Consider the following 235,113-nt stretch of genomic DNA (forward strand, 5'->3'; position numbering starts at 1 on the left):
ACTCTGTCTGCATCCCAGCTGTCTGCCTGCCAGGCAGCACAGTACTCCATGTTTTATCTCAGGATGGGTTTCAAAATTCCAAATCTTAGAGATGTGGGTGGTGTGGATACACACTGATCCTCTGGGAGAGAGCTTGCTATACTGTAGTTGAATGTCAGTTTGTCCCAGAAATCACTTGCATGACTGCACAGTCGTTTGGAGGTTATGGTAAAGTGCACCCAAAAGCTGGCACCAAGGTTTGCTGCCCTCAGCATGTGTCTTTGTTCCTATGCTAGGGAATAGGGCAGCACATTGGCGCTGCTAGTACTTTTGTCGCTGGAGAGGCCATGCAGACACTCCCAAATGTATTCCAAGCAGGGGAACTGTTTCTCCTCATGAGTCTCTGGGGATCCTAAGTTCATGCTGCCTGCTCCCAGGTCTCTGCCTTCCTTCCCCACAGGTGGACTACTTAGCCTGCTGGGTACAACCCTGGCAATGGTGTATACCTCCAAAACTTCAGAATTTGTGTTCTGTTGCTTTTAAAAACTTGCTGTAGCCAGACTTTCTCCTTTTCCCTGGAAAAGATTTTGGAAAAGACTCTTTCTTATGCAATCCCTTGCATGTACTTCCATTCTTTCTCCCTCTCTTCTCTCTTGTGATCAGGGGTCCATCTCCTCTGCAGCACCCACATTTTTCTCCCTCAAATCAACTCTCTGCAGCATCTATCTTCCACAATATGGCTGTTGTTTATACCTCCAGTTGTGCAGTCTTGCTCTCTTAGTCCTCAGATTGATTTTTTGTGTGTTCAGAATGATTTGATATTTATCTAGCTGTGTTTGAAGGATGAGGCAAGCTTAAGGTCCCCCTTCTCCTCTGCAATTTAAATTCCTCTTCCCAAACACCTCCTTGCTAATGGTCTTTCTCCTCTTTGTATCCTCAAGACTTTGCCTTTCTCCTTATCTTGTAAAAACACCCTGTTGCCTGACTGTCTTTGGATTTTCCATATCTATGTGGATTCCTTGAATGTATGCCATTATGTTTGATTTTTGCCTATTAATCTGTCTCATGTCAGTTTCATTCACAGTCCAGCTAGAAAGACCTTGAGGAGCAGAGAGAATTCTTCTTCCCTGACAACTTTTCCCCTGATATGATATAAATAGTTCAAAGAAGTAGGCTGAACCAATTGATATTCTATGCATGATTACAGAGAACATAATATTTAAAATAAATATTTTCATGCATTTTAAAGGCACCTGCTGATCTACAGGGGTGGTGCTGCTTCGAGAGTGGCCAAGGAATGTGCCTGAGAAGTGTCATCACACAGAAGTGACCAGGACTTATTTTTCTCTCTTAAAGTGCACTTAGCATGTCAGAGTGTGCCATGCAGACATTGTCATCTTCATGGAGCTGGCAAGGCAAGTGAACATGAAGTCAGCTTTGGAGAACCAATGCCATCTCTAGAAGGGCTCCAGGGTCTCAATATAGTGATGCAGTTACAGAACATTGCCATTTGAACCTCAAGTCCTGTAGGGTTTTCTAATCCAGCTTCACCAGTCATAAATACACTGACTCTGATCTTTTTTCAGTATTTGAGTCTACTTCCTACCACTTAGAACTCAGAGAAGAGAAGGGTGATTCATTATTCCTAACTTTCAATGCCAACTTGACAAATTGTCTTGCCTCCCTAAATTTTTCAGATATAAAAAGAGGAGATTGCTCAATACTAAAGTTCCCTCCAGTAGTTCAATATTTGCAAAATCAAAGTGATATATCACAATAACAAAAGAAAGGATAAAAAACATGATCATCTTGACAGATGAAAAAGCATCTGGAAAACTGTGTGGAGGTTCCTCAAACAGTTAAAAATATACCTGCCCTAAGACCCAGCAATTGCACTGTTGGGGATTTACCCCAAAGATACAAATGCAATGAAACGCCGGGACACCTGCACCCCGATGTTTATAGCAGCAATGGCCACGATAGCCAAACTGTGGAAGGAGCCTCGGTGTCCAACGAAAGATGAATGGATAAAGAAGATGTGGTTTATGTATACAATGGAATATTACTCAGCTATTAGAAATGACAAATGCCCACCATTTGCTTCAACGTGGATGGAACTGGAGGGTATTATGCTGAGTGAAGTAAGTCAGTCGAAGAAGGACAAACATTATATGTTCTCATTCATTTGGGGAATATAAATAATAGTGAAAGGGAATATAAGAGAAGGGAGAAGAAATGTGTGGGAAATATCAGAAAGGGAGACAGAACGTAAAGACTGCTAACTCTGGGAAACGAACTAGGGGTGGTAGAAGGGGAGGAGGGCAGGGGGTGAGAGTGAATGGGTTACGGGCACTGGGGGTTATTCTGTATGTTAGTAAATTGAACACCAATAAAAAATAAATTAAAAAAAAAAGAAAAAGCATTTGACAAAGTACATTGTCCAAAAATTCTCAACAAAGTAGGTTTTAGGGGGAACATAGCTCAAGATAATAAAAACCATATATGGTAAACTACAGCTAACTTCCTTCTCATTGGTGAAAGACTGAGGGCTTTTTCTCTAAGATCAAGAACAAGAAAAGGAAGTCCACTCTCACCACGTTTATTCAACATAATACTGGAAGTCCTTAGCCACATTAATCAGACAACAAAAATAAATAAAAGACATCACAATTGGTAGAAGGAAAGAAGTAAAGCTTACCATTTGCAGATGTCATAATACTATACATAGAAAACTCTAAAGACTCCACCAAAAACACTTATAGCTAATAAATGAAATAAACTAAGTCACTGATAGAAAATTAATATACAGCAAACAGTTGCATATCTATAAGCTAATAATGAAGTTACAGAAGGAGAAATTAGGAAAACAATCCCATTTGCAATTGCACCAAAAAGACTAAAATACCTAGGAATAAACTTAAGGAAGTGAGATACATATACTCTTAAAGCTATAAGACACTGATAAAAGAAATTAAAAATGACACAAACAAATGGAATGATATTTCATGCTCAGGGATTAGAAGAATTAATACTGTTAAAATATCCATACCACCCAAATCAATCTAGACATTCAATGCAATCTCTACTAAAAAACAACAGCATTTTTTTCACATCACTTAGAACAAATAAAACTAAAATTTATATGGACGTACAAAGGACCCCAAATGCCCAACCTATTCAAAATACACAAAGAACTCATATAACTCAACACCAAAACCCAGATAATCTGATTAAAAATGGTCAGAGAACTTGAAGAGACATTTTTCCAAAGAAGAAATAGAGATGGCAAACAGACACCTGGTAAGATGCTCAGCATCACTCATTGTCAAGAAATGAAAATAAAAACCACAGTGAAATATCATCTTACACTTGTCAAAATGGCTGAAATTAAAAGATAAAAACAATAAGTGTTGGCAAGGATGTACAGAATAAAGAACCCTCTCTTATCCACTCCTGGTGGGATTGTGAATTAGTGCATCTACTGCGGAAAACAGTGTAATGGTTCCTCAAAAAAATTAAAAATAGAATTATCATATGACCCAATAGTTCCACTACTGGGTATTTTCTCAAAGAATACAAACATACTAATTGAAAAAAATATATATACCTCTATGTTTACTGTAGTATTTTTACAATATTCAAGATATGGAAGCAACACAAGTGTATATTGAAAGATGAATGTATAGCTTTAGGTTACAGGTAAATAGATATGTGATATATGTGATACACACAATGGAACAATACTCAGCCATAACAAAGAATGAGATGTTGCTGCTTTCAACAACATGGGTGGACTTACAGGGTATTATGACAAGTGAAATAAGTGAGAGAGAGAAAGGAAAAATACCATGTCATTTCACTTATATGTGGAATTAAAAAAATAAAACAAATGGGCACAGAAACAAACAAAAATTGACTTAAATGCAGAGAACAAACTGGTGGTTGCCAAGGGTAGGTAGGTGGGGGAAATGAATGAAATAGATAAAGAGGATTAAGACATACAAACTTCTACTTATAAATAAGTCACAGAGATGAAATTTACAGCATAGGGAATATGGTCAATAATATTGTAATAATGTTATATGGTGACAGATGGTGAGTTCTCAGTGGTAGGCACTGAGTAATGATGATAATTGTCAAAATCAATATGTTGTACACCAGAAACTAATATAACACTATATGTGAATTATACTTCAATAAAAAATGAAGTTTTCTCCAGCTAAGCTACTTCATTTACAACTTTTATTTTTTGGTAACAGATTTTTTAAAGGCCAGATTCAACTGGTTATAATCAAAAGCAGCCAAATGTGTATTTCCTTCAAAACACTATAGTTATATCCAGGTCTTCAACAGAGGTTTGTGCAAATTTGTGAAACTTTATTTTTATTATTATTTTTTAAATTTAAATTCAATTTGCCAACATATAGTATAATACCCAGTGCTCATCCCATCATGTGCCCTCCTTAGTGCCCATCCCCCAGTCACCCCATCCCCTGCTCCCCTTCCGCAACCCTTTCTTTGTTTCCCAGAGTTAGGAGTCTCTCATGGTTTGTCTTCGTCTCTAATTTTTCCCCACTCAGTTTCAAACTTGTGAAACTTTAAAATAAGAATTAAAAATTCAAAATAAATTCTCATCTGCACTTTCTCCTCTATGTTTTTAAGATACTAGAACAAATATTCAAATATTTTATTTCCTATTAAAGCAATTTTATAAATATTGTTATTATTTTTTTGTCCATTTAGGATACAGATTTTGTCTGGAAAATTCAAAAGGAAAAAATGTAGAAGAAAAAGGAAAAGAGACTATGAAAAGTTATATGGACCTAATGCATTTATTACATAAAAACTCCAGGGTCTTTCACCTCCAAAGCTGGATTTCTGTGAATCAAAATTTCAAACATAATTGCAAACTATTGCGACATCATTTTTTTTTTTTTGCCTAAAAAGGATAGAAAAAAGAAAAAATTTCCATCATTTACATATGTTAAGTATTCTGTCAGAGACATTTATATATCTGTATAAACTGAATTCCTTGTAAAAGTTTTGTGATGTAGATGTTTTCTACCTCCATTTTTATACAGAACTCAGCTGAAATTCAGAGCGTCTGATCAAGTTGGTAAAATCTGATGTTTGAACCCATATCTGATAAGCTCGGAACCCAAGCACACCCACAACGTGTTGCCATGGGCTACAGTGGGGGTGGCAGTGTGCAGTGTGTGAAGCTACTGCACAGCACACTGTGGTGATGCTGAGAGGATAAACTCCCTTTACTCCCATCTTCTGTGCTCTTTTTTTTTTTTAAAGATTTTATTTATTTATTCATGAGAGAGAAAGAGAGAGCAAGAGAGAGAGGCAGAGACACAGGCAGAGGGAGAAGCAGGCTCCATGCAGGGAGCCCGACGTGGGACTCGATCCTGGGTCTCCAGGATCACACCCTGGGCTGAAGGTGGCAGCCAAACCGCTGGGCCACAGGGGCTGCCCATCCTGTGCTCTTTTTCAAAGAGCATCTATTTAGTCATAAGCCTCACATCCTCAGGAAGCAAGGATTCTTTCTTTCTTTGAGAACTGTTGTTTCCTTAAATAGTAGATGGAATGAGGTCACACATCATGTTCACAAGGGACTGTTTTTTGCTTAACGCTTGATGATACATTTGTCTTAAGGTCAAATGGGAATTATTACTAGAACTCCACTGAAATCGAAAAGGCAAGTGGAAAGGTGACGAAAGGTAGGATTGTGTCAGACTTCCAAGTATCTATCTATATAGATATAGTTACACACACACACACACACACACAAATCAGATTTGATGTAGAAAAGGCAAAACCTGGAGATAAAAATTTGAATGATAGGGGACACCTGCATGGCTCAGTCGGTTAAATGTTTGCCTTCAGCTCAGATCATGATCCCGGATCCTGGGATCAAGCCCAGTGGTATCTTATCGCAGATTGATCTTATTGGTATCTTATTGTATGGCCTGGGATCAAGCCCTGCATCGGGGTCCTTGCTCAGTGGGGATCCTGCTTCTCCCTCTCCCTCTGCCTCCTGCTCCCCCTGCTTGTGCTCTCTCTGTCAAATAAATAAAATATTTTAAAAAATTTGAATGATAGAAATGTATTTTACAGGCTTTCTAAAAATTTGTTTAAGAAACAGATTTCAGTAACTCTTGTTTGGCTCAGTTGGTGGAGCAAGCAACTCTTGATCTCGGTCATGAGTTCTAGCCCTACTTTGGCATAGAGCCTACTTAAAAACAAAACAAAACAAAACAAAAACAGATTTCAGTTATGCAAAGCAAAGGAATGAAATCAAGACAATTTTTGCTTCTTTGCTATAGAGGGAGAAAAACTATTAGCAGATGACATTAAAAATTCAGAGACTGGGGATCCCTGGGTGGCTCAGCGGTTTGGCGCCTGCCTTTGGCCCAGGGCGTGATCCTGGAGTCCCAAGATCGAGTCCCAAGATTGAGTCCCACATCGGGCTCCCTGCATGGCGCCTGCTTCTCCCTTTGCCTGTGTCTCTGCCTCTCTCTCTCTCTGTGTCTCTCATGAATAAATAAATAAAATCTTTAAAAAAATTCAGAGACTAATTTTACTCTTCATATATTTTTATTTTTTATAAAATACATGTAAAAAAGCACATGCACTAGCCTATATATACATAAGTATATGTAAGTGATTTTCATAAAGTAAACAAGTATAGGTAACCACCACCCAGATCAAGAAATAGTACATTTCTGGAACTCTAGGAGTCTTCCTTGTGCCCCTGACAGTTGCTTTTCCTTTTCTCAAAATATCTATCATTGCTTCAAGCAGTATAAATCAGTTTTGCCTGTTTTTGACCTTCATACAAACAGAATCATTCATTATACTTCCTGGTGTTTGGCTTCTTTCACTGAACATTTTGTTTATGAGATCTCACGCATATTGCCTCATGCAGCAGATGCTGGTTCATGGTCATTGCTGAATAGTATGCCACTGAATGAATGAAACACAATTGATCAAGTCTGTGTTTATAGATTTGATCATTCCCAGTTTTCACCATTATGAATGCCTAAGAATATCCACAGTTGTGTACCCGACTTTCTGTTTTCCATAGATCTGTTACATATATACCTGGAGTGGAATTGCTGCCATTGGCTGTGCATTTGGTCAGTTTCAGTTTTTTCAGTATTTCCTGCTACAAGGGTTTCTAAAGTTTCTGCATTGATTTATATTCCCATTAACAGTGTGTAAGAGTTCCAGTTGCTCCAAGTATTGCTTTAGTATGATATTGACAAACTTCTTAAAATTAGACTTTCTAGAGGTTGTGGAGTGATATCTTATTGCAGATTTAATGTATTGCCTTGATGACAAGTGAGGTTGAGAACATTTTCCTGTGTAATTGGCAATTTGAATATGCTTTTTTGTGAAGTGCTCTTGTACGTCTTTTGCAACGTTTCCCAATATGTTTTCTATCTTTTTCTTACTGATTGGTGTGTGTATTCTGACTCTGAGTCCTCTGTTGGATGTATTGAAAATATCTTCTATTTTGTGGATTGCCTTTTTCTTTCTTAGTATTTTATTTTTTCTAACAGAAGTTTTAATATAGTACGTATTAATGTTTTCCTTTCTGGTTCATGTTTTATGCGTTCTACATGAAGAGACTTTTCCTACCTCAAGTTTATGAAGATATTCTCTGGGGTTATCTCTGTAAATTTTATTGTTTCATCTTTCACATTTAGATCTCAATATCACTTCCAATTGCTATCTGTGTATGGTAGGAGTTTCCTTTGTCCTTTTGAAAGAATATCAATTCTAGTCAATTATCCAGGGCAAGAGATAGAAAGATAAGGAATGCACAAAAATGAAACAAACTATTTCACTGTAAAGCACTCTCAAAATATGTGCATGTTTGGATTACTTGGGCTTGAAGATGGGATTCTTATTTCCAAAGGTTATTGGCAGCTGTCACTATAGAGTTAGCAGCTTTATTCTCTGAAAAGATAAGAATGAGAAATAGAGTGGCTTTTTTTGGATACTAGGAGACAGCATCCTGTTCATAAGTGTTCAGTAGCTTTAGCAAGGGCTTTGGATCAAATAGAATTTGATGTACATCTCAGTTCTGCCACTTATCAGCTGTTACTGCTGCAGGTGTTTAACTCACTATGAATTCTTATCTGCACAATTAAAATCATACCCATCTCACTGGGCTAAAGTGAGGATGCCATGAGATCCCAGATGTGTCTTGTTCACCATTGTGTCTCCAGCACCACAACAGCTTATGGCACATGGTAGGAACTGAACACTGCTTTCCCATCTGTCTTACATCATCATTATTTGTTATTTATACTCTAATTAAAATAGATTTAGAGGCTTCATTGGAGGGGGGCAGCAAGTGATTATGAAGTAATTTGGGCAAGCAGAGATGATCTACTTTCATGATTTTGTCAAGGCAAAATTAGATGAGGCAGCTTAATATTGACACCCAAGAAGAAAGTAGAACATCATTAATTTGAAATGTCCTTGAAGGGTCAGATCTAGAGTAACCAGCATGTCTTTGCAAGCCCAAACAGTGCTAGAAAAAACAATTTAATTTCCTGACATAAGGCAAAGCAATGCTGATAGAGTGATAAATGCACATTTCATATCTTTAATCATCAGTAAGTCCTTTCTTTTTCATCCCACCTAACATTCCTGGGAATATGCTCCTCAGTGTAGGCCTTGGCTCTGAACCAGCAGCATCAATATCACCTGAGAGCTGTTGGAAAATCAGGCTTGGGCCCTTCCCCAGACCCTCTGACTCAGAACTTGAATTTTAGCCAAATCACCAAGGATTCTATGCACTTTAATTTTGAAAAGCACTGGACCAGACAGGCAAAAGGTCTACTGACTGGATAGCCCACATTTGAAAAATCAAGTGAGGAGTGGAAGCAAAGGCTAGAATGCAAGGAGGGTGGAGGTCCAACTGAACAAATGTCAGCCCTCTTGTATAAGGTTTGGTGTACTTGTGAGCAAGGTCATTTTACCCACATATCCTAGGAACTGGGCACTGCATGCCCTCAGCCAGGGCTGTTACCTTTTCGTCTATCTTCAGTTCTTGCCCTGTTTCCCACAGTCTCAAAGTAAAATCATAATGATTGGATCTACTTTTACTTTGGATTTCTATCTTAGCTCAAGGAGGATTGCAGACAAACTGAAGGAAGAAGGGAATGGAAGAAACGAAGCAGGTAGGGTCTCTAAAAGACATCGCAGCTGAATCCGTATTATTTCTCATTCTGTCACTGATTTGGCCAAAGGCCATTCTCCATTTCAACCTCTGACTGAGAATCTTAAACTCTCTATCTAGACTTTGTATGTCCTCCCTTTGAAGAGAAAATCCAGCATGAATGCATGAGAGACACCTAACTCTGGAAAATGAACAAGGGGTAGTGAGTGGAAAGGGAGGTGGGAGAGGGGTTGGGGTGACTGGGTGATGGGCACTGAGGGGGGCACTTGGCGGGATGAGCACTGGGTGTTATGCCATATGTTAGGTAAATTGAACTCCAATAAAAAGAATTTAAACAAATGAATGGATTGGGCTACTGTCTCTAAAAAAGCACATATTTTTGTCAGTTGGTTTGTTGATGAGTCAAAGAAATGAAATGAATGGGCTGGATCATTATAATGGTCTGTGAACCTAAAAGTTTATGAGTTACTAGATGGCTAAATTCATTCTGTTAAGTGGATACCTCAGAACTTACTGTTTATGGTTTAATATCTCTGTTAGAAATGATTATAATGGTAACAATCACTAATATGTATGGTTTGATTACCAGGCACTGTGCTAAATGTCTTAGATACATACCTATATTTAGTTTTAGTTATATTGTTAAAATATAACTAAACAAGGCAGGGAGCCCTAATTTCAGTATTTACTTACTGATTCCCAGTGCTTAAGCGAAAGTAGAAGTGCTGTAACACAAAGTATTCACTAATAAATTGACAACATGTGGAATGAATTCCCATTCAAATAAACGTCATTTTCATTTATGCAAGTGCTATATAGTATGAGAGTCACAGTTTTCCCCTCAGTTTCTTGTTTCTTGTATCAAATGTCCAGTAACAGTGAAAGACAACAGCAAAGCTAACTGTATATTTTGGAAAAAGTGAAGATTTCATGAAGCTGATAAAGAATATGTTGGAACACTGCTCCAATTACAGGCAAGGACATTGATAAATGAGGATTATGCAGAATTTAGAGTAGCTGACACCTGACATTTTTTTAAAATAATGATTTTGACATTAAAACATTATGATCCTGCTTTAAGAGCCAGGTCCGAAGTAAACTGTTTATCATGCCATCATATGATTTTAACCCCTCAAAATTATATACTTATTTTATTCTTTATACTAAAAAATAGCATATCTATTTAATTTTAACTAGGAACTAAAATGAATTCATAGTCATGGTTTAGTTTAAATTTTAAAGATGAAATTTGCACATTTTTTACAATTTGCTATAAAACTTATGATATTTAAAACATATTAACTTGGGCTTTTTTCCTATATTAGTTCTGCTCAGGTAAGGAAGCTCTTCTATTTTATTATTATCCATATTATATATACAGAAACTGAATGTTTACATGGGTTTGCAGCTTGGCCAAGACCACAGCCAGACATCTAGTCTGCAACATCCCATCTTAGTTCTACAGCTTATTGCTACTAAAATTATGACTCTAAAATCACTCTAACTTAAGAACTTAACCCAAGAAGTCAACTGGATGGGAGAGAGGAACTTTAAATCATTGACTGCTAAAGTTCTTGAAAATAACATGATGATATGATAGGACCTACTATTTAGAATACAGTAAGAATTTATTATTTGGGAGTCAAGATGCCTCTCCTTCCTTAGATCAAGTGAATGCAACTGGCAATGAAAGAAAAACTAGAAATATGGCATTTGGTGGATCATTGGTATAAAGTAAATGTGAGGGATTAGAGGAACTGTAGTACTATGAAACTGTGTCATCCAAGCCTGATGCTACATTGGCTCATGTCTATGGATTGTGAGTATATGACTGATTACACAACCACATCGAAACAAGTGATGCAGGACCTGGAAGATCTGGATATGAACTTCCATTTAGAGACAAGTCCCAGACTTTACTGGTATACATGCTAATGTCAGCAGTGACAATTCCTTAATGAGATAAACTGCATTAGAAATGGGCTATGTTCTGGGCTTCACCTCTTTGCATTCCAGCGGCTCGAACACATTGCATTGTTCATTTCTCTTCCTCATGTACTTGAAGGAAGTTCATCAATCTCAAATTTTTATTAGATAAGCATATATCCTTGGGAGAGAAGAGAGAAGGGACAGTTTTTATGGCCCATTATCAGAGCTCACCATGCAGATATTAAGTGTAATTTTGTTAGAGATGCAAACAATGAAAACAAGAAATTTTACTGGTGAGAAAGACATGCTTGAACAGGGGAAGTTAGTTGCCTACCAATATCAATTGTAACTTAAGGATCAATTAAAAATGTTAACTCTATTCTTAGGAAAAGTTAGTGTAACAAAGAAATGGCAAGACACAGATAAAGTATTTTATAAACAAAATGCATTAGTGGGTAAAAATGAGGCACATCTATCCATCACTGCTGAGACATATTTTACCTATTGTAATGCCCAAACAATTATCATTTGTGTGAATTACTCTTCTAAGTACAAAATTTCCTTTACTTCCTTTTTTTTTCTTTTTAAAAAGACAACACATTAAGAGACAGAAATAAGAATGCTTATTTCTTTTGATTTAGCTCAGAATTGACTCAGCTTCTTGAATCCAGAGGTTTGTATCTTTTGCCAAATTCGGAAACTTTTCAGCCATTATTTCTTTTTTTAATTTAAATTCAATTTGGGAGGGAGGGGGCACGATGGCGGAAGAGGAGGGTCCCCAAGTCACCTGTCCCCACCAAATTACCTAGATAACCTTCAAATCATCCTGAAAATCTACGAATTCGGCCTGAGATTTAAAGAGAGACCAGCTGGAATGCGACAGTGAGAAGAGTTCGCGCTTCTATCAAGGTAGGAAGACGGGGAAAAAGAAATAAAGACACAAAAGGCCTCCGAGGGGGAGGGGCCCCGCGAGGAGCCGGGCTGAGGCCGGGGCGAGTGTCCCCAGGACAGGAGAGCCCCGTCCCGGAGAAGCAGGAGCTGCACCAACCTTCCCGGGGGAAAGGGGCTCCAGGGAGGTGGAGCAGGACCCAGGAGGGTGGGGATGCCCTCGGGCTCCCGGGGACACTAACAGGCACCTGCGCCCCGGGAGAGTGCGCCGAGCTCCCTAAGGGCTGCAGCGCGCACGGGGGACCCGGAGCAGCTCGGGGGGTGGGGGGCGGCTCCGCGGAGGGGGCTGCGGGGAGGGAGCAGTTCGGGGGCGCTCGGGGGCGGCTCCGCGGAGGGGGCTGCGGGGCGGGAGCAGCTCGGGGGGCTCGGGGGCGGCTCCGCGGAGGGGGCTGCGGGGCGGGAGCAGGTCGGGGGGCTCGGGCGGCGGCTCTGCGGAGGGGGCTGCGGGGCGGGAGCGGGAATCCACCAGCGCAGGCCCCGGAGCACAGGGCGCCGGGACACAGCCCAGGATCTGGCTTCCCTGGGACAGGCAGAGGCGGGGAGGGCCCAGGACAGCGAGGACGCTCCTGCCCCGAGCTGAGCAGATCAGCGGCCCCGCCCCAGAGCCTCCAGGTCCTGCAGACGGAGAGCTCTGGAGTTACTGCGGGGGCTGAATCCAGGGCTCCAGAGCTGGCCCCGCCACTGCGGTTGTTGCTCCTGGGGCCTCACGGGGTAAACAACCCCCACTGAGCCCTGCACCAGCGAGGGGGCTGAGAAGCTCCCCCAAGTGCTAACACCTGAAAATCAGCACAGCAGGCCCCTCCCCAAGAAGACCAGCCAGACAGACCGAGGAAAAACGAGTTATTGACCAAGCAAGAAATAACCAAGTTATTTCCCCTGGAAAGTTCCAGGGGAAGTTGAGGGATTTACAGTATATAGAATCAGAGGATACTCCCCTTTGTTTTTTGTTTTCTGCTTGCTTACCCCCCGTTTCCTTTTTTCCTTTTCTTTTTTTTTCTTCTTTTTTTATTTTTCTTTTCTTCTTTCTCTTCCTTCTTTTTCTCCTTTTCCCAATACAACTTCTTTTTGGCCACTCTGAACTGAGCAAAATGACTAGAAGGAAAAACTCACTTCAAAAGAAAGAATCAAAAACAGTCCTCTCCCCCACAGAGTTACAAAATTTATTTTTTTTATTTATTTTTTTTAAAATTTTTATTTATTTCTGATAGTCACAGAGAGAGAGAGAGAGAATGAGGCAGAGACACAGGCAGAGGGAGAAGCAGGCTCCATGCACCGGGAGCCCGACGTGGGATTCCATCCCGGGTCTCCAGGATTGCGCCCTGGGCCAAAGGCAGGCGCCAAACCGCTGCGCCACCCAGGGATCCCAGTTACAAAATTTAGATTACAATTCAATGTCAGAAAGCCAATTAGGAAGCACAATTATAAAGCTACTGGAGGCTCTAGAAAAAAAGCATAAAAGGTTCAAGAGACTTCATGACTGCAGAATTTAGATCTAATCAGGCAGAAATTAAAAATCAATTAAATGAGATGCAATCCAAACTAGAGGTCCTCACGACGAGGGTTAACGAGGTAGAAGAACGAGTGAGTGACCTAGAAGACAAGTTGATGGCAAAGAGGGAAACTGATGAAAAAAGAGAAAAACAATTAAAAGATCATGAGGATAGATTAAGGGAAATAAATGACAGCTTCAGGAAAAACTTTTTTTTCATTTAATTGAGGTTCCCGAGGGCGCTGAAAGGGACAGAGGTCCAGAATATGTATTTGATCAAATCCTAGCTGAAAACTTTCCTAATCTGGGAAGGGAAACAGGCATTCAGATCCAGGAAATAGAGAGATACCCTCCCCCCAAATCAATAAAAACTGCTCAACACCTTGACATTTAATAGTGAAGCTTGCAAATTCCAAAGATAAAGAGAAGATCCTTAAAGCAGCAAGAGACAAGAAATCTCTAACTTTTATGGGGAGAAGTATTAGATTAACAGCAGACTTCTCCACAGAGACCCGGCAGGCCAGAAAGGGCTGGCAGAATATATTCAGGGTCCTAAAAGAGAAGAACATGCAGCCAAGAATACTTTATCCAGCAAGGCTCTCATTCAGAATAGGAGAGATAAAGAGCTTCCAAATAGGCAGAAACTGAAAGAATATGTGATCACAAAGTCAGCTCTGCAAGAAATATTAAGGGGGATTCTGTAATAGAGAAAGTCCAAGGGAACAATCCACAAAAACAGGGACTGAATAGGTATCATGACACTAAACTCATATCTTTCAATAGTAACTCTGAACTTGAGATTTGTTTTTTTTTTGTTTTTTTTTTAATTTATTTTTTATTGGTGTTCAATTTACTAACATACAGAATGGGCTTAATGACCCCATCAAAAGGCAGAGAGTTTCAGACTGGATAAAAAAGCAAGACCCATCTATTTGCTGTCTACAAGAGACTCATTTTTTTTTGTTTTCTGTTTTTTTTATATAAATTTATTTTTTATTGGTGTTCAATTTGCCAACGTATACAATAACACCCAGCGCTCATCCCATCAAGTGCCCCCCTCAGTACCCATCACCCAGTTACTCCCACTCCCGCCCACCTCCCCCTCCACCACCCCTAGTTCACTTCCCAGAGTTAGGAGTCTCTCATGTTCCAAAGAGACTCATTTTAGACCTAAGGACACCTACAGCCTGAAAATAAAAGGCTGGACCATTCAATGAGCCATGTACCATTCAAATGGTCCTCAAAAGAAAGCACGGGTAGCCATCCTTATATCAGATAAACTAAAGTTTATCCTGAAGACTGTAGTAAGAGATGAAGAGGGACACTATATCATACTTAAAGGATCTATCCAACAAGATGACTTAACAATCCTCAATATATATGCCCCGAATGTGGGAGCTGCCAAGTATGTCGATCAATTAATAAGCAAAGTAAAGACATGCTTAGATAATAATACACTTATACTTGGTGACTTCAATGTAGCGTTTTCTACAATCCACAATTTTCTAACCACAACATCTCCAAAGAAAAAAGAACTTTAAATGATACATTGGACCCGATGGATTTCACAGATATTTACAGACCTTTACATCCAAATGCAACTGAATACACATTCTTCTCAAGTGCACATGGAACTTTCTCCAGAATAGACCACATACTAGGTCACAAATCAGGTCTTAACCGATACCAAAAGATTGGGATCGTCTCCTGCGTATTTTCAGACCATAATGCTTTGAAATTAGAACTAAATCACAAGAAGTTTGGAAAGATTTCAAACACGTGGAGGTTAAGGACCATCCTGCTAAAAGATGAAAGGGTCAACCAGGAAATTAGAGAAGAATTAAAAAGTTTCATGGAAACTAATGAGAATGAAGATACAACCATTCAAAATCTTTGGGATACAGCAAAAGCAGTCCCAAGGGGGAAATACATCACAATACAACTATCCATCCAAAAACTGGAAAGAACTCAAATACAAAAGCTAACCTTGCACCTAAAGGAGCTGGAGAAAAATCAGCATATAGATCCTACACACAGCAGAAGAAGAGAGTTAATAAAGATTCGAGCAGAACTCAATGAAATAGAGACCAGAAGAACTGTGGAACAGATCAACAAAACCAGGAATTGGTTCTTTGAAAGAATTAATAAGATAGATAAGCCATTAGCTTACCTTATTAAAAAGAAGAGAGAGAAGACTCAAATTAATAAAATCATGAATGAGAAAGGAGAGCTCACTACCAACACCGAGGAAATACAAACGATTTTAAAAACATATTATGAGCAGCTATACTCCAATAAATTAGGCAATCTAGAAGAAATGGACCTATTTCTGGAAACCACAAACTACCAAAACTGGAATGGGAAGAAATAGAAAACCTGAACATGCCAATAACCAGGGAGGAAATTGAAGCAGTCATCAAAAAACTCCCAAGACACAAAAGCCCAGGGCCAGATGGGGAATTCTATCAAACATTTAAAGAAGAAACAATACCAATTCTACTAAAGCTCTTCCGAAAGATAGAAAGGGACGTAATACTTCCAAACTCGTTCTATGAGGCCAGCATCACCTTAATTCCAAAACCAGACAAAGACCTGACCAAAAAGGAGTATTATAGACCAATATCCATGATGAACACAGATGCAAAAATTCTCAACAAGATACCAGCCAATAGGATCCAACAATACATTAAGAAGATTATTCATCATGACCAAGTGGGATTTATCCCCGGGATGCAAGGCTGGTTCAACATTCGTAGAGTGATTGATCACATCAATCAATGTGATTGATCATATCAGCAAGAGAAAAAACAAGAACCATAGGATCCTCTCAATAGATGCAGAGAAAGCATTTGACAAAATACAGCATCCGTTCCTGATCAAAACTCTTCAGAGTGTAGGGATAGAGGGAACATTCCTCAGCATCTTAAAAGCCATCTACGAAAAGCCCACAGCAAATATAATTGGAGCACTGGGAGCCTTTCCCCTAAGATCAGGAACAAGACAGGGATGTCCACTCTCACCACTGCTATTCAACGTAGTACTAGAAGTCCTTGCCTCAGCAATTAGACAACAAAAAGAAATAAAAGGCATTTAAATTGGCAAAGAAGTCAAACTCTCCCTCTTCGCAGATGACATGATACTCTACCTAGAAAACCCAAAAGACTTCACCCCAAGATTGCTAGAACTCATACAGCAATTTGCCAGTGTGGCAGGATACAAAATCAGTGCCCAGAAGTCAGTGGCATTTCTATAGAAATAAAGAAAGAAATTAAGGAGTCAATCCCATTTACAATTGCACCCAAAAGCATAAGATACCTAGGAATAAACCTAACCAAAGAAGTAAAGGATCTATAACCTAAAAACTACAGAAGATTTCTGAAAGAAATTGAGGAAGACACAAAGAGATGGAAAAATATTCCATGCTCATGGATTGGCAGAATTAATATAGTGAAAATGTCAATGTTGCCCAGGGAAATTTACATGTTTAATGCAATCCCTATCAAAATACCATGGACTTTCTTCAGAGAGTTGGAACAAATTATCTTAAGATTTGTGTGGAATCAGAAAAGACCCTGAATATTCAGGGGAATATTAAAAAGAAAATCAGAGCTGGGGGCATCACAATGCCAGACTTCAGGTTGTACTACAAAGCTGTGATCATCAAGACGGTGTGGTGCTGGCACAAACACAGACACATAGATCAATGGAACAGAATAGAAAATCCAGAAGTGGACCCTCAACTTTATGGTCAACTAATATTCGACAAAGGAGGAACGAGTATCCACTGGAAAAAAGTCTCTTCAATAAATGGTGCTGGGAAAATTGGACATCCACATGCAGAAGAATGAAACTAGATCATTCTCTTACACCATACACAAAGACAAAACTAAAAATGGATGAAAGATCTTAATGTGAGACAAGATTCCATCAAAATCTAGAGGAGAACACAGGCAACACCCTTTTTGAACTTGGCCACAGCAACTTCTTGCAAGATACATCCATGAAGGCAAAGGAAACAAAAGCAAAAATGAACTATTTGGACTTCATCAAGGTAAAAAGTTTCTGCACAGAAAAAAAAAAAGTCAGCAAAACTAAAAGACAACCTACAGAATGGGAGAGGATATTTGCAAGTGACGTATCAGATAAAGGGCTAGTATCCAAGATCTATAAAGAACTTGTTAAACTCAACAGCAAAGAAACAAACAATGCAATCATGAAATGGTCAAAAGACATGAACAGAAATTTCACAGAGGAAGGCATACACATGGCCAAGAAGGACATGAGAAAATGCTCCGCATCCCTTGCCCTTTAGGGAAATACAAATCAAAACCACAATGAGATACCACCTCACACCAGTGAGAATGGGGAAAATTAACGAGGCAGGAAACAACCAATTTTAGATAGGATGTGGAGAAAGGGGAACCCTCTTGCACTGTTGGTGGGGATGTGAACTGGTGCAACCACTCTGGAAAACTGTGTGGAGGTTCCTCAAAGAGTTAAAAATAGAACTGCCCTACGACCCACCAATTGCACTGCTGGGGATTTACCCCAAAGATACAGATGCAGTAAAATGTTGGGACATTTGCACCCCGATTTTTATAGCAGCAATGTCCACAATAGCCAAACTGTGGAAGGAGCCTCGGTGTCCGTCGAAAGATGAATGGATAAAGAAGCTGTGGTCTATGTATACAATGGAATATTGCTCAGCCATTAGAAACGACAAATACCCACCATTTGCTTCGACGTGGATGGAACTGGAGGGTATTATGCTGAGTGAAATAAGTCAATCGGAGGGACAAACATTATATGGTCTCATTCATTTGGGGAATGTAAAAAATAGTGAAAGGGAATAAAGGGGAAAGGAGAAAAATGAGTGGGAAATATCAGAGAGGGAGATCTCCAGCCCTGGAGCCAAGAGCTCCCAATGTGTGCCAACTACAGACTCCTATAGTGCCCACTTGCCCAGATCCTCCTGGGGACAGGTGGAGGAATAGGGCACTGATTTGTACAATTTGCAGGGTGCCTGGCAGTGGGAGAGCTTTCACTGTCTTGAGTGTTCACCAGCTCCACCTGTCCCCGAAGAAGCCGAGGGTTGCTTGCTTCTGTCTGTTGCAGGGCCCTGGGGCAGAGAGCATTCATCCTCTCCAGTGCACACCTGCTCTGCCTCTTCCAGATGCAAGTGGAGGGTTGTTGCATTCTAGTCCTTTGCAGGGACCCAGCACAACTCCGGTTCCCCAATCCTTCCAGGGCTGCAGTTTATGGCACAAATTGAGCCTACTCTTGAGCTCACTGACAACCCATTTCTTGCCTCCAAAGCTTAGGAACTTCCCTGGCTTAGGTGCTCCTGTTCTTTTTGTGCCTCCAGGAATATTGAGAATTCACTGTCCCTTCTACGATTCTGCTGTTTCACCACTGAGCATTTTTCAGGCAGGGAAGACTCTCTCAGAAGCCAATTTCTAAAGGTCCTGATTTTGAGTTCCAGGGCTGTATCACTTTCCTTCAGTGAGCTTACAAAGGCTCCCTCCTCCTGCCATTTATCTTCAGATATATTCCATTTCTCTTCTCTGCACCCCAATAGAAAGTGGTCACTTTTCTCTGTAGCATTCCAGCTGTTCTTTCTTTACATCTCAGGTTGAACTCATAGGTGTTCAGGATGGTTTGAAAGTTATCTAGCTAAAGTTGGGGGACCAGATGAAATGAGGACCCTACTCTTCTACCATCTTGCCTCTCTTCCCTAAACAAATACATATCTTAAGGGAGAAATAGAAAACAATCCAGTAATAGTAGGGGACCTCAATACCCCATTGTCAGCAATGGAGGGATGCTCCAGACACAAAACCAGCAGGGAGACATTAGAGTGAAACCACACCTTAGAACAAATGACAGACATTTATAGAACATTCTGTCCAACAGCAGAGGAATACATATTCTTCTTATGTGCATATGGATCATTCTCCAGGGTAAATTATGAATGAAGCACAGAAATCTTAGCAAATTTAGAAAGATTGAAATCAACAACCAACTTCTCTGACCATGATGGTATGAAAGTGGAAATGAACAAGAGGAAAGTGAGTAGATCTAAGCATATGTGGAAAATAAACAACATAATTCTAAATAACCTGTAGTTCCCGGGTCTGTTTTGAAAACATATGCAGAATGACAGCTGTATTAGTTATATTATTAATTAGCTCCATGTTGTATTTTATTACCTACTTAATTATCTTATATGCCTCAACCTCATGCACAATCAATCATTAACTTTCCTTTTTACCCCTATTCCTTGTTTACCCACTGATTATAGACACTTAATGGGGACCAGATGGAAACATTTATCTTGATACTATCTGACATATCTGATCATACAAGGTCTTGAATGGTGACTCATTTTCAAGAAGAATGCAGAGCTCCAGATGTTTCAAGGCCCACCCTCTCAAGGTTTCCAAAATCACCTCACCCTCCTCTCATATTACTCACCTCCTTCCTCAAACATATAGAAGCTGTCCTTTGACTCCACAGAACAAGGCAGCTTTGGGAATGATCCCCAGCTTTCTCGTTGGACTGTCCTTGTGATAATGAAGCTTCGTTTGCTTCAAAACCGGTGTCTCAGACATTGGCTTACTGTGCATTGGGTGCTTGACAAGTCTGAGTTTGGTAACGCAACCAATAGATTAAAGACAAATTCAAAAGGAAACAAATAATGATCTCAAACAAGTGAGAATATGAAAATAGATCAAATGTCATGGGTTGCAGCAAATGCAGTTCTGAGGGGACATTTATAATAATAAAAATTAGGAAGACCTCAAAATAATTATCTACCTTTACACTACAAGGGACTAGAAAAACAGGAACAAATTAAGCCCAAAGTTAACAAGAGGAAGGAAGTAATGCAAACCAGAGCAGAAGTAAATGAAATAGAGACCAGGAGAACAATAGAAAGTATTAATGAAATAAAAAGCTGATTCTTGAAGATGATGAACAAAAATTGGCAAATGTTAGCTAGTCTAAATAAGAAAAAAAGAGACTCAAAAAATAAAATTAGAAATAAAAGTGAGCTATTACAACTGATAGGATGGAAATACATAGAATCCTAAGAGACTATGAACAATTGTCACACTGAAGGGGCTGAATGAAGATATCAACAGTCAGCCTCAGAATCTGTTCTTCCCAGGACCATTGGCTACCTGACAAATTAAAGTGATTTGAAGCCTTTTTTTTTTTTCTAACCAGGGCTCATTTTGTCTTTTGTTTCTCTGGCTCTGTTGGGATCCTTTATCCTGAGGCAGAAACTCCTCAAAGATAGAGAGGATGGGGGTTAACCCATGGTGGGGAATTGACTGGGCAGTGGCTGTGTGCAAGGCCAGGCACTTGGTCCTGAGCAGACAGGGCTGGGGGAGGTAGGGGACTGAAATTTAGGTGAACTCAGCAAACACAGGACCCCAAGACAGGGTACATGTGCTGGGAGCCACAGTGTCCTTGAAGAGGGTTCAGTTGGACTCTCATGCTTCTCAGTGATTCCCTGGTCATAATTAGAGGGGAGCAAAACAGCACACAGGAGTTGGTGTGTCCTTCCTGGGGAGGCCCTGAGTCTGGGCTCTGTGTCCCTGGGCCTCTGTGGTGGCCTGTGATTAATGGAGGAGGCCCCTGTGCTGAGGAGGGAAGGCTTTGGTCCTGTGGTTAGAGCAAGCTATGAAAGCTTTCCATGAGGATAGGAAGGCTTTATGTTATCAGGGTTGTGGGGGTCCCCACCCCATGAGCATAATGAGTGGTAGGAAAGGCTCTGCTCCTGCTGGGAACTGTTGCCAGCCCTGAGCCCTGTGTCTGCTCTGAGGTCCAGAGCTGTGGGCTGGCCCTGCCTCGCCTCTATAGGTGTTCACCTGCTTCCTGCCCTGTGTCTCCCCAGCTCTGAGGAAATGGAGGATCGCTGTAGGGGCTCTTTGCTCTCCCATCTCCTCTCCCTGCTTCTCCTCTTCCAGCTGCCCTTTGGGGGTCTGCAGGTGAGTGTGTGCCCTCCCTCTGCCTATGTCTCCGTCAGGTGGATGAGAGTCTCTGGGAGCCCTGATGGCTATTGGTGGAGGCCCTGGCTCTAGGAAGATGCTGCAAACCTAGTTTGCAAACTGCAAACCCTAGTTGCAGTTAAACTTTTAAGAACAGTCTTTAAACCATAAAATAGGACAAGAGACCATAGCAGTTGTCTAATGAGGAGTTTATGTCTTATAAAGTAAAAAATGTGAATTTCATTATGAAGAATGTGAAAATAAATTTCCCTTCATTGTTTGTTTCCTGACTTTATTGGTCTTTAAGCAGTTATTCAGTTATTAATTCTTTACACTGGAGATATTTATAGGGTATCAAGTTTGTGTTAGGTGCTACTCTATGTTCAAAACAGACAGAGTGCCTAGCTTCACAGAGCTTATATTCCAGCAAGAGACAGTGAATACTAAATTCCACAACCCCATATAATCTTTATCTTTTAGAAAATTTGAGATCATAGGTCAAGAAAGTAGAGCAAGGCAGTGTAGTCAGGGGTACAGGAATTGCTCTGGGCAGGCAGCAGTACTCCATAAGGTGGCCAGTGTAGGCAGTGAGATGGGAACAAAGATGTGCAGGAGGTGGGGTAATCTGTGAGGATCTGTGTCTGTGAGGATCCCCATGGAAAGAACATCTCCACAGTGAGGAGCAGCCAGAGCAAAGCTGGCAGTGTGCCTAGGTGTTCAAGGGTCAGAGGAGGCAAGTGTTGGCTGGAACTGAGTGAGTGAGAGAGAGAAGCAAGAGTTGGGGATCAGAGAACACTTGGCGGTCATCCCTATGAGGCTTTCAGGTCACTTGGGGAACCAGAGAGGCATTGTGGGTCTTTGAGCAGAGGAAGGACATGGTTTTACTTATAGGTTGAAAGGGTCATAACTATGGAGTTGTAGAAAAGATGTCATAGGGAGACTATTCATTTTCATCCCCAGGTGAGATAGATAGTGACTCAGGCTATCATTGACTACCATTAGAGGTGAGAAGTTGCTCTTCGGAGATTCACTGGGGCTTGTCCTACAGAACAGTCATGTCATAGCATATCCACCAGGGCTCAGAAGGCCAGGGGCTATGAAGGGGTAGTGGATTTGGGATGAACTTTCTTTTTTAACAAGTAGTGATTTAAGCCCTGAGCATGACGTAGTGGAGTAGGTTTTAACAGAAGTAGCCGTGGCTCTAATTTGTGTACATTGAATTCAGCAAAAGACAAAGACATGTGCAGAAATAATAAACTGAGGAATGGGTGTGGGGAAGTTCCTGAGTATGGCTGAATGAGCGGAGAGTTTCCACCTATGCCACAGGTGTGTTCTTTGGTCAGTTTTCACTCCTGTCGCAGGGGAACCAGGGTAGAGCTGTGGTTCTCTGAGTGTGGCCCTTGGAATATTAGTATCAGGATCCCATCTACCTCCTTAGACATGCACATAGTTGGACCCACCCCAGACATACTGAGCCAGAATCTCTGGAGGTGGAGCTTAGCAGTCTGTGATTCTTAAGCCTCCCAGATGGTTGTGGTGCCTGTGAATGTTACAACTACTGAGTTAGAGAGTCCTTCATGGAAGGGCCTGGAGCCAGGAGCACAGGCTACTGACAGTCTTTTTGATATCATTACTGGGTCTCAAAGTTGTGGTAAGAGGAAATTGACCCAATTCAGAGTAGTCACAGCTGAGTCCCTCAGGTCAGCGCCCCCCACTTGACACTTGCTCACCTGCTTGCGTCTGCTACCTGCCAGTGTGAGTTCCCTGCATCTCTCTAGCTTTTTCACTCCTGTGTCTGTGTCCACAGAGGAGTTCATGGTGATTGGCCCCTCAAAACCCATTGTGGCAGTGCTGGGTGGGAACATCACATTGCTGTGTCATGTGTCCCTACCCATGGAGAACATGGAGCTACGGTGGTTTCATTCTAGGTTTTCAGAAGTGGTGTTCATATATCAAAACCAGCGAGAGCAGCAAGAGGGACAGTTGGCGCAATACACAGGGCGGACGTCGCTGGTAAAGGACTTCCTCCCCTGGGGGGAGGCTGCTGTGAGCATCCACAAGGTCCAGGCTTTCAACAATGGTCTATATACCTGCTTCTTCAGAAAGGGAAGCATCTATGAATCTGCCAGTTTTGAACTGATGGTGGCAGGTGAGTGGTTGACCTCTATCTAGAGTCCTATAGTATTGGAGTTGGGAGCAACCTCAGGGGCTCAGTAAACCAGCCCCTCCTTTTAAATATGAGGGAAAGAAGTGTCATTCATTTATCCATTTATTCAACATGAATATATAGAATTCCTAATAAGTGCCAGATCCCCTTCAAGGCACCTAGCTACATCAGTGAACCAAACAAAGACCCCTTTCCTGCAGTTTATATTCTAGAGGAAATAATAGATGTACAGATGATTATAGAAGATGTTAGATGGTAGTGGGTAGAGACTTAACCAAGTCGATATCTGAGGATGGATGAGAGTTCCAAGCAGAGGAACACCAATGTGAAACAACTGAGATGGGAGTGTGTCCAGTGTGTCTGGGCACACAAGGAGGCCACATGGTTGGTGAGACAAGTGGATGGGAGGGTAGTGAGAGGTGAGAATCCTGGAATTAAGAGGTGTTGCTGGCCCATGGGCACAGAAACAGGGTTGATTTGGAAAAGTTCATGAGGAGTATGTACTTGAGTGAACCAGACAGTGCTCTAAAGATTCCCTCTGGTTCATGGACTGGATCATGAGGAGTATGATGACTGTGGTTATAACCAGTTAACCAAATAGTCCTGGGCTGGAATATGTGTGTCTTTAGGGGGGAAGGTGAGGGAAGTTGGGAAGGAAGTGGACAGGGATTTTGTGGGTGGCAGTGATGCCAGACTATAAAAGGCTTTGTGTGCTGTGGTATAGAGTTTGGATGCAGAGATGAGAGAATTTTAAACAGAACAGTAGAGGGAAGGGTGTGTCTATTGGAAAGTTTGCTTTGAGAGCTCTAAGTATGTGTATACGGAAGATGAGTAAGACTGGAGGCCTGGATATAGTTATGGCATGGAGAGGAGGGCTGCCTGTATTCATATAGGGGCAGTAGGTGAGAAAGGTGGGATCTGGCATTAGGGAGGTTTAAAAAGTAGACCCAACTGAGTGAGTAATTTTAGAGACAGAGTTTGGGAGTGGGCAAAGAAGGGATTGCAAAGTCTCCCAGGGTGTTTTTTGTTTTTCTTCCTTTTCTTCCCTTCCTTCCTTCCTTCCTTCCTTCCTTCCTTCCTTCCTTCCTTCCTTCCTTCCTTTTTCTTTCTTTCTTTCTTTCTTTCTTTCTTTCTTTCTTTCTTTCTTTCTTTCTTTCTTTCTTTCTTTCTTTCTTCCTTCCTTCCTTCCTTCCTTCCTTCCTTCCTTCCTTCCTTCCTTCTTTCTTTCTTTCTTTCTTTCTTTCTTTCTTTCTTTCTTCTTTCTTTCTTTCTTTCTTTCTTTCTGGCAGATTGTTGTTTAATAATAGAAATACTAATACAGTTGCCATTTGCTGCAATAGTGTTGTTGTAACATAGACCTAGAAATCTTACTGGCATATAGCAACAACCATTCATTTAATTTGGGCATTAAGGGAGTTCAGCTCATCTGTACTGTATTTAGCTAATCTTAACTGGGCTTACGTATACATATTTGGTGATGTAGGAGAAACATAATTAAAAAGAAATCTCCTATGGGGCGCCTGGTTGGCTCAGTTATTTAAGCATCTGACTCTTGATTTTGGCTCAGGTCAAGATCTCAGTGTCCTGGGATCTAGACCCACATAGGGCTCTGCACTCAGGGGGAATCTGCTTGAGGATTTCCTCCATCTGCCCCTCCTTTGCTCTCTTTCTCTTCCAGAGGAATAAATAAATAAATAAATAAATAAATATTTATTTATTTATAATAAATATATATAAATATATATATTTATTATTTTATTGGAGTTCAATTTGCCAACATATAGCATAACACCCAGTGCTCATCCTGCCAAGTGCCCCCTCAGTGCCTGCCACCCAGTCACCCCAACCCCTGCCCACATCCCTTTCCACTACCCCTTGTTCATTTCCCAGAGTTAGGTGTCTCTCATGTTTTATATCACCCTCACTGATATTTTCACTCATTTTCTCTCCTTTCCCCTTTATTATTTTTCACTAATTTTTATATTCCCCAAATGAATAAGACCATATAATGTTTGTCCTTCCCTGATTAACTTATTTCACTCAGCATAATACCCTCCAGTTCCATCCATGTCGAAGCAAATGGTGGGTATTTGTCATTTCTAATGGCTGAGCAATATTCCATTGTATACATAGACCACATCTTCATAAATACATCTTTAAAAAACAAAATCTCACAATGCTGAAATCTTCACAAAGATAATAGGGAAAGAAAATATTAAAAAAGAAAATGTTTAAAAATATTTTTAACATTGAATTATCATTAATTAGAATGTGATGAGCATCACAGAGATGCAAAGAGATACAAAGACAGAACAGATCTTATCCTTTTATGCAGCTATGCAGATAGAACTCATTATATACATGTCCTGAGGATAAACAATTACTAATTTTTGAGTAAGTGGACATGATAGCACCATTTGACACAGACAATACACTCTAAATTTACTTGGTAGCTGGAGTGATCATCTATGATAGCTAGTTGGCTTTATCTGGAACCCCCCCCCCCCCAATTATCCTATGTTTATGACAAGAAGTGGTTTTATAATTTGGATCCTGGTGACTAGTGGTGTTAGGCACCTACCCTGGCACAGGAAGTGGGAGAGAGGAGTGCTGTCTTCCTTGGTGTTAATGGTTTAAAGAGAGGCCTTTCAGGTCCTTAAGACATATTTCTGGATCATAATCCTGGCAAAAAGCCTATCTAGTTTCACATTTTATTTTTATTTTTTAATTTTTATTATTCATGAGAGACACAGAGAGAGGCAAAGACATAGGCAGAACCTGCTCCATGGGCTTTCCTCATCTGGGCCACTACTTCCCACCCAGTGCTAGGGAACATGGGGTGATGGTGGTCCTTGGAGTCATTCATAAACCTTGGGTTTATTCCAGTGCTTATCTATCTGCTGCATTCCCAGCTGTTTAGCTTTCAGTGCAATTTGTTCTCAGTCAGAATCTGGAAACCAAAAGTCAGCTGCTGTGAGATTTTGTTTAAGAAACTGTATAAATAGGGGTACCTGGATGGCTCAGTTGGTTAAGCGGCTAACTCTTGATTTTGGCTCAGGTTATGATCTCAGGGTCCTGGGATTGAGCCCCATGTTTGGCTCCTCACCCAGCAAGGAGTCTGCTTCAGGATTTTCTCTCTCCCTCTTCTGACCCCTCTCCCCACACTCTCTTTCTCTCAAATAAATAAATATTTTAAAAAGGAAGCTATATAAATAAATGGGGGCATTAAGTTTAGAAGTGTGGCCCCTCAAGTAATCAATCCAGTGAGAGTCTGTTCTCTTTAGTGCTTAGAGAAGCTGATCACAAAGTAATGGTTAGAGGACTGGGCAGACCATGTGTTGAAGTATGGTGGTGGTGAGCTGTCAGTGCTCCAGAATAGCAATGTGTTTTCTGAGAACGTTTGACCACTTTTACCCCAGAGGTCACCTTACCTCCTGTCATGAAATCACTTCCCTTTTTGGGTTATTTCCCAAATACCTCTTTGCTTGATAAGACTGGGTGTAATAATGATTTCTTACAATTTTGGAGTAATTTATATTTTATTCCATAAAATATTTTTGTTCATTGTATACTTTTTTATTCATCACAATAAAATTGAATGCAGCTAGACAAAAACATTTTGAGGTTTTTAAAAAAATTTTTCATTGGAGTCCAATTTGCCAACATGTAGCATAACACCCAGTGCTCATCCTGCCAAGTGCCCCCCTCAGTGCCCATCACCCAGTCACCTCAACTCCCTGCCCACCTCCCTTCCAACTACCCCTTGTTCGTTTCCCAGAGTTAGGTGTCTCTCATGTTTTGTCACCCTCACTGATATTTTCACTCATTTTCTCTCCTTTTCCCTTTATTCCCTTTCACTAATTTTTATATTCCCCAAATGAATGAGACCATATAATGTTTGTCCTTCTCCGATTGACTTATTTCATTCAGCATAATACCCTCCAGTTCCATCCATGTTGAAGTAAATGGTGAGTATGTGTTGTTTCTACGGGCTGAGCAATATTCCATTGTATACATAGACCACAGCTTCTTTATCCATTCATCTTTCGACGGACACCGAGGCTCCTTCCACAGTTTGGCTATTGTGGACATTGCTGCTATAAACATTGGGGTGCAGGTGTCCTGCTGTTTCACTGGATCTGTATCTTTGGGGTAAATCCCCAGCAGTGCAATTGCTGGGTCATAAGGCAGTTCTATTTTTAACTCTTTGAGGAACCTCCACACCGTTTTCCAGAGTGGCTGGCTGCACCAGTTCACATTCCCACCAACAGTGCAAGAGGGTTTCCCTTTCTCCACATCCTCTTCAACATTTGCTGTTTCCTGTCTTGTTAATTTTCCCCATTCTCACTGGTGTGAGGTGGTATCTCATTGTGATTTTGATTTGTATTTCCCTGATGGCCAGTGATGCGGAGCATTTTCTCATGTGCTTGTTGGCCATGTGTATGTCTTCTTTGGTGAGATTTCTGTTCATGTCTTTGCCCATTTCATGATTGGATTGTTTCTTTGCTGTTAAGTTTAATAAGTTTTTTACAGATCTTGGATACTAGCCCTTTATCTGATGTCATTTGCAAATATCTTCCCCATTCTGTAAGTTGTCTTTTAGTTTTTTTGATTGTTTCTTTTGCTGTGCAGAAGCTTTTTATCCTGATTCAGTCCCAATAATTCATTTTTGCTTTTGTTTCCCTTGCCTTCATAGATCGTATCTTGCAAGAAGTTTCTGTGGCCAAGTTCTCCTCTAGGATATTGATGGAATCTTGTCTCACATTTAGATCTTTCATCCATTTTGAGTTTGTGTATGGTGTAAGAGAATGGTCCAGTTTCATTCTTCTGCACATGGCTGTCCAATTTTCCCAGCACCATTTATTGAAGAGACTGTCCTTTTTCTAGTGGATAGTCTTTCCTGCTTTGTCGAATATTAGTTGACCATAGAGTTGAGGGCCCATTTCTGGATTCTTTATTCTGTTCCATTGATCTATGTGTCTGTTTTTGTGCCAGCACCACACCATCTTGATGATCACAGCCTTGTAGTACAGCTTGAAATCCAGCATTGTGATGCCCCCAGCTATGGTTTTCTTTTTCAATATTCCCCTGGCTGTTTGGGGTCTTTTCTGATTCCACACAAACCTTAAGGTGATTAGTTCCAACTCTCTGAAGAAAGTCCATGGTATTTTGATAGGGATTGCATTAAATTTGTAAATTGCCCTGGGTAGCATTGACATTTTCACCGTATTAATTCTTCCAATGCATGAGCATGGAATATTTTTCCATCTCTTTGTGTCTTCCTCAATTTCTTTCAGAAGTGTTCTGTAGTTTTTAGAGTATAGACCTTTCCCTCATGTTGGCAAATTGAACTCCGATAAAAAAAATCCTTTCCCTCTTTGGTTAGGTTTATTCCTAGGTATCTTATGCTTTTGGGTGCAATGATAAATGGGATTGACTCCTTAATTTCTCTTTCTTCAGTTTCATTGTTAGTGTGTCGAAAAACCATTGATTTCTGGGCATTGATTTTGTATCCTGCCACACTGTCGAATTGCTGTATGAGTTCTAGTAATCTTGGGGTGGAGTCTTTTGGGTTTTCTAAGTATAGTAAATGATGAGCATCTTAATTTAAAAATACTCTATTGCTGAAAAATGCTAAGCATCATCTAAGCTTTCAATGAGTCACAGTCTGTTTGCTGGTGGAGGATCTTGCCTCAGTATTGATGGCAGCCGACTGATCAGGGTGGTGGTTGCTGAAGGTTGGAATGACTGTGACAGTTTCTTAAAATAAGACAATGATAAAGTTGGCTGTATCAATTTACTCTTTCTTTCTTGAATGATTTCTCTGTAGCATGTGATGCTGTGTCCAATAGCATTTTACTCATAGTAGAATTTCTTTCAGAACTGGAGTCAATTATCTCAAACCCTGTTGCTGCTTTATCAACTAAGTTTATGTAATATTCTGAATCCCTTGTCATTTCAACAACCTTTATAGTATCTTCACCAGGAGTAGATTCCATCTCAAGAAATCACTTTCTTTGCTTTTCCATCAGAAGCAACCCCTCATCCATTAAAGTTTGATCATGAGATTGCAGCCATTTAGTCACATCTTCAGGCTCCCCTTCTGATTCTTGTTCTCTTGCTATTTCCACCACATCTGCAGCTACTTCAGCCAAAGAACTCTTGAACTCTTCAAAGTCATCCATGAGAGTTGGCATCAATTTGTTCCAAACTCTTGTTAATGTTGGTATTTTGACCTCTTCTCATGAATCATAAATGTTTTTAATGGCATCTATAAAGGTGAATCCTTTCCAGAAGGTTTTCAATTTACTCGCCCAGATCTATCCAAAGGATTACTATCTGTGGCAGCTATAGGTTTAATTAATTAAGTTGATTAATTAGAAAAAATAATTTGAGTGTAGTTAACATACAGCATTATATTAGTTTCAGGTGTACAATATAGTGATTCAACAGTTCCATATATTACTCAGTGCTCATCAAGATAAGTGTACTCTTAATTCTCTTCACCTATTTCACTCATCCTGTCATCCTCAACATGTTTGTTTGTTTGTTTTCCATAAATAACATGGATCCCAGCTCAGGATACTGAGATCAGGACCTGAGCTGAAATCAAGAGTGAGAGGCTTGACCAAGTAAACCACACAGGCACCCTGAAATGTACTTAATAAATAATGAGACTTGAAAGTTGATACTACTCCTTTATCCATGGGCTGCAGAATGGATATTGTATTGACAGTCATGAAAACCACATTAATCTCATTGTACATCTACATAAGACCTCTTGAATGACAAGGTACATTGTCAATGAGCAGTTATATTTTGAAAGTAATCTCTTTTCTGAGCAGTAGGTCTCAACAATGGGCTTAAGATATTCAGCAAACCATGTTGTAAACAGATGTGCTGCTATTTAGGCTTTGCTGATCCATCTATACAAAACAGGAAAAATAGATTTAGTGTAATTCTGGAGGGTGCTCTGAAATGGCTTTTGAAATGGTAAAGGAACATTAGCTTTGACTTAGTCTAGCTGCTTTCTCCCCTAACAAAAGACTCAGCTTGTCTTTTGAAGCTTTGGATTCAGGCACTGACTTCTCCTTTCTTATTATGAAAGTCGTAGATGGCATTTTCTCCCCAATATAAGGCATTTTTGTCTACAATGAAAACTTATTTAGTGTAGCCATTTTCATTACTTAGCTAGATCTTCTGGATAAGTTGCTACAGCTTCTACATCAACACTTGCTGCTTCACCTTGCACTTTTATGTTTGTAGAGATGGCTTCTTTGCTTAAACCTCATGAACCAAACTCTGGCAGCTTCAAAATTTCTTCTGTAGCTTCTTTACCTCTCTCATCCATTGTAGTAGAACTGAAGAGAGTTAGGGCCTAATTCTGGGTTAGGCTCTGGCTTAAGGGAAGGCTGTGGCTAGTTTGATATTCTATCCAGACTACTAAAACTTTCTCCATGTCAGCAATAAGGCTGCTTTGCTTTCTTATTATTTATATGTTTGCTGGAAAGGCACTTTTAATTTCCTTCAAGAACTTTTCCTTTGCATTCACATCATGGCTAAATATTTGGTGCCAGAGGACTAGCTTTCAGCCTTACTTAGCTTTCTTTTATTATTATTAATATTATTAATATTATTTTTTTATTGGAGTTCAATTTGCCAATATATAGCATAACACCCAGTGCTCATCTCATCAAGTGCCCCCCTCAGTGCTTGTCACCCAGTCACCCCCACCCACCTGCCCACCTCCCTTTCTACCACCCTTTATTCGTTTCCCAGTGTTAGGAGTCTCTCATGTTCTGTCCCCATGATATTTCCCACTCATTTTCTCTCCTTTCCCCTTTATTCCCTCTCACTATTTTTTATATTCCCCAAATGAATGAGACCATATAATGTTTGTCCTTCTCCGATGGACTTCTTTCACTCAGCGTAATACCCTCTAGTTCCATCCACGTTGAAGCAAATGGTGGGTATTTGTCATTTCTAATGGCTGAGTAATATTCCATCGTATACATAGACCACATCTTCTTTATCCATTCATCTTTTGATGGACACCGGGGCTCCTTCCACAGTTTGGCTTTGTGGACATTGCTGCTATAAACATTCGGGTGCAGGTGTCCCGGCGTTTCATTGCATCTGTATCTTTGGGGTAAATCCCCAGCAGTGCAATTGCTGGGTGGTAGGGCAGGTCTATTTTTAACTCTTTGAGGAACCTCCACACAGTTTTCCAGAGTGGCTGCACCAGTTCACATTCTTAGCTTTCAACATGTCTTCCCCACTAAGCTTAATCATTTCTAGCTTCTGATTTAAAGAGAGACATGTGACTCTTCCTTTCACTTGAGCACTGAGAACTGTCACAGGGTTATTTACTGGCTTAATTTCAATACTGTTGTGTCTCAGAGAATAGGGAGACAGTCAGTGGAGCACATCTGAACACTGCACAGCACTTGTCAGTTAAGTTCATCATCTTATATGGCTGGGGTTCATGGTGCCCCCAAACAATTACAACAGTAACATCAAAGATCACTGGTCACAGACCCCCGTAACAAATATAACAATAATGAAAAGTATGAAGTTTTTTGAAAATTACCAAAATGTGACATGGAGACAGGAAGTGAGCAAATATTGGAAAAATGGCACCAATAGACTTGCTTGATTTAGGGTTTCCACAAACCATCAGTTTGTTAAAAAAAGGGGGAGGGAAGAGAAAGAAAAAGAAAAAGGAAAAGGCAGCATCTGTGAAATGTGATAAAGTGAAGTGCAATAATATAAGGTTTGCCTGTATTAAGAATGAACTATTTCTTAGTCACTGCCATCTCCTTTGCTGTCAATTTGCTCCTATTCACTATCCATCATGCTCCTAAAATGTCTCCTCCATGGACTTAACTGCAACTGTTTTATTCCTCTGTCAAGTTTTTGTTCTCTTTTTTCTTACATGCTATTTCTCAGTTTCTTTGCTTGTTCTCCTTCCTTTTTTTTTTAAAACTAAGTTTCAACAAAGCACAACTATGTAGGCTTATAGTCTGTCTTTTGGAGATCTGATCTAATTCTCATTATTTGAATATCTCCTACAAGAAATGACCCTTTAACCTGTACCCTGTTCGTATCCATAATTACATCTCTCCTCAATCTAAACAATTTTTTATTTTTCTCCTTGTGGATTTCCCTTCTATGATTGATGTTTTTATGTTATCAGTTACCATGCATCAAATTGGAGTCATCTTGAATTTCTCCATGTCACATACATTCAGTTTGTTGTTCAAGTCAGTTCATTTCTCTTTTGAAATGATTCTCACATGTGTTTCTTTCATTTTATTCTCATTGCCTCCAAATTAGTTAGGCTGTTGCCTTATTTTCTGGCTGTATCATTACAGTCATCTTCTAGTTGATCTCTTAGTCTTCTTTCTGTTGTCTAACCCACCAGTTTACACTTTCTGAAAGACAACTCAGGTTATATCTGTTGCCTATGAAATAAGCGGAATAAAAATCCACTTAAAAGTTTAAGCTAATAAATAAAATAAAAGCTTAAGTCCCTCAGAACTCTGGTTTCTTATTCCAACCTTATTTTCTTCTAATACCCTCAGCATTTGCTAATTTCAATCATTTAGGTTTCACCATTTGTCATGATTTTTAGTATATCTAAATAGAATTACACTATTTTTTACTTTTTAAATTGACTCACCATACTTAATCTCATCTTACTCTATAATTTCAAAAATCATGGGCTTGATATACTTTAAAAAATTTACATAAAAGTAAACATTAAATATTACTATAACAATGTTTATTTGGGGACCACCTGAAATCATCTTCTACATCAGTGGGGTCCTCATTCCCTTTTGTGTCCTTGTCCTTGAGGAGCTTTGCTGTACTCAAATTCTCTGCTCTCCTCTCTGCCTTTACAATAGTCTTTCCATGTTCTAAACTTTTTTTCTTCTCACTTCCTTTCCCAGTCAATTAAATTTAATAAACCTTGTGGTAGGCACCGAGGATGGAGATCATGGTAAGACACAGATCTTCCTTCAAGGGGTTTATCCTCTGGTATAGAGGGATTACTAATCCAGGGGCCCCAAACAATATACAAATCCTTCCCATCGTCTTTTGATGCCCAGTTCAAGTTCTACTGCCTATGAAAGTCTTTAATGTATTATCCCTAAACAAAGAGATTTTCCTTTTCTTATTTTTTCCTGTTGTATTTTTGCTCTGAATTTTTTGATATTTATATTTTTAACATGGTTTTACTGTTTTCATTTCTGTTTATATTATTGATAAAGATATTTTGCATACCTTTACAGATGTTGCACCTAGTAGAGACTAAGTATATAGCTATTTGGTTAGATAGGAAAACACCACATTTTTTGAGAAAATACAGTTCTACATTTCTTTAATCAGAGTTTAATTTTTATTTGTGTTTTCCTGACTGATACCTCGTGAGTGTGTATTCTGAAAAACTCATATTTAGAAGCTGAAGTTTGAGACTGAGGGATCTACAAAGAAGCATTTTATGAAGCTTTTGCCAGATTATAAACAAAGAAGCAGAAAATTTGTGACTAAAAAGAATGGAGTATATTATCTTAATCTCAATCACAGAAGATGGAGAGCTAGTTTTGAAGTCTATGTGCTAGAGCAAAATTATTCAATTCTGTTTTGTTAGTTTATGAAATCTAGTGTTATTTTTTCTTCCATGAGATCTTTCTTTTACTGCTCATTTTCTTTCCTTCGCCTACTTTTGGGTCTATATTCTTGTTCTCTTTAGCCACCTTGTTTTTATACTTTTTTTTCATAGAATTTCCTTTCATATTCTTGTCCTTTCTCTTGCCTTCACCTTCATTCTTGCCCATGTCCTTTGTCCCGTTCTCCTCTCCCTTATAGTCCTTGTCCTCATCCTTCTTTATATAGTCCTCTCCATTCTTGTCCATGTCCTCTGTCCTGTCCTCCTCCTCCTCCTCCTTTATATACTCATGTCCCTTCTTGTCCATGTCCTCTGTCCCATCCTCATATCCCTTATAGTCCTTGTCCTCCTCCTTCTTTATATACTCATCTCCCTTTGTATCTATGTCTTCTGTTCTGTCCTCATATCCCGTATAGTTCTTGTCCTCCTCCTCCTTTATATACTCATCTCCTTCCTTGTCCATGTCCTCTGTCCTGTCCTCATCTTCCTTATTGTCCTTGTCTTCATCCTCCTTTATATACTTATCTCCCTTTGTGTCTATGTCTTCTGTTCTGTCCTCATATCCCATATAGTTCTTGTCCTCCTCCTCCTTTATATACTCATCTCCTTCCTTGTCCATGTCCTCTGTCCTGTCCTCATCTCCCTTATAGTCCTTGTCCTCCTCCTCCTTTATATACTCATCTCCCTCCTTGTCCATGTCCTCTGTCCTGTCCGCATCTCTCTTATAGTCCTTGTCCTCCTCCTCTTTTATATACTCATCTCCCTTCTTGTCCATGTCCTCTGTCCTGTCCTCATATCCCTTTATGTCCTTGTTTTCATCCTCCTTTATATATTTATCTCTCTTCTTGTCCATGTCCTCTGTCCTGTCCTTATCTCCCTTTGTGTCCATGCCTTCTATCTTATCCTCATGTCCTTTCTTGACCTTATCCTTCTTTTTGTTCATTTCCTCCCCCTTGTATTTATTCTTCTTTAAGCCTTTGCCTTCCTTCTTGTCTTTATCTGCTTTTGTGTCTTTGTCCTCCATGTCCTCATCTCCCTTCTTTTTCATGTTCACCTTTTCTTCTTCTTTACCTTTATCTTTTACGTCACTTCCTTTCTTTGATTGGCCCTTATCTATTTCCTTTCCTTTATCCATGTCCTCGGTATCTTTTCTTTTGTCTTCTATTTCTCTTCTCTCTTCTTTACTCTGAGTTTTCTCAGGAAGCTTTTCAATTTTCACTCCAGTTTTCTGTTTTTGTCTCTTTTCATAGGTCTCAGGGCCACTTATTTCTCCCTTATGCTGGTATTTAGGACCACTTTGGATAGTTTGGGATGGAACTATCTGAATTCTCAAACGAATATCATGTTTTGGGGTTTTCCTTGCTTCTTTAGTGTTTCTTTTTACTTCTGTTTTTGCATTTTCTTTCAAATTACCTGAAAATATAACAGATGATATAATAAAAGTGCATACATAATTCATATCTTAGGGCTTTTTTTATTGTCAAGTTTTGTTATATAACACTTATACTTTGCTCTAAATTTGAAACAATCGATTTGTTTTCTCAATAATACAAAATTTGTGAAACTGTACACATATGAAGGATTAGATAAGAAGTTCTTGAAATACAGACTCTCCAGGAATTGAACTAAGAAAAGGGAAAAATACAACACAAAGGAATTAGTAATTCCTCAGTAGAATATGGCTAGAGTGTATGATTAAAATAAAGATGTAGTATGAAAAGGATAACCTTCTCTGAGAAAATTACATTATTATATGATATTTATGATTCCTTAAGGAAATTTCATCTCCTTTTGAGTAATAAAGAGAATTGCTAAGCCAGCAGTTTGAGAGACAATGAGGCTGGAATTTTCCTTAACTATCTTTTTTTTTTTTTTTTCCTTAACTATCTTATAGGTTTTCAAGAAGTGTGTTTTAAAAGTGATTTGGAGATGGTAGCAATACTTAAGGTAGTAAAATAGCTTTTTTTTTTTAGTAACTTTGCTAATAATAGGAATATTTATTGTTGTGTGATACATGGAAAACTAAAATTAATGTTTTCATAAATAGGAAAAATAGAGCATGATTATTTGTTTTATTGAAATTCAGTTTCCTTTAGTTAATCTTTTCATGATTAATTTCTCTTTTAATTGATCTTGAGTGCTTGCTAAGTGTCAATAACCCTTTCCTTACTTAATCTAGCGCCAATAAAACAAGTAGTTACCAAAATATGAGAGGAAACATTTTAAGCAAGTAATGAGTTAGGAGTCTCCCCAAATTGGGAGTGGGTCAAAAGTTTATGAGAGCTCATAGTTGTGCATCATAGTGGCCTCCCTTTATAAGACTCCCAGATATTTGGCACTGGACACTCAGATTTATTCAGTTGGTACGTATACCAGTACACGTGCTCTCTAATTGGCTCTTCTCTTTGGCTGGAGTCAAGGTGAATGTGGCATGAGCTGTATTGGACAACAACCCCCATCCACATTTCTTCTTCTCTGTGTTTTATTAGTGAAGGAAAATTAATGCTGGAACATACAGCAACTTGAAAGTTATGAGAGCAAGCATGAAGTAATTCATAATTATGAAACTGGAGGGATGATGTTGAGGGTAGAGAGATGGGGGAGGATATCATAAAGACCATTTTCAATAGAGCTTCCAACCTGGAATGTAGGCATTGTGGAATAGGTCTGTTCTTATTTTGAGAAAGCTTGTTAGACTGAATTCAGGATAGTGAAGAGATCATTGGATGAGGAATTTAAAAATATTTGAGTTCTGTCACTATGTGGCCTTTGCCAAAGACTCTTAATCTTTTTGTATCTTAACTTTTTCATATGTACAATGAAGTTAATAATAGTGGCCTTGTTTACCTCATAGAGTTATGTGGGGACAAAATGAGAAAAAGTATATCAGACACTTTAAAAATTGCTGAAATAATAGACACAAATACATTTGAGGTTAACAACTTACAACACAAGAGGAAATTTTAATATCAAACATAATTAGTACAGTGGTCTTTTAATTTAAAAGCAATTCATGGTTCTGTGCACATACGATTGATTGGAATAAAAAGTTTGCAAAATATTCTATTTATGTAATCTTGTAATTAAAAAAAATATTATTATTATTATTTTTTAATCTTGTAATTTTTAAGCCAATCTCCTATTGGTGCAAATTTTAATTATTGTGAATAATGATGTGATAAACCACTTAATACATATGCCTTAAAAAGTTCCCTTTTTTTCCTTAGGAAACATTTCTAAAAGTATAATTTCTTAGTAAAGGATGTGCACATCTTGTATTCTGAAACATATTGTCAAATGCACTCTTGAAAAGTTAAACCAAGTTGCCTTAGTACTAATAGGGCATAGAAATAGAAATATGGCCAACACCCAAAAAACATACTCTGCATATTTTTACAATTTTTCATAAATATATAGCTTTAAAAAAAGCTCTTCTTCATTTTCCTTTGATTAACTAGTATTTTTGGATTTTTAGCATTTATTGATAATATTACCTGTATCTTTTGCTTTATTTTTTCCCCCAGAGATCATTGTATATTGAGGCTATAAAGTTTTTATGCTGTATAAATTTTGTTTTCTTAATTTCTATTTACTTTTCAGACTTGTTCATAGTGGTCATTTTTACATAGAAGTTAAAAAAATGTAGTCTAATTAATCAGACTTAAATTATAGTTTCTGTATTTTACATCATTCTTAGAAAATAATTTTGTTTGTTGAGAGTACTATAAGATTTTAGTTTACAAAGTAAAAAATATTTCATAACACACGAGTTACCTACTAATCATTTTTTAATTAAAAATAGAAATATAATATGATCCAGTAATTCTACTACTGGGTATTTACTCATAGAAAATGAAGAAACTAATTTGAAAAGATATACACCCCCCATATTTACTGAAACATTATTTATAATAGTCAAAATGTGGAAGCAGCCCAAGTGCAATCAATAGGTGAATGGATAAAGACGGTATGGTATATACATATATATGCAATGAAATATTACTCGCCATGAAATCTTGCCATTTGCAACACAGATGGATCCAGAGGGGATTATGCTCAGTCACATAAGTCAGACAGAGAGAGACAAATACCGTATGGTTTCATTTATATGTGAAATCCAGAAAATAAAACAAATAAACATAAAAACCCACACTTCTAAATACAGAGAACAAACTGGTGATTTGTCAAAGGGGAGGTGAATGAGGGAGTGGGTGAGTGCGATGAAAAGTAAAGCATAGGGAATATAAATAATATTGTAAGAATGTTGTTTGGTGACAGATATGGTGACTACACTTACCACGGTGAGCATTGAGTTGTTGAGAATCACTATGTTGTACACCTGAAAATAATATCACATTATATGTCAGTTATGCTTCAATAAAAAAGTCAAGTCTTGATATGAGACAGCTTTATAATGTAGACATTAATATTGAAAACTTTTCAAACTTCCAAATTTAGACTTGTGCATTTTTATAGAAATCAGGCTAGTGTCAAAAAAAGAGAATAAAATCTGAAGTCAAAAGAACTGGTTTAAATAAATTGGTTTATCATTTAACAGTTAAGCAACATAGGAAATGAGCCACTGATCTATTAAATATATTAAAGAAATTACCTACCTAGCCATAAATTGTTATTTTCTGGCACATAATATATCTTCAGTAAATATTTGTTTAAAATTTAAAAGGATATTTCATGGTTGAAAAATATTAATTATGAGAAGTTTTGAAAAACAAAGAGGTTCAAGGACAAAAAATATCACTCACAGTCCCACAACTCAAGGATTACCACCCTTGATTCATTTTATTCTAGATCTAGATGCTTAGATTGTATTTTAAATCAATCAATTGGGATGGCCTGGGTGGCTCAGAGGTTGAGCTGAGCGTTTGCCTTCACCTCAGGACATGATCCGGGAGTCCTGGGATTGAGTCCCGCATGGGGCTCTCTGCACGGAGCCTGCTTCTCTGTTCCTTATGTCTCTGCTTCTGTGTCTCTCATGAATAAATAAATAAAATCTTTTAAAAAAATCAATCTTTTTTCTTTTCTTTCTTTCTTTCTTTCTTTCCTTTCTTTCTTTCAATATTGTGAAAATGTCAATGTTACCCAGGGCAATATACACGTTTAATGCCATCCCTATCAAAATACCATGGACTTTCTTCAGAGAGTTAGAACAAATTATTTTAAGATTTGTGTGGAATCAGAAAAGACCCCGAATAGCCAGGGGAATTTTAAAAAAGAAAACCATATCTGGGGGCATCAGAATTCCAGATTTCAGGTTGTACTACAAAGCTGTGGTCATCAAGACAGTGTGGTACTGGCACAAAAACAGACACATAGATCAGTGGAACAGAATAGAGAATCCAGAAGTGGACCCTGAACTCTATGGGCAACTAATATTCGATAAAGGAGGAAAGACTATCCATTGGAAGAAAGACAGTCTCTTCAATAGATGGTGCTGGGAAAATTGGACATCCATATGCAGAAGAATGAAACTAGACCACTCTCTTTCACCATACACAAAGATAAACTCAAAATGGATGAAAGATCTAAATGTGAGACAAGATTCCATCAAAATCCTAGAGAAGAACACAGGCAACACCCTTTTTGAACTCGGCCACAGTAACTTCTTGCAAGATACATCCACGAAGGCAAAAGAAACAAAAGCAAAAATGAACTATTGGGACTTCATCAAGATAAGAAGCTTTTGCACAGCAAAGGATACAGTCAACAAAACTCAAAGACAACCTACAGAATGGGAGAAGATATTTGCAAATGACATATCAGATAAAGGGCTAGTTTCCAAGATCTATAAAGAACTTATTAAACTCAACACCAAAGAAACAAACAATCCAATCATGAAATGGGCAAAAGACATGAAAAGAAATCTCACAGAGGAAGACATAGACATGGCCAACATGCATATGAGAAAATGCTCTGCATCACTTGCCATCAGGGAAATACAAATCAAAACCACAATGAGATACCACCTCACACCAGTGAGAATGGGGAAAATTAACAAGGCAGGAAACCACAAATGTTGGAGAGGATGCGGAGAAAAGGGAACCCTCTTACACTGTTGGTGGGAATGTGAACTGGTGCAGCCACTCTGGAAAACTGTGTGGAGATTCCTCAAACAGTCTTTCTTTCTCTTTCTTTCTTTCTTTCTTTCTTTCTTTCTTTCTTTCTTTCTTTCTTTCTTTCTCTCTCTCTCTCTCTCTCTCTCTCTCTCTCTCTCTCTTTCTTTCTTTCTTTCTTTTCTTCTTTTCTTTCTTCTTTCCATAGTTGTGGCCTAAGTATAATTGCATTCTAAACAATTTAATGCTACGTTTCATTCTATTAAAAGCCTTTTTCCATATTATTGCAAATTGTATGTAAACAGTTTTAAATGTGCTATGATTTTTTTTACATTGTAAATACACCATAGTATTTCAGATTTATATTATTTGTGAGAGGGAAAGAGTACATACTTGCATGGAACAGCACATTGTAATGAATGTGGAAGATTTAGTAACTGTTATTTATCTAGAAATATTTGCAGTGTCTTTGCAAGGTCAAGTTATATATATAATCTAAGGAAAAATATAAAACTGATATTGGTATTAAATTGAGTATTTGGTATTAAATTGGTATTAAACGGAGTTATCTGAAGAAGGCATTTAAGTGAGGCAATCCCTGTCCCAGGCATCTGCCCTGATTTAGAGGCATTTGGTAGCTTTTATTTATTTAGAGCTATAACGGCAAATCTTAATGATAGCAAATTTCATTATAATTATGAATTATTTTCAATAACTTCATTTTTTCGGTATTTTTTTTATTGGAGTTCGATTTGCCAACATATAGTAGAACACCCAGTGCTCATCCCGTCAAGTGCCCCCCTCAATGCCCATCACCCAGTCACCGCATCGCCCCGCTCACCTCCCCTTCCACTACCCCTTGTTCATTTCCCAGAGTTAGGTGTCTCTCATGTTCTCTCACCCTCACTGATATTTCTCACTCGTTTTCTCTCCTTTCCCCTTTATTCCCTTTCACTATTTTTTATATTCCCCAAATGAATGAGACCATAATATGATTGTCCTTCTATGATATTTTCAATAACTTCATAAAGAAATGACTGCCCTAGTTGAAAACTTATTTTCAAAAACATTTGGCATATACTAATCCTGCAGCTCACTGGAGTTCATTTTAAATGTACTGTTGAGAAGGGAATATAGGGGAAGGGAGAAGAAATGTGTGGGAAATATCAGAAAGGGAGACAGAACATAAAGACTCCTAACTCTGGGAAACGAACTGGGGGTGGTGGAAGGGGAGGAGGGCGGGTGTGGGGGTGAGTGGGTGACAGGCACTGAGGGGGACACTTGACGGGATGAGCACTGGGTGTTATTCTGTATGTTGGTAAATTGAACACCAATAAAAATTATTTTATTAAAAAATGTACTGTTGAACTGGATTTGCCAATATTTTGTTTATAATGTTTATATCTATACTCATTAGGAATATTGGTCTATAGTTTTCTTCTAGTGCCCTTAGCTGGCTTTGGTATCAGAGTAATGTCAGCCTTGTAAAATGAGTTTGGAAGTGTTTTCCTCTATTCAATTTTTAGGAGGAGTTTGAGAAGTGTTGACATTAATTATTCTTTAAATATTTCATAGAATTCACCATTGAAATCATCTAGTGCCGGGATTTTCTCTATTAAGAGTTTTTTCCCCTTTACTGCTTCAGCTAGTCAGTTGTATGTCTATAAGAATGTATTTATTTATTGTAGTTTATCCAAACTGTTGCATATAATTGTTCATAAAAGTCTCTTAGAATCTTTTGTATTTCTGCAGGATCACTTGTAATGTCCCTTCTGTCATTTCTGATTTTGCATCTTCTTTTGTTTTTAATTGAGCTGCAGATTGGTTAATTTTGTATATCTTTTTGAAAAACCACCTTTAGCTTTGTTGATTTTTCTATTTTTTTTTCTGGTTTCTATTTCATTTATTTATCCTCTGATCTTTGTTATTTCCTTCCTTCTGCCAACTTTGGCTTAGTTTTTTTTTACCCCCTAGCATCTTGAAGTGTAAAGTGAGGTTGTTTATTGTCAGCCTTTTTTTCCTTAATGTTTTTCTTTTTTTTTCTTTTTTAAAGATTTTATTTATTTATTTATTCGAGAGAGAGAGAGAGAGAGAGAGAGGCAAAGACACAGGCAGATGGGAAAGGCAGGTGCCTTCGTTGTCAGTAGTTCTCCATTCTTTGATGTGAAAAGGGGCGGCACAGTCATTTAAACTTGATCCAACCGCTTTGCATCTTACAAAGTTAAACAGCTAAAAGAAGTAAAATAAGAAGGCAATGCTTGTGGAATGTACAGTGCATATTGGCGGTGCACGCCTCTTTATGATTTGCCTGCTTGCTTCTCCTGTTCAATCGTTTCTTTCGAAGGCAGTGGATTTTTCTCTTGCGTTTCTGTCTTCTTCAATTTCAATTTACCGAATTTCTCAATCTCAGCCATATCGGGTTTGTCAGACATGGTTGCAGAGGAAGCGGAGCGAGGCGCACTAGCGAGCTGGTGAGAGGAGAGGGATCCGGTCTGTGCTGCGGTCGCTACCGAATGCCCTCCTGTATCATTCTAAGTTACTTTATTACCCCCAGGACACAGGGCTTCTCATTGTCATAGCAAAGTTCTCTATACTTAAGATCTGATATTTTGATTTCTGCTTTCAAAGTAAGCTTATATGGCAATCAATATTATGTGCATTTCACTGATAAATTGCCTAAAGTCCTCCAACTCTAATTGGATTTGAACTCTAGCAACCCATGCCTCTAACATTGTTTTATCCTCACCCTTCTCCCCAGCTCTGTGTTGATTTTTTTTGACACTTTAATCCTAAATCTTTTCTTTAAGTTTTACTTCTTTGACACTTTTTCTGTACATGATTTCTTTTCTCTTTTTTTTTAGAGAGAGAGAGAAAGCTAGTGAGTGTGGGAGAGGGGCAGAGGGAGAGCGAGAATCTGAAGCAGGCTCCATGCCCAGGACAGAACACAATGTGGGGCTCAATTTCATGACCCTGAAGTCATGTACATGCTTTTCAATTTCTCTCTCCTTCTTCCTGTTATTTTCCGCTGTCTGGTATTGTTTCAAACTAGAGAGGGTTTTTTTTTTTTTTAAATTAAAGATTTTATTTATTCATGAGAAAGAGAGAGAGACACACACAGGCGGAGGGAGAAGCAGGCTTCATGCAGGGAGCCCGACATGGGACTCGAACCCGGGTCTCCAGGATCATACCCTGGGCCGAAGGCCGCGTTAAACCTCCGAGCCACCTGGGCTGCCCTAGAGAGGGTTGTTAACCTATCTTTAGTCACAGACCAAGAAGGTAGAAGATCTGACCTGGGAATCCAGGTTTGACCACATCATTCTACCTCTTTCTGAGATTTATAAACAAAGGAAAAGAACATAATTTTCTTCCTTTAATAAAACAAATGCTTAAGAGTCTACTATGTTTTATGTGGTATTATAATATATACTGGGAGTGGAGAAATGAACAGAGGAATACTGTGCCTGTACTTGCAGACTTAACAGTTGAGTATAGAAAGGATTCAGGCACATTAATAAATAGTTTCATCAATGTGGTGGACATTCAGAATAAAGGAACATTCAGTCTATAAGGTATCAAAACTCTTTAGAAACTATTAAGATCTTCTTTAATGGAAGATATTTTGGTGTGCTGGGAAATTTGTCTTTAGTGACCAGTACTGTGCAGAAGAGCATTAACAAGTATATTAAAATCCTAAATTTGAAGGTAAAATTCTATATAAAATAAAATGCTGGAAAATACTTCCAATGGTCTTGTGTAGAGCATAGGCCTCTTTAGAATCCCCACAACACAGAATGTGAGAAACAAGTGTATTTGATTACAATGAAATTGTGTTTCTTTTAAGCCAGTACATCAGACAAAGTTCACAGACATATAACAAATTGAGAAAAGATATTTTCAAATTATAAAAGTCATGAAAGATTAATATCCATAAAATGTAAGAAATGCCTGCCAAGTAATAAGGGATGGGAGCCTGAATGGAAACAATGGACAGAGAATATGAATAGACAACTTAGAAAGGGAAAGCCTGACTGGCTAGATACATGAACTCACCAGTAGACACTGAAAAACAAATTAACATAATAAGAACGTTTTCTTGTACCAACCAGAATGGCCAAAATTAGGATCATAGATAAAACAAAGTGCTCTACAGTATATGAGGTGAAGGGAACAGTCCCCCAACAAGAACCAGAATGTAGATGGTTACATTAGTATTGGAAAGCAGTCTAGGAATGAAATTAAGTATCTGTACATCTCATCAGTAGTACTGCTCCCAGTTATACCTTCTAGAGAAATAACTCACAAGATCTAAAAGAGAATGTACTCTCGATCATTAATGTGAGCTGAAAGTTGTAGTGACAATGCCATGTGTTGCAAGGGGAGTGAATAAATATGCTATAGTTGAAGTTACTGGGCAATAAATAGTATGCAGGACTTAGAAGCAACTAGTGAGTCCAAGGATACATTTTGAAAATATAGTTCAAAGCAACTAACCGGGTGATTATAAAGTGATATAAATAGGTCACAAAAATAAAGTGGTAAGTGAGAAAAGTAGGGAATTGGACTATTGCTTCATCAGTAGCCTTTTTCAAAAAAAATAAGTGAAAAGACTTATGATCCTCAAACAATACCACATTTTCTAAAGTGATAGTAGATTTATTTTTTATTTTTATTTATTTATTTTTTTTTATGATAGTCACAGAGAGATAGAGAGAGAGAGAGGCACAGAGACACAGGCAGAGGGAGAAGCAGGCTCCATGCACCGGGAGCCGGATGTGGGATTCGATCCCGGGTCTCCAGGATCGCGCCCTGGGCCAAAGGCAGGCGCCAAAACGCTGCGCCACCCAGGGATCCCAGATTTATTTTTTAAAGATTTATTTATTTATTTATTTATTTATTTATTTATTTGAACAAGCAGGAAGAAGAGCTGAGGGAGAGAAACAAGCAGACTCTGTACTTAGCAGGGAGCCCAATGCAGGGCTCAATCCTATGACCACAAGATCATGACCAAGAGCCTGACACTAAACTGACTGAGCTGCCCAGGCACCCCTGATAGTTGTGGATTTAAATACACAGTCCAACTCATTATTGATTGGATGTCATGGTGGGGTCACCAGGAGGATTTTTAAATGTAGAAAAGTAATATGAGCATATGATACTGATGAGTAGGATAATAAAGAGGGACAGATTAAAGATTCAGCAGGGTGGGATGATTGTTGGAGGTAGCCCCCCAAATTGATAAGAAGTGGGGAAATCCAGATCCTGGGGGGAGGAGTTGATCTTTATAATATATAATATAATATAAATTATAAATAAATTATATAATTTATAATATTACATAAAGTTAGTTAATTTTAAAGCAGCAGCAGGGTTTGAGAAGACTGACATCAATTCTGAAAGAAGTTCTGCTGTGGGTAAAATGCTATTGAACAGCATCCCATGCTACAGAGAAATCATTCATGAGAGGAAGATTCAACTGCTCCTGCAGAACTTCATTTTTGTCTTATTTCAAGGAATTTCCACAACCACCCCAATCTTCACCAACCACAACACTATAATCAGTCAGCAGCCATCAACATTGAGGCAAGATCCTCCATCAACAGAAAGATTGTGTCTTGTTGAAAGTACAGATGATGGTTTGCATTTTTTTTAGCAATGAAGTATTTTTAAAAATTAAGGTATATATATATATTTTTAGACAAAATGCCATTGCATACCTAATAGACTGTAGTGTAAACATAACCTTTATATGCACTGGGACGCCAAAAAATTCATTTGGCTTGTTTTGTTGCAACAATCGCTTTATTGAGGTGGTTTCGAATTGAACCTACAGTTTCTCTGAGGTATGCTTGTTATTTTATTTGGTGGCAGAAACCTGACGATTATGTGTGAATTTTTTTTTTTTTTTTTGGTCTTTCCAACATGATGCATAGCTTCTGTGGAGAAAGAGAGATGTGAAGAAATTTTACTTTCAAAAAAAAAAAAAAGAAGAAGAAATTTTACTTTCATTTTGCATCATGAGCAAATTTCAATGGTTTCTGTGGAGAATGGGAGTGCAAGCTGATGATGGAAAGTTATGACCAGCTTTGAGTAAACACTTGAGGCTGGCATCTATGATGCATGATAGTTGGTGACATTCTCTAGTAGAACCTCCAGGTACTGAGTATCAACTTTGCTTGTTATTTAAAAATTTCTTCCCTCATTTTATACCCTTTTATTTTTCTATTTTCCTTGTTATGCTTTAATTTATTTAACTTAAAACTTTAGTATGTATTTTTCCTCTAGTAAGATATTATTATGTGTTACTACTAACTCATTTGATTTGGATTGGTAACATCCTTTTTAGGTTATTCTTTCTATAATTAAATGGCTTAGTTTCCAAAAATTCAGTAAAATTATTATTTTATCCCCTACTAAAAATGACAACCAGTAAAGTCAATGATAGTCTCATGTACACTGTAATAATCCAATATATAACATAATTACAAATATCACAATGTTACTGAGAAGTTGTGTAGCTGTTGCTGAAATACAAGAAATATAAGTTTTGTTAGGCAATTATGGGTACAGCATATTTTCCCCAAATTAATTTTCCACTGGGGAATCTTATAATTAACAACAATAAGCACAATAACTTCTGCATCAATTATTTTGATACTGTCTTGACAAAATGGTCACTTAGAAAGTGTGTCAGATGCTCAGTCCTTGTGTCAGAAAGAAAGCAGTAACCTAGTTGCTGTGATATCCTTACTGTAATAAGTGAAGAACCTTTTTGTTTGCTTGTTTATATTGAAGCACAGTTGACATACAATGTTACATTAGTTTCAGGTGTACAAAATAGTGATTTGATAAGTCTATATGTTATGCTGTTCCTCCAACTAAGGAACTTTCTTTAATTACTTTTTTTCTTTTACCTCTTTTTTTTTCGCCTCAGATTTTAATTCCAAGATAGTTAACATACAGTGTTATATTCGTTCCAGGTATACAAGATAGCAATTCAACAATTCTGTACATTACTCATCAAAAGAATGTCCCTTCACCTATTTCACCCATTCTCCTAACCACCTCCCTTCTGGTAAACATCAGTTTGTTCTCTATAGTTAAGAGTCTGTTTTTCTGTTTCTCTCTTTTTTTTCTTTGTTTATTAGTTGTTTTTCTTCTTAAATTCCACATTTGAATGAAATCATGTGTGTATTTGTCTTTCTTTGATTGACTTATTTTACTTGGCATTATACCCTCTAGCTCCATCCATGTTGTTGCAAATAGCAAGGTTGCATTTGTTTTATGGCTGAGTGATATTTCATTGTATGCATTATGTATGTATCTATCTATCTCACATATATACATCTGCTTCCATAATTTGACTACTGTAAATAATGCTGCAATAATATAGGGTTACATATATCTTTTGAATTAATGTTTTCATACTCTTTGGATAAATGCTCAGTAGTGGAATTACTGGAGCATATGGTAATTCCATTTTTAATTTTTTTGAGGAACCTCCATACTGTTTTCCAGAGTGGCTGCACCAGTTTCCATTCCCAAACAGTGCATAAGGTTTTCTTGTATATTTCTATTTTTAGTTTTTTGTTTTAGCCCTTCTGATAGGTGTGAGCTGATATCTCAGTGTGGTTTTGATTTGCATTTCCCTGATAAGTTGTGGTGAGCATTTTTTCATGTATCTGTTGGCCATCTGGATGTCTTTTTTGGAGAAAGGTCTGTTCATATTTTTTGCCCATTTTTAAAGTGGTTTATTTGTTTTTTGGCATTGAGTTGTAAAATGACTTTTGGACACTAACCTTTTATCAGATATGTCATTTGCAAATATTTTCTCCCATTCAGTAGGACGTCTTTTAGTTTTGTTGATTGTTTCCTTTGCTGTGCAGAAATTTTTTATTTCGATGTGATCCCAACAGTTTATTTTTGCTTTGTTTCCTTTGCCTCAGGAGATATATCTAGAAAAATGTCAGAGAGCTATGGCCCATGTCAGAGAAGTTACTGCCTGTGGTCTCATCTAGGATTTTCTTGGTTTTGGGTCTTATATTTAGGTACTTAGTCCATTTTGATTTTATTTTTGTTTATGGTATAAAACATAACCCATTACATTCTTCACATGTAATTGTCTGGTTTTCCCATTACCATTTGTTGAAGAGACTCTCTCCCACTGAATATTCTTTATTCTTTGTTCATCTTTAATTGACTTTATTTCTGACCTATTTTGTTCCACGAATGTATGTGTCTATTTTTGTGCCAGTATCCTACTGTTTTGGTTACTTCAGCTTTGTAGTATATCTTCAAATTTGAGACTGTGAATTTGTCAGTTTTGTTCTTTTTTTAAAAGATTTTATTTATTTATTCACGAGAGACACAGAAAAAGGGGACAGGCAGAGACACAGGCAGAGGGAGAAGCGGGCTCCATGGCGGGAACCCAGTGTGGGACTTGATTCCGGAACTCTAGGATCATGCTCTGAGCCAAAGGCAGACACTCAACCGCTGAGCAACCCAATTGTTCCAGTTTTTTTTTTTTTTCAAGATTATTTTAGCTTTGAAGGTTTTTGTAGTTCCATACAAATTTTGGGGTTATTTGTTCTAGCTCTGTGAAAAAGGTTGCTCATATTTTGATAGGGATTGCATTAAATGGATAGATTGCTTTGGGTAGTATAGAAATTTTAACAATATTTGTTTTGCAAATCCATGAAGATGGGACATTTTTCCATTTCTTTGTTTCATCTTCAATCTCTTTCATCAGTATTTATAGTTTTCAGATGCTCAGATGCTACATGTCTTTCACTTCCCTGGTTAAGTTTATTCCTAAGCATTTTATTATTTTTGGTGTAATTGTAAATGGACTTGTTTTATTAATTTCTCTTTTTACAACTACATTAGTAGTATAGAAATGCAACAGATTTCTGTATATTGATTTAGCATCCAATGACCCTGCTGAATTTATTTATCAGTTCTAGTAATTTTATGGTGGAGTCTTTAGGGTTTTTTATATATAGTATCATGTCGTCTGGAAATAGTAAATATTTTACTTCTTCTTTACCAACTTAGATGCCCTTTATTCCTTTATCTTGTCTAAGTGGTGTGGCTAGGACTTCCAGAATTCTGTTGAATGAAAGTGGTGGGAGTGGACATCTTTGTCTTATTCCTGACTTTAAATGGGAAAGCCTTTCAGTTTTTACCCATTAAGGATGAGGTATCTGTGGGTTTTTCTTATATAGTTTTTATTATGTTGAAGTATATTTCTTCTAAACCAACTTTGTTGAGGGTTTTTATTATGAATGGATGCTGTACTCTGTCAAATGCTTTTTCTGCATCTATTAAAAAATCATTTAGTTTTTATCCTTTCCCTTGTTGACATGATGTATCATATCGATTGATTTGTGTATATTGAACCACTTGCATTCCAGGAATAAATCTCCTCACCTGACTGTGGAGAATGCTTTTTAAAAATATGTTGTCTGCAGCTTGCTAATATTTTGTTGAGGACTTTTGCATCCAAGCTCATCAGAGATATTGGTCTGTAGTTCTCTTTCTTGTAGTGTCTTTATCTGGTTTTCGTACCATGGTAATGCTGGCATCATAGAATGAATTTGGAAGCTTTCCTTCCTCTTCTATATTTTGGAATAATTAGAGAAAAACAGATACTAAGTCTTTTAAAAAAGTTTGATAGAATTCACCCATGAAGCCATCTGAACTTTGGTTTGTTGGAAGTTTTTTGATTTCTGATTCAATTACATTACTGATAGTCTGTTCAAGTTTTCTACTTCCTCTTGATTCAGTTTTGGGAATTTATATGCTTCTAGGAATCTACCCATTTCTTTTAGGTTGTCCAATTTGTAGGCATATAATTTTTCATAGTATTCTCTTAAAATCCTCTGTATTTCTATGGAGCCAGTTGTTACTTCTCTTGTTTCATTTTCCATTTTGTTTATAGAGCCTTCTTTCTCTTTACTCTTTTTTGATGAATCTAGCTAAATGTTTATCAATTGTGTTGCTCTTTTCAAAGAACCAGCTCCTGGTTTCATTGACCTTTTCTGTTTTTTGTTTGTTTGTTTGTTTCTGTTTCATTTATTTATGCTTTAATCTTTATTTCCTTTTTTTCTACTACTTTTGGGTTTTGTTTGTTCCTCATTTCTAACTCCTTAGGTGTAGTTTAGGTTGTTGGAGATTTTTCTTGCTTTGTGAGGTAGGCCTATATTGCTGTAAACCTCCCTCTTAGAACCACTTCTGCTGCATCCCAAAGATTTGAAAATCCTGTTTTCATTTTCATTTGTCTTCATGCATTCTTTTTAATTTTCCCTTTGATTTTTTGGTTGATACATTGCCATTTTGTTATTTAGTCTCCAAGTATAATGTTCTTTTCAGATTTTTTCTTATGGTTGACTTCTAGTTTCATAGTATTGTGGTCAGAAAAGATGTATGGTATGACTTTTACATTTTGAATTTGTTAAGATTTTTTTTTGTGGCCTAAAATGTGATCCATTTTGGAGAATGTTCCATATGTATTTGAAAAGAATGTATTTTCTGCTATTTTAGGATAAAATATTTTGATTATATCTGTTAGATTCATCTATTCCAATGTGTCATTCAAAGTCATTATTTTATTTCTTGGTTGCTATTCTGTTTATATTATCTATCCATTGATTTAAGTGAGGTGTTAAGGTCCTCTACTGTTACTGTTATCTGTTACTATAGATTATTTCCTTTATGTTTGTTATTAAATACTTTATGTATCTGAGTACTCCCATGTTGGGTCTGTAAATATTTACAATTGGTATATCTTCTTGTTGGATTATACTGTTTATGGTTATTTAGTGCCCCCTTTTTTTTGTTTCATTAAAGTCTTTGTTTTAAAGAGTATTTTTGTCTGATATAAGTATTGCTATTTCAGCTTTCTTTTCACTTCCATTGCTTGATGAAGGTTTTTGCATCCCTTCACTTTCAATCTCCTAGTGTCTTTATCTGAAAGTATTCTCTTGTAGGAAACATATAGATTGATCTTGGTTTTTTATTCTTTCTTTTGCCTTATGTGTTTTGATTGGAGTGTTTAGTTGATTTACATTCAAAGTAATTATTGATAGATATGTGCTTATTGCCATTTTGTTACTTATTTTATAGTTGTTTTTGTAGTTCTTCTCTGATCCTTCTCTTGCTATCTTACAGTTTGTTGGTTTTCTTTAGTTATATACTTGCACTTGTTTCTCTTTATTTTTTTCATATCTATTACTAGTTTTTGATTTGTGACTATCAAAGACTGGCATATAATATCTGCATATAACAGTCTATGTTAAGTTGAGAATTGCTTAAGTTTAAACCCATATTTTTTTAGTCTTCTCTCTCTGCTCATGTTTTGGGTATATGGTGTCATACACTACATCCTTTTATTTTGCGGATCCTTTGACTAATTTTTAAGATTTTATTTATTTATTCATGACAGACACAGAAAGAGAGAGAGGCAGAGACACAGGCAGAGGGAGAAGCAGGCTCCACACAGGGAGCATGATGTGGGACTTGGGCCTTGATCCTGGGTCTCCAGGATCACACCCGGGGGTGAAGGTGGCGCTAAACCACTGGGCCACTGGGGCTGTCCCTAATTTTTATAGATATATCTAATTTTACTACTTTTGTGCTTCTTACTTTTCTTATTCCTGTTTATGGTTTTTCTTTTCCACCCAAAGTGTCCACTTTAACATTTCTTGTAAGGCTAGTTTAGTTGTCATGAATTCCTCTAACTCTTGTTTCTCTGGAAAACTATCTCTTGTATCTGAATAATAGCAGTGCTGGATAGAGTTTTCTTGGCTGTATTAGCACTTATTTAGCACTTTGAATATACCATGTCACTCTCTCCTGACCCGCAAAGTTTCTGCTAAAAAATCAGCTAATAGCCTTATGATGTTTCCCTTGTGTGTAGCTATTTTCTTTTCTCTTGCTTCTTTTTAAAACTCTCTCCTTTCCATTACTTTTTGCCATTTTAATTACTATTATCTTTTTTCTTTAAATATTTTATTTATTTATTCATGGGAGACACACACAGAGAGAGGCAGAGACACAGGCAGAGGGAGAAGCAGGCTCCACGCAGGGAGCCCGATGTGGGACTCGATCCCAGGACTCCAGGACCACTCCCTGGGCTGAAGGCAGGTGCTAAACCGCTGAGCCACCCAGGGATTCCCCCCATTTTAATTACTATTATCTTGGTGTGGACTTCCATGGGTTGAATTATTGGGGGGCTCTCTGTGCCTTCTCAATCTGGATTTCTATTTCCTTTCTCAGATTTGGAAAGTTTTAAGCTATTATTTCTTTAAGTAAATTTCCTGCCCCCTTTGTACTCTCTTCTCCTTCTGAGATGCCTATAATGTGAATGTTACTATGCTTGATGGTGTTGCTGATTTCTTTTTCTTTTTTTATTTTATAAATTTATTTTTTATTGGTGTTCAATTTGCCAACATATAGAATAACACCCAGTGCTCATCCCGTCAAGTGCCCCCCTCAGTGCCCATCACCCAGTCATCCCAACCCCCCGCCCACCTCCCCTTCCACCACCCCTAGTTCGTTTCCCAGAGTTAGGAGTCCCTCATGTTCTGTCTCCCTTTCTGATATTTCCCACTCATTTTTTCTCCTTTCCCCTTTATCCCTTTCACTTTTTTTTATATTCCTCAAATGAGTGAGATCATAAAATGTTTGTCCTTCTCCGATTGACTTATTTCACTCAGCATAATACCCTCCAGTTCCATCCACGTCGAAGCAAATGGTGGGTATTTGTCGTTTCTAATGGCTGAGTAATATTCCATTGTATACACAGACCACATCATCTTTATCCATTCATCTTTCGATGGACACTGAGGCTCCTTCCACAGTTTGGCTATTGTGGACATTGCTGCTATAAACATCAGGGTGGCTGATTTCTCTTAATCTATTTTCATTTCATATTCTTTTTTCCCTCTTCTGTTCAGCTGGATTATTTTCTAATACTCTGTCCTCCAGGTTGCTGATCTGTCATTTTGCTTTCTCTGGTCTACTTTTTCCCTTCTAGTATATTTTTAAGTTTAGTTAATGAGTTTTTCATCTCTGATTGGTTCTTTTTCTGTTTTCTATCTCTTTGTTGAGGGTTTCACTGAGGTCCTCCCCTCTTTTCTCAAGTCCAGTGATTATCTTTATGGCCATTACTTTAAATTTTCTATTAGGCATTGGGGATCCCTGGGTAGCACCTGCCTTCAGCCCAGGGCGTGGTCCTGGAGTCCCGGGGTCGAGTCCCACGTCAGGCTCCCTGCATGGAGCCTGCTTCTCCCTCTACCTGTGTCTCTGCCTCTCTCTGTGTCTCTCACGAATAAATAAAAACATTTTTTTTCTATCAGGCATTATTTATCTCTGTTTTGTTTAGCTCTCTTGTAATTTAGCCCTGTTCTTTCACTTAGGACATATTCTTCTGTATCCTCATTTTGTTTAATTCCTGTGTCTGTTTCTATGTGTTAGGAAAGTTAGCTACATCTCCTGCCTTCGAAAGTAGCGGCCTTATGAAGAAGAAGAGGTCCTGTTGTATCCTGCAATGCACTGTCTCCTGTTCAGAATCTGATGTATCTGGGTTGTCTCCTATGTGTAGTGTGTGTACCCTACTGTTGTGGGTAAGCCATGTTTGCCTTCAGTCCAATCATCTGCAATGGGTCTCTTAGCCTATTGTGGACAGAGTTTGTTATCTGTGTTAGTGGGCCAGTCTGGAACTGCCCCAGGCTTGAATTGAATTAGACCAGGTATTATCCAGAGCTATGGCTACACCAAATTCCAGGGAGTGCTCTCTGTATTGTCCCCCAAGAAGCTTTCATTGGTGGGTGGGCCCTACAGTCAGATCAGATGTCCACCTCAGCCCATTGCTGGCTTTGCAGTAGAACTGGTGTGAGTGTGGTTTTCTTTCCTTCTCTCTTAGGCAGGAGTCAGTCTGAGGTGGTGTTGGCTTCTGCTGGGGCTCTTTGCACACTGCCATACTTGTGACACCACTTAGGATGGAGTCTGGCTAAAGGCATGTTGGATAGAATGGGTCCACAGGAGAATACAGGGGTGGGGCATGCAGTGCTAGCAAGGTCCGTGCAGATTTATTGTGGGAGGCTGCAGCTTCCTCAGAAAACTGCTGAAGCTGAGATGGGGCTAGAGGGGTAATATCTGCTGAAAAGTGCAGGGGTGGGTGCACTGTTAGTAAACTAGGTGAGGAGTGTTCAGACTGTGCTGGTTCCCACAGGTATATATATATATAGGCTGGGGGTGTAGGGGAGGGCATTGGAGCCTGCCAGCCCTTTTATTCTTAGAAAAGTTTCCCAAAGATCCGTGCCCCATCAGCATATACTGTAAGATTACTGAACAGATCTGCCTTCTTTCCCCCATATACTCCAGGTGTTTTTCAGACTGCTGCTTCTCTGCTGTATCTCAGCAGGGCTATTTGTTGTACTGTCTCCTTAAGCAGGGACTCAGTTTCCTATCACCCTCTGGCTTTCCTATCACAGGGTGCCCTACAATTCAATTCTAAAACATTCTTATCACACACATACAAAGAGTTAACTGTGAGGTGATTGACATGTTAATTATCTTGATCTTGGTAATCATTCACAGTCTTGGTCATTAGTCAAAATGTATATGTATATCAAATCATCATATTTTGCACTTTAAATTTTTACAATTATATTTGTCAATTATTTCTCAAAGTTGGGGGAATTTTTTAAATAAAACTCTAATTATGCTTTTTATTTTTTTTATAATTTTTTTTAAATTTTTATTTATTTATGATAGTCACAGACAGAGAAAGAGAGAGAGGCAGAGACACAGGCAGAGGGAGAAGCAGGCTCCATGCACTGGGAGCCTGACGTGGGACTCGATCCCGGGTCTCCAGGATCGCTTTTTATATAATTTTTATAAGATTAAGACTTATACCATAACCTATTATGTTCTTAATTAGGCCCCACACACTTTCCTGTCCTATTCACTCCAGCCCCACAGTGGAGATCAGATTAAATTCTATGGATTTTAGAGATCTTTTTATTATAAAAGCCTTTTGAATATTTTTTTCTATCTTAGTTAAGATAGGAGCTAGGTATTGACTGACTTCGAGGATATATATATATATATATATACTGCTCACTATCTACCAAATCTGACAGGTTTCTGGTCAACAGTTGTTTGCTCATTTTGTAGTCTTTTAAGTTATTGTATTACTTCAGAGCTGTTAATATTGTTAACAATGCTAGTGCTGTACAATTTTGAAGTCTGCCTTCCCAAAGTTCATATTTATGGTAACTTTTAGATGTGTCTTCCTTATTTACCACAACATCTAGGTTGATGTGATCTTTTGCCAAAATTTTAATTATTTTCTCTTACTAGTACAACCTATTTTCTTTGCATAAGTTAGGTTGGGAGTAGTACTCCTATTTGCTTTTTCTACCCATGGTAAGATGATTAAAGTCCATTTGAATTTGTTTAACTTTGTTGTTTCTATTTTCTTACCCCACTTACTTTTATTTTCTACTATTTTTCCATTCCATTAGAAAAATGGTATCCTTTCCAATTATACCCTATCGATTTTGATATCCAGGAGAAATATGGAGATGGCCAGTTCTTCTATTCACTTCCTTTATTATCTAGGCTTCTGATATACTTTGGGGAACTAGGTATAAGGTTTATAAATTTCCTTATGATTTTTCTTCCTCATTTCTTCTGTTTCTGTTTTCTTTACCCAGTTTTAACTCATTTTATTTAAATTCTTTGAATATTTTCTTATTCCTCTTCTCAAGAACATAACTTGATACAATGGTAAATGTTTTCAGCTTAACTTTTCTACAAATCAGTGAAGTTTGGCTTCAAGGTAATTATTAATAATTTAGTAAAATTCTTATCTTGTGCCCCAATGACAATGACAACCTTTAAAGTTAGTAGAAGGCCCATAGGACTATAATAGTCATTGAGTAGTGAAGTTACAAATAAAATAATGTACTTACCAATAGGTGGTGCTGCTTTTGTTGAAATATAAGCATAAACAATTATTTGTTAACTTACTATTGGACAACACATTTTCCTCTTAATCTTTCAACAGTAATCTTATGAAATGATACCCAAGCAGCACAAACACTTTTGCAATCATTATTTTACATCTTTAAATCCTGGCCAAATGGTTCTTTATGGGGTATGTGCCATACTTGGTGTTAAGATCGGAGAAAACTGTGGTGAGATTCTCATTTCATCACCCACTTGCTGTGGTGGCCCCTTTGTGACATCCCTGCTGTGTGAGAAGCTTATGACTAGGACTCTTTATTGAAAGGGAACCCATTACTTTACCCTATTTCCTATTTTTAACTTTGACCAACTTATTCATTTTTTCTTCCTGGCCTCTCAAGTGATCTTTCTCTTTATTCTCAAATGTTGACTCTTTTCTACATAGGTTCCATTCTATATATTTTTTTTGAAAGTAGTTCTTGATTGTTTTGAGGAATATATCCTCTTAGTTACTTAGTACATTTAAGTTTTTCAGCAAACTGTGGGCAATCTCTAAAAATTCTCACTAATGGAAATGAAGACATAATAAGAAATACTAACAAGAGATTTCAAATTTGCCAGAGAAATAAAATTGCCATGGAAATTTTAAAAATCTTCATGCATTTATTTCTCCAGAAACCACTTGTATTGAGAAATAGAAAGACAGATTTATTACCTTAAGGACAGATCTATTACCAGTTCCTAAACCATAATCAGATATGAGACTATAGTTTAATTTGCAGATTACACTAATACACTTCTTTGAATTATTTTAATATCCAATTTCCTTAGAGTACCAAAGCTTCCATAGCATTTATTAAGGCCTATTTAGGAATCACACATTGATTTGCAGTTTGTTTAGAGTTATAAAATTAAAATTTCTTTCTTAATTAGTAAGTTTTTGAGTATGAGAGAAAAGGCAAAGGATATTTAATAAAATTAATTTTAGCAGCATTGGACATAGATGCAAGTGGATTCAGCCAAAGTACACCACAGCCAAAAAGTGAAATGACCTTGGAGTAAAGACATGGAAAAGGAACTTACCACTGGCTCTCCCAACTCTATCTGTAATAAAAGCAATGAATAAATACAAAAATTCTTCAATGTAACTTTTTCCTTGAATACCAAATACATACATTATACTGATTGATTAACATGTGCCCAGGCATTGTTTCAAGTGTTTAACTATTTTAATATCCACAGAAGTCCCATGAGGTGGCTATTATTGTTCTCTTCATTATCCAGTGAAAAAACTGGGGAGAGATAGACATCTCTTAGGCATCTACCTAAAATAAGACATCACTTAAATGGTGGGGCCTGAATTTATATCTAAGCACCAAAACCTCAGAGCCTAAACTTTTATGGTCTTTTCTTTATGTATTGTCTTGATTCTTTAAAGTGTCAGCTTTAAAGTTGGCTGCTTTGGCACTATAATTGGAGACAGCAAAATCTGTTTAAATGTTAATTCTTTGAGTTTCTAATACATGATCCTCCATGATCCTTTTTTTATTTTTTATTTTATTTTTTATTAACTGTCTTTAATATTTTCTGAGGCAGAGAAGATTATTAACTTATTTGCAGTCACTGATCAAATAAGTAGTGATCTGGTATTCCAATCCATGCTTGTTTAACTTCACCTTATATGCCTTGTAGAAGCGAGAGAAGATTTTTTTTTTCTGATTATAAAACTAGTGTTCAATAAGTGTCTATAATATTTGAGGCATCATACTAGGTGCTTTCCCCCCTGCCCTCCCAAAGACTATGTCTGTGGGAGGAATTGGGCATGTTATTGCAGTAATTGCACTCATGTTGAAAGAACTCACTAAAGGCACTACAGGATATTGAAAACAAATGCCACATTACCTTTTTTTTCCCTCAGTTTTTCTAAGGAGTTAGGACCTTTTAGGAAGTATGTGCTCTCTCTTTTTAGAAGATAGTCTGCTGTAATAGGAAGATCTGTCTTTATGGAGTCAGCTGGTATAGTGGGAAAGAGAATGGGCAGATGAATGAAAGATTTAAATGTGAAAGTTAAAATGTGGAAGAAAATGAGAGATCATCTTCAAGATCTTGCATGAGGGCAAGGATTTCTTTGAACCCCCAAAGTACAAACCATAATGTGAAAAACTGCCATATGTGAGCACATGCAAATTAAATATTTCTTTTCAACGAGAACATCATACTTAATAGATTAGAGAAAATAGTTTTAAGTCCAAAAGTCACAAAGAATTAATATTAGAATATAGAAGGTGTTATGAGCTGAATGTCTGTGCCCTCCCACCCCCAATTCATACGTAGGAGCTTAAACCTACAATGTGATGCTATTAGGAAGTGGGGAGGTAATTAGGTTTAGATAAAATTGTGAGGGTAAAGTTCTCATGATGAAATTAGGATTCTTTAAGAAGATACCTCAGAGAATGGAAGGAGACAATAAGAAGTGGCTATCTACACACCAAGAAAAGAGGGCCCTCATCAAGAATCTGACCATGCTGGCATCATTATCTCAGACTTCTAGTCTGCAAAACCATGAGAAATGTTTGTTGCTTAAGCCACTCAGTATGGTAGTCCATTATAGCAGCCTGAGCTAAGACAGAATGGATGGTTGGTTATAAAGGAACATGAAACAGATAAGAAACCAGTTAGAGAAAGAATGATGAGCTCATGCTCATCATGCTATACGTTAATGGCTAATATTGGCTAATATGGCTAACATATAAAGAAACGTATGAACAACTTATATAAATTAAAGACAAATACCTTTGAAATACCCTAAATAATTTGAAATGATAAATATTTAAATATAATCACCCAATGTTGTGCTTAATTCTGGTTTTGCTTCACAGCTGTAGGATTTTAAATATGTTCTTTGATTTCAGTAAATCTGTTTCCTCATCTGTAAATTCTGTCAGTTAGTATGTGTCTCATAGAATTCTTATGGTTTTAAGAGATACATTTATCTAACGTGCCTGACACTTTAAAAATGTTTGATTTAAGTTGCTTTCCTTTCCATTTTCTCCATTCTCTTTTGATACATACCATTCTCTGCTTCTCAGTGTTCAAATATTTAAACTTTGCTGCCTGGACTGAAATTAAAAACAAAGTTCCCTCAATCTTCTTGTTTACCAGAGAGCCACTCTAATCAATCCCAGGATTTATTCTGCTTTTCCTTTTTTGCCTATGGGCTTTTTATTTTTGAAAAAAAAAATCGGTAACTTTTGAGGAGACTGAATTCATTGGAAATAAAATATTGAGCAGAACATGAGCATCTTGGTGAAAATTGCAAGTTTAGGAGTTTCCCAGACAGATTAGAGAACACCAAAATTGAGAACCAAATAACTTTATAGATCTTGGATACTAGCACTTTATCTGATGTGTCATTTGCAAATATCTTCTCCCATTCTGTGGGTTGTCTTTTAGTTTTGTTGACTGTTTCTTTTGCTGTGCAGAAGCTTATTAAACTCAACAGCAAAGACACAAACAATCCAATCATGAAATGGGCAAAAGACATGAACAGAAATTTCACAGAGGAAGACATAGACGTGGCCAACAAGCACATGAGAAAATGCTCCGCATCCCTTGCCATCCGGGAAATACAAATCAAAACCACAATACCACCTCACACCAGTGAGAATGGGGAAAATTAGCAAGACAGGAAACAACCAGTGTTGGAGAGGATGTGGAGAAAGGAGAACCCTCTTGCACTGTTGGTGGAAATGTGAACTGGTGCAGCCACTCTGGAAAACTGTGTAGAAGTTCCTCAAAGAGTTGAAAATAGAGCTACCATATGACCCAGCAATTGCACTGCTAGGGATTTACCCCAAAGATACAGATGTAGTGAAATGGCAGGACACCTGCACCCCAATGTTTATAGCAGCAATGTCCACAATAGCCAAACTGTGGAAGGAGCCTCGGTGTCCATCGAAAGATGAATGGATGAAGAAGATGTGGTCTATGTATACAATGAAATATTCCTCAGCCATTAGAAACTATAAATACCCATTTGCTTCGACGTGGATGGAACTGGAGGATATTATGCCAAGTGAAGTAAGTCAATCAGAGAAGGACAATCATTATATGGTTTCACTCATACGGAGAAAATAAAAAATAGTGAAAAGGGATTACAAGGGAAAGGAGAGAAAATGAATGTGAAAAATCAGAAAGCGTGACAAAACAAGAGAGACTCCTAACTCTGGGAAACAAACTAGGGGTAGTGGAAGGGGAGGTGGGCGAGGGGTTGGGGTGACTGGGTGACGGGCACTGAGGGGGGCACTTGACGGGATGAGCACTGGGTGTTATACTATATGTTGGCAAATTGAACTCCCATAAAAAAATAAATAAATAAAAAAGAGAACCAAACACCTTACCAGAAAATGGAAATTCATCAAAAAAAGGAAATAGGGAGGAGGGGCACGATGGCGGAAGAGTAGGTCTCCAAATCACCTGTCTCCACCAAATTACCTAGAAAACCTTCAAATCATCCTGAAAATCTATGAATTCGGCCTGAGATTTAAAGAGAGACCAGCTGGAATGCAACAGTGAGAAGAGTTCGCGCTTCTCTCAAGGTAGGAAGACGGGGGGAAAAAGAAATAAAGAAACAAAAGCCTCCAAGGGGGAGGGGCCCCGCGAGGAGACCGGCTGAGGCCGGGGCGAGTGTCCCCAGGACAGGAGAGCCCCGTCCCGGAGGAGCAGGAGCTGCACCGACCTTCCCGGGGGAAAGGGGCTCGCGGGGAGGTGGAGCAGGACCCAGAAGGGCGAGGATGCCCTCGGGCTCCCCGGGACAGAAACAGAGCAACTGCGCGCCCAGGAGAGTGCGCCGAGCTCCCTAAGGGCTGCAGCGCACGGCGGGACCCGGAGCAGCTCGGGGGGCTCGGGCGGCGGCTCCGCGGAGGGGGCTGCAGGGCGGGAGCAGCTCGGGGGGCTCGGGGGCGGCTCCGCGGAGGGGGCTGCGGGGCGGGAGTAGCTCGGGGGCGGCTCCGCGGAGGGGGTTGCGCGGCCCGGGAGCGCGAATCCAACACCGCAGGCTCCGGAGCACAGGGCGCCGGGACACAGCCCAGGATCCGGCCTCCCCCCGGGACAGGCAGAGGCCGGGAGGGCCCAGGACAGCGAGGACGCTCCTGCCCCGAGCTGAGCAATCAGCGGCCCCGCCCCGGAGCCTCCAGGCCCTGCAGACGGAGAGCTCCGGAGTTCCTGCGGGGGCTGAATCCAGGTTTCCAGAGCTGGCCCCGCCACTAGGGCTGTTGCTCCTGGGGCCTAACGGGGTAAACAACCCCCACTGAGCCCTGCACCAGGCAGGGGCACAGCAGCTCCCCCAACTGCTAACACCTGAAAATCAGCACAGCAGGCGCCTCCCCCAGAAGACCAGCTAGACGGACAAGTTCCAGGAGAAGCCAAGGGACTTAAAGTACACAGAATCAGAAGATACTCCCCCGTGGTTTTTTTTTTTTTTTTTGTTTTGCTTTTTGATTTGTTTCCTTCCCCCACCCCTTTTTTCTCCTTTCTTTCTTTTTCTTTCTCTTTTTCTTCTTCTTTTTTTTTTTCGTTTTTTTCTTCCTTTTTTTCTCTTTCTCTTTTCTTTCCTTCTTTCTCTCCTCTCTTTTTCTCCTTTTCCCAATACAACTTGCTTTTGGCCACTCTGCACTGAGCAAAATGACTAGAAGGAAAACCTCACCTCAAAAGAAAGAATCAGAAACAGGCCTCTCTCCCACAGAGTTACAAAATCTGGATTACAATTCAATGTCAGAAAGCCAATTCAGAAGCACTATTATACAGCTACTGGTGGCTCTAGAGAAAAGCATAAATGTATACAATGAAATATTCCTCAGCCATTAGAAACTATAAATACCCAAAAGAGACTTCATGACTGCAGAATTTAGAGCTAATCAGGCAGAAATTAAAAATCAATTGAATGAGATACAATCCAAACTAGAAGTCCTAACGACGAGGGTTAACGAGGTGGAAGAACGAGTGAGTGACATAGAAGACAAGTTGATAGCAAAGAGGGAAACTGAGGAAAAAAGAGACAAACAATTAAAAGACCATGAAGATAGATTAAGGGAAATAAACGACAGCCTGAGGAAGAAAAACCTACGTTTAATTGGTGTTCCCGAGGGTGCCGAAAGGGACAGAGGGCCAGAATATGTATTTGAACAAATTCTAGCTGAAAACTTTCCTAATCTGGGAAGGGAAACAGGCATTCAGATCCAGGAAATAGAGAGATCCCCCCCTAAAATCAATAAAAACCGTTCAACACCTCGACATTTAATAGTGAAGCTTGCAAATTCCAAAGATTAAAGAGAAGATCCTTAAAGCAGCAAGAGACAAGAAATCCCTGACTTTTATGGGGAGGAGTATTAGGGTAACAGCAGACCTCTCCACAGGGACCTGGCAGGCCAGAAAGGGCTGGCAGGATATATTCAGGGTCCTAAATGAGAAGAACATGCAACCAAGAATACTTTATCCAGCAAGGCTCTCATTCAAAATGGAAGCAGAGATAGAGCTTTCAAGACAGGCAGGAACTGAAAGAATATGTGACCTCCAAACCAGCTCTGCAAGAAATTTTAAGGGGAACTCTTAAAATTCTCCTTTAAGAAGAAGTTCAGTGGAACATTCCACAAAAACAAGGACTGAATAGTTATCATGATGACACTAAATTCATATCTCTCAATAGTAACTCTGAATGTGAACGGGCTTAATGACCCCATCAAAAGGCGCAGGGTTTCAGACTGGATAAAAAAGCAGGACCCATCTATTTGCTGTCTACTAGAGACTCATTTTAGACAGAAGGACACCTACAGCCTGAAAATAAAAGGTTGGAGAACCATTTACCATTCGAATGGTCCTCAAAAGAAAGCAGGGGTAGCCATCCTTATATCAGATAAACTAAAATTTACCCCAAAGACTGTAGTGAGAGATGAAGAGGGACACTATATCATACTTAAAGGATCTATTCAACAAGAGGACTTAACAATCCTCAATATATATGCCCCGAATGTGGGAGCTGCCAAATATATAAATCAATTATTAACCAAAGTGAAGAAATACTTAGATATTAATACACTTATACTTGGTGACTTCAGTCTAGCTCTTTCTATACTCGATAGGTCTTCTAAGCACAACATCTCCAAAGAAACGAGAGCTTTAAATGATACACTGGACCAGATGGATTTCACAGATATCTACAGAACTTTACATCCAAACTCAACTGAATACACATTCTTCTCAAGTGCACATGGAACTTTCTCCAGAATAGACCACATATTGGGTCACAAATCGGGTCTGAACCGATACCAAAAGATTGGGATCGTCCCCTGCATATTCTCAGACCATAATGCCTTGAAATTAGAACTAAATCCCAACAAGAAGTTTGGAAGGACCTCAAACACGTGGAGGTTAAGGACCATCCTGCTAAAAGATGAAAGGGTCAACCAGGAAATTAAGGAAGAATTAAAAAGATTCATGGAAACTAATGAGAATGAAGATACAACCATCCAAAATCTTTGGGATGCTGCAAAAGCAGTCCTAAGGGGGAAATACATCGCAATACAAGCATCCATTCAAAAACTGGAAAGAACTCAAATACAAAAGCTAACCTTACACATAAAGGAGCTAGAGAAAAAACAGCAAATAGATCCTACACCCAAGAGAAGAAGGGAGTTAATAAAGATTCGAGCAGAACTCAACGAAATCGAGACCAGAAGAACTGTGGAACAGATCAACAGAACCAGGAGTTGGTTCTTTGAAAGAATTAATAAGATAAATAAACCATTAGCCAGCCTTATTAAAAAGAAGAGAGAGAAGACTCAAATTAATAAAATCATGAATGAGAAAGGAGAGATCACTACCAACACCAAGGAAATACAAACGATTTTAAAAACATATTATGAACAGCTATACGCCAATAAGTTAGGCAATCTAGGAGAAATGGACGCATTCCTGGAAAGCCACTAACTACCAAAACTGGAACAGGAAGAAATAGAAAACCTGAACAGGCCAATAACCAGGGAGGAAATTGAAGCAGTCATCAAAAACCTCCCAAGACACAAGAGTACAGGGCCAGATGGCTTCCCAGGGGAATTTTATCAAACGTTTATTTATTTTTTTTATTTTTTATTTTTTTATTTTTTTATTTTTTTTTTAAATTTTTTATTTATTTATGATAGTCACACACAGAGAGAGAGAGGCAGAGACATAGGCAGAGGGAGAAGCAGGCTCCAGGCACCGCGAGCCCGATGTGGGATTTTATCCCGGGTCTCCAGGATCGCCCCCTGGGCCAAAGGCAGGCGCCAAACCGCTGCACCACCCAGGGATCCCTTATCAAACGTTTAAAGAAGAAACCATACCTATTCTCCTAAAGCTGTTTGGAAAGATAGAAAGAGATGGAGTACTTCCAAATTCGTTCTATGAGGCCAGCATCACCTTAATTCCAAAACCAGACAAAGACCCCACCAAAAAGGAGAATTACAGACCAATATCCCTGATGAACATGGATGCCAAAATTCTCAACAAGATACTGGCCAATAGGATCCAACAGTACATTAAGAAAATTATTCACCATGACCAAGTAGGATTTATCCCTGGGACACAAGGCTGGTTCAACACCTGTAAAACAATCAATGTGATTCATCATATCAGCAAGAGAAAAACCAAGAACCATATGATCCTCTCATTAGATGCAGAGAAAGCATTTGACAAAATACAGCATCCATTTCTGATCAAAACTCTTCAGAGTGTAGGGATAGAGGGAACATTCCTTGACATCTTAAAAGCCATCTATGAAAAGCCCACAGCAAATATCATTCTCAATGGGGAAGCACTGGGAGCCTTTCCCCTAAAATCAGGAACAAGACAGGGATGTCCACTCTCACCACTGCTGTTCAACATAGTACTGGAAGTCCTAGCCTCAGCAATCAGACAACAAAAAGACATTAAAGGCATTCAAATTGGCAAAGAAGAAGTCAAACTCTCCCTCTTCGCCGATGACATGATACTCTACATAGAGAACCCAAAAGTCTCCACCCCAAGATTGCTAGAACTCATACAGCAATTCGGTAGCGTGGCAGGATACAAAATCAATGCCCAGAAATCAGTGGCATTTCTATACACTAACAATGAGACTGAAGAAAGAGAAATTAAGGAGTCAATCCCATTTACAATTGCACCCAAAAGCGTAAGATACCTAGGAATAAACCTCACCAAAGATGTAAAGGATCTATACCCTCAAAACTATAGAACACTTCTGAAAGAAATTGAGGAAGACACAAAGAGATGGAAAAATATTCCATGCTCATGGATTGGCAGAATTAATATTGTGAAAATGTCAAGGTTACCCAGGGCAATTTACACATTTAATGCAATCCCTATCAAAATACCATGGAGTTTCTTCAGAGAGTTAGAACAAATTATTTTAAGATTTGTGTGGAATCAGAAAAGGCCCCGAATAGCCAGGGGAATTTTAAAAAAGAAAACCATATCTGGGGGCATCAGAATGCCAGATTTCAGGTTGTACTACAAAGCTGTGGTCATCAAGACAGTGTGGTACTGGCACAAAAACAGACACATAGATCAGTGGAACAGAATAGAGAATCCAGAAGTGGACCCTGAACTCTATGGGCAACTAATATTCGATAAAGGAGGAAAGACTATCCATTGGAAGAAAGACAGTCTCTTCAATAAATGGTGCTGGGAAAATTGGACATCCACATGCAGAAGAATGAAACTAGACCACTCTCTTTCACCATACACAAAGATAAACTCAAAATGGATGAAAGATCTAAATGTGAGACAAGATTCCATCAAAATCCTAGAGAAGAACACAGGCAACACCCTTTTTGAACTCGGCCACAGTAACTTCTTGCAAGATACATCCACGAAGGCAAAAGAAACAAAAGCAAAAATGAACTATTGGGACTTCATCAAGATAAGAAGCTTTTGCACAGCAAAGGATACAGTCAACAAAACTCAAAGACAACCTACAGAATGGGAGAAGATATTTGCAAATGACATATCAGATAAAGGGCTAGTTTCCAAGATCTATAAAGAACTTATTAAACTCGGGATCCCTGGGTGGCGCAGCGGTTTAGCGCCTGCCTCTGGCCCAGGGCACGATCCTGGAGACCTGGGATCGAATCCCATGTCGGGCTCCTGGTGCATGGAGCCTGCTTCTCCCTCTGCCTGTGTCTCTGCCTCTCTCTCTCTCTGTGTGTGACTATCATAAATAAATAAAAAATTAAAAAAAAGAACTTATTAAACTCAACACCAAAGAAACAAACAATCCAATCATGAAATGGGCAAAAGACATGAACAGAAATCTCACAGAGGAAGACATAGACATGGCCAACATGCATATGAGAAAATGCTCTGCATCACTTGCCATCAGGGAAATACAAATCAAAACCACAATGAGATACCACCTCACACCAGTGAGAATGGGGAAAATTAACAAGGCAGGAAACAACAAATGTTGGAGAGGATGCGGAGAAAAGGGAACCCTCTTACACTGTTGGTGGGAATGTGAACTGGTGCAGCCACTCTGGAAAACTGTGTGGAGGTTCCTCAAGCAGTTAAAAATATACCTGCCCTACGACCCAGCAATTGCACTGTTGGGGATTTACCCCAAAGATACAGATCCAGTGAAACGCCGGGGCCCCTGCACCCCGATGTTCATAGCAGCAATGTCCACAATAGCCAAACTGTGGAAGGAGCCTCGGAGTCCATCGAAAGATGAATGGATAAAGAAGATGTGGTTTATGTATACAATGGAATATTCCTCAGCCATTAGAAATGACAAATACCCACCATGTGCTTCAACGTGGATGGAACTGGAGGGTATTATGCTGAGTGAAATAAGTCAATTGGAGAAGGACAAACATTATATGGTGTCATTCATTTGGGGAATATAAAAAATAGTGAAAGGGAATAAAGGGGAAAGGAGAGAAAATGAGTGGGAAATATCAGAAAGGGAGACAGAACATGAGAGACTCCTAACTCTGGGAAACGAACTAGGGGTGGTGGGAGGGGAGGTGGGCGGGGGGGTTGGGGTGACTGGGTGATGGGCACTGAGGGGTCACTTGATGGGATGAGCCCTGGGTGTTATTCTATGTGTTGGCCAATTGAACACCAATAAAAAATAAATTTATAAATAAACAAATAAATAAAATAAAGACTGCTTGACTCTGCCCACACCTTTAGCATCCACAGTGTTGAAATTCCTTGGAGGTCTAGTTAGTGTAATCAACCACTTGGGCCTATGAAGAATGATGCACAACTGTCAGGGCTACCCCTAGTGAGTCACCTCTAAGTTTATTTATTTTATTTTATTTTTGATACACATAATACAATTTTATTTAGCCACAGACATCACTTTTACACATTAAGATGAATTTATTTATTAACATAACCTGAAGATATAACAGTATAGCATATAAAAACAAACAAAAGTACATAAACTTTGTTATACTTTGTAATTAATGTCTCACTATTCTATTTTAGATAATATCTAGGTATATAAGAAGTATCTTTTAATTAGCTCAGTTTGATAGTTTTCTGAAGTTTTAATTCATCTAAAGATGTTGGAAATTATGTCCAGACTGGTTCAATATAAAATATAATTACTGTTTTTATTTATTTATTTATTTATTTATTTATTTATTTATTGGAGATCAATTTACCAACATACAGAATAACCCCCAGTGCCCGTCACCCAATCACTCCCACCCCCCACCCTCCTCCCCTTCTACCACCCCTAGTTCGTTTCCCAGAGTTAGCAGTCTTTACATTATGTCTCCCTTTCTGATATTTCCCACACATTTCTTCTCCCTTCCCTTATATTCCCTTTCACTATTATTTATATTCCCCACACAAATGAGAACATATAATGTTTGTCCTTCTCCGACTGACTTACTTCACTCAGCATAATACCCTCCAGTTCCATCCACGTTGAAGCAAATGGTAGGTATTTGTCATTTCTTTTTTTTTTTTAAAGCTTTATTTTTTTTATATTTTTTTTTAATTTTTATTTATTTATGATAGTCACAGAGAGAGAGAGAGAGAGAGGCAGAGACACAGGCAGAGGGAGAAGCAGGCTCCATGCGCCGGGAGCCCGACGTGGGATTCGATCCCGGGTCTCCAGGATCGCGCCCTGGGCCAAAGGCAGGCGCCAAACCGCTGCGCCACCCAGGGATCCCAGTATTTGTCATTTCTAATAGCTGAGCAATATTCCATTGTATACATAAACCACATCTTCTTTATCCACTCATCTTTCGATGGACACCAAGGCTCCTTCCACAGTTTGGCTATTGTGGCCATTGCTGCTATAAACATTGGGTGCAGGTGTCCCGGCGTTTCATTGCATCTGTATCTTTGGGGTAAATTCAGTACAGATCTACACCAATCTAACCAGTTGAAAATTGATCTCAGATATACAGAGTTTAACAGTTTTACACTTCATCCTCTGTATTCTGATTTGTTATCCAAAAGTTGGTAAGTATACTAAGCATGAACAGAATATTTAATATCAAATGCATGTTTTATTAATTCTATCCCCCACATGCCACTGAAAGATCAAAGGTACAATTTGGCTGACAAGCATATTAGGACATAAGAAAGAAAAAAAAAACTTCAAAAATTACTCTATCCCAGTTTCCTCTCAGTTATTAACTATCATGTTACAAATATTTCAATCTTTAATCATGAAAATTAAGATGATTTGGACTGCAGTAGAAGAAATTACAGATTTGCAATAAGGAGGACAAGCCATTAAGAGAGAACAACATATAGGAGTTTGATACATAATGAAAAATGTATGGAACTTCGAAATAAAAATGGTGGGTTAACACATGTACCTACTTGAACTCTTTCTGTAAGTGTTCTAAAATAACAATGAAGGAATTTTAAAAAAATGTTTGAGCTTACAAAGCTTAAAAAGAATTAGAGAAGATTACAAACCTTGGGAGGAGTGGCTATTTAGCAGATAAATTAAGGAAGGCTGAATCCTAAATGGAGAAAGTCAAGAAGCAACCTACTTTCACTACAGATTCCCCACCATCCTCAAAAAAGTTTCAGGATTTGGCAGCAGCATCATTAAATAGGATGAATACTTGGTAGTGGAATTGCCATGTCAAGTACAGGAATATCTACAGCTTCACTAGGTAATGTCAAAATGATTTCCAAAGTGGTTTTACTGATAACTGTTATATTGGGCAATATCTCCTTTGATTTTTTTAGTTGAGTTCTTTTCTTTTGTATTGTTATAGTATCAAGGCATGGTATTATGAGGTAATCTAATCTCTGAGTCAGAGAATGTTAGGGACTTACTCTCCTTTTCTGGGCTTTGCTGTGTCATTGTCTGCGGACTAAATAAAAGTTAGGAACTATATGATTGCAAAATGTTTCTTCCACTTCCTCTGTATTTTCTATTTCTCCAAGTAAAAGCATAGAAGTCTCTTTCCTTTGGTCTTCTTACAGTAGCTACACTGTGGTGAGCATAGCATAATATATAGACATACTGAACCATTATGTTTTACACCTGAAAATAATGTGTCAACTATACTCAAAAAAATTTTAAAGGTATTAGGGCAGCCCTGGTGGCTCAGCGATTTAGCGCTGCCTTCAGCCCAGGGCCAGATCCCAGACACCTGGGATTGAGTCTCACATCAGGCTCCGTGCATGGAGCCTGCTTCTCCCTCTGCCTGTGTCTCTGCCTCTCTCTCTTTGTGTCTCTCATGAATAAATAAATAAAATCTTAAAAAAATTAAAGGTATTAAATGGAAAAGTGAAGAAACCAGAAGAAGTGAAAACTTGAAATTAATTTTCATCATAAGGTAAAGGGTGCAAATAACCTGGTCATGGTCTAGTTTAAGTAGCATCATTTGAAACAAGACCTTAGGACAAGATTAAAATTAGACATTTTTCATTCTTCCCAACATGGTGATCAGAAGAAGGAGACACTGGAAGACCTTCTGTTTCTATGACTTTGGGAATGCTTCTTTGTTTCTGACAGACTTGGAACCAAAAGTACCTGAACCATTTTTTCATGTACACGATGCCCATTGTTGATAAATCTGATATGCTTTTGGGCGAATGGCCTAAGCTTTCTCAGTGTTCTGAAATGTTTCCTTTTTTCTTGAAGGAATCATAATTTCTCATAGTATGACAGTCTTCTAAGTTTATAAGTGGAACTTTTGAAGTTGGCTTTTTAAAAATTTAGTCTAGACTATATGACAATTTTTAGCTGTTTATCCTCAATTATCATAAAATCTAATCTCATGTAATCTCTTACTTTTAAAAATACTTTTTTTTTATTGATACGCTTCTTTTGTTAGTATGAATTGGGTCAATAGTAATTCTAATTCTATTAAGTTAGTAATAGTCAATAGTATTGGGTCAATAGTAATTCTTCTATACAGTATAGTATCTTGATATTTGATTTTTTTGCACTTTGTTGTTTTGGTTTCCCACATTATTTATCTTTTACTTTTTAGGATTTCTCTTCCCATTCTATTTGTAATATTATTCCTAATTGATTATATTCTTTTAATTTTGATACCTTAGAAGAAATATAAGCATAGTCAATTCTTTTAATTTCTTTAATTGTTCAGACTTCTAACTAAATTTTTGGATCCTGTGTGTATGATTTAGAAGATTCATAGAGGCATTTGTTAAAAATTGTCCCTCTTCCTTGTATTTTTCTTTTCTTTTTTCCCCCCTTAGTTCCAACTTATTTATTTTGCTAGTTAAGGACATTCTTCTTTGTTAATGGCAAGTCAGCTGACTTGATCGAATGATAGTGCACTTCTATGTTTATTCTTTCTATAAATCCTTTGGGTTTAGTTTCAAGATAATTGAATTGAATTGATAAATAATTCAGTAACACAGTAAAATTCTTGGCTTTTCCTCCAGTGAAAAACAATGATAATAGAACTTAATTATAGTCCTGTGCATGTAGCAACATACTATTGCAGTTGACTTATAAACAAGATACTGTACTTACAAGGAGGTGGTGGAGCTTTTGCTAAAATAAAAACAATTATTATTATTATTATTATCATCATCATCCTAGCTGTTAAGTATACAACATATTTCTCTTATAAATATCCCTTGGGGTGTCCAAAAAATAACACTAAAAAAACACATACACTTCTACATAGTTAGTTTGATGCTATGATTCCTAGCAAGCTGGTCCTTTAGGAGGCATGTGAGATACAGTCTTAGGACTGGAGAGAACCTAAATTCATAGTTTTTTATTTTTTTATTTTTTATTTATTTTTTATTTTTATTTTTTTTAAATTCATAGTTTTTTAGACTGAGTGGATCATAGTTTACTCACTCATCTGCTATGGGTCTATAAAATCCATGCTAACTGAAAAATTTTTCTTAGAACTCTACATTAAAAAGTAACTCATTCTTTTGTGCATTCCTTATATATTAAAATCCTTGCATAGCCCAGAATTTAATACATAAGTATTATAAATGAGTTCATCCTTTTTACAAAGAAGTTGATTCTTTTCCTTTAGCCTCTCAAGTATCTCTAGAGCCTGCAAGACTCAGAAACTCTGCTTCTTTCCTTTTCAGTCTTCCTCAATTTTTTTCACTTCCACCTCTCTCCCTCATCTTATTTCTCAGCTACCCTTCATTTATTTGATTAAGAATGTATGACTAATCTTATAGACTTTTGTACTACTTAAAAGATTTTTGTTCATTAGTTTATTTTTCTGGTTTAAAATCTCATCAGAGAAAGTCTTTTTAATTAGCTTGGGGAGAAATGGAAAAAATATCAGAATCTACAGAAACTATTTTTTTGAACTATAGGAATGTTAATTGCAGCATTATTTATAATAGCCAAGATGTGGAAGCAACCTACGTGCCGTAGATGGGTGAGTGAATAAAGATGTAGTGTAGGCAGGAGAGGAAGGTGGTGACAGACTAGGAGGACCCCAGGCTCATCTTGTCCCACAAATACAACTAGATAACTATCAAATCATCCTAATTAATCCTGAGAAATCAACCTGAAGACTGATAGAACAAACCCCACAACTAAAGGGAGAGAAGAGGCCACATCAAAGAACATAGGAAATGCTGAGATATGTTTTAGAGGAGAAATAGATCCTAGATGCTATGGAAAGGAAGAAGCTGTGGTCTGGAGAAGGATGAGAGAGGAGCATGTAGGAGAGCACATAAGGAGAGCACCTCCCCAAATCCCTTGGGTTGGAAAACAAGAGGGGCTGAATTTCATGAGTTCTTGCAACCAACAAGGCTTAAAATCTGGAGTTTTAAAGATCAGTGGGCTTGGTTGGGATGGAGCCAGAGGGTACTACTGTGCTCTTCCTGGAAAGAAGGAAGGCAAACAACCTGGGGACAGACAGCATGGAAACAGTGATCTGAAAAATGCCTGGAGGGAATACAGAGGGGAGATTATTGACTATTTCAAGAGGACTTTCCAAGGGCAAAGGAGCTGGCTGGTGCCATTCCCTTCTCCTGATCCTCAGCATAAACACAGAGCCACTTATGGGAGGAAGCATCAACACTGGCTGCCTAACTTGCTCATACCAAGTTCCACACACCTGAGCTCTGGCAGGACTGCCCTTCTGAGTTAGTCAAGTCTGCCTCAGACCCATTGTGGCAGACCCCTCCCATAGAAGATCAGTACAAACTCCTGCCCACACCATGTGTCCCTACCAGAGTTCAAAAGGGACTCAGTTCTGGTGGAATTGGTGTCAGGTTTCGTTATTTCATAAGCAGACCAGAACGCACCTAGTTAAAACTTACCACGTTCAAGTGAGGGAACAAACACTGTTCACAGCAGGTAAGGAGAGCCTCTGTAGATGGCTGACCTGAAAGATAGAGCAGCCAACATACAAAAGCAGGACACACACAGCACACACCAGAGACATTAGCTGAAGCAACAAGGCCCTGGACACTACATGACTTCTTCTTAATAAGACCAATGCTTTCAGTAGCAAGATACATAAGTGGCTTTTGTAACACAAAGACTTAGACAAAATGCCAAGACAGAAGAATTTATCCTAAATAAAAGAACAAGGTAAGGCCATGGCCAGAGATCTAAGCAAAACTGATATAAGTAACATGTCTGAAGGAGAATTTAAAGTAATAGTCATAAAGATGCTTACTGGGCTTGAGAAAAGAATAGAATACATCAGGGAGACTTGTAACACAGAGATGAAAGAGTAAAAAAAATCAGAGATGAATACTGCAATACATGAGACTAGAAACAGGCATGATGCAATTCACAGAAGGATAGTAGAAAAAGGAGAATGCATTAGTGATCTAGAAGACAAAATAATGGGAAACAAGGAAGCTGAATGAAGGAAAGGAAGAAGAATTATGCAAAATGAGGTTAGATTTAGGGAGTTCAATGACTCCATCAAATGTAATAACTTTTGTATCTTAGGAGTCTTGGAAGAAGAAAAAGAAAAGAGTGCAGAAGTTTTATTTCAAAAAATAATAGAAAATTTCCCTAATTTGGGGAAGGAAATAGACATCCAGATCCAGGAGGCACAGAGAACTCCTATCAAAATCAACAAAGCAGGACCAATTCCAGGACATATTTTAATTAAATTTGACAATATAGTGATAAAGAAAAAAATCTTAAAAGCAGCAAGACAAAATAAGTTCTTAGCTTACAAGGAGAAACCCATGAGGCTAGCTAGAGATTTCTCAGCAGAAACTTGGCGAGTCAGAAGAGAGGAACATGGTATATTCAAAGTGCTGAATGGGAAAAATCTTTGGCCTGGAATACTCTATCCATCATGGCTATTATTCAGATAGAAAAGATAAAGACTTTCCCAGACGAATAAACACTATAGGTGTTCATGACCATTAAATCAATCCTGCAAGAAATATTAAAGGGGGATCTTTGAGTGCAAAAGTGAGATCAAAAGTGACAAAGACAAGAAAGGATCACAGAAAATCTTCAGAACAACTGCAAAGCAAGTAATAAAATGGCATTAAGTACATAACTATCAATAATTACTTCGAATGTAAGTGGACTACACACACCCACATAGGGTGACAGAATGGATAAAACAAACAAGATCCACCGATGTACTGCCTATAAGAGACTCACTTTGGACCTAATGACATCAGCAGATTCATATAAGGAGGTGGATAAACATGTATCCCACAAATGGATGTCAAGAGAAAGCTAGAGTAGCAATACTTCTGACAAATTAGACTTTAAAACACACTCCAAAAAGAGATTTTAAAAAAGGCATTACATAATAATAAATGGAACAAATCAAGAAGAAAATCTAACAATCGTAAATATTGATGCCCCCAAATTGGGAGCATCCAAATGTATAAAACAATAATAATAAACATAAAGGAACACATTGATAACTACAGAATAATAGTAGGGGACTTTAAAACCACTCTCACATCAATGGATAGATCTCCTAAACAGAAAAGCAACAGTTAAGTAATGACTAAATGACACACTGGAACAGATGGATAGAACATATATTGAATATATTAATATATTATATATAATATAATTATATTTAACTACATAATTATATAATATATTAATATATTTTGAAAATACTCCATCCAGAAACAGCAGAATACACATTCTTTTCAAGTGCACATAGAAAATTCTCCAGAATAGATCACATACTAGGTCACAAAACAGGCCTCAACAATACAAAAATATTGAAATCATACCACATATGTATTTTGACCACAATGCTATGAAACTAGAATTCAACCACAAGAAAAAATCTTGAAAGATCAAATACATAACCTAACTTTACACCTTTACTAAAGGAGCTGAAAAAGAAAGATAAACAAAAACAAAAGCCAGTAGAAGGAAGGAAATAATGAATATTAGAGCAGAAATAAATGATACAGAATGGACAACAGCAAAACCACCATAGAACAGATCAATGAAACCAGGAGCTGGTTCTTTGAAGAAGTTAAAAAAAATTGATAAATTCCTAGCCATGCTTATGAAAAAGAAGAAAGAAAAGGCCCAAATAAATGAAATCACAAAAAAGAGAGTATAAATAACAACAAATACCACAGAAATACAAACAATTATGAGAATATTATGAAAAACTATATGCCAGCAATTTGGATGACCTAGAAGAAATAGATAAGTTCCTAGAAAGATATAAACTGCCAAAACTGAAATAGGAAAAAATATAAAACTTGAACAACAAGCAAAAAAGTTGAATACCTAATCAAAAAACACCCAATAAACAAAAATCCAGGACCAGATGGTTTCATAGGCAAATTCTGCCAAACATTTAAAGAAGCATTAATATCTATTCTTCTCAAACTGTTTCAAAAAATTAGAAAAGGAAAGAAAACTTCCAAATTTATTCAATGAGTCCAGCATTCCCCTGAGACCAAGACCAGATAAAGACTTTGCTAAGAAAGAGCACTAAAGGCCAATATCCCTGATGAATATGAAAGCAAAAGTTCTCAACAAAATACTAGAAAACAGAGTCAACAATACATTAAAAATTTCATTCTTCACGATCAAGTGAGATTTATTCCTGGGTTGCAAGGGCAGTTCAATATTTGCAAGTGAGTCAACCTGATCATCACATTGGTGAAACAAAGGATAAGAACCATATGATCCTTTCAATAGGTGCAGAAAAAGCATTTGACTAAGTACAACATTCATTCACGATAAAAACCCTCAACAAAGTAGGTTTAGAGGGAATATACCTCAATATAATAAAAGCCATCTATGGAAAACCCACAGTGAACATCACTCTCAATGGAAAAAAACTGAGAGCTTTCCTCTGACAGGAGCAAGACAGAGATGTCTACTTTCACCACTATTATTTCACATAGTACTGGAAGTCCTACTTCAGCAATCAGACAACAAAAAGAAACAAAAGGCATCTGAATTGGCAAGGAAGAAGTCAAACTGTTGCTATTTGCAGATGACATGATACTCCCTATAGAAAACCTGAAAGACCACCAAAAAAACTACTAGAACTGGGCAGCCCTGGTGGCTCAGTGGTTTAGCGCCGCCTTCAGCCCAGGGCCTGATCCTGGAGACCTGGGATCGAGTCCCACGTCGGGCTCCCGCCATGGAGCCTGCTTCTCCCTCTGCCTGTGTCTCTGTCTCTCTGTGTCTCTGTCTCTGTCTCTCTCTCTCTCTGTCATGAATAAATGAATAAAGTCCTAAAAAAAACTATTAGAACTGATAAATGAATTCAATAAAGTTCCAGGATAAAAAATCAATGTACAAAAATCTGTTGCATTTCTCCACACCAATAAGAAAGCAGTAGAAAGAGAAATTAAGAAATAAATCCCATTTAAGTTATATTACAGAGGTAGTGATGAAAACAGTATGGCATTGGCACAAAAATAAAGAACAATGGAACAGAAGAAAAAACCCAGGAATGAACTCACAAATATATAGTCAATTAATTTCAAAAAGAAGGAAAGAATATTTAATGAGAAAAAGTCTCTTTAACAAATGGTGTTGGAAAAAAAATGGTGTTGGGAAAACTGGACAGCAACATGCAAAAGAAGGAAACTGAACCACTTTCTTACAACAAACACCTAAATAAATGAAAAATGACAAAACCAAAAGGCAACTCCCAGAATGGGAGAAGATTTTTGCAAATGACATATCTAAAAAGTGCTAGTATCCAAAATTTGTAAAGAATTTAGAAAACTCGGGATCCCTGGGTGGCGCAGCGGTTTGGCGCCTGCCTTTGGCCCAGGGCGCGATCCTGGAGACCCGGGATCGAATCCCACATCGGGCTCCCAGTGCATGGAGCCTGCTTCTCCCTCTGCCTGTGTCTCTGCGCCTCTCTCTCTCTCTCTGTGACTATCATAAATAAATAAAAATTAAAAAAAAAAAAGAATTTAGAAAACTCAACATCCCCAAACTATCCAATTTAAAAATGAGTAAAATAATAATCTAACTTAAAATAATCCAATTTAAAAAATGAGTAGGATATATGAATAGACATTTCCCCAAAGAAAATATACAGACAGCCAACAGACAGTTAACAGTTAAAAAGGTACTCAACATTACTCATCATCAAGGAATTACAAATCAAAACTATGATGAGATATCACCTCACACCTGTCAGAATGGCTAAAATCAACAATACACGCAACAACATGTGTTGGCAAGGATGTGGAAAGGAGAACACTTTTGTACTGTTGGTGGGGACATAAACTGGTGCAGCTCCTCTGGAAAACAGTATGGAAGTTCCTCAGAAATTTTAAAATAAAACTACCCTATGGTCCAGCAATAGTACTACCAGATATTTACCCAAAGAATACAAAAATATTAATTCAAAGGGATACATTATATATATAAATATATATAATATTAAGTCATTGAAAAGAATGAAACCTTGCCATTTTCAAGGACACGGATGGAGCAAGAGAGTATTATGCAAAGAGAAATAAGTCAGAGAAAGAAATTTATCATATGATTTCACTCACATGCAGCATTTAAGAAACAAAACAAATGAACAAAGGAAAAAAAAAAGAGAGAGAGAGAGGCAAACCAAGAAACAGATTCTTAACTATAAAGGATGTTGGTTACCAGAGGGCAGGTGGGTGGGGTGATGGGTGAAATAGGTTGATGGAGATTAAGGAGTGCCTTGCTGTGATGAGCACCTGCTGTTGTAGGGAAGTGTTGAATCAGTATATGGTATACCTGAAACTAATATTACACTGTATGTTAACTAACTGGAATTTAAATAAACACCCATCCTGGGAGGTTCCAGAAGACCTATCTTTCACCAGTACTTTGAAAAATAAATTTTTTTTTATTGGTGTTCAATTTACCAACATACAGAATAACCCCCAGTGCCCGTCACCCAATCAGAAAAATACATTTTCAAGGGGAGCTCCAGCTAAAAAAAGAAATGTGGTATATATATACACACACATAGAGGAATACTATTCGGCCATAAAAAAAGGAAATCTTGCATACACAACAGCATGGATGGACTTTCAGGGCATTATGCTCAATGAAATAAGTCAGAGAAAGACAATGTGTGTTCTCACTTATATGAGGAATCTGGACAAACAAAATACTGAACTCTTGGATACAGAGAACATACTGTGGTTGGCAGAGTTAGGGAGGGGAGAGGGTAAAATGGGTAAAAATGATTAAGAAGCACAAACCTCTAGGTATAAAATAAAAAAGTAATGAGGATATAATATACAGAATGGTGACTACAGTTAATTATATTATGTGGTAGGGTCCCTGGGTGGCTCAGTTGGTTCGGTGTTGGACTCTTGATCTCAGCTCGGGTCATGACCTCAGGGTTGTGAGATTGAGCCCTGTGTTGGGCTACATGCTGGGTGTGGAGCCTGCTTAAGATTCTCCCCCCGCCCTTCACTTTCTCTCTCCAAAAAAAAAAAAAAAGAATAAATAAATAAAAATGATGCTCTATGGTATATTTGAAAGAACTAAGAAAGTAGGTCTTAGCAGTTTTCATCACAAGGAAAAAAAATTACCACTCTGTATGCTGATCAATGTTAACGATACATATTATGGTGATCATTTCAAAAATGTATACAAATATCAAATCATTATATGGTATACTTAAAACCAATGCCATGTTGCATATTAATTATATCTAAGTTAAAAAAACACTCGAGCCATAAATTCCAGACTATTATTTAAGCTAAAAGACATAATAATTCAAGAAGAGAAAAACACTTACCAATTGGTTCAGCAAATCCTGATTGAGAAAATTATTGTCAGTTTTAATTATAATGTCATTTATTATCAGATTAACAAACAATTATTCTATGGCTATCTGGACTATGTTTGAGATTATGGCCATAGATATATAGTTGGTAAATATATTTTCAGAAATTATTTTCTTTTCCTTTGTTTTATATTCTTAGAAATTCCCAAAATGGAGTTTTGGGCTAAAATACATTCATAATCAATTACTTTTGGAAACTTGTTACTTATCTTTACTTTTATTTATTTATTTATTTATTTATTTTATTTTTATAATAAATTTATTTTTTATTGGTGTTCAATTTTGTTACTTATCTTTAAATCTAGAAGTAACTAAATCTAGAAACGTACATGAAAAAACTTTTTTTTTCTATAGCATCTTCAATTTGTTTATGCTCATGGAATACACATTAAGAAATACATCATAGTAGTTAAAACTGGAATTCATTTAATGACTTTTGAGGCTTAAACATTTTCTGAATGTTAAGTTTGACTTTTGGATTAATTAACTGTACATGTTCTTCTACCATTTGCCAATAGAAAAGCTGCTGACCTATAAAAAATGTCACAAACATTTTTGGTAGGTCAAACTTGCAATAATAATATTTACTGTATCATTTCTACATAGTTGATGTTGTTGGTGTCCTTGTTGTTTTCTAAGGGAAGACCTGGATGGTTGGGGGTAGGATCTCCTTACTCTGATAGAAGAACAAAGCAAATGATCTTTCTGGAGCTTATTAAACTCTTATGTTATTGCCTTTTGCAATCAGTTTATACCATTTTTGAACCAATCAAGGAGTTATACCTCTTAATCTCCTTTCTTATTACACTTTTATTAACTTTTCCCATCTCTTTGCTTATGCTTATGAATATCACATTGGATTCAGATTAAAGACTGGTTTGATAATGGTATTTTGGTTAGTGAGTATAATGTATTAATTTTTGATTCTTAATCTTTCATCAATTATTTATCTATATCACAAAGAGAGAAATTGTAGAGATATATTAGCATTGAGGTTTTAGACCACTAACACTATGATAGCAATAGGGAGCAAAATTAGCTTACATTCTATGGATTTTAGGATTTCAAAAGGAACTTACTAATGGATGATGTAGGTTCTTTAAAACAGAAGGAAAAATAAGACATGAGTAATGTGAAGTATATAAAAATATATCCAGTAAAGAAACTTCTCTAGGTTTTGAGTTAGAACAAAATTGTCACTTATGCAATTTTTAGAAGGTGCCTCCAAAAAGAAAAGTCAAGGGAATATCAGTACAGTTGAAACTATTTGTGTTTAATGAAAGATCATTTTAATACCTGATTAATCCTGGATATTTTAATGTTTGGCTTGAAGGACCTCTATTGAGACAGGTTATTCTTTGTGTACTATATCTTTCTTATCCAGGGCAAAGAGATTTTCAAATCTTTTAGGAAGGTGGTATGATATTACAGTAGTATCTATCACTCTACTTTTCTTTCAAAACTCAACTCTTGTCTTCTTTACAGTTTCCTTCTACATTTTGTTTTGAAAAGGATTTTTATTTATTTTGTGATAGTCCTATAATAAATGCTTTTAAGCTTTCCTCCAAATTGTCAGTAATCTCTAAAAAAAGGCTCACTAATATGAGGGGAACACAGAAAGTGAAATAATAACATTGAGATTTGCAAATTTGATTATGGCTATGGCTGGACTTGTTTATCAAAAGATCTTTATACACATATTTTTCCAGATAGTATTCACAGAAAAGTAACTTACTGGAAATGTTCTGAACAGTTCCTGAAAAGCAAAAATAAAGAATTATTTGACCCACAATCATAGGCCTACCCAAAATATTTATTTGTCTTATATTAAAATCTAGTTTTCAAGGCATCTACGATGACCTTTGATTTTGGAAGTTCTAGCAGAAACATAGGTCTATGGATTATTCTTGCATTCACCTCCTCCTCAATTGTCTATCCTTTTATTGACATTTAGTGTACTGTGTATAAAGTTTATACATCTCTTTAGTATAAACTCATTCCCCATTCCTTTAATTCAATGACTGATTTCCTCCTTGATCAACTGCATTTCATTTAAAATGTTGGTATTTTTGGGATCCCTGGGTGGCGCAGCGGTTTGGCGCCTGTCTTTGGCCCGGGGGCGCGATCCTGGAGACCCGGGATCGAGTCCCACGTCGGGCTCCCTGCATGGAGCCTGCTTCTCCCTCTGCCTGTGTCTCTGCCTCTCTCTCTCTCTCTGTGTGACTATCATGAATAAATAAATAAAATCTTTAAAAAATAAAAAATAAAAAAAATAAAATGTTGGTATTTTTTTCTGTCCTAGTATGGACATTTACTTATTTTTTTTAAAAGATTTTATTTATTTATTTGAGAGAGAGAGAGCAGAGAGCACAAGTGGGGAGGAGGAGAGAAGGGCAGAGAGAAGGGGAGAAGCAGACTCCCTACTGAGCAGGAAACCCAACACAGAGCTTGATCCCAGGACTCCGAGATCATGACTTGAGCTGAAGGCAGATGCTTAACTTACTGAGCCACCCAGGCACCCCAAGGACATTTACTTTTTTTTTTAAGTAGACAAATCAGAGTTCTTGATATAACAATACATTTCTCCATTTATTCTTTCTATAAATCAATTGGCTTCTATTAAAAGTTAATCACTGATAACTCTAAATTAGCTTTTGATCTTCTGAAAATGATGCAAAACTTACCTCTGGTTGCTGAATATCTGCCTAGAATAAAACGTAAGCAAGTGAGTGTGGTGTAGTTTGCTAACATGCTTGATAAGAAATTTGTTTAGGCTTAAATTATCTTCAAGCACTAAAAAATATCATGTCATTTATGTTAAGTTACCACATGCCCAGTACTTATATAAGAGCATTATGTGATTGAAATTATTTAATCTTCAGCAGCCCTATGATGAAGATTATGTGCATGGAAATTACCCACGATCACACAGCTAATAATTAGTGCAACCAGGAGCTGTCTCCAACAATCCAGGATCTAGTCCTGCTTTGAAAAACTGTTTTTTGGTCAATTTAACACCATTATGTCTGAGTCTTTAGATGTTCTTCCCTCACCCCTTAATGTTTTTTTTTATTTTTTTAAAATTTATTTATTGAGAGAGAGAGAGAGAGAGACAGAGACACAGGCAGAGGGAGAAGCAGGCTCCATGCAGGGAGCTGGATGCGGGACTTGATCCCAGGTCTCCAGGATCAAACCCCAGGCTGCAGGTGGCGCTAAACCGCTGCGCCACCGGGGCTGCCCACCCCTTAATGTTATAGTCCAATTTCCCTTGTTTTCTTTAGTGGTAACCTGGAACTGGAATCTAGGTTTGTTGTACTCTAGAGTCTTCATGTAATTCAATCTCTTGATCTCTTGCTTTTTTTTTTGACAGGAGATTCCTACAAAAGGAATTAGCCATCTTAATAAATTATTACATCAATGTAGTAAGTACTTTAATAGAATTGTGGATAAGTGCTTTAGGAACACAGAGAAGTTCCTTCTTCTCAACTTGTCTGAAAGAGTTGATATATTTGGGGAATTGTTTTTCATTTCTTTGTTTCCCCCCACATTTTGGTAATTGTTAAGCCATTCTCATATGGAAGAGAGCCTGGTTATAATGGAAGGATGTTTCTTTAACAGAGGACAGGGAGGGGATACAGCATGGTACAATGGGAAGAGCATTGGTAGATGCATTAAAGGAAAAAAGAAAGGTAAAAGTAATGAAAGAAATTGTAGAAGAATATTTTCATGAAGTTGTGGTTGGGTAAAAACCAAACCACAATGTGAAAAAATTGATATATTTGATTGAATCAAGTTTTAGAGTTTTTGTTCAATAGAACACATAATAAATGGATTTTAGAGATAATGACAGACTAGGAGAAGATATTTGCAATATTTAAAATCTGGAAAACAATTGAGATGTATAAGTGGCACCTGAAAACCAATGGAAAAAAGACAAAAAATCCAATAGAAAAGTGGTAAGTGACATGAATTAAAGCTCACAAAAAAGGAAAACTGAATGATTAACAATTATGTGATGAAGTGCTAATGCCCATTGGGACTAGAAATGTATAAATTAAAGCCACATTGATATACTCTTCCTTCATCTGAATGCAAAGTTTGCAAGTGGTATGGTAGATATTGGTAGAAATGTGGGTTGACAGTCATGGATGGCAGGTGGGAATAGAAATTGTATAGTGATTGTGGAAATTATCTGGCATATGCTTTATGAGCTAGAAATCCCTTTCCTTGATATAGATCTCAAGGAATTCAAACTTAAGTCCAGAAGGGATCACTTATCACAATGTCCAATTACAGTGTCTTTGTGACATTAGTGCATTGGATATTATGATGTGTCTACCATCAGGGGAATGGAATTGTAAGAGAGGCATTTTCTGCAATACTTTACAGAATTAGAAGCAACATGTGGGATGTATATATAGCAATATGGACAGATCTTTAGAGGTATTAAATGCAAAAAGGGAGAAGAATAAGATGTAGTTGATGAAATTAAACACACACAAATCAATGTTACAGGTTATTTAGGGTTATTTTTTAAATTTTTTTATTTATTTATGATAGGCACACAGTGAGAGAGACAGGCAGAGACAGAGGCAGAGGGAGAAGCAGGCTCCATGCACCGGGAGCCCAACGTGGGATTCGATCCCGGGTCTCCAGGATCGCGCCCTGGGCCAAAGGCAGGCGCTAAACCGCTGAGCCACCCAGGGATCCCGGTTATTTAGGGTTATAAGAATAGTTAAGGACAAAAGTTGGTTACAGAGCAGTTGCACATCCTTGTGAAAGGGATGGAACTGCAGGCTGTGGATGAAAGGGGAAAGTTAAAAAAGCAGAAAAATGTGAATTTAAAACAGTGATTATAAGGACACTAGCTAGGCTTGAGAAAAAGTATAGAAGACACTAGAGAGAGCATCTGGTGGCTCAATGAGCATCTGCCTTTGGCTCAGGTCATGATCCCAGAGTCCTGAGATCGAGTCCCACATCGGGCTGCCCACAGGGAGCCTGCTTCTCCTTCTGCCTATGTCTCTGCCTCTCTCTCTGTGTCTCTCATGAATAAATAGTTTTTTTTTAAAAGAAGACACTAGATAATCCCTTAATAGAGAGATAAAATAACCCATCTAGAATAGCTGAAATTAAAAACGCTATAACCAAGATACAGTCCCAAGTGGAGGCTATAAAAATGAGGATGAATGAAGGAGAAGAAAAAAACTATGGAAAATAATGAATCTGAAAGAAAGAGGGAAAGAAAACTATTAGGCCATGAAGGTAAACAGGAAATTCAGTGATTCTATAAGTAAAATAATATCGATATCACAGGAGTACCAGATGAAGAGCAGGAAAAAAGGGCAGAAGGTATATTTGAACAAGTTATATTTGAGAACTTCCCTAATCTGTGGAAAGAAACAGGAATTTAAGTCCAGGAGGCACAGAGAACTCCCTCAAAATCAACAAAAATGGGCCAACATCAGGACGTATCATAGAGAAACATGAAAATTACAAAGATAAAGAAGGAATTCCAAAAGCAGGTTGGGAGGGTAGACACTTAAGGCTGGCCTTTTATGTGGAAGATATGTCCACAGAGACCTGGAAGGTTAGAAAGGACTGGTAGGATATATTCAGTGTGCTAAATGGAAAAATTATGGATTCAAGAATACTTCATCCAACAAAGATGTCATTAAGAAGAGAGGGAGAGAGAAAGTGTTTCCAAGACAAACAAAAACTAAAGGAATTAGTGAACACTAAACCAGCCCTACAAGAAATATTAAAGGGGATACTTTGAGCAAAGAGAGAGTTGAAATGTAACAAAGACCAGACAGAGACAATATACAGAAACTGTGACTTTACAGGTAATGCAGTGGCACTTATCCATATCTTTTACTAATTACTCTCAGTGTAAATGGATGAAATGCTCCAATCAAAAGACAGAGGGTATCAGAATGGATTAAAATAAAAAACAAGACCCATTGATATGCTGCTTACAAAAGACTCATTTTAGACCCAAGATAATTCCAGATTGAAAGTGAGGGAGTGGAGAAGAATTTACCATACTAATGGACATCATAAGAAAGCTGGAGTAACAATCCTTATATCAGACAAACTAGATTTTAGATCAAAAACTGTAATAAGAGATGAAGAAGGACATTATATCATAATAAAGGGGTCTATCCAACAAGAAGATCTAACAGTTATAAATACTTATGCCCCTAATTTGGCAGCAGCCAATTATATAAATCAATTAATAACAAACTTAAATAAACTCATTGATGATAGCACAACAATCGTAGGGATGTTAACACCCCACTCACAGCAATAGACATATCATCTAAGCAGAAGAAGGAAACAAGGGCTTTGAATGACACACTGGACCAGACTGCCTTAAAAGATATATTCAGAGAATTTTATCCTAAAGCAGCAGAATATTCCTTTTGAGTGCACTTGGAACATTCTCCAGAATAGATCACATATGTCACAAATTAGTACTCAACTGGTACAAAAATACTGAGATCATACCATACACATTTTCAGACTATAATGCTTTAAAGCTTGAAGTCAATCACAAGAGAAAATTTGGAAGGACATGGAGGTTACAGAATACATGGAGGTCAAAGAATAACTTACCAAAGAATGAAGAGGTCAACCAGGAAATTAAAGAAGAATTTTAAAAAATACATGGAAACAAATGAAAATTAAAACATGACAGTTCAGAACTATTGGGATGCAGCAAAGGCAGTCCTAACAGAGAAGAACATAGCATTGCAGGCCTTCTTCAAGAAACAAGAAAAGTCTCAAATACACAACCATAGCTTACACCTAAAGGAACTGGAAAGAGAACAGCAAATAAAGCCTAAACCCACAAGGAGAAAGTAAATAATAAATATTAGAGCAGGAGTCAATGATACAGAAATGAAAAACAACAACAACAAACAGTAAAATAGATCAACAAAACTAGGAGCTAGTCCTTTGAAAGAATTAATAGATTAATAAACCCCTAGTCGGGTGTATGATAAAGAAAACAGGACACAAATATATAAAATCATGAATGAAAGAGGAGAGATCGCAATCAATACCAAAGAAATACAAAAAATTATAAGAGAATATTGTGAGATTGAACTCCAATAAAAAAAGAAAAAAAAAGAAAAAAAATATTGTGAGAAATTATATGCTAACAAATTAGGCAATCTGGAAGAAATAGATGCATTCCTGGAAACTTATAAACTAAACTGAAACATAAAGAAATAGAAAATCTGAACAAACCCATAAACAGCAAAGAAATTGAAGCAATAATAAAAAATCTCCCAACAAATAGGAGTCCAGGGCTGGATGCCATCCCAGCAGAATTCTACCAAACATTTATTTTTTTTTGTTTTTTTTTGTTTTTTTTGTTTTTTTTGTTTGTTTTTTATTTTTTTATTTTTTTATTTTTTTATTTTTTTTATTGGTGTTCAATTTACTAACATACAGAATAACCCCCAGTGCCCGTCACCCATTCACTCCCACCCCCCGCCCTCCTCCCCTTCCAACACCCCTAGTTCGTTTCCCAGAGTTAGCAGTCTTTACGTTCTGTCTCCCTTTCTGATATTTCCCACACATTTCTTCCCCCTTCCCTTATATTCCCTTTCACTATTATTTATATTCCCCAAATGAATGAGAACATATAATGTTTGTCCTTCTCCGACTGGCTTACTTCACTCAGCATAATACCCTCCAGTTCCATCCACGTTGAAGCAAATCTACCAAACATTTAAAGAAAAATTAACATCTACTTTTTGAAAACTGTTCCAAAAAATAGAAATGGAATGAAAACTTCCAAGCTCATTCTATGAAGCCAGCATCACCTTGATTCACAGTTCACTAAAAAGAAGAATTACAGACCAATATCCTTTATGAACATGGATGTAAAAATTCTCACCAAGAGTGAGCTAATACAATATAACAGATTATTCAACATTGTCATGTGGGATTTATTCCTGGGCTGCGAGCGTGGTTCAAAATCTAAAAATCAATCAATGTGATATACTACGTTAATAAAAGACAAGACAAGAACCATAAGAGCTTCTCAATAGATGCAGAAAAAGCATTTGACAAAATACAGCATCCTTTCTTGATAAAAACTTTCTGCAGTGTAAGGATAGAATGAACATACCTCATTATCATAAATGCCATATAGAAAAGACCCACAGTGAAGATTATCCTCAATGGGGAAAAACGGGAGCTTTTCCCATAAGATCAGGAACGTGACAGGGATGTCCGCTCTCACCACTGCTATTCAACATAGTACTGGAATTCCTAGCCTCAGCCATTGGAAAACAAAAAGAAATGAAAGGCATCCAAATCAGCAGAGAAGAAGTCAAATTTTCACTCTTCACAGATGACATGAAACTCTATGTAGAAAATATAAAAGACTTCACCCCAAAAATGCTAGAACTCACTCAGCAAAGTGGTAGAATTAAAATCAATGCACACAAGTATGTTGCAATTCTATACATCAACAATGAAGAAGCCAAAAGAGAAATAAAGGAATTGATCCCATTTATAATTGCACCAAAAACCATAAGATACCTAGGAATAAATGTAACCAAAGAGGTAAAAGATCTGTACCCTTAAAACTATTTAAAAAAAAGGAAACTATATGTAAAAAATTTAGGAAAACACAAAGAAATGAAAAAACATTCCACACTCATGGATTGGAAGAACAAATATTACAAAAATATCTATACTAATCAAAGCAATCTACACATTCAATGCAATATGGATAGATAGATAAATAGATAGATAGATATAGATATCTAGTGGTGCAATTGCTAGGTCATATTAGAGCTCTATTTTTAACTTTTTGAGGAACCTTCATACTGTTTTCCAGAATGGCTGCACCAGTTTGCATCCTCATCAAAAGTGTAAGAGGGTTCCCCTTTCTCCATATCCTTTCTAACATCTGTTATTTCCTGAGTTGTTAATTTTAGCCATTCTGACCAGTGTGAGGTGGTATCTCATTGTGGTTTTGATTTGTATTTCCCTGATACTAAGTGACATTGAGCATTTTGTCATGTATCTGTTGGCCATTTGTATGTCATCTTTGGAGAAATGTCTTTCATGTCTTCTTCCCATTGCTTTTTTTTTAATTTTTTAAAAAATTTATTTATGATAGTTAACAGAGAGAGAGAGAGAGAGAGAGGCAGAGACACAGGCAGAGGGAGAAGCAGGCTCCATGCACCAGGAGCCCGACGTGGGACTCGATCCCGCGTCTCCAGGATCGCGCCCTGGGCCAAAGGCAGGCGCCAAACCGCTGCGCCACCCAGGGATCCCTTCTTCCCATTTCTTGACTGAATTATTTATTTTTTGGATGTTGAGTTTGTTAAGTTCTTTGTAGATTTTGGATACTAGCCCTTTCTCTGATAAGATATTTGCAAATATCTTCCCCCATTCTGTAGGTTGCCTTTTAGTTTTGTTGATTTTTTTCCTTTGCTGTGCAGAAGCTTTTTATCTTGATGACCCACCGCATTTATTCCCATTTTTCTTTCTTGTCAGGATCACTTTTAACATTCTTTGGGTTTTATATCTGTTTTTCTTTTCTTTTCTTTTCTTTCTTTCTTTCTTTTTTTTTTTTTTTTAAGATTCTATTTATTTATTTGAGAGAGAGTGAGAGAGAAAACACAGAGGGAGAGGCAGAAGGACAAGTAGCCTCCCTGCTGATTGCAGAGCCCAATGTGTGGCTTAATCCTAGGACCCTGAGATCATGACCTGAGCCAAGTCAGATACTTAACTGAGCCACTCCGCTGCCCTACATCTGCTTTTCTAAATAACATGTTTATAGAGCTTCTTCTTGACTTCCATCTTAATTTTTTACTTCTTACCAGGCTTGAAAAATTTTTAAAAATGTTTTATTTATTTATTCATGAGAGACACACACACACAGAGAGGCAGAGACACAGGCAGAAGGAGAAACAGGCTCCATGCCGGAAGCCGGATGTGGGACTCGATCGCAGGACTCCGAGATCACGCCCTGAGCCAAAGGCAGACACTCAACCGCTGAGCCACCCAGGCATCCCCCAGTCTTGAAATTAAAAAAAAAAAAATATTAACTGCGGCATAGTTAACATAGAGTGTTGTATTAGTTTCAGGTGTAGAATATAGTGATTCAACAATTCTCTACAATACTCAGTGGTTATCACAGTAAATGTACTTTTAATCCCCTTCTATTTCACCCATCCCTTTACTCATCTTCCTTCTGGTAACCATCAGTTTGTCCTCTATGGTTAAGAGTTTGTTTCTTGATTTGTCTTTTTTTCCTTTGTTCATTTGTTTCTTAAATTCCACATATGAGTGAAATCATATGGTATTTGCCTTTCTCTGACTTTCTTCACTTAGCATTATAGTCCCTAGATCCATCCGTGTTGTTGCAATGGCAAGAGTTCATTCTTTTTTATGGCGGAGTAATAGTCATTGTATCTATATACCATATCTTCTTTATCCATTTATCTATTGATAGACACTTCTTCCATAATTAGGCTATTGTAAATAATGCTGCCCTAAGCATAGGGGTGCATGTATCTTTTTGAATTTGAATTAGTGTTTTTGTATTCTTTTCTTACCAAGCTTTTTTATCTCACTGTCCCCCCTTCTCTCATCATAAGCATTCCTTCCTCTGATCCTCCCAGTATAGTTTGTTCCAATTTTTATGGAAATTAATTCATTCAGTGATGGATATGTTGTTACAACCCAACTTGCCTCCACAGCTAAGGCATATGCTGTGCTGTGGTTATATTGTGCTTAATGTACAACTCTTTGTATTTCCTGTACTTAATCTTTTCCTTTTTTTTCCTAAACAGATTGCTTAGCTGGTCCTTTAGATTTATGCCATTTTAGGGCCTAGGTTACTACTTTCTGTGCTCTGGAGTGCATGAAATGAGTGTAATTGAACTGTTACCTCCTCCTGAAGCTCTCTTTAATAATTTTCTCATAGGTGGTTTTGCAATTAGAGAGAATAAAAGCCTGAGTGAAGCAAAAGAAGCCTTTCACATCAGTAGGAGACTAAAGTACAACAGAGATGAAAGTTGAAAAAGGAACTGAGTAATGGATCATGGGGTCTTAACTACTGTGCAAACATAAATAAAGGCCCATGTGTAGTTTGCTTGAAGGGAGATTATTCTATTCTTCTCAAGAATTCTTTTCAGGGTAATTTTTAAAATCAGAAATAATAATTGGAGCAAAATAGTTTTTAAACAACTAGGAGACCAATTTAGATATGAGAAACAGAAAAGGAACTTATGAGTAATTCTTTAGTTTTAACTGAAATACAAATACAAATAAGAGAAATAAATGTCATTCTATGGAGAGGAGAATACAAGTCTCTAAATAGTATGTTTTCAGCAAAATGCAAAATTTACATTAATATTTAAAATAGATTTTTTTATAATAAATGTGTTTGTATATCTTCTAAAAATTAAAAGTTTTATTGGCTTATTATGAAATTAGCCTCTTGGCTTACTCCTTTCTCCTTTAAACCCCCAATTCCCTCCTCTTAGAGACAAACACTTCCAAATCTTTTAGATGTTTTGTTTTTTTGGTGTCATTTTTTTTTTTTTTTTTTTTACTTAAAATTCTTAAAATGTTATTTTTTCAAATTACATACTATTTATTGATTCACTATTATGCATGATGTGGCTTTAACCTTACTCTGCTTTCTCCTCTCTTTTTCTTCTGGTGTCATCTAGTCACAAATTTTGGTTAACTCAATAGTCAGTGTTACTGTTATTTTATCTATGTGAATACTCTTCACTCTTCAGCCAAAAGTATATTTTGATCACGTTGTCTTTATTTTTTAGTAATTTTTAAAAATTTGGTGAAGTTAATCTCTGCCTCTCTCTGTTTCTCTCTCTCTCTTTTTTTACTGTACTTAGTTTATCTGTGTGAACTTAGGCCCCATGTTATCCTTCTACTTTAATTTTAGTGGTATTTCAGGGGAGATGAGAGGAAAATATATATGATTAGACTGCTAAGTTAAACCTGAATACCACTTTAATGCTTTTTCAGTTCTGTGACTGAAGTTGATAAGAATCAGAGTTCAAAATTCAAATGTACAAGTCTATAGAATATCACAGATAAGGAATATTTGGGTAGGTTCTAAACTAAAATATAAACAAGTAAACACAATATTGTGATTTTGCCAAGCATAGAATGTAGTTTTCTCTAATGATAATTTATGATAAAAATTATGAAGTACAGTATAAAATTCACCTGATTTCAAAATTATTTAACTTTTATTTCTGTGATAGTGACAAATGTAAAAGATTGTATTCAATTAACTTTACAGACCTAGAGCAACAACAACAAAATCCAATTTTCCCCCATTCGTCTGTAAGTTTAATTCTGTGTGGGCAAAGAGAAGCACTTTAATTTTTTTAAAATGTGTTTTGCAGCATATATCTCATATAATTCTATCTTTAATAAATTTTTGTATTAAAGTATAAATACAGGGAGAATAGTACCCCAATCAGAAGTATGTCCATCAATCAAGTAATCCAATGTGAACATACCCATTTAACCTCCACCCATATTTAGAAATAAAACATTAACAGTAACTCAACTCTCCTCGGGCACCTTCAAATCAATGACTCCACTCTCCTTCCCCTAAAAGTAATAATTAGTCTGATTTCTAAAACCCCAAGTCTTGAACTTTATACGAATGCAATTTTGGAGCGTCTTTTCCCCTTAGTTCTAGCATCTTTCATTTGACATTAGGTTAATGAGATTCTCCTGTTATTTTTTTTTAGTACAGTTTATTTTCATCGTGTATAGCATTCCACTCTATATACTGAATATACTGTAAATCCTTTATCCCTTCTACTGTTGATGGATATATGGGTTATTTTTAGTACTTGACTATTATGAATAATGCTGCTTTGATCATTTTTGCCCATTTATCTTGGTGTGCAATGTGTTTACCTACAAACTTTGGGTAAATCTAGGAGTAAAATTTCCTGGTCATAGAGTGGTTTAACTTTAGTATATAATATCAAACTTTCTATTTCAAAATAAATACACCAATTTATACTTCCATTAGTAGTTTTTACTGTTCCCCTTTCTCACCAACATTTAGAATTGTTAATATTTTTTATTTTAACCATCCTTAAAAGTAAGGTATTTCATCATGATCAATATTTGTATTCCCCTGATGGCTAAGCTGCTAAGCACCTCTCCATTTTCTATTCTTTCTTTCTTTAATTTTTTTTAAGCCCAACTGGATATCCCCTTTAAAAAAATTTTTTTAAAAATTTATTTATGATAGGCACACAGTGAGAGAGAGAGAGAGAGAGAGAGAGAGAGGCAGAGACACAGGCAGAGGGAGAAGCAGGCTCCATGCACCGGTAGCCCAACTTGGGATTTGATCCCGGGTCTCCAGGATCGCGCCCTGGGCCAAAGGCAGGCGCCAAACCGCTGCGCCCCCCAGGGATCCCTCCCTTTTTTAAAAATAAATTAATTTTTTATTGGTGTTCAATTTACCAACATACAGAATAACACCCAGTGCTCATCCCGTCAAGTGCCCCCCTCAGTGCCCGTCACCCAGTCACCGCCACCCCCCGCCCTCCTCCCCTTCCACCACTCCCAGTTCGTTTCCCAGAGTCAGGAGTCTCCATGTTCTGTCTCCCTTTCTGATATTTCCCACACATTTCTTCTCCCTTCCCTTATATTCCCTTTCATTATTATTTATATTCCCCAAATGAATGAGAACATACACTGTTTGTCCTTCTCCAATTGACTTATTTCACTCAGCATAATACCCTCCAGTTCCATCCACGTTGAAGCAAATGGTGGGTATTTGTCGTTTCTAATGGCTGAGGAATATTCCATTGTATACATAGACCACATCTTCTTTATCCCTTCAGCTTTCGATGGACACCAAGGCTCCTTCCACAGTGTCGCTATTGTCCCTTTTTGTAAAGTACATTTTCAACAACTCTCTTGGTGGTTTTTCTATTGAGTTATTTATCTTTTTCATACTGATTTATAGGATCCTGTGTGTTGTGGGTAAGGCTCTTTTTTGGGTGTATGAGGTACATTTTTTCTCCAAAACTGTGTCTTGCCCTTTCACTGTGGAAATGTTGTTTTGTTTTGTTTTGTTTTGTTTTTTTGATGAACAACGTTCTTAATTTTAATGTATACCAACATTACTTTTTAGGGTTACTTCTTCTTGTCTCCTACTCAAGAGAACCTTTTCTTTAAGGTTTTATTCATTTATTCATGATAGACACACAGAGAGAGGCAGAGACATAGGCAGAGGGAGAAGCAGGCTCCCTGCAGGGAACTTGATGTGGGACTTGATCTCAGGACCCTAGAATCACAACCTGAGCCAAAGGCAGATGCTCATCCACTGAGCCACCCAGGTGCCCCCCTGCTCAAGAAATCTTTACCTAACTAAGGTCACCAAGATATTCTCCTATGTAATCCTTCTGTAAGTATTTTTGTTTCACTTTTCACATTTAGAGCTAAAACTGGCTAGAATTGATTTTGTGTACAATTTTACTTACAGAGTGAGTGATCATCTTAGTTTGCCTGGCACTCAGAGGAATTCCTAGGATGTAGAAGTTTCAGTGCTAAAACTAGAAAAGTTCTGAGCAAATGAGATTATATTAATTAGGGGTCAAGTTTTATTTTCCATATGGTTATTAAATCGATCCAATACTATTTATTGAAAAAAAGACTCCTTGCCTCGATACTATGCAGTAACACCTTATTCATAAATAAGTTTCCAGATATTCACGAATTGTTTCTCAATCCCCCTACTTTGTTCTTCTAAACCATTTGTCTGTTTTCATTCCAATAGTAGTCTGTTTTAATTACAGTGGCTTCATAATGAGACAGTATCTGATACAGTCTAAGTTTTCCTGCTTGTTCTTCTGTAAGAGTGTCTTGTACTCCATGATTCTTTGCTTCCCACTCCCCCTCCTTTTTAATAAGTATGTTTTAGAATCTGTCATTTGTGATCAAAACAAAACTTTGGCTTTTGATTACATTGAATCTACAGCTTAAGTTCTGAAGGATTATCATTTTAACAATACTGAGTTTTCCAGTTGATGAATATGACCTATTTATTTGTCTTCTTTAATTTCTCTCTCTTTTTAAAGATTTATTTATTTATTTGATAGAGAGTGAGTAAGCCAGGGGAGGCATAGAGGGAGACAGAAAGGAAAAGAGAATCTCTAGTGGACTCCCTGCTGAGTGCAGAGCCCAAAACAGGCCTCAGTCTATCATGATCTGAGCTGAAACCAAGAGTCTGCCGCTCCACAACTGAGCCACCCAAGGAGAACCAGTGTTGTAGTTTTCTATGTAGAAAACGTGCACATCTTTTATTAGATTTATTTCTTGGTATTTATCCCTTTGATGCTGCTATACATGGTAATGTTTCTTAAATTTTCATTTTCTAATTTTTCTTTATGTGTATAGTTGTGCATAATAACTGCATTTAGTAACATTGTTAAATTCTCTTAATAATTCTAACAATTTATCTTTGGAGTCTTTTGGATTTCTTGTATGCGTAATCATATCATCTGAAAAAAATGAGTTTTTTTCTTTCAAATGGCAATGCCTTTTATTTCATTTAAAAATAAAATCTTATTGAATGGCCCAGACCTCCAGTTCTACTTTATTAGAAGAGATAATACTGGCCATCCTTGTATTTTTCTTTTATTTCTAAGAAGAACTTACATATTTAAAACTTAAAATATGAGATTTCCTGAAATATTTTTAAACAGACTTTTCAGATTTAGGAAGCTCTCTTTCTAGTTTGTTAAAAAGTTTTTTTTTTTCTTAAATCTGTGCTGTATTCGTTTCTATTGCTTCTGTAACTAAATGCCACAAATTTAGTGGTTAAACAACACAGATGTATTATCTTATAGTTCTGGAGGTCTGACTCCAAAATCAGACTGAGTGCACCACAGTTGCAGTGTTGGCATGGCTGTGTTCCTTCTGGAGGCTCAAGGGGAGAATCTGTTTTCTTGTCTTCTTCAGCATCTAGAGGCTGCTGGCATTCTTTGCCTCTTTGCCCCTTCCTTTATGTTCAAAGTGCATCATTCCAAACACTAGATATCTCTCCTCTGACTCTGAGAGGCCCACCTGGATAACTAGGTAGGCCAACCTGGATAACTCAGGCTAATCTTTTCCTCTCAAGATCCCAAACCGAATCACATCTGTAAAGTCCTTTTTGCCATATAAACTACCATATGGATTCCAGGGATCAGGATATGGAAATGTTTGGGGCAAGGAGGAGCATCATTCTATCTAACATAGGTGGTGAATCACATTGACTGATATTTTATATAAAGCAATTTTGGATATTGAAATAAATCTAATTTGGTTGTGACAATGTGACAGAAAATATACTTTGTAATTTTTGCTCTTTGAAAATTGTTAAAGCTTGATCTATGACTTAGAATGTGGTCAATTTTTAAAAACATTCTGTTTACATTTGAAAATTATACATCTGCTATTGTACAATGTAGGATTCTATATTCCCTTATGGTATCGATTTTTATTTATTTATTTATTCATGAGAGACAGACAGAGAGAGAGGGAGAGAGGCAGAAACACAGGCAGAAGGAGAAGCAGGCTCCACACAGGGAGCCCGACGTGGGACTCGATCCCAGGTCTCCAGAATCAGGCCCTGGGCTGAAGGCAGCGCTAAACTGCTGAGCCACCCGGGCTGCCCCTCCTTTATGGTATCAAATTTGTTAATCATTTTAAAGCTTTTATATTCTGTGTGTGCCTGTGTGTACTTACTAACTAGTGACGGTGAAAAATTTAAATCTAAATGATTATAGATTGCTCTCTTTTCATGCTTTCATAGTTTGTTTTATCTATATTTGAGGCTATGTTATTATATATATAATTGAGCCTTGAACAACCTAGGTTTGAATTGCATGAGTCCACTTATACATAGATTTTTTTCTTTTTGCTTTATTGTTAAAAATATTTAATTTTCTAAAAGATCACACAAAAGCTGGGAAGAGAAAGAAGGAGGTCAACTAGCCTACGTTAAAATCTGGGCTGAGGAAGGACAAAGAGCTACCTAAGGAAACTGATATCTGGAGCAAACTCTAGAGATTGAAATGGCTGCATGCCAGGGGGACCAGCAGCCTGGGTCAGTCACACTGATGAGCACCAGCAGGGTGCAGTGGGCACATCAAAGTTGCTGCACCAATTATTCCTCCTTTTCAGTAAGGGAAAGCAAGAGTTCAGTGTTTAGATATGATCTTGATGGTCTTCGGGCCCTTTCTGGTCTTTTTCCAGTTGCTACCATTGAATTCCTCAATGACCACACTCCAGGTGATGCCCTCAATTTCAGCATTGTGGGGTATTGAAAAGCCTCCAGGGTCTGAGTGGTGAGTGGAAAAGCTCTGAACATCCCATCTCTTACACAGAAGGTGTGCTGTGCTTTCTGTGTTGACTATGTATGTAGTTACTCTCTGGGCTCCCTTCAGAAGCTGGAACAATGAAGTATGTATCTTCTTGAAAATTCTGCAGTTGAGTCAAAGATGTGCAGTTGTGGTGAGGCCACAATTTGAGAGGACTGCTCCACCATGGTGTGCTCTACGGGGCCCTGGTAATGCAATGTGTCCAGCCACAGCTTGGTGGCCCCCTCCGAGGTGAGCTTCTGCATTTCTGGAGCCTGTCCCAGTGCTCTCCCTGGCAGTGGAAGCCCAGCGTGGCTACCAGGTCTTGGGGACCGCGGTGGAGGATCCCCCTGAACAGTCCCCTCCTGGGGCCCCAGCATGTGCGCCTCTGTGGCCTCCTGCCCACTATGGCTTCCTCTGCTCCCTGGACTGGCTCTGCCTGGGCCTGGCAGGTCGGTTACTGTAGGCGGCCAGGCCAGCAGGGACCCCCCCGAAGTTGCGGTTCTGCTCCCAGCCTGCCAGGGCTCTATTCCTGGATTTTTCCGGTAGACTGTTGTAAATGTTTTTCTCTTCCTTATGGTTTTACTTAATAAAGTTTTCTTTTCTCTAGCCTACTGTATTGTAAGAATATAGTATATAATATGTATAATATACAGAATATGTGTTTAATTGTATGATATCGATGAGGCTTCAGGTCAACAGGCTACTAAGTTTTTAGGGAATCAAAAGTTATAGCCAGAGTTTCTGCTGCGCAGGGTCTGTGATCGTTTAAGGGCACCTGTTACACAAGTTTAGAATTGCTGTATTTATCTGGCCAATTAAACCTACTCGCATTATGTGATCTTAATCGCTAATAATGCTTTTTGCCTTAGATTTCTGCAATAGATATATCGGTAACCATTCTCTTTAGGTTAGAGTTTCTGTGGTGTTTTTTCATCTTTTAATTTTCCAATCTTTTGCTGCCTTCATATTTTAGATTTGTCACTTGTAAGTGTATATATGGGTATTATTTTATATTTTTATTTATCTAGTCAGATTATCCTAGTCTTTTAAATGGAAGCAGTTGATCCATTTGTAATTCAAGGAATTTATGATATAAATGAGTTTAATATCATCTTGCTATGCTTTCCCCATAGTACCTGTAATACTTCTCTGTCCTTCCCTAGCTCATTTCCCTCCTTCCCTTTCTGGCTAATTCTTCACTTCTTTCTTCTCCTCTTCTTTTATGATGGTGGACTTTTAATTTTTTCATGTTCTGCTTCTTTAGCTTGGTATTTTATATTACTGTAGTATTTTACTAGTTCTTTATAGAGAATAAAAATTGTAACCTTGTTTTATCAAAGTTTAATAAAAATAGTATTTTTACTTGCATGTATAAAACAAGTAAACTTTATTTATCCCTGTCTCTACTTTATGTTATTACTCTCATTTATTTTAAATATACACAAATGAACATCAGCATCTAAGTTAAAAACCTTCAGGATGTTATTGTTTTGCAGTCAGTAGTTATTAAGATTATCTATGTATTTATATTTTCAGGTTTGATATTCCTTACAGCATTTTTGAGACTTTCATCTAGGATATTTAGTAGGAATCTTTCAATTAATTTACCTTTTTTTTTTTTGCCTGAAATTGCTTTTTATTTCACCTTCATATTAACAATATTTTGTTTTTTTATGGAATTGAGCCCAACTCAGGGTTTTATCCCAGGGCCCTGAGGTCATGACCTGAGCTGAAATCAAGAGTTGGCTGCTTAACTGACTGAGCCACCCAGGAGCCCTAACAGTGATTTTTAAATCCGTGGTATTATTATTATTATTATTATTTTTTATGATAGTCACACAGAGAGAGAGAGGCAGAGACACAGGCAGAGGGAGAAGCAGGCTCCATGCAGGGAGCCCGACGTGGGATTTGATCCCGGGTCTCCAGGATCATGCCCTGGGCCAAAGGCAGGCGCCAAACCGCTGCGCCACCCAGGGATCCCCCCATTGATTTCTGTTCTAATCTTTATTATTTCTCTTCTCTTTCTGGATTTAGGCTTTATTTTCTGTTCTTCTTTTTCCAGCTCCTTTAGGTGTAAGATTAGGTTGTATGTTCGAGAATTGTTTCTTTTTTTTTTTAAAGATTTTATTTATTTGAGAGAGGGAGAGAGAGAAAGAGAGAGAAAGACGATGAATGAGAGAGCCCAAGCAGAGGGAGCACAAGCAGGGGGAGCAGCAGAGGCAGAGGGAGAAGCAGGATTCTGGGATCATGACTTGAGCCAAAGACAGACATTTAAGCACTCAGGCACCCCGAGACTTTTATTGTTAATTGAGGAAGGCTTGTATTGCTATACTATATCCTTCCCTCTTAGGACCACCTTTGTTGCATCCCAAAGGTTCTGAATTGTTGTTTTCCTTTTCATTTGTTTCCATGTATTTTTTAAAAGTTTTTTTAAATTTCCTGGTTGACCTATTCATTCTTTAGTAGGATATTTTTTAAACCCCATGTGTTTGTGTTCCTTCCAACTTATCTCTTGTGATTAAGTCAAAGTTTCAAAGCATTGTGGTCTGAAAATATACATAGTATAGTCTCAATATTTTGGTACTTGTTAAGACCTGATTTGTAAAAAAAAAAAAAAAAAAAAAAAAAAAGAAAAGAAAAGAAAAGAAAAGAAAAGAAAAGAAAAAAGAAAAAAGAAAAAAAGAAAAAAAGAAAAAAAGAAAAAAGACCTGATTTGTGACACAGTATATGATCTATTCTGGAGAATGTTCCATGTGCACTCAAAAATAGTGAGTGTTCTGCTGCTTTAGGATGAAATGCTCTGAGTATATCTGTGAAGTTAATCTGGTCCTTGTTGGTCTTCTGCTTAGATGATCTGTCTATTGCTGTGAGTGGGGTGTTAACATTCTCTACTATTATTGTATTATTATCATTGTATTTCTTTACTTTTGTTATTAATTGGTTTATAGAATTGGCTGTTCCCAAGTTAGTGGCATAAATATTTATAATTGTTTAATCTTCTTGTTTGATAGACCTTTTTATTATGATATAGTGTCTTTTTTCATCTGTTACAGTCTTTGGTTTAAAATCTAGTTAGTCTGATATAAGAGTTGCCACTCCAGCTTTCTTGTGATGTCCATTAGCATGATAAATGGCTCTCTACCCCCTCACTTTCAATATAGAAGTGTCTTTGGGTCTAGATTAGACTCCTATAGATAGTAAATGGAGGACTCTTGTTTGTTTGTTTTTTTATACAATCTGATATCCTGTGTCTTTTGATTGGAGAATTTAGTTCATTCAGAGTAATTATTGAAAGATATGAATTTAGTGCCATTTTATTACCTATAAAATCACTGTTCCTTTTTTTTTGTTTAAGGTTTTATGTATTTATTCATGAGAGACACAGAGATAGAGGCAGAGACATAGGCAGAGGGAGAAACAGTCTCCCTTCAGGGGGCCTGATGTGGGGCTCAATCCCTGGACCCCAGGATCACAACCTGAGTCAAAGGCAGATGCTCAACCACTGAGCCACCCAGGTGACCCTAAAGTCACTGTTTCTGCAGATTCCTTTCTAGTCTTTTTTACTTTTCAACTTTCTCTTAGCTCAAAGGATTCCCTTTAATACGTCTTGCAGGGCTGGATTAGTGTTCACAAATTTTTTTAGTTTCTGTTTGTCCCAGAAGCTCTTTATTTCTCCTTCTATTCTGCATAACAGCCTTGCTGGATAAAGTATTCCTGGCTGTATATTTTTCCCATTTAGCACCTTGAGTATATCATGCCAGTCCTTTCTGGTCAGCCAGGTCTCTGTGGACAGTCTGGTGCCAGAAACATGTTTCTCTACCCTTGTAGGTTAAGGACCTCTTGTTCTGAGTTGCTTTCAGGATTTTCTCTTTATCTCTGAAATTTGCAAGCTTCACTATTGTATGTCAGGCTTGACCTATTTTTATTGATTTTGATGGGGGTTCTCTATGCCTCCTGGACTTGAATGCATGTGCTTCCCTGGATTAGGGAAGTTCTCAGCTCTAATTTGTTCAAATAAACCCTTTACCCTCCTGTGGCCCCTATTATTCAGATATTTTACTTTATGATATTGCGGATTTCTCCAGTTCTCCCTTTGTGAATAAGTAGTTTTCTTTTTCTCATCTTCGTTCTTTTCCATCATTTTATTTTTTATATCATGAACTCTCCCTTTTGCCTCGTTCATCCTAGTAGAGCATCCAGTTTTGACTGCAACTCAGTAATAGTATTTTTAATTTCAGCCTGATTAGATTTTAGTTCTTTTATTTCTATAGTAAGAGATTCTCTACTGTCTTCTATTCTTTTTTTTCAAGCCCAGCTAGTATCTTTATTATTGTTTTGAATTCTAGTTCTGACATCTTACTTATATCCGTATTGATTAAATCCCTGTCAGTGAGTACCACCTCCTGTTCTTTCTTTTGGGGTGAGTTTCTTCATTTTGTCATTATATCCAGAAGAGAGTAGATGAAAGAGAAAAAAAGACAAAAATAGCAACAACACCACCAGAAAAATACAAACAAAACGAAGCAGAAGAAAACAGAAAAAAACAAATTAAGAAAAAAAATCAGACAAGAAGTAAAACAGAAGAAAACAATAAACTAGATCTGGATGTATTTTGGTCTTTGTTAAAAGAAACTAGATTGCAAAATAGGAAAGAAAGAGAAACCTATATATATACAAAAATAAAATACAATGAAATGAAACAAAAAATAATGTATATATGCATTATATAATGTATACATTAAAAATAAAAATTTTAAGAGAACTAAAAGAAAATTGACAGAATTGACAATAGCTGAGGGGTGCCTGAGTATCTCCATTGGTTAAGTGTCTGCTTTCAGCTCAGGTCATGATCCTAGGGTCCTGGGATGGAACCCCATGGTGGGCTTCCTGTTCAGTGGGAAGGTTTTATTCCTGGGTCTGCTTTTCCCTTTCCTCTCTGCTCTCTCTCTCTCTCTCTCGCTGTCCCTCTCTCTCTCTCAAATAAATAAATAAAATATTAAAAATAGAAAAGAACTGAAAAAAAAAAAACCTCTGAAAGACTAAGGAATAATAATAAAAAAAAGACCACAAATGGTATATGCTGTTTTCCCCAAGAGCTGAAGGTTTTTTAGTTCTCTATGATCTGTAAACTTGGTATTCACCGGTTGTTCCGCGGGGCTTCTGGGCAAGGGGCCTGTTGCACTGATTCTTAGGTGTACTAGCCCCGGTAGAATGTGCCCCCCCTTGCCAGGGAGCTGAGCTCATTTAAGTGGCTCCAAATTGCTCTATGTGGCACTATTTTGCTCCCTGAGGGCTTTCAGCACCGATGGTGGGGGATGAAAATGGCAGCACCCTGATCTCTAGCTTTGGAGCTGAAATTTCACTCCCCTTACTTGTCAGTGAGCCCTCATAGAAAAGCAGTCAATCAACTCTTGTCTCTCTGGTTTCTGTCCTCTTTGTTTACCCAGCCTGTGACCAAGCATTTTTATCTCACTCAGGCATGGGAGTCCAGTTTCCAGTCTCCAAACGTTATGGACTGTTGTGGTGCCCACTTGTGCCATTCCTCCTAGGGGAAAGAGGGGAGTCTTGCCACGCTTCTGCCTTTTGCTGGATACTGCTTGTAAAGCGGTCACTCGACCATGCAGCAGTTCATAGTTTATGGCAACATCAAGCAGAAAGCTAGCACCTAACTCGCTCTTTTCAGCTGGCTTCCCTGTCCCGATGTTTGGAAACTCTGACACACTTAGGCACCCGCCTAATCTTTTAGTGACCCTAGGGAACCTGAAATCATGCTGTTCTACTCTTTTTTTAAGAAGTAAGCTCTTTTTTTAAATAGCTATATCATCTTATAGATTATTAGTATGTCATTTTCACATATTTTAAATATCATATCTTTTTCCTTTAATGTACTTTATATAATCTGTTGATTTATGAGTGAATTATTTTATGTATCTAAAATACATTTTAAAAATTTTACAGTTTTCTCCAAATTTTCTTGGTTTCCCTAATTTCCTTTTTACTGTATGATGGTTTAAGTCTACAATCTTGGTTTTGAGTGTTTTGTTTTTGGTCTTTTGGTTTTGAGTCTGTCTTACAATGTCTTATGATACCTGGAAGTCCATTTATATTGAAAAATTAAACTAAGTAACTGATCTTATGTGCCTAACTACAAATTACCACCCCGGCTAGTCAGGTTTATCTAAATGGCCTTTCATATAAGAATCTGTCTGTCTTTTCTCTGGGGTGGTTCATTTTCTCTAAATATGGGTTATCTATACTTTCTGAGTTTTCTGAATACATTGGGGGAAAAATGTGGGATCTACCCTCTTATAATTGTCCCTCTGCTATCAGGTGTCACCCTGATTTTGCCTGTATAGGAAATCCCTATATCTAGGGTTCCTTTGATCTAACCTTTCCTAGGCATAAACCATTTTTCTTCTACTCTACCATGTGAGACCAAAGTAGATGGGTGACTAAGAGGAGTGGAAGAGATGATTTATGTAAAACTGTTTTAACAAACTTTCAGCTAACCATCCTGTCTTAATATCCACCCTCACATGCTTGTCTGAAATGTTATCTGGTACCTGAAAATCCTGAGCCTTCTGGTTCTAGTCTTTACAATTAGCCTCCTAAATTTCCTTAGGATTCATGTTTTGTGAATAGCTGAATTATTGATTATTCATCCATCTGCTTTACAGCTTTAATAGTTTTGTTTCAAATTTTCATCTGCTTATTTCTCTGCTACTTTTTAGATACTATAGTTTTGCCTTTGAAAAAATATTTTCTTTAAATTTAATGTGTTTCCAAGGGAAACCTCCTATTTCCTTTTAACTTACACTCTTTGGGAGTCGGGGTTCTAGAACTAATATTTAGTTGTAAAATGTCCATATGATATTTCATGATTTCCCAAATTTGTATAACACACATTGTCTTCCAACTATGAGCAACAAGTATGTACCTTATTTTTATCCACTTATTGTTATATTAGTTTCAGGTGTGCAGTATAATGAGTCAACAATTCTATATATTTCTCAGTTCTAAGAAGTGTACTTTTAATCTTCTTTATCTATTTAACCCATCCACCCACCCATCTCCCTCCTGGTAACTACCAGTTTTTTCTCTATATTTAATTGTTTGTCTCTATGTGGTTTTTTGTTTACTTGTTTTGTTTTAAATTCAACATATGAGTGAAATCATGATATATGTCATTCTCTGACTGACTTATTTCACTTAGCATTATACCCTTAAGATCCACCCATTTTGTTGCAAATAGCAATATTTCATTATTTTCATGGCTGAGTAATATTCCTCTGTGTGTGTGTATGTGTGTGTGTGTACACTAGAGCTTTCTTTTAAGCAACTGGGTTATGTGATTGTGTGAGCTGGCTTGACAATTCTGATAATTTAAAAGTAGGCCAGCTGTTGGGACTGGCTGGAATACGTAGGCTCAGTCTGAGATTATTGTCCATAGGGGAATTTCTTCTTCATTAGGGAAGCCTCAGATGTACTCTTACGGCCTTTCAGCTGATTGAATCAGGTCCACTCAAATCATCTACTATAATCTCTCTTACTTAGAATTAAATTATGAACTTGAATCACATCTACAAAATACTTTTCCAGCAACATTTGTATTCATGTTTGAATAACATTTTTTTGTTTGCTTTTTGATTGAAATGCATGAAGAACCCAAAGTCAACAGTTGATGTTCTTTGCTTCTAGTTCAGTGGAATTGTTGTGTCCTTATGGAAGCATTATTCTTGGATCCATGACCTCTAGATTAGCAAAGCCTAAATTCATGGTAATGGAAAGCAAACATTTTACTCGTGGATCACTAGGAGTAATAGTGAGTGAAGCCAATTCCATTTAATTCCTGGTTGTATATTGGACTGTGATTTAGAGTATATATAACATTCTACAGGACATTGCCTCATCAGGACCAGGTATTGTCTTCTAGTTGGCACTGTAACTGAGTCCTTTAATACCTTATATTCTTTTACCAAGCTAGCTGCATTAAGATAATGGGGAATATGACAGTACAAGTGAATTCAGAATGGGCCCATTGCTAGACTTCGTTTACTGTGAAGTGAATTTCTTAATCAGAAGCTATGCTGTGTGTTAACCATGGTGGTGGATGAGACATTTTATTAGTCCACTGATGGTATTATTCTATATGGGGAAGACAAATCATATCCACAGTAATTAACTATCCCAGTAAAAATAAAGTGCTACTCCTTCCATGGTGTAAATAGTTCAGTGCATTTAACAAGCCAGCACTTAGCTGGCTAATCACCCTGGAGCATGGTGCTGCATTATAGACTCAATGCTGTTCTCTCCTACTGGCAAATTGAGCAGCTAGCAGTGGCTGTAGCTAGGTGGCCTTGATGAGTAAACACCCATGTTGCCGAGCACATGCATAACCTGCTACCATGATCACTTTGCTTATGGTTTCACTGGGCAAAGAAGGATAACTGGTATCCACAGAGTGGTTCCCTCTATTTTATTTAAATCCTTTTCTGATGAGGTTACTCTGGTGATCATTCACATGGGACAGAAATATCTTTATATTATTTTCCTATTCAGAGATATTTATCCACATCCTTCTTTCTCAGATCTCTTTGTTACCAATTCCTGTGTTCATTTCAAGTCCCTGATCATCCAGTCAAACTTTTGGCTACAGCCAATGAATTTACATAGACTTTAATATCTGACTATTGCCCCTTTCAGACAAAATGAGCAATCAGGTGTACTGCTTGAAGTTCTGCCCACTGAAAGGACTTCCCTTCACGTTCCTTCAAGGATGTCTAAGAAAGGGGCAATAGAGCCATTGTGCATGTCCAACTTTATGGGCTGGTTGTTCAGACAACAGCTGGTTCATGATAGGCAGCTCAGATCTCATGGCAACCTGGTAGCCCTCGGTTAAGCATTCAGCTTCTACTAATACTCAGTAGCAATCCAAAAGCTTTTTCTCAAAATGAGAATAATTATTTGCAGAGGATGGCAGATACTTATTTTAAAATCCTAAGAGCCTCCCAAAGGCTCCACACAGCATTTCTATCTGCCACTAATACTTCAAGCACATCATATCTACTGGATCATAAGGCCTAAGTGGCTCAGCAACTTGCATAGAAGCTTGGATCTATTGCCTAGCCTTTTCTTGTTCTGACTCCCACTCAAAACTAGCAGTTTTTCAAGTCATTCTGTAAGTGACCCAATGCAGCATACCCAAATGGGTATCATGTTGCCTTTGAAATACAAAGAGGTCCCCTAGGCATTATGCTTTTTTTTTTCCATTGGTAGGAGGAACTAGAGGCAGTAACTTATTCATCATCATGAAAGATATATCTTGACATGCCCCACAGATTTGCACCCCATGAAATTTTGCTAAGGTGAAAGGCTTTGCATTATTAGTGGAATTGTTTTCTACTTCTGACATACTAATATATATTTTTAAAGATTTTATTTATTTATTCATGAGAGATACACAGAGAGAGGCAGAGACATAGGCAGAGGGAGAAGCAGGCTCCATGCAGGGAGCCTGACGTGGGACTCGATCCTGGGTCTCCAGGATCACGCCCCGGGCTGAAGGCGACGCTAAACACGCTGAGCCACCGGGGCTGCCCCATCCGTTTCATCTTTAGGGACACCATTATTAACTAGCCAAGGTCTTAGGTCTCTCTGTGAGTCAGACTCTTCTGATTCCTGCTTTGGCTGTCAGTCAACTCTGCTTTTAAAGGCCATACAACAGATTGAATCAGGATCACCAGATTTTCTAGGATAAACTCTTACCTAATGCCAACCTGTTACAGACTTTAATCACAAAGTACCTTTACAGCAACGCCTAGATTAGTGTTCAATTGAATATCTGGTACTATGTCTAGCCTATGTGGCATATCAAAATACTATCACAATTAGGAATCCACATTTTGACCTTCTGTACTAAATTGCATGTTTTGGGATTTCTTCATTTCCTCTTCCTTGGTTTATGTTCTTTGTTTTGATGGAGTATATTCTCTACTTTTTCCTGGAGAAAGAATGCATGGAAGATTAAAATTTTGAGAACTTAAATCATACAATTTTTATATTTGCTTGATAGATTTCCTTGGCAGGTAATCCATTGGAAGTATTTTAGAATTAGGATGCATTTGCTCCGTTTCTTAGATTCCATTTTTGAGAAATATGATGACATTCTGATTGTTGATCTTTTGTAAGTGTCAATTTTTCTTCATTCTCAGCATATTTTGAAAATAAATGCTGTAATTTGACATGTGCTTTTTTTTTCACTGTTCATTGTGCAGAGCACTTAGTGAGCTTTTTCTTTTTCTTTTTTTTTCTTTTAAAAAACACTGGGTTTTTTCAATTTTGATCTCTCATGCTTTTCTCTATCCTTTTTTCCTCTCACCATTAAAAACAGAATCTTTTGTCTGGCACTCCTATTATTGTACAGTACATCATCTTGAACTATTATTTTAATTTTCTTTCTATTACCATTTTCTGCTTTTTTGTTTATTTTTTGCTTCATTTTATCTTCTAGGAGTTTCTTTTGACATCATCTTCGAACCATTTTATAGAATATTAATGCCAATTGCTCATATTTTTAATATTTGGTAGCTCATTTTTGTTCTCTGAATGTCACTTTTTTATATCACCCTGTCCTTTTTTCAAGAGATCAGTAACTTCTTAGATGTCTTAAACAAATAAAAAAAATTTTCTTTTTTTCTGAGTTTTCTTGATTTCCTGCAATTACCTGTTCTCTGCATAATAGGTTCTTCATTTTCAAGGTAAAATCTGTTCTGCAATATCTAGTGATCACTGAAGTACACTGGAAGAATTTAATACTAAATAGTTGATCATGTGTATATGGATAGTGATTGTCACCCAGGTCACTTGGCTTTCTCTGTGTAACCTTCAATATCAGAATCTGTAGGTCTTTCTTCTAGGATAGTTCATTTTCTCCTTTGCAGGGTCGTGTACTCTCATGTATGGGTAATAAAACTGTTAAAATTCTTTGAGTATTTTGGGGAAAGAATATAAGTTGCGGACTATTATTTTGCTCTCTATTATCAGGAAGCTTCTCTGTTTTTTCTGTACATGGAGGCCTTGTATCTAGGATTCCTCTGATTCCAAACTGTCCTGAGGATAAAGTCCTTTTCTTCTACTCTCGTATGTTGTGTGTACAGTGGGGAAGCCTGATGGAGGGGAATGGAGGAGATGATGTATATGGACTTATTTAAACAATGTTTTTAGAAATTATCTTTTCCTCAGCCACGTCTTTACATCTCTGATTGAAATGTTACCTGGTACCACATAATCCTGGGTCAATCTGGCTTCTGCAGTTTAGGAATAGATCTCTTGAATTTACTAATGGTTGATGTTTTGTATATCATATAGAAGCTTTTGTATATCGTATATATAAGTAATAACTAACTTAGCTTTTAGTGTGATTAACTGTGTTTGTACTTTTTAAGCTTTAACATTTTTGTTTTAAATTTTCATCTACTTATGGTTTCTATCACCTTTTTTAGACTTCTAGGTTTTACCTTTTAAATTATTTTTAAAAGATTTTATTTATTTATTTGAGAGAGAGAGAGAGAGAAAATGAGCGGGGGGAGGGGCAGAGGGAGAAGAAGAAGCAGACTCTGCTGAGCAGGGAGTCTGAGGCAGGGCTCAATCCCAGGCCCTTGGGATCATGACCTGAGCTGAAGGCAGATGCTTAACCAACTGAGCCACCTGGATGTGCCTAGGTTTTGCCTTTTAAAAATAGTTTTTCTTTCAATGTGGTGTGATTTCAAGATTCTTGAAGGAAAATTAAGTTTAAAAAATTTTTATATTTAACTTCAATTTTGCAATTATATTTTTTAATGAAGGGGTTTATAAGACTGTTATTCATGATACCTAGAGAAAAAAATATATTTTACTAAGAAACCAAGGATACTAGAGATAGAGGACAGAAAAGGGGCTTACTGGTTTGTTCTGAGCTATTCTCAGAAAAACAAACACAAACAAATATTTGGCTAAATTAGAGATGAGATTGCCATTTTCTTTATTTCTCTAAAGTAAGAATTTAAAGAGGTAGAAATGATGACAGCTAAGTGTAAGTTATATTTAAGTTTATTTTAAAAAACTGAAAAATATATATGAAATGTATATTTCAAATATATATGAAAAATATATATGAAAAATATTTTAAGCTTAAAATAAACTTAAATATAACTTATTTATGAGAGAGAGAGAGAGAGAGGACAAGTGGGGGAGGGAGGTGCAGAGGGAGAGGGAGAAATAGACTCTTCACTGAGCAGGGAGCCTGATGTGGCACTAAATCCTGGAACTCTGGGATCATGACCTAAGGTGAAGACAGATGCTTAACAACTAAGCTACTCAGAGGCCCTGTAAATGCAGTTTTAATAAGCATGACAAGGAAAGCATAAATAAGGAGTAGCATGTTCAAGTGTTCTTATACTTCTTAAATTGTCTTATTAATTTGTAATGTTAGATGTAGTAATTTCAGAGAACCTGGGTGGCTCAGTCAGGAAAGCATCTGACTCTTGGTTTCTGCTCAAGTCATAATCTTGCAGTCATGGGATTCAGTGCTGCCTTGGCCTCTGTGCTTAACATGGAGTCTGCTTCAGATTCTCTCTCTGTCTGCCTCCTGCTCACTCTTTCTTTCTCTCTCAAATAAATAAATAAAATATTTTAAAAATATATTAATTTATATTAAAGTTTTATAAGATAAGGATGAATATTGTCATCTCTGTGATAATCCCTAAAAAATTAGTAAAATAATGTGTGGTTAACATGCTATGAGATGAGGAAAATAGAATTATGAAAAAAATTATTTCAAAAGAATGCAAAAAAGAAAAAAGATGTAAAAAGATGGGGGTCATCATCATTAGCAAACTGATTAGTAATATGATTTTTAAAAATACGAATACATGAGCAATTACACTAGATGCCTAAATATTTAGACTATTTATTACACTAGATAGTTTAAATATTTCTGTTATGTGAAAGTATTTCAGACTAGATTAAGAAATAAAATTCAAATATATACATATTTTTCATTCTTTTTTCTTTTTAATGCTCTGATGAGATGAATTCAACTGCCTTGTCTTTGAGTTGACTGATCCTTTCTTCTGCTTCACCTAATCTGCTTTTGAACCTCTGTAGTATATTTTTTTTAACTCAGTTATGGCATTCTTCAGTTTTGACACTGCTGTTTGTAACTTCCATATATTTTTATTTCTCTGAAGTTTTCATGTATTCATTCATTCTCCCAAATTTGATGAGTATCTGTATGACCATTGCTTTGAACTCTTTATTGGATAAATTACTTATCTCTGTTTCATTAAGTTTTTTTTTTTTTCCGGAGGTTTTATCATTTTCTTTCATATGGAACATAGTCCTCTTTTTCTTCATTTTGCTTTAATTTTCTGTGTTGGTTTCTATGCATTAACCGCTTCTCACAATCTTGAAGGTTTGTCCTTTTGTGTAGAAGATTAACCTTATCACTCAACCTTGCTTTTGGTTGTCTCTCAAACTTTTATGATTGTGCAAGCAGTCTATTTGACTTTAATAGCTCCCAGTAGTTGAGAGCATGCCAAGACCAGTTAGTGTCTCAAAGAGGAGGATGTCAGCAGTCAGCCCACCTAAATTCAGGCTGATTGGAAGCCAGATCCTCATGCAGCAACTCTGAATTTATATATATATATATATTTATATATATATATATATAAATATATATATATATATATTAGGACTACAAGTATAAGCCCTCCTGGCCTCAGGGCCAGGTGGTCTGGAGGTATCTCCTGGGCAGCAGTTGTAAAAATCAGTAATCTAGAGGAGTGTATAAGCTCCCTTGTGGAGATAATGGTGAGGTGTAGTGAGGCAGAAGGAAATTATAGAGATGGTATTCTTTGCCTATGTTTCTGAGAGTGCCTCTGTAGCCTCTAGATGTGTGCCAAAGCTGATATCCTCTCTTAAGTCTGAAGTTCCAGGACTTGGAAATAGTCCTTTTTCACAGAAAGGCTGGGGGTGTGTTTCAATATGGTCCGTACAGTACACTGGAAATTATAGCCTACCAGGAGCTGTCTCTGAATCTTATAGTCCCATGGGACCCAGGACAACAAGCTCCTTTGCCCATCAAAGCCAGGTGATCAACAGGTATCCCCTGGTCAGCAGCTGCAAAAACTAGTACACCAGATATAAAAATAGGAACACTAGACTTATATAAGAGCTCCCCACCAAAAGATGCTGTTACTCTGAAGGTAGTGTATGTCCTCTGAAATTTCAGGAAAAGTTTACAGTCTGTTTAACTAGAAGTCTACCACTCTTGCTGTGGCTATTATGATAAACTAATGATTTCTTTCACAGAATGATTGAGCTCCTGAGTGTTGTCAGTTGCTATGCTGGAGGTACTAGCTGTTTAAGAGCTCTTTCTCCATTCAATGTGGAACCTGTGCACATAAGCCCTGCTGGCCCCCAAGCCAAGTGATGTAGAGGTGTTCCCTGGCAGCCACAAAAATCTGGATGCCAGAGAAGGATATAGGCTCTTTTCTGTAAAATACCAGCGAACTGGAGCAAGGCAGAGGGAAAGCACAAAGATTATATTCACTGGCCTCCATTCCCTGAGAGCACTTCAGTAGGCCCCTAAAAGTGTGTCAAACCAGAACTCAGGCCAAAGTTCCTGGACAAGCAAATAGGTCTCTTTCTGAGGAAGACTGGAGGTATTATTTCATTCTGCTGTCTGTGCAGTGACTTGAGAGAGGTAGTCTGCCTAGAGCTGATTCTCCAATTTGGGCTCATGGAACCCAGGAAAGCAAGCCTCCATGGTCTTCAGGGCCAGGCAAGCATGGGGCATCCTCTGGATGCCAGCAGCAAAACCTGTCAGTAGATACAGAAAAAACAACTGAGGTACTAGTGGTGCCCATTGGTTGGAGTGAGGCCAAAGGAGGGTCAAAAAAGAAAAAAAAAGAAAAGGAAAAAAAGAGGGAGAAAAAGATGGTAACCATTGACTCTAGTAAGATGGAAGGAGAATAGGAAAATAGTGGTAACTAGTCTCCATCTCCAGAGAGTATCCAGCAGTCCCATGCACCTCAGATCAACACTGTAAAACTAGAAAATGAGTCTCTTTCACATAATGTCTGGGCACATTTCAAAGGGCTGCTTCTGTCTTTCCTGGTGTAGGAGCAATGAGTCTGGGTGCCCTTTTAAGGCCATTCCTCAGTTGGCCACATCTGGTTTTTGTGGGCATGAGCCCCATTGGTCCTGAAAGCCAGGTATTTTGGGGGCTCATCTCTCAAGTGGTGATCTTAAAAGTTGGGTTGGTAGGGCTGATGTGGGTTATGAATCCTTTGCCTCCTGGAGAAGCTCCAGGTTGTGGGTTCTTTCCCAATTATGGATTACTCCTCAATGCGTGGGAAATATGGCAGTGTTGTGTCTTAACCTTTCCTACTCACTTTGATGTGGTTTCCCTCTGGTTTACCCCATGTGAGGGGGTTACTTCACCAGTTCTTTTTTTCCCCTCAGAGGAAATCATTCCATACCCCCCCCCCCCCACACACACAGCCATAGATTTAGTGTGTCTGTCAGAGAAGGTGAGTTCATGATCTTCCTATATTGCTATCTTGAATGGGAACTAGTCAGATAAAGATTTTTAACTGGACATTCCACCCTGTATTTCTGCCTTCAATTTATGAGCCTTTCCTGAATTTCAAATTGACATTCTTTTCTCTACTGTTTGTACTTGTTTCTTCTATCTTCTCTGTCAGTAATCTGCTTTCAAAAATTTTCAACGCTTACAAATTGCTCTCATATCTTTTCCTCATGTTCCTTGTCCTTTGTGTATATGCTTTTTCCATTTCTTTATTTCATTCCAATGGAATTTTAGGCAGGGAGTTGAGGTAAATGCCTTGTTAAACTAACACACATTCCCACTCCCCCAACCCTGAACTCATTTTGAAGCTCATATTTAAATATGATAGAATGAAACTGGTAATATCACCAGGAGTCAGAGATCTTCCAGACAATTAATACTGAATCACAAATAGAAAATAAACAGAGAAAAAAGAAACTTACTGCAGGGCTCTGTTGTCTTTTCTGAAATATAAACAAAAATAAATATATAAGTATCATTTGCCTATGGGAAGGAAAGTCCAGATTTCTTTAATACTATTTTTGTGTATAACTTATAGTATTGAAAATAATAGTAAGTAAAGAGATCAAAACCTTTTCAAAGAAGTAATAAACTAAAGCCCAGCAAGTTAAGGGAGTTCCTGGGAGTTCAAGGATTTGCTGAGGGTTCTGTCTTCCACAGAATACAAATATAAATATGTGAGTGTGGTTTTCTTTATGGAAGAGGCCCAATCTGTCATTTTCCTCTGATAATCCTTTTGAGGAGATTCTTTTTAAAGCTAGACTATTTTAGAGCCATCATCTTTATCTGCTCTTCTTGGTCTTTATAGTAAAAATGTCATAGGTTTGGGAAATGTGTGCATCCATTTTGTCCTCCTTTCATCTTTTTTTATTTCAGGAGCTATCGAGATTTCTATAAATTTGCTGAGAAATGGGGAAGTAACTTCTATTTTTTGTTCAGAAAGTTTTGCTACAAATGATCAAATCTTTATTTTTAATTAAGGAAAAGGATTCTATTTTTATTTTTTAGTGAGGAACATGAGAAAATGAACCTATAGTATTGGAATAGAAAAGTCAGTTTCAAAAAAAAAAAAAAAAAAAAAAAAAGAAAAGTCAGTTTCAATGGAATCAATCATCTTGTGTATCTTTTGTTGTAATTTAAGAATAGTGCCAATCTGGTTCTTTTCAGATTTCCTGAGTTTAGTAGATTGAGGGCAACAACATTCGTGGCTATTTTTCTGTGCCTTTGGTTGAAACTTCATTATAAGTTTAAGGCATTAGAATTTGTGAATCTTGCTTTATTCACATTTTCATCATATTGGACAAAAAGGGAAAGGGAATGAAATATAGGAACATGGAGCTTTTTGTAACATCCATAGTTATTAATACTGCCTTCTGTACCTATCATGGACAAAGAAAAGTAGACATTTTTTCCTCCTTAAAATGCTTATAAAAATAAATGATCATGATTTGCCTTAGATATAAAGTAATGTGGGGTTTATTTTGCCTATGATTCTTTTCAAGCCCACAATTCTCTTTATTTTTTTAAAAGATTTATTTATTTGAGAGGAGAGAGCGAGAGAGAGCATGAACAGGGAGGAAGGGCAGAGGGCAAGGAGAGCAAACTCCCTGCTTAGCAGGGAAACCTGATGTGCAGCTTGATCCCAAGACCCTGAGATTATGACCTGAGCCAAAGGCAGACACTTAAGGTAGAGGTTTAACCGACTGAGCCACCCAGGTGCCCCCACAATTTTCTTCAAAAAGAAATTGGGATTTGAATGCAACCTTGGAGACACTACATATATTAAATTTCCATATATATATATATATATATATATATATATATATATATATATATATATAATTTTTATTGGAGTTCGATTTGCCAACATGTAGTATAACACCCAGTGCTCATCTCGTCAAGTGCCCCCCTCAGTGCCCGTCACCCAGTCACCCCATCCCCCCGTCCACTTCCCTTTCCACTATCCCTTGTTCGTTTCCCAGAGTTAGGAATGTCTCATGTTTTACCTCTTCCCGTGTTCTATCTTATTTCTTCTCTCATACTCTCACTCCATTCACACCACCCCATCCTAAGTCTGCTAAACTATTTGTTGAAAAGGCAGTATTAGTAATACTAAGAGGTTTTATTTCTACAACTTAAGAAACATATAAAATTATATACACATATACATGTATGCATGTAGGATGCATATGTATGTGTAAATATGTTTGGTACTTCTCCATCCAGAAAGGATTTATGGCAGCTTCTCTTGCTGTTTATTCTTTTTGTTGTAATATTGAACAGGAAAATTTACATAGATTTTATTGGGTATGGAGCAGTTCCAATTCTTTCATGTCTGGCATTTGATGTGGGGTTGCCAGTGACATCAACTCATCCTAATAATATTGAGTAAAGCAGAGTGAGAGAACCAGAAACTATAGTTAATATTTATGAATCTTAATTTGGTTAGAAAAACATTGATTTGCTGTTATCCTTTCCAGATTTGAACACATTTCAAATTGCTACCATTGGGCTATTAGCATTATTTCTTACATCATTATCGTACTGATATATAATTTGTATTATTAATTTGTAAAGAGTTGATTTCTTTGAATAAGGCAATGGTTGAATGATCTATGTGCTTTGCAAGGAAAAGGGACTTTCTATTTTTTAAAAATATATGTGATGGAATAGAACTTTCTTAATAATCAAGTGTAGTCTAATTGTTCTCCACAGGTTATTTACTTTCATGAAGAGATATAACGAAGTTATTAGTTGGTTACATGGAGTTTATGGTTACATGTATGGTTTTCTTCAAATGACTTCTGAGTTCCTTAGAGACAGACTGATGTTAACAACTTGGCATAATAGATATAAATTAATATTTGCTGAATTATACTGGAAAATTATACTTTAAATAACCCTTATTTCCAAAAAAGAACCCATTCCTTGTAGAAAATACAAAACTAGAGAACTTCTCAGTCCATCAGAATTATCAAAGAAATCCAGATTCACTATAACTTTTGCAGAAACTAAAAAGTACTAGTTTATCAAGGGACTATCAGTTTTCTGGGGGTCTGATTACTGACTCATCGCTATGAAGTTGTAGAAGAAAGGGCTATCATAGCCCAGTGGAGAGTCAGATCAAGAAATTCTAGTGTTTGCATTATAAATTTTGCTTAGTCTCTTTAGTAATACTGAGGGATAATCTCATTACCCAGGTTAATTGTCCTCTGGTGAAGCCAATGGCTCAATTGTTCATTCTCTTTTTAAAAAAAATATTTTATTTATTTATTCATGAGAAACACACACACAGAGAGAGAGAAAGAGAGAAAGAGAGAGAGAGAGAGAGAGAGAGAGAGAGGCAGAGACACAGGCAGAGGGAGAAGCAGGCTCCATGCAGGGAGCCTGATGTGGGACTTGATGCCAGGTCTCCAGGATCAGGCCCTGGACTGAAGATGGTGCTAAACTGCTGAGCCACACGGGCTGCCCCAATTGTTCATTTTCCATTGTATTTTGTTTTGTTATTATTATTATTTAGTCACCCAAGTCAGGTGTGCTTGACAATGTGGAAGATCATCATGGAAAGGGGAAGGGTAGACACATTTACTTGCATGGGCTTTTTCCTTCTTCTTCCTCTGTTATCACTCTGGCTAATAAATTGGCTCTAGACTGCCACAATCCGACACAGTATGGTAGCAGTTTTATGCTTTTCTTGCTTACAAAATGGATCAAAGCATTCCCCTCTTTGTTCCATGCACAGATAATGATATCTTCCATTTACAAAGAGAGTTTTGTTTTTTTTAATCTTAGTTCCTGAGAACGGTAATAAAAATATAAACAGAGTTTCAGAGCTTAGGTATCAATCATCTATTTTCTAATATAGCATACTTTAGATTTTACAGACTAGGAAATTAAGGCCTAGAGAGGTTAACTGATATTCCCAAATAATTAACCTAAAAAGGATTCAGAGTCAGACGAGAAATGTCTGCTGATTTTAAATTCAGTTCTTGTGGAATCAGAAAAAACTCTATTTGAATAGCCAGGGGAATATTAAAAAAGAAAACCATAGCTGGGGGCATCACAATGCCAGATTTCAGGTTGTACTACAAAGCTGTGGTCATCAAGACAGTGTGGTACTGGCACAAAAACAGACACATAGATCAATGGAACAGAATAGAGAATCCAGAAGTGGACCCTCAACTCTATGGTCAGGTAATATTTGACAAAGCAGGAAAGACTATCCACTGGAAAAAAGTCTCTTCAATAAATGGTACTGGGAAAACTGGACAGCCACATGCAGAAGAATGAAACTAGACCATTCTCTTATACCATACAAAAAGATAAACTCAAAATGGATGAAAGCTCTAAATGTGAGACAAGAATCCACCAAAATCCTAGAAGAGAACGCAGGCAACATCCATTTTGAACTTGGCCACAGCAACTTCTTGCAAGATACATCCATAAAGGCAAGGGAAACAAAAGAAAAAATGAATTATTGGAACTTCAGCAAGATCAAAATCTTCTGGGTGACGGGCACAGAGGTGGGACCTTGACGGGATGAGCACTGGGTGTTATTCTGTATGTTGGCAAATTGAACACCAATAAAAAATAAATTTATAAAAGAAAAAGAATACAGTATACAATACAAATAAAAAAAAGAAGGTGTGGTCTATGTATACAATGGAATATTACTCAGCCATTAGAAAGGACAAATACCCACCATTTGCTTCTACGTGGATGAAACTAGAGGGTATTATGCTGAGTGAAATAAGTTAATCGGAGAAGGACAAACATTATATGGTCTCATTCATTTGGGGAATACAAAAGTTAGTGAAAGGGAATAAAGGGGAAAGGAGAGAAAATGAGTGAAAATATCAGTGAGGGTGACAAAACATGAGAGACACCTAACTCTGGGAAATGAACAAGGGGTAGTGGAAAGGGGAAAGTGGGCGGGAGGTTGGGATGACTTGGTGATCAGCACTGAGGGGGGCACTTGATGGGATGAGCACTGGGTGTTATGCTATGTGTTGGAAAATTGAACTCCCATAAAAAAATAAATAAATTCAGTTCTTTCCACATCATAATGTTATGTCCCCTGCTTATGGATATTTTGAGTGGGTCTTCAGATGGTCACAGAGTATCTTCTCTGGTGTAACTATTATTTAAAGCATGATTTTACCCAAAAGAAAGTATTTCCTCTTACTTCTTAGGTCTGTTTATCTGAGGGGAAGACTTAAGAACAGGAACTCTGGAAATTCAAGATTTCAAGGAATTGAATTCAATGAATTCAAGACAGTCAATTATTTGTTTAGCTGAAAAAAGAAATGTAGAATGTATAGGTTGTTCACTTTAATTGCTTGATAATCTTAGTATGGGTCATTGTTCCCTAAGCATGATACCTATTTCATTCTAAAGGACTTGATGTGCCAAATTATAATCAGTGGGCTCTTTTCTGTTGCTCTTCAGCAATATTTAGTATTTATCTTATTTAATATGTAGAATGATGACATGTAATGATGTGAGTACATTGTGACTCCCTATTCTTCCCACTTTACTCTCTAAAACAATTTGATAGCCATAGGAAGGCCAGCTGTTAGAAAATGGGGGAATTTTGAAACTCCTGGTTCTATAGAGATCTTCACGGAGCAAGAGTAGGAAAAACTTTTCCTTGAAGCTATAGTAGAGATGAGGTGTTAGTACTAATTTAAGAGCTTTTCTTGTGGCCTGGGGAAAATATCAAGATTTCCTGGTTCATTAGCAGAGTGTAGCATATGAAAAACTGTGAAGCACACTGGGAAAAGCTGTTCTTTTCCACTCATTTGTGTTCCTGGGAGAGTATTCTTGATCCTACCCATCGTGCTGAGCCAGATTTCTCCCAGTTCTTATTTTTAAGGAAGAGTTAGCTAAGAGAGGACATGGAAATAAGAAAACTTCCTTTCTGTATCTCAATATAAGAACAAGAATTTACCATTTTGTACACAGAAAATCAATAATAAAAGCCCATCCTACCATGACTTCTATGGCATAGTGATTGCCAATGGGTGAGAAATCCTAAGAGTTGGTTAGTTAATCTGATGGCTAAGAGCAAATTTTCCTGAAGAAGTAAAGAAACATATGTCACTCAAAAGCTGGAGGGAGGAAAACCAAGTTGGATGTCTAAAACATGTCTTCTAGGGAAGTAGAACTAATAAAAGCTCAAAGAAGAGTACTAAGATAAAAATTGTTAAAGGTAGTAAAAATCAGCCTAACAAAAAAGATATTTGAATTTATCTTGGGTTTGGTGATAAGTTTTTGGATATAACACTTCACATCTATGAAAGAAATAATTGATAATCTGTATTTTATTAAAATTAATTTTTTTTGTTTTGTGAAAGACATTGATAGGCCACAGATTGGGACAAAGTCTTTGCAAAAGACCTATCTGATACAAGCCAAAATATACAAAGGACTCTTGAACCTTCATAATAAGAAAAAGGAACACCTTGGTTGAAAATGTACAAAAAATCTGAATAGATACTTCACCAAAGAAGATACACAGATGACAAATATATGAATAGGTGCTCCACATCCTGCCTCATCAGGAAAATGTAAATAAAAAAAAACAAAAAACGAGAAACCACTGCCTACTTGTTAGAATGGGCAAAACCTCTGACATCATCAAATGGTAGCAAGGAGGTGGAACAACAGAAACTCTAATTCATTGTTGGTGGGAATGTAGACGGTATATTTCCTTTGGTATAGCTTGATGATTTCATGGAAATTTTACTATGTGATCAGGCAGTCCTGTACCTTGGTATTCCCCAAGGAGTTGGAAACATATCCACACAGAAATCTGCACATGAATATGTATAGCAGCTCTATCCATCATTGAAAAAACTTGGAAGCAAGTAAGGTATCCTTCAGTAGGTGAATGGGTAAATGAACTGTGGTACACACATACAATGGAATATTCTTCAGTGCTAAAATGATGTGAGCTATGACCTCAATTCCCTTATGAATAAAAAGACAAACTGAGCTCAAAGTTAGCAGAAGGAAGGAAACAATAAGGATTAAATCAGAAATAAATGAAATGAAGAACAGGAAAACAATAGAAAGTATTAACAAACTAAGAGTTGGTTCTTTGAAAAGATAAAATTGACAAACTTTAAGCTAGGCTAACCTAGGAAAAAAAAAAGGAGGACCTAAATCAAGATTATAGGGATCCCTGGGTGGCGCAGCGGTTTGGCGCCTGCCTTTGGCCCAGGGCGCGATCCTGGAAACCCGGGATCGAGTCCCACATAGGGCTCCCGGTGCATGGAGCCTGCTTCTCCCTCCGCCTATGTCTCTGCCTCTCTCTCTCTCTCTCTCTCTGTGTGTGACTATCATAAATAAATAAAAAATTAAAAAAATAAATCAAGATTATAAATGAAAGAGAAGACATTATATCTAGTACTACAGAAATATAAAGGATTATAGAAGCTATTATGAACAACTATATGCCAACAAACTGGACAACCTAGAAGAAATGGGAAAATACTTAGAAACATGTAACCTACCAAGATTAAAACAAGGAGAAATAGAAAATCTGAACAGACTTATTACTAGTAAGGTGATTGAATCAAATAAAAAAAAATCTCCCAACAAAGAAAATCCCAGAACCAGATGACTTCATTGTTGAATTTTACCAAAAATTTAAAGAAAAATTAATGCCAATACTTCTCAAACTCTTCCAAAAATAAAGGAGGAAGGAACACTATCAAAATCATTTTATGAGGCCAGCGTTATTCTGATTACAAAGCCAGAAAATGACACTATGAGATAAGAAACTACAGGTCCATGTCTCTGATGAATATGGATGCAAAAACTGTCAATAAAATACTAACAAAAAGAATTCAGCAGCATATTAAAGCAGCATTCACCAGGTTGGGTGGAATTTATTCCTGGGATGCAAGGATGGTTCAACACATTCAAATCAATGAATGTGATATGTCAAATTCATATCTATATCGAATATAGAATGAAAGAAAAATCTTTCTATAGGTGCAGAAAAAATATTTGACAAAATTCAACACAATTCACAATAAAACCTCAAAATTTAGCATAGAGGGAGCTTAACTCAATCTTGTTAAGGCCATGTATGATAAGCCTGCAGCACAGCTAATGTTATACTTAATGGTGAAAGGTTGAAAGCTTTTCCTCTAAAATTAGGAACAAGACAAGGATTTCCATTGTCAGGCAAGAAAAAGAAATAAAAGGCATCAGAGTTGGAAAGGAAAAAGCAAAATTATATTTTGCTGGTGACATGATTTTATACATATATAAAATCCTGAAGACTCAACCAAAAAACTGTTAGATCTAATCAACAAATTTAGTAAAGTTGCAGGATACAAAATTCATCTACAAAAATCAGTAGTGTTCCTTTACACTAATAACAAATTGTCTGAAAAAAGAAATAAAGGAAACAATCTCACTTACAATAGCATTAAAAACAATTACTTAGGAATAAATTTAACTGAGGATATGAAAGATGTGTACACTGAAAACTACAAGATATTAGTGCAAAAAATTAAATAAGATGCAAATAAAGTGGAAAGTTATCTTGTGTTTAGAAAATGGAAAAATACTATTAAAATGTACATTTTGCCAAAGGCCATCTGTAGTTTCAGTGCAATCCCTATGAAGATTCCGATGGCTGTATCCTTTGCTGTGCAGAAGCTTCTTATCTTGATGAAGTCCCAATAGCTCATTTTTGCTTTTGTTTCTTTTGACTTCGTGGATGAATCTTGCAAGAAGTTACTGTGGCTGAGTTCAAAAAGGGTGTTGCCTGTGTTCTCCTCTAGGATTTTGATGGAATCCTGTCTTACATTTAGATCTTTCATCCATTTTGAGTTTATCTTTGTGTATGGTGAAAGAGAGTGGTCTAGTTTCATTCTTCTGCATATGGATGTCCAATTTTCCCAGCACCATTTATTGAAGAGACTGTCTTTCTTCCAATGGATAGTCTTTCCTCCTTTATCGAATATCAGTTGACCATAAAGTTGAGGGTCCACTTCTGGATTCTCTATTCTGTTCCATTGATCTATGTGTCTGTTTTTGTGCCAGTACCACACTGTCTTGATGACCACAGCTTTGTAGTACAACCTGAAGTCTGGCAATGTGATGCCCCCAGCTATGGTATTCTTTTTTAAAATTCCCCTGGCTATTCAGGGTCTTTTCTGATTCCACGCAAATCTTAAAATAATTTGTTCTAACTCTCTGAAGAAAGTCCATGGTATTTTGATAGGGATTGCATTAAACGTGTAAATTGCCCTGGGTAACATTGACATTTTCGCAATATTAATTCTGCCAATCCATGAGCATGGAATATTTTTCCATCTCTTTGTGTCTTCCTCAATTTCTTTCAGAAGTGTTCTATAGTTTTTAGGGTATAGATCCTTTACCTCTTTGGTTAGGTTTATTCCTAGGTATCTTATGCTTTTGGGTGCAATTGTAAATGGGATGCAGAGAAAAGGGAACCCTCTTACACTGTTGGTGGGGATGTGAACTGGTGCAGCCACTCTGGAAAACTGTATGGAGGTTCCTCAAAGAGTTAAAAATAGACCTGCCCTACGACCCAGCAATTGCACTGCTGGGGATTTACCCCAAAGATACAGATGCAATGAAACGCCGGGACACATGCACCCCGATGTTTCTAGCAGCAATGTCCACAATAGCCAAACTGTGGAAGGAGCTTCGGTGTCCATCGAAAGATGAATGGATAAAGAAGATGTGGTCTATGTATACAATGGAATATTACTCAGCTATTAGAAATGACAAATACCCACCATTTGCTTCAACGTGGATGGAACTGGAGGGAATTATGCTGAGTGAAGTAAGTCAATTGGAGAAGGACAAACATTATATGTTCTCATTCATTTGGGGAATATAAATAATAGTGAAAGGGAATATAAGAGAAGGGAGAAGAAATGTGTGGGAAATATCAGAAAGGGAGACAGAACATAAAGACTCCTAACTCTGGGAAACGAACTAGGGGTGGAGGAAGGGGAGGAGGGTGGGGGGTGGGGGTGAGTGGGTGATGGGCACTGAGGGGGGCACTTGACGGGATGAGCACTGGGTGTTATTCTGTATGTTGGTAAATTGAACACCAATAAAAAATAAATTTATTAAAAAAACCAAAATTTGAATAATTCTACAAGATTTAAAGTAATTGCCTCTTAATTAAAAATCTCATAAGAAATACCCCACACCCAGATGGTGACATTAGTGAATCTACCAAATGTTTGAGATCGAGCTCTTCCATGTAATAGAAAAAACCTAATTCCCCCTCCATTTTATGAAGCCAGAGTATCCAGGATACCAAAACCGAATAAGGACATTTTTCAAAAGGAAAGATACAGGTGAATATTTTTCATGAAAATGTAAAAATCGTAAACACATTATTAGTAAACTAAATCAAACCCTCCCCTTCACATATATGTTATCATGACCAAGTCTGGTTTATTTCAGAAATGCAAGATTAGTTTAACACTCAAAAGGCTCAATTGCTGTCAGCATGATAATAGTGGAATAAAGAATAATCATGTGATCATCTTAGTAGATGTAGAAGTATCAAATTTATTCATAATAAAAACTCTTAGAAAATAAATAGAAGACAAGCAAGACTAGAATACCTACAGTAAATATAATTCTGACTAAAGTGTTGACAGCTTTTCCTCTGACGTTAGTAACAGGAAAATGAAGGTTGCCATTGCAATTTCTATTCAAAATAGAGTTCTTAGCCATTGGAAGAAGACAACAAAAAGAAATGCTAAACAGTGCCATTCCAAAAGAAGAAACGAAACTTGGTATTTGCAGATGACCAGGTTGTGAATATAGAACATTCATAATAATATAGATTACGTGAATAATAGATTAGATAATCAAAATTGCTGAATGTAAAGTTAATATAAAAATTCAGTTGTATTTTATATAAAAACAAAAATTAAATGGAATTTTAAAAAAGTTATAATTTACAATAATGTAAAAATTTATTAAATTTTAAGGTATTGAAGGATATGCAAGACCTCAACATAGGAAACTATAAAACTATACTCAGAAAAATTAAAGACTGATACATGGAAAGAAAGATCTTATTAATGGGTTGGAAGACTCATAAAGATGTAAATTATCCCCAAATAAACTATAGATTCAATGCAATTCTAAACAAAATGCCTGCAGGTTTTTCCTTTCCTTTTCTTGTTTGGTGTGTGTGTGTATGTGTGTATGCATGTGACTTAAAAATCTCTAAAAGATTCTAAAAGGCACACCAAGAAACAGATTCTTAACTATAGAGAACAAACTGCTGGTTACCAGAGGGAATAGGTGTGGGGATGGGCTAAATAGGTGATGGGGATTAAGAACTGCTTTGTGTGAGCACCAAGCATTGCATAGAATTGTTTAATCACTAGATTTTACACCTAAAACTCATATTACAATGTACATAAGCTAACTGGAATTTAAATGAGGACTTAAAAAAAAACAAAGAAAATTAGAGGGAGAACTCAAAGATATATATATGTATGTATATAGTTTACATGGCATAATGTATGTCCAAAAGAGCCAAGGAAACAATAAGACAAGAGGAGTAGATCAGGATATGCCTAATAGACATTCAGACTTTCCTATAGCTTGTGTAATCAAAGCAGTATGACACTGACATCGTTTTTTTTTTTTTTTACTATGACCTCATAAGATTTCTTAAGATGTTTTTATTCTAATCATCTCCTTTGTAAGATTTCCATATTACAAATATACTATGAATTTGCTTATACATTTCATGAATATATTATACATCTGCCTATGTATTTTATGAATATCTGTAATTTATACATTAATAGAATACAATTTTTTGACCCTCAAGAACCTATTTTTGCTTCCTGGAGGGCATCATTACTGCCATTGAAAGAGTATGATTAAGTGGGAAAAGGTTTATTTTACAAATACTGCTGACAAATTTGATCTCCATCTGGAAGAGAATAAGACTAGACATCAATTTCACACCATAAACAAATAGGTTTAATAAATATGAAAGAGAAAATTTTTAGGAAAAAAATGAATATGTGTACCACAGTAGTAGAGGAAACCCATTTGAAAGCCTAGAAGCTTTCAGGCTTAAGGCTTACATTTGACCAAATGTAATAAATTTTTGTATAGTAAAATATGCCTTTATTTTATTTCATTTCAGTTAACAATTTTTTTTGCATCTACTATGTGGGAGATACTTTTTTAAGCACTAGCTATTCAGCAGTGAACAAAATATAGTGCTTGTCTTCAGAGTTTATTATCTATGGGAGCAGAAAGTCAAAAAAATACATGTGAAGTGAAAGTGAAAAATAATGTGAAGTAGTAATAAATGCTATGAAGAAAAAGAAATCAGGACAAAGGGATAGAGAGGGTAGAAATACTGTTTTAGTTAGGGTAGTCATATTTTCGCTGACATCTTAAAGAAGTGAGGAAGTGAGTTGTGCAAATGTTCCAGGAAGACCTGCAGTGGGAACATGCTTGGCAGGTATGGAGAACAATGAAGCCACAGTGTGGCTGCAGCAATGAGGGAGACACTGGGAAATGAGGCTGGAGAAGCCAGAAACTGTGTACTATGAGGCCTTGAAGTCTTGAGAGCTTTGTACTTTTACATTAAAGTGATTGGAAGACCTTTGGAAAGCCTTGAGCAGAGAAGTAATATGATCTAATTTACATTTTAAAAGTAGGATTCTGGGTTGCCTGGGTGGTTCATTTGGTTAAGCATCTGACTCTTCTTGGTTTCAGCTTAAATCATGATGGTGAGAATCAGGATGGTGAGAATCAGGATGGTGAGATGGAGCCCATATTGGGCTCCACATTGGGCATGGGACCTGTTCGAGATTCTCTCTCTCCCTCTCTGCCCTGTCATGTTTGTGTGCTCTCTATCTCAAAATAAAATTAGAAAATAATTAGAACATGGGACGTCTGGGTGGCTCAGTGGTTAAGCGTCTGCCTTCAGCTCAGGGTGTGATCCTATAGTCCTGGGATTGAGTCCCACATTGGGCTCCCTGCATGGAGCCTGCTTCTTCCTCTGCCTGTGTCTCTGCCTCTCTATCTCTCTGTGTCTCTCATGAATAAATAAATAAAATCAGAAAAAAATAATTAGAACAAAAGTATGATTCTGACTTAGTGAGGGACAGTAGGCTGAGAGTGGGGAATGAGATCAAGAGCTCTCTTCAGAGGCTATCACAGCAGTACAGGTGACCTGTGGTGAAGGCTTGGATTACCTGATAAGGAGGTGAGAAGTGTCAGCTTCAGGATATAATTTTAGGGGACAGGATGAATGATTGGATATAGAGCAACAACAAGCAAATTGAGAAAAAAAAATTTGAACACATATGATAGGTGAAAAACATTAATAGACAAAAAGCTTCTACTTGAATTGAAATTGAATAAGAAAAGGACAAACCACCAGTATAGTAAATGAATAATTCACAGAAGAGCAAGTCAAAAAGACTAAGAAGCCTGTAAGAAATGCTCAGTCTCACTAGGTGTTAGGGAAATGCAATCAAAGCAAGAGTTAGACATTACTTTCCCCATGACAGAGACAAAAAAGAGTTAGCTACTACACTTCTCATTATTATTTTTCTCAGTAGCTGCTGTTTGTAGCACCAGTGAGAGTGTGGGGAAAATAGAGCTCAGACATCCTTGGTCAGAATGTGAATGGTTAGGGATTTTGGGGAAAGTGATTACATATTTTCGTTAACATTAAAAATATTTTCATTAGCACTAAAAATATATATTTTCTTTTTCTCTTGACTTTCCAATTTCACTTTTGGAAATCTATCCTAAAGAAATAAAATCCTTAACATGTACCAAGATGTTTATTATAGCACCATTTGGCCCATGGCAAAAAAGCTGAAAAACAAACAAAGTCCATTGTTTTTTTTTTTTTTTTCAAAGTCCATTGTTAAAGAATTGGTTGAATATACAGTAATTCATCCACTCTACTGTAATAATAATGCTTTAGAGTGATGTCCTTTGACTTGGAGTGATGCATGTGACATAATGTTAGGTGAAAAAATCAAGTTGCAGAATGATGTGTGTAGGTTGACTCCATTTGCATATATGTTTATATGAGCATGGATTAAGATAGAGATTCATAGGAAGTTAACACTGATAACATCACAAGTTTTTAATTTTTGCAGAGAAATTTAATAAAGATTTAAATAAAATATTTTAATAAAAAAAAATTAAAAAAAAAAAAAAAGGGATCCCTGGGTGGCACAGCGGTTTGGCGCCTGCCTTTGGCCCAGGGCGCGATCCTGGAGACTCGGGATCGAATCCCACATCGGGCTCCCGGTGCATGGAGCCTGCTTCTCCCTCTGCCTGTGTCTCTGCCTCTCTCTCTCTATCTGTGACTATCATAAACAAATAAAAAAAAAAATTAAAAAAAATAAATAAATAAAATATTTTTGAGAACTGGGTTACAATGTATATAATCTGTAGTGTGGTATCTCTTAGATTTTACTTCCTAGCCTTGTCAGATGGTTAAGATTTTGGATGATGATGGATAAGTTCTCAAACACTAGAAAAACAGGCTTCTATTTCTTCAAAACCTAATTGGGACCCATCAGGTACAGAGTAGCGACATTGGCTGATTCTCCTATTCTTAATTGTTTTATTTTATTTTTTTTTAAATTTTTATTTACTTATGATAGTCACAGAGAGAGAGAGAGAGGCAGAGACATAGGCAGAGGGAGAAGCAGGCTCCATGCACCGGGAGCCCAACGTGGGATTCGATCCTGGGTCTCCAGGATCGCGCCCTGGGCCAAAGGCAGGCGCTAAACCGCTGCGCCACCCAGGGATCCCCCTTAATTGTTTTAAAACGAGGGTAATGAAATTTCATCCAATGTAAAACTGAATATTCTGATCAATTTTTCAGTTTAACCTTTTATCCCTTTGAATCCTGTTTTAAATTCTATGCTTTTCCTTTTTTTTTTTTTTAAAGATTTTATTTATTTATTCATCACACACACATACACACACACAGACACAGGCAGAAGGAGGCTGCATGCAGGGAGCCCAATGTGGGACTTGATCCCAGGACTCTGGGATCATGCCCTGAGCCAAAGGCAGATGCTCAACCCCTAAGCCATCCAGGAATCCTGCTTTTCCTTTTTCACCAGTTCCCTGTATTCATTTCTTAGATATGCTAGTTATAACCTGGGGCAGGAGATATTTGTGAGCAAAGGTAAATTGCACTTTTAATGCAGTTCTAACCTAGGAAATCTTTAATTGGGGTAAGAGCCGCATTATCTGATTTTACATAAATTGTTTACTTCCCAATATCTTGGCATTTCCTATTCAGCTTTGTTTTTTTTTTTTTAATTTTTTTTTATTTATTTATGATAGTTACAGAGAGAGAGAGAGGGAGGCAGAGACACAGGCAGAGGGAGAAGCAGGCTCCATGCACCGGAAGCCCGATGTGGGATTCGATCCCGGGTCTCCGGGATCACGCCCTGGGCCAAAGGCAGGCGCCAAACCGCTGCGCCACCCAGGGATCCCTATTCAGCTTTGTTATCTTAAAACTCAATTTCCTGCTTTTCCTTACATATGTTATGCTCTTTTCCTACACATAAAATGACTAAAGGTAAGACGTCTACTCATTCTTTTTTCTGTTTATTGAGATAAAACTGACAAAAATTGTACATATTTAAGGTAGAAGACTTGATCCCCCCCACCGAGTTTTGTTGAGCTGTAATTGACATACAACATAGTTTAAGTTTAAAGTGTTTGACCTAATGATATATGTATATATTATGAAATGATTACCATAATAAGTTTAGTTAACATGGGTCACCTCACATGGTTACAAATTTTCTTTTTTCCTCGTGATAAGAACTTTTAAGATCTAAGCAGGGCATTTGTGAACAGGGATTTGACATGTATATTAGCGTATTTGTGAAACAAAATTTACCACTTAATTTTTTAAGTCCTACTTTACTATCTTTATATCTAAATTATCTTGAAATTACATGTACTTATTCATTTTCCTAGTATTTGCATCATTTTGCTAAGCATGGTGTTATTTTGATAGCTCACTCCTTTCTCCTTCCTTCTTCTAGGGTCCTTTAAAACTTCCATACCTGTATCTGTAAGGGAAGATTAGCAATTGTTTTTAACTGGCCTGCCTTTTGGTGGCCTTTAGAGAATGGCAAACAATTTTCATAGTTGTAGTTTCCTACTATATAACTTATATTATTATATTACTTATTTGCCTTCAAGATCTAGCGGAAATGAAAATGTTTGACTTATTTGTTGACAAATTCTGTGGAATATACTTCTTTAACCATCCTTTCTTTAAATTCTCATCTTTCGTTATCAGAACATTTATTGTACAGATTTTCCTTACATCTTCTCATACCTTAATTTTTTTCTTTGACCTATTATATCTAACAGGCTCAGTTCTTGGACCTGTGCTTTTGCTAGCTCTGTACTTTCTTCTTTGGGGAACTCATTTATTCTATGGCTTCAGTTATCTCTACCGGACGGACTTCAGCTTCCTCTCAAATGACAAGTGTTAGTTTGTTTAACTCAGCAATTTGTTATTGCCTCCCTGTCCTACAAGTTAGCTCCCAGTTTGTTATGGATTTTCTGTCACCCAGTTTCAAAAGTTATGAAATAATCATTTTTTTTCTTTTCCCTACTTATATGTAGTCATCATGAAGTAGTGATTTCTTCTTTGAAAAAATACCTCATATCTATCCCTTCTATTTAGTCTCTTTCCATCACTTATTACCCCAAACATCTCTTCACTAGATTTACTATCTATGATGTTTCTCCTCCTCAGTCTATTTTGTACAATCACAAGGTTGCACACTTTAGTAATGCAACCTTATTCACCTCACTCTCCTTCCCAAATACCCTAGAAGGCTTCCCAGTTGCCTGATGAATAAAGTATAAATTCCTAGTTCGTTTTCATATTCCTTCAGAATCTTCTTCTAACTCTCCTTTACAGAATTGTATCCAGAGTGCTTCTTCTGAGCCTGCTGTAACGATAAAATTGCCTACTTCTCCTAGAGCATGGTGTGGCAGCATTGAATTCTTTTGCCTTTCTTGTACTTTTCCTACCTCACTCAGTGTATCAACATCTTATCCATCTTTCAAGACACATATACCAACCACCATTCCCTTCCCCACGAAGCTGTCCCCTTTATCTTCTTGTTCCAAGAGGCTGCTAACTCATACCATCCATCTAAACTACAATTTGACAGATTTTACTTTTAAAAGATTATCCTGTGTACACATATTATATCACTATATGTGTTAAAAGCTATTTTATTGCAGAGTCAGACATATATTTCTGTAACCCTAATTGCTAGAACGGTGCCTCATGAACATTAAGCTTAGCATGAGGAGCATTGATTGGTTGATTGGTTACACTGTCACTGAGTTAATATCATCATTGCCAAAGGAAATTATACATTTCTTTAATCAGAATGTTTTATTTCAGAAAGTATCCAGTCTTTCTTGACTAAGCCCATAAAAGTATCAACTTAGAAAACCAAGAATTAGAAGGTGAGATTTGTGGTTAAGAGGACTTAAAATGGTGAAACATCTATAGTAGGCACTCTATAGATGTATAAATTAAAGGGATTTTATAATTATGATCCATTTAGCAATAACTGGGTTGTGACTTGTATCTGGAGGATGGGAATCAGAAAAATCAGTTGACTTTATGAGCCTTCTTTTATTTTACCCTTACTCTTTTCATCTTTTTGTTGTACTTTCTTCCCTTACTTATCTTTGCTCCTTAGTGAACCTTCTTTTTTTTTACTCTTGACTTCTGATTCTTTCCTTCTTTTAACTTTGTACTTTTCTACATCCCTTTTTTTCATAGCATCATTTTCTTCTGTATCTTTCTTCTTCCTTGCATCTTCCTTTCCTTTGTCTTGCTTTATTTGATCCTCAGAATTCCCTTCCTTTACTTGAGATTCCTGAACTTGCAGTATTTCAGACCCACTTTTCTCTACTTGGTACTCCTGCTCTTGTGGTATTCCATCTTCATTATCTTCTACTTGATAGTCCTGTCCTTCTGGTATTCCAGCTTCATTACTCTCTACTTGGGACTCTTGTCCTTCTGATATTCCAGCTTCATTATTCTCTACTTGGGACTCCTGTCCTTGTGGTATTCTGGACTCTCTCCTCTTTACTTGGGTTTCCTCTCCTTTTGGTATTCCCATGTCACTCATTTTTACTTGGTCTTCCTCTCTTAGTATCCTGGTCTCACTCTCCTTTTCTATGATCTCCATTCCTATCCTTCCGTTCTCCAACTCAATGCCTTTTGTTTTCCATTTTGACTCTGTTTTGTGCCTTGATGTCAAGGATTCATCAGAATCTATGACTAAAATTTCCTTCTTTAGTGTTTTCTTGTTTTCTTCTTGGCTGCTCTCAGACTTTGTAGTGGCTCCATTTTTTAGAATCTGGGCCTTGAAATCTGATTTTTTTGCAAGTTCTGCATCCATGCAACCTGGAAATATAACTGAGCACATAACAAAAGTGCACAATTCAGATATCAAGTACTTTCTCTTTATTGCTACTTTTCCCCCTGATATTGGTTTATTTTTTTTGTCTTAAAACTGAAAAACTGAAGATAGCTTGAGATTTCCTGAAAATATAAAATGATGGAACTCTACACTTAAATTATACAAGTATTGATAATATTCCAGATTCTCTTTAATAAATTGGAAGATTAATGAAAGAAGAGGTAAAATGAACTATAAATGAACTGGCCGCTTTTGTTCAGTATATTATGGCTGATAATTAAAGCTTAGTAGCTAAAGGAGGATGTGTTCTGAAAACAAATGGAATTTATTTTTAGAAAAATTGTGGAAAGAAGTAATAATTGTTTCTTAAAATAGAAAAAACTCAAAATATGCTTTGAGTATTGAATATAAGAATGTCCTCTCAAACAAAAGTAATAATAGTACTAGCTGGTAATTATTGGGTACTTATCATACATCAGGCACTCCCTGTTCTGAGCATTTTATATAAAATATTAATTCACTTAATTCTCACAACTAAAAGGGCAGGTACTACTATTATTCCCATTTTACAGATGAAGAAATTGAGTAAATGAATGTGAATATGGCCATGGAGTTATTCAGTGGTGGAGCTGGGATTTGAAACTGGAGTCAGACTTCAGAGTTCAGTCTGTTCCTTATGATAACGGCAAACTTACTTTACAAAAATTTCTGGTCCCTTTTTCCATGTACAGGTAAGTCAGCTCTACTATGTCTCAACTTCTGTGTGATCTAATAAACTGAATTTTTTAGCTTCCACTTTATTTTTTCTTATTTTAGTGATTTGGTTTCCTGGATTAAGAAAAAATAATTTATGCTACCAGGAAAAATTCTGTGGGTTCTTGCTATGGAGGAGTGGCACACCTTCCTATAAGAAAACCTATTTAAATATTTAATGGGGTAGAAAGAATACTGAATTTAAAAGCTGAATCAGAACACCTGGGTATAGTATTCTTGCTAGCTGGGTTTGTTTGGGAAAATCAGTTAATCCCCAAAGATTCACCTTCCTTTTTTTTTTTTTAATTTTTTAAATTGGAGTTCAATTTGCCAACATATAGCATAACACCCAGTGCTCATCCTGTCAAGTGCCCCCCTCAGTGCCTGTCACCCAATCACCCCAACCCCCCCCCCCACCTCCCCTTCCACCACCACTTGTTCCTTTCCCAGAGTTAGGAGTCTTTCATGTTCTGTCTCCCTCTCTGATATTTCCCACTCATTTTCTCTCCTTTCCCCTTTATTCCCTTTCACTATTTTTTATATTCCCCAAATGAATGAGACCATATAAGATTCATCTTCCTTTTATTTTGTTTCCTCTGCCTACTTTAGAGTTAAGGATTCTAAGGAAATATTTAAGAAGCATGGCTTTTACTAACAGACTGTTTCAAATCCTGGCTTCATACCTAACCAGCCAGGTGAGTTTGGGCAAACCTTACTTTCTTATTTGTAAAATGGGTACAATAGTTGTAGGTACTTCACAGAAGTGTTATGAGGATTAAATAATCTAAGTAAAGCACTCAGTATAGTGCATGGAACATAGTAAAATTGTCCAACAAATATTGGCTATTATTACTACCAATTAGATCATACAGGCAAAAACTCTCTCTGATCTATTAAGACAAGGCATTCTTAGTTCCAACCAAATACTTTAGAGAAATGGTTAATTGCTTTACAGGAGGATTTCTTGCTTAAGATTTGACCTTTTTCTTTTCATAGAAAACCTTTTAATATGTTTAGGGTTTGATGTCTGAAATATTGACATACACATAACCAAAAAACAAATAGTAAAACGTGACACACCTGCATTAGATAAGAAGGTAAGTATAAATCAAAAGAGATGTTGTAGTGTTTCCTTTTTGATATTTTAGGTTCTGACACAAAATGAAAATAACACTAAGAATGTTGCAATAATGCTTTACTGTGTTTTTTCCTCCCTAATGTACTGACATTTTATTCTAGACAAAGCCATTTCCAATTTACTAATAAATATCAATAGTAAAATATCCTAAGCATTTTAGTACTTAGAGAGTTCAGAATATTTTGATATCTAACAGTACTACCAGTAGACACTTATTTTTTGGGAGGATGTGGTGTGGTGTGGAAAAGAGCATGTTTTTCCACTGAAGCTTCCAACCTTACAAATTCTGTGGAATGTACTCCTTAACAAGCTAATTTTCTTAATATTTCTTAATATGCATATCTACCATCTCTTGGGAGTTTCATATTTACTACTGTGTACTGCAGACCCATTTTTAAGCTAACTTCACATCCTAAATTATATAGATTTTTGTTAATAAAAATATTCTAGGATTTTATGAAACAATGTTTATTCTAGCTACAATTTTCCTAATTTTATAGTATTTTAAAGAATTTTATTTTTTCCCACTAAACTAAAAAATACTTATAGTCACTTCTAATAGTATCTTCATATCTTTGTTTTAATTCTTTGCTGTATATTTTCTATTTTGAACCTAATAGCATAGGAGAAGTAAGCTGCAAATCATTATTCCATCAAATTCTAAGCTCTTCCCTCTCCCTTCTTTCAAATTTCTAGTTAGTGCATACATCTTTTTTTCCCCTTAGATCTCATAATCTACATGATATAAAGATTTGTAAGCCCTAGCTGAAAGTCCATTTACTGCAGGTGGTAGGCTATATGGCAAAATTCTAATTATAAGGGAATATTTCCCCCAAGATCTTGGCAATTGTTATAATGTATTCAGTGTACCTAAAGATTTTAAGCTGGATTAATTTTTGTTAAAGCTAAAAGATATCATGAATTAGCTATCATAGTAATAATTCTAATTATATAATAACTTTAAATAATGTAGCAACTAAACCATGGCTTTATTAGGAAATTATTCCTATTAGGTTATTAATCCAGTAGCTGCCAGAGAGAGTACACTCAGATCTAGAGCATAAAGATCTGTTAAGCATTAGGAGGATGACTCATTGTAGATCTCAGTCCATGAATTAACATTTAGAAAAAAAAATCATATACTTAGTTAGCTGAATGTGGAGATGAGAAGTTAAGAGAATCAACTTGAGAGGGTGATGAAGTTTAATGAGCTGATCTGTCTTCAATCTTTCTTTGAACCACAAATTAAACTTTAATCTCTTTTCGCTAAAAATATCAACTGGGAAGAATATGTTTGAAATATTCTTGTCAACAAAAATATATCTTTTACAAGAAAAAAATTTTAAAGATTGAACTGATTTTTTTCTGGCAATTTAAAAAAATTCATTAAAAACGAATTCACCTCCAGGGAGGGCCTTGGCCTATGGTCCCTTCTCAAAGCCTTTTTTCTCTTTGTAAAGAAAACACACACTCTTATCACCTTCCCCATGTCATTTGTGAGCTGCAGATACATCATGACTGCTCTGAATGCTTATTCTTCAGAGCAGTCATGCTGTGTTGTGAATGTGAATGCAAAGAAAACAATTATACCTTTCAACTTTTCCTCCTCCCACTCACAAACCCACTCTACTAGTGTGAACTGATAAAGAAGAATGATTAAATATAAAGACATATTTTGTGTTAGTGTTTGGAAAGTTTGAGATGCTAAATTTAAGTTTTGCTTGCTTCCTATGGTTGTACATTTACAGAGTTTTAAGAATTATTATTGTGTTTCATAGGATTTTCTTGAAGAGCTGAGGCATTAAATAATCCTGATGGGAAATCTGAATTTAGAAAACCGTTAAAAGCCAAACATTGATCTAAATGGGATATCTTTTATTTTTATTTTATTTTTTTGATATCTTTTATTTTTAAAATGATTCTTTTGTGTACATTTAATTATATATCTTCCCTAGTGATGTCTATTTGTATTTAGAAACATTTTATTTATAGATATGGTTTCAGGACTAATCCCAAAAAAGGCATTTGTGGTTCAGTATAGAAGGCAATGTGTTGGCATGGAAAGAGTATCTAATTCAGAGACAGGAAGTCTTGGCAGTGCTGTTTACCAATTCTTTAACCTTGGGCAAGTGTCTGAGCAATTTTACTGATCTGTGAAGTGTAGAATAACAATAGCTAGCAGGCAGGCTATGATAAGAATAAGAGATAATATTTTTGAAAATGCCTAGCATGGTGCATAGTATATGGAGGGGCTCAGTACCTACTATTCCTCAAAAGTAGAATTACTTAGAAGGCAAGATAAAGTTTTTTTTTTTTTTTGATAAAGTTTTTTTTTAACTAGTTATTTTTTCTGTTAATCGGATTCACTGGGCCTTCACTTATAACGAAAAAAGAGTTCTAAGTTACTAGCAAAGAACTCACACAATTTAGAAACCAATCTTTCTTTCATTATATTTTGCTGGGAGTTAGAAAGGAGATTTTTTTTTCAGAGCCTAGAAGATGGCCAGAGATTACAGCATCCTTTTGTATGAACTTCATCAAATCCTCTACAGCTGTCTCTCCAAAAATAGTTATTTAAAATATTAGAAAATTCTGGAGAATAGGAACATTTAAAATGATCTTAGAAACACAAATCTCTAATTTGGGAGTAGAAACAGCAAATCCAGAAAATATAAACAATGTAAAATATCATGGTTGAGAATAGATAAAGAACTTACCCATAGGAGATATTGCTAAAAATAAAACACAAAAGGTTGATCAGAGGGAATTTTTTAACTCAAGTAAAGTCTCACTCCCTTTTAGAGGAATGCAGAAGCAGCACCTTCAGGTCCTATAAAACCCTCTGTTTCATCCTCAGGAGTGCTGCTGACCAAAGCTCCACATCCTACTTCACAGAGCTGGTTTTCTTTAGGATGCCATTTGCCAATCCATATGCCATTTGCCATATGGGATTGAATCCTAGGTAATATCTATTCTACCAAATTTCAAACTATTGCATTTTCTACTGTAATTGTTCTCTCACAAGTCAGTTTTTTTGCCCACTGTCCTTTAGATCCGTTGAAAAAATGTGTATTGTTGACCAATTTTCAAAATCATCACTTAGTGTCATCCTGACACTTATTTTTTCTGTCAATTTTAGGTGATTTTCTTTTTTTAGTGAAAATTCACCATTGCCAGATGATAGCACAAGGAAAATAGCCTCCCTTGTGGTAAACTAGCTGGGTATACATACTACCAATAATCTTTGGCAGTCGATAACCAGAGTAATGAGACAAGATCATTATCTTTTGTTCCAAAAGAGAAATAGAGAAGAAATTGAAGTATAATAACATCATTTCTTTAAGAAATATTGACTACTCTAAAGTAGAAGAATGTGAAATAAAAAAAAATTGGGTAACAAAAATTCAAAGGTCCTAGACACAGAAATAGGTAAGGCCAAGAAATGATCCAAACTTACTTATTTTTCCAGAACTGTCCACTGAAAGAGACAAAATAAGAATAGTGAAGGTGGGCATCTTTGTCTTATTTCTGATCTTAAGAGGAAAAGCACCCAGTTTTTCACTTTTGAGTGTAATCTTAGCTGTAGGTTTGTCATATGTAGCCTCAATTATGTTAAGGTATATTCTTTGTATACCCAATTCATGCAAAGTTTTGATCATGAAAGGATGTTATGTTTTGTCAAGTGTTTTTCCCACACCTATTGAGATCATATTCTTTTATCTCTCATTCTATGAAAATGATGTATTAAATTTGTTGATTTGTGTATGTTGAACCAGACACACATTCCAGGTAAAATCTCACTTGGTTGTGGTATATAATCATTTTAGTGTGGTCTTAAATTCAGTTTGATAATGTTCTGTTTAGAATTTTTGCATGTATATCAATCAGGGATATTGGTCTGAGTTTTATTTTCTTGTAGTGTTCTTATTTGGCTTTGTTATGAGGCCTACAATGAGTCCAAAATGTTCCCTCCTCTTCAAGTTTTGGGAAGAATTTGTGAGGAATTGGTGTTAATTCTTTAAATATTTGGTGTCTACATTTAAAGTGAAACCATCTGGTCCTGGAGTTTTCTGTGTTGGTAGGTTTTTGATTATTAATTCAGTCTCTAAACTTGTCATTAGTCTATGCAGATTTTCTTTTTCTTTCTTTCATTTTCTTTTTTTGCCTGATTCTGTCTTTGTAGGTTGTATGATTCTAGAGATTTCTTCCATTTCTTTTACATAATTTGTTGGCAAATAATTGTTTATAGTAGTCTCTTATGATCCTATGTATTTCTGTAGTGTTCATTTTAATGTCTCTTCTTTCATTTTTAGTTTTACTTATTTGAATTTTCTTTTTTGCTTAGTTATTCCAGCTAAAGATTTGTCAGTTTTTTAATCATTTCAAAAACCATTTCTTAGTTTTGTTGATTCTGTGTATTGTTTTTCTGGTCTCTATTTCATGTATTTCCACTTTGATCTCTATTATTTCCTTTCTTCTGCTGACTTTGGACTTAATTTGTTCTTTTCCTAATTTCTTTGTTTTAATAAAATTTTTTTTTTGCTTGGTTATGGGTTTTATTTATTTATTTTTTTAATTTATTTTTTATTGGTGTTCAATTTACTAACATACAGAATAACCCCCAGTGCCCGTCACCCATTCACTCCCACCCCCCGCCCTCCTCCCCTTCTACCACCCCTAGTTCGTTTCCCAGAGTTAGCAGTCTTTACGTTCTGTCTCCCTTTCTGATATTTCCCACACATTTCTTCTCCCTTCCCTTATATTCCCTTTCACTATTATTTATATTCCCCAAATGAATGAGAACATATAATGTTTGTCCTTCTCCGACTGACTTACTTCACTCAGCATAATACCCTCCAGTTCCATCCACGTTGAAGCAAATGGTGGGTATTTGTCATTTCTAATAATATTAGAGTAATATTCCATTGTATACATAAACCACATTTTCTTTATCCATTCATCTTAGTTGGACACCGAGGCTCCTTCCACAGTTTGGCTATCGACTCCGTCCACAGTTTGGCTATCGCATAAACCACATCATCTTTATCCATTCATTTTTCGATGGACACCGAGGCTCTTTACACAGTTTGGCTATTGTGGACATTGCTGCTAGAAACATCGGGGTGGAGGTGTCCTGGCATTTCATTGCATCTGAATCTTTAGGGTAAATCCCCAACAGTGCAATTGCTGGATTGTAGGGCAGGTCTATTTTTAACTCTGAGGAACCTCCACACAGTTTTCCAGAGTGGCTGCACCAGTTCACATTCCCACCAACAGTGTAAGAGGGTTCCCTTTTCTCCGCATCCTCTCCAACATTTGTGGTTTCCTGCCTTGTTAATTTTCCCCATTCTCACTGGTGTGAGGTGGTATCTCATTGTGGTTTTGATTTGTATTTCCCTGATGGCAGGTGATGCAGAGCATTTTCTCATGTGCATGTTGGCCATGTCTATGTCTTCCTCTGTGAGATTTCTGTTCATGTCTTTTGCCCATTTCATGATTGGATTCTTTGTTTCTTTGCTGTTGAGTTTAATAAGTTCTTTATAGATCTTGGAAACTAGCCCTTTATCTGATACCTCATTTGCAAATATCTTCTCCCATTCTGTAGGTTGTCTTTTAGTTTTGTTGACTGTATCCTTTGCTGTGCAAAAGCTTCCTATCTTGATGAAGTCCCAATAGTTCATTTTTGCTTTTGTTTCTTTTGCCTTCGTGGATGTATCTTGCAAGAAGTTACTGTGGTCAAGTTCAAAAAGGGTGTTGCCTGTGTTCTCCTCTAGGATTTTGACGGAATCTTGTCTCACATTTAGATCTTTCATCCATTTTGAGTTTATCTTTGTGTATGGTGAAAGAGAGTGGTCTAGTTTCATTCTTCTGCATGTGGATGTCCAATTTTCCCAGCACCATTTATTGAAGAGACTGTCTTTCTTCCAATAGATAGTCTTTCCTCCTTTATCGAATATTACTTGAACATAAAGTTCAGAGTCCACTTCTGGGTTCTCTATTCTGTTCCATTGATCTATGTGTCTGTTTTTGTGCCAGTACCACACTGTCTTGATGACCACAGCTTTGTAGTACAACCTGAAATCTGGCATTGTGATGCCCCCAGCTATGGTTTTCTTTTTTAAAATTCCCCTGGCTATTCGGGGTCTTTTCTGATTCCACACAAATCTTAAAATAATTTGTTCTAACTCTCTGAAGAAAGTCCATGGTATTTTGATAGGGATTGCATTAAACGTGTAAATTGCCCTGGGTAACCTTGACATTTTCACAATATTAATTCTGCCAATCCATGAGCATGGAATATTTTTCCATCTCTTTGTGTCTTCCTCAATTTCTTTCAGAAGTGTTCTATAGTTTTTAGGGTATAGATCCTTTACCTCTTTGGTTAGGTTTATTCCTAGGTATCTTATGCTTTTGGGTGCAATTGTAAATGGGATTGACTCCTTAATTTCTTTCTTCAGTCTCATTGTTAGTGTATACAAATGCCATTGATTTCTGGGCATTGATTTTGTATCCTGCCACGCTACCGAATTGCTGTATGAGTTCTAGCAATCTTGGGGTGGAGGCTTTTGGGTTTTCTATGTAGAGTATCATGTCATCAGCAAAGAGGGAGAGCTTGACTTCTTCTTTACCAATTTGAATGCCTTTAATGTCTTTTTGTTGTCTGATTGCTGAGGATAGGACTTGGAGTACCATGTTGAATAGCAGTGGTGAGAGTGGACATCCCTGTCTTGTTCCTGATCTTAGGGGAAAGGCTTCCAGTGCTTCCCCATTGAGAATGATATTTGCTGTGGGCTTTTCATAGATGGCTTTTAAGATGTCGAGGAATGTTCCCTCTATCCCTACACTCTGAAGAGTTTTGATCAGAAATGGATGCTGTATTTTGTCAAATGCTTTCTCTGCATCTAATGAGAGGATCATATGGTTCTTGGTTTTTCTCTTGCTGATATGATGAATCACATTGATTGTTTTAGGAGTGTTGAACCAGCCTTGTGTCCCAGGGATAAATCCTACTTGGTCATGTTGAATAATTTTCTTAATGTGTTGTTGGATCCTATTGGCTAGTATCTTGTTGAGAATTTTTGCATCCATGTTCTTCAGTGATATTGGTCTGTAATTCTCCTTTTTGGTGGGGTCTTTGGTTTTGGAATTAAGGTGGTGCTGGCTTCATAGAACGAATTTGAAAGTACTCCATCTCTTTCTATATATCCAAACAGCTTTAGTAGAATAGGTATAGTTTCTTCTTTAAACGTTTGATAGAATTCCCCTGGGAAGCCATCTGGCCCTGGACTCTTGTGTCTTGGGAGGTTTTGATGACTGCTTCAATTTCCTCCCTGGTTATTGGCCTGTTCAGGTTTTCTATTTCTTCCTGTTCCAGTTTTGGTAGTTTGTGGCTTTCCAGGAATGCGTCCATTTCTTCTAGATTGCCTAATTTATTGGCATATAGCTGCTCATAATATGTTTTTAAAATCGTTTGTATTTCCTTGGTGTTGGTAGTGATCTTTCTCATTCATGATTTTATTAATTTGAGTCTTCTCTCTCTTCTTTTTAATAAGGTTGGCTAATGGTTTATCTATCTTATTAATTCTTTCAAAGAACCAACTCCTGGTTCTGTTGATCTGTTCCACAGTTCTTCTGGTCTCAATTTTGTTGAGTTCTGCTCGAATTTTAATTAACTGTCTTCTGCTGGGCATAGGGTCCATCTGCTGTTTTTTCTCTAGCTCCTTTATGTGTAAGGTTAGCTTTTGTATTTGAGTTCTTTCCAGTTTTTGAATGGATGCTTGTATTGCGATGTATTTCCCCCTTAGGACTGCTTTTGCTGCATCCCAAAGATTTTGAATGGTTGTATCTTCATTCTCATTAGTTTCCATGAATCTTTTTAATTCTTCCTTAATGTCCTGGTTGACCATTTCATCTTTTAGCAGGATGGGTAACCTCCACGTGTTTGAGGTCCTTCCAAACTTCTTGTTGGGATTTAGTTTTAATTTCAAGGCATTATGGTCTGAGAATATGCAGGGGATGATCCCAATCTTTTGGTATCGGTTAAGACCCGATTTGTGATCCAGTATGTGGTCTATTCTGGAGAAAGTTCCATGTGCACTTGAGAAGAATGTGTATTCAGTTGAGTTTGGATGTAAAGTTCTGTAGATATCTGTGAAATCCATCTGGTCCAGTGTATCATTTAAAGCTCTCGTTTCTTTGGAGATGTTGTGCTTAGAAGACCTATTGAGGGTAGAAAGAGCTAGATTGAAGTCACCAAGTATAAGTGTATTATTATCTAAGTATTTCTTCACTTTGGTTATTAATTGGTTTAAATATTTGGCAGCTCCCACATTCGGGGCATAATTATTGAGGATTGTTAAGTCCTCTTGTTGGATAGATCCTTTAAGTATGAGATAGTGTCCCTCTTCATCTCTCACTACAGTCTTCGGGGTAAATTTTAGTTTATCTGATATAAGGATGGCTACCCCTGCTTTCTTTTGAGGACCATTAGTATGGTAAATGGTTCTCCAACCTTTTATTTTCAGGCTGTAGGTGTCCTTCTGTCTAAAATGAGTCTCTTGTAGACAGCAAATAGATGGGTCTTGCTTTTTTATCCAGTCTGAAACCCTGCGCCTTTTGATGGGGTCATTAAGCCCGTTCACATTCAGAGGTACTATTGAGAGATATGAGTTTAGTGTCACCATGATACCTATTCAGTCCTTGTTTTTGTGGATTGTTTCATTGAACTTCTTCTTAAAGGGGAATTTTAAGAGTCCCCCTTAAAATTTCTTGCAGAGCTGGTTTGGAGGTCACATATTCTTTCAGTTCCTTCCTGTCTTGGAAGTTGTTTATCTCTCCTTCCATTTTGAATGAGAGCCTTGCTGGATAAACTATTCTTGGTTGCATGTTCTTCTCATTTAGGACCCTGAATATATCCTGCCAGCCCTTTCTGGCCTTCCAGGTCTCTGTGGAGAGGTCTGCTGTTACCCTGATATTCCTCCCCATAAAAGTCAGGATTTCTTGTCTCTTGCTGCTTTAAGGATCTTCTCTTTATCTTTGGAATTTGCAAGCTTCACTATTAAATGTCGAGGTGTTGAACAGTTTTTATTGATTTTAGGGGTGGATCTCTCTATTTCCTGGATCTGAATGCCTGTTTCCCTTCCCAGATTAGGAAAGTTTTCAGCTAGGATTTGTTTAAATACATATTCTGGCCCTCTGCCCCTTTCAGCGCCCTTGGGAACCCCAATTAAACATAGGTTTTTCTTCCTCAGGCTGTCGTTTATTTCCCTTAATCTGTCTTCATGGTCTTTTAATTGTCTGCCTCCTTTTTCCTCAGTTTCCCTCTTTGCCATCAACTTGTCTTCTATGTCACTCACCCATTCTTCCACCTCGTTAACCCTCGTCCTTAGGACTTCTAGTTTGGATTGCATCTCATTCAATTGATTTTTAATTTCTGCCTGATTAGCTCTAAATTCTGCAGTCATGAAGTCTCTTGAGTCCTTTATGCTTTTTTCTAGAGCCACCAGTAGCTGTATAATAGTGCTTCTGAATTGGCTTTCTGACATTGAATTGTAATCCAGATTTTGTAACTCTGTGGGAGAGAGGACTGTTTCTGATTGTTTCTTTTGAGGTGAGGTTTTCCTTCTAGTCATTTTGCTCAGTGCAGAGTGACCAAAAACAAGTTGTATTGGGAAAAGGAGAAAAAGAGAGAGAGAGAAAGAAAGAAAAGAGAAAAAGAAAAAAGGAAAAAAGAAGAAAAAGAAAGAAAAAGAAAGGTGAAAAAGAAAGGGGTGGGGGAAGCAATCAGAAATCAAAAAGAAAACAAAAACAAAAACAAAAACAAAAACCACGGGGGAGTATCTTCTGATTCTGTATCTTTAAGTCCCTTGACTTCCCCTGGAACTTGTCCGTCTAGTTGGTCTTCTGGGGGAGGGGCCTGCTGTGCTGATTTTCAGGTGTTAGCCCTTGGGGGAGCTGCTCTGCCCCTGCCTGGTGCAGGGCTCAGTGGGGGTTGTTTACCCCGTGAGGCCCCAGGAGGAACAACCGCAGTGGCTGGGCCAGCTCTGGAGCCCTAGAGTCAGCTCCCGTAGTAACCACAGAGCTCCCTGTCTGCAGGGCCTGGAGGCTCCCGGTCAGGGCCGCTGATCTGCTCAGCTCGGGGCAGGAGCGTCCTCGCTGTCTTGGGCCCTCCCGGCCTCTGCCTGTCCTGCGGGAGGCCGGATCCTGGGCTGTGTCCTGGCGCCCTTGGCTCGGGGCCTGCACTGGTGGATTCGGGCTCCCGCCCCGCAGCCCCCTCCGCGGAGCCACCGCCCGAGCCCCCCCGAGCTGCTCCTGCCCCGCAGCCCCCTCTGTGGAGCCGCCCCGGAGCCCCCGAGCTGCTCCCGCCCCGCAGCCTCCTCCGCGGAGCCACCCCCGAGCCCCTCCGAGCTGCTCCCACCCCGCAGCCCCCTCCGCGGAGCCGCCCCCGAGCCCCCCGAGCTGCTCCCGCCCCGCAGCCCCCTCCGAGGAGCCGCCCCCGAGCCCCCCGAGCTGCTCCCCCCCGCAGCCCCCTCCGCGGAGCCACCGCCCGAGCCCCCCGAGCTGCTCCCGCCCCGCAGCCCCCTCCGCGGAGCCGCCCCCGAGCCCCCCGAGCTGCTCCGGGTCCCCCCGTGCGCGCTGCAGCCCTTAGGGAGCTCGGCGCACTCTCCGGGGGCGCAGGTGTCTGTTAGTGTCCCCGGGAGCCCGAGGGCATCCCCGCCCTCCTGGGTCCTGCTCCACCTCCCTGGAGCCCCTTTCTCCCGGGAAGGTTGGTGCAGTTCCTGCTCCTCCGGGACGGGGCTCTCCTGTCCTGGGGACACTCGCCCCGGCCTCAGCCCGGCTCCTCGCGGGGCCCCTCCCCCTTGGAGGCCTTTTGTTTCTTTATTTCTTTTTCCCCATCTTCCTACCTTGATAGAAGCGCGAACTCTTCTCACTGTAGCGTTCCAGCTGGTCTCTCTTTAAATCTCAGGCTGAATTCGTAGATTTTCAGGATGATTTGAAGGTTTTCTAGGTTATTTGGTGGGGACCGGTGACTTGGGGACCCTACTCTTCCGCCATCGTGCCCCTCCTCCTCTTTTCCTAATTTCTTGTGGTATAAAGTTAGGTCGTTTATTTGAGGTCTTTCTAATTTGTTAAAATCTGCATTTATTGCTACAGATTTTTCTCTCATCATTGCTTTTTCCACATACCATAAATTCTGGTATATTGCATTTTCACTTCAATTTGTTTCCTAATAATTTTTTATTTCCCCTTGATTTCTTCTCTGACCTGTTGGTTGTTCAGAAGTGAGTTTAATTACCACATAGTTGTAGATTTTCCAGATTTCCTTTTATTTTTTATTTCTAGTTTTATACCATTTACGTTAGAAGACATTATTGATGTGATTTTAGTCTTCTGAAACTTGCCAAGATTTATTTTGTGTCTTATCATATGATCTATCTTGAGAATGTTCCATGAGCACTTGCAAAGATTGTATTTTGCTGCTGTTGATGAAATGTTCTGTGCTTTCTATGTCCATTTAGCGTAAAGTATGGTTCAAATCCTATGTTTCCTTGTTGATCTCTATCTCAATAATCTATCCATTACTGATGGTATTGAACTACCCTACTTTTATTGTATTCCTATCTATTTCTCCCTTCAGCTCTGTTAGTATTTGCTTAATATATTTAGGCATTCTAGTGTTGGAAGTGTATACATTTATGACTGTTATATTTTCTTGATGTATTGACCATTTTATCATATTTGTATAATGACTTTCATCTTTGTGACTGCCTTTGACTTAAAATCTGTTTTGTCTGATCTAAGCATAGCTATCTCCACTTTCTTTTGGTTTCCATTTGCCTGGAATATCTTTTTCCATCTCTTCGCATTGAGCCTATGTGTGTCTTTAGAGCTGAAATAAGTCTCCTTGTGGACAGCATATGGTTGGGTTTAGTTTTTGTATACATTCAGCTACTCTCTGCTTTTTTTGCTGAATTTAATCCATTTACATTTATATGTAAGACTTACTACTGCCGTCTTATTGGAAGCTGCCTCCTTCTTCTTTCTTCATTTTTCTTTTCTCTTTGCTTCTGCTTCTGCTTCTGCTTCTGCTTCACCTTCTTCTTCTTTGCCTTCTTTTGGTATCTCCAATCTTTCCCCATATGTTTCTGTCCAACTTTGTAAATTGGTGGCTTACCATGATGATATGCTCAGTCTCTCCATTTTTATTTTTTGCAAATCTACTCTAGATTTTTGCTTTGTTGTTACTATAAGGCTTACATGAAACATCTCATTAATACAACAATCCATTTTATGCTAATGACAACTTATTTTCATTTGCCTTGAAAGACTCTACTCTTATTTATTTGAGGGATAGCAAGAAAACAAGTGTGGCTGGAACATAATAAAAAAATATAAGATGAAGGAAAGCTATTAGAGAATTATGGGGCATAGATCTTTCAGGACCTTCTTTTGAGAGGTTCTGTAATGACTTTGAATCAAGAAAGATGGAGACTTATAGATCATAGGTAGAAAGATGACCTGAATCTTAAAATGATCCCTGTGGCTGCTGTATTGGGATTGACTGGAAGGCTAGGGTGAAATCAGAGGAATTAGAGATATGAAAGTAACTTGGATAACAGTGAGAATCCTAAAGGTAGTGAGAAGTACCAGATTATTATTTAATACTGAGGGATCTGCTGTCCTACTATAACACTGTATCTTGCTAGGAGTCTTGAATGGTACCTTAGAAGAATTACGGAAATAAGGATACAGAAGAACTGTGTTTCTGATCCTAAAACACTACCACTAATATACTTTCTTATTTCAATTTTCATAATACCTCAAGCAGCTACTAGTAAGTTTCCAATCTATTTCTTGTGCTTTAGTTTCTTTTAGGGCAAAAGCAGGCCAATCTTGCTATAGAGCACTGGATAATAAATATTTTAAGCTTTATAAGCCATAAGATCACTGTCATAACTACTCAACTTTGCTGTTGTGGCACAAAAGTATTCATAGACAATATGCAAAAGAAAACAAAAAAGGATGTGTCCCAATAAAACATTACTTGTAGACAATGAAACTTAGATTGCATATCATTTTCACATGTCATAAAATACCATTCTTATTTCTTGTGTTGTGGGTTGTTGATTTGAGGTATTCTTGGTATATTCCTTTTATCATTATGTAATGTCCCTTCTTGCTTCTGGCAAATTTTTGCTCTAAGATCTACTTTATGTGATGTTAATATAGCTACTTTTTTTTTTTAAATAATGCTTTATAGTATATATTTTCTATAATTTTCTTTTTATTGCTGAATTTGAAGTAAGTTCCTTAATGATAGTGTATAGTTGGGTCATTGTTAAATTTTGTATTGATTTTTTTAAGTTTTATTTAAAATCCAGATAGTTAATGTACAGTATAATATTGGTTTCAGGTGTACAAATTTAGAGATCCTACATTTCCACACATCACCCAGTACTCTTCACAACAAATGCACTCCTTAATCCCTCTCATCACTGATTTAACTCATTCTCCCACCCACTTCCCTTCTGGTAATCATCAGTTCGTTCTCTATATTTAAGAATCTGTTTCTTGGTTTGTGTCTTTCTTTTTTCCCCTTTACTCATTTGTTTTGTTTCTTAAAGTCCACATATAAGTGAAATCATATGGTATTTGTGTTTCTCTGACTGACTTATTTTGCTTAGCATAACACTCTCTAGCTCCATCTACATCCTTGCAAATAGCAAGATTTCATTCATTTTTATGACAGTAATATTCCATTGTGTGTGTGTATGTACTCCATGTATTGTGTGTGTGTATGTACTCCATGTATTCTAGGCTCATTCATGGTGTTGCAAATAGTATGATCACATCTTTTTTGTGGATGTATAAGATTATATATTTATTATATATGTATGTCATATATGTAAATATGGTGAGTGGGATATGTATATATAATTTTTCTTTTCTTTTTTTTAAAATTTTTTTGTTTTTATTTATTTATGATAGTCACAGAGAGAGAGAGAGAGGCAGAGACATAGGCAGAGGGAGAAGCAGGCTCCATGCACCGGGAGCCCGACGTGGGATTCGATCCCGGGTCTCCAGGATCACGCCCTGGGCCAAAGGCAGGCGCTAAACCGCTGCGCCACCCAGGGATCCCTATAATTTTTCTTATTCATTTGTTTATCAATGGATACTTAAGTTGCTTCTATATCTTGGCTGTTGTAAATAATGCTTCAATAAACATAATGCATATATCTTTTCAAATTAATGTTTTTGTTTTCTTTGGGTAAATTATTGTATCATATGGTATTTCTTTTCTTTTTATTTTTTGAAGAACCTCTATTCTGTTTTCTGCTGGAAAACAATTTACATTCTCACCAACAGTGCACCAGAGTTCCTTTTTTTCCACATCCTCAACATTTATTTTTTCTTGTGTTTTTGATTTTAGCCATTCTGAAAAGTATGAGGTGATATCTCATTGTGGTTTTGATTTGTTTCCTTGATAATTAGTAGCATTGAGCATCTTTTCATGTATCTGTTGGTCATGTATATGTCTTCTTTGGGAAAATATCTAGTCAAATCTTCTGCCCATTTTAAAATCAGATTATTTGTTTGCAGGAGTTCTTAATTTTAATGAAGTCCAATTTATCAATTATTTCTTTCATGAATCATGCCCTTAGTGTTTTTGTTTGTTTGTTTGTTTTTTTACTGTTTTTTTTTTAATTTATTTTTTATTGGTGTTCTTAGTGTTATCTCTAAAAAGTACTTGCTTTTGTAGCACATATACTAAAACATCATTACCATACTGAAAGTCATTTAGCTTTTCTCTGATGCTATCTTCTAGTAGAGTTATAGTTTTGAGTTTTATATTTAGGTCCACGATCCATTTTGAGTTAATTTTTGTGAAGCATGTAAGATACGGGAGAAGATTTTTTGTTTTTAATGGATGTCCACTTGTTCTAACATTATTTGTTGAAAATAATATCTTTGCTCCATTGTATTACCTTTCCTCCTTTGTCAGAGATTAGTTGACTATATTTATGTGGACTGAGCGGTCTGTTCTGTTCTACTGATTTGTCTCTTTGCCTACCAATACTACACTATCTGGATTACTGAAACTTTATAGGCAAGTCTTGAGGGTGAGTAGTGTCAGTCCTCCAACTTTTTTCTCCTTCAATATTGTATTGGCTATTCTGGGTCTTTGGCTTCTTTATATAAATTTTAGAACTAATTTGTCAATATCCACAAAATATCTTACTGGGATTTTGATGGCATTGCATTTAATCTAGAGATAAATTTGGGAAGAATTGACATTTTGATAATATTGAGTATTCCTATTCATGAACATGGAATATCTTTATATTTATTTGGTTCCTGTTTGGTTTTATTTATTAGAGTTTTGTTAGTCTTTGTTTTTAAATTGGTGCATTTAGAACAACAGTTTTTTGTTGTTTGTTTTTATGGAAATGCAAATTTTCATAGTTCACTTGAATGGTATGAAAGGCATCTCTATTGAGTCTTTCTAGGAGAAGTCAGAAAAGGCTTTCAAAGTACTGTTCCTCCTAACCCTTTTTCTCTGAACAGCAGTGGTGGTTCAGGTTTAGATGTGATAAATTTTATGAAGGAGAGGACAAAGATCAGCCTTTCTTTTTTGTATTCAACTCTATTTTAGTTAGTGTTTTCTTTGTTTGCATGTGCAGAATCTGTCCTTGTAATACTCTCACTAATATTCATATCTTTTCATTATTCATATCTTTCCACCTTTTATCTTTTGGAATTTTGTTTTGTGACTGTAGAGCTTCAGACTGAAATATAAATTTCATAGTGTGTTATTTCCAAGGTTTCCTGTAATCTGATCCTATGATATTTTATCAACATTGTTTTCCTTTGTTTCTCTTCTGTAACTTAATACTGTAACCAAATGAACAATTTTTTTTCCTTTGCCCTTACTCTTCTATGGGCCTCTGATATACAATCTCCTTGCCCCAAAACTATTTGTAAATGAAAGAAGTACTAGAAAAATGTGGAGGAGAAGAGATGGAAAATAATCTCTCAGTGTTCAGAGTGGCCAGATAATTGAAAGTATCAGTGCAAATAAAGAACCCTGGTTGTTACAGAGGAAACTGAGAAACACAAGTGGAACTTACCAGCTGCTACTGGACCAATTACTAAAAAAGAAAATAGAATATATTATTATTTTTAAAAATTTTGTACTCAGTTCCTATTGAAAATCTACTTGGAACACTGGAAAAGGGACTTTTGGGAAACAAATCTTATATGAATATGCTATACCTTATTAATTGAATATTAACTACACTTTAATAACCTAAATATCCAGGCGATTTTGGAAAGCCTGTTGGATGGGTTATAGGAGTAAAGCTTACTTTTCCTAATGAAATAATTATTTTAACATTCTTAACCATACCAAGGGTCACAATCTTGCAGGAAACTGGTTACCAGTTAAAGGTTACTAACTTAAGTTCCTTCTTCATTTTCTTTTCTGTCTTTCAGCATTCTATCTCCCTTTCAAACCTCTATCACCATGTCAATTATCATCATATTTCTTTTTGCAGTACAGAAAGTTTATTTGTAACTATCAATTTAAGAACTGTTGTCATGATAATTTTTTCTGTGTTTCTTTTTGATAATCTCTGAGATTTAATCAGGATGCTAAATCTAGCCTAAGAAGTAGCATAAGTAAGACATGTAACCCATGTAAGATGATAGTTCTTTCATGTCTTTCAAGGATGGGGAATAGGGTAGAGTGAGGATCAGTTATAATAGCAAATGAGAAATTCCAAAAGCTTCAATCTCCTGGTCCTCTTTAATAATCCTTTGGTAGTTATCTTTATTTAGAGTAAGCAAAGTGGAATTGAGGTTAGCCCCTCTTCCTTTTCTTATCAATTTTTATGAGAACTTAAAACTCTTCAGGAGCTAGCAATGATTATTCAGATTTCACTCATTTTACTTTTCTTCCCACTTCAATCTCTTATGTCATTATGTCTTTGTTCTATTATTCACTTTCCAGGTTTTTTTTGTTTTTTAATATCTGAGCTAAGTTCATTACTTTGAGAAATTTGTTCTATTTTTTCATGAAAAGTCCATATTATGCCTGTCCTCTTTATCCTTTGCATCAATATATTTTTCATTTAAAATCAGTAATTTTAGGAAATGCAGAAAAATCTGAGAGTGAAGAGATGGGAAAATATGCCACTTAAGTTGCATTTACAGAAGTGATTACAGCCCATGAGATTTCATGCCCATGAAAGCATGAAACCTGAACCCTATGGGAGTCCACAGGATACTAGAATTGCCAAGAAACAGTATTGATAAGTTTAGGGGGAAAAACAAAACAAAACAAAACTTTAATAACCTAACACAAAATTTAAGCTTGTAAAAATTCAGTTACTAATCATATTCTTTATAGCAGAAATGGGAAAGAATTCCTGAAACTATATTACTTTCTAAGAAGGAAGCTGCAAAGAAATATGATAAATCAACTCCTCCATTATTTTGTTCAGTAACCTTGGGCAAAGGGCAAGGCTGGAGGCATTAATATACCCCCAACTTTATATAAACTGCAGGCAACAGAGTGGTGGGGGATGGTGTGCAATAAGAATTATTGTTGTTATTAGGAGTTATTAATGTCTAGATATTAGTTTCCAGTTAGTATATCAAATATTATTTCACACAATTATTATTGATAAGTATTATTTATGAATTTTGAGCTAATAGTGACTTATGACTGTTATTACAGGGATTTATTCTTTGCTCATCAGTTATTTAGAAAAGAGTTGAAATACAGTTACTAGGAGAAAATGGCTGCCCTTTGTATATGAGGCACAGGGAATATGGAAACTGCTGAAAGGCAGCTGCTGAGTTTATATAGAAAATCTCATCCAAGTCAAAGTCATACTTCCACTGGGGTCTTGAACAGAATTTGTCTTAATTCTAGTGCTCTTAATTATTGTAAGAATGAACAAATGTTATATAATCTGGTAAAAAATACCCATCTCTCTCACAACACCTAAAGTGAATGCACTAGCTTATGTCAACTTCAAAGTTCTGACTGCCAAAGAAAGGATTGAACTACTAGAGGTACTTCAGAATCATGTATCAAAAACATAAAAATAGACAGCATAGGGAATATAGCCAATGGTATTGTCTGGTGACAGATGGTAGCTACACTTGTGGTGAGCATAGCATAATGTACAGAGCTGTCCCATCCACTTTGTTATATACCGGAAATATCTGTACACACCATTGTGTGTCAACTGTACTTTAATTAAAAAAAAAAGAAACAAAACAGACAAGTAGATCTTCTCTGGAAAGATTACTTTAAATGAGTAACTACTATGGTCTTTCTGAGTAATTGAGTTGGTGAAGTCATAATCCTTTAGTAACTAGGATATGAAAAATTAATTCTGTTTTATGTGGTATTGATCAGGATGGGGAAATATACACAGTTCTTAGGAAATTGGGAAAAATTCCATATTCATAGATAATTTTTGAAAAAGTATTTCTCTTGGAAATCATCCACTTGAAAAGTATGCAAAAGTAGATCCTTTGAAGCCTAGTAGGAGGAAGGAATCAGATGTTGCCTGAATTGAACTTAGCTCTCCCAATTTTCATGCCCTTCTCTTTTGGCTGAGTTTTGATTTCTCTGCTCTTTCTCACTCTTCATTTTTAGATTTCTCTGGTGGCTTGATTTGTTGATAAAATATTTAAACTGTCACCAGTGTTTGTTTTCCTTTATTTTCACAGTAGAGGTTTAGGCTTTCCACTGATTTATACATAAATAAATCAATTGTTCCAGTAATATGGAATAAGGACAATAAAAACATCACATTTAGAGAAGATAGTGGAGATAACACAAATTCAAGTTTTAGAGAAATTACTTTACCCAAAGCCATGTTTGGTTAAGTGTTCTGGCTGGGATCTGAACTGAGGTCCATCTGATTCCTTTATTATCCACTGCAATATATTACCTTAGCATTTTTTACAAATTAATACTTGCAATTGGTTTTATTATTTAGAGTTATTCCTTAGAGCATATGTCTTGAAATGGAATTATGAGTTAAGATACTGTATTTCATTGTATCTTGCAACATATTTCAAGTGTGCTTTCCAAAAGGAAATTTCCAAATTTACATAAATTTAAATGGGATCAATGATGTATAAATGTATAATTTTTACCAAAGCATTGCCGACATTACTTATCATATTTAAATTTTTCTTTTTATTAGGTGAAAAATACTACTTCAGGGTCCTAATTTTCTATCATTTATTTATCTATTTACCTAGGCCTTGGGCATATTATAGTTTCTAAATTCATCTGTCATTTAAAGAGGTATTAGATAATGGGGAGGTAAAGGGGGTTGAAAATATCAACGTGGAATCCTTTATTTCAGGGAAATTTTTCTAAAGAACACTGGAATTAAGAAATAGATGAAAAATAACTTACCAATAGGTACTGGAGTAACTGGCAGAACAACATGAAATAAAAATATATTAACAGAGTTTTTGGATAAAAAATAGTTTCCTTCTTACTTTTTCCAATGTATTAGTAAAGAGATCTTTGGAAGACCCCAAACCTCCCCAAATAAAAACATCCATGATGAAATAAGAGGGATTAGCATTTCTTTTGTGGTACAAAAGTAGTTTCAGTCTGATGTAACTGGGTTCCTTATATTTCAATTTAGTACAAAGGCAGAGTAGGCTAGAACTTAAGTGCTTATGCCAATTGTTTTTCTTTCTCATCTAGTATGGAGGATTTAAATCCTGCAGAGAACTTTTAAACAATAGCAAATTTAAATGCTGATTGCAGTTATTTTCTTTCCTGTCCTTACACCTAAGATATCTTCCTGATTTATCCTCTTTTATTGGTACCTCCACATTTGTGATATCCCACCCTATATATCTTTTCCTGTTAGCTGTATGGCAAATTTTATTTATCATTAAAAGCTATTTGAAGTTGTTTTTAGAAAACAAAATGCTTCTTTTATATTTATTCTCTTAGTGAAATGTTTATTCTTTGTTGAGTAATTAACAACCCAGCAAGTTGCCAAGAGGGAGAGGAAATATTTATAAATACAAGCATGGAATGGAATTGGTCAGTTAGGAAAATTATCTCCTTACTTTGGGATCCCAATTTGTACCAGATTTATGAAAAGAAAAGAAACTTACTGATAGGTACTGCTACATGGGCTAAAATCCAAACACAAATTGTTAGTATAGGTTGACACTGATAACAAAATTGACATTGACAATAGTCTTACTGCTACTGTTTGCAGATAGGAATTTCTAGAATGAAAAGGGAAAGCAAGCTCTGGACCTTTGACATGAGTTACTTTGTCTCTCTTTTCCAATAGTAACACAGTCATTTTGAAAAAGTGGCAAAGAAGTTTCATTTTCCTTTTATCATGCAGTTTCTTTCAGAAATTGAAATACCACAGAGCTGGAAAAGCCTCATTTTCTACAAATTTTGCTTCCATTTTCATTCTACTCCCTTCTCTTATTGCTTATGTGTTTTCCCACTTTTCTCTGTCATTTCTACTTTATATTTAGTTGAAAATGTTTTTTGTTGATATCAGTAGAGCCAATCCAAGTAGATTGAATGTTAAGGTCTTTCATATTCAGAAAAGGATTTAACTAGTGGAGCCAACCCCAGAATTGATGAATAAGATATAGAACTTACCTGGCTCTTCTTGTTTTACTGCAAAAAAGAAATCAAATAAGTGAGTGAAAGATTTCTGGATGAACAGCAGAGTTATTTCTCAAACTTTATGCTAGAAGTTTTAGAAATAGGACTTCGAGGGACCACCAAATTCTGTATTTAGAATCAGTTCAATATGATGTGAGAATATCTTCAGATTGTTCTGCTAATGCCCTCTTAATTTGAGTGCCTTTTTGGAAAAAAAGGTTAAGAGTGGAATCATTGGGAGATGCTATTTCTTCCTTCTAGTTTCTCTGCTAATTCAAACTGTTCATTGACTGGTAAGATTTTTAAGTCACTTATATTTTGTTTTCTTATTGTTATTCCTCTCTTCCCATGACTTCTTTGAAATGATGGCATTGGTTTATCATGACCATTCATATGACTCTTGCTTTGCTAATTACCATTCATTATGTCAATTTGGGAAAGTTTTCTTTTTTCCCTATAAACATACTTGTCTTAGGGCTGGATGACCATATGTCTCACCATTTGACTGGGATGGAGGCACTGCTGGACCTTTAGAGTCTGGATTTGAATTCCAGCCTCTGTTGCTCATAATTGTGGGATCATAGGCAAGTTACCTAGTCTCACTATCTCATTCTCTTTGTAATAGCAATAACAATACTTATCTGATATAATGTATATGCGTATATAAAGCCCTGAGTACAGTGCCTGGCACATTGTAATTACCAAATAAATTTTATTTGGTACCATATTAAGTACCAATTAGTTTCAATTATAGCCTTCAAATGAACATTGATAGTTGAAAATGGAACAAACTACCGGAAATAGGAATAGAGAAACAAAAAATTAGAAGATGAGGAATGCTTACAATATTGATGAAGCACAAAGTCAGAAATATAACTCTTAAATCTTGATACATTCACATTAAAACAGAGCACAAAAGGGCCTCTAGATACCATAAAAAACATTTATAACAATATAATTGAGAGAAACATGGAACTTACTCTTAGATTTCTCTGGTCTTGCTTTAATAAAAAAGACAAATTAGTGTGGTTGTCTGATAAAACAGAAACACATTTTCACTGATGTCATTCTAGAATGAACATCATACACTGAACAATAGTGAAAAGGATTATTAAGCAGGGACCACTTTGCCTTGGGAATGTTCTAGAAGGAAGGATCCAGAGCTAGTGATGGAGCTCACTTTTCCTTTTTCCCTCTAGATCCCTGATTGTGTGAAGTCAGGAAATGTGTCATATCCCACTCTATTTTAGTTGAGCTACTTTCTTGGTCCTCCTTTGTCATTTTACTTTTCTAGTCTTCACCCACAATCTCTGTCTCTGCAGTCCTCACCATGGTTCCTTACTTGAATTGCCCACTCTGTCACTTTGGTGAGAGTAGGTTTTATTTCCTCTTCATTGAACTCCACACTTAGCATGGTCTCTGCAACAGCAGGTACTTAACAAATGTTTACTGAATCATGAAAGAGATTCTCCCTACTGTAGCCAGCATCAGAGTGCTCCTCCTTTCCCTCTGTTCTCTTCAAGCAACCACGAGGAAGATTTTGTGCCTTATAAGTGAAACAGGGATGGGGCATATGAAGGCATGCAGTGATCTCTGCTACAAGATTCATGAGGGTGAGCAAAAGAGATTGCTGGGAGAGTGGTGACTGTATGACATTCTGCGCCTAAACTCTAGAAAATTTTTAGTTGTAAGATTTTGAAAATTTGATCAGGCTAGGAAAAATAATTTCAATGGTTTTATTTGTTTTTTGTTTTTATTTCATAGAGGTGAAATAATAAATTTTTGGGGCAGCTTGTTCTTTTGTTCTAGAGAATCACTAGAAAGGGCTAGGTGTGAAAAAGCAAAGCAGGGATAATATGACAAAGTAAGATTTGAAAAGGAGTTATCTGATACACTATTACCCCAAGCAATCAAAATACATGTAAAAATGAAAATACCACACAGAAGAAAATTGTTTTCTAAGTATGAATTTGGGTTGCAATAATGGTGAAAACTATTCCTTCAGTGGGTAAAAATGTGTGTATGTGTATTCTTGTTCACAATTGACTAAGCAGCAATTTCACTGAAGTAGTGTTGTGAGGCTGCTATTTTGGGGCTCAGGTTATAAGTATCAGTATGAAAATTCAATTTTTCATTGAACACAACACCCCAAGGCACTTTGAGATGAGTGTTTTTTTCAGAAGGCAGCGCCTTGATAAAGAACGGCATCACTCATGGAAGTAAGTGGGGCTCCTTCAAATAGCCTCATGGACAGTGAATAAAATAAGAGGAACCAGAAGTTTGTTCTGGTAGACTAATGTGTAAGATTGTGTCATGACTCTCTGAGAGATTCTCAGAGCTTGGAGGACCAAGATACATTGCAAGAGAGGCTGGATCTTTTACAGGTGGACATATTGGTGATCCATAGCTAATGTTGCCATGATCACCTAGGTCCTTAGGACTTTACAGTATTATTGTCTCATTTGCTTTCTTTTTATTTTGAGATATTGTAAAAAATAATAATACCTCAGAAATCAATAATCATACTATCTATAATGTAACATTTGTCATTTTTGTTCACAATTTTTCTTCTAAGAAAGAAAATAATATAGGGATGCTGAAAACCCTTTGACTTGAAATGAACCACCCCAGGTTCATTTTCTTCCCTCAATTATGCATTCAGTGTGTATCCAATAATTTTTGAAGGTACTTTCATATATATGTCAATCCTTCAGCAATATGATGCATTGTTTCCATAATTTCATTTGTCTGTTTTATAGTTCATGGAATTTCTTTAAGGGGGTTATTGTGAATATCTTGTCCAATAGTCCATAGATTGTCATTTCTTTAGGGTCAGTCATTGGATTTTTTATTAGTTTCCTTTGATGGAGTCATATTTCCTTGATCATTTATGATTTTTGTGGCCTTGTGGTGGCATCTGCATTTGAGGGAGTAAGCACCACTTCTAGTCTTTACAGACTGAAGTTGACAGGAAAAACTCTCTGGCATTCAGGCCATAAGAGATTCTGGGTCTGCCCTCTTGGGCCATGTATAAGCTTGCTATTAGAGTTTTTGGGAAAGTAGGTCTGGTTCCTGGATTAGCAGGTAGGTAGGCCTATTTTTGGGTACATGGAAACCAGCCTTGTACCTGGGTCTGCTGGGTCAAGCCTGGGGCCTGTGTTCACTATGGTGGGCCTGGTCCTTGAGTCTGTGATGAAGGGATTGTGACCTGGCTCAGCTCAGACAGACCTAGATCCTGTGTCTACAGCTGCCAACCAGGCATTGGTAACCATTGGGCTGTTCCTAGCATCTGAGTCTGTGGAGTTTGGTCTCATACAAGGATGGGCTGGAGCCTGTCTTCATGGGAGTGGGTGTGGCAGCTGGGGCTGAGGGGGAAATGGCCTGGTGATAAGGTTATCCTGGAGCCTTGGGGATAAGTGGGGAGTCTGATTCATGTGAGTTCATCAGGAGCCTGATGCCATAGGATTCAACCAGTACATGCCAGAGTGAGCTGAGGACTCTCCTCCCATAATTGTATCTCTCTGTGCTGGACCAATTGTGCATGGAAGAGGGGTGATATGAGTAATATGAATCTATCCCTCCTACCTTCCTCAGTGGGTCTTTTCTTATTTCTGCGCTTTACCCAGGTTCTATAGCCTCTCATCTGGAATCCTTGGCTCTTGTGAAGATATTATTGCACATGGATAGTTATTCAAATTGATGTTCCTGGGTCAGACAAGTGCTAGAAATTTTGTTGCTGCAATTTTACTAATGCCACTCCTCATTAACCCCACTGATTAGTGTACTTCCACTGATTAGTTTATTCCTGTGCTAAGACCACATGTGTTCAATCAGTATTCTTTTTAAAACGACTTGATAATCAAATGAAATAACTAGGGTGAGCCTTCCCTCTTGAGAACACTATGTTTGTAAATATGTTATTTCTTCTTAGATTCTTTTTTTTCTTTTTCTTTTTTTATATAAAATTTTAAATGGATTATTTTATATAATTATATGAATTTCTTTTTATATGAATTATATGAATATTTTCTTTTCTTTTTTTATATGAATCTTTTTTATTTGAAAACAATCCTTTTGGGGATTTTTATTTGAATTTTATTGAATTGTAAATTGGTTGAGAGGAGAATTAACATGCATATTGTTATTGAATTTTCCTATCTTTGAAAATGGTTTATCTATTTATTCAGGTCTTATGTTTTTAAAAGGTATTGTCAAGAACTGGAGGCATAGTAAATACTGAGAAACATTTTCTCTTTCTCTCTTTAAGTTGTCATGCTTTCAGGGAGACATGATTCAGAACTGGCTCACAGAATAAAAGACATAGCAATGTCTATTGCAATCTACAAAGTTATAGTCAGTTTGCTCATTATTATCATTAGTGAATAAATGAATTCTGCATGATAATTATATATTGACAACAGTCATTATATATCTGTCTATATCAGCATTGTAAAAGTCGACACTTAAATTATTTCTATTAGGGAGCTGGCAATATAGAGCAAATGGGCTTTGGGTTTTATTTTAGGACCCAGTATATTGATCAATGTAAGAGTAGACAAGACCATTTAGATGGTTGGCCTGTCTTTCCTCCCTCCTTCCTTCCCACCCTTTCTTCCTTCCTCCTTACTTCTTCTCCTTTCCTTTCCCCTACCTGCCTCATTTCCCCATATTCTCTTTCAGTTTATTTCAGGTTACGAGATTTTTTCCATCTCCGGTAATATCAAGACTCAGGCAAAATTGCTGAACTGGCTAGGTTAAAAACAAGGTGTTCCATTTGACTTCTCAGTTAAATTGTCTTCCCTAGAAGAAAATACATTTTTTAGAGGTTTATTCTTATGTTTATTCTTGTAAGTTTTGTTTCTTTCGTGAATAGTATAATTTTGTTTTCACATTACATTTTCAAAATTGTTGTTGCTGGCATAAAAAATGTTTTCAGTGTTGTTTTTGCATTTAGTAACTTTGCTGACTTTATATTAAGTATTAGTAGTTCATTTTTTTGTAGTTTTTTAATGCAAATAATCAATAGTCTGAGAATAATAACGAACATCTCCCTTCTCTTTGTGTCTTTATAACTCTTATTTTTGTTTTGCTGCACAGGCTGGTATAAATTGGTAGCAGTAATCTTTTTTTCTTTTTTTAAAGATTTTATTTATTTAATCATGAGAGACAGGGAAGCAGAGACAGAGACAGAGGGAGAAGTACACTCCCTGTGGGGAGTCTGATGCAGGGCTCGATCCCAGGACCCTGGGATCGTGACCTGAGACAAAGGCGGACACTCAGCCAGGTGCCCCGGGAGTAGTAATCTAGTTCTTGATTTTGATTTGAATGGCAACGCTTCTACAATTTTGTTTTTTAGAATGATAAAGGAATAAATCTCCTTTATTAGATTAAGGATTTTTTTTTAAAAGATTTTATTCATGACACATACAGAGAGAGAGAGAGAGGCAGAGGGAGAAGCAGGCAGGGAGCCCAACGCGGGACTCCATCCGGGGTCTCCAGGATCAGGCCCTGGGCTGAAGGCGGCACTAAACTGCTGAGCCACCCGGAGTGCCCAAGTATGTTCTTATCTATTCCCTTTTAAGGAACTTTTTATTTCTTGCTAATAAGAGTTTTGATTAGGATTCTGTGTTGAATCTTGTAAAATATTTTTTCTTTATAAATGATCATACTTTTTTCTTCTTTTATCTATGAATTTAGCAAATTTATTGATAGATTTTCTATAATTTATATCCTGGTTATGAGGCATTAAAATTCAATATCACTGTGTTTATGATGAGTGTATCATTGTACCTTTTGTTTAGGATTTTGTATCTGTATTTCTAGGTAAAAGATGTCTATGCATTTTTTAAAAAAAGATTTTATTTACTTATTTATTGAGAGAGAGAGTGAGAGAGAGCACGAGCAGAGGGAGGGGCAGAGGGAGAAGCAGACTACACGTTGAGCAGGGAGCCCAATATGCGGCTCAATCTTGGGACTCTGGGAATATGACCTGAGTCCAAGGGAGACGCTTAAGTGACTCAGTCACCCAGGCACCCCTTAGCATTTTTTTCTTATACAATTGTTGCCTTGCCTTGAAATCAAGGAATCATAACATCATAAAATAAGCTGAAGTAGATTTCATTTCTTTCCTATTCTTTGGAACAGGAATTGCTTTAAAGTTATATACTTCTAGTCCTCAGTGGATGCTTTTGATTTGAGGATTTAAATCTCTTTTCTACTGGAATGTTGTTAATTACTATTTCTTAAAAATATTACTTGGTATTAATTCTCTGAATTCTCTGAATTCCTATTACACACGACCTTCTCATTACACCCAAGCATTGTTCTTTTCTTTAATATTTTTAATCTCTTCATCTTTGTGTACTCTTTTGAGAGATTTCCTCAGTTCTATCTTCCAGTTTACTCTTTTTAGATGTGATTAGTATAATACTTAACTATTACTGAAACAACTATATATTTACATACCATAAATATTAAAATATCATTTAATTATCTATTGCTTCAATTTCAGTAACAGTTTTTCATTTCTAAGATTTAAGCTTTGTTGTTTTTATCTACCTTTTCTTTTTCCGAAATACCTTAAAAAATATATTTTCTTTATCTTTTTTATGGATAGTCTTTCCTTTATTTCCCTTTAGAGAAGCCAAGACTTATCAAAACTCTAGCCTTTAGTTCCTCTTTGATGCTATACTAGCTCCACTATATGCTATATGCTGTATTATCTGCCTTATCTTTCAAGAAAATGAAAATTTTCTTTGAGAATAAAAATTTTCTCCTTAACTTCTCCAGTTAGGCTTTTGTTCCCATCTACCCTATCAGGATTACTGATGACTTCTGTCTTATAAAATCCAATGATCAATTCCCAGTCCAAAACTTTATTTCTCAGCAGTTCTTAATGTAATTATTCATTCATTCATCCTTTCTATCTTAAAATACTCTGAATTCTATGACACTCTCACCTTGTTTTTTTTCTTTCTGCTTACTTTATATGCCAGATATTTTTATGCCAATATTTTGGCATATACTTTATCAGATATTTCTCTTCTTTCCAACCTCAAAATTGATGTTCTTGAGCTCAATTCTTAGCCATCTATCTTTAATTGGTGATCTAATTTAGTCTAGTGGTTTTAAATGCTAACTATTTTGCTGATCACTGTCAAATTTATACTTTACCTGACTTCTCCCAGTAGCTTCAGACTCAAATATTTAATTGCTTTTTGATACACAGTATATGCTTGGATGGGGAACAAGATGTTGAGGGGGGCCCTTTCCTATTATCCCCAAATTGACAATTAGTATCAAAAATTTGAGAAAAAGAGTTTATAACCTCCCATCTCCTTCTTGACCCAGCTGAAGTGAGACAATCCCTCATGAAGAGACTGGCATAGCTGTGAAGTCTGTGTTCCCAGACACAATGGGGAGGGATTCCTAGAATTGTGCAAATGCATATCTGGTTCTCTCAGGTCTTAACAAATGGTGTCTAAATTAGTTCTCTGGTACCAAATGTGTCTTTCCTTTCAATCTAAATAAGAAAACAACTCTAAGGGGAAGGAGACTTAAGGCAATCTTCAGAGTTGTGAGTAGTTGACTAAGGAAAAGCGTTGTGGGGGAGGAAGGCATACTGATATCCTTTCTGAAAGCAAATGAGAAGGACTTCAAGAGATTTGCTTGCAAAGATTGGGATGTTTGTGGGACAGGATGTATAGCAACTTATCACTTGGGTAAATGTCTTCAAAGTAGATTTGCTGATTTGTTTATGACTATTTGAGCATTAGGAAAAGAAAATTGGAGAGAAGGAACAGTGCACAATGATGAGGATGCAGTAGAGCAACAGGTCTTCTTTTCTTTTTTCTTGTAGCAAGGAGGCTTGAGCTTCAGAAGGATTGAATGGGCATTGAAGCCATACTTATATAAGACAAACTAGATTTTAAACCAAAGACTAATAAGAGATTAAGAAGGGCACTGTAGCTTTTTATTTTTTTATTTTTTATTTTTTTTGCACTGTAGCTTTTTAAAAAAGGAGTCTATCCAGCAAGAAGATCTAACAATTTTAAATATTTATGCCCCTAACTTGGGAGCAGCCAAATATATAAATCAATAACAAACTTAAAGAAACTAATTGATAGTAACACAACAATAGTAGGGGACTTTACCACCCCACTCACAGCAATGGACATATCATCTAAGCAGGAGAGCAACAAGGAAATAAGGGCTTTGAATGACACAGTTGACCAGACTGCCTTAAAAGATATATTCAGAGCATTTTATCCTAAAGCAGCAGAATACACACTCTTTTCAAGTGCACATAGAACATTCTCTAGAATAGATTATATACGGGGTCACAAATCAGGCCTCGACAAATACAAAAATACTGAAATCATACCACTCATATTTTCAGACCACAATGCTATGAAACTTGAAGTCAACCACAAGAAAAAAAATTGGAAAAACCACAAATATATGAAGGTTAAAGAACATCCTAATAAAGAATGCATTAGTTAACCAGGAAATTAAAGAAGAATTTAAGGAATACTTGGAAGCAAATGAAAATGAAAACACAGCAGTCCAAAACGTTTGGGATGTAGCAAAGGCAGTCCTAAAAGGAAGCATATAACAATACATGCCTTTCGCAAGAAGCAGGAAAGCTCTCAAATGCATAACCTAACATTACACCTGAAGGAGCTGGAAAAAGAGCAGGAAATAAAACCTAAATCTAGCAGAAGGGAAATAATAAAGGTTAGAGCAGAAATAAATGATACAAAAAATTTTTTAAAAGATGGAATAGATCAATGAAACTAGGAGTTGGTTCTTTGAAAGAACTGACAAAATTGATAACCCCTTAGCCAGACTTATGAATAAGAAAAGAAAAGGGACCCAAACAATAAAGTCATAAAGGAAGAGGAGAAATCACATCCAACACTACAGAAATACAATTATGAGCGAATATTATGAGTAATTATATGCCAACAGATTAGGCAATATGGAAGAAATGGTTACGTTCTTAAAAACATATAAATGACCAAGACTGTATCAGGAAGATATAGAAAGTCTGAACAAATTCATAACCAGCAAAGAAATTGAAACAGTAATCAAAAATTTCCCAAAATAAGAGTCCAAGGCTGGATGGCTTCTCAGCAGACTTCTACCAAACATTAAAGAAGAGTTAATACCTATTCTTCTGAGACTATTCCAAAAAATAGAAATGAAAGGAAAATTTCCTAACTCATTCTATGAGGCCAGCATTACCTTGATTCTAAAACCAGACAAAGACTCCACTAAAAAGGAGAATATAGACCAATATCCCTGATGAACCTGGATGCAAAAGTTCTCAACAAGATACTAGCAAATTAAATCCAACTGTATATTAGAAGGATCATCCACCACAAACATGTGGGATTTATTCCTGGGTTGCAAGGGTGGTTTCACCTTGCAAATTGATCAACATGATAACACCACATTGATAAAAGAAAGGACAAGCACCATATCATCCTCTCAATAGATGTAGAAAAAGCATTTGACAAAGTAAAGTCTCCCTTCTTGATAAAAACTCTCAAGAAAATAGGGATAAAAAGAACATACCTCAACATCATAAAGGCCACATGTGAAAGACCCACAGCTAATATCATCCTCAATGGGGAAAAACAGAACTTTTTCCTGAAGATCAGGAACACAACAGGGATGTCCACTCTCACCACTGTTGTTCAACATAGTACTGAAAGTCCTAGCCTCAGCAACTGGACAACAATAAGATATAGAAGGCATCCAAACTGGCAAAGAAGGAGTCAAACTATTTGTAGACAACATGACCCTCTAAATAGAAAACCTGAAAGACTCCACCAAAGAATTTCTAAAAATTATACATAAATTAAGCAAAGTTACAGAGTATAAAATTAATGTGCAGAAATCTGTTGCATTTCTATACACCAAACAAAGCAGCGGGAAATCAAGGAATCGATCCTATTTGCAATTGCACCAAAACAATAACTTATCTAGTAATAAATCTAACTAAAGAAGTAAAAAATCTATACTCTGAGAACTATAGAACATCTATGAAAGAGGACACAAAGAAATGAAAAAACATTCCATGCTCATGGATTGGACGAACAAACATTGTTAAACTGTCTATATTACCCAAGCAATCTATACATTTAGTGCAACTTCTATCAAAATACCACCAGCAATTTTTACAGAGTTAGAACAAGCAATCCTTAAATTTGTATGGGACTACAGAAGACCTCAAGTAGCCAAAAACAATTCTGAAAAAGAAAAAAAAAAAAAAAAAACTGGAAGCATCACAATTCCAGACTTCAAACTATATTACAAAGCTGTAGTCATCAAGACAATATGGTACTGGCACAACAGCAGACACATAGGTCAATGGAACCAAATAGAGAACCCAGTAATGGACCTCAACTATATGGTCACTAATCTTTGATGAAGCCATAAAGAATATCCAATGGAGAAAAAGACAGTCTCTTCCACAAATGGTATTGAGAAAGCTGGACAGCTACCTGCAGAAGAATGAAACTGGGCCACTTTCTGACACTACACACTAAGATAAGTTCAAAATGGATGAAGGAGGGCACCTGGGTGGCTAAGTAGTTGAGTGTCTGCCTTCAACTCAGATCTTGATCCCAGGGTCCTGGGATCAAGTCCCATATCAGGCTACCCTCAGAGAGCCTGCTTCTGCTTCCTATGTCTCTGCCTCTCTCTCTGTCTCTCATGAATAAGTAAATAAAATCTTTTTAAAAATGGGTGAAAGACCTAAATTTGAGACAAGAAACCATCAAAATCATAGAGAAGAACAGAGGGAGAAACCTCTTTGACCTTAGCCATAGCAACTTCTTACCAGACACATCACCACAGGCAGGGGAAACAAAAAAATGAACTATTGGAATTCATCAGGATAAAAAAACTTCTGCACAACAAGGGATACAATCAACAAAATTAAAAGACAGCCTACAGAATGGGAGAAGATATTTGCAAATATCTGATATTTGCAATATATCTGATAAAGGGTTAGTATCCAAAATCTACAAAGAACTTTAAAAACTCACAATCCAGTTAATAAATGAGCAGAAGACATGAATAGACACTTTTCGAAAGAAGACATCCATATGGCTACAGACACATGAAAAGTTGCTCAGCATCACTATCATTAGGGAAATACAAATCAAAATTACAATGAGGTACCATCTCACACCTGTCAGGATGGCTATAATTAACAACACACAAAAACAACAGTTGTTGGTGAAGATGGAGAGAAAGGGGAAGCCTCTTGCACTGTTGGTGGGAATGCAAACTGGTGCAGCCAATCTGGACAACAGTATGGAGGTTCCTCAAAATGTTAAAAAGAGAACTACACTGTGACCTAGCAATTACACTATCTAGGTATTTAGTCAAAAGGTAGAAATATACAGATTTGAAGGGATATATGCACCCTGTATACCATGCTGTTTATAGTAGCATTATCAACAATAGCCAAACTATGGAGAGAGCTCAAATGTTTTTTGACTGATGGATGGATAAAAAGTATATGGTATATATACACAATGGAATATTACTCAGCCAGCAAAAAGAATGAATTCTTGCCATTTGCAACAACATATATTGAGCTAGAATGTATTATGCTAAGTGCAATAAGGCAGTCAGAGAAAGACAAATACCATATGATCTCACTAATATGTGGAATTTAAGAAAGAAAATAGATGAACATATGGAAAGGGGGTAAAGAAAAAAAAGAGAGAGGGAAACAAGGCATAAGAGATTCTTAATGATAGAGAACAAACTGAGGGTTGATGGAGGGAGGTGGATGGGGGATTGGCTAGATGGGTAATGGGTAGTAAGGAGGGCATTTGTTATGATAAGCACTGGGCATTGTAAGGGATGAATCACTGAATTTTACTCCAGAAATCAATATTGCACTGTATGTTAATTACTTAAATTCAAATTTTAAAAGGTGACATATATTATGATACGAAAAAAAACTGAGGTTGCTGGATAAGGTAAATGGGTGGTGGACATTAAGGAGGGCACTTGTAATGAGCATTGGGTGGTGTTATATGCAAGGGATGAATCACTAAATTCTGCCCTTGAAACTAATACTACACTATGTGTTAACTAATATGAATTTAAATAAAATCTTGAAACAAAATAAAGCAAAACAGACATAAAAAAAAAAAGAGGACATCCAACCTTGAACTTTTGAGTTGGTATCTTACTCAACTTCATGCTACTACCGTCACCAAATAGGTGACGGTAGTAACAGACTATGAGGTATATATACTGTGAGGAGTGAACTGAGGGGCTCCAGAATAGGCTATACTAGAGTTAGTACTCTCACATCAGGGACTGTGCAGTAGAGTCCTCAGAACTGGGCAAGTTCTTGCAGATTCCATCAAAGAACTCAACATAAATTCTACAAGACATTTGATTGCCTACTCTAAATAACATTGAAAGGCAACCAGTCTCATGTCCTCAGAAAAAAGGACTGCAACTAACAGAGAAGGTAATTTGCATGCTTAATGAAGTGAAATTCATCTTTCTAGCCTCAGCTCAGTGGGAACTGTAATCAAGGAAGGCGGACAGAAAGGAGAAGGAGACTACACTTCTTCCCTATTCTGAGTCAGCGGGCTTAAGACTGACTGCTAAAATGGAGTATTTCAAGAGGAGTGGTTGGAGGATTTTTAATTATTTATTATTTATTTTTTTTAAAAGATTTTATTTATTTATTCATGAGAGAGAGAGAGAAGCAGAGACACAGGCAGAGTGAGAAGCAGGGTCCACGTAGGGAGCCGGTTGCGAGGCTTTATCCCAGATCCCGGGATCATGCCTCAAGCCAAAGGCAGACAGACGCTCAACCGCTGAGCCACCCAGGCGTCCCAGATTTTTAATTATTTACAATGACTAGAGAATTATGGGTTCTACCCCAAATGTATATACAGGGAAGAGACTGCCTAACCTACTGAGTGCAAACTTTTTAATAAACTAGTCATAAATGTCCAAGTGTTTTGCACAAGTGCAAAACTGAGGTCAAGATTGCCTCTAAATCTGTCCTTTTTCCCATCTATCTAGATTGGTAGATAGCCCCATTTTTCTTGTTGCTTTGGCCCCAAACCTGAAAATAACCCTTAGTTCATTTCCATTTAAACTCACAGACTTAACAGCAGAATCTGTTGGTTCTACCTTAATAATACATGGAATGTGAAGACTTCTCCCCACCTCCACTCTGATCACTTCTTCTCTTGAGCTCCTGCCCATGTCTTCCCAGTTAATCCTCCACATAGTAGCCTTTGTTATGAAATTATGAAGCAGACATAACTCCCTGTTTAAACCCATTAGTGGACCTTCATTATAGGTAGAGTAAAATCTACCATTTTAACCAAGGGCTACAAGCCTCAAATGTGTGGCCCCTGTTTCTCTGACCTCATCTCCTATCATCCCTCTTCTTTCTTTTTATCTCTCTAGGCTAGAGTATGCATCCTTACAGCAGACCCTACATCCTTGTTCTTTTGCCTGGAACACTCTTTTTCCTCTCTATATGCCATCTTTCTCTAGTCTCTTCTCTTACTATGCTTATATTTTTTATGGCATTTATCTGAAAGATATATATTGATTTGTTATTTGATTGTTTTTATTTCAAAATATAAACTTCTTGAATGCAGTGGCTTTCCCCCCCCCCACTATTATATTCTCAGTGTAATACCTGGCCTAGAATAGGCACCCAATATATTTTTGTTAAATGCATTAGTGTCTTTAAAGATTTAAAATTTTGAATGCCTGGGTGGCTCAGTTGCCTTCAGCTCAGGGCGTGATCCTGGGGTCCAGGATCGAGTTCTGCATCGGGTTCCCTATGAGGAGCCTGCTTCCCGCTCTGCCTATGTCTCTGCCTCTCTGTCTCTCATGAATAAATAAATCTTCTAAAAAATATTTAAAATTTATTATTTTAGTCCTCTTCAGATTGCTGCAGCTATATTTCTATGAGTTGAAATTCTCCAATTTGTTGTGGCTTATGTCATTCATGTGGTGCTGAGTTTCCTCATACATTTCATAATTTTTTTTCGTAGTCTCTTATTCTTTGAGAATTATCTTTGTGGATGTTTTATCCTGTGAATATTCTGTGCTGGTTCCCTTCTTGTGGGGAGTTTTGTGGTTGCTGTTGCCTTAGCTATCAGGGTACAGCATCACCAAACCAAATTTCAGCTGTTTTGGCTTGGGATTCCTGCAGTACATGGATGGCACACTTCCAGCAGGGCTTTGAGCCCTGAGCAGATGTAGGTCTGGTGTCCTACATGCAGATGCATGATGGAGTCTGCATGTGACTCCGTTTTCATGGTTATGACAGGTAGGCGAAGATATTTTGGTTCTTTTCCTTGGACAAACAGGAAAGTTTTGCTTCTAGCTTTGCTCAGGGAGTCTCAATTCCAGTTCTCACCATGCTAGGTTCTGAAATCATTCTACCCTCCTGCCTCTCTTTATTTATGCTTAAGTTTAGCTGTGTAGTTTTAATAGTAATAATAAAAAAAATATAGCAGCCAAAACCAAGCCAGCCCGAAAGAAGTTAGTGTATTCTTATTTCCTTTAGATACCTGTTTATCTCCTCCTAATCTCTTGAGTCTTGGATTTTAAAATCTCTTTCATCCCACCCTTTCTGGTGTCCCCACTGAAAAGAACACTAAATTCTTCACTTTTAGTTCTGGATTATAGTTTCCATCTGCAAAACCGATAGTGCCTTCTGCTGAACTCAGGTGTTCCCAATTACAGGGCTTGTTCCCAAACATGGACATCTGATGTATCCAGCATCATCCTTGGGTCTACACCATTGGCCCTGTTGACTCAGTATTTTCATCTGGCAGTGAGACTAGTTAGTCAGCCTCCTTGTTCAGGATTCAGAAAGAACATGTAGAATGTCTATGTTAACAGTTTCAATTCTCCCTCCTCAGATACCAATCTTTGTGTCCTAACATTATTGCAGTTATTCAGAAGTATTATAAAAATATAATCAGAATGTGTTTAGTTGGAAATAGAGGGGTGTATAAGCAGTCTGTTAGGGTGATCCAGTTGTATATCATATTTTAAAAATTGGGAAATTTTATCTAACATCTGGATTAAGTCAGATGCTTTGGCAAGTCTAGATCTGCATTCTTGCATGGAGAAATTGGCTAGAACTGAGCAGCAGCTACCCTTTTTAGACTGTACATGATCTTTCCACTGTTCCTAGGTGATGTGCCTTACCTACTCAATTAGTAGTCTTGACAAGAACTTTGGGCTTTAATAGTAATGTAATTTACTTTCAATCTGAGGAACCTCAAGGGATATTGATATTACATAAAAATCATTTGTAACACAAGTATGAGGACCAGATTTAAATTATGGAAAATTAGGACATAGTGTGAAAGGTGGTATCATGAATTCTATGTTAAAGATCATTATTGTCAGTACTTGATCTGGCTTAAATACTGAGTTACTGTTGGTCTGTTTCCTAGGAAATTGAGTTAATAAGTAATGGGAACTCCTACAGTTATGAATTAAAAAGATTATCTGGCAGTTCTAATCTGGATGACTTTGGGTAATGTGAAAACAAAAAAATATGAGAAACATGAATCTCAATCTTTTGTGCCCTTTAGAAATAGAATATCTGTGCTTGGGAAAAGTCTCACATTTGACAGATTGATAAGTAAAGAACTTACTTGAGGTTCTCTGTGAAATCACTAAAAAATAAGCAAAGAGAAATCCATGTAATTTTTCTTAAATAGAAAAAATATAGTATTATCTAATATTTTCCACTGGTGTCTCTGAGGGAAGGACTTGAGTAGACATAAGAAGAAAGCATGCTTTGAGGAAAGGTCTATCTCCATTTAAACATCATTTTGGAATTCCTGTCTGTCTCTCAAAAATTTTGCCTACCTCTGTTATTTATATTTTCAGGGTTTGTTGTTCATGTTGCTACTCAACTCCTTTTCTTTTAATCAGTATTTTCTTAAATTATCTATAATGTAGGGGAAGCTGTATAGTAAGGAAGCAAGAGAGCAATGAGAAACTCAAATCACTTTAACAGAATGAAGTCACTTAGACTTTCAAGACCAGAAAACCATAGTGGAGAAACAGATATAATACTTACTTATGGGAGGCAGGGGCACACCTTAAAAAAACAAATTAGGTATCAGTGAGTAATTGTTTGAAAGGAACAAGTATCCTTCTAGGGAAGCATATTTGTGTGGGGGAAGAGGCTTGGTAGTAACACAGCTCTTGGTTCAAATTATGGTTCAGTGAACTGTGTTCTTGGACAAGTATGTGCCCCTGGTTTCTTAGCACTTGCAAAGAAGTACAAGGTCCAAGAGGTCTTGGATTTACTCCAAGAATCAAATGGGAAATGATGTAGTTAAATCACCTATATAGTTCTTATCACTGAGGAGATGCAAAGTAAACAAATGTTTGAAATTAAATAAATATGTTTACTTCACAGGATAAGCAGAAGGCAAAGGAAGGTGACAGCTATGAATCTTAGGCTACTACACAGGAGTTAGAAATGAGTAGGGCAGGAACAGGTCCATAGGCCTTATAGAAAACATTAACAACAAAAAAGAATTTAAAAAACAAACAAACTGAACTTACCTCTGGGCATTGAAAGTGGTGGGCCAGCTGAAAGAGAAGTATTTTTGCAAGCCTTTTCTCTCCCACTCTTTTTTTCCTCTTAGTTTGGAGAGTTCTTTTTTATCAAGTCATTATAACAATAGGGAAAATGTTCCCTTTGGTCTTTATTTAGTTTTAATATAAATTGAAGGATTTTAACTTTTCAAAAAGCATTAGTAACCATGAAATTTGGCCATGGGAAGGCAGGTGGTTAAGGAAATACATACCCATGCCCAGAAACCCCAGGACAGCTGGGGAAAGAAGTTATAGGACCCCACAGTGGAGGAAACATGGAAGGACTTACTGAGGGCAGGTGGAACTGATCCGGCTGAAAAACAGAACAGAGAAAATTATCTCCTTTTCCTTTCTTCTCCATTCATTTTGTTTTTCAATTTGTGAAATATCTTGTAACATGTCATTTTTAACTGCTGGGAAACCCTCCCTTCTGATCTTTATTTTTTTATGCAAATCGTGGAATTTGAATTTTTTCCATAATTGTTAAAAAGCTAAGAGAATTATTGGTGGTGTGAATACGAGATGTCTAAGAAACAGGAACTTCAAGCCTCTAAAATCCCAAATGGCTAGGGAAATTTTCCTCAGATATCTTGGAATTCAAATGTAGAAAAACAGACTGAGTAGGAAGTCCAAGTGAAAAACTGTTTTAGAAACTTCTGATCCCCCTCTTTCTCTTCCATTGTTTTCCCCTTTTCTGTAGACAGCCTCTTGTTGGTGGTCTTTGTAACTAAGCAAAATTTTTTTCTCCCTTGTTTATATAAATCAGTAGTGTTAGAACTTTCAAAAAAAAAAAAAAAAGAACTTTCTAGTACATTATTAATAACCCAGAGGGACTTTGATAATGAAATAGCAAGTGGCCAAGAGGTACCTCAAACTCTTTGGATGCCAACATGGCCAAATAGATACTCTTGGACCACACTAAAAACCAATCAGTCCCCATGACAGAGAATGAAATGAACATACAGACTTACTGTTTGTCTGAGGTGTTGATCCTACTGAAAAATAAGCAGAAAGACTTCTTATTGCCCCCTGCTTATTTACTCCCTTATTCATTTTTTTTTCTATCGGTAACTTTTCTAGTCACATAACTGCTTGAAAAGTTTTTCTGATCAGGAGTATTTGAACTTTCCAGAAAACTTACAATCATCTGGTGTGTTCAGGTTGATGGAGAAGCAAAAGTTAAGAAAATAGGAATTGCAAGTTGTTGTACTGGAAGTCAAATTCCAATAGACATTGCTGGACATTGTTAAATGCACAGCAGAGACAAATAAACAACCTACTAATTGCTCATGTAGATAACCCACCTGGAAAACAGATATATTATCTGTATCTTTGTTTTTCCTGTTCATTTTTTCTACTTCTATATGGAAAGTCCCTGACAATCTTTAAACCATGGAGAAATTTTTTTCTCTGCTCTTTAATTTTTAGGTGACTCAGTAAACACTTTAAAACTTATTAATAAGCTAGTGGAATTCTAAGTAATGGAAAAATAAGGGTCAGGGAAATAGGAGCTTTAAGCTATTGCTATCCCAATATGGATGGATAAATTTTTGTTTAAGTGGATCCATTGGACACTGCTGGAGATAATTGAGTTCCATCATGAAGGGAGATAGTCAAACTTACAAGAGGATCTTGTAGCTGAAAAACAAAGAAAAAAATCAGCATGGAAAGGCTGGTGAAAGAGGAATTCGTTTTCTTGGTAGGGAATATCAAAAATGTTCATGGAGGGTGGATCAAACCCTTATAGATATTGTTGTGCACTGTGCTGGAGAACAGTTGCCATCATGCCTTAGGGGATTCTGTCTCCTGCTTCCTCTGAGAGCCTTCAGGAAAGAGAGATGATTTATCTCTTCCCTTTTTGCAGTGAGTGGTAACTGCTTAAAGTCCTATAGGAGATTGCTAATTTAAACTGTGCTGCTTTTACTTTTCTACTCCCTATTCTATTCTGTGCAAACTTCATTCATTCATACAAATGTTCTCCCCCCACCCTTGTTGACAAGTCACAATAAGCATCAGATAGTTTCCTCTGGTATTTTCATGTAATATTAAGTATTAATATTAATACTTAATATTAAATAGGGTTATCAAGTAGGGTTTGTATTCCACTTCATTCATTCATTCATTGGGATGGATGCAGTCAGGTAATGGAATAAGCAAGAGACTGAGAAACATGAACATCTATACCCACAGGATAGAAGCAAAGGATTCCAGACCTGGAGGAAGCCAAAGGCAACTACTGTTTAAGAACAAGTATGGAACTTACTAGTCGTTTCTGAAGTTTCAGCTGGTGGAAAAATGGTAAAGAAAGAAAAGGGAGAAATCAGGGTGTGTAGAATGAAGAGAACTCAATTCTCCCATGATGGTTTGAGAAGAGTAACTACAGAGAAGATGCAGGGAACTCTTGTTTCCCTAGCTCATTGCACATAGCTCAGTGCAATGTCTTGATTTAGGTCCCATCTTTGTGTTTCACATTCTCAGACCGGCTTCTACTTGTCTGGGGCAGGAGAGTAGCTGTCCTTCCTTTCCAGTCTTTCCAGGGGAATAAATGCTTGAAATTTCTAGAGGTTCATAATATCTTAAGCTTGTACTTCTATGTACTTCTATGTACTTTTGTCATTCTCATTTTCATTTATTTCTTTTCCCTATCTAACCTTTTAGCTAATTTGAAAGTTTTCTTCCCACCTTTAAAAAAATTTTTTTTAGTAGTCCTATTTGGAGCACCCATTTTTGTTAATTAAAAAGAAATAACTAGGGCAGCCCCGGTGGCACAGCGGTTTAGCGCCGCCTGCAGCCCGGGGTGTGATCCTGGAGACCCGGGATCGAGTCCCACATCAGGCTTGTTGCGTGGAGCCTGCTTCTCCTTCTGCCTGTGTCTCTGCCCCTCTCTCTCTCTATGAATAAGTAAATAAGAAAAAAAAAAAAAAGAAATAACTAGTATATTTTGCATTTTCTTCAAATCATCTGTAATTTAGGGGAAAGCTAGGAAGGAATACATGTACTACAATTTTCAGTTATACATTACTGTATGTTTTAAGTGTTTACACATAGGGAGAGGGAATTAAGCAGGGGAGAAAAGGGAAATGGAATCCATGTACCCATATGGATTCTCAAGCACATGGTAGCTAATTGGGGACTTTAAGCCAGATGAGACCCTTCCGTTAGGCCCAGTGAGATCCTCTGAGATGAGCAGACTTATGATTTCTCCCTTATAAGAATTATAAGAACTTCCAAGGCTGTACGTCTTGGTGATAATTAAGAGTACCTAAAAAGGAGGCTCCAATTTAGGTGGATAGGGGATAAATGATGGATCATGTTTATTCACAAAGGAAGGTATTTAGAACCAGCATTTAGGGCAGGCACCATCCAGTTTTAATGATCATAGTATGATTGTGTGGGAGACTGCCTGCCCTTTCCAGGTTTTGAGTTCCTTTCCCCAAGATATTGTAGAACTGTAAACTCCATGGCACCAGAGATTAACCAAATCTATCTCTTTTCTTCATGACTTTATCCCCAAGCCTCAGTTCAGTTCCTGATACAGGAGCTCAGCTAGTTGAAGGAATGTTTGAGTACATCTGATTTGCTTTCTGATAGTATCCTCTTGTTTGGCTTAAACTTTGGAATGCTGTCACTTAATTTGCACTCTCAGAATTTCCAATGGCCTGAGGTTTGTTTGATATTCTGGAATTTGACACTGGTTTTGCCCTAGCTAATCACAATATGAGCTTACCCTTCACTCTTTCACTTATAGTTTGTAGTTGCCTGATGCACCTGCCAGTTCCTGTAATTGCAGCCCACCTACCATCATATCCTGTTCCCTGAAGCTCTGTGTGTCTGGGTGTGTGTGAGTGTGTTGGGTGTTTGGGGTAAGTGGGCAGGATAAGACATGAGGAAAGAGAAGACTTTGGGAGAGAAAATTGGGGAACTCAGTGTGACTAGATCCTTAGTAGTATTCCCTGATATACTTTACCCAGGAAACTGGGAAGAAAACTGATAAGACCTCAGTCTATTTAAATTTTATTTTTTTCCTTCTTTTACATTTATCTTTAAAATTTGCTTTCCTTTTTTTCATTTTCTTTACACTCATTATCTCTGTTGTCTTTGAGTAGGCTCTTTATGAACTACAAAGTACCTCAGAAGCGAAAGCTACCCTTTCTTTCTTTCTCTGTTACTTCAGAAAATTCTACATTATTACAGAAGGCATTATGACCATTACTGGGGACATTTTCTTACTTTTTTCCTAAAAAAACAAAACACAATCCTGGAGAACTCCCAGCAAATAGGAACTGAGGTGCATGAAAACATGTATAAAACTGTTGTCTTTATAGTAATACATACATTTGGGACAGGGGACAGGCCCTCTATACACTGTAGAAGATCAAAGAACACCAGAGGAAAAAGATAGATAAGGGACTTACCACTGGTCCCAGTATATTGCACTAAAAATAGAAACAAACATAAATTACTCTGGTTGTTGAACATGATAAACACACAAACCACTGAGGTTTTCCAAAGGAGAGCAGTTAGATAGCAGTTAGCTTCCCAGAATTACTAAATCCCAATCTTCAGAATTAAATATTTTATTGGACTATATCCTTGCCATAAGATCAGACTGTCCTCCAGGAGACTTGTAATCCTGTTTCAGTTGGAAGACAAACCATTTGATGCTCGCCTTTCACTACTACGGGTGTTTGAAGTGAAATCGTTGTTATATTCCTTTACCTCCGTTTTCCTCATCTTTTTTCTCTTCTGTCACTTTTTTTTACTCTCTTGGCCATCCTCCTTTGTCTTCGTTCTTGTTTCTTATGTCCTTTCCCAGATTCTATTTCATCTTTGCTTTGGAACACTTTGTATAATGTATACCGATAGACCACTATAATTATTATTAGAAAAATGTTACGCTGCCTATTACGAATTTGAGTAACATATATACGTTGATTATATATATATATATATATATATATATATATATATATATATATATATATATATACAACTTACCAATAGGTCCTGGAGTTTGCACTAAAAATAAATCAAAATTGGCATGTTAGTATGAGTGTTTGGATGAAAAATAAATTTTTCATTAATTTTATTCTGGGGGTGGGGCTTTGGGAAGTAGAGTAGGGGAGAAGTGATAACAGTAATAAGAACATTAGGGAGAACTAATCCAGGTATGATCCATACACCAAAAGAGATATTTAGCATATATTGCAATTCAGCCTGAGATGAGGGTCTCTCTAGAATCCTTGTCAACCTAGGAGAGGTTAGAGACATTAAAGGTTGAAGATACTGCTTTTTAAAAAAGTTTTATTTATTGATTTGACAGGAGAGAGAGAGAGAGAGAGACCACAAGCAGGGAGAGTAGCAGAGGGAAAGGGAGAAGCAGACTCCCTGTCCAGCAGGGAGCCTGACATGAGGCTCGATTCCAGGACCAAAGGATCATGATCTGAGCTGAAGGCAGATGTTTAACTGACTGAGCCACCCAGGCACCCCAGATACTGCTTTTTAAAGGGACCATCCTTGTACTAAAATATTTCTGACCAACTAATATGCTTTAGGATAGGCATGAAGGTAGGAGCTAAGGATGCAGTCTTCTCACAGCTTCCAGCTTACTGACTACTGCTTTGATCAGCTTGATTGTCTCTGGGCAAAGGGTCAACAAAACCTTCAATTTTTAATGAGAATTTGGCCTTCAGTTGATTTTCCAGTTCTGATTAAACCTGCTTTCTTACTTGGCAACGTTCTTTTTATCAAAAATGATCCTTGGGGTGTCTGGGTGGTTCAGTCAGTTAAGCATCTTTTTTTTTTTTTTTTTTAAGATTTTATTTATTTATTTATGAGTGACACACAGAGAGAGGCAGAGACATAGGCAGAGGGAGAACAGGGAGCCTGATGTGGTACTTGATCCCGGGACTCCAGGATCTCGCCCTGAGCTGAAAGCAAATGCTTAACCGCTAAGCCACCCAGGTGTCCCAGCATCCGACTCTTGATTTCAGCTCTGGTTATGATGTCAGGGTTGTGAGATGGATCCCCACGTTGGGCTCCATGTTCAAAATAGAGTCTGCTTAAGACTTTCTCTCTCTCTCTCTCCTTCTGCCCCTCCTCTACTCTCTCTCTCTCTCTCTCTCTCAAATAAATAAACAAACAAACAAATAAATAAATTTTAAAAATAAAAAGAAGAATGATCCTTGGTTGGTAGAAAGCCATATTTTTGGGCTTCCCTGAATGTAGTGACCATGTATTTGGGCATGTTTCTTATAGGATCCCTGAAGGTTATGTATGTAGAGCTCTTATAGGATATTTTGGCTCCTGAGGCTTCTATGTTAAGGCAGCTCCTCTATGCAGCCTGTGCAAGGTCAAAGACTAGTTCCTAGGTGGCTCTGTAGATACTTGCATAGACCACTTCTAGGACTACTGCCACAGAAGAGAGATGGTTGATGCTACCCTGGTGGCAAGCTGTGTTTCCTGTCTTAAGTTCCATTGAGTAGCATGGTGAAGGCTGGGATCATCTTGTGAGTCTGCCTAGTTAGTTGAATCTAAAAAGACCAGCCTTCCTTCCAGTGGGCATTGCGGTGTCTCTCTTCTCCATAGCTCCTTACTTCATGGCACTCATCATGGGAAATACCCCAGTTCTAACCCATAAGCCCCAAAAAGCTCTGATTTTTTTTTCCTGTGTGAAAAAGCTAGAAGGTGGCTTACCAGTTGTGGATATCTTGGGCCATGAGTGTAGACAAGCTAGAAATTTAGGTATTTTGTAAAAGTAATTTAATGTTTGCTTTTATTGTATCTATAAAAAAATTGCCCTTGATTCTGGAGTAGAACTCCTAGGACATCTGCCCTTTGGTATAAGCCACTAAATCTTTAGACAGATAATCATTTCAAATATGATTTTGTTTTGTTTTCCTATATTTTTTACTCTTTTTCCACTTTTAATATGTGACTCCTATAGCCTTCCTTTTCTTCTCTTTCTCAGCTTTATTTATATTCATTTACTCTTTTTCTTCTCCTGCCTCCAACTCAATCTTTCTCCTTCCAATTTTCTTCCTACTTTTGTTCTTTTTAAACTCTTGATTTTTCTCTTTTCAGCATGTATCTTCATTCTCTATTACTCTTTGTATTACATTTTCTCTCACTTCCTCTCCTCATAAGGTCTTTTTATCCCCAAATTTTAATATTACAAGTTCATTTCTAAAAAACATTTTGTTTATTTATTCATGAGAGACACACAGAAAGACAGAGGCAGAGACACAGGCAGAGGGAGAAGCAGGTTCCATGCAGGAAGCCTGATGTGGGACTCGATTCCGGGACTCCAGGATCGCACCCTGGGCCGAAGGCAGGAGCTAAACTGCTGAGCCACCCAGGGATCCCCTATAAGTTTATTTAATTCCTAACTAATAACCTATTAGAACACTCAAAATGGTAGTGGAAAGAGCTCAAGAGTCAGCACAACTTCAGTCCTGATTTCATTATTAACTATCCTCCTTCCCTTATTTTTTTAGGAATAACTTCTGAACCTCAATTTTTCATCTTTCAAGATGGGTATAATATCTGTTATCCACCACCATTGAAATGCTGTGAGGCCCAACAAAATAATGCATAGGAGAGTTAGAAATCCATTATAAGAATCACATGAGGAGTGTTCACTTCAGCAGCACATATACTAAAATTGGAATGATACAGAGAAGACTAACATGGCCCCTGTGCAAGGATGACACACAAATTCATGAAGGAATTACACAAAGAATGACTAGTTACAGATACAGGACTTGTATTCATTCTGTCAGGCAAATATGGGAAACCTCAAACATATTTCTTTTGGTTTCTAATTTCAAAAATTCCTAATTTGTGTTAAAAATCCTATAATCCAGTGTGTGAAGCTATAGCTATTTGCTCTTAGTTTATAAATATGTAATTATGGACTACTGTGTCTTGGAACCTAACCATTATTTATAATGTTTCTATGGAAAAATGCAATAAGGTAAATTGCTAAAAGTTGGTGAAAATAAAACCTAACTGTCCTGGAGAGAACTTTTCAGAGCAATTAAATAGAAGAAACAGGATTTGTATTATTTTGAACACAATCTAATAACAAAAAAATATTTGCAGGGAAAGCAAGAAGTTTAGATGCTGTGTACTAAATCTTTATTACATGTTGATGCTAAAGCTAGATTATATAACTTAGAAAATGCCATTTCCTAGGGGGTTAAATTATCAATTTGTATTTAAGCTTCATAGTTAATATCTTTTTATTGCAGAACCTGGGTGAATCCAACCTCCAGGAATTCTGAGTGAGATAACGAGGCAGTGGAAACACTTGACCCTGGAGTCTATGGGTGTGAATTATTTGAAATAAAAATCAACTGACATTCTAAACATTGTAAAGGACCAAAATACATTGTAATTGAGAGTTAGGTGACTTACCAATGGTTTTTTGAGATAGCTCTAAAAAAATAAATAAAAGAGAAAAGAAATGAGTAGCTGCTCTCAGACTCTGGAGCCCATAGTTCTCATTTACATGCTTTTCCTGGTAAGAATCTATACCATTAAACTTGGCTCAGCTACAATGGGGTAGTAGCGATGTTCTTTCTCATGGATGCTAGGACAATCTGATACATATAAGGCCTTCCTTATGTGCTGGATCTACTGAGAGGCCAAGTAGCAAAGGTACTAGGTAGAGATCACCCTTTTGGCCCATTTAAACCCCTGTAGAAAATTGGAAAAACCATTCTCCATTTAAACTTAAATTTCTTCCTTTTCCCCATAATTTCACTTCTTTCCATCTCATTCTGTTTTTAAAAGTCCTTTGTGTGATATTGATAAGCCAATGGACACATTCAAGAGTTCATCTTTCACTTTATAGTTTGTGTTTGGCAATGGAATGTATATTCACACTATTAATAATGACTTACTGAAATGGTAGGTAGAAGAAAACAAAAAGGCCAAAAAAAAACCATGGACTCCCAAGCCCCTGAAATCCCAACATGAAATCCAGGGAAGGGTCCCTAAGATACTGCAGGGAGTTAAAATTCTCTACAGTAGAGAATCAGACAGTAAACTTACTGATAGGTCCCGTAGCTCCTGCTGAGAAACAGAGTGAAAGAGAGAGGAAGAGGGGGAGAGGTGAAGGGAGAGACAGATTATTACTATGCTTCATCACTATAAGGGAAATAACCATTCTTCAACACTTACTCTAGAGGGAGTGTCATAAGTAGAAACCCTAGGTGCATCAAGGGTTGCTTACATGGCAATCCTCAGACAGATTCCCTATTGGACCATATAGGAGACTTCCAGGAATGGAGGCATCCCCTTGTTTTCAGTGATATTTGCAAACTTTAGAGGATTGGAATAACTCCTTCCATACTAATTCATAATGTCTCCTTTAAATTATTTTCTCTTTTTTTCCTCTCATTTCATTAGGGACTTATTGTTATTTGAATAGTGAACCTATTCTATATGTTGGCAAATTGAATTTAAATAAAATATTTCTAAAAAAGTGAACCTTCCTTTGCTGACAGGGCATAATGACTGCTTTTCTATTTTTTTATGTTAGTTCATGGGCTTTGCAGTCTCTTTATTTCATTTGGAGATTCTTTGGAAACCTTGTAATAGGAATACTAGAGAAATTGAGAAACATAAAACATGGCAGAGTGGTACTTAAGATCTTCTGGTGAGAAATTAAAGGAACCAGAGTGGAGAAACAAATTTGATACTTACGAATTGGTGCTGTAAATTGCACTGAAATACAAAGAAAAGGAAAATCAGTGTGGTTTGATATGAGCAGAATGCTCATGCCACAATATTCTTTTTAAAGAAATTATGAAGCAACTCGACCAGAGGGAGAATTACTACTGCATATCAGTAGATAATTTTAGCAAAGAAGCCCCATAACCCTCCCTCTAGATTACGTCATTTGGCATTCACTCAGCTGTCTCAAGGGATTGACACTCCCAGGGGTAGGTGGGATGTCAGTCCAGTTGGCTTTTTTCATCAGCACACCTCCTTTGTTTTTTTCACGCTTATTCTCTTGCCTTTGCTTTGAATCACCAGTTCTCCTGTAGCTCTTCCTTCAGTTTAGGAAAAGTCTACGAACAGTTGTTTTAATTATTTTTATCATAAGTAAGAGAATTTTTTCGTGGGTTAATATTTATTTATAATTCATATTATTTTAAATATGAATTATTTGGGTTTCCCTTGTCTTAAACTCAGTGACAGTTCAGAGTGTTTTCTTTCTTTTTTTTTTTCTGATGCCTTGGGCATCAGGAGGTGTCAGTAATTCAAATGCAATCAAGAAGTGTGGGTGAGACATCCTGGAAATGGAAAGAGCTTGGGTAAGGAGAGGTCCCATATCCCATAGAAGACCAAAGAGTGCAAAATTAGGAAACAGAAAAGGAACTCACTTATGGGTCCAATGGCTCCAGCTAAAATATGGGAAAAGCAAGGCAGACTAATTAGAATGGTTCTTTGGCACAGAAAATTTACAGTTTGCATTGAAAGTATTTTTGGGAAAACATCATAAATACAGACACAGGAACAAAATTTCTACTTCATCGGAGGAGGAAATAAATTCTTTTCTTCATTCTCCATCCTGGAAGACCCTTGTAACTACTGGGATCTGACAGCTGGAGCTGCAGGGATGCAGTAGTCAGGGTTCCTTCCCTGGTGGGTCACTGTTTGTAACTGCGGATTCCACAGACCATTGCCTTTTTTCCAACAGGGCTAATTTGAACTTGTTTAATCAGAATCTATGGTCTCGTCTTCTGAAGGAGGCAGTGGGAATTTCTGTCTCCAGTGGGTGACTTTGGCTCCCTTAGTCATCATAGTAACTTGGCCTGCAATATCTTAGCATAAAAGGGATAGAAACTCTCAGATGGCTCAAGACTCTCATAGATGCAGTTAGTGGGTAAAAGGATTGAGGCACTAGACCTACATGTTTAGCAATAATAGCCCTTCTCCTTTACAAACACACATACACACAGACACTTCTCTGTACCTCTTGGGGTACATGTGCTTTAGTGACACTTCCCCAGTGTTTACTCTTGGTTGACTTTTGATTATTTTAATCATGTTTCATGTGTACAAATGCTCCAGGAAGAGTAGATACAGGGTGTGATCTGTCATGAGCCCTAACCCTCAAATCATTCTTCTTCTTCCTTTAGAATTGGCCCTGCCCCAGGAGCTCAAGCTCTGAATATCTTCAGCAGTGATGGATAGAAATATGTTAAGAAATGAATGAAACCTTGGTAAATTTCACTTTTCTTGTCATCGGATTTAAGGCTACTCTTCCTGTAGAGAATCTGAAAGGGATGGAGGAGGTGCTTAAATCTTAGAGCTAGTGCACTCAACTTATTTCTTCTCTAGGTATGGAGGATAGAAACCCTGTAGAGTAATGGTTCTAAACCACCCGGGGATCTTCTTAAAAATGCAGATTCTGATTTAGTGGGTGTTAGGTGAAGATTCTTCACTTCTTAGAAACTCCAAGGTGATGCTAATGTGGATCCTTGGACTAACGTTAAGCAGCAGGCCATTAAGAGACTGGTAAAATCTCAAAGCATTTATAGGTCACTGTTTCCATTTATCTTTTTTTTTTCTTTTCTGTATCAAGTGACTCTCACTCAGCCCTCATTCCCAGTTTTTCTGCCAGAGATGTTTGTTGTAATATCATTTTTCTATATGAACACTTCTTCCAGACTTAATCTTTGTTACTAGCAGGGCTTATACATTCCACACAACCATCAACAGCAGTCTGGGGACCCTTAGTCAGTGAGCTAGGACTCACTGCTCTTCCTTGCAAGTGTGACTGAGATTTCTAGCAAGGGATCTTTCTACCCTTCTAACACTTTTATTCTTAATACTTTTCTTTTGGCCATTGAATCTCAAGACTTTGAGAGATTTAAAAGTGATAGTACTTTCTCAGGAAGGCTCCAGCTTATTAAAATAAGAATAGAGAATAAAGGAGGAGAAAATAATTGACAATTTGTGAATAGGAGAGTCTTACATATTCTAACAGTGCTGTAAAGCAAAGCACGTGGGAATTAAAGCACAGAAAAGAAACTTACTTATGGGTCCTGCAGTGCCAGCTAAAATATAAACACAAACAGGTAAGTCTGGCAAGAACATGACTGAAGGATGTACATTTCAGGGAGCTTCAGGTCAAGCATTTACTACATATTACATTTACATGGAAAGCAGTAAGAGGGTAAGTCTGCATCCCCCTCCCCTCCCCTTTTTTCCTTAAGAGACTCATAAGATCTTATTTCCTGAAATTATTTTTCTTGTTCTCAATTTTTACTATCTTCATACTGTGAAATCCTTGTAAAAGTTTCTGTTTGTTTTTGGTAAACAACTTCATCCAACCATAGGATTTTTCCTTTCACCTGTTAATTTTATTAGCAGAGTTTATACTTTGCTAAATAAAAAAATTATCAGTTACTTAGAGGGATCCTGAAATCAGCCTCCAGTTCCTCACACTGATAAAGGAAAAGGAGAACAGTATAATAGTGAGTTGTCTCCTTCCCTCCTCTTTTATGTGCCTATAAACCCTACCCCAGCACTTGGTAGAAGCTAAAAAAACAAAAAACAAACAAACAAACAAACAAAAAAAACAAAAACAAAAACAAAAACAAAACAGTTGAGAAATAGGAGAAACTTACATAAAGGTTCTGGAGTTGCTTTGAAGGTTTTTGCATCACCTATAATGAAAAGAAAATTGATAAGAACTATGAGAGACAAATATTGTGTAAGCAAAAAAAAAAAAAAAAAAAGACAAATATAATCTCATCTAGATCTAGACTTTCAGAGAGCATGAAGTGTAGGCAATTTCATTCTGTCCACCCATGTGTGCGGTACAAATAGTCTTGAGATTAAAGATCCCAAGACTAGGGGCACCTGGATGGCTCAGTTGGTTAAGTGTCCAACTCTTAATCTTGATCTTGAGATCAAGCCCCATGTTGGGCTGAGTGTGAAGCCTGCTTAAGATTCTCTTTCTCCCTCTCCCTGTGCCCCTTCCTGCTCTCTCTCTCTTTAAATAAATAAGTAAATAAATAAATAAATAAATAAATAAATAAATAAATAAATAAATATCCAAGATCGGAGAGTCCTACTTTGCTAGTCTCTAGTTTTATGACTATGTAAGTCACTAAACCTTTGGAACACTACTTCTCTCATTTTTAAAATGGACATGAGGGCAGCCCGGGTGGCTCAGTAGTTTAGCGCCACCTTCAGTCCAGGGCCTGATCACGACTCCGGGGATCTAGTCCCGCATCCCTGCTTGGAGCCTGCTTCTCCCTCTGCCTGTGTTTCTGCCTCTCTCTCTCTCTCTCTCTTTCTCTGTCTCATGAATGAATAAATAAAATCTTAAAAAAATAAAATGGACATGATACCTCCTTTCTTGGAGGCATGGCTACAGTGAAAAATCAAGAATGATAATGAATAGGAAAGCTAACTAAGTTCTATCAAAATTGTTATGAAAAGAAATATTTGGTGACTATAAAAGAATGAAACTCTTCTGTAAAGTAGGAAGTTTTTACTGTGTCTAAAGTATTCAGCTTCAGTTTACTTTTTTTCTACCTTCTCTATTTTTCCCTCTTATATCTTTTTGTCATTTGGAAAGTTCTGAGTGCTAGTGACAGGGCATTTTCTTGAGCATTTCATTCTATTGTCTTGGTTTGCTGATCTGTGTGATTTCACTCTTTTAAAAAAAATCTTTTTGTGTTCCTTAGTTACCTCAGTACCTTAGTTAATACGCATTGCCCTTGCAGTGAGATTGGCAGTGGTGGTGAACCATTGCTCCTTTCTTGAGAGTAATCAATCTTATTTTAAGACCTGAAAAGCCTCTTTACTGAAACAAGTGTATAGATGAATTAATTTTCACATGGAATTTCAAAAGTTTTGTGTATGTGTGAAGTTGTGATTTGAAGTTTACAATCTACTTTTTTTTTATTTTAAAGATTTTATTTATTTATTCATGATAGTTACACAGAGAGAGACAGAGAGGCAGAGACACAGGCAGAGGGAGAAGCAGGCTCCATGCAGGGAGCCCGACGTGGGATTTGATCCCAGGCCTCCAGGATCGCGCCCTGGGCCAAAGGCAGGCGCCAAACCGCTGCGCCACCCAGGGATCCCTACAATCTACTTTTGACTTCCATTTTCCTGTTCTGGAGATTTTTACTGAAATTCTTTCCCCCTCTTGCTTTCCCCCTCAACTCTTTCTTTTTTTTTTTTTTTTTTTTTTTAACTCTTTCTTCTTTTACCTGTTCAGATTTTTTTCCTTATTTAGTTTATTTCTCTGTTGAACACTTTAAGTGTTGAAGTATTGTTTTTTAAAAAATTATATTTAGTGAGAGTTTAGTGAGTTGAAAAATTTGCTATTGTTTCTCTTAAAATAATTAAATTTAGTTTATACTTGTCTATTTATGACTTGGTGTTTGCTAGTTTGTTGTGTTTTTGGGGAAATAGCAGCTTTTCACAGAAATGACAAGATCTCAGCACTTGAAAGGAGATAGTTCCTCTTCTATGTGTTATAGACTAAGGTAACATACTGCCATTCCCACTACCAAATAAAGATAATTTACAAAACCCAGCTCTCATATACTTAAGATTTAAGAATATTGACCAATATTACCAGGAATGATGAATATAGTTTAGTTAATGTGCTAATTCTGATCAATTAGTAGCAACTCCCTGGAGAGGAGAAGAATTTTAGATTGTATTACTGGTATTTGCCACTGGCAAAGGTGAGCAGAAGAGGAACATATGGTATGTTTTTGGAAGTTTTTGAACAGAGAGTTTTGTGGCTTTGCCCAGTTGAAGACAAATAATCATGACAGTGAAAGATTTCCATTTACTTTCAAAGTAAAGAAACAGATAAAAAACTTAATTATAAGACTCGAGCATCCTGCCAAAATACTAAGTATTATGTATGTTTAGATTAAGGACATAGCTTCTGTGGATAGTCTGCCTAATGAAAATATCAGAATTAGTTCTCTTAGAGAGTACCAAATTTTCCATTACTAAATGGAAATACTGGTTGTCTTTATTGCCTCAGCAGGTCTCGTGAATTGTGAACCTGTTGGCTATAGGAGATACTGGGGAAGTTGAGCATTTGAAAAGTGCACACCCTCTCTAGAAGCATTCAAATTCAAAATTTAAAATAACGTGATGTTGGTCTCCTGGAACACATGTGTGGATGGCAATGGGCTAATGAACTGCCAACTTGGGAGCTCTACTCTGAAAAAGGAAGAGATTTAAGTGAGCACCCTACATACTTCAACAGCAGTACAATGTGAGATTTGCATCACCACCAACTGTGGCCTGGCTTGAGATAGACCAAATGAATACCTTTTTTCATTAATTTAATCATAGGTATTGGCTGGGTCACATTTAATTAAACCCTGTAATTCTACAAACTAGTTCAGGTTGTGAAGCACCTGGAGTAATTTTTAGATACTTTTAGAGAAAATTATGAAATAATGATCTTTGAGCAAGAAGTAATTTTAATCATTGTAAGAATGACCAAAAATATAATATTCAGTGTGAAAAATTTTATCAGAAACACATAGCTCAGAAGAAAAAAATCTGTCAACTAGAATTACCTCTTCCTAAATTTTTAATTTTTTTTTGTATCACTTTCCGTAATTCCTTACTTTTCTGCCCCTCATTCCTCTTTCAATCTTCCCTTTGTTTAGAAAATGTGGTCATTTTGCTTTCGCAATAAATGGAAATCAGTTCCAGGAGACAGATTTAAGCTTCTTCACCTCAATTTTTCTTCTTTCTCTATTCATGCTTTCTACAACCCCTCACTTTTCTGTTCTGTTCTGTTTTACAACTGGTAGTTGAAATTAGTTATAAAAGCTTAATGAGAAATTAAATAATTTGCTTATGTTCAAAGACGCAGTACATAGGGAGCTGGCATACAACTCCAGGCAGCCTAGCTCCAGAGCATGCATCTGCAACAGTCTCTTTGTATATTTATAATACATTAATTAACAAGTAAACTTATTTTTAAAGTGGTTCTTAATAGTTCTTATTATACCACTCTCAATTCATGGGGACATAATGCTTATTTTCAATAATGAGGTGAACAGTAATTTATTCCCAAGCACACAGCCAAAGTAAACCATATAATTTCTTTCTTTGTGGGTGTGTGTGGGGGTGATGTAGTTAGAGAGGGACACAGAGTCCAAGGAGAAACTGTTGGGATGGAAGAAAACCAAACCTGCTCTGTACTCGAAGGAGAGGGAGTTAATGGAAGAGGAAAAATCAAAGCTATAGAAGAGAAGAAGCTATGACTGCTGAAGAGAAGGTGGGGCAGGGAGATAAGGTCCCATGACATGACATGAGTGCAGGGATTTGCTTGAAACCAAGAAGGGGTGTTTCATTGTCTTAGGGAGAAACTGTGACAGGTGAGCATGTTGTCAGTAAGATAACTAATGAAGGAGAAGGTGAAGAACGATGAGCCTCAAGCGCTGTTACTTTGACATAGCAGGGACCAGACAAGGCAGGGAGACGTCCTCTGCCTAGTGTAGGGGCCCTATAATACCAGATTTTGAAAGAAGAAAAACTTACCTATGGATCCTTGCAGTAATGCTAAAGAACAATAACAAATATTCAAATAAGTTTAGAGTTGATGGTTTAAGTAATCCACCCATTTCCCAAGAGTCTTTCCTGAAATTGTACCCTCCATTCCCCAGAAGGCACATGGGTTACCAGACTTGCAGGTCTCAAATCTTCCTCCCCCTTGGGCACTATCTAGGAGTGAAATTCTCAGGAGAGTCTCAAGGTTTACTGTATTTTCAATATTCTGATTTCATTCAGCACCTCTCTTTTCCCCTATTTCCAATCTCCCCTCTTTCTTTTCTCTTCTTATTTTGGAGAATCTCCTTTCCATAATGTAACAGCTTCAAGAAACAGAGAAAGGCAATATTAGAAAGATTCTAATTTTATAATAAAAGACTGAGGCTGAGAGAGGGGAAGGTCTGTGCCTGAGCATGTTAAAAAAATATATGCAGTTTTCACCTTCAATTTTTCTGATTCAAAGTTCAGTGCACTTTCTCCTGTATCCCATACGTTTTTCTCCTTCCGTTCTTTCTGGAATACTCCTTTAGAAGTAAATTTCTTTCCTATATATCGACTCTCTCTCTCTCTGGTTCTTTTTATTAATCTCTGGAATGTTCCTCTTTAAAGTGTCTTAAGTAATAGGAAAGGTTTGTGGAACTTTTAGTATTATTAAATCATGACAGGATTATCAGTATGTAGCTACTATAGAATGAACCCCACTATATTCAGTGGAAGAAAGCTGAGCATTTGTCTTATTTGCCTTATGTTGGAGGTTAAATTCCTGTGTGAAGTCTGATCTTAGATCATTTTCACCATCTTCTGGAACCTTATTTAACTAATCTCTAAAAGAACAGGGTTTAACAATGCTCTGTTCAGCTCAACTTTTAATAATTCATTTAGTCTAAATCCACAAACTGAAGTCCTGTATTCCTCTGCCTTTCATCCTTAGCTGATAGAATCTAGGATAACAGAAAAGCAAAAAGGCTGACATTCTAAATTTAGGGCCTGCCCAGGAAAGGTCAGACAGGGAAAACAAGGTCCCAGATATCAAGGATTCATGGCAGAGAAACAACTAGAAATATGCTCAATTCCCTTATAAACTGTGTTAGTTGAACACACAGATAAATTCATGAGGTCGATTGCTTAAATGCATCAGAGTTAATCCCCTTTGAAGAAAAGCTTCAGGAAGAAGCTTTCACACTGCCCTCCTCTGTGATTTTGGTCACAGATAGTGTACGGATACAATACATTTGTGCTGCGACAGAGGAGGACTGGTGATGAGCAGGGAAGCCATTTACTTTTTCTTTGTAAAGGTTGAAACTCTTTAAGGGAACTTTGAAGACATAAGTCTTGGTTAAACTTTCGTTAGTTGTCCTATGTACTTCTTTCTTTTTACCTCCTGCTTACTCTCTTTTTCCTGAATTGAGAAATAGAAAAGAGACTTAAATACTGTTCCTGGAGTTGACACTGAGGAATAATGGCAAAAATCCACAGGAATCTGGATTAATTGGTTTAAAAAACATATAATTCTCACGGAACTAGAAAGGAGGTCCTGATTAGTCTTCTGAAGTACAGTGGGTGACCAGATATTTGAATCCCAGTTCCTCTGATTAATAGCTATGTTACCTTGCACAAGTCATTTAATTTTTTGTGCCTGAGATTATTCATTTTAAATACAAGATTTATAATAATATCTATTTCATAGGATTTCTGTGAAGATGTAAAGTGCTTAGGACAGAGCCTGGAAACATACTCCATACATATTATTATAACATTGTTTCAAATTGCAATCCTTATCTATGTATACCTGTGTATACCTGCATGGGGGAGATGGACCATAACCTCCTTTGCCTCAGACACTGTGTTGGTTTAAGATTTTTAAAGAAATAATAGAATCAAGCCCTTCGTTCTCCTGGTGTGAGAGCCCTTCCCCAAGTTACCATAGTCCACTGAGATGCTTCTGAGAATGGCCTCTCAAGAGAGCCTCATTCATCCTCTAGGACCACACAGGATATTAAACTTCGGAGTGAATGGTCCCATACATCTCTCACCTAAATATTATGTATAACAACTAATTACTCACCTTCCTCTGAGATTAATTCAGTATGTGTCACATATCCATTTACCTTATTCACCATTAGGGGATAAATCTCATCTTAAGGAGCATATTATCATAATGATTAGCATAGCTCCTAGTCTGATTTTCTTTCTTACCCTCTAATATCCAGCACACCATGCTGTCTGGAATTCATATCAGCAAATTCTCCCATATCTTTAAGTTCTCCACATGTTCTCTTCATTATTTTGTTTTAGTAAGCCCAATTGTCCTTTAAAGTACTATGTCTCTTGCAGCCCTCTGAGGAATGGCTATTTTTTTTTATCTCATACTCATGTACCACAGGGCCTGCAAATATTGCAGGAGAAATTAAAGATCTGAGTTTATTATTTAGCACATGTCAACCTGAAGATATTTTACTCTGTTCCTATCATAAATTATCCTTCTGTAACTTAATTGAATTAAAAAAAGCAAAACAAAATAAAAACTCTGTTGATTATAACAGTAATAAAATATTGAGCCTGATAGTTTTCCAAGGTTATCTTCAAGATGTATATATATATTTTTTCTTACATATACATATTATGTATCTATGTAATAAAACAGCCTATTCATCAGATGCAGTTTTGACACAGTATCAGACTAGCAAAATAATTTTGAGATTTATATTAATTCACATTTTTTTGCATTTTTGAATTTCATATTAAAAATTGAAGTAATATCTTTTGCATATGCATAATGTCCTAAATTTCTTGAAACTTTTTTTCAGGAAGATACTTTAAATTGAAAAATTAAATATTTTTAATGGTGTCCTGGGGATAGTTGGACAAGCACAGGATACTCAAAAGCTCGGTGTTTAGAAACCTCAGTTTTTTATTCTATGAACTATGTGCCTTTGGGTAAGTTAGACAATATCCTCAATGTCACTTTTTTTACCTGTAATAACTGTAAATATGGACTCAACAAACATGGCTTCTTTAATTACAGTTCTCCTTTACTCTTATTCCCTGCCCTTTTCACAAACTTCTTCCTTCCTTCCTCCTGCTTCTGAGTCAAAGAAGATATTTGGTTTTGCTGAAACTATCATAGCCAGCTAAAACCATTTGAATCTTATCTTCATTTGTAATCAGTGGACTTTTCATTAACTTCAGATAAAATGTTCGATGATGAGAAGGAAGAAAAGATGAAGGACAAGGCTAGGCAGAGTTAAGGCACAAAGGGAATCAGATTTGAGAAAGAGAAAAAAAACTTACCTCTTTGTTCTCCTGAAAAGAAACACAAAAAAGGTTATGTGGTTGTCTGGCATTTTTTTGTTGCTTTTTTTTTTTTTTTTCATTTTTGGAGTATCAGAACAGGGTATCCCTGGAAGCACTAACCCCTGAGTGTCAGTCAAGGCTCAGGGAGGTAGAGCATTAAACACCTCCTCCATTGTTACCATTCAAACCCTGGAACACCTTGAATTGAATTGGAGGAAACTAAAGGAACTTACCAATACTTGATCGAGACAGTGCTAAAAGAAAACAAACAAAAATGAGATTTTTGTGCTTCAGGGAGAACCTAAGATTCCATAGCTACTATATGAGGAAAAGGTTGTGGGAAAGAGGACAGCAATGGGTCACATTCCATTTTCTATTATCAGGTGCAATGCAATGTGGAGGGCTGATGGATATCCAGTTACAGATTGGGGTATAAATTTTAGGTTTTTGTATAATTCTACAGTAATTCTGATAGGGCAGGGTAGGATTACAAAACCTATGCAATTTATTTTTTAAGATCTCTTAGTAAGATAATAACAATGTTTATGAGAATTGCTAGTTTCTTAGTCCATGGAAACTTTTCTTCCTCCTGTGACTTTTGTCTTTCCTTATCCTGCTGCTTTTGTTCTTTTTGTTTTCTTTCTCTACTTACCTTCCTCCTCTTCTTCTCTCTCTATTTTGTTTCTCTTTTTTCCCCTTTGTTTGAAAGATCTTTTGTCCCAAAAGATCTACTACATAAGAGCTTCAACAGGGGGTTTCTACTTCTCAAAAGTCATTGGGTCCTATAAGGATACTCAATAACAAGAAAACAAAATCAGGATGCTCCTAGATATTAAAAGATAGAGTCAAGGCAGATAAAAGGGGCTTGTTGTCAAGATGGATATTCACCCTCTCCTCTAGTTACTTGGAAAAGTTGGGCTTAATAATTTTTAAAGTTTTATTTTTATTTTTTAAAAGATTTTTATTCATGGGAGACAGAGAGAGATAGGTAGAGACACAGGCAGAGGGAGAAGCAGGCTCCCCACGAGGAGCCTGTTGTAGGACTGGATCCTGTGACCCTGGAATCACACCCTGAGCGGAAGGCAGATGCTCAACCACTGTGCCACCCAGGTGCCTCAATTTTTAAAGTTTTTTTTTTAATTTTTTTTATTTATTTATGATAGTCACAGAGAGAGAGAGAGAGAGGCAGAGACACAGGCAGAGGGAGAAGCAGGCTCCATGCACCGGGAGCCCGACGTGGGATTCGATCCCGGTTCTCCAGGATCGTGCCCTGGGCCAAAGGCAGGCGCCAAACCGCTGCGCCACCCAGGGATCCCTCAATTTTTAAAGTTTTAAAACATAAAACTGAACTTGAGACCTAGGAAGGGAAGTCTCCAAGGGCCATCTATCAAGAAGGAACCCATCATCTATATATCTTAAAGGAAGGTTCATCACCCATATATCTTAATGGGAGGTTGGCTTTTCAACACATGATCAGGAGCAAAAATTAAGGCCATAGGTCTCATGCCATGGAAGAACCTGGAACTAATTGTTCTGTATATCTCACAAAAGCACTATCTGTGAAATTGGAACCATTCATATCTGTTTGTCAGGGTTTGCCAGGAAGTGATCTATTTGCACCAGGCTATGGCTGGAAATTGAGTCTCCAGCAATGAATAGAACTCTCATTGTAAGCCAAGTTCAGGTATAGGGCCCACATTTGAACCTCTCATATAGGGGAGAAACTGAATTAATAGGATTGTTGCACAATAGGAAGTTTATGAGGAACTCAAACAAATGACAACTAATGAACTTACAGATATAAGTTGAAACACATTTAAGGAAATCTACTGCAGTGATAGATGCCACAACAAATGAGACTACACATATAAAAAGAAGGATTCAAAGGGAATTTCAAACAAGTGTTTTTCACATATTCAAAGATATGAAAGAAGGACTAGAATCCATAAAGCAAAAACAGCATTAATCAGGACCAACTATATTTGACAAAGAACAAAATGAAAGCAGATGTAGAAAATAGAGTCATTATATTATAAATCATTAGGTGGGTAAACAAAGAGAATAGGTGTAACTGAAGAAATAATTCACAAATGGTAAATCTGAGGGAAATCATCCAGGACTCAATATCAAGAAATAAAGAGACAGTATGACAAAGTTCACCGTGTTGTTTACCAAAGTAACTTCTTTTTTCTCCAAGGCATATGTGTGGTAGATAGAAGAATCTCTCCCCTAAATGTCCACATCCTAATCCCTATCCCTGGAACCTGAATATGTTAGGCTACATGGCAAAAGGGATCTAAGGTTGCAGATGGAACTAAGGTTGCTAACTAGCTGAACTTAAATAGAGATTTTATCCTGGATTATCTGTGTGGACTCAGTGGAATCATAAGGGTCTTTAAAAATGGAAGCTGGCTCAAGAAACAAACAGTCAATACCCAAACAATCAATACCCATACCCAAGAAACAAACAATCCAGTCATGAAATGGGCAAAAGACATGGACAGAAATTTCACCAAAGAAGGCATACACATGGCCAACAAACACATGAGAAAATGCTCCGCATCACTTGTCATCAGGGAAATACAAATCAAAACCACAATGAGATCCCACCTCACACCAGTGAGAATGGTTTAAAATGAACAAGACAGGAAACAACAAATGTTGGGAGAAGATGTGCAGAAAGGGGAACTCTCTTGCACTGTGGGTGGGAATGCAAACTGGTGTAGCCACTCTGGAAAACAGTGTGGAGTTTCCTCAAGAAGTTAAAAATAGAGCTACCCTATGACCCAGCAATTGCACTACTGGGTATTTACCCCAAAGATACTGATGTAGTGACACATGGGGACATCTGCACTCCAATGTTCATAGCAGGAATGTCCACAATAGCCAAACTGTGGAAGGAGCCACTATGCCCTTCAAGAGATGAATATATATATGAATATTACTCAGCCTTAAGAAAAGACGAATACCCACCATTTGCTTCGACATGGTTGGAACTGGAGGGTATTATGCTGAGTGAAATAAGTCAACCAGAGAAGGACAATCATCATAAGGTTGCACCCAATACATGGAATATAAGAAATAGTGAAAGGGTGATGGACACTAAGGAGACACTTGTTGGGGTGAGCACTAGGTGTTATACTATATGTTAGCAAATTGAATTTAAATTAAAATATTTATTTAGAGAGGGAATCCCTGGGTTGCTCAGTGGTTTGGTGCCTGCCTTCGGCCCAGGGCGTGATCCTGGAGTCCCAGGATCAAGTCCCACATCAGGTTCCCTGTATGGAGCCTGCTTCTCCCTCTGCCTGTGTCTCTGCCTCTCTCTCTCTCTCTGTCTCTCATGAATAAATAAATAAAATCTTTAAAAAATATATATTTATTTAGACTTAAAAAAAATGGAAGCTGGAGATTGAAAGGAGTCACAGAAAAAGATGTGACCATGGAAGAAGGCCAGAGTGATGTGTATGGGAAGCTTAGTCAATTTTTGTTAGTTTTGAAGATGGAGGATGGGGGACCATGTGCCAAGGAATATCCAGAAACTGAAAAAGCAAGGAGACTGCTTTGTTTTCAGAATTTCCAAAAGAAACACAGTCCTGCTGCCACTTTGATTTTAGCCCAGAGAGACATGTGTCAGATTTCTAACCTATAGGGACACCTGGGTGCTTCAGTGATTGAGCATCTGACTTCGCCTCAGGGCATGATTCTGGAGTCCTGGGATCTAGACCTGCATCAGGCTCTCTGCAGGAAGTCTTGTTCTCCCTCTGCCTATGCCTCTGCCTCTCTCTGTCTCTCATGAGTAAATAAAATTAAAAAAAAATTTCTAACCTATGAAATTAAAATAATATATTTGTATCATTTTAAGCCATTAGGTTTTTGGTATTTGGTTACAGTAGCAATAGAAAACTAATGCAATATGGTTTGACTGTTTCCTCTGCAGTTAGGGGAACTATATGAGCGAGTTCTAGCAAATCTAATCTTGAAAGAGCTATGTGAAATAACACCCAGGCTTCCCCATAAAAGCCTTGCACTCATGATCTTCTCCTGAACTCTGCCTGTGTCAGAAGCCATTAGTTGAAGTTGGTGGAGACATAGGACAAGATGAACTTACGTGCTTAAGTCATTGCTGAGAGGAAGGCCAACTACCAATCAGGCATCCCTGATTTCACATAATAATATAATTTTGTGAATAGAACCACAGAGATTTAAGATTTATCGATTATAGGGTCACAGACTGATGTAATTAATAAAAATGAGATAGACAAAGGAAAAATTATTAGTCTTGGAAGATGAGAGGGGAACCTTTACATATATTTGATAGTAATCTTAGAAGGAGAGACTATGACTTGTTAGGTGGATAGATATAGACATAAGTATAAAAATGGAATATATTCATAGCAGTTAATGTCAAGAATTTTCTGTAAACAAAGACAGGAGTCCACAGAATGGAAAATCTTGAGTCCTGAGCAAGATAAATGAAGTTAACCTCATACCCAGTTACATCATAATTACAATGAAGAATGCAAGAAAAAGGGAAAATATTAAAATCATAGATCATTATCAACAATAAAAAGTGCCAGAAAAAAATGAAATAAATCTTCAAAATCTTGAGAGAAAAAAATGTTAACTATTACTCAGCTAAACTCTCATTTAAGGCTGAGGGTGAAGTAAAGCTATTTTCAGTCAGACAAGGGCTTAGAAAAACGTTCACATGCACGTGGAGCCATAAGAAGAGCAAAAGGGATGGGATCCCTGGGTGGCGCAGCGGTTTAGCGCCTGCCTTTGGCCCAGGGCACGATCCTGGAGACCCGGGATCGAATCCCACATCGGGCTCCCGGTGCATGGAGCCTGTTTCTCCCTCTGCCTGTGTCTCTGCCTCTCTCGCTCTCTCTGTGTGACTATCATAAATAAAAATTAAAAAAAAAAAAAAAAAAAAGAAGAGCAAAAGGGGAGGAGGGGCAAGATGGCAGAAGAGTAGGGTCCCCAAGTCACTCGTCCCCACCAAATTACCTAGATAAGCTTCAAATCATCCTGAAAATCTACGAATTCGGCCTGAGATTTAAAGAGAGACCAGCTGGAATGCTACAGTGAGAATCGCGCTTCTATCAAGGTAGGAAGATGGGGAAAAAGAAATAAAGAAACAAAAGGCCTCCAAGGGGGAGGGGCCCCGCAAGGAGCCGGGCTGAGGCCGGGGCGAGTGTCCCCAGGACAGGAGGAGTGTCCTCCCGGAGGAGCAGGAGCTGCACCCACCTTCCCGGGGGAAAGGGGCCCACGGGGAGGTGGAGCAGGACCCAGGAGGGCGGGGATGCCCTCGGGCTCCCGGGGACACTAACAGGCACCTGCGCCCCAGGAGAGTGCGCCGAGCTCCCTAAGGGCTGCAGCGGGCACGCGGGGACCCGGAGCAGCTCGGGTGGGCTCGGGGCGGCTCCGCGGAGGGGGCTGCGGGGCGGGAGCAGCTCGGGGGGCTCCGGGGCGGCTCCGCGGAGGGGGCTGCGGGGCGGGAGCAGCTCTGGGGGCTCCGGGGCGGCTCCGCGGAGGGGGCTGAAGGGCGGGATTGGGAATCCAATAGCACAGGCCCGGAGCACAAGGCGCCGGGACACAGCCCAGGATCCGGCCTCCACCGGGAAAGGGAGAGGCCGGGAGGGCCCAGGACCCCAAGGACACTCCTGCCCCGAGCTGAGCAGATCAGCGGCCCCGCCCCGGAGCCTCCAGGCCCTGTAGACCGAGAGCTCCGGAGTTACTGCGGGGGCTGACTCCAGGGCTCCAGATCTGGCCCCGCCACTGCGGTTGTTCCTCTGGGGCCTCACGGGGTAAACAACCCCCACTGAGCCCTGCACCAGGCAGGGGCAGAGCAGCTCCCCCAAGGGCTAACACCTGAAAATCAGCACAGCAGGCCCCTCCCCCAGAAGACCAACTAGACGGACAAGTTCCAGGGGAAGTCAAGGGACTTAAAGATACAGAATCAGAAGATACTCCCCTGTGTTTGTTTTGTTGTTGTTGTTTTGTTTGCTTTTTGATTTGTTTCCTTCCCCTACCCTTTTTTCCTTTCTTTTTCTTTTTTTTTCTTTTTTTATTCCTTTTTTCTTTTTCTCTCTTCTTTCCTTCTTTCTCTCCTCTCTTTTTTCCCAATACAACTTGCTTTTGGCCAATCTGCACTGAGCAAAATGACTAGAAGGAAAACCTCACCTCAAAAGAAACAATCAGAAACAGTCCTCTCTCCCACAGAGTTACAAAATCTGGATTACAATTCAATGTCAGAAAGCCAATTCAGAAGCACTATTATACAGCTACTGGTGGCTCTAGAAGAAAGCATAAAGGACTCAAGAAACTTCATGACAGCAGAATTTAGAGCTAATCAGGCAGAAATTAAAAATCAATTGAATGAGATGCAATCCAAACTAGAAGTCCTAACGACCAGGGTTAACGAGGTGGAAGAACAAGTGAGTGACATAGAAGACAAGTTGATGGCAAAGAGGGAAACTGAGGAAAAAAGAGACAATTAAAAAACCATGAAGATAGATTAAGGGAAATAAACGACAGCCTGAGGAAGAAAAACCTACGTTTAATTGGGGTTCCCAAGGGCGCTGAAAGGGCCAGAGGGCCAGAATATGTATTTGAACAAATCCTAGCTGAAAACTTTCCTAATCTGGGAAGGGAAACAGGCATTCAGATCCAGGAAATCGAGAGATCCCCCCCTAAAATCAATAAAAACCGTTCAACACCTCGACATTTAATAGTGAAGCTTGCAAATTCCAAAGATAAAGAGAAGATCCTTAAAGCAGCAAGAGACAAGAAATACCTGACTTTTATGGGGAGGAGTATTAGGATAACAGCAGACCTCTCCACAGGGACCTGGCAGGCCAGAAAGGGCTGGCAGGATATATTCAGGGTCCTAAATGAGAAGAACATGCAACCAAGAATACTTTGTCCAGCAAGGCTCTCATTCAAAATGGAAGGAGAGATAAAGAGCTTCCAAGACAGGAAGGAACTGAAAGAATATGAGACCTCCAAACCAGCTCTGCAAGAAATTTTAAGGGGGACTCTTAAAATTCCCCTTTAAGAAGAAGTTCAGTGAAATAATCCACAAAAACAAGGACTGAATAGATATCATGGTGACACTAAACTCATATCTCTCAATAGTACCTCTGAACGTAAACGGGCTTAATGACCCCATCAAAAGGCGCAGGGTTTCAGACTGGATAAAAAAGCAGGACCCATCTATTTGCTCTCTATAAGAGACTCATTTTAGACAGAAGGACACCTACAGCCTGAAAATAAAAGGTTGGAGAACCATTTACCATTCAAATGGTCCTCAAAAGAAAGCAGGGGCAGCCATCCTTATATCAGATAAACTAAAATTTACCCCGAAGACTGTAGTGAGAGACGAAGAGGAACACTATCTCATACTTAAAGGTTCTATCCAACAAGAGGACATAACAATCCTCAATATATATGCCCCGAATATGGGGGCTGCCAAATATATCAATCAGTTAATAACCAAAGTGAAGAAATACTTAGATAATAATACACTTATACTTGGTGACTTCAATCTAGCTCTTTCTACCCTCAATAGGTCTTCTAAGCACAACATCTCCAAAGAAATGAGAGCTTTAAATGATACACTGGACCAGATGGATTTCACAGATATCTACAGAACTTTACATCCAAACTCAACTGAATACACATTCTTCTCAAATGCACATGGAACTTTCTCCAGAATAGACCACATACTGGGTCACAAATCGGGTCTTAACCGATACCAAAAGATTGGGATCGTCCCCTGCATATTCTCAGACCATAATGCCTTGAAATTAGAACTAAATCACAGCAAGAACTTTGGAAGGACACAAAACACATGGAGGTTAAGGACCATCCTGCTAAAAGATGAAAGGGTCAACCAGGAAATTAAGGATGAATTAAAAAGATTCATGGAAACTAATGAGAATGAAGATACAACCATTCAAAATCTTTGGGATGCAGCAAAAGCAGTCTTAAGGGGGAAATACATCGCAATACAAACATCCATTCAAAAACTGGAAAGAACTCAAATACAAAAGCTAACCTTACACATAAAGGAGCTAGAGAAAAAAACAGCAAATATATCCTACACCCAGCAGAAGAAGAGAGTTAATAAAGATTCGAGCAGAACTCAATGAAATCGAGACCAGAAGAACTGTGGAACAGATCAACAGAACCAGGAGTTGGTTCTTTGAAAGAATTAATAAGATAGATAAACCATTAGCCAGCCTTATTAAAAAGAAGAGAGAGAAGACTCAAATTAATAAAATCATGAATGAGAAAGGTGAGATCACTACCAACACCAAGGAAATACAAACGGTTTTAAAAACACATTATGAACTGCTATACGCCAATAAATTAGGCAATCTAGAAGAAATGGACACATTCCTGGAAAGCCACAAACTACCAAAACTGGAACAGGAAGAAATAGAAAACCTGAACAGGCCAATAACCAGGGAGGAAATTGAAGCAGTCATCAAAAACCTCCCAAGACACAAGAGTCCAGGGCCAGATGGCTTCCCAGGGGAATTTTATCAAACGTTTAAAGAAGAAACCATACCTATTCTCCTAAAGCTGTTTGGAAAGATAGAAAGAGATGGAGTACTTCCAAATTCGTTCTATGAAGCCAGCATCACCTTAATTCCAAAACCAGACAAAGACCCCACCAAAAAGGAGAATTACAGACCAATATCCCTGATGAACATGGATGCAAAAATTCTCAACAAGATACTAGCCAATAGGATCCAACAATACATTAAGAAAATTATTCACCATGACCAAGTAGGATTTATCCCCGGGACACAAGGCTGGTTCAACACTCGTAAAACAATCAGTGTGATTCATCATATCAGCAAGAGAAAAATCAAGAACCATATGATCCTCTCATTAGATGCAGAGAATGCATTTGACAAAATACAGCATCCATTTCTGATCAAAACTCTACAGAGCGTAGGGATAGAGGGAACATTCCTCAACATCTTAAAAGCCATCTACGAAAAGCCCACAGCAAATATCATTCTCAATGGGAAAGCGCTGGGAGCCTTTCCCCTAAGATCAGGAACAAGACCGGATGTCCACTCTCACCACTGCTATTCAACATAGTACTGGAAGTCCTAGCCTCAGCAATCAGACAACAAAAAGACATTAAAGGCATTCAAATTGGCAAAGAAGAAGTCAAACTCTCTCTCTTCGCCGATGACATGATACTCTACATAGAAAACCCAAAAGTCTCCACCCCAAGATTGCTAGAACTCATACAGCAATTTGGTAGCGTGGCAGAATACAAAATCAATGCCCAGAAATCAGTGGCATTTCTATACACTAACAATGAGACTGAAGAAAGAGAAATTAAGGACTCAATCCCATTTACAATTGCACCCAAAAGCAGAATAAACCTAACCAAAGAGGTAAAGGATCTATACCCTAAAAACTATAGAACACTTCTGAAAGAATTTGAGGAAGACACAAAGAGATGGAAAAATATTCCATGCTCATGCATTGGAAGAATTAATATTGTGAAAATGTCAAGGTTACCCAGGGCAATTTACACGTTTAATGCAATCCCTATCAAAATACCATGGACTTTCTTCAGAGAGTTAGAACAAATTATTTTAAGATTTGTGTGGAATCAGAAAAGACCCTGAATAGCCAGGGGAATTTTAAAAAAGAATACCAAGGGATCCCTGGGAGGCGTAGCGGTTTGGCGCCTGCCTTTGGCCCAGGGCGCAATCCTGGAGACCCGGGATCGAATCCCACGTTGGGCTCCCGGTGCATGGAGTCTGCTTCTCCCTCTGCCTGTGTCTCTGCCTCTCTCTCTCTCTCTGTGTGTGTGACTATCATAAATAAATAAAAATAAAAAAAAATAAAAAAGAATACCGTAGCTGGGGGCATCACAATGCCAGATTTCAGGTTGTACTACAAAGCTGTGGTCATCAAGACAGTGTGGTACTGGCACAAAAACAGACACATAGATCAATGGAACAGAATAGAGAATCCAGAAGTGGACCCTGAACTTTATGGTCAAGTATTATTCGATAAAGGGGGAAAGACTATCCATTGGAAGAAAGACAGTCTCTTCAATAAATGGTGCTGGGCAAATTGGACATCCACATGCAGAAGAATGAAACTAGACCAGTCTCTTTCACCATACACAAAGATAAACTCAAAATGGATGAAAGATCTAAATGTGAGGCAAGATTCCATCAAAATCCTAGACAAGAACACAGGCAACACCCTTTTTGAACTTGACCACAGTAACTTCTTGCAAGATACATTCATGAAGTCAAAAGAAACAAAAGGTTCCTCAAAGAGTTAAAAATAGACCAGCCCTACCACCCAGCAATTGCACTGCTGGGGATTTACCCCAAAGATACAGATGCAATGAAACGCCGGGACACCTGCACCCCGATGTTTCTAGCAGCAATGTCCACAATAGCCAAACTGTGGAAGGAGCCTCGGTGTCCATCGAAAGATGAATGGGTAAAGATGATGTGGTTTATATATACAATGGAATATTCCTCAGCCATTAGAAACGACGATACCCACCATTTGCTTCGACGTGGATGGAACTGGAGGGTATTATTCTGAGTGAAGTAAGTCAATCGGAGAAGGACAAACATTATATGTTCTCATTCATTTGGGGAATATAAATAATAGTGAAAGGGAATATAAGGGAAGGGAGAAGAAGTGTGTGGGAAATATGAGAAAGGGAGACAGAACGTAAAGACTCCTAACTCTGGGAAATGAACTAGGGGTGGTAGAAGGGGAGGAGGGCGGGGGGTGGGAGTGAATGGGTGATGGGCCCTGGGGGTTAATCTGTATGTTGGTAAATTGAACACCAATAAAAAATAAATTAAAAAATAAGTAAAATAAAAAAATAACAAAAAAGAATAACAAAAGGACTATACTTGGGTAAGAAGAGAGAAAAGGACACAGGATATAGCAAACAATCATAAGAAGACAAAATGCTGATACATTTTTATAAATCTATTACTATAAATAAGTAAACAATTATTTTTGTTCTTGAAAGTCATACTATGAAACAACATGGAAGATGTTGAAAGGGAAGATAGTCAAAAGAGGTTATTGTCTAGTCTTAGAGGAAGAATAATATACTGATTAGGTTTTGTTTTTTTTTTTTTTAGAAAAATCAAGTGGTATGAATGTTATAAATGTAAGGACAGCTTTTTCGCAACGGGTTTGCCGCCAGAACACAGGTGTCGTGAAAACCACCGCTAAACCTAAACCAAAATGGGAAAGGAGAAGACTCACATCAACATCGTCGTCATTGGACACGTAGATTCGGGCAAGTCTACCACTACTGGCCATCTGATCTACAAATGTGGTGGGATCGACAAGAGAACTATCGAAAAATTTGAGAAGGAGGCTGCTGAGATGGGAAAAGGCTCCTTCAAGTATGCCTGGGTCTTGGATAAACTGAAAGCTGAACGTGAACGTGGTATCACCATTGATATCTCCCTGTGGAAATTCGAGACCAGCAAGTATTATGTGACCATCATTGATGCCCCAGGACACAGAGACTTTATCAAAAACATGATTACAGGCACATCTCAGGCTGAATGTGCTGTCCTGATTGTTGCTGCTGGTGTTGGTGAATTTGAAGCAGGTATCTCCAAGAATGGGCAGACCCGTGAGCATGCCCTTCTGGCTTACACACTGGGTGTAAAACAACTAATTGTTGGTGTTAACAAAATGGATTCCACTGAACCACCCTACAGCCAGAAGAGATACGAGGAAATCGTTAAAGAAGTCAGCACCTACATTAAGAAAATTGGCTACAACCCCGACACAGTAGCATTTGTGCCAATTTCTGGTTGGAATGGTGACAACATGCTGGAGCCAAGTGCTAACATGCCTTGGTTCAAGGGATGGAAAGTCACCCGTAAAGATGGGAATGCCAGCGGAACCACACTGCTTGAAGCCCTGGATTGCATTCTGCCACCAAGACGTCTACAAAATTGGTGGTATTGGTACTGTCCCAGTGGGTCGAGTGGAGACTGGTGTTCTTAAGCCTGGTATGGTGGTCACCTTTGCTCCAGTCAATGTTACAACTGAAGTAAAGTCTGTTGAAATGCACCATGAAGCTTTGAGTGAGGCTCTTCCTGGGGACAATGTGGGCTTCAATGTCAAGAACGTATCTGTCAAAGATGTTCGTTGTGGCAACGTGGCTGGTGACAGCAAAAATGACCCACCAATGGAAGCAGCTGGCTTCACAGCTCAGGTGATTATCCTGAACCATCCAGGCCAAATCAGTGCTGGATATGCACCTGTGCTTGATTGTCACACAGCTCACATTGCCTGCAAGTTTGCTGAGCTGAAGGAAAAGATAGATCGTCGTTCTGGAAAGAAGCTGGAAGATGGTCCCAAGTTCTTGAAATCTGGGGATGCTGCCATTGTTGATATGGTTCCTGGCAAACCTATGTGTGTTGAGAGCTTCTCTGACTATCCTCCTCTGGGCCGTTTTGCTGTTCGTGACATGAGACAGACGGTTGCTGTGGGTGTCATCAAAGTAGTGGACAAGAAGGCAGCTGGAGCTGGCAAAGTCACCAAGTCTGCCCAGAAAGCTCAGAAGGCTAAATGAATATTATCCCCAATACCTGCCACCCCAGTCTTAATCAGTGGTGGAAGAACGGTCTCAGAACTGTTTGTGTCAATTGGCCATTTAAGTTTAATAGTAAAAGACTGGTTAATGATAACAATGCATCGTAAAACCTTCAGAAGGAAAGGAGAATGTTTTGTGGACCATTTGTTTTTTTGTTTTTGTTTTTGTTTTTTTTTTTTGTGCGTGCGTGGCAGTTTTAAGTTATTAGTTTTTAAAATCAGTACTTTAAAAAAATGTAAAAAAAATAAAATAAAATCAGTACTTTTTAATGGAAACAACTTGACCAAAAATCTGTCACAGAATTTTGAGACCCATTAAAACAAAAGTTTAATGAGAAAAAAATAAATAAATAAATGTAAGGACAAATAATATAAAAGCTACCAAAACAGGTAAAGCAAAACAAAAGGAAGAAGAAAATTTAACAATCCAATAAAAAGTAGGAAAAAGATTTAAAAAATAAAAGAATAAAACATGGTAAATAGAAAACACAGTAAAATTGGCAGAACTGAAGTAAAATATATCAGCAATTTACAATAAATGTAAAATGGACTAAAGTCTGAAACAAAATTTTATAACTGTTAATGTGAACAGAGTCAAGCAATATACTATTTTTAAAAAGACACAAATAAGAAAAAAACAAGCTGTAAGGTTGAAAATAATAGGATATAAAAATAGTTAATAGGAAAATACATATTAGAACAAAAGTTTTGTAGTAATACTAGTATCAGATAATGTAGATGTAGCCAAAAGTGTTCATGAGTCTTTGGATGGATATGGTATTATTGTACAAAGCGATTTTTTAAAAAAAGAACAATTATATGTTGAACTTGTATATATCTAACCAGAATATGGAAAGGAAAAATGGGAAGTATTAAAAAGAAAAATGACATCAAAAGTAGACAATTATAGTTAGAGACTTAAACTTAGCTGTCTGAAGCTAGTATATAATGCAAAAGAATAACAATAGAGAACATTTGAATAATAAAGTTAATAAGCTTGGGCTGATAGTACATCTGTGAATAGAATCTTGAATCCAACCAATAAAAAATATTTTTTGTAAGTTTACTTACAAAGCATCAAAAGTCTCAACACATTTCAAAGAACCTAAATCACACACATCCCACTTTTATATCATAATACAATTTTAAATCAATAATAAAAGTAGAAAAACTAACATACATTAAACTAAAACACACTTTCTGTAATTTATTTGTTAAAATTATGGGAATTATGAAATGTTTAAACTGAAAGTCAAAGAAAATACTATATATCAAAGCTTTATGAAATGAGGTTTTAATAGCATTTAGAATGAACTTAAATATTTTTATTAGAAAATAAGAAGGTCTGAAAATTAATGAAGGGTTTCACATAGTAAATTAGAAAAAGGAACAAAAATAGAATGAAGGAAATACTAGAGATAAAAACAGAAACTAATAAAATAGGAAAAGATAATTAGTAGATATTTTGCAAAACCAAAATTGATTTTCAGATAGAGTAATAAATAATAGCAACTATCTTTGGCATCGATGATGATGATCAAAGAGAGAAAGAAGGCACAAGCCCAGTGATACTAGGAATAAAAATAGGACATATCCATAGATAGAGTGAACAATTTTTAGAATCATAAAATAATTTCATGCCATTAAAAACCAAAAAGCATTAATTAAAATATATTCAATACTTATTCTTAATAAGATTTTTGTTAGCAAGCTACAAATAGAAATTTTCTGAACTCCAGTAAAAGGGAGGTGCCAAATGGAAGCAAGCATCACATTTAATGGTGAAACCAGAAGTATTCCTGCTAATGACAGATACCAAGAAAGATTCCTGTGATTATTGCTGGTATTAGTGCTGGGTATTATGGACAGAAAAAGTTTGAGAGCTGGAAAGAAGACTCAAAATTGTTAGTTTTTGCAGATAGGACTTTCTGCATACAAAATCCAAGAGAATCTAAATTATTGGAAGTCTTAGAGCTCAACAGGGTGGCTAGATACAAAATCTACTCTCAACAATAAAACATACAATTTATACAGCAGCAATCATTGTCTGTAAAATCCAACAGAAAAAAACACCATTCACAACAGAAATAAAAACAAGTATGTGCATAGGAATTAATCTAACAGAAGATGCTCTAGACCCTTTAGAGAAAATTATAGAACATTATTGAGGAGCATATAAGAAGATTTGAATAATAGATACATTATCATTTTAATGCATAGGAAGAATTGATTTTATAAATCTACAGACTTGGTGAAATTCTAAAGAAATCTTACTGTGACTCATACAGATTTAACAAATGAATTGTAAAATTTTGTAAGAATAGAAGCCTAAGAATAGGCAAAGCATTTCTGAAAAGAACAACAAAGATAAAAAAAAAATGTGCCATTCCTCATGATAAATGTCATAAAGCTTTAGTAATGGAAGCAATTTTATATCTGTTGAGCAAAAGACAACAGTTTCCTGAAAACAGAAGAGAAAATCCAGGGGAAAACTAAGTATAAGATAAAAGAGGTATTACAAATCAATGGGTAAAGAATGCATAAGTCAATGGGACAATTAGTTTTCCAAAGAGAATTAAACCCCTCTCTATATTATTTATAAACAAGCAAAAAAAAAAAAAATCCCAAACGCAAAAACCTCCATTTGGATTAACATCCTGTCTATATGGACGGAGAAACTTTATAACTATTAAGAGAAAGTGTAGGATAACATTTTTGTAATATCCAGACAAGAAAGGCCAAAAAACAAAACCCCCATAAAAATCAGTCGGAGAAGGACAAACATTATATGTTCTCATTCATTTGGGGAATCTAAATAATAGTAAAAGGGAATATAAGGGAAGGGAGAAGAAATGTGTGGGAAATATCAGAAAGGGAGACAGAACGTAAAGACTGCTAACTCTGGGAAACGAACTAGGGGTGGTAGAAGGGGAGGAGGGCGGGGGGTGGGAGTGAATGGGTGACGGGCACTGGGTGTTATTCTGTATGTTAGTAAATTGAACACCAATAAAAAATAAATTAAAAAAAATCTAAATGAAAATAAAAGATTGGCAAATACTACAACTAATTGTGGGTGGGTGGGGAGGAGGAAGAATGGGGACTTCTAAATGTCAAGAGACACCATAAAAATGTAAAAGTAAGAGATAGAATTGCAAATATTTGCAATATATGCAAGAGAAGATATTTGCAAATATATAAAAGACTAGCTTTCATAATTATAAAGAATTTCTAAAATTCAATAACCTAATAGATAAATGGGTAAACTAAATGAAGCCTAAGTAGGTAGTAAACATATGAGAAGATACTCAGTTTCAGTAGTAAGTGGGAAAGTGCAAATTAAAAATTTTACACTAAGTGGCAATAATGTGAAAATATGACAAAATCAGGGTTGTTAATAATGCAAGGAAATGGGAAACTTTTACACATTTTGATGTGCCTCCTATGTGAATACCATGGAATTCAATTAAATGACAACTAGTAAAATAAAAATGTGTTTAAGTTACATAAATGTTCATACGCATTGAGATTAATCCCATTTCAGTCTGTGTACCTTGGATAAACTATTTTAGAAACTACATAAGGACATTTTGTAGCATTATTTATGATAGCAGAAATTAGAAATATTGAGAACATGTCAGTAGGAGAAAGAATAGAAAAAATATGTTCACAAACTGAAATTTAACAATTAAAATATGTAACCTGGTTTTCTGTATACTTTCAATACTACAATATTTTTTTTGGAAAAAGCAAGTTGTAATGATGCAGAATAGTGTCATTTTAGTACAATTTTTACATGAATACATACAAAACAATACTATATATTGTTCAGTGATGCTTAGCAATTATACAAATAGATGAAAATAAACTTACAAGATTTATGGTACATTTTTAAGGGCTTGGGCAGTGGGGAAAGTGGAATGTGTGGAGGGATGAGGACGAAAGGGATTTCTATATTATCTGTCACTTGAGAAATATGACAAAAAATCTATCAAATATAAGATGTGAATTTATAAGTGTCTATTTTTGTACTTTAAAAACTTCTTTGAGAGAAAGAAAAAGAAAAATACAGAAACCACAGAGTGTGCAAACCAGATAGGGGAAAAACCATAAGGAACTTACCTAGGGAGTTGGTTGATGGTGCTAAAACACACACAGAGAAACATGAGGTAAATTGTCAGGATTTGGATCCTTGACTTGCATATCAGTCAGTCACTGTGACCTCCTCTCAGGAGTTGCAGCCCAGGCCCAGGGCGACCCACTGACCTGGTGGTGGGCACCAGAGGCCACTCCCAACTCCATCCTTTCCATCTATCTAAAAGGTTTCAGCTTTTTAGTAGACAGATGCTATTCCTATGAAACTCCGTGGCTTACATTTTTCTTTGTCCTCATCCCTTCCCCCTCCTTTCCTTTCTTTTCCTCTCCTTTTCTCCTCCTTTATTTCTATCACTTCCTTTCTCTGTCACTTATCATTTTCTTTTCTTTTCTTTTCTTTTTTTTTTTTTGCATTCCTCTCAGTCAGTTTGGAAACCAGCAGACCAAGTTTGGAAACTGAGTTTGCTAATGGCAGACTATCCTAAACCAGTGCTAGGAGACTTTCTATTACCTAGTTTTCATATGAACTGATGGTATGCTCTTTCCTCAGAGCATTTACAATCTAGGGAAATGTTACCAATGGGAAGTAAATTTTCATTGAAAAACAAGAGAATACTTACTGTAATCTCCTTTTGATCCCTCTAAAACACAAATAAATCAAGAAAAATCAGTTTAGATTTTCTATTTCTGTAGTTTTGATATCATTACAGAGGATTACCCAATTAACACCCTCAAATATCCAAGTAGGCAAGAAGCTGCAGGCAAAATCTTCTGATGGACTACTTTATGAGTCAAATGACATGAAAAAGTAAGCAAAGGTTAACAAAGGGAAATATCTAGGGAGAAAAAATAATAAACTATGCCTGGAAAGAAACACTGAAGTGGAAGAACATGTTAGTTATAATAAGTTGAGGCTAAGTAAGAGGAAAAAAAGGCAAATATTTAATCAGCTGATTGAGAATTCAAGTTTAATGAAGAGATGGCAAATTATAATGAATACACACACCTATATACATATACATACATACATATATAGATATAGATATGCATCCTATAACCTAAAACTTATTTTTTAGTGATGCCATGGAAACATTTTCTAAAAGATCTGGAGAGAGACAAAGGAAATTATATGAAAACTCATCATGCTATCATTTTTATTTTCATGAAAGTGTAAAAACCAACACTCTGGAAATGACAAATTATGTTGCATGATGGTCTAATTTGATATTTTACTAAAGTATAAGTAAAAATCTACCCAGAAATGTAAAGACAATATTGTTTTCTCTCATCCCCTTTCTGAAAATGAGTTCTTTCCTTCTATACCTGAGTATAGAAATCTTATCACTGTGATAAGATTAAGTCCAAGACACAAAATCTTCTGGTTTACGCTAATGTTACTTGTTTCTCCAGGCTCTGTCAGTATTTTAAAAACAGAAAATACCGAAAGGCGCTGAACACTTTCATGTGCTGTAATTATATTTGCTGTAAAACTTAATAACATTAAAAATAAATTCAGTGCATTTCAAAATTTGTGAATTATCATGGCAACTTTAATCTATAACATGTGATATATTTAAATACTAAAACTTAAGTACTAAATTTTATACACCTAAACAGACATGACTTTGCTCAATATTTTTCCTGTCAGAAGATTGTAGTCTCCAGTTGATTTATATTTATATTTATTATATTTATATTTATATTTATATTTATATTTATATTTATATTTATATTTATATATCCTGAATGATAGAAGACAGCCTGGTGAGTTTGGGAACTTAGCAACAAGATGACTGAGATTCATAGGGCCACCTTAGAGTGGGAAATCAAAGAAATGAGTTGTCATTTGGCTTTATGAATTTTAGATTATGGCTTATTTAGATCACAAAAAATGCCTACTAATCCAAGTTTTCCCTAAGAATGCAAGGGTAGCCTAGAATAGATGGAACTGGAGGTTATTATGCTGAGTGAAATAAGTCAATCGGAGAAGGACAAACATTATATGTTCTCATTTATTTGAGGAATATAAATAATAGTGAAAGAGAATAGAAGGGAAGGGAGAAAAAATGGGTAGGAAATATCAGAAAGGGAGACAGAATATAAAGACTCCTAACTCCGGGAAACGAACTAGGGGTGGTGGAAGGGGAGGAGGGCGGGGGTGTGGGGGGGACTGGGTGGCGGGCACTGAGGGGGGCACTTGACGGGATGAGCACTGGGTGTTATTCTGTATGTTGGCAAATTGAACACCAATAAAAAATAAATTTATTATTAAAAAAAAAAAAGAAAGAAACTAAGATTGCAGACTCTACACTAAAGTTCCATAGCTGGAAATTAGTAAGGTATTACTAAATCGTGTAAGAATAAATTATATGAAATTAGAGTAAGATAATTCTAAACTTCTATCAGGTTGAGTCACTTGCAAGCCCTGTGGCTTTGGGCTTTTTTCATTTTTCTTTTTTTTTTTTTTTTTTTCATTTTTCATGCTTACATTTCTCTTCTGTAAATTAGGGATAATAATGTATATAGTACGTTAATTGATTTAAGAACTGCTTATTAAGGATCATCCTTACTGATAACAAAAATAAACTATAAGAAGGCAAGTATAAAGAAACCAGTTAGGGGTCAGGTGAAGTACTTCAGGCAAGAGATGTTAATGCTTGGGCTAAGATTGTCATCATGGTTAAAAGTGATCTAATTTGGAATATAATTTGGAAGTAGTGGGTATGGGATTTGATGGTGGATTGTATGAGGAGAGTGAGAGAAAGAAGTTAAAGGAATAGATGGCATGAGCAGTTGGGGGAATTCAGATACTACTACCGGTATGCAGCAGGATTAGGACTTGGGCTTCGGATGTGTTAAGAGTGAGATACCCCTCCTCTATCTTCAGGACCACTGTATTATGTTTGTGTAGGTTGGTTGTTGCACAGAGAGATTTGGGGACTGAAATCCCAGCAATCTTTGAGTAGGGCTGCATCTGCCTAGAGAGAGGAATACTCTCTAATTTGCACGAGAGCAACCTGTAGGCTAACCTATAGAGGCCTTGAATAACCACAGGGGCTTTTGGGGGTAATTCATTCTATGTGGTTCACAGGGTCATTTGTAGATGTTAAAATAAAATGAAATGTCCCCAAGAGTGGCTAGTACATAAGAGATATTGGGTGCATTTAATTATCTCCCTTTCCTGTCGTGTATAATTGCATTTTACTTATCTGTGTATCCTTACATTTCTCACATTCCGATAGCTTCTTGCACTTGTTTAATGTAATGTTGTAATGATGAATTATTCTGAGAAGTTTTGTTTTCCCAAGAAACATAAGATGTAAATGACAACAGTAGAGGAAAGCAGCCCTTGTTTGTGCTCTTGGAATTTCAGTACATGGGTCGAATTTCAGTACATGTGATGAATTTTCAGGGATTTTACTTACCTTGATCATCATAGGAAGCATCTAGAGGATTGAAGGAAAAACATAAGATTCTTAATTTCTCATAAATAGATTTCTGTATTAATTTCTTAAAAATTCAACATCTAATTTATTTACCACTTTCTGTTGAATACAAATGCCGGAATCCTAAAAGACAAGATTAAAACATAATGAGATTCTATCTTGACAAGTATGCCTACGATATTTACTTTTTGGGTGAAAATCTGTTTACCTCTTCTTAGATCTCTGAGAGGGACAATTTTTTGGGGGGGAAAAACCAGATAAAGTTTATTAACAGCTCATCAAGCAATGTTTAATCGTATGTCTAAGGCCAACTAGCAGGATTTTTCTATTTTCCCAGATGTTCCCATTTTCTTTGGATTCCATTTCAGAAAAGAGAGGATGCCACAGCTCTTTGCTCCTCACTCTGTTGGTCATGACAGATGAATTATAGAAGTAAGAAGAGGAGGTATACATGAAGAGGCCAAGTGTGGGGCATGACAGCAAGCAAAGTGACCAAGCTGCTTCCTCTCTCCTTTTAGAAATACAAATCTTTATGCTTGTAAAGTGTGTGTGTATGTGTGTATCTGTGTGTCCCTACAAAAGAGGAGAGTGCTTTGGAATCTACTTAGAAACATTAGATTTCTGGACTTTTTATTTCAAATTATCATTATTTTTGAGTCATGTCAAACTACATGTCCTGATTTGATTAATATTAATTAATTTGATTAGTATTAGTAATGTTAATAATAAATACTGAAATTCAATTTTAAAAGAGCCTTTTTTGGTCTTAACCAAATGGTAATAGTGTAGTGTGAGAATATGAGTATAGAACTCCGGGCCACCAACCTGGATATGGATATATCCAACTCCTTTTTTTGCTAGGTGAATTTGGTTAAGTCTCTTAAACTTTTGCATACAATTTCATCTTTTTAAAAGATTTTATTTATTTACTTATGAGAGATACAGAAAGAAGCAGAGACATAGGCAGAGGGAGGAGAAGCAGGCTCCATGCAGGAACCTGATGCGGGACTCGATCCCAGAACTCTGGGATCACATCCCGAGCTGAAGGTAGATGCTTAATCACTGAGCCACTCAGGTGTCTCTCAATTTCATCTTCTAGAATGAAGATAATAATATAAGTTATGCTCACCTATTGTGCTTTATAGCTTACAGTGTCTTTTCATGTATACTATTCAGTCTTGATGACGACCCATGAATTATATACTTTATCTCTATTTTATATATCTAGGAAATTGTTTCAGAGAAGTTTCTTAGCCTTTCCAAGATCTTGGAAATAGGAGCTGTAAAATTTTTTTTAATGTCTTAGGATGGGGACATATTTGCCTTTTCTGAGAAAAATACACAAATCTATCATCTATCTATCCATTTATCTATACACACACATATATACACATACACACATAGAAAGATGGATTGACAGTTGGATATGATCACAGCAAAAGATATGCTGACTTAACAAATCATGCTCAAAGGGAGATGAGTTTCTTTGTTCTCTAAGGAACACATTCCTCCATTAATTCTGTGGTAGCTCCTAATCCCCTTACCTCTACCATCCTCATAGTCCAGAAGACCAGCACCTGGAGAAAAAAGGAGAGTGTGCTTCATGGTTTTGCTTCTTGAAAAGGAGAGAGGCTTTAAGACTGAGAGCTAATAATAGAAATGAACTCTCAGTAATGAATAATGATGGGAATTATTTTACTTTGCAAGAACGAGGGACTGTGCACAGTGGGAGCAGATAAGTGACTGTGCCAGTCACCAGTTTCACTAGACTTAATAGTAGGTCAGAAGAGGCCTCAAATTGATTTCCTTCTTGGTACTCCAGGATTTAGCTCCTGTTTTTCTTTTCTTACTAATCCTGGACTATCTTTCAGCAACTTTGATGTCTCACTAGACATTGCCATAGAAAATCTGCATCTCTTAACATCTTGAACTCAGTGTTCTCAGTCATAATCATTTTAGTTGTTTTCACTCTTATTATTCCTGGCTATCTTTGATTCTTCTACCTAGCCACCTTGCTGAGGCCTTCTTCACTACCAGATTTAGACCTTGTATTCCATTGCTTGTGGTATCTGCTGTTTTTGTGACTTGGTATTTCTGTTGCTGCTCTTGGACCACAGGCAGCATCTGAAGAGAGCCTCAGAATCATGCAGACCTATCCCCTATTAGATTTTTTCTGCCCAATTTCGGTTTGGTACTCAGTATTGCATAGAACCCTTTGGTGGATTTCTCTCAGTAAATTAGAAGTTCAGTTCATGGGATGATGCATTATGCAAATTGCTGGGGATACAATGGTAAACAAGACAGATTTCAATCCTGGCTTATGGAAATTCCATTATGCTTTCTATCTTTGCTTTTTTCATGAGTCTTAATACGTACTTTGTTCTGAACTGTATCTTGAGACATCAATTTCTGTGGAAGAATGAAGCAAAAATATTGCTATTAGCTACTTGTGAGAGTTGTTCTTCCTCCTCACCCAACTCTTCTCACTATAAACTCTGCTTCTTTGCTCCCAAGGTGGCCCTCTTGATATGATATGTTACAGATTCCTACCTCTTTTCAGCACCTCCAGCTAGTCCTGTTCTACGGGTACCTCCACACTAATTCTCTGAGGGCTCATAGGTACTGAGATGAGAAATAGGGAGGGGATGCAGCTGACTAGAAGGGAGTGGGGAAGATACTGAGGAAAATCCTGGAAAGAGAGATCTTGTGGCATAGAAATATGCCATTGTCTACATGGGCCCCATCTCTGTTTGATTGACAAATACTTCTCTGTGTTTGTCTCTTCTTATCATCTCTGCAGTATTAAGTCACTAAAAATCTTGAATTCTTTTGGTTTAATACTAGCTAACAGTGTCTACTAGCACAGTGTCTTGTCTTTTCCATTTTTATTGCTCAGATCATTTCCCTTGGAGCTCAAGTGATTTTAGAATATTCTTATTACTATTGCTAAATTCAATCTGCTTTTTTGGGGGGTTGACATTGTTGGTAATGAGATTTGGGAGTTCAAAAGTGCAAGAGGAATCACTAGTAAGTCAAAGATTCTTTGATTCATGTATTGAAATAGATTCCCATAATATTGACAAAGTCTCTAGATATCTAGTAAGTAGAAACAAACTGTGACTGGATCTTATATCCCTTCCATTGTGGCTTTCACAGAAAATTTCCATCTTGACGTGTTACTCACCATTTTGCTTGCGTCGTGTCCATCTTGTTAATAAAATAGCCAGAATGGCAAGTCCCAATAGAGTCAGGATGACAGCCAAAGTTATTTCTGCAACAAAACTTCACCTGTAGGCCTGCTTATTTAGACCTGGTCATTATCAGAGACAACTTCTGGTTGCCTCTTAACTGTTTTCACCAAATAGACATTTCTCCTCTACCCCCTTTTCTGCTACCTGAACTCCTTTCTTCCCTCATCTTATTGTCCCCTACCCATTTTTTTATGTTGTTCTTTTTGGTCAGATACTAAGAATCTCAACTGCTGTATATCCTTGATTTAGAGTGGAAAATGTGGCAGATTTCCTCCTCAATTGGATCCTTTACTCTCTGCAGGCAGAAGATTAGAGGAAAACAGTAATACACAAAACAAGCCACTGAGAAAAAAAATTAGTTCTAACAATATCAAACATATATTAGTATACTAGTATGTAATATATATACAATATATAATATATATACAAACATATGTTTATATATATATGTATATATGGAATGTGTGTGCAAATATAGTTACATGAGTGAGTGACCAAAAATTTTAGAGGCTCCTGACTGAATGATGTTGGTCATAATAATGAAAACCATAGCAGAAGACAGAAATTTCTTACCATTGGGAAAGACCTTTTAGTCATCATGCACAAAGCCATTCATGATAAGAGTTATTTGTGATGACTGTTATTTTGGTTAATAGAAGAAAGCATGCTGGAACTGCCTGAATGATATCTGTGTATGTGTAATTGGAGAGACAAATCTTAATTAGATACCTTGCAAAGGTTATGAAGAACTGAGACTAAGGAGCCTTTAGAAGAAGAAAGGCAGACAGGCAGACAGGCAGGCAGGAGGGAGAAAAGGAGGAAGGAAGTGGGGAAGAAGGGAGGGAAAGAGAAAGAGAAGTAGGAAGGAAGGAGGAGGAAGGGAGGAATGAATGAATGAATGAACAAAGCTATCACAAATCTTCCCATGACAGTGAAAAATGGTGAAGACAATTGAACTATGAAGGGCTAAGAAAATTAATTACACCAAGATTAAGACTGCTGTCAGTAAGTGATAGATGAATTCACCTCAGGATGTAATGACACACCTCCAATTGGGGAAAATTGGGCAAATGTCTATCAAATCTTTCAGGCGTTAGATCATGTGAGAAAATTTCCTCAACAAGTCAGCCTTCTGGGATTTTCTCCTAATGAATCACTAAAATTAATAGTAAATAGTCGGTTTGGCTTCTTTCATGCAAGTCAGAATTTCATCATTGATGTGAAATAATTCTTAGGGGAAAGGGATAACCAGGTTGTGTACTTGGATCAAGCTCTGGTACTCCCTTTGAGTAGTGTCTGAAATGCAGTAGCTATTGGACAGAAGATGATCCACTCCATTTATAAGGAAAATAAGAGGAAGAATTGAAGCAGATTATAAAGTGAGGAGTATTACCAGAAGTGAGATAGCAAGTTAAGGAATTTTCCTATTATTCCAGAGGATGGTTATTTTCTTTTACTAATTCAAATTCCTGAAACCAAAGGGAAAATCAGTGTTCTCACTCTTGAGTTGAGTTGACTGTGGATTGTTTTCCCCAGACTTCCAGAAGGATCAGTGAGAGTGAAAGAAAGGATATTGAATTTGAAAGAAAGCAGCAAGTAAGGTAAAGCAGTGTTTCAGTCTCTGAGGATAAGACATCTGAGTCAGTAGTGTCCAGAAAGCCTTAGAGAGGGAGTCAGTCCATACCCAAGACTGCCATTTTCCAGGTATCGTCTTCAGTGGGTTCTGTGTCATCTGGATTTCTTTGTCAGAGGGAGATCAAGATAAACGGAACACTCCAAGCTCACTGTTTCTGAGCAGTATGAACTTGGATGTGGGGGAGGCCCTTGTAGATAAGCATGCAGAGGGTTGCAGAGGAACTATATGGCTCAGGTTGATCAGACCAAAGCAGACTACAGGAGTGTGGTCTATGAGGGTTCCAGAATCTGTGTCATAACAAAGAACTAGAACTTCAGAGGGGCAAGAAGAAAGGAAGAGGAGGACCAAGTGGCTGGGAAGATCCAGAATATTTTGGAGGACTTTAATCTTATGATTTTGGAAGGGAATCTACTCTATCTAAGCTCTGGAATAAGTTCTAACTTTCCAGACATTTTGAGGCCAGAGATTGCGTTTCCATCATCTTTTACACTGAGATATGTGAAATCCTCCAGCCAAAAAAATTGCAGAGTTTCTGACTCCAGAGCTCACACTCTATTTACAAAGTCACATTTCATTTCAATCTTGGGGGCCTACTGTTCATGATAGTCTATAGATGACATGCCACTTCAGTAAACACCAGGGCCCTAGCCCATACCAGAACTGTATGTCCTGGGTCATAGAAAAAAGCCACAGTTTAAAAGAGCAACTCTAATATAAAGGAACCAGCCTTAGAATCCTCCAAATGGGGGTGCCTAGGTGGTTCAGCGGTTTAGTGCCTGCCTCTGGCCCAGGGCCTGATCCTGGAGTCCTGGGATCGAGTCCCATATCAGGCTTCCTGCATGGAGCCTGCTTCTTCCTCTGCCTATGTCTCTGCCTCCCTCCCTCTGTGTCTTTCATCAATAAGTAAATAAAATCTTTTAAAAAATCCTGCCAAGGGATCCCTGGGTGGCGCAGCGGTTTGGCGCCTGCCTTTGGCCCAGGGCACGATCCTAGAGACCCAGGATCGAATCCCACGTCGGGCTCCCGGTGCATGGAGCCTGCTTCTCCCTCTACCTATGTCTGCCTTTCTCTCTGTGTGTGACTATCATAAATAAATAAAAATTAAAAAAAAGTCCTGCCAAATGATGAGGGAGCTGATGAATCTTCCTGGGTCAGAAGGGCTCCACTGGAGCACCACTGTTTATGCTCCCCCTCCTCCTTGATCTTATAGATGGGAGCAGGATCTGGACATGGTAGCCAGCCTACCATGTCAGTGAACCCAGACCTGTCACCCCTACCAGCCCTAGCCATCCCACCAAGGTGTCCCCAGATGGTGCACACTGGAACACCTCTGGTCAGTGTTCACCAAAGCTCCAACCATCACATCAAGGTGATATAGATGCAGATCACCCTGGAATATTCCAGGGCTGCATCACGTTGGCTTCAGATAGCTCTCTAGGCTATTCCTAGTGTAGAGTGTTCTCGGACTTCCCAGCTAATGTCTGCTTTGGCTCTGGCTATCCCCTGCATGGAGCATCTTGGGACCCCCTGGTCTGCACCTTGCCTTGTCCAGCTATTCCACCACATTCCTGAACTGAACACTCTAGGAACTCCAGCTTGCATGCACTTCCACCAAAGTTGTCATGCCCTGTGTGGAATGCCCTAAAACTCACTAGCCTTTGTGCTGCACCTTGGCTCCAGCCATCCCACTAGGGCATCATCTCTGTGGAGAGTCCTGGAACACCTTGGTTTATACCCACTTGAACTCCAGCTCTTCTGCCAAGGTGCTTTCTCTGCATAGAGCCCTAGGACCTTCTAGCTTGCACCCAATATAACTTTATCTGTCCTTCCAGGGCATCCTGTGTACAGAGAGCCAAAGGACTGCACTGGCTTGCACCCACTTCATCTTAGGTGTCCTACCAAGGTGCCCCTGAATGGAGATTCCTCAGGACATCCTCGCCCACACTTTCCTCTGTTCCAGCTGCTCCACTAAGGCACTCTCTGTGAGGAGAGCCCTGGGACATCCTAGCTTATATCCACTTCATTCTATCTATCCTGCCAAAGTGCCCTAAATGCGTACTGCCCTGGGCCCCCCACCCTGCATCCACTTCAGCTTCAGTTCTCCTCCAAGGACAATCAATCACTGTGTAGAGAGCCCTAGGACATCCTGGCTTGCACATGCTTCAGTTCAGCTGTCCTTCCAGGGCACCCTCTGTGCAGAGAGCCTCAGGATTGCCCCAGACCATGTGCACTTCAGCTTCAGCCATCCAACCAAGGCAGCCCTATTATGGACTGCCCAGTGACCTCCAGCCCATACCAGCCATAACCCCAGCCAGTCAGCAAAAATTGCTAGGCACACATAGTTCACACAGGAGATGAATATACACATGACCATTCTCTCAAGTTTAGGAGAAATAACCATTCCATTTAATTTGTAGAAACAAACACAGTTAAGCAAAATGGAGAGACAGAGGAATATCCCCCAATAAAAGGACAAGACAAAACCTCAGAAAGAGAACTAAATGAGATGGACATCAGCAATATGCCTGACAAAAGAGTTTAAAGTAATGATCATGCTCACCAGACTGGAGAGAAGAACAACAGAATGCAGAACTTCAACAAAGATAGAAAATATGAAAAAGAACCAATCAGAGTTGAATAATACAACTGAACTGAAAAAACACACCAGACGGAATCAACTGTAGATTAGAGGGTATAGGACAGGTCAGGGATCTGGAAGACAGGGTAATGTAAATCACCCAAGCTGAACAGCAAAAGAAAAAAATAACTAAAAAAGAATAAGGATAGGTTAAGGGATGTCCTAGGCAATGCCAAGTGAACAAACATTCACATTATAGCAGTCCCAGAAGGAAAAGAGAGAAAGGTGTAGAAAACTTATATGGAAAAAATCCAAAACCAATAGAATACATTATTTGTAGGTGAACATGGAACATTTTCCAGGATGTATCACATGTTAGGTGACAAAGTCTCAATAAATTTAAGAAGGTTTAAATCAAATATTACATTTCTGACTACAACATTATGAAACATGAAATAAATCACAAGAAAAAAACTCGAAAAAACAAACATGGAGGCTAAACAACATGCTACTAAACAACCAATAGGTCAATGACAAAGTCAAAGAAGAAATTAAGGGAAAAATACATGGAGACAAGTGAAAATGCAAATACAATGGTTTAAAATCTTTGGAATGTAACAAAGGAGTTCTAAGGGGAAGTTTATAGCACTATAGACCTACTTCAGCGAACAAGAAAAAGCTCAAATAAGCAATCCAACCTAATACCTAGAGGAACTAGAAAAAGAACAGACAAAACCCAAGGTGAGTAGAAGGAGGGAAATAATACAATCAGAGCAAAAATAAATGATATGGAGATGAGAGAGAGAGAGAAGAAAGAAAGAAAGAAAGAAAGAAAGAAAGAAAGAAAGAGAAAGAAAGAAAAAGGAAAGAAAGTATAGAACAGATCAATGAAATCAAGAGCTGGTTCTTTGAAAAGATAAACAAAATCGATAAACCTTTAGCCAGACTTATTAAGAATAAAAAAGAAAGGACCCAAATAAACGAATCAGAAATGAAATAGAAGCAATAACCAATACCATAGAAAAACAATTATAAGAGACTACTACAAAAAACTATATGTCAGGAAATTATACAACATATAAGAAATGGACAAATTTCTAGAAACATACGATCTTTCAAAAAGTTTAATCTTCAGGAAGAAATAGAAAATCTGAACAGACCAGCTACTGGTAAAGAAATTGAATCCTTAATCTAAAAAACTACCAACAGGGAGGAGGGCGGGGGGTGGGGGTAAATGGGTGAGGGGCACTGAGGGGGGCATTTGACGGGAAGAGTACTGGGTATTACTCTGTATGTTGGTAAATTGAACACCAATAAAAAATAAATTTATTATAAAAAAATTTTAAAAACTACCAACAAAAATCCACCATCAGATGTATGCAAGGTGAATTCTACCACACATTTAACGAAGCATTGATACCTATTCTCCTCACACTATTCCAAAAAATAGAAGAGGAAAGAAATCTTCCAGATATATTCTATGAAAGCAGCTTTACTGTGATACCAAAACCAAAATAAGACCATAAGAAAGTAAACGATAGTCCAATGCATATAGATGTAAACGATAGTTCCTGATGCATATAGATGCAAAAATCCTCAACAAAATATTTGCAAACTGAATCCAGCAGTAAATTTAAAAGATCATTTGCTACAAACAGTTTATTCCAGGGTTTCAAGGATAGGTCAATACTTGAATCAATCAATGTTATACATTATATCAACAAAATGAAGGGTAAAAATCATATGATCATCTTAGAATGGATGGAATAAAAAAAGAAGAAATAACAAGTTTTGGTGAGGATGTGGAGAAAAAGCATCCTTGTCACCTTGGTGGGGATGTAAAATGATACCCACTGTGGAAGATGGTATTGAGGTTTCTCAAAAAAATAAAAATAGAATTACAATATGATTCAGTAATTCTACCACTTGGTATTTACCCAGGGAAATGAAAACACTAATTCAAAAAGATATATGTACCCTTATGTTTATTACAGCATTATTTATCATAGCTAAGATATGAAAGCAACCCAAATTTCCATCAAGAGATAAATAGATAGGGGGGGAGGAGCAAGATGGCGGAAGAGTAGGGTCTTCAAATCACCTGTCTCCACCAAACTACCTAGAAAACCTTCAAATTATCCTGAAAATCTATGAATTCGGCCTGAGATTTAAAGAGACACCAGCTGGAATGCTACAGTGAGAAGAGTTCGCGCTTCTATCAAGGTAGGAAGACGGGGAAAAAGAAATAAAGAAACAAAGGCCTCCAAGGGGGAGGGGCCCCGCGAGGAGCCGGGCTGAGGCCGGGGCGAGTGTCCCCAGGACAGGAGAGCCCCGTCCTGGAGGAGCAGGAGCTGCACCGACCTTCCCGGGCGGAAAGGGGCTCGCAGGGAGGTGGAGCAGGACCCAGGAGGGAGCAGATGCCCTCGGGCTCCCCGGGACAGTAACAGCAACTGCGCGCCCAGGAGAGTGCGCCGAGCTCCCTAAGGGCTGCAGCGCGCACGGCGGGACCCGGCGGGACCCGGAGCAGCTGAAGGGGCTCGGGCGGCGGCTCCGCGGAGGGAGCTGCGCGGCCCCGGGAGCAGCTCAGAGGGGCTCGGGCAGAGGAAGAGGCTCCGGCGGAGGGGGCTGCGCGGTTCCAGGAGCAGCTCGGAGGGGCTCGGGCGGCAGCTCCGCGGAGGGGGCTGCGCGGCCCGGGAGCGCGAATCCACCAGCGCAGGCTCCGGAGCACACGGCGCCGGGACACAGCCCAGGATCCGGCCTCCCCCGGGACAGGCAGAGGCCGGGAGGGCCCAGGACCCAAGGACGCTCCTGCCCCAGCTGAGCACATCAGCGGCCCCGCCCCGGAGCCTCCAGGCCCTGCAGACGGAGTTCCTGCCGGAGCTGAATCCAGGTTTCCAGAGCTGCCCCGCCACTGGGGCTGTTCCTCCTGCGGCCTCACGGGGTAAACAACCCCCACTGAGCCCTGCACCAGGCAGGGGCACAGCAGCTCCCCCAACTGCTAACACCTGAAAATCAGCACAACAGGCCCCTCCCCCAGAACACCAGCTAGACTGACAACTTCCAGGAGAAGCCAAGGGACTTAAAGAACACAGAATCAGAAGATACTCCCCGGTGGTTCTTTTTTTGTTTGTTTTTGTTTTGTTTTGCTTTTTGATTTGTTTCCTTCCCCCACCCCCTTTTTTTCTCCTTTCTTTTTCTTTCTCTTTTTCTTCTTCTTTTTTTTTTTTTCGTTTTTTTTTCTTTTTCTTCCCTTTTTTTTTCTCTTTCTCTTTTCTTTCCTTCTTTCTCTCCTCTCTTTTTCTCTTTTTCCCAATACAACTTGCTTTTGGCCACTCTGCACTGAGCAAAATGACTAGAAGGAAAACCTCACCTCAAAAGAAAGAATCAGAAACAGTCCTCTCTCCCACAGAGTTACAAAATCTGGATTACAATTCAATGTCAGAAAGCCAATTCAGAAGCACTATTATACAGCTACTGGTGGCTCTAGAAAAAAGTATAAAGGACTCAAGAGACTTCATGACTGCAGAATTTAGAGCTAATCAGGCAGAAATTAAAAATCAATTGAATGAGATGCAATCCAAACTAGAAGTCCTAACGACGAGGGTTAACGAGGTGGAAGAACGAGTGAGTGACCTAGAAGACAAGTTGATAGCAAAGAGGGAAACTGAGGAAAAAAGAGACAAACAATTAAAAGACCATGAAGATAGATTAAGGGAAATAAACGACAGCCTGAGGAAGAAAAACCTACGTTTAATTGGGGTTCCCAAGGGCGCTGAAAGGGCCAGAGGGCCAGAATATGTATTTGAACAAATCCTAGCTGAAAACTTTCCTAATCTGGGAAGGGAAACAGGCATTCAGATCCAGGAAATCGAGAGATCCCCCCCTAAAATCAATAAAAACCGTTCAACACCTCGACATTTAATAGTGAAGCTTGCAAATTCCAAAGATAAAGAGAAGATCCTTAAAGCAGCAAGAGACAAGAAATACCTGACTTTTATGGGGAGGAGTATTAGGATAACAGCAGACCTCTCCACAGGGACCTGGCAGGCCAGAAAGGGCTGGCAGGATATATTCAGGGTCCTAAATGAGAAGAACATGCAACCAAGAATACTTTGTCCAGCAAGGCTCTCATTCAAAATGGAAGGAGAGATAAAGAGCTTCCAAGACAGGCAGCAACTAAAAGAATATGTGACCTCCAAACCAGCTCTGCAAGAAATTTTAAGGGGGCCTCTTAAAATTCCCCTTTAAGAAGAAGTTCAGTGGAACAGTCCACAAAAACAAGGACTGAATAGATATCATGATGACACTAAACTCATATCTCTCAATAGTAACTCTGAATGTGAACGGGCTTAATGACCCCATCAAAAGGCGCAGGGTTTCAGACTGGATAAAAAAGCAGGACCCATCTATTTGCTGTCTACAAGAGACTCATTTTAGACAGAAGGACACCTACAGCCTGAAAATAAAAGGTTGGAGAACCATTTACCATTCGAATGGTCCTCAAAAGAAAGCAGGGGTAGCCATCCTTATATCAGATAAACTAAAATTTACCCCAAAGACTGTAGTGAGAGATGAAGAGGGACACTATATCATACTTAAAGGATCTATTCAACAAGAGGACTTAACAATCCTCAATATATATGCTCCGAATGTGGGAGCTGCCAAATATATAAATCAATTATTAACCAAAGTGAAGAAATACTTAGATAATAATACACTTATACTTGGTGACTTCAATCTAGCTCTTTCTATACTCGATAGGTCTTCTAAGCAAAACATCTCCAAAGAAACAAGAGCTTTAAATGATACACTGGACCAGATGGATTTCACAGATATCTACAGAACTTTACATCCAAACTCAACTGAATACACATTCTTCTCAAGCGCACATGGAACTTTCTCCAGAATAGACCACATATTGGGTCACAAATCGGGTCTGAACCAATACCAAAAGATTGGGATTGTCCCCTGCATATTCTCGGACCATAATGCCTTGAAATTAGAACTAAATCACAACAAGAAGTTTGGAAGGACCTCAAACACATGGAGGTTAAGGACCATCCTGCTAAAAGATAAAAGGGTCAACCAGGAAATTAAGGATGAATTAAAAAGATTCATGGAAACTAATGAGAATGAAGATACAACCGTTCAAAATCCTTGGGATGCAGCAAAAGCAGTCCTAAGGGGGAAATACATCGCAATACAAGCATCCATTCAAAAACTGGAAAGAACTCAAATACAAAAGCTAACCTTACACATAAAGGAGCTAGAGAAAAAACAGCAAATAGATCCTACACCCAAGAGAAGAAGGGAGTTAATAAAGATTCGAGCAGAACTCAACGAAATCGAGACCAGAAGAACTGTGGAACAGATCAACAGAACCAGGAGTTGGTTCTTTGAAAGAATTAATAAGATAGATAAACCACTAGCCAGCCTTATTAAAAAGAAGAGAGAGAAGACTCAAATTAATAAAATCATGAATGAGAAAGGAGAGATCACTACCAACACCAAGGAAATACAAACAATTTTAAAAACATATTATGAACAGCTATACGCCAATAAATTAGGCAATCTAGAAGAAATGGACGCATTCCTGGAAAGCCACAAACTACCAAAACTGGAACAGGAAGAAATAGAAAACCTGAACAGGCCAATAACCAGGGAGGAAATTGAAGCAGTCATCAAAAACCTCCCAAGACACAAGAGTCCAGGGCCAGATGGCTTCCCAGGAGAATTTTATCAAACGTTTAAAGAAGAAATCATACCTATTCTCCTAAAGCTGTTTGGAAAGATAGAAAGAGATGGAGTACTTCCAAATTCGTTCTATGAAGCCAGCATCACCTTAATTCCAAAGCCAGACAAAGACCCCACCAAAAAGGAGAATTACAGACCAATATCCCTGATGAACATGGATGCAAAAATTCTCAACAAGATACTGGCCAATAGGCTCCAACAATACATTAAGAAAATTATTCACCATGACCAAGTAGGATTTATCCCTGGGACACAAGGCTGGTTCAACACCCGTAAAACAATCAATGTGATTCATCATATCAGCAAGAGAAAAACCAAGAACCATATGATCCTCTCATTGGATGCAGAGAAAGCATTTGACAAAATACAGCATCCATTCCTGATTAAAACTCTTCAGAGTGTAGGGATAGAGGGAACATTCCTCGACATCTTAAAAGCCATCTATGAAAAGCCCACAGCAAATATCATTCTCAATGGGGAAGCACTGGGAGCCTTTCCCCTAAGATCAGGAACAAGACAGGGATGTCCACTCTCACCACTGCTGTTCAACATAGTACTGGAAGTCCTAGCCTCAGCAATCAGACAACAAAAAGACATTAAAGGCATTCAAATTGGCAAAGAAGAAGTCAAACTCTCTCTCTTCGCCGATGACATGATACTCTACATAGAAAACCCAAAAGTCTCCACCCCAAGATTGCTAGAACTCATACAGCAATTCGGTAGCGTGGCAGGATACAAAATCAATGCCCAGAAGTCAGAGGCATTTCTATACACTAACAATGAGACTGAAGAAAGAGAAATTAAGGAGTCAATCCCATTTACAATTGCACCCAAAAGCATAAGATACCTAGGAATAAACCTCACCAAAGATGTAAAGGATCTATACCCTCAAAACTATAGAACACTTCTGAAAGAAATTGAGGAAGACACAAAGAGATGGAAAAATATTCCATGCTCATGGATTGGCAGAATTAATATTGTGAAAATGTCAATGTTACCCAGGGCAATATACACGTTTAATGCAATCCCTATCAAAATACCATGGACTTTCTTCAGAGAGTTAGAACAAATTATTTTAAGATTTGTGTGGAATCAGAAAAGACCCCGAATAGCCAGGGGAATTTTAAAAAAGAAAACCATATCTGGGGGCATCACAATGCCAGATTTCAGGTTGTACTACAAAGCTGTGGTCATCAAGACAGTGTGGTACTGGCACAAAAACAGACACATAGATCAGTGGAACAGAATAGAGAATCCAGAAGTGGACCCTGAATTTTATGGGCAACTAATATTCGATAAAGGAGGAAAGGCTATCCATTGGAAGAAAGACAGTCTCTTCAATAAATGGTGCTGGGAAAATTGGACATCCACATGCAGAAGAATGAAACTAGACCACTCTCTTTCACCATACACAAAGATAAACTCAAAATGGATGAAAGATCTAAATGTGAGACAAGATTCCATCAAAATCCTAGACAAGAACACAGGCAACACCCTTTTTGAACTCGGCCATAGTAACTTCTTGCAAGATACATCCACAAAGGCAAAAGAAACAAAAGCAAAAATGAACTATTGGGACTTCATCAAGATAAGAAGCTTTTGCACAGCAAAGGATACAGTCAACAAAACTCAAAGACAACCTACAGAATGGGAGAAGATATTTGCAAATGACATATCAGATAAAGGGCTAGTTTCCAAGATCTATAAAGAACTTATTAAACTCAACACCAAAGAAACAAACAATCCAATCATGAAATGGGCAAAAGACATGAACAGAAATCTCACAGAGGAAGACATAGACATGGCCAACATGCATATGAGAAAATGCTCTGCATCACTTGCCATCAGGGAAATACAAATCAAAACTACAATGAGATACCACCTCACACCAGTGAGAATGGGGAAAATTAACAAGGCAGGAAACAACAAATGTTGGAGAGGATGCGGAGAAAAGGGAACCCTCCTACACTGTTGGTGGGAATGTGAACTGGTGCAGCCACTCTGGAAAACTGGGTGGAGGTTCCTCAAACAGTTAAAAATATACCTGCCCTACGACCCAGCAATTGCACTGTTGGGGATTTACCCCAAAGATACAAATGCAATGAAACGCCGGGACACCTGCACCCCGATGTTTCTAGCAGCAATGGCCACTATAGCCAAACTGTGGAAGGAGCCTCGGTGTCCAACGAAAGATGAATGGATAAAGAAGATGTGGTTTATGTATACAATGGAATATTACTCAGCTATTAGAAATGACAAATACCCACCATTTGCTTCAACGTGGATGGAACTGGAGGGTATTATGCTGAGTGAAGTAAGTCAGTCGGAGAAGGACAAACATTATATGTTCTCATTCATTTGGGGAATATAAATAATAGTGAAAGGGAAAATAAGGGAAGGGAGAAGAAATGTGTGGGAAATATCAGAAAGGGAGACAGAACGTAAAGACTGCTAACTCTGGGAAACGAACTAGGGGTGGTAGAAGGGGAGGAGGGCGGGGGGTGGGAGTGAATGGGTGACGGGCACTGGGTGTTATTCTGTATGTTAGTAAATTGAACACCAATAAAAAAATAAAAATAAAAAATAAAAAGTAATGAAAACTAATAACCTAAAAAGAAAAAAAAAAAAAAGAAAGCAGAGGATTACAAAGTCTTGCTTTTTGTTTTTGTGTAAATATATCCTAGAATATTTGTTTTAAAATTTTCTTATATGCTTAAGGTACTTTTGTCTAATATATTGTGTTCATTTTTTGTGTTTAAGGAAACTTTGGAATTTCATTAAAGAATTTATAAACGTAAAGGAAACAAACAATACCTCTCAAGTGACTGGAAAATGACCTATGAAAATTCACAGCCACCATGTACAGGATGAATATTTGCAGATGTATAAATTAATGAAGATACATCTCAGTTTTTCAGTTTTAATCTCTAATAAAGTTAACATAGTATGTGTAACCTACTCAAGTTATTGGAATAAATACATGTATGCAAAAAAAAAAGAGATAAATAGATAAGGAAGGTGTGTTGTGCACACATGTGCGTGCACACGCACACACACACACACACACAAACTGGAATATTATGTAGCCATAAAAAGGGAATGAGCTCTTGCCATTTACAGCAACATGGATGGACCCAGAAGGTATTATGCTAAAAGCAAAGTAAGTCAGAGAAAGGCAAATACCATATTGTTTCACTTACACGTAGAATCTAAAAGATAAACAAAAATTAGAATCAGACTTATAAATGTAGAGAACCAAATGATGGTTGCCAGAGAGGAGGGGTAGAAGGATGGGCAGAATAGGTGAAGGGAAGTGGGAGATACAGACTTCCAGTTATGGAATGAATAAGTTACAGACTAAAAGGTAGAGTATAGGGAATATAGTCAATGGTATTATAATAGTGTTATGTGGTAACAGATGGTGGCTACACTTGTGGTGAAGTTACAATATAAATCAATCTGAAAACCATAAAGTACATTAGACTAGCAATAATTGTATTTTGGACACTTTATTGTCCTTTTTATATTCTTTAATACATTCCATGATCACACTGTAATTTTACTTTGCCTTTTTAAGATAAGCAAATACATAAATACATGAATACTCTTGGGGGGGGGGGATTGTATGCATAGTCTTCTTTCCTACTCGTCTTTATATTTTGCATCTGCCTGACTAGGCCAGAGTTGCTTAGAGAGTTTCAGGGGCGGTCTCGTTGCATGATGAGAATGTCCTGAGATAAGAGCTGCCTTTGGAGAATTTCCATTTATACTGGTTAGCTACAGTACAATTGACCTGAACATTTGGTAGATTATGCTACTACATCATATGTATAATGCACATGAACCCACAGATATCTTTAATGCTCATATTGTTTATTAAACAAGTATTTACTCAAACCTACTACGTACAGCGCTCTGTAGGTCAAGTAACACCTACTTAAAATGACAATGAAATTGACACACTGCAGGAGTATCAGTAACTAAATAATCAAGCACAGGACATTGTGCATATTCAACTATGGATGTCATCTGCTGCCATCCTTAAAAGGAGGCTGCACCATTCAGGATTAGACTCAATCACAAGTGACAATGGCTTTGAGATTTAAAAGTTTATTTTTCATTGAAAAGAATTCAGGAATTGAGCAATAGTTCTTTAGTTCCATGAAGCTGTCAAAAACCCAAGCTCATTCTGTGTTCTCTGCCATCCATGTCGTATTACATAGTCAAAGATGTTCTTAGAGTTCCATCCATTGTGACACATCCAGTCATCAGAAAAAGTAAAGAAAACAGGAAAAGCACACATTTTTTTCTTTAAAGACACATCTCAGAAATCATACAGAATAATTCAGTTTGTAATGCACTGGTCATCATTTAATCACATTCATCAGGGGAGGCAGGAAAATCTAATCTTCAACTAGGCTGTTATTGGGTATAATGATAAGAAAAGGAGTCTATAACAAAGGAAGAAGGGAGAATTGATATGAGGGGCAATTATGAATCTCTGCCTCGGAACACCATCTTGAGAAAGAACCAGAAAGAAGGAAGAAAAAAAATAAATTTGTGGCTGCTGGGAGTGTTGTAATTATCATAGGGGCTCAAGGTCGTAATTACTCATGGAAAGACAGGCATATGAATTACATGTTCTCCACCTGGACAGGTGGTTAGGGAGCCTGAGTCAGGGAACCAAAATCTGAAAAATGGTTTTAGGTATCCTAAATACTAAATACCACTGAATTTGTTCTGGGGGAAGGAAAAAATGTGGGATCTATTTGTCATATTATAGAAAAATACATCTCCAGCATCATAATCCAGGAATACCCCCACACTAAGGGGTTTTTCTCTTATAGTAAGACAGGTTTCTGGGGAGGTGGGGGCCCAGTACTCCCCCTTATAGAGGCTGATGGCCCAGAGACCATTCTGTGGAGACACTGTGACCCTCCCCTTTCTTATTACATTATCCATACAAATTCCCAGGTCCTAGGAAAGTGTGCCCTCAACCTTAACCTCCAGTACGAACCTCCCCTAACTAATGTCCAACTGCCCCAGCACACAGGGGAGGGAGTGGAATCTCTGGGTGGAGCTGGGTAGATCTTGATGTTCTTCTTGCCAGCTTACTCGTCTCCCGTTTTCAGACAGGAGGAGTGAAGGATGGGCAGTGGCTGCATCCAGGGTCACATTTACTGCAGACAAGTGGACTATTATTATTCTGGGAAGGATCTCAGTAGGCCTGAGCCAGAGGTTCCCCACTCTCTGAGGGTTTCTCTTACCCTGGTTAGATCTAACTCCCCTCTACCCATCTTTTCCTGAGACTGGCCCATAAGGAGCAGGATCCCTCCTGCATCATCATAGCCTGGAACTTTTCTTTCCTCCAATCTATAAGCAACAAATGTACATGAGAATCCACCCTCTAAAACATAGCTGCCTGTCTCACCAGAATACTGTGAGTATAAATGCCCTAGATTAATTCAGGAATAAGAGCAACCAAAGGAAATACTCTTCCATAACCTTAAATATCTACTTACCTTTGCTAAATTATGTTTGACTTGAAGATCTGGCACATCCCTATGCTCTCTTTATATAAGTCTTTTCTCTTGTTTTCTTAGTCTAGCTAGATGTTTGTCAAGTTTTTTGATCTTTTCAGAAAACCAGCTTTTGGTTTCATTGATTTTTTTTCTCTTTTCTTTTTCTATTCACTATTTTATTTATCTACACTCATCTTTGTTATTTCCTTCTTCATGTTAGGTTTGGATTTAGTTTGATCTTCTTCAAGTCCCTTAAGGTATACAATTAGATTATTGATTTGAGATATTTATTTTTTATTTTTCAATACATATATTTACAGCTGTAATGTTTACCTTCATACTGCTTTAGCTATATTCAACAAGTTTCAGTGTGTGTATTTTCACTGTTATTTGTCATAGGTATTTTCTAATTTTCCTTGTGATTTCTTCTTTAACCCATTGATAATTTAAGTGTATTACTTAATTTCAGGTTTTTAATTGCCAGTTTTTCTTGTTATTGATTTCTATTTTAGTCTGTTATAAAAAATACACTTTGCATTATTTCACCTTTTGAAATGTTTTAATATTTGTCTGTAACTTATGTTCCATCATGGAGAGTGTTTCATGTGCACGTAAGAACAATGTGTATTCTGTTTTTGTGGATGAAATGTTCTATATATGTCTGTTAATCAGTTTATAGTGTAGTCTAAGTTCTTTTTTTTCCTTATTATTCATCTTGCTGGTTGCTGTATCTATTACTGAATGTGGAGGATTGTAGTATGTAACTATTGTTGTAGAACTACCTATTCTTCAATTCTGCCAGTGTTTGCAGCATTTGTTGTGAGGTTCTGGTGTTTGCTGCATTTATATATCTATTTGTTATATATTCTTGGTGAATTGTCACTTTTAAAAATATACCCTTTTCTGTATCTTGTAACAATTTTTTGACATAAATGTTGACTTAAAGTCTATTTTGTCTGATAATACTATTATAGATTACTATATACTATACATACAGTACTATCTATAGCTTTTTTCTTTGATATTTGCATGGAATTTCTATCATTCTACTTTCAATCTATTTGTATCTTTGTATCTAAAGTGAGTCTCTTGTAAGAAACATAAATTAAAATTTGGATGATATTGTTTCAAAATTTGGCTGATATTGTTTCTATTTATATATGTCAGTTTTGCCTGTCTGTGCCTTTTTATTGGAGGGTTTAATCCATTTACCTTTACCAGCTCCCCAGTTACTGATGAGGGGAGCCTGGGTGGCTCAGCTGATTGAGCATCCAACTCTTGATTTTGGCTCAGGTCATGATCTCAGGGTCATAATATCCAGCCCCCAATAAGATCTGTGCTTAGCTGGGAGTCTGCTAGAGATCATCTCCCTCAGTATCCCCACCTCGTCTCTCAAATAATAAATAAATCTTTTAAAAATAATTACTAGTGAGGAAATACTTACTTCTGTTGTCTTACTATTGATTTTGTGTATGTCCTACAGCTTTTTTTTATCTTTCATTTTTCTCCATTGCTACTTCTTTTGTGTTTATTTTGTTTTATTTCTTTTTTTCTATATTTTTTTATTTTTATTTAGTGAAAATTTAAGGTGTTTTGGGTCACCAAATTTTTCTTTTATGTGATTTTTCTTTTTCTAATTTTTATATTCTTTATTATGTCTGGATCAAACATGTGTCACAGTTTCATTGTATATGATTTCAGAGTGATCTCCTTGAATTTTTGTTTTTATTTTTTTTATTTTAATTTAAATTCAATTACTTAACATATAGTGTATTATTAGTTTCAGAGGTAGAGTTCAGTGGTTCATCAGTTGCAATCAGTGCTCATTATATCACATACCCTCCTTAATATCCATTACCCCATTACCCCCATCTCCTCACCACCCTCTCTTCCAGTAAATGTCAGTATGTTTTCTGTGGTTAAGAGTCTCTTATGGTTTGTTTCCCTCTGTGATATAATCTTATTTTATTTTTCCGTCACTTACTCTAGGCTCCTCTGCTTTGTTTCTTAAATTCCACATATGAGTGAAATAATATTAAAATTGTTTTTCTCTGATTGATTTATTTCCTTCGCATAATGCCCTCTAGTTCCATCCATCCATCCACACTGTTGTAAATGGCAAGATTTCATTTTATTGATGGCTGAGTAATATTCAATTGTACATATACACCACATCTTTATCCATTCATTTGTTTATGAACATTTTGGCTGTTTCTACAGTTTGGCTATTGTCAATATTGTTACTGTAAACATTGGGGTGCAGGTACCCTTTCAGATCATTACATTTGTATCTTTGGGTTAAATATGTAGTAGTACAGTTGCTGGGTCATAGGATAGCTATATTTTTAACTTCTTGAGGAACCTCCATACTGTTTTCCAGAGTGGGTGTACCAGCTTGCATTCCCACCAGCAGTGTAAGACAGTTCCCCTTTCTCCACATCCTTGACAGTATTTATTGTTTCCTAACTTGTTAATTTTAGCCATTCTGACTTGTGTAAGGTGGTATATATCATTGTGGTTTTGATTTGTATTTCCATGATGCCAAAAATGTTGAGCATTTTTTTCATGTGTCTGTTGGTCATTTGTATGTCTTCTGTGGAGAAATATCTGTTCATGACTTCTGCCCATTTCATGACTGGAGTTTTTGGTTTTGGAGTTTGATACGTTCTTTATAGATCTTGGATACTAACCCTTTATCTGATAAAACATTTGCAAATATCACCTCCCATTCTGTCAGTTGTCTTTTGGTTTTGTCGACCTTTGCTGTGCAGAAGCTTTATATCTTGATGAAGTCCCAATAGCTCATTTTTCCCTTTGTTTCCCTTGCCTTTGGTGACATGTCTAGCAAGAAGTTGCTATGGCTAAGGCCAAAGAGATTGCTGCCTTTGTTTTCTTCTAGGACTGTGATGGATTCCTATCTCACATTTACGTCTTTCCTCCATTTTGAGTTTATTTTTGTTTATGGCATAAGATAATGGTCTTATTCTTCTGCATCTGGCTGTCCAAATTTCCTGACACCATTTGTTGAAGAGACTGTCTTTTTTCCATTGGATATTCTTTCCTGCTTTGTCAAAGATTAACTGACCATAGAGTTGATTTTGATAGGAATTGCATTGAATGTATGTATTGCTCTGGGAAGCATAGACATTTTAACATTTGTTCTTCTAATCCATGAACATGGAACATATTTCCATTTCTTTGTGTCTTCCTTAATTTCTTTCATGAGTTTTTTGTAGTTTTCTAGTACAGATCCTTTACCTCTTTGGTTGAGTTTATTCCTTGGTATCTTGTTTTTAGGTGTAATTGTAATTTCTCTTTCTTCTGTTAATTTCTCTTTCTTCTGTTTCATTGTTAGTGTATAGAAATGCAACTGATTTCTGTGCCTTGATTTTATATCCTGCCACATTGCTGAATTCCTCTATGAGTTCTAGAAATTTTGGAGTGGAGTCTTTTGGGTGTTCCACATAGAGTATCATGTTATCTGTGAAAAGTGAGAGTTGACTTCTTCTTTGCCTATTCAGATGACTTTTATTTCTTTTTGTTGTCTGATTGCTGAGGCTAGGACTTCTAGTGCTATATTGAACAACAATAGTGAGATTAGACATCCTTGTCATGTCCCTGACCTTAGGGGAAAGGCTCTCATTATTTTCCCCATTGAAAATATTCACGGTGGGTTTTTTGTACATGGCTTTTATGATACTAATGTAAGTTCCCTCTATTCCTACACTGTGAAAAGTTTTAATCAAGAAAGGATGCTGTACTTTGTCAAATGCTTTATCTGCATTACTGAGAGATTCTTGTCCTTTCTTTTATTAATGTAGTGTATCATATTAATTGATTTGTGGATGTTGAACCACCCTTCCAGCACAAGAATAAATCCCACTTTGTTGTAGTGAATAATCCTTTTAATGTACTGTTGGATCCTATTGGCTAGTATCTTGGCGAGAATTTTTGCAACCATGTTCATCGGGGATATTAGTCTGTAATTCTCCCTTTTGGTGGAGTCTTTGTCTGGTTTATGGATCAAGATAATGCTGGCCTCATACAATGAGTTTGAAAGTTTTCCCTTCATTTCTATTCTTTTTTTTTATATTGTACTGTCAATTGGCTTTATCGTTATACAACATATTAGCAATCTTTCCATGTTAGTACTCTATTTTTAATTTTATTTATTTTATTTTTTCTTTTGTATATATTTTTTTATTAGAGTTTGATTTGCCAACATATAGTGTAACACCCAGTGCTCATCCCATCAAGGACATTTCTATTCTTTGAAATAGCTTCAGAAATTTGGATATTAATTCTTGTTTAAATGTTTGGTAGGATTCCCCTGGGAAGCCATCTGGTCCTGGACTCTTATTTGTTGGGAGATTTTTTGATGACTGCTTCAATTTCCTTGCTGGTTATTGGTCTGTTCAGGTTTTCTATTCCTTCCTGTTTCAGTTTTGGTAATTTATATGTTTCTAGGAATTTATCCATTTCTTCCAGATTGCCTAATTTGTTGGTGTACAGTTGTTCATAGTATGTTCTTATAATGGTTTATATTTCTTCGGTGTTGGTTATGATCTCTCCTCTTTCATGATTTTATTAACTTGGGTCCTTTCTCTTTTCTTTTGATTAAGTCTGGCTCAGGGTTTATCAATCTTATTAATTCTTTCAAAGAACCAGCTTCTAGTTTTGTTTATCTTTTCTTCTGTTCTTTTGGTTTCTATTTCATTGACTTCTGCTCTCATCTTTATGAATTCTCTATTCCTACTGGGTTTAGGCTTTATTTGCTGTTTTTTCTCTAGTTCCTTTAGGTGGAAGGTTAGGTTGTGTATTTGAGACTTTTTTGTTTCTTGAGAAAGGCTTGTATTCCTCTATATTTCCCTCTTAAGACCACTTATGCTGCATCCAAAAAGCTTTGAACAGTTGTGTTTTCATTTTCATTCATTCCATGAATTTTTAAAAATTCTTTAATTTGCTGGTTGACTCATTCATTCTTTAAATAGGTAGTGTTTAACCTTCATGTATTTGTTTTCCTTCCAAATTTCCTCTTGTGTTTGAGTTCAAGTCTCAAAGCATTGTGGTCTGAAAATATGTAGAAAATAATTCCAGTCTTTTGGTTCTGGTTTAGATCTGATTTGTGACCTAGTATGTGATCTATTCTGGAGAATGATTTATGTAACTCACTAAGAATGAATATTCTGTTGCTTTAAGATGGAATGTTCTGAATATATCTGTGAAGTCCATCTGATCCAGTGTGTCATTCAAAGCCATTGTTTCCTTGTTGATCTTCTACTTAGGTGATCTATATCCATTGTGGGATATTAACACCTACTATTATTGTATTATTATCAATATGTTTCTTTAATTTTGTTATTAATTGGTTTATATAATTAGCCACTTCTTTGTTAGTAGCATAAATAATTACAATTCTTAGGTCTTCTTGTTGGATAGACCCGTTAATTGTGATATAGTGACTTTCTTCATCTCTTATTACAGTCTTCAGTTTCAAATCTATTTTGTCTGATATAAGGATTGCTACCTCAGCTTTCTTTTGATATCCATTAGCATGATAAGTTGTTTTCCATCCCCCCACTTTCAATCTGGAGGTGCTTTTAGGTCTAAAATGAGTCTCTCTCTCTCTTTTTTTTAAATCGAATCTGATACTCTTTATTTTTTAATTGGAGCATTTAGCTCATTTACATTCAGAGTAATTATTGAAAGATATTAAGTTTAGTGCCATGTGTTACCAGTAAGGTCATTGTTTCTGTATATTGTCTCTTTCCTTTCAGGTCTATGTTACTTTTGGGCTCTTTCTTTACTTATAGGATAGCCTTTAATATTTCTTGCAGGGCTGGTTTAGTGATCACAAATTTTCATTTTTGTTTGTCCTGATGAGGCAGCTCTTCATCTCTCCTTCTATTCTGCATGAGAGTCTTGCTGGATAAAGTATTCTTGGCTGCATATTTTTTCCCATTTAGCCCCTTGAATGTATTATGTGAGGTCTTTCTTGCAAGCCAGGTCTCTATGTATAGGTCTGCTGCTTGCCTCATGTTTCTACCTCAATGGGTTAAGGATCTCTTGTCCCAAGCTGCTTTCAGGATTTTCTTTTTGTGCCTGAAATTTGCCAACTTACCTATTATATGTTAAGGTATTGACCTATTTTTATTGATCTTGAGGTGGGTTTTCTGTGCCTCCTGGACTTGAATGCCTGTTTCCTTCCCCAGTTTAGGGAAGTTCTCAGCTATAATTTACTCAAATATACCTTCTGCTTCTCTCTCTCTCTCCTCTCTCTTTTTCTTCTCCCTCTGGGGCCCCAATTATTCTAATATTGTTTCACTTTATGGTATCACTGATCTGTCAAATCCACCCCTCATGATCCAGTAGTTATTTATCTCTCTTTTTCTCAGTATTTTTATTTT

At 37.3% G+C, this 235,113-nt stretch overlaps 2 protein-coding genes and 1 non-coding gene across 3 annotated transcripts; 1 reads left to right on the plus strand and 2 right to left on the minus strand.

The window, feature by feature from the left end:
* Nucleotides 1-34,078: 34,078 nt before the first annotated feature.
* TSBP1 (testis expressed basic protein 1) lies at nt 34,079-189,795 on the minus strand. The gene is made up of 34 exons (XM_049091970.1): nt 189,789-189,795; nt 186,489-186,509; nt 182,576-182,614; nt 181,982-182,002; nt 180,323-180,343; nt 179,640-179,660; nt 178,986-179,003; nt 178,347-178,367; nt 174,927-174,947; nt 174,344-174,364; nt 172,192-172,212; nt 171,552-171,566; nt 170,900-170,923; nt 170,218-170,241; nt 169,896-169,922; nt 169,402-169,422; nt 168,971-168,991; nt 154,262-154,282; nt 153,276-153,293; nt 152,765-152,785; nt 152,043-152,060; nt 148,726-148,746; nt 136,053-136,073; nt 135,313-135,327; nt 112,618-112,638; nt 81,862-81,882; nt 80,913-80,933; nt 80,257-80,274; nt 79,130-79,147; nt 71,446-71,466; nt 57,507-57,527; nt 56,429-56,443; nt 38,678-38,719; nt 34,079-35,793 (listed from the first exon to the last, which is right to left on the minus strand). Coding segments are annotated over exons 5-34 (2,004 nt in total). The 5' UTR covers nt 180,324-180,343; nt 181,982-182,002; nt 182,576-182,614; nt 186,489-186,509; nt 189,789-189,795; the 3' UTR covers nt 34,079-34,378.
* On the minus strand, nt 42,511-42,928 carry LOC112641366 (thymosin beta-4-like). The gene has a single exon (XM_035697925.2). It carries the CDS (start codon nt 42,881-42,883, stop codon nt 42,749-42,751), a length of 135 nt encoding a protein of 44 aa, XP_035553818.1. The 5' UTR covers nt 42,884-42,928; the 3' UTR covers nt 42,511-42,748.
* LOC112641889 (U6 spliceosomal RNA) lies at nt 177,562-177,669 on the plus strand. Its single transcript, XR_003124875.3, has one exon. It is a non-coding gene; the product is annotated as a U6 spliceosomal RNA (small nuclear RNA).
* Nucleotides 189,796-235,113: the final 45,318 nt, after the last annotated feature.

Source organism: Canis lupus, chromosome 12 (genome assembly GCF_003254725.2).
Source record: "Canis lupus dingo isolate Sandy chromosome 12, ASM325472v2, whole genome shotgun sequence".
NCBI classification, from domain to species: domain Eukaryota; kingdom Metazoa; phylum Chordata; class Mammalia; order Carnivora; family Canidae; genus Canis; species Canis lupus.

Coding starts and splice junctions, on each gene's coding strand:
- LOC112641366 (XM_035697925.2), bottom strand. CDS start 42,883: ATGTCTGACAAACCCGATATGGCTGAGATTGAGAAATTCGGTAAATTG.
- TSBP1 (XM_049091970.1), bottom strand. Junction 174,365..174,926: donor GCAAACTCCAGGACCTATTG/GTAAGTTGTATA, acceptor TTCTATTTTTAG/TGCAATATACTGGGACCAGT. Junction 136,074..148,725: donor AATTGGTCCAGTAGCAGCTG/GTAAGTTCCACT, acceptor TGTCTCTTTCAG/TGGACAGTTCTGGAAAAATA.